Raw genomic sequence first — 288,358 nt, 5'->3', positions numbered from 1 at the left:
ATTTGTCGTTTCTAATGGCTGAGGAATATTCCATTGTATACATAGACCACATCTTCTTTATCCATTCATCTTTTGATGGACACCGAGGCTCCTTCCACAGTTTGGCTATTGTGGACATTGCTACTATAAACATTGGGGTGCAGGTGTCCTGGCATTTCACTGCATCTGTATCTTTGGGGTAAATCCCCAGCAGGGCAATTGCTGAGTCATAGGGCAGATTTATTTTTAACTCTTTGAGGAACCTCCACATGGTTTTCTAGAGTGGCTGCACCAGTTCACATTCCCACCAACAGTGCAAGAGGGTTCCCCTTTCTCCACATCCTCTCCAACATTTGTTGTTTCCTGCCTTGTTAATTTTCCCCATTCTCACTGGTGTGAGGTGGGATTTCATTGTGGTTTTGATTTGTATTTCCCTGATGGCAAATGATGTGGAGCATTTTCTCATGTGCTTGTTGACCATGTCTGTCTTCCTCTGAGAAATTTCTGTTCATGTCTTTTGCCCATTTCGTGATTGGATTGTTTGTTTCTTTGCTGTTGAGTTTAGTAAGTTCTTTATAGATCTTGGATACTAGCCCTTTATCTGATTGATCATTTGCAAATATCTTCTCCCATTCTGTAGGCTGTCTTTTAGTTTTGTTGACTGTTTCTTTTGCTGTGCAGAAGCTTCTTATCTTGATGAAGTCCCAATAATTCATTTTTGCTTTTGTTTCTCTTGCCTTCATGGATGTATCTTGCAAGAAGTTGCTGTGGCCAAGTTCAAAAAGGGTGTTGCCTGTGTTCTCCTCTAGGATTTTGATGGAATCTTGTCATTTTGAGTTTATCTTTGTGTATGGTGTAAGAAAATGGTCTAGTTTCATTCTTCTGCACGTGACTGTCCAATTTTCCCAGCACATTTATTGAAGAGACTGTCTTTTTTCCAGTGGATAGTCTTTCCTGCTTTGTCGAATATTAGTTGACCATAAAGTTGAGGGTCCACTTCTGGATTCTCTATTCTGTTCCATTGATCTATGACACATAACTTCTTGAATCTGACTATTTACCCCTCCACTGCTAAACTAATTGATTATCAAGACACCTGAGTGGCACAGTTGGTTAAGCATCTGCCTCCAGTTCCGCTCATGATCTCAGGGTCCTAGGATTGAACCCCACATTAGGCTCCCTGCTTAGCAGGGAGTCTGCTTCTCTCCCTTCCCCTTGCTTGTGATCTCTCTCTCAAAATAAATAAAATCTTAAAAATAAAACGAAAAATCTCCCATTTGATTATCTCATTGTTATCTTTCTCCTTTCCTCAACCCACCTAAACAATTTAAAAACCTGTTCTCACCCAGATAATTATTTTAGAATTTACCCTATCACTCAATCACCACTTCAGTCATCACCAAATATTGTAATTTTGACTGATAGTATTAGCCTGTTTTTCGGGGGAAGGAAACAATATTTGCAATAAATAAATATTTACAAAAAATAAATACTTGCATAGGTAAACATAAGTCCCACAATCTGTTTGATGTTGTGTTTTGTAGGATTATCTTATGTAAAGTCTATAAAAAGGAAAACTGGAACATAAGAATTTGTCACTATTGGTTCAGCACTAAAAGGGGTAAAATGACCATAGCTAGCAGAAGATTCTGATTAAGGAAGTAGCTTTTGTTGTGGGGCAGGATCTTACCAGGCTTTGCCAGTGACGAAATGAAATATCCCTGCTGGCCATCAAATTTCTTACACCTCAATTTTTTCTCTTAAGGAAGATCCTGATAATTTAGTTCCTCAGCTTAATGAGGATGCTCAATCTCTAGAAAATAAATTTTGGTCCTTGGAAAGAGAAAGTCATTGTAAATTATATTCACCAACCTTTGGCAAGTTAAATTCATGGTGGTGGTGGTGGTGGTGGGGATGGTGGTCAATTTCCCAAGCCTGGTCCACTCTGAGTGCAGTGAAAAAAAAAATTGAGTTTCTACACTTCAAAGCTTAGAATGAGAACTTGGATATGGAGAGTGCACCAAGACACTGACGGCAGTGAGACCTTGCTTGAATTGCCAGCCGGTATATCCATGTCTCTTATGTCTTCTCACTTGCCACATCTGGATGGGCATGTCAGTTGCCACCTGCCAGCTACTGTGTCATCTTCATATACACGGCAGGTTATCTCCCTGGCCACACCCACAGAACAGCTCTACCCTATGAATAGAATATTCGGCAGCATACATGGTAACTGTGCCAGAATGCTGCAGGACATAAAACAGAATTGTATATTCAGGATCTTTCATCATTTATTTATATGCAACATTCCATCTACCCAAAAAGTCTGCATGGAAGCTTAATTTTATGGGGACACATTTCATAACAAGAATCTGTGAAGGTTTTTAGAAGCTTTAAGAAAGTTTGAATAGAGTTGTGTATTCCTCCTTTGAGTGGAAGGTTATGTACAATAGAGTTACATACAACACTGAACCCAACAGGGCCTGTCTCTTCAAGCACAGTTAGCACCTGAACTTTATTTTTTTTTTTATTTTTTTATTTTATTTTATTTTTTTAGCACCTGAACTTTAGAAACCATGTTTTAGGAGAAGACTCTGGCTGGGAACTTTGAGGTAAAATAAGCAGAAGGCAGTTTTTATTCATTATATTGAAGATTAGACATCCTGGGAGCCCTCGGGCCACTAGCCCATTTAATGTAGACGTTTTTGATTCAATCTTTTTGCTGGATCTTTTTGGATTTTTTTGCTATTCTGTTAACAGAATCTTGCTGAAGATAATGGTTTCTGTAGTTCTTCAGAGTACAAGTTCCATAGAACTGCATGCATTCATATAATCCTTTAACTTTAAAGAGACCTTTGTCCTTAGAACAGCTGTCTCTATGAATATTTCATTAGTGAATGTTTACTAGCAACACTTTTCAAATTCTCCTTTATTTTAAACAACTTAACTGGTTCTCCTTTGTTAATAGATTTATGTATTTTTTCCTTAAGACTCTTGCTAGAGACCATCTTTCAGATATTCTAGGGATTTATAGGTAAAGCATCCATAAATTTTCTCTAAGTAGAGATATCAATGGGGTTCTATGTATTATTGGTTTAAAATAACTCTACAAAAATAGTTCCTTAAATAATGGAATAGTGATGTATTTGAAATGCAAAAAAGAGAATTTAATAATACATTTTCCAAATGAACAAAAGTTAGAGTGCCCAGCATATCCTTAAATATAAACATATTGGCGAAAGACTGAGATCTCAGGTTGCTCACTATACTTTCCCCAAAATGTCAAGCTAAAGTTCATGCTGGTGCTAACAGAATCTGTTATCTGGTGATAAATTCCCATCCCTGTGGACTTTAGAGCCTCCTTCAAATACTTATGCATTTCTGTTGAGCAAGTTTTTTAATAGATATATTCAAGTCATTGATCCAAATGCTCACGCAACCTTAGACATATAACTACAAATTTCTTTCCAGCTAGATGTCAATTGATCAGCATACTTCAGGGTTTGGTTTTAATTTTTTTTTTTTAATTTAACCTGTGGTCCTTCTGACATTCCAAATATCTATTTTTTGTTTATCAGGTTTTCATGTAATCCACAGAAGAGCCTAAGGTTGCAGAGACAGGAAGCACAAATTCTACAGGTAGGTCAGTGGGAGTGATGGTGAGAGGACAAAGCACAACATGTAAAGTGTTGGTCTAATGCATATATTGTTTCCCGGAGGAAAGCACCACCCTGGCAAACATCGCCCTGAAATGGTGCCTTATCTGAACCTTTAACAGGCTATTCTATCATTCCATAAACTGGATACTCCTGGAGATGGGTATGTGGCAAGTCAATTGTTGCGCTTTCTTTGAATTAACATGGATATCTTTGTTCCAGGGAATGTTGTGTGGGACCCAGTAGCAATAGGTCAGGCATTCTTAAGTCCATGAAAAGTGGTGCTGAGTGGGTAAGGCAAACTCATATCCATAGTATGTCTCAATTTCATAAGGACAAACAGCTGCCCCCTCGAGGGTATATGGAGTATTCTCTAGATCCTAAAACAGGTTGATCCCCTGCTGTTTTCGCCTTCCAGTTAACTACAGGTGCAAAAAAGGATCAGTAATTGTGATTGTCTATATGCCTGGGGTCGTTGCCACTCTGCTTACTGCCTCCACAGGTCCCTGTTGCCCTCAGATCAATCCAACGCCAAATCCTGTTGTGAGGTTTGTTTTCCCAAGGCCACAGGGACTGTCCTAGCATGAGTTTCCTAGAAAACAGGATCTGAGGCAAAAATTTGCATCCTAACTTTTTATTTTATTTTTTAAAGATTTTATTTAGTTATTTGAGAGACAGTACGCACATGCTAGCTAGCATGGGGAAGGGAAGGAGCAGAGAGGGAGAGGCAGAGAGAGAGAAGCAGATTCCCCACTGAGCAGGGAGTCCTATATAGGGCTGCATCCCAGGACCCTGAGATCATGACCCGAGCTGAAGGCAGATGTTTAACCAACTGAGCCACCCAGGCATCCCTGCATCCTAATATTTTAGAGGAGAGTTTGATCTCAAGAAAGTTAAAGTGAGGGAAAAGGAGAAGTGAGGCAGGGGCAAGAGGGAGAGCAAACCCAAGGGATGTGTTACTGAGTTGGGCCACCATCTTGTGGATAACAAACCTTTTAACTACTCAGCCTCATAGGATGTCTTCAGAGAGGCCAAATAAGCTTTTACTGCACCTTTCAAACCATCTATGGTGTGGGCATTGGACAGGGGTAGGAGAAGAAGAGGGAAACGTTGGTAAATTTATGAGCTCCCCCCTGTCTTGTCTTCTACGGGTTAAGCCCATTCCAGGAGGCCTGACTTCCTCTGCACTTCTGGATTATGCTGCCTCACCTCTCCAGGGAGCTGTTGGGGAAAACAGAGCTTTTGTTGGTTCCTCTTTCCCAATCAGTCCCATGTCTGAGGCCACTTGATCTGTGTGTGCATGGTGGAGGGTAGAGGAAGCTTCAGTGATGTGCTTTGTGACCACGGGAATTGTGAAGCATGCTTGGTTGGGGGTGGAAGTGGGCATAAGCAGTGCAAAGTAGGTGTGGTCCTAAGAATCTGGGGTAATGCCTAAAGGGTCTAGTGTAGGTGCATTCAGAAAATAGCTATTTGCCCCAGACCTTACCCCACTAGATTCTTATCTGACTGGAAAATTGCACAGGAGTAATTAAGAATACATTTCCAGCCATGAATTCTTGTAAAACATTTATACTTCTTGCTTTCTCTAGGGCACCTAGCAAAGTGCCTGCCACATAAAAGGCTCTGTGCAATTTGGCTTTAGAAGCCTCATAGTTCTTTTGAAGCCATCTCCAGTAACTGATGGGCCCCGTGGACAAATTACCTCACTGGTTTATGGAATCGGTGTTTCACAAAGTGTACATATTAGGCAAGTAAATGAAAGGAAAATCCCAGTGTTTTGGACATTTAATTAACTGGTTCATTCCTATAACTTAAATCTCAACCTACTGACTAGTTTTTTTATCCTTTTTTGAACAAGTTTATTACTTTTTTCTTTGAACATACAGGAATTTAAGCCATGTTTCTTAACATAAAATAATTTTTATGCCCTTTTAGAAAATTGTAGAGCTGTTTATTTCTGGATTTAAAATAAGCAGGAAAAGCCACTAGCTCAGATTATATGTTTAATTGGTACATTTAATGTTTACTTTGTAGGGAAGAATAGGGAATGGGGGAGGGTAGAAGATAAGAAGGAACCCAAGAAGCAGTAGAAATATATTGATTGGCATTTGGAAACAGGAGAAGGTTTTTTGTTCTTTCTTTCTTTCTTTTTTTTTTTTTTTTTTAAAGCCAGGGAATCCTATATTGCAACTAATTAAGATACTAAGATTTCTTGCCAGCATTGATGAATTAGTTCTCTCAGTCAATATATCCAGTGCTTGAACTATCATTTTATGAAATTCAACTCACACACAGATATTTAAGTTATATCCTCTGAGAATTCATAGATCAATAAAACAAAAATAATCAGCCATTGGGATGGTTTAAACAGTCCTAATCATCTGCAATAACTCATATTAAATAAAGATCTTCACTGTTCTTTTAGAGGTGAGGATATGGATATGGAAGGGGATGCTTGCTTAGGCTACTCAATTAGACAACTAGCTAGTTCTGCCTCATTCAGATATTACTCATTAACAACAATTTGAAAGGTCTTCAGAAATATTTTGTTAATAAAAACAACACATTTTTATTTGGCAAGGATGAACTATATGAGCACAGAAGCTATTGAGAGTTTACTTACATGTTTATTACATACATCTGCTTTATGATATATGCCATATGTACTTTATATTGTAAAGAATATATATTATGTATATTTCCAATATTGTCCTATGTTATAAATACTACTTAGGTACTCTTGCAGGGGCCAACTACAAATACTTTCTCATTAGGGCGTTAGCTAAGCCCTTAACTAGAATTGTGAGAATTGCAGACTCTTTCTAGTCCTTTCTTGTTTCACTAACCAGGTTAGGAATCTCTATTCCATGTTCTATGACTTAGACTGATCCTCCAAACCACTGACTTCTTGGTAATCTTGATATCTTACCTATTACTGAGAATTCTTACCTATCTGCAGTTACCCAAAGTTCCATCCCTGATGCAGAGTTTATCAGCAACAAATGTAGGCAATAGAGGACACAGGGATTCAGATAACTTCCCCTTCAGTGCCTGGCAAATGCCCTCAGCTATGAGCCACCATGTGGGAGTTGTTTCTGCAACTAATTTATTCAATATCTATCTATCATCTATCTATCTATCTATCTATCTATCTATCTATCTATCTATCTTTCTATCTCATTTGTATTTTTCAGCTTCATTGAAGTATAACTGACAAATATAACTGTTGGTTATTTAAAGTGTACAGCATGAGGGTTTCATATACATAGAACATTGTGAAGGGATTCCTGCATCTAGTTAATTAACACACCCACCACCTTTCATATTTATATATTGATTTATTTTTCCATTGGGGGGTTGGGAGAACTTGGTACATATTTATTGAGTGTCCACTTTGTGCCAGAGATTATGATAAGTGCTAGGAATACTGAGGGGAGTAAGATGTGCCTGGGCTCTGCCCTCCTGGACCTTACACCTCAGTAGACGTTATCGCTAATGAAATGAACAGCCACATAGGTGAACGCTGGGGTATGGAAACTTCCAGAGTGCCTTTGAGTTAAATAACAAGAGGGACACCGTGAAGGCTTCCTTGTGGAGGGACATCTGATATGTGAAGGAGGAATATGTACAGCTAGCTGGATGTGGAGCATTTGATAGTTCAGAGACTTAAGTGATTCAAGAAAGTCGAGTCGAATGCTGCTTGATAGAATTTCCTACAGTTAAGATTGTCCTTGTCTCTCAGGAAAACTCAGGTTAAGTGTTGGGCTCCAAGTCAGATGAGCCTGGGTTTGAATCCTAGCTCTCACAGTGATAACTGAGGGTTTTAGTTGTACATGACAACACTCACTCTTCCCTACTTAAGCAGAAAGTGTTTGTGAGTGGAGATTCCATAGCTTAGAGAAACTTTGGAGAGCCCGATGAACCACATTGGTTTCTACACAGCTAAGAACACAACAGCTTGGAGAAACACTCAAGCACATCACGGGACTATTTTAGGGGAGTCCCACTGGTTCTGGGGCTGTTGCTGTTACGACATTGGGGACCAGAAACTGAACTTCCCACACAGCTGCTGTGGAAGAAACACACGAAGAAACCACAATCTCCATGTGTGGAGGCCCTTCCCAGTCACTTCTCCTTCTAGATGTTGCTTATGAGAACCTAGGCTGCACATGGAGCCCAGTTTCAAGGGGGTCTAGGTAATGTAGTCTTTAATTTTCCAGCCTCTATGATACTGGGTGTTATATCAGAAATATGTTGGAAGGAGTAGTGGATGAGCCAATTTTCTTTATATGTCACATGCACTTACTGGCCATGTGACTTTGGGGAAATTGCTTAATCTTTCTGAGCCTCCATTTTCTCATCTGTAAAATGGGATCAGTAATGGGCCATAGCTCATAGGGTTGTTGTGAAGATCTATCATGGATAATAAATGCTAGTCCTTAGCTTAGATGTGTGAAATTGTGAAATAAATGTTGTTTTTTCATTGCTATTACTAAAGTTATTATAAGTGGTCCTATTGGGGCACCTGGGTGGCTCAGCGGTCGAGCATCTCCCTTTGGCTCAGGTCATGATCCTAGGGTCCTGGGATTGAGTCCCGCATCGGGCTCCCTGCAGGGAGCCTGCTTCTCCTTCTGCCTATGTCTCTGCCTCTCTTTTTCTCATGAATAAATAAATAAAATCTTTTTTAAAAAAGTGGTCCTACTTTAAAGGAACTGTGTGCCTTGAGAAATAATGAAGTCAGGCTGTCTTTGGACTTTGCTGTTGGGAAATAGCTACCTGTTCTGTACTGAATACACGCATTGCTTTGCCAAGCCCAGGAAGGTGAATTTCTGGTAGACAGAATAGTTGAGATTGGAGGTGAAACAGAGAATGGTAGGCAAGACTTACAAAACTCATAAAAACCCCTTAGTGCTTATTTAGTGCTCTAAAATTCAATCATGAGCTGTTTAGTCCTTTTGTGTCTTTTGGGTTTTGTTCTTGTGTTAAGAATTGCAACAAAACCACTGTGTCTTTTATTGCCTGTTTGCCTATTTTAATTATGAGTCCTCCCTGGTGGACTGGTCTCACTGTGGCAGACAATATCTTGGTTGTATCTGTTCTACCACCTTAGAGGGCCTGGAATTGTCATGGTCTTCAAACTACTTGTCAGCTGCTCAACCCCCATTTGAGCCCTTTTAGATGCTCTCCCTGCAGACCCACCTTTTTTTTTTTTTTCCTTTGCTAATAGTTATAACTAGAAACCAGTGTTTCAGGATCCTCTAGTACCAAGCTAGTACTCTCCTGAGTTCTCTTATGAATCCCTATGTTGATCCTTACTGATTAGCGGTCTAGCTGTCTACTCCATCATGAGGACACAGCATTGATACTCTGATTTTCAGCTTTACTTTCACGGGGGTGGGGGAGGTTGGTTCCAGTCCCACCAATTTTCTGGTTGGGTGTTGGGGTGTATCCATACTCTGTGACTTGAATATTTCAGATCTTGAGTGGTCCCATCCCTTAACTGAGCACTCACTGAGCTCAGTTCACTCATTTCACCAGTGAAATCTGATAGTCAGTGCTGATTACTTCTGGAATTAAAGCTCTGAGACAGTGTTCTCTCTGACTAGGCTAGACAACCTACCTCTCCCTGCCAGTGTCTGTATTTAGGTTGTAATTTCCCAGTCTTTATAGAGAAGTTCATACCGCAAAGTTCTCAACCTGGAGCCACTGAGATTATGACCAAAGTGAAATCTTTATGAGCAGCATATTGCAAATCCTATGAGAATGAGAAACAGGATAGATACCTTTGGAAGAAAGGCCCACTAAGCATCACTGAGAAGATCTTTACTTGCGTCATTGCTCTGCACCGCCAGCCATGGCGACGTTGCTGTTCAGAATTTGATGTACGGGGCAATTTGTATATACAACATCCTTCCATCTTTCATTTTCAAAAAGGCTTTATTTTTATCCCCCAAATATCCTTCAATTTACTTATCCTAAGGAGTCCTGCTTCTTTGGCAGTTTTCCTCTGGCTGCATTAGTTGGAAATCTCTCTGCACCTCTCCTGCACTGCTCATCTTTGTCTGACTGACAGCATCTAAGAGATGACCTCTCTCCGGGAATAAGTGGAGGGATTTCTCGGGAATAACTAAAAGTCTTTTAAAAAACAAAGCCTTCTTCCAACCATTTGTAATTTTCCTCTGAGTGCTCAGCAAAGAGAAATAGCTCATAGAAATCTCCCTCCTTGTATTTGCCCTTTGAAGGTCTCAAACCATTTTCTGTCCATTATTTAGGGGCTATTCGGGCAGAACTGTATCTTAGAGATGTCACCTTTTCATGGAAGGGTCCTGTCTTTAATATGCAGAGTAGATGGAAGCCTACAAAAATGTGAGCATGGTGTAAAAGGATTTTACATTGCAGTGTGAATGATGACAACATTTTTAATCGAGAAGAGCATTGCTGTGCATGAGCCAAGAGACTCTTTCTGGCTGTTGGGAACTATTTCCTCCAGGACTCATCCCACCAGTCCGTCATCAGGTAAGAGTGTTTCTTGGGCTGTATGCCAGTTCTTGGATGGCTGAAACACTTGCCTGGAGGACTCTGTCTACTTGCCCCACAGTGCTCTCTGAACACAGTGTCACCCAGAGTGACTCACATAGAAAGCTGTTACCTCATTTTTGTTGACTTCCATTGTGTGAGCTGAAGGTTGAGTTGAGCTGAAAGAGAGGAAGATGAGGACCAGGAATGAGACCACTAATTGACAATCTCAATTATCGAATGACACATGAGAACATTGAAGCTCTTAATAAGGAAGGTAAGGTAAAAGCCTTGCCCTCTACTGGATATCTTTTGCAACAAGGTACTTGTGAGTCATAGCTGAGCTAGGGGCAGGCATGGTGAGTTCAAGGGGGTTGATGCAATGGCATGAAGATTTTTCAGTGAACAACTCCTGTTGGATCTCACAGGAGAGAAGGATGGGAGATGACTCCCATTTCTACCAAATGGAAGGGAATAACCTTGAGAAATTTCTTCATTGAAGACTGCCCTGATACTACTATAGCCCCAGATGTAAGCTGAACTCTACCAACCCCTTCCATCCCCCTTATAAGATAGAGTCAGCTCAAACCCTGATTTCATGCCTCGTAATCTCTAAGTTTCAGTTTTTATGTGTACCATCTTTTGTTTCTTCTGCATATGGAGTCTGAGATAAAACGCAAACTCTTCCTTGATTTCCTCAAGAATATCTAGTTCAGCAAACCAGAAAAAAATATAATCAATTTTATTAAAGATATGGGGGTAAAGGGAGAAGTCACATCACCATTTGCCAGATAAATAAATGAATTTTTCATATTAGAGATTTTGTTTTCATTTTTTTTTTTTACTTTCATTTCATTCCCTAACCACCAAGAAATGTTTCTCACTAGCAGCTCTTTACCCCTGTGAGGTCTGAAGCTTCAGTTGTCTCCTATTTCTCTTTCACACACCTTTTCCAGACTGCCCTAAGGGAACTTTATATTTTTAATCCTGCTATTGTACAGAACAATGCAGTTTTTCCTAAGTCCAGATCATAAAGTTGGATATCCAAACACATCAATAATCCAACAAAGCAATGGTGAAATGGTGATCATGAATAAACAAATTAACAAACAAGCAAAAAAAAGTTGTTATACCACTATTTTTCATTTTAACAAATGTGTTGAATAACTATGGTATGCCAGGCACTGTTCTGAACATTGGCCATTTCTGGACAGAAATTTGCACAGCATTTTTACCTTCTCAGGATTAGAACCTGGTTTTAATTGGAGTACCACATTTGTTGCCTTTGGGTCAAGACTTTTGGTAAGTTCTGACTCCTATACCTGGTAGTTCATTTATTCATTCAATTCTGGAAAATGGACATCATCTCTGATGCACACAATCCACCCTCCTAGGAGAAGTAGTCAACTCAGAAAAGATGGGGCTCTCTCTCTGAAGAGAGAGGCTCCCTCTGAAAAGTTGCAGGGTGCTGCCATGGACTTCAGAAATACTGAAGAGGTGAAAAGAGATGACCAAAGGAATGTGACGATCTATAAAGGAGTGAATTTGCTCCTCCAAGAGCCTTCTAAAATAATTATGTCTGGGTGCCTGGAGAGATAGTTGGGTCTGCCTAGAATTTTCTCTACTTTGCATATCTATTTGAATTGGTGGAGCACAGGACACCATTTATTAGGAGCATTCTACTTCTACATAAATATCTACAATTGCTATGAGAGAGGAAAATAAATATAAATATTTAAAGTGTGGGGTCTGGAATCAGACTGTCTATGCTTAAGTCCTACTCTTAAGCTTCTTTGATGTGACATTGGGCTACTATTTAACTTCTCTATACTTGATTTTCTCAAAGAGTTTTTGCGAAGTTGATAGTTAGTTTTATGAGTCATCTTGATTGGACCACAGGGCACCCAGAAATTTATCACACATTATTTCTGATGTGTCTGTGGGGGTGTTCCTGGATGAGATTAATATTTGAATTGGAGGACTGAGTAAAGCAGATTGCCCTCCCCAGTGTGGGTGGGCCTCATCTTATCCATTGAAGCCTGAATATAATAAAAGACTGAGTAAAAAAGAATTCTTTACCTCCATCTGGCAATTTTTGAGCTGGAAAAGACATTGGTCTTTTCCTGCCTTTCAGACTTGGATTTAGACTAGAACTATACTATCTACTCTCCTGGGTCTCTAGCTTACTGAACATAGATCTTGACTACTCAGATTCCATAATCATGGGAGCCAATTCCGTATAGTAAATAAATATATATGTATGTGTATATACATATTTATAAATATTTAGTATATATGTATATGTATATATATTTACTACACTATATATATTTATATATTTACTATACTATATATATTTATATGTATTTACTATATATATATATATATATGCATATACCATTGTTTCTGTTTCTCTGGAGAACAGACTAATACACAAGGATTATGTAAAATGATCTAAGTATAGCCCTTAGCACACTGCTAAGTTTTACAGAGTCAGCATTCATATGCTTCATGATCCTTCAGATGTTTCTTAAGCCAACTTTGTGCTGGACACTTCCAGATACTGGAGATACAGTGGTAAACAAGATATTTAAGAAGGCTTCTCTCAAGGAGCTAACATTCCAATGAAAGAAGACAAATAATATACAAGTAAGTACATTTCAGATATAATATCCAAGAGGGATAAGCTCTGTAAAGGAGGTATTAAAAAAACAGATTCATATCATAAAGAGATTGCAGGGGCTTCTTTAGATGGGGGTCAAGTGAAGTCTTTTAAGTAGAAGATGTTTGATTTTTGAGTTGAAAATTAAGGAGTGATAAGGAGCCAGCCATCAAAAGAGTGGTAGGGGTATGTGTGTTAGGTGGGGCCATTGTCATAGAAGGGGAAGATAAGACAGGCTTTACAAGGCACAGGAACTAGTAGCAAGGCAAAGGAACTAGTAGCAAATGCAAAGCCCAGGGGTGAGGAAGGTCTTGGTTTGTTATCTCTAGGACTTTTCAAAAAGCCAATGTGGACAGCTGGGTGAGGGGATATTGCCATCAGAGGATACTGGAGAGACAGATAGGAGGTAGATCACACCTCTCTTAAGAGCTATATTAGAGGGGCAGCTGGATGGCTCAATGACTGAGCATCTGCCTTCAGCTCAGGGCATGATCCCAGAGTCCTGGGATCAAGTTTTGCATTAGGCTCCCTGCATGGAGCCTGCTTCTCCCTCTGCCTGTGTCTCTGTGTGTCTCATGAATAAAAAAAATTTTTTAAAAAGCTATATTAAAGTATTTAAGGGACGCCTGGGTGGCTCAGTGGTTGGGCGTCTGCCTTGGGTTCAGGGCTTGATCCTGGAGTCCCGGGATTCAGTCCCACATCGGGCTCCCTGCGTGGAGACTTCTTCTCCCTCTGCCTATGTCTCTGCCTATGTCTGCCTCTCTCTCTATGTGTCTCTCATGAATAAATAAATAAAATCTTTAAAAAAATATAAATTATTTAAATTTTTATCCTAATTATACTGGAGAGTTGTAAGAACAGGAATGACTCAATACAGTCTATGCTTTAAAGGATCACTGTAAGAGTTATGTGGAGAAAGGATTACAGAGGCAGCAGTCACATCCAGGAGACTAGTTCAGAGACTACTGGGATTTTATAGGCAAGAAATGATGGTGGGTTGGACTAGGGTCCCTAGTTGCTATGGTCTGAATTTTTGTTCCTCTCAAAGTCCGTATGTTGAAACCCCAATACTCAGTGTAATGGTGTTATGAGATGGGGCCTTTGGGAAGCAGTTAGGTAATGATCCCTCATAAATGAGATTAATGCTCATGGAAAAGAGACCTCAGAGAGCTACCCTGCCCCTTCTGCCACAAAAAGCCTGCAACCCAGAAGAGGACTATTCTCTGATCATGTTAACACCTTCATCCTGGACTTCTAGAACCATGAGAAATAAATTTCTATGGTTTATAAGCCACCTAATCTGTGTTATTTTGTCATAGTAGCTCAAAAAGACTAAGACACTAGTGGAGAAGGAGGGAATTGGATGGGTTTGGGATGTGTTTGGGTTGTGGAGAGTAGAATTAATAGGACTTACTGATGGACTGGATATTGATGAAGGGAAAGGAGGAATTAAAGATAATACCTAAATTTTTAGCTGAATAAACTATTGGTGCTGCCACTTACTATTTGGGTAAAAGTGGGGGAGAAATAGATTTGGATAGAAAAAAACCCCATAAAATTCCTTTTTAGAGAAGATTATTAGACGACCAAGTGAAGCTGAATGTGGCTTACTCAATTACCATCTAAATCTCTTCCTGCAAGCTTTCCTTTAGAGGTGAGAAAATTAAAAACGTTTCCTCTTAGGTTCTCTTGCAGCTAGAGTTCCACAAAATTTAGATTCTGACAATCATTCATGGATTCGCAGACATTCATGAATACTTGGAAGTCAAGAGTGAGCATGTTAAGATATTGGCAGTATAAGAGGGGCCTGGATATTCGGGGGCATTCACAGAGTAGCTGCCTAGAGGCAAAACTGCTATAGGTGAAGGGCAATGAACTTTCTACTAGAACATTTCCATAGCGTGGTTGGTTTCTCCTGACTGTGTGGCATCTAGACCTGATTCTTTGGCCTTTTAAAAAATTCTGTAAGCTACCCAGTGCCCTGTAATAAATACTGTCCTGTTTAAATCAGCTTAGAGGATTCTGTTATATGACACTAAGCGCCCCGATGAATACAATGTCAAATGTTACCAATTCACATTATTGCTGAGAGTCATTCTATCATGTCTCATAGCCCTCCATCCTCTCAGGAGTGAGGATGAAGATTTAATTTTAACCCACTGAGGTTGAGAGCTGAAAACACCTATATACAAAAAACAAAAAACAAAAAACTGAAACAAAAACCCCACCCGATATAATTATCTTCAACAATAACCAGAAGAAATTCTCCAATAATATCCTGGCCAAGGAAATTTCTAAGATGTGAGGTTTGAGAAAATAAGGTCTGTTCAACAGGAAATAAAAAATCGATTTATGAAAACTAATAAATCATGATTGAGAACCCCCCACCCGCACCCTCCCCACTCCTCCTGCTGGCCTTTATCCAGCATTAATAAGTCTGTAACATGTCCTTTATATTATCCTTTGAATGGGCAGCCTTCTTTATGGGTTTGATTTATTACTTCGAGAGAATAGAGAGCACTGATCTTTCTGTGTCTTTATCTACTGATGAGAGGGGCACTGAAGTTAACCGGCTCTAGGACTTGGGGGCTGCCAAAGGGCTTTCTAGATACTCTGAGCAAAGACCTTAAGAATCAGATGGGTGGGGGTGACGCCAGCATATGACAACCTGTTTGCTAATCTTTTACAACATAATATGGATGAGAAACCTGTTCCTGTCTGTTTCTAGGGAGGGTCGTTAAGCAGTGGCGGACTCTTTATAATATTAATACGACTATAGCAGACTGTCTTCATGCCCCACCAGCGCTTACCAGTTCCATGTACACTGATAGCTTTCTACTGCAAGCCCTTCTGACTCTCTGCCTGGGCCAAAAGCTTGGCCATCCAGCACTGGCTAGATGTGCTGGGAGCTTGCACTCCGGGAAGCACCCCTCGACTGATGATGGGCTGGAGTTGGTGAATAGATAGCTTATCATTTGTTGGATGGGACAATTCTAGGCTTTCTTTCTACAGTGTTCTAGAAAGTCTCAAGCAGGATAAAGTTCCAGTTGCCCGCAGCTGTAATCTGCTTAATACTATACTCTGTAATGGTTATCTTCCCTTCCCTGTCTCATGTCCCTGTTCCCTTACTGATATAACTCCCAAATAAGTGCTTTGTACTCAAATTTTTGTCTTGGGTTATGTTTCTGGAGAAACCCAATATAAGACAATGGTTAGCATACATATAGCACTTTCTAGTTTGTCATACACTATTCTAAGCACTTTATATTAATTACCTATTTAATCCTCACAGCAACCCTATGAAATAGGCAGTGTTATTATCCCAATTTTATAAAGGAGGATGACAGAAAGTTTGAGAGGTTTGTCTGTGGTCTAACAGCTAATAAATGTGAGAGTCAGAATTTGAACAATAGGTGGTCTGGCTCCAGAATCTATGTATTTAACCACTACTCTATTCTGTAGACTGAGATGTCCCGTACAGTAGCCTCCAGCTAAATGTGACTGTTTATATTTAAATTAACTAAAACTAAACTAAATTAAAAATTCAGTCCTTCAGTTGACACTAGCTATATTTGAAGAGCTCAAGAGCCACATGTGGCTAGTGGCTCTTGTATTGGACGGCACAGATATGGATCATTTCCATTACTGTGGAAAGTTCTATTGGACAGCACTATTATGCGAGACCTATGGCCTATCTCATATTTCTTTAACATCATAGGAACACTCACTTCCTCAGGAACATTCTCTATATAGGACATAGCCCAGGACCAGAAAGGATAGGAAGCTGCATTAGAGTTCTTTAGCATTACTCATAAGATAGATACTCAGATCTTTCCCTTAATCTTCCTTTTGATTTGCTCCATCCAGTTCTACTGAGCACACTTCTTTTGCTTTCTGATGGCATTGAATTTAGCAGGTGAAAATTCAGGTAGACTGGGCCTGGGGCTAGGGACAGAGAAACCATCAAAAGTCAAAAGCATGTTCCTGAGATCTTGACTGAGAGGACTTCATATGCAACTGAATATGAATAATTAAATGTTAAGATGAATATAGAATAACTAAAAATGGTGCGCCAAGGGTTAAAAAGCACAGCATTTGGGGTCAGGGCGGTAAACAACCCAGCTAACTCACGCCCATACCCAGGATGCAGCACCGAGGGATGATGGCTGTGAGTCATCCAGAGAAGGTTAAGAGGAGAATGTATGCATTAAAAGGGGTTTCTATCCAAAATGCCTTTTAGAAAGGTGTGTTTTCCATTTAAAGTATGTTTCAGTTACCTGGGAATTTACTAAAATTCTCATTTTTCTGAGAATGTTGAATGCAGGAGATTTTACTCTGATTAGTTTTGCAATACAGTTTTAAGGATCTTTTTTTTTTTTTTTTTTTTTTTTACTTCCTTTGGAGTGTAGAACAATGCTCTCAGACAAGGAGGAGAGAGTCAATTTTGGTCCTGTGGGTCTGAGCCAAGAGAGAATTTTAATCATCTCAGAGGAACCCAACCTGAGTAATTCCTTGACGTCATTCACTGTGTCTGTCCATCTCTCAGAGTGACCAGCTTGGGTCTGGGCCACCATGCTTTGCTCATTCTCTGGCAGGGACAGACAACTCTAAAAATATTCTCTGGAAGGGACTTCTGTGGGTTAAATGTTGGCATCTCAATTTCTCTGCGGTTTGGGGAAAAAGCTTCCAGGCAGGTGGCCTGCGATGGGGAGTGGGAATCAGCCGAGGTCAATTGCCCAGTGAATTGGGTCTAATTTGAGGGCTCGGCAAAGACTGTTATCTCCCATCTTCCATTCTTAACTGGTTTAGGAGAAGAGGAAGCATTGTAAAGACACGAATTTCTAGTATAAATTCTAGAAGGGCAGGGAAATCTATCAAAAAGCAAGGACCCAGGACAAATTCAGGGCTTTAACCAGTTGGTTGCCTCTGTTGGTGGAGATACAGGATGGGCTAAAAATTGGAGTGATTGTGGGCAGCCCTGGTGGCTCAGTGGTTTAGCGCCGCCTTCAGCCCTGGGTGTGATCCTGGAGACCTCCCTGCTTGGAGCCTGCTTCTCCCTCTGCCTGTGTGTCTCTGTGTGTCTATCATGAATAAATAAATAAAATCATTAAAAAAAAATTGGAGTGATTGCAAGCCTTTAAGAGGAGTACTTAGACTCAAGATTTCTTTCTATATCCTATGCAGTTAGATGACTATCCCTCTTGGGATCTAGAAAAGATTAGTGGATTACAGTAATGAATGGCAAAACTCTCAGCCTCCTTCCCTACTCATTGGCTTACACTCTACCTCAATCCCCATCCCACTGACCCATACAGGAGATTGGAGGACTCTTAGGGCAAATGAAAAGACAGGGGAAAAATCTTATATCTACTCATAGTTTAGGGTCCCTCTAATAAAATGGGGAGGTTGCTTTCCATCTAATCACTTTATATTCAAGCCCACTGATGGAAAACTCTGCCATTCCCATATTCCAAAGAGCAGTTTATTACCTTCCTCTTAAATATAAATAAGCAGTCAAGGGAATCTAGAGGTGTGAGGATAGCCTCTCATGTGAGAAGAACAAAACAAATTTTAACTTACTCTCTTTTCTTTACACATTTCCTAGGAGAAATATCCCCTAAGGGATATTTCCCCTAATGAAAAATGAATCCTATATTAACCATTTCAGAGAACAACGAGAAGATGTATCCATTAAATAAAAAAAGAAGATGATGTAAAAAGTAACATTCACAGAATAAAAACAAAAAAGCTCTTGAAAATTAAAAACATGGTCAAGAGGATTTAAAAACAAGGTAAATTTGAAAAACAAAACAAAACAAAACAAAACTCTCTTAGAATGTTAGCCAAAGGCACAGGGGGTGGGGTTATTATCAAAGAAATAAAGCAAGAAAATTTCCCTGAAATGAAGGACATGAAATTTCAGGTTATAAGTTTTCTCTCAGTACTCATAACAATAAATAAAACAATAAATAAAAATAGCCTATGCCAAGGCACATCATCATGAATTTTAAACACTAGTGAGAAGATTCTGAGACTGAGAGTGCCTATAAAAAATAATAAATAATAATAAATAAATAGATGATAGATAGATAGTAAATGGGTTTCTACACTGGAAATAGAAAGCAATGGAGAATATTTTCAAAATCAGAGTGAAGATAATTCCCAACCTCGAATTCCGTTTCCAGAAAATCTATCATACAATGGTGAATGTGCTCCACCAAAGTGAGAGAAGAAACCAAGAATGAAGAACAAATAGGATTGAGGAAAAGGAATAAACAAGGATGGGCAGAAAAAAGACAACTGAAAAGTGAGGGAATTATTAGACGTAAAACAAATGAACAAGGAAATGTAATCAAAGTACACTCTGTAGCTCAGCTGGATATAAATAATATTTAAATGGTTTGATAATAGAAGCTCTGAATATTCTCCTGACAAACAAATATATGGCATTACCACACTGAGAGGATGTGAGTAGGGTAGGGATGTGTTTTATTTGGGTAAAGGGTAATATACAAAGATTTCTGTTAAATACATCATTTTAATACAAGCATCAGGAGGGCAGGGGTTTTTGCTTTGTTCACCATGAATTGCTAGTGCCAAAAAGGATTTCTGGCACGCAGTAGGTCCTCAGATAAGTATTTGTTGCATGAATAAAACTTTCCCCTAAGGAATATTTCTCCTAGGAAATTTATAAAGAAAACAGAGAGTAAGTTAAAGTAAATAAAAATAAGCTTCAAAAAGTTTAGTACATAGGATCTCTTTCTCTCTAAAATTGTTTAAGACTGGGCAGCTTCAAAAGTTAAATAATTACATAAAATAGTTAAGCTGAGCATCAAAATACTTGAGATGATTTAAAAGCACAAGATATTCCTGGGAAACTATTCTTTGTAAATCTTCATGCTAGCTAGTTGATTGGGGATGCCTCGGAGCTCAGAACAGTTCCAGGGAAATCAAAATGTAATTTTCTCAATTTAGAAAGCAAGTTATTGTATTGACTTTTTCTTCCATTCACTCACTAATACAAGGATGGAGTGAGGAAAACTGCTTTTCCAGCCAGTGTACTTCGGAAGAGAAGTCCTCAGTACTTCCACTCACATTAGATTCCAGAAAGTTTTCACCAGGACACTGATTCCTTCTATTCAATAAAGAGGTGCATCTTTGGATCAGGGATCGGTTTTGCAATCTAATGGATCTAAATTGGGTCTATTTAGTTCAACTTGGCTGCGAATTTACTGCTGACTCTGACTGTAATGAACCCATGGAATTCTTCACTCATTCATCCTCTGGCTATCTGCCCTTCCACTGAACATTTGCTGCACACCTACTGTGGGCCAGCCACTGTGCGAGGACAGGAGGAAGAGGACCCTGCCAAATAATTCTGGGGGGTTACAGCTACAACAGCCGGTCCCATTGGAGCACGCAAGGAGACATTCAAAGCCCGGATCCAGGTATTTTTGGTGTTAAGATCTGCCTGTGGGTGGGGTGCACACTCTTGCTTGACAGAGTGCCGGGAGCCGAGGCTCAGAGGCCTTGAGGGGAGCTTCCGCAGACTTCACCCAGGGTGGCCTCTCTTCCTGGGCAACTCATCGCGCCCTCGTGTCGGGAGCAGAGGGCACAGCTGGGGATGCTGCTCTGTTTGATGGCAGCACAGCTGGTCCCAACACTTTAGAAAAAGTCCTCGCCCTCTGCAGTCATCAACTCCAAGGATTCAAAGTTTCCCCCAAATTGATCTTTTTGGGCCTTCTGGGAGGCCAGACCCCAAGCTGACTTCTCCAACGCTCCCCACCTGCCTCCCTCCCAGGCTCAGCGCGCCACCAACTTGGTCAAGGCTAGGAGGCTTGGGACTCTAGGGTCTGGGGCCTTCCGGATCTTCTTTTCCGCTCTTCCTTCCTCCCTTCGGTCCCCAGTGCTCGGGGGAGAATGGAGCAACCCTGAGCTGCTGGAGCAGGCTACACGCTTTGCCAGACCTCAGAGACAGTGGCAGTGGACCGGGAACAGGCAGTGTAGACGGCAGAGTCGCTAGTCCGGTGGTGCCTCCCAGCTGGGCCTTTCCACTCCTGCCAGGATGCGAGAAGAGGGTCACAGAAGTCTCTCGTATTTGCAGGGCTTTGGGAGGAAGGACCCTGCCCTGCCCAGTCCGCTGGAGCCCTGGGCTACTTTGCAGGTGCCGCGCAGCGTCCCGGAGTTTGGGGCGACTCTGGCTCCCGCAGCCACTGTGCGCTCTGCCTGCCAGGGTGGCAGGCAGGCCCGGCAAGACGGTCAGGATTCTTTGCGGGTGTTGCCTGAAGTTTCAACTGTGCAGGTGCAATTGGAAACACGACCCGGAGGGAGGGCCCCGCAGGCCGCCCCTGAGCGCCCTTCGGGGCTGCGGGCGCGGTAAGCAGCGGTGGGATCTGGCCCCCGGCGCGACGCGATCAGTCCTCCCGAGGTCGGGGGCCGCAGGGCGCGTTTGGGGGCGCAGCCTCACCCCAAGGAAGGCCGCAGGTGGGGCAGGTACACGTCTTCACCTCTTCCTCCGCCCCCACCCGGCAGCCTCCCCCGCCGCGGGGACTCCGAGAACCCGGCTCTCCTTAGACAGCGGCAGGCTGGTGCGTGCGCCCCGCTCGGGGAACAATGTGCACCCCTGCGTGTGCTCCGCGTGCCGTGCCCTAGAGCGGACACTCGCGGGGTTGCCCTCGGATTTGGGGCGAGGGCGGTTGGGGTCGTTGCCCGCGCGCGCTCCTTGGCGAACGGCGCGTGGAGGCGCGTGGGTTGCGGCAAAGCGCGGGCTCCGCAGCCCAGGCCTGGGGTCCAGACGTGCGCGCCGCCGTGCCCCGCGGGCCGCCCGCAGCCGGGAGAGGCGCGCGTGCAAGGCCCTCGGTCGTGCGTGTTGCGCGGCAGGGGAGCCCGTCGGGGGAGCGGACCGGGCCGCGGGGCGCACAGGTAGAAATCCGAGCGCGGGCGCTCCCAGCCTTGGCAAACAAGCCCGACGCACGCACGGGACAGCTGTGTAAACCGAGCCCGCGCTGCAGGGAGGGGCCTGGCTCAACGTGGGGGCTGCGGAGCCCCAGTCGAGGTCTGGGGGGGGCACGACGGAAAGGCCTCGCGCTGGCTCAGCGCCTTCCCCAGCCCCCCTCCCACTCCCCCTGCCCCAGAGGCCAAGGAGGCTTGGCTCCCCAGACTAGAAGCAAAACGACTTTGCGTGGCACAGGGTGCCAAGGCGGGGTGAGGGGTGGGGGCAGGGAGCGCGGGGGAGCAGGGCATATCTCAGGAGTGCACCAGGTGGCCGCAGAGATCAACCTTTCGAGTCCCCCCGCCCCGCCGCCCCTCCAGCTCCTTCGCTGTGGCGCTTTCCCAGGTGAGACGCCTTTTTCGAACTGGCGGCGGTGCAGGGGGCAGTGGGACGAGCGTCGACGCGGGAGTTCAGGCACCCAGAGAGCGAGGAGCTCCGGCTCCTCACCGTAGGGGATGCAAAGTCCCCGCGTGGCCCCCGCTCCCCGGACGGCGTCGAGAGCTCTCCGCCCCTCCCTGCCCTCGCGCTCTCCCAGCAATGACCTCATTGCAAAAGGCAGCCGGAGCGGATGGTTCCCCTCCCTGGAGAACCAGGGCCGGGAGTGCTAGCAGTGACGCAATTGGAGCTGGGTCGGTCCTGGCCACTTTGGATTGGCCGCGCCGGCTCGTGGGGACCCCCCTCCCGCTATCGCCGGAATAAGAGCCGGAGCTCCGCGGGGAAGACGCCCGCAGCAGGCGTCGTGTCCCCCCGGGCTGACGGCCGCTGGCGCTCTCCAGAAACTCCCGTCTCAGGTGAGGAACTTCCCGCTCCGCGCCCCCTAATAACTGGCCTCTGGGTTAGGTCACCCACTGCGCTCGGGCCGGCTGCCTTTCCTTTGCGTCCGAGGCCCTTCCTTGGCGGCCCAAGTCTGGGCAGGTGCTCCAGGTGCTCCGTGCGGCTCAGGGCGCGGAGGGCGCTCGGGACGGTCCGAGCGCCGTCTTCTACTCAGTGCAGGTGGAACCCCAAGTATCCCAGGGCTCCTGCCGGGCGCTGGAAGCTCCGCGGGCGGAGGTAGGCAGGCTGCGCCCCGGTGTCGGTGCCCCCGGGCGTGGCGTGCAGGATGCAGCCTCACTCTGGCCTGGGGGTCCTGTGCCATCTGCGTCCTGAGGGGTCCCATCGAGTCTCCCGATGGGGGAGCCTCGAGCCTTCCTAGGAGGCGCCGCCAGCCCGCCAGCGACCCTGGGACACCCCGGGGTGGGGCCCTGGGGGCGGTGCAGCCGGCCGAGCAGGTCCAGGCCCACCTCTGGATGCCGGAGATCAGCAGCTGCGGCTAACTGCGCTCCAGCATCGGCGGGCTGGGCACGCAGAGCCCAGAGGCCCCAGTAGCGGGCACGTCAACGTTTCCCCCAAACCCACGTATTGAGAGATCAGGGCTCCTTTCCAAGGCAGCCTTCCCCTTCCCACTCTCCTCTCCCACCTGTTAGTGGGAAGTCCCGCCGAGGGGAAGGAAAGTGGTGCAGATCTCTCCGACAGACAGGCGCGGTGGGAGAACAGACGGATAAGGGGGTGGGTCCCGGCGTGGTCTCTGCATTAGGCAAGAGGTGTGCGCTCCTGTGCCTGCACTCTGCCTCTCCCCGACTTAACCCAGAGCTCCGCTGCACCCCAGGACTCTTGCTTCTGCTCTACCAAGCCCTTCACTGCACGATATCTTCTGAGATTCACAGCAGCCTCCCTGGCAGATGAATGGAGGCTTGGGGAGGTCGGGTAACCTGCCCGAGGCCACAGGGCCGCTGTGGATAGGCAGGATGGGAGCCTAGGTCTGGGGGCTCCAGGCCTTGCTTGGTCTCCGTGCAGCGGTAATGTCATTCTCTCCTTACAGAGAGCCATCATGGGCTTGTGGAAGTCCTCCCCCTTCCTGGCTTTCAGCATCTTGGTCCTGTGCCAGGCGGGCGGCCTCCAGGCGGCACCATTCAGGTGAGACAGCCTGAAGCCCCAGAGCATTTCCCTTCTACTGGCCCTGGGCCCAGGCCCTTCTGCACCGCTGAAGTCCCTGCAGACAGGCTGCTGGTGAATTAAGACCCTTGGGTGGACGTTGAATTCAGCCCTGCGGACTGGGAGTGGAGGTGGGGGGCACATCCTCAGGGAAAGTCACGGGGGCCAGGAAGCCTTGCTACTTATCCTGGGGAGGAGGCAGGCAGGGGCTCAGAGCCTCCATGGGGTTTGCTTCCCCTCCCCAGGTCCGCTCTGGAGGGCCTCCCAGACCCCACTGCACTCAGTGAGAAGGAAGGGCGCCTCCTGCTGGCTGCCCTGGTGAAGGCCTACGTGCAGAGGAAGAACGAACTGGAGCAGGAGCAGGAGCAGGAGACTGAGGGCTCCAGGTAAGGCCCCCAACTCTACTCCGCAGGGTCCGGAAGGTCGTATCCCACAGAGGTAGGAAATACAACATCTGGCCAGGAGTGCAGCAGGCTGTGGTGGTTCACCAGGCTCTGGGGCCCAGCCATTCTCAGGCTCCATGGAAGACGGAGGTCCAGGTGTAGCTGAAGAGACCGTGGTCAGACGCATTAAAAAGATCCACTCCTGGAAGTTGTTAGGAAATAGAATGGGAGGTATAGAGTCCTGCACTCAGGGAATGGGTCTGGCCCTACTGAGGAGAAGTTCCAGCATTGGCTGACTTGGGGCTGGTAAGTGTAAAGCCAGAAGACACACTCGGTGTATCTCAGAGTTTTTTAGAAATGTAACCTGTGTGTGTTGTTCTTTCACACCCACAAGGAGTCTTCATTGCACATGTGCAAGGTGAAGCCAAAGGCCGTGCAGAGGGTGGGGTTAGGTAGAGCAGTGTCTGAGGTAGGTCTGGGGTCTTTAGATCTGGAGGATCTGTGGAGATGCGCATGCTGTCCCGGGGCCAGACCCTTGCCCAGCCTCACCTCCAGGGTTCCCGGAGCTTGGGCACGTTCCTGCCCCTGGCCTGGCCCTGGCACTGCCGGGTCAGAGGCGTGTGATGCACACGTAGCTACCCCGAGAATCTCACTGCAGAGCATGAGCAGCATGTGGAATGCTAGAAAAGGCCGCCCCTCCCCGACCACAGCCCTTCCCCACACTGGCCTGGCTCCATGGAGGATGTGTGAGCTGCGCTCCTGCCTGCCCCTCCTGCCTCTGCTCACAGGGCCCCTCCCCTGGTCTACCTCGCTGCATGACTGCCCTTGGGGGCAGACCCGGGGCATGGTATTGTCTGGCATGTATTTTCCCTGCAGCCTGGACAGCTCCAGAGCTAAGCGGTGCAGTAATCTGAGTACCTGTGTGCTGGGCACATACTCGAAGGACCTGAACAACTTTCATACATTCTCTGGCATCGGCTTCGGGGCTGAAACACCTGGCAAGAAAAGGGACATAGCCAGCGGCTTGGAGAGGGGCCGCTAACCTCGCTTTGGGGTGCCCCAGGATGCCAACTGATCTCCTTCCACTCCTTCCTGACTTCCCTTCTTGCTCCCATTGATGAATTTAATGCATGCAGATTTCACTTGGATTGCTCTTCCAGCTGGCATTGGTAGCTTTGCTTGCGAGAGAGAATATTGGGGATCTCAGGATGGAAGGGAAGTGAGCAGCACTCATAGACCAGGTATGAGGTCTTTTTGCTCCTTTAGAGGTTAGAGGTAAGAGTGAGGGAAGCCTCTTGAGATTCCAGAGGATTTCGAGGTAGAGTCCTCCAATTTCTGCTTCATTCCTCATGCTTCATCACCGATGAATAAATCTATTTTCTAAAAGGATTTGCCCTGTGGTGGTCGTTACTCTGGTCCCCGTCCAAGGCTTGAGAGTGCCTAGAACCCATGTTTAAAAGTAGCTTTAGCCTCAGGGTAGCCGGATACGGGCGTTGGTGAGTGGTCCCTGTGAAGCAGCTCCACCATCCAGGACAGGTGTGCTGAGGAGCAGGTAAGACTTCTGGGGGAGGATGCTGCATCCCTGCTCTCTGAGCCTCTCCAGGTAAGACTTTAGGGAATTTTCACTGTCCCATGGAAAGTGGTTTGTTGGTGTCTGTGGCTGCTGTACGGCTTCTGTATGCTCCTTGCATGTCTTGGGGTAGGGCTGGGCCTTTGGTGACCACTTCTTATGGTTCTAAAAGGACTATAAGTGACAGCAAGTGCAGGTGTCAGTACATGAGTACTGGAGTCTTTAGCTTAGCGCTGGGTTGTTTTCTTTTTCTTATTTTAAAGCTTTTATTTAAATTCCAGTTAGTTGACGTACAGTGTAACGTTAGCTTCATGTGTACAGTACAGTGATTCAACGCTTCCGTACAATTGGCACTGGGTTTCTTTTGCGAAGAAAGGTCTCTGGGCAGGGCTCCTAGCAAAAGCTGCCAGCCCATTTCTCATAACAGCTTCGATAATTGCACTTAGGAGAAACACTTATTCTTAAGTGATATGTCGAAGAGCTGAAATTCTTTTTACGAAGGCCTCATGGGGCGGGTGCCTGCCCCTAGCCTCTCACTGACAGGCCTTGTCTTCTTCCTCCATCCTACAAATCAGCATCACTGCCCAGAAGAGATCCTGCAACACTGCCACCTGTGTGACCCATCGGCTGGCAGGCTTGCTGAGCAGATCTGGGGGTGTGGTGAAGAACAACTTCGTGCCCACCAACGTGGGGTCCGAAGCCTTTGGCCGGCGCCGCAGAGACCTTCGTGCCTGAGCAGTGACATGACTCCGGGAAGTAGGTGACTGTCCTTACACTGTCAGATGGGAGGGGAAAGAATTTGGAGGTTAGGATCCACATTTGGAAACCCACTGGACCTGGTAGGGTCTTCAGATCCCTTCTTTCCCATTACATCCTTCCTTCTGAGTAGTGAGTTTCTTCTAGTCAGCCTGAAATCAGAGCACTAGGATAGGCTGCAGACATGCAGTGTCATCTTTATGAGAAGAGAAATGAAAAAAAAAAAAATGCTTGCTGATTGATAATTGCTTTTTTCTCATCATTTGCTTCAAAAGCTTATTTACATCTCAGACCCACAATTTGTGTATGCTGTGAAAGAAGCACCCCTGTAGATTTGTGTTCTTTTTAGTAGTAATTGTGATTATTTCCTTCTTGTCTTTCTTATTCTATTTTTCTTTCTTCTCCTTCTCCACTTCCTCCTCCTTCTTCCTCTTCTTTTTTATTTTATTTTATTTTTTCCCATCTCAGGTAACCATGAAGCTGAACTCACCACTTCTATTAATTTCTGTTGACAACACTTGGTGAGAAGGCCCCATGGAAGATATACATGTTTGCATCCCAATAGATACTGAAAAAAAGCACCTTTGTCATTTGGAAGGAATGAAACTGAATGCAAAATAAGCTAATCCCATACGTGTTATGTATTCTTTTTATATTTGATTCTGTGTGCGGTCAGTGTGATGGCATCTATTATTGGCTTATCTGGTAGCAAACTGGTTCTTTGAGAGTTATCCTATTGATCATGGCAGCTCTGCTCAACCTTAGGAGGGACAATAAATCATTGTCTTTGTGGCCTCTGGGAATACATGGTAATGGTAATGCTTTGCCTGGTTGTCTAAGAACATGATTGTATAATTTAAGGAAATCTCAATATTGTACCATTTGTGAACTTCATCAAGATTAAAAACATATTTTGGATACACGTGTTTTGAGACCCCAGTGGTTCATTTCAACTTGTTTCCCTGTGTAGTAAAAATCACAGTAATAGTTGACATTTTTTGAGAACTTCCTCAAAATGGGCCAGATGATGTTCTAAGACAGTGCTTTATATCTATTAATTCATTTAGTCTGTGTGACAACTCTGTGAAGGAGATCCCATTGCTATTTCCACTTCGTTTCTGAGGAAACAGGCCTGAAGAAGTCAAGTCCAAGGTCACATAGATAGATAGTGACAGATTCAGGTGGTGGTTTCCAGAGCCTACAGGTGAAACCACAGCACTATATGCTTCTCAACAGTGGTTTCAGATGTGTTCCAGAGACCCGTGAGCCATTCTTTGACCTAACTGCCTCACGTGGTGGACCCTCAGACTTTAAAGACAAATGGAAAATGTTAAAACATACAAACAACCTGGACTTTATGTAGTAAAATGGATCCCTTCTGCCCCATTACTTGGTGCTAGAGATTGAAAGTTTGTGTCCCCATCCTCCCCCCAAAACTGTATATTGAAACCTAACCCCCAGAGGGATAGACTTGGGAGGTGGGGCATTGGGGAGATGATTAGGTTTTAAGGATCATCCCTTCGTGAAGGGGACCAGTGACCTCATAAATGATGGTGGAGAGAATTCCCTTGATCCTTTTGCCATGTGAGGTCACAGCCAGAAGACTGCTCTGAGTGAGGAAAGGGGCCCCCACCAGACGCAGAATCTGTGGGTGCCTTGATCTTGGATTTCATGGCCTCCTGAACGGAGAAATAAACATTTGTTGTTTATAAGCCACCCAGTCTGTGGCATTGTTATAGCAGTCCCACTAGACTAAGACACTTGGCTTCAACGATGATTCTTTTATAGTCAATGTTGTTTCATCTATGCCCATCTATTACACCCCCCACATGTATTATGACATCAATGTATCCATAAGTACTTCCCCATATATGGGAAGGACTTTTTAAACATAAGCACAGTCCCATTTAACAACTAAAAGTAATTTCTTAATTCCTATATCTCATATCCTGTCATGGTTAAATTCCTCCATTATTTTAATAAATTATATATAAATATATAAAGGATGCATATTAATAATATAAATATATGTTATATATATTTATATATATATAATATAATATATTTTTATATATTATATGGATAATAATATAAATATATATATAATACAAACTATATATATATTTATATATATATATAAATAAAACCTGAGCTCAAGTTAGGTCTTCACATTGCTGCCAGTTTATAATGTTTTTTGTTTTACTAGTTTATATGTTCTTAAGGCCCTTCCAATCTGGAGCTTGCCACTCCATTGTTCTTTTTCCCCCCTCACAATTTATTTGTTGGAGAAACTAAGTTATTTATCCAAAGGAGCTTTCCATACTTTGAACTTTGATGACTACATTTCTGTGGTGAGGTTTAACATGCTCCTTTATCTGCTTTATTTCTTATGAATCAGTGAGTGAGGAGAAACAGAAGTTGGAGGCCAGGTCAGAGAAGTAATGAGGAGGGCAGATCACATAGGATCTTGTAGAGCATAGGAAGGACGTTGGCTTCCTATCAGCTTCTGGGCAGTAAAACAGAAGCCACATCAGTCACATTTAACAGAAAGATTAATTTAAGAATTTGACGAAGCAGGTCATAGAGTTCTGAAGGGACGAAAAAGAACTAGAGTTTGTGCGTTGATAGGAAGTGAAGGAAGCAGCTGCCTTCCTCAGGGTGGGGCAGGGGGGGCACAAAGAGAAAGGTGGGGTGCTGAGCATCTAGAACCTTGGGGCAGGATGCTCAGGTTCCTGGGAAGGGAGGCGGGCTCATGCGGGATCTTTTTCTTTTTTTTTTTTTTAATAATAAATTTATTTTTTATTGGTGTTCAATTTGCCAACATACAGAATAACACCCAGTGCTCATCCCGTCAAGTGCCCCCCTCAGTGCCCGTCACCCAGTCACCCACCCCCGCCCCCCTCCCCTTCCACCACCCCTAGTTCGTTTCCCAGAGTTAGGAGTCTTTATGTTCTGTCTCCCTTTCTGATATTTCCCACACATTTCTTCTCCCTTCCCTTATATTCCCTTTCACTATTATTTATATTCCCCAAATGAATGAGAACATATAATGTTTGTCCTTCTCCGATTGACTCATTTCACTCAGCATAATACCCTCCAGTTCCATCCACGTTGCCACGTTGAAGCAAATGGTGGGTATTGTTGTTTCTAATGGCTGAGGAATATTCCATTGTATACATACGGGATCTTTGAAGGGGTGTGGCAAAGCTACTAAGGAGTGTGGGAAAACAAAACAAGACTGGAAACAACTTCCCTGCCTGAATAAAGAGACTCTGTGGGCGATGCTGACAGAAATCAAAATAGGAAGGAGCAAGTTTCTTTTCCTTCATGCCCTCTTGTCTCCTTTGAGGGTCCCCAACTGGCAGAGTGAAATCCACCTGATGAAGGAACCTGCCGCTTGCAGAGGCCCAGCTCCAGTAGCTCTGTTTAACCATATTGCTTTATTTTTTAAATTTAAATTCAATTTGTCAACATATCCTACATCATTAGTTTCAGATGTAGTTTTCAATAATTCATCAGTTGCACATAACACCTAGGGCTCATCACATCACATGCCCTCCGTAATGCCGGTCAGCTAGTTATCCCATCCCTCCCACCCACCTCCCCGTCAGCAATCTTCAGTTTGTTCTCCAGAGTTAAGAATCTCTCATGGTTTGTCTTCCTCTCTGATTTTTTTTCCCATTCAGTTTCCTTATTTTATTTTATTTTATTTTATTTTATTTTATTTTATTTTATAAATTTATTTTTTATTGGTATTCAATTTGCCAACATATAGAATAACACCCAGTGCTCATCCCGTCAAGTGCCCCCCTCAGTGCCCGTCACCCAGTCACCCCCACCCCCCGCCCTCCTCCCCTTCCACCACCCCTAGTTCGTTTCCCAGAGTTAGGAGTCTCTATGTTCTGTCTCCCTTTCTGATATTTCCTACACATTTTTTCTCCTTTCCCCTTTATTCTCTTTCACTATTTTTTATACTCCCTAAATGAATGAGACCATATAATGTTTGTCCTTCTCCAATTGACTTATTTCACTCAGCATATTTTAAATTGACATGGAGAAAGATCGATTCTCTTTGGTGTGTAGTTCCATGAATTTTGACAAATACGTTGAGTTGCATAATCACCACCACAATAAAGACACAAAACAGTTTCATTGCTCCTCAAAAGTCTCCCATGCTTCTCCTTTGCAGTCGCCCCCTCAACCCCTGCTAACAACTGTTATGTCTCTGTCCATATAGTGTATAAATATAAAAATATATTATCTTTTAAAATTGAGATATAGTTGACACATAACATTGTATGAGTTTTATGTATAGGACATAACGATTTGATATTTGTAGACAATGTGAAATGATCACCACAATTAGTTAACATCCATCACCACACATAATTATATTTTCTTGGGATGAGAACTTTTAAGATCTACTCTCTTAGCAACTTTCAAATTTACAGTAAAGTATTGTTAACCGTAGTCCCCATGCTGTACATTACATCCTATAACTTGAAGTTTGTAGCTTTTGACCCCCTTTACCAATTTTGGTAGGGCTATCCCCCACCTCTGGCAACCACAAATCTATTTTGTTTCTTTGAGTTTGATTTTGGTTTTTGATTTTGTTCTCAAATCCACATATAAGTGAGACCATCCAGTAGTTGTCTTTCTTTGTCTGATTTATTTCATTTGGCATAATAACCTCAAGGTCTACCCATGTTATAAGAAGTGGAAGGATTTCCTTATTTTTTATGGTGAATAATATTCCATTACATCTATATCTATATGTTTATCTCCCTGCGTATATAAATGACATATACATATCACATTGTCTTCATCTGTAGATAGATATTTATTTCATTTCTATGTAAGTACTGCTACAGTGAACATGGGGGTGCAGATACTCTTTTGTGATGATGGTTTTGTTTCCTTCAGATAAATACTCAGAAGTGGAATTGCTAGATCATATGGTAGCTCTATTTTTAATATTTTGAGGAACCTCCATTTCCATTGTGGCTGTGCCAATTTACATTCCCACCAACAGTCCACAAGGGTTCCCTTTCTCCATATTATTGCCAACATTTGCTATTTTGTATCTTTTTGATAATACCCATTCTAAGAGTTGTGATGTAATATCTCATTGTGGTTGTGATTTGTATTTTGTTGGTGATTGGCGATGTTGGGCACCTTTTCATGTTCCTGTTGGCCATTTGTATGTCTTCTTTGGAAAATGTCTATTCGGATCCTCTGCCTTCTCCAGAATGTCATATAAATGAAATCATTACGTAGCTTTGAGTCTTTTACTTAGCATAATGCATTTGTGATTTATCCATGTTGTTGCATGTATGAATAATTTGTTTCCTTTTATTGCAGGGCAGTATTATATTGTAGGCATGTACTGTAGTTGGATAATCCATTTATCTGTTGAAAGATACTTGGGTTGTTTCCAGTTTTTGGCATTTATGAATTTAGCTCCTATAAATGTCTGTGTATAGATTTTTGAGTGAAAAAGAAGTGTGATGGGCTGAATGAGGGACCCCCAAAATATATATCCTTGCTCTGATCCCTGGAACACGTGAATATTACTTTATTTGGGAAAAGGGTCTTTGGTGATGAAATTAAATTAAGGATCTTAAAATGAGATCATCTTGGATTATCTAAGTAGATCTTAAATCCAATGATATGTTTTGATAAGAGATGAACAGAGAAGATACACACAGAGGAGGTGATATGAAGACAGAGGCAGAGAGTCACAAGCTGAGGAAGCCAAGTTAGCCAGCAACCATTAGAAGCTACAAGAGGCATGGAGTGGATGTTCCCTAGGGTCTCTGGGGAGAGTAGAGCCCTGTTGTCACCTAAGTTTTGTATTTCTGGCCTCTTGAATGGGAGACTAAGTTTCTGCTGTTTTAAGCCATCAAGTTTATGGCAATTTGTTATGATAACCCTAGGAAACTAATATAATAATTTTTTATTCTTTTAGGTTCCAAGGAATGGGATTGGTGTCATTGGGCAAGTATATTTATTTGTTTTTCTTAGAAAGTCTTTTATTTTTATAGTTACCTTCTAATCTCTGTCCATATACATTTACATTCTTGATCATTGTTACCAAATAATCTGTGCATAATATCATGTATTCTACTTGTTATTACAGATGCTATAAAAACATAATTATATTGCTTAATTAAGTAAAGTAAGAAAAATGAATTATAGAAACCGAAAAATCAAGACATGGTAAAAGATTTCAGTAAGTTTAATTCAACCACCATGTTTTTTTTTTTATTGTTTTGCTTTTATATGTATATTTTACATAGTTCCATACTGTATATATTATGCCGTATTTGTTTAAATAAAGACTTGATATGTTTAGAGCAGTTTTAGGTTTACAAACAACATTGAGAGGAAGGGACAGAGATTTCCGATATACGCCCTAAACACACATATCCCATGCATGCAAAGCTTCTCCTGTTATCAACATTACTCATCACAACAACTCTCTTTTTTTTCTTTAAATATAAATATATATGGTGGTTTTTTTTTTTTTTTACCAAGGCTGAACTTACATTGACACATCATAATCACCCAAAATCCATAGTTTACCTCAGAGTTCATTCTGGTGTTGCACATTTATGGGTTTGGAGAAGACTGCAATGACATATATCCATCATTATAATCATGTAGAGTATTTTATTGCCCTAAAGATCTTCCATGCTCTGTCTGTTCATCTTTCCCCTAGCAACCACCAATCTTTTTATTGTTTATATGGTTTCACCTTTTCCAGAATGTCATATAGTTGGAATTGTTCAATATGCAGCATTTTCAAATTGGCTTCTTTCACTTACTTAGTAATACGCACTTAACATTCCACTATGTCTTGTCACGGCTTGGTAGCTCATTTGTTTTGTTTTAAAAATTTTTTTGTTTACATTCAATTTAATTAACATATAGTGTATTATTTGTTTCACAGGTAGAATTTAGTGATTTATCAGTTGCATATAATACCAAGTGCTCATTACATCAAATGCCCTCCCTAATGCCCATCACCTAATTACCCCAGCCCCTACCCACCTCCCCTCTAGCAACCCTCAGTTTGGTTCCTATAGTTAAGAATCTCTTAATGGTTTGTCCCCCTCACTGTTTTTACCATATTTTATTTTTCTTTCTCCTGTGTTCATCTATTTTGTTTCTTAAATTCCACATATGAGTGAAATCATATGGTATTTGTCTTTCTTTGAGTGACTTATTTCATTTAGCATAATACACTCTAGTTCTTTCCATGCCATTGCAAATGGCAAGATTTCATTCTTTCTGATGGCTGAGTTCTCTTCCATTGTGTAGTGGGTGGGATATCTATATCTATATCTATATCTATATCTATATCTATATCTATATATATCTCTAGGTCTATCATCTATCTATCTATCATCTATCTATCTATCATCTATCTATCATCTATCTCACCTCTTCTTTATCCATTCATCTGTTGATAGATATCTGGGATCTTTCCATATTTTGGCTATAGTGGACATTACTGCTATAAATATTGGGGTGCATGTGCCCATTCAACTCACTATGTTCGTATCCTTGGGATAAATACCTAATAGTGCAATTGCTGGGTCCGAGCTCTATTTTAAACTTTTTTTTAGGAAACCTCCATACTGTTTTCCAGAGTGGCTGCACAGGTTTGCATTTCCACCAACAGCATAAGAGGGTGCCCCCTTTTTCTGCATCCTTGCCAACATCTATTGTCTCCCGAGTTGTTTATTTTAGCCATTCTGACTGGTATGAGGTGGTATCTCATTGTGGTTTTGATTTCCCTGATGTTGAGTGTTGTTGAGTAACTCATTTGTTTTTAACATTGAAAATATCCCATTTGACAGTTTATTCATTCACTCATTTTTTAAGATAGTTTTTATTTTTCTGCTAATCACAGCTATCTTTTTATTGATTTTAAGAGTGTTTGCTAATATCTCACAGAACATGCCGTTGCAAGGGTTGGGTTTGTGGAACTTCAAACCAAACCCTTGGACAAAGTATCAAGAGACAAGAGAGGAAAAGGAAAAAGAACCCCTGCCCCCACAATATTTGGAACTCAAAGATCTCCTTTTATGGTGCCTTTTGTCAAAGATACAGCTTTTAGCTGCCTGCACTGTCACCATCACTGTGGCAGTGCAGCTCTGACATTGGGGCTGGTGTTGGGACAGGGCCAGGAGCAAAAAAGAAAAAAAAAAGTAATGGAGATTCTAGATTGAAGAGGCTCCTATTCTTGTTCCTCTGGCCAGAAAGGGGAATTTTCTCAGGGTTTTGTTGTCTGTGCCCATTGCACAGTTCCACGATGGAGACAACCCTTGGGCTAAATTTAAAAGAGAAAAAAGAAAATAAAAAGAAAACTTACTAGCATTTTTGTCATTCTTTTTTCCTCCCTAGTGTACCTCCATTGATTGTTTTGAAGAGTTCCGAGGTAGATTCTTTTTATTTTTTTTATTTTTTTTTTTTATTATTTTTTTATTATTATTTTTTATTTATTTATGATAGGCACACAGTGAGAGAGAGAGAGAGAGAGAGAGAGAGGCAGAGACACAGGCAGAGGGAGAAGCAGGCTCCATGCACCGGGAGCCCGACGTGGGACTCGATCCCGGGTCTCCAGGATCGCGCCCTGGGCCAAAGGCAGGCGCTAAACCGCTGCGCCACCCAGGGATCCCAGATTCTTTTTATATTCTGTCTGGAGGTTTAACTGGTAATCCATGTGAGACACAGGTTGTCGTGGTTTACTGCATCTTGGTCTACACATTTATTGACTATACTGCAATCAAGATAGAAGATAACAATAGTAATAATTTTTTAATACTTGTAAATTATGTAAGATTTAAAAAAAAGTCAGAAATGAACGAAGAAGTCATAATGCAAAATGTAAAATATCTAGAATTGAATGATAATACCTCATAATTTGGGGATGTGTGAAAGTGATAACTTTAGAAAATTTTATAACCCTATAGAATAATGTTAGAAAAGAAAAAAATGGGTAAAATTTAATGAGCTACATTTTATTTTTTAACTGACCTGTTCCATTGTTTTTTATTTTTTAGTTTTATGTCAGTTATGTCTGCTCTAATCTTTATTGTTTCCTTCCTTCCACTGGCTTTGGATTTGGGGTTCTTTTCCTAGCTTCTCTAAGTATAAGGTTAGATTATTTATTTGAGATTTAAAAAAATTTTTTGAGGCACTTATATTGCTATAAACTTCTCTCTTACAACTGCTTTTGCTGCATCCCAAAGGCTTTGGACCATTTGGTTTTCATTTTCATTTTTTTTTCATGTAATTTTTCATTTCTTCTTTGATTTCTTGGTTAACCCATTCATTGTTTAGTAGCATGTTATTTAACCTTCATGTATTTGTGCTCTTTCCAGACTTTTTCTTGCAGTTGATTTCTAGTTTTGTAGCATTATGGTCCGAAAAGATGCATGGTAGGACTTCGATCTTTTTGAATTTGAGGAGACTTGTTTTGTGGCCTAATATGTGATTTATTCCAGAGGATGTTCCATGTGCACTTGAAAAGAATGTGAATTTTGCTGGTTTAGGATGGAATGTTCTGAATATATTAAAGCCGACTGGTACAGTGTGTCATTCAAAGCCACTCTTTCCTTGTTGATTTTCTGTTTCGGAAGATCTGTCCATTGATATAAGTGGAATTTTAAAGTCCCTACTATTATTGTATTACTATTAATGAGATCCTTTATGTTTGTTATTAACTTTTATTTACTTAGGTGTTCCCATGTTGGGTGCATAAATATTTACAATTGGTGTATCTTCTCGTTGGATTGTCCCCTTTATGATTATATGGTGCCCTTCTTTGTCTCTTGTTACCATCCATGTTTTGAAGTCTATTTTGTTTGATACAACTATTGCTACTTTGGCTTTCTTTTGACATTCATTTGCGTGAAAATATTTCTTCATTCCCACTTTCAGTCTGTAGATGTCTTTAGGTCTGAAATGAGTCTCTTGTAAGGCAGCATATAGATGGGTATTGTTTTTTGTTTTCTGTTTTGTTTTTTTTTTTTAAGAGAGGGAAAGTGAGAGGGGCTGTGGGGAGGGGCAAGGGAGAAGGGGAGAGAGAATCTTAAGCAGGCTCCACACCTAGCACAGAGTTTGACATGGGGCTTAATCTCACAACCCCAAGATCATAACCTGAGCTGAAATAAGAAGTCAGACATTTAACCAACTGAGTCACCTAGGTGCCCCAGTGGGTCTTTTGTTTTTTAATCCATTTCATTACCCTATGTTTTTTGATTGGAGTGGTTGATCCATTTGAATTCAAAGTAATTATCAATAGATATGTATTTATTGTCATTTTGTTACCTGTTTCTTTTTTTTTTTTTGGTTGTTTTTGTAATGAGCTAAACTTCAAATTTTCAATTAAACACTTAAATTGAGGTGTTCAATTTGAGAAATTAGAAAAGAAAGATGGAGAAAACCCAAAGAATGTGAAAAGGAGATAATAAGAAATTAACTATTAGATGAGGATTAAATAGAGGATTGAAGAAGTCAAAAGTTTGTTGTTTGAAAACACTAATGAAATTGACAAACCTCTGTTGAAGTTGATCAGGAAAAAAAAGAGAGCAGACACAAATAATACCAAGAATAAAAAGGAGAACATTTCTGCCTATAGATACAGCAGAAATGAAATGATAGGAAAAAAATACTACAGCTATCTTTATGCCAAAAGTTTTATAATGTAGATGAAATGGACAAATTCCTAGGAAACATAAAACTATTAAAACTCCCTTGAGTAGGAGTGGAAATCCTGAATAAGTATAAAGCTATAATATATTGAATCAGTTTTGTAAAATCTTATCACAACACCACCACAGACTTGTTGAAGTTACAGATGAATTCACCCAAATATTCAAGAAACCAATTCCACTTATATACAGAATTTCCCCAAAAATAAAAAAAGAAGAAATACTGCCTAACTCATTTTAGGAGGCCAGTGTGACAAAGATAATAAGACCGGAACATAAGTTTATGAGAAAGAAATAAATAAGTTCAATCTCACTCATCAACATGGGTGCAAATATCCTAAACGAAATGATAACAAACAAAATATAACAGTATGCATAAAGCAATGCATCATGACCAACAATTGCTTGCTTCCCAAACATTAGAGTGATTTGACATTTGAAAATCCATTAATCCATAAAAAATTAATAAGTTTAGTAATATTGTGATTAGCTCATTAGATAAAATGATCTGAGAAAACCTTAGAGTAAACAGGGAATGGAAAGGAACATTTTTTTTTTAAGATTTATTTATTTATTTGAGAAAGAGAAAGAGAGAGAGAAGGCAGAGGGGCCGAGGGAGAGAGAGAATTTCAAGCAGACTCCCTGCTGAGCATGGAGCCTGATGAGGGGCTGCCTGTCACAAGCCTGAGGTCATGACCCCAGCTGAAATCAAGAGATGGACGCCCAACCAATTGAGCCACCCAGGCCCCCAGAAAGGAACGTTCCTAATCTGTTGATAGATACATGCCAAAAAACTGCAACAATTATCAACCTTAGTGAATAAACATTAGAAATAATCCCTTTAAGATCAAGTAAAAAGTAAAGAAGCTAACCATCACTGCTTCTATTCAGCAGTTTACAACATGTTCTAGCTAATTCACTAAAACGAGAAAGAGAAGAGATTTAAAGGTAAGGGGAAAATAATTTTGTAATCTTATATACTGAATTCCCCAAACAATGTACCAATAAAATTATTAGAATTAGTGAGAATATTTAGAAAATGGCTGGCTATGGGATAAATAAACCTTAAATTGACTGATTTATAGTAAATGTATTTGAAAATGTTGTAAACAAGAGAACCAATGACAATAGCAATATATATATATATATATACATATATATGGAATAAATTAAACAAAATATGTGTTGAGAAATCATTAGATTTTACTGAGAAACACTGACAACAACAGCAACAAAAAGCTAAATAATAGGAGAAACGTACTATGTTCATGGTTGAAAAGACAGTATCTTAAAGTTGTCAAATATCCCATAATTAAATTCAATGCAAATTCAAGAAATTTCTCAATAGTTTTCCTTAGAATCTGGCAAGTTGATTCTAAAATTATTTAGAGAAAGAAATGTTTAAGAACAGGCAAATACTCCTGAAAAATAATGTTTTTGGCAATTGCTTGCCCTATAGTAATTAAAACAAAGTGGTATTGATCTAGCAATTAATCAATGGAAAATCATCAAGATCCCAGAAATAGATTCATGCATATGTAAAATTGTGGCCTATGACAGAGGAACTACTCAATAAATGGGTTTGGGCAATTGTTTATACCTGTGGAGGAGAATATGAACTTGGATGCTATCTCACACCTTGAAAAAATATCAATTCAAGATGGGTTAGGGATTCTACTGTGAAATGGAAATACTTAGAGCCTTTAGGAGAAAATATAAGAGAAGTCTTTCTGACCTCAGGGGAAAGAAGTTGTCTTAACCTCGCAGTGCTAACCATAGAAGAAAAAGCCAATAAATTAAAAACTTCTATTTTTTAAAAGGGTATAATAATGAAAGTGAAGAAAAACAATTGGCAAACTAGTAGAGGTATTTGTAACACATATTATTGATAAGGGGTAGCATTTTATCCTATATATAGGAGCGACCTATCTATCTATCTATCTATCATCTATCTATCTATCTATCTATCTATCTATCTATCTATCTATCATCTATCTATCTATCTCCTTATCTATCTACCACCCATCACATGTAGTAGACATGAGGGAAACAGGCCTTCCCTTGCAAAGTAGAAGTATCTTCAAGTAAAGGAAAAAAGCCTCCTGAATTGGGTATGAGATATAAGATCCTCAGTAGAGGAATAGGGATTTTAAATATTTAACATCCCCTGAATCTATCCACATATCTCTTTTAAAAAATCTCAGGATCATCCTCATTCCTGATGTCTTAATTTCATATATGACACCTGGTGATCATATGATACAATTTCATAAAGGCAGGCTCAAACTTCAAGTTTGGGTCATTGTAAACCTACAATTGATGAGAAAATTTTTTTAATCACCATCATAGAAAGTCCTTGAGTTTCAGTTCAACCTTGAACTTATTTGGGGATTTTAGGGGCACCTCCACCCTGAGATCCTTGGATTCCCCGTATCCTTGCATTTAATGGGAACTTGATTCTGGGTAACCAGTTTTTTACTGTTTCATAGTTGCTGGATTTCCATTCTGGAATGTGAGTTTTTTTTTTTTTTTAAAGATTTTATTTACTTATTCTTGAGAGACAGAGAGAGGCAGAGACACAGGCAGAGGGAGAAGCAGGCTCCATGCAGGGAGCCCTATGTGGGACTCAATCCCGGGACTCCAGGATAACACCCTGGGCCAAAGGCAGATGCTAAACCGCCAAGCCACCTGGGCTGCCCGTGAGTGGGCTTTTATGCTATTTACCACCCATCAGATAAATAAATATCCTAAATTTCCCTGTTATGAACATTTCCCTGAGTATCTGTCTCCTGCAATCTCCTGGCATTAATCTGTGTATCAGTCAAAGTTCTTGGCTGCTAGCAATAGAAATGGACTTGGGTTCTGTCAAGCTGGAAAGCAATCTTTCTGGAAGAAAATCAGAACCTCCCTGAATTCTTGAATTCTCAGAATGTGGGGATGGCTGAGATTGGTGGTTCTGGCTCATGGTCTCTCTTGAGGTTGCAGTCAAGATGTCAACCAGAGCTGCAGTCTCCAGAGACTTGAATGCAATTGGAAGATCTTCTCTAACCTCACTCATGGGAATGCTGACAGGAGGTTTCAGTTTTTTGTCGTGTTGGCCTCTTCATAAGGTTCATGTCATGGTTTATCCCAGAACAATTGATTGAAGGAAGAAAAAGATGGCTGGGATGGGGGAGAGAATAAGAGTGCAAGATGGAAGCTGCAGTATCTTTCGTATCTGAATTATTTCTGCTGTATTCTGGTCATCACACAAACCAAACCAACCCTAGTATAACGTGGGGGGAATTACACAAATATGTGAATACTAGGGGCAGCAATCATTGTTGGCCATCTTTGAGGCTCCCTACTACAATGGAAGTAGAGAACAAAGCTGGGAAACAAGAAGAAAACAGGGATGCTCTTGAGGGCCAGCCAGTAATACTTCAGAAAATGTCACAGTGGGAACAGAGATCTTTACATTGTTGCCACTGTGATGAATACGACCTTCACTCATTCTACATTGTTAAGTCACTTACTCAAGATTTAGAATCCTGAGAGATTTCGGAGCCCACTGCGTATGCTTGCATCCCCACTGTGATGCGTTAAGGAGACATTCAGGTTCCATTGTGAGAAGCAAGCACTACCTTCCACCAAGACTACACACAACAAGGAATTCTTCAAATGGGAGGTTAGGGTACAATAGGAAAGAAAAGTTTAAAGCTCGATGTCTCTCCTCTCCCTCAAAAAAGACCTTAGACACATCAGTCAATAGACAATATTCTATATAGTCATATAGAGTTGAGGCTGCTAAGTGGCTAACACAATCTATAGCTCTTATTGGCCTATGTTGCATAATTAGATGTGGCAGTCATTGGAATTTGAATACAAAGTAATGCAAATGTAGCAAGTGTCTTTCAAAGTTTGTTTTGCAGAAGAACAGTCCTTTCTAAATAATAGCATCATCTAATAATTCTTCAGTTGCCTCAAATTTGAACCTCTAGAAAGATAGTAGAAGTCTTTATACTTTAATCTATTGCAGACAATAGAAAAAATTTCCAATGTTTTGGTATGTCTTGTATTAGGGAATGATATTCTGCTTGTATAACTTTTAATTCTTATTCAATGAATATTGTGTATGGAGCTCACCTACAGGGATATGACAGGAAAGGAAAAATCCAGAGCCCTTCTGTAGGAGATAAGGTCTCTCCTATAGGGTAAGCTTATTCCTTATTCCAGTTATCTGGGGAAATAGACCTGCTTCTTAGATGAAACTAGTACTAGGGAGAAGAGTCCCACATAAAAAGAAGGGAATTGATCTCATCTTTGGGGTTGATCTCAGGGAGGGATGTTAGGATGCCTAGAAGGAGGTTCACTGATGCTGGGTGTCAAGATGACACTGACCATATGAAGGCAGGCTGGGAGCTGAGAAGGCTGGGCCCCAGGAGGTTGTCTAATCTTTTGAAGCTTGTTGATGGTAATCTCTCTAGGATGGAAGTGAAATGTTATAGGCATTTGAGCCCTGGGAATGAGCTCCTTGTGGTAACCCCAGCTTTGGACAGTAAAGCCAGACTTCTTATTTCTTCAGCTTTTATTTACCTGTTATTCTCCATCTGGGTTCAGTATCATCTATGTAAGTTCTGGACAGTCTCACCTGGGTGCCTAAAAAGAAGAGACCGTGTTCTGCATGAACTGGAGAAACCATAGTCCACTTTCTCTTGATTGGTGGGGTGTTTGCATTGGGAATGCAGAATGAGGAAGCATGAACATATACCATACCTTTCTAAGTACCACTGAAGTCATGCCTGGGACATCACCCCATCTGTGTGGGACTTCACCAGTCAAGCTGGGGCCAATTTCTGGTCCGTGTTTCTGCTGCCTTCTGAGACCCAAACCTGAGCTGATATGGACTGGAGCAAGGATGGACTCCTTATCACTCAGATCCCAGAATGATGAGCTAAAACTTTTCAAAGTTTTCAAACCCATGAGAATGGTTGAGTTTCCAAAGTAAGCGATTGGCTTCAAAATACGAAAATTATAAAACAGATTTAGAAACATGTTTTTTTAAATATCTACATGTTCATCGGTCTACTTCAACTCAACTCTTGTTGTATACAAATTATATGTAATGTTAGATACAGGTGCATTTTAATATGATGTAGGATGAGGATGTCAACACTGGAAGAGGAGGGGCTGGGCAACATCTTAAAACACCCTGTCTCCCGGTCCCTTCCTCTGAGTGCAAAACAGCCCCTTCTCCACCAGAGGGCGCACGAAGCAGGCGCTTAAGTTTGCTCTGTCTGGCCCCCCTCCACCCAGTGTGTCCCGCAGGTCCCTTAGATTCACCTCCCATTCTTCCCTCTCTAGGCCTTGGTTTTCTGGTCTGTAAATTTGGGATGATGACACCTTCCTCAACATCCTTTCGAAGGTATTCAGGATTCTGGGGTAGGTGGTAGTCCTTAGGGAAGAGGGAGGGTGGAAGTTTCTCCTTCTCTGGGGGCCTTGTCTAAGATGCCCAGGAACTGGAGAAAGGGCAGCCATAGGGAGACTGGTTTGGTTACCTTCTTATTTTCCTCAAAGGACACAGGCTGGGGCAGTGACGGAGGAGTAGTGGGAGTGGGGGGCACCGAGGGCATGAACTTGGCATCATGCATTCTGACACAGGACCGGTCTGCTTTCTGAACCTGTCTTTTCTCTGATTTATTATTTCAGAATGCTGTCTGAGCTGAGAGGAGGCATAAAGATCACCTCCTGGCTAGAGTTGGGGGATTGGGGGAAGACAAAAATTAGGTGTTGTGGTGGTTTTACGCAGGAGTTAGTATTGAACTCAATGTGGGAGGGTTGGGAGGGTTTGTTTTGTTTTTAAAAACTTTTTTTAATTAAAAAAAAATCAACTGAGAGGAGCCTAAGGAGACATGACAACTAAATGTAGTGTGGTATCCTGGATGGGAACCTAGAATAGAAGACATTGGGTAAAATCTAAGGAAATCTGAATAATATGGGCTTTAGTTAATAACAATGTATCAATAGTGGCTTATTAAGTGTAACAAATGTGCCATACCATAGTAAGCTGTTAATAATAGGGGAAGCCAGATACAGGGTAAATGGGAAGTCTCTGTACTATCTTTGGAATTTTTCTAGAGATCCAAAATTGTTTTAAAAATAAAGGTTTATGTTTAAAAATTCAACAACTTCTTTTTGTAATTATTAAATAAAAATAACATAGAAAATTTAGAAAGTACAAGAAAGCCAAAAAAAAAAAAAAAAAAAAAGTAGGAGTGCATTTGTTAGTTACCTCATATGGCAAAGAAATCCACTACTAAGTTTAGTATATATTCTTTCTTTTATATTCTGTGTACATATTTATGAAATTGTTATCACACCAAATTTATTACTTTGAAACTTGTCTTGTTCAGTGTGTATCTTTTTATGCCATTTTAAATTCTTGTACTGCATCACTTTGTATGTCTATTTCATATTCCATTGAAGAAATGTGCCAAAGTTTATTTAATAGATCTCTCATATACATGTAAATTGTATATTTTTATTTTCGTATAGATTTTTATTATTATAAAAATGCTGCAATAATCAGCTTTGGAGCTAAATTTTGCAAAATGTTCTTATTTCCTTAGAGGGAGTGTGCATGGACACAATCTGGGATCACCTTAATCCAATTTTTAAAAAATACTTTATTTATTCATGAGAGACACGCAGAGAGAGAGAGAGGCAGAGACACAGGCAGAGGGAGAAGCACAGGGAGCCTGATGTGGGACTCAATCCCTGGACCCCAGGATCAGGACCTGAGCCGAAGGCAGACTCTCAACCACTGAGCTACCCAGGTGCCCCCTTAATCTAATTTTAATCTAATATGATACCACTTTTAAAAATCTTTTCTAGGAGTGGGATTATAAAGGGGAAGAGTAAATGCATATCTAATTTTGCTAGATATAGACAATATACCATCTTGCATTCCCGCCAGCCATGTGTGAGATTTTTTGTGTTTCCCAGTCTTGCCAGCTGGATATATTGTCAAATTTCTGGAGGACCTGACACAGGGAGAGATAGAGTGACATAGAATAGACACGGCAGCTAAAATATAGGAGGAACAAATAGGAAGAGATGAGGACACACTTTCTAACAGTTAGAGCTGTCTAGTGATAGCATAGGCTCCCTGTCACTGGAGGTGTTCAAAGAGAGGCCAGATGACCACTCAACAGAATTTGGTGGAGAAGATTTAAGCAGCTTGGCATCTAAATCAAGGACCTTTAATGCCTGGAGAAAAACACACAACCACATTCACTGATTGCCTCATTTAAAATCCATGAATCCATGAGCCTGAGCCTTAATTAGATTTTTTATTGCTGCCAGGAAATCATGTCTTTAATCCACTCACTCTCCCATAGACTTCTAGACCATTATTTCACACCTTCTCCTCAAAATCCCAACACCTCCTCCACCTTCTTTATTCTCAGCTCCTGACCATGCTTCCTACCTCATTGCGAAAATGGCATCAATCTGAAGAGACCTTCCATGGACTCCACTGGTATCTGATTCCTGGTACTTCCACTAGTTGCCATAGATGAACATTCCATGCTCCCCACTAGAGTCATTTCTTCCATTTGTGCAATAGGTCCCATTCCCCTTCCACTACTCAAGGGCATTGCTCCAGCTATTCTCTATCTATCTCTGCTCTCATCCTCTCCTATACCCCTCCCTCCCACCTTTGTTCACCCTGCTCCACTTCTCTAGTCTCTTGCTCTGGCTCAAAAGTCAGATTCATACTTGCCTGTGCTTTGACTGTTCCCTTTTCTTGGAAAGCTCTTCTCCCAGATAACCATCTGTGTAACACATAACCCCCTCACTTTTATTTACCTTGACTGGATTAAAAAAAAAAAAAGTCTAACTATAGGTTCTTTAGAAGAAGCATCTAAAATGTAGGAATATAGAAAGGGCAGAAGTAAGAATAACAATTTACCAGGCAAACAGTAACCAAAATAATGCTAGTGTAGCTATATTAATTTTGAATAAAATTGACTTTAAGGCAAAAAACATCACAGAGATAATGAAGCCCTTATAATAACAAAGCTTAACATTTTTTTGACAGGATGTAAGAATTCTAAATGTGTATGCACCTAATAACATAGCCCCAGAATATATAAAGTAGAAATCTACAATTATGGTGAGACATTTTGACACACCTCTCTTATTATCTCCTAGTATGGGAATGCTTTATTTGTTTCTTTATTGTTATACTGTGAGCATCCCAAGATCAGAGGCTGCCTTGATCACTTGCATCCCATGTGATGTGCATAGTGCCAGGCACAGGGCTGGTCTTCATTCATTGCTGGACTAAACTTCATCCAGCAATAGTGAGATCGTTATGTTCTGAAATGGCACATTCTTTCTTTCAGAATGTTCTTTCTCTTAGAAGAGCCTTAGTGTCTTCTGGACTAAAACTTCTCCTCTCCTCTCATTCCAGCTTTTCTAATGGGGCTTGAGCATGGACTGGTTCAGAAGAAGTTCCCTCTGGGAAGAGTGGATGTGTCTGAGGCCACACTCTTTATTTTTTAAATTAAATTTAATTTTTAACTAATGTAACAGACACATACCTTCCATTTTACTTTTAAATTCTGAGAAGACATTTTATCATATGAAATATGTAATTGGAGGGGGGTTGAGTTGCATATCCAAAATACTTTCTTGTAGAAATAGACAGAATGACCTGGGTGTATAACCAAATCCAAGTTCATCTTGCTTGATGCAAGATAATCACTGAGACATCAAGGATGCAGCAAAGAAAAGGTTTATTTGAGAGGCATCTAAATGAGGAGATGGGAGGGCAAGCCTCAAATCTGCCTCACCCAAGGATAGTCAGAGAAATTTAAAGGCATATGAAAGGTCTGGGTAAAATGCTCCAGCTGAGCTTATTAGTCTGAAGCTGTGAGCAGTCCCATTAACCCTTTGGTTACTGGTTTCAGTCCCCACTGTCCTTTGATCATTCCTCATCCTTGAGAGAATTGGGATGATGACCATTCTAGTTATTTCCTGCTGAGATGGGCCAAAGATTGGAGTTAGGGGAATGGAAACTTTCTGCATATTCTGAACATTTGCCTTCAGAAATATTCTTAGTTCCAGGTTGAAACCTAACATTCTGCATTACCAAGATTTGTGTACTTTGGTCATTAGTTTTCCTACTATTTTTTAATCTAGAGCCTTAGAAGAGATTTTTTTGTAACCAAGTAGAAGGGGTGTGTTTGAGGCCAGACCTTTTAAACCAAAGGTGGGTATTAATTGCAGGGAATTTAAAGTTGGGTTTTTTTTCCCCTGTAAAGTCCTAGACTGGGTATGGTTTCCATTAGAAGGTTTCTCTCTGGCTAATTATCCATTCATCCTCAATAATGTATCTGGAGGTTGGCATTAAGGCTTTTCAATTATTCAAATTGTCAGAGTTTTCATTTACTGGTGAAATTTTTCTGGAAGCTCTTGTGGCAGCTATTGCTTGTGTTTGATGGCATTGCTAAAGTTCTTGCACTGTCTTTGGCAAGCTCTTAGTCAAAAGCTGTAAATCTAGGTCTGTCAAGACCATTATGGCAATTTAGTGGCTTCCTGGACAGTTTAGTGCTTCTATAGAGAGATTTAAGTGAGAAAGAAGATGTGGGGATTGAGAGCATTTGTAGATCATGATTATTTTCTGGATTCTGATTATTTTCCATTTGCACTATGTACCCCCCCCCCCCCCCCCAGTTTTTCCATCTTTACCTGCTCTGTGTCCTAAAGAGCTGGTCCTCAGAGCACACCAACCGGGCCTCTCTGGTTGGGTTCTTTCAATGGAGTCACTGGCTGGAGATCATAAGGAGGAGAAAAGAGAGTTTAGGAAATTCCTTCCTTGCTTGCTGATGTGGTTTTGAGATGATCTCTTCCATGGTTGCACAGCCTCTTCCATGGTTCCACTGGGACACCAGCAAGATATTTCCTCCCCGTTTCTCTAGGCTTAGACCACAGCGTCTCTAGTTATCAGTACCTGGGTGCCTCAAAACAGTTGTTTTACCCTTTACCTTGACATAAATAGCCTTTCATTGAATTGTCTTCCAAATCCCATCTGAGTGGATTTCTTTTCCTGCTGGGACCTGCCAGGACTGTGAAAAAAATGGGATATGCATTATGGCTGAATGATGATCTCTTTCCTTAGTTCCTGGCCTCAGAGTCCTTGTCAATACACCTGTGAGGACTCTTAGACCAGATCTAAGATGCTATAGAGTCAGCAACCCAGTGAAAGAAAGACACTTATGTATGGTCACAGGGTAAAAGATAAGCGTAGGATCCTTATCTCCCGTGCTGTGCTCTTCCTACCAACTCCTGGACCTTCTCTTGATGCCACAGTGACATGAAGAGGATGTATAAATTAGGACTTGTTTACTTGTAAGCAGAAGGAACAAAAACTCAAGTCAGCTTAGGAGAAATTTAAAAAGAGATTGTTAGAATATAGATGTGTCTCATGGAACTTCCAGGTCAGGTAAGCTGTTAGATGCTCTTCTCAGGGAAAATTTTTGGAAACCCAAGTTCTCTGCCTTTTAGGGGCCGGATATTCTATTTGGCTCCATTTATCTCTTCAGCCTCTGGTTCCTGAATGATCTCTGCCACTTCTTTGCTCTGCTACATTGGGTTCTACCCGGCTTGAACCATTCCACAGAAGTGTCTGGAATTTCTACTATGTGCCAGACACTGCACCATAAGATAGGGCCTCCGTTCTTGTGGAGCAGAGGGTGAGAGATAAGGCAATAATCAAACAGATAAATAGACCAAGAAATTTCAGAGAGTGATACTTGGTATAAACAGGAGGATGACGGGGGAAGGTTCTTCTCATTTGGGAGGTCAGGGAAGACCCCTCTCAGGAATATGACATGACCTGAGAGAAGATGTGATCCTGAGAGAGAGAAGAATCATATAGAGTTTTGTGAGCCAGAGTAAAGGGTCTAGAATTTTTATTCTAAGGCAAAAATAAGCTGTCGAAGACATATTGGAGGAGGATGTGATCTCATCTACATTGGTAAAGGATGACTCTGACTGCTTTGTGGTTAATGGAGTCTAGATGGTTATGGATTCAATATGGAAGTAGAGCAGACAGGATGGACTGACAAGCTGGATGTTGGGGGTGGTGATGAGTTAAGAGGAATCAAAAGATGACTTTTATTTTTTTTATTTGATTTACTTGTTTTTGATCAGCGGGGCAGAGGTGGTACCATTTAATAACTTGCCTTGATTCCAACTTATAACCAGGTCCAGGGCCTTCCACTCTCCAGATGGGAAAAGTTCTTTCCTCACCAGGCTCCATAGCTTCCTCATTGGCTCCCTGTGCCCACACTGACCACCTCTCTATTGACAGACTCCGTTCTGTCTGGGAACCTGGGCCATGTTCTTCCAGGGTTGGGAGCAAGTTCTTCAGAGCAGCACCACACAGTGCCCCACTTAGGGCACCCCCAACCATAGTGAGGCAGAGTCCCAGCCATTAGGCTTTTCCCCATAGATGGTAGGGTCCTTGCAATCCCAATTTAGGATACCTCTCAGCCCTTGTCTCCAACTCAGATCTAGAATCACTGAGATCTGGCTCGTGTAATTGCTCTCGCTGGCTTCCTTTCAAATGTATGTTTTTCACCTCTAACCTGGCCACGATTGTCATTCCTAATTTCTTCTTCCCCCACCTCCCAGGGGAGCTGGGATGATTCTTCCTTGACTCCTCAAGGCTCTGTTCCTATTTTGGCCCCCCACTTTAGGAAAAGACGCTTCTGGTTCTCCTTCTGCATCCTAGCTGAGCTAGCCCCTGACCATCTGTCTCAGCAGCAGGTGTACTTCCTTCTGCCCTCTGTACCTATGTTCTTGTGTTATATCTTGTGAAGCTTGTGGGGCCTAGAGTCAGTCAGACCTGGGTTTGAATCTTTGATCTTCCACTCCCTGCCTGTGTGATCCTGGGAGAGCTACTTAGTCTTGCTTAGTCCCTGTTTCCTCACCTCTAAAGTGGGGATAGTAATAACTCTCAGATAGTATAACTATCGTTAGATCATGATGAGACGTAAAGAAGGTAAACCATAATACCCTGGAAGAAGTCAATTCCTATTGATATGGTAGTAGTAGTTCTTTTTATTATTTTGTTCCTCTTCTTAAGACCTCACTTTGTGTGTGTGTGTGTGTGTGTGTGTGTGTGTGCAATCCAGTGTAGGGCTTGAACACACAACCCTGAGATCAAGACCTGAGCTGAGATCAAGAGTTAGATGCTCAACCAACTGAATTAACCAGGTACCCCAAGACCTCACTTTTTAAATTACCCTCAAATCTTTTCTTCTTTCTGAACCCGGGAGCCCAAGAAGCAGAGAAAATAGTGGACCGACACTGGAGAGGCTGACGTGGCTTCTAGAGCCAGGTCCTTGATAGGCCTCCTTCTAGAAGGCTTCTAAAGCTGTCCCCAGGCCAGTCAGAGCAAGCTTCTGAGACCCAAAGGGTCGAGCAATGTCCACTGAGTCACTCCCTCAATTAGACACTGAGACAATGACAGAACTTTTCTCTGCTGTATCTCTTATGAGATTGTCCTGCTGTTTTTGGAAAGACGTTGGCCCCTTAGACTTTGGAAAGAGGGCCTCTGTCTTAGCTCAAAATGCATGGCCACAGCTCTGATGCTGGAGTCCCCAGGAGCATTGGGGTTAAGGAGGCTGGCCAGGAAGGCATGTGACAGGCCAAACAGCTGGTGCTGGTCTGGCACCCTGATGACCTTTCCTCCTGAGCCAAACAGCTTTCGGTTCATTGTCATGGAAGCAGAAACTATAGCCCCTCCTTCTAGAATGGCAGTCTTCGAAGGTTAGTGGGCATCAGGATCACCCAGATGGTTTGTGAAGCCATAGCTTGTCGGACCCCAGCCCCAGAGTTTCTGATTCCTCAGTTGTGAGGGGAGACCTGAGAATTTGCATTTCCTATACAAGCCCAGGGTCACTGGTTGGGATCCTCTTGTAAAAACCACTGCCCTGAGGAATGGCTTATTTCCATGCTTACTCATTCTTCTGCAGCCCATCTGAGAGCTGGAAATAGGGGCAAGGCAAGGGGGTGGGGATCCTGGGTTCTTAATTCTATTAACTTGCCCTGTGGCTTTATTTCCAAAGGTGGTTTTGGTTGCAAGTAATGGAAAATAGCTTATTACTTTAAGGCAGGGAACTTCTGGGGAGGATGCTTAGGAATCTCTCTGAATTCAATGAAGAGCTGAACAATTCAGGCTTGGGAAGGGCAAGTTAGCCCTGAGGCCCTCAGTGCCTGGAATTCATGTGCCTGCTGTCCAGGGCACTCCAGTTCAGTGATCTGGCCACTAATAACCTTTGGTCTGACCAGTTACAATTCCAGATGCTGGGCAGCCTGGGTGGCTCAGCAGTTGAGCATCTGCCTTTAGCCCAGGGCGTGATCCTGGAGACCCGGGATCAAGTCCCACATCGGGCTCCCTGCATGGAGCCTGCTTCTCCCTCTGCCTGTGTCTCTGCCTCTGTGTGTGTGTGTGTGTGTGTGTCTCATGAATAAATAAATTTAAAAATCTTTTAAAAATTATTTATTTATTTATTCATGAGAGACACACACAGAGAGAGAACTTTTTAGGAATGCAAATTCTCTGACTCAGAATCGCTCTAAGGCCTCTTAGATCCCTTGCCTGATGATGTGATTCCAGGTTAACTTGTGGGAGTTTGGCATTCCTTTTTCCTAAAACTTTTTTACCATCCAGATGGCCCATGGGGCTGCCCTGCTGAGCTGTCCTGGGCCCACGGAGTGGATGAGCTTGTGAGAATACAAACAGGGGATTCTGGGATGGGGGTGCAGGGTGGGAAACCACAACAGACAACGGAGGTAAGCCTGATTATGACAGGCCTTCCTGGGTGTTCTCTGGTGGGGCTGCCTGGGGGGAGGCCCAGGGCCAGCACAGACTCTGCTTGGAGATGTCCAGCGTCGTGTGAAAGCTTCAAGCAGTGGACAAGTTCTTGGATGCCAAACGCTTCCCTCCTTCTGCAGGTCTGTTCTCTTAACTCCCTGGACTTTGGGCTCTGGATGTTGCTACTTGTCCTACATCATGGCCCTGCCCTGTCTTCTCCTCCATTCGTCCTCCCACCGAAGTCTGACCATGACTGTAATGTGGTTCCAGCTCCCTCGGGCAACACATGCTCTGTTCTATCTGAGGCTCTCCTACTGTACCCTGACTGGGGCCTTGTTGTCTCTCATCTGGTCCTGGGGGCCGGGAGCCCTCCTAGGCTAGCTTCCCAACAGTGCCCAGAGTCTCTGAGGTATTCCCTCCAGATCCCTTCAGAAAAGTGCACCCTAGGGGATCCCTGGGTGGCGCAGCGGTTTGGCGCCTGCCTTTGGCCCAGGGCGCGATCCTGGAGACCCGGGATCGAATCCCACGTCGGGCTCCCAGTGCATGGAGCCTGCTTCTCCCTCTGCCTGTGTCTCTGCCCCTCTCTCTCTCTCTCTCTCTCTCTCTCTGTGACTATCATAAAATAAAAAAAAATAAAAAAAAAAAAAAAGAAAAGAAAAGTGCACCCTAGCCTTCTACCACTGACCTTGAGGTATGTTGGGCCAAGCAGATTTGGAGCTGAGGTGGGGGGCTGATTATTGACCTGGCTGGCTCAACTGTAAACCCGAAATCTTCCCTCCATTTAGGTCTGAACTTGCCCTTACTAAAGTAATTTGTGAAGCTGGTGGAGCTGGAGGGGAAGTAGAGCACGGACTCAGGCTACAGGAGACCTTTGCCTAAGGCAGCTCTAGACAATTCCTGAGGCTTCTTTTGGTTGTGCACAACCATGGTTGTGCCTGAGTGCGTGCTCGGGTGCGCATGTATCTCCTTGCCTGTGTGTCTCATGTTCATCTGTGAGGTTTCCCGTGCATATCTGTATAAAGCTGGCCTGCATGTCACAAGCTCTGAGGCCACCGGCAGGTGACTTAAACCACTCATCCTCCATTTTCCTTGTCTGTACAATGGGATAATAGTAACTTCCACAAAAAGTGACGACTTTTTGTAGCAAAACGAGAATGCACATAAGCCCCTTCCACAGTTCTTAGTACTCCTGCGTTAGGCTATCATTACTAGGTGCCTTATGCAAGTGGCTTAGTCTCCCTATGCCTCAGTTTCCTCATGTGTACATTGGGGATAACACCGGAATGCAGTATTATTGTGGGGATCAGGGGAGTTGATATCGGCAAAGTACTTAGCACCGTGCCCTAAGTCTTAGTGACTGTAATGCCGTGTATCTGGGCGAGAATCTCTGAATTTGTGAATGTCTCTGGGCAAGTGTCTCTGCTCGTGTGTGTATACGTATGTGCCTATGGTGTATCTGTGTTTATATGGCCAGACGGGCCTCTTGTCTCTGGGTGGAGTTTGCTGTTGGCCCAAGCCTGGACTCCCTAAGCCAGCCAGGCCGGCGCTAGGGATGGAATTTCCATTAAGAATTAAACAGGACAGCACTGGGAAGCCAGGCAGACAGAGAGGAGGGGGTCAAGGGGGATGGTGTTCCAGCTCTGAGCTCCCTTGGGCGGCCTCAATTCCGAACTGCCTTGCCTTGGAGAAGGCCTCTGCCACCTTCGCCTTGACTTCAGGCTTGGTGGAGCCATGGCCCAGAAGGATGAGCGAGGAGAGAGGAGTTGCCCGCAGGGGCCTCTGTAGGGAGATTTGGAGTTGTTGCAGCCATGAGGCGGCCTCCGGGGAATGGAGAGGCGGCCAGCGAGGGTAGAGGCAGCTGGGGCCTATGGGGCCGACAGGAAGCCAGGAGACTGGACTGCACAGTACGTATCTGGGAAAGTGTGTATGTGTGTGTGTGTGTGTGTGTGTGTGTGTGTGTTTATTGGGGAATGCAGGGTGGGGGACATTCATACAAGTGCCCTAAAGGAACCTCTAGCAAACCAAGTCTGTTCTTCTCTTGCTCTGAAACCCAGGCACAAATTTTGGTCCTGGAAATAAAAGGTTTCTGAGGCTTTTGCCAGTACTTCAGTACTTATCCTGTTTATGACCTAAGCCTCATTCCATTACTAGCATACTAAAAAATATCTTGGCTTTCCAGGTACTTTTACATTCCTGGTCTCATCTCACACTTGTGACGCCCTCTGAGCTAGGCAGATTATTATGATTCCTATTGTAAATAGGGGAAAACTGAGTCATACAGAGGCTAGGTGACTTGTCCAAGGACACCCAGCTAGAAAGTAGTAAAGGCAGGATGGAAAGTCCAGACTTTATTTTTTAAAGATTGTATTTATTTATTTGAGGGGGAGAGAAAGGGGTGGGAATGGGCAGGGAGGGGGGACAAAAGGAGAGTGAGAGAGAAGCAAACTCCCCGCTGAGCAGGGAGCCCGATATGGGGCTCAATCCCAGGACCTGAAGATCACGACCTGACCTGAAGGCAGATGGTTAACCTACTGAGCCACCCAGGCACCCCCAGACTATTTTTATTATACAATCCAACCTACCAGAAATGGACTCAGAGAAAAGATTCCGCAAACCATGCCCATTTGAGGGAGGCCGAGGCCCCAGTGTTAAATGCCCAGCCATGTGGGTGTCTGGGGCCTCAAGATCTGCTCCCAGACCCTGAGACAGATGTGGTTGAAATAGGAACCCAAGCTCCTCTGCAGGGGCTGGGGTGGGGGGTGGTGGAATCAGGCTCCCCTGGATAGATGGAAGCTGTCGGTGAAGCTGGCTCCTCTGAATGACTTGGGTCCCCAGAGCCTGGCGTTCCCAGAGAGCTGGGGCAGTTGAGTTAATGTCAGGAGCTGCGACATGTCTAGGGTCTGGGTGCAACTGTCCTTGTTAGCCAGGGCCTGGAAAAGGGAACAAAGGTATTAGCATCAGGGAAGAGAAGGCTGAGATGGGACCTTGGAGCAGCCATTGTGTCATGGAGCTGGAGCTGGAGCTGGCCTCCTTCCCTCTTCTGAACACGGAGCGTGAGTATATTGATATAGTTTACACATGAGGGATTTCGGCTAGATGCCAAGGAGAACTTCCTGCCAACTAGAGGGTGCAAGGAAGGAAGAGGGCCTGACGGTGGGGGGTTGGGGGGTGCTCGGGGCTGACTTACCTTCATGATCCCCCAGAGTGGGTAGGGGCCCTTCAGGCCGGGTTGGATTTATGCCTCCGCAGGGCGGAGGCAATTGGATGGAATGACCTTGCAGCTTCCTTCCCGTTCAGGAATGCAACATTCCTGAGCTTTTGGGTAGGAATCGGCCTTTTTTTCCCCTAGACTTAGCCATCTGACACAGAGGAGTCCAGAGGGGAAGTCTGGTGTGCCCCGAGCCAGAAAGGAGTCTCAACCACAGCCTCTGTGGTTTTTGGCAGGTCGGTGGTCTGGAGGTCGGTGACCTTACCTGGGCGGCTTAGATCCCGAAGGGAAGCACCTGCGGCGCATAAGCCAAGTCGCACGCCAGGCATTTGGGGACCGGCTCCCTCCGCAGAGCATGGGAACCGCGCCGATCACCCCCCCCCCCCCCCCGGCCCCTCTGCAGATGCTGGCGCGCGCGGGGCGCACGTGGGCACCCCGGCCTCCTCGCCCCCGGGGGTGCGCCCCAGTCCTGCCTCCCGCGGGCCCCGGGGCCGAGCCGCGGCTCTAATTAGGCGGGAGCGAGCGCCCCGACGGGGCCGCCGAAAGAGCTCCGCGGCCCGCGGGGATGGGGCGGGGCGCGCGGGCGTGGAAGGTCCCGCGGCGGGGAGCGGGCAGGGGGCGGGCTGGGGGCGGGGGCGGGGCGGGGGCGGCCCCTCCCGGCCCGGCCTCGGGAGCCCCGCGGCGCCCGCCTCCGAGGCCCGGCTCCCGCCCGAGGAGACCCCCGACGCGCCCTTGCGGAGCCCGGCCGCCCGGTGCGAGCCCGGGGAGCTGTGCAGCGCGCGTCCCAGGCCGTGCGTGAGTGAGAGAGAGCGCGTGGGGCGCGAGCGGGGGCTCAGGTGCAGCGGGCAGCGCCGTGCAGGGGGGCCCGGGGCGCGGCGGCCCCAGGGGTGGACGCGCGGAGGCGCAGGGGTGCCTGCGCGCAGACTTCGCGGGTGGCCGAGCTTGTCCCCAGCTGGGATGTCTCCCCTGTGGGTCGTTCGGGGGCGGTAAGCAGGGCGGGGGGTGGGGAGCTCGGAGTCCTTGCGCGACCCCGGAGGCGGTGGTGCTCCGGGGACCCGGCGGGGGGGCCAGGGCCAGGGCGCAGCGTGGGGGAGCCGCCGCCGCCGCCCCAGGAGGCAGGAGGACATGAGAGGACAGTGAGGGGGTTGAGCAGACCACCCCGTCGTGTGCGCTCACCAGCACCCATAGGGCACTCACACCCCCACGCCCAGCCGCTCCTGTGTACACACGTTGTACCCACACGCGCCAGCCTTGCGTGCACTTACAGTGGGGACGTCCACGCAAACACTCGCATGCTTTCAACACGTGTACCTGTGGACGGTGACTTGTATGCAACACGTACCTCCGTGTGTGCACTGTGCATATGCACAAACATGCCCCCCTCTTACGGGCTCTCAGCCTCCAGACCTCCTTTCTGGGTCCCCTTTAGCCTATGTATGCTTGGACCAAGGAGAACCTGGCCATGGTGAGGATTATCTTTTTTTCTTTTTTAAGATTGTATTTATTTATTCATGAGAGACACAGAGAGAGAGAGAGAGAGGCAGAGACACAGGCAGAGGGAGAAGCAGGCTCCATGCAGGGAGCCCGACATGGGACTCGATCTGTGACTCCAGGATCACGCCCTGTGCCTAAGGCAGGCACTAAACCTCTGAGCCATCCAGGGATCCCCTGGTGAGGATTATCTTAAGTAAGGGACTTTGGCTGTGGATTCTGGGCAGATGCTGGATAACACAGTGCCTCTAGGGGGTCCCGTTTGGTCTAAACTGAGGCTGCCGGTGTAGCCTGGGGCTTAAGGGTCCTGGACTCAGAAGCAGCTTTTACCCTCTTACAAATGAAAAGGCCAGGCTTGCAGACTGAGGCAGAGAGAGGCGCCTGCAGTTTGCTCCAGGCTCTGGTTTGCTCCGGATTCCCCCTGCTGTAGAAAAGCCATGAGCCTTCTGGGGGCTGGGGCCACGCCGCTGTCACTTGACAGGGAAGCACAGAGAGTCGAGCTGGGCTGATTCTTTCTCTTTGGTTTTAATCAACCCTATTTTGAGTCTCCCATCTCAGGCTAGGCTGCAAGAGCTGGCTTTGGGTTTGCTTCCTCTCCCTTCCCCCAGTGGCTGTCTCTTTGCTTGATAGAATCTTGTTCTCCCTGGCCTCCTTCCCCCGGGGACCACCGGGGACACACTAAATAGTGCTCGAAGGAATTGTTGTTAGGATGGCTTCTAGAACTCTTCCATCCATGTCATTCTTCTCTGGACAGGCTTCAGTGAGGGGCCCAGACTTATGTGCTCCTTCACCTGGGAAGTTAGATGACATTGGCTTTATCTTACTGTTTATGGTTTAGCCCAAGGAGTGTCTGAGCTCTCACCCCACCAAGTCTCCTTATATGCAGGGGAGAGATGATCTTCAGCCATTTCCTGAGCAGGGTGCAGGGAGCTACTCTCCCCTGCCCTGGTCCTCAGCCTGACCCCTGGGGATGGTTCAGTAAGGGCAGGCTCTGGTCAGCCCGGCAGCCTTCTTGCAGAGTGAAGGAAGTCTGCATACCTTCCCTAGCCTTCCCCTTTGTAGGGGCCCCAGCCACCATAGGACTCAAGAAAAGACTAGAAAACTAGGGGACTCATGGTGATCTCAGTCCTGGTCTATTTCCTCTCCCCCCAACCCCCCTCTCTTAATCAAATACATATACCTGCTAGTCCAGAACTTCAGAGCAACAATGAAGAGCCATAGAGCATCAGGGCAACCCCACAGGGTTAACATAGTTCCAGTTTAAGGAGGACAAATCAGACAACAGAATAATAGCAATTATGACGTGTAAGAATGGTAATAGAAACGTATTTATTGAATCTTGAATATATGCTTTATTTCCTTTACTTTTCACAACAACCTTCTTAGGTTAATAGTCCCATTTTTTTTTTCCTGACAAGGAAACTGAGGCTGAGAGTGCTCAAGGGATTTCTATAGGTCTGTGTGACCCCTGAGCTCATGACATAACCTGTGTGTTTCTCTTCCTACTTCGGCTGCTAGGAAGCTCTAAGTTCATCACATTGCTTCACAGTAGTACTTGTGTTAACTGGAACCCTGGCTTTACCTTTAATTTCTGCTTTAACAACGATGTGGTGCACGCATCTTTGAATGCAAATTCCCATATTCTTTGTAGAAAGAGATCAGAATAAATAAATGAACAGCCGGCAATTAAACATTTTATTTGCCTGTGAGGATGGGAAGCATGTTGCATAGATTTTTTGGGGGGACACTTCCAATTTCAAATATTTCACTTGGTTTTCAAACCATGTCTTAATTTTGGCTTCTTGTATCTTTGGACTCAGACTCATGACTATGTCTTGGGGCTTTTCTTTCTAGCAGCGCGGGGAGATAAAGCCCATCTCTGTGCTGGCTCAGACAATGGGGATTGTTGGGAATGAATTGGGCCATTGATAAATGCCCCTTGCTCTGAGTACTTCAGCTGCCAGCTCCTCCCTGTCTCAAAAGCCTGAGTGTCTGGACGCCCGAAGGAGTTTGACCCCTGCCCTAAGCCTGGCCCTGGCCCCAAGGCCACCCCTTCTTCATATGACCCTGTCTAGGCCCAGGGCTCTGCTGGGAGGTCTGTGTCTCTTGGACTTGAGCTCTGCCTCCCCCAGCATGGACCACATAGTCTCTGATCAGGATGGCTCTTCTGGAACCAGAGCTCAGGTTGGGGAGTCTGGGCTCCGGAATGTGGAGGGACATACAAGGAGGCTTTTCTGCCCCCTTTCCCAGACCTATGAGGTCATAGACAAATGCTCACTTTTTTCTCCTTCCCAATGAGGGGGTTTCAAGTCTACCAAGTGGTTAGGGAGTTATTTGTCACCTCTTACCTATAAGAGATGTAGGCCACCAGGGGCCTCTGAATGCAGGACAGGGCTCTGGCTGCATTGGAAGTTGCTGAGACTTGTAACTAATGGACTCCAAGACTGATTATTTTACTCTGCCCGATGCCATTAATGTTTGGCAAGGGGAGCAGTGGAGGGCAGTGTTTAGCACTAAAGAATGGTTAGAAGGACTCTAGTGGTGGGCTTTCAGGCACTATAGTGGGGTTCTGCTTCTCAGTTTGCATGAGGTCACCCCCTCCCCGCCTCCCCACCCACACTGGTGGCTGTTAACCACATTTAACATTGATCCTCCCAAAAGCATTTGGTTACAAAGTGGGAAGGAGGAGTCATTGGCCTGAGGTCCTGGGAAACACCTGGTACTAAGTGATGTGCAGGTGGGCTGGTGCACGTGAGGGGTTTCCTCCTTCCCGATACACGTCATGTCAAAAAGGTAAGACAGATTTGATTGCGTCTCTGCTGAGAATTTGAGGTGTTCCCAGGACTTTTAGCGTCACCAAATGAGAAGAGGTTTAAGATCCAGCAACAGTGTTGGGCCTGGCTCTCAGAGTGGCTGGGGGAAAGGCTAACTCCCGGTTACTCCCATTCATTTAGTATCTGCTAAAGGCCAGCCCCTCGTGGGGTTCTTTGCATCTTTTGTTTCATGAAACCTCTGAAGCGACCCTGTGAGACAGGCACTTCTGTTTTGAAGATGGGGAAGCTGAAGAACTGGCCATCGTTACATCCAGGTGTGTCTGACGTCGGAGTCTGTAGTGAGTGTCTGCAGACACCTCTGGTTCAAAAGGTTTGAAAACGGGAAAATCCACCCCTTTGGGACAACGGGGAAGGGCGAAGGGCCCGACTTCTCTGGCCCTGGGACTTGAACATCAGCATCGTAGGCCTTGCCAGGCTCAAAGGAGACTGCCCCTCTGTGGGAAGCAGGGGTGGGGTCGGGAGTTTGCTTGGATTGGCAGGGATCACCCCCATTCTCTTGGGGTGGGCAGCACTGGGCTTCTGTGGCTTTACTTCTCCCCCGGATCACTTCTCCCCTGCCCTGGGAATGGAGCCTCCACCCAGACTCTGCGATGCAGCCAGCTCAGTCTCCCTCCCCCTCCAGGGTCCCCTCGGTGCCAAGCTCTGGGGGAGTCCAGGATCCTGTGAGGACGTCTCTGGGCAGACCAGACCCCATCACGGCATGATGCAGTGTCTATAGGCATCAGCAGTTTGGCTGGGTTATTGTGTGTGGCGTTCACTTTCTGCTGGAGAAAGGGAGGTTTTGTCTTACAACCCAAATATCCTGGGTTTGGAAACCATGTAAAATACAGCCTGTGGTCGGGGAGTGTGGGCTGCATTGTGGGCCTGTGTGTGGTGCTGGCTTAAAGCACATGGTTGAGAGACAGAATGATGGACTCAGGCTGTCTCACTGCCTCTGATAGAGGGTCAGAGGAGGGCTGTACGGGCTGGCAGTGTGCAGAGAAAAGAGCATGGGCTTTGTCGTCAGAGGGATCTGACCTGGAGCCCCCAGTTTCCTTGTCTGTATAATGGGGTTCCTTATAACGCTCTGGCATTGCTAGCACTAGATAGTTTGCTGAAGTGTAGGCTCTGACGTAGGGTAGGGGAACCACGAATGGCATATCCTTCCTCCTTATCCCACTCACCTTCTGGGGAAGACCACCAGACTGATGGGCAACAGACCTGGACTCCAACTCTAGCTCAGCCTCTGGGTACACTGGGTTAACTTACTTCCTCTGCGTCTCACTTTCCTTGTGTGTAAAATAAGGGAAGAACAGATTTCTCTCACTTTCTGTAGTTTTTGAACATAATGAAGTCAAGGGGGTCTCTCAGAAGATGCAGAAAGTTCAATTACTATTATTCGTTTATTCACACCACAAATCCCAACTGAGACCCTGTGGTGTGCCAGGATCTGTGCAGGGCACAGGGAATAGAGATGAGCAGGGCAGATCCTGGTCCTCCAACTGCAGTCAGACCATGTGGTTTGTAAGCAGTGACAGGCTTGTCTGTGGAACATGATCCCAGCGGGTCCTGGACACCTTGGTGTATCAGAAGAGGAAATGTCATCTCCTACTGGGGCAATCAGAGAGGCCTTCCACGAGGTGGAAACTCTTGGTCTGGATCTGGGAAGATAACAGGAGGTCTCTAAGAGGATCAGAGGAGGGCATTCTAGGCTGAGAGACCAGCACATGCTAAGACAAGAGTGTCGTCTAGTGTGGTAAGATCAGGGAACTTGAGGCAGTCTGACGGGAGTGTGTGGTATGGGGTCATTGGGAGTGATGAGAAGTGAGACGGGAGACATTACAGAGGGTGGATGTCAGGGCTTGAAGGCTGTGTTAATGTGTTTGGATTTTGTCATGACAGTCATAGGCAGGCACTAGGGGCTTTGAAGCTAGAAGCAGGGGAGGGTCATGGTTGGATATGGGCTCACTCATTCATTCAACAAACGAAGAACCAAGCAATTTGTATGTTGCTTGTTCATTTTTTTTTTTTTTTAATTTGAGAGAGAGAAAGAGTATGATAGAGCATGAGGAGAGGGGAGGGAAGGGGAGGGGCAGAGGGAGAGGAAGAAGCAGACTCCCCACTGAGCAGGGAGCCCAATGTAGGACTCGATCCCAGGACCCTGAGATCATGACCTGGGCCAAAGGCAGACATTTAACCAACTGAGCCACCCAAGGCGCCATGTATGTCACTTTTAATTTGGATACCATATCGAATTAATGGAAAGTTGCAAGGCTGGTGAAAGAAATCCTGCTTTATCCAAATCCCTTAGTCATTTCAGGACGCTTCATTTACTTTATTGTTTTCATTCTCTCTCCAATAATATAAAAAATACATTATTTTTATTATTTATGCATATCTCGGTTCTCTATAATGTATCTTATTGTTTATTATTATATTCATTGTTTTATGATGTATGCATATATGAATACATATATACAATATTCATTTCTGATGAATTTAAGAGTAAATTAGAGACACGATGCCTCTTCACCCCGAAATGCTTAAGTGTGCATTTCCTTAAAAAAAAGGATATTCTCTTACCACAGTACACTTCTGTCCCGACAGTGGCTTTCCCTTCCTTGCCCCATTCAGGATCCAACCCACAGATTACATTTTGTTGTCTTGTATCCTTGGTGTCCTTACATCTGGAGCAATTCCTCTGCTTTGTCTTTTCCGACCTTCATGTTTTTGACTAGAAGACGCCAGTTATTTTGTTGGCTATCCCTCCATTGGGGCTTACCTGATGGCACTACCTGATTAGCATATGCATTTTTGAGCAGCAATACTACCAAAGTGAAGTGATCATCTTCACAAGCACAGGATGTGGGGACTGTCCCAGTGCTGGTGATGGAAGCCCTCATCTCTTGCTTAAGGTAATGTTCACCAGTTTCTCCATGGTGAAATGACTGTTGTACCCTCTGTAATTACTAAGTAGTTTGTGGAAAGATATTTTGAGATTATGTAAATACTCTCAAACTTTTACCCACTAATTTTATCATCATTGACACTGCTGAATGCATGGTTTCTTCTATGTTTACTAGTTGGCATCCTAGGGTAGTCCAGCTCTTTCCCTTCTCCTTTTCTTTCTCTTTCCACCGCTCCCTTCTTTCATCACTATGAACTAAATTTTTAAAATGTATTCAGTGGGTCCAAATCAATTCATATATTTTATTTTGATCTTCAACTTGCCCCAGATTTGATCAGTGGGAAGCTCCTCTGTGAACTGGCTCCTGTTTCTTCCCTTGTCTCCATGATGCTCTGAGCATTTGCTTACTAGCTACTAATGTTCCGGGCTCATTTTACTTTTTTCTTGCTCTGACCCTGGAACTAGCTGTTTCTCCAAGAAGCCCTGGATCCTTTTAGTGGAGAATGGTATTTGGAAACCAAGATCTGGGGCAATATGTGCTCCTTGCTTTTGGGTGTGCCATTGTTTCTATGCCCTCTTAGCAAACAAAGCTAGGACATATACCTATATAGGACCTATAGGTATATGTCCATATTTATTTTTATGATTAAAAGTACAAGAAATTATTTATATTTTTAGAAAGAAAAAACCCCACAAGGGACTGAAATAGGGAGTAGTAGCATACAGGTACTTTAGATTGAGTGATCAGAGAGGGCCTCTTTGAGGAAGTGAGACGTAACGAAAGGCTGGAGTTTGTTTTAATGACAAGGTCCTCGTCATATATGTTAGATCTCCTTGAACAGCTCTTTCATCCACACAGCTGCGTACGTCGGGAGTGCTGGCAATCCTCCTCAGCACCTCTCTCCCTCCGAGCCTGTGTGTCATCCCTCACCAAGTCTGGTTGATGTTCTCTTGTAAGTATCTCTGAAATTTGTCACTTCTGTATGTCCGTCTCCATTAGGATCCCTCGGGTTCAAGGCAGCATTTTCATCTTTGTGCAGTAGCCCCACCAGAGCCTCCTAACTGGTCCAGCTGTGTCCATGCTGGCTCTCTCCAGTTTGTTCACCACACACAGCTAGAGTGCCTTTCAGAACACAACTTGTTCATGTCATTTCCCTCCTTGAAAATACTTCAGTTGCTTCCTGTTGATCTTAAGATAAAGACCGAACACAAAGTCTTGTTTGTCTGACCCTACCACCATCTCCTACATCCTCCTACCCAGCACCTCCCTTGCTCCTTTCTTCCATACTGGCTTTGTCTCAGTCTCTTGGGCTTGTCAGGCTCCTCCCCTACCATGGACCATTGCATTTGCTGTTCCTTCATATCTTAGAACGCTCTTCCTTCATATCTTCACATACTGAATTCCTACTTATCTCTCAGTTCTTAGCCCAGTTGTCACTTCTGTGACCTCCACAATTCTGTCCAATCCCATTTTTTAAGGCTTTAAAACACCACTTACCTCTTTCAAGGGTTTATCACAGTTGTAACTTTAGATTTATTACAATTATCACATGATAATTAATGCCTCTTTTTCCTCTTTGACTATGAGCTCTGTGAGGGCTATTCATTGTTTGATCCTAGCAGTTAGTATGTTACTGACACATGCCACAAATATTTGTTGGACGAATGAATGAATGAAGTTGTATCAGCTGAGCAACCAGATAGATGGTCATGCCATCAGTAGAATAAGAATTCTAAAGAAGTAGATTTGGGGAGGAAGATAATAAGTCATTTTAGGACATAGGGTATTTGAGGTGCCTATCAGCCCCTCCCCCCAAAGATCTTACCATCTTCTGGGCAAACACTTTATATTGTCATTCAGCAGCTTTTTGGAGACTGGTAATCTATGACATCTAATCCCTAGATGATTCTAAAGAGCTCATTGGAGGAGGGAGCTAAGTCATAAGGCATCCTTGAGCTATGGCTTCCCCATCTACCCTGGTTTGTAGAGGATACAGGAGATCCGAGGGGCCTTCAGTGGTCCTGACTTGGCTCCACAGCAGCTGCTTTGATGAAGGATCTTTAGAAACTTATGTAGGCTCCTTGGAGCTGGAGAGTTATTTGTAGGATACATCACATGGGTCAGGAGCTGACACTTTCCTCCCCACCCCTGAGATTGCACTAGACTTAGGCCTACAAGAGCACTCAGAGAGCATGTCTTACTACGCCCAGGGAGCGAGCCATCCTTGCGCTGAGGCCATTAGCACTGGGACAGACAGTCTATTCATCACTGTGGTTCACTGGCTCTTGCATTCCTCACTCACTCATTCAATGATCTACTTTGTCTTCATTTAAGTCACTTACTCCTTTCACCCCTCCTAATACCCAACTGTCCAGCCACAGACAAGAATTTATGTTGGATTTATCACAGGACTCAAGGCTGGTGAATCACCTGCATGCCTCCTCTTCTATATCCTTCTTTCACTTGGTTCTCACAGCCCAGAAGCTCAAGGTGAAGAGACCATTGGGGTGGGGAGATTTCATTGTCCTGTTTGAGGGCCATGTGTGATTGCAGGCTGTTAACAGGAAGAAAGGGAAACCAGAAGCTGCCATGAGGATTGCTCTTCCTATCTCACTTTCTGCTCTTCTAGGGTCCTGCCCTTTTTTCCATTTGAAGAGAGCTAGGAAATAGGCTCCTTGATCATATAGATGGAAGGTGGTAGCTGGGCTCTGCAGAGGTGCTTGGGGCTGAGGTCCAAAGGGGAAAGAGAAACACAGCTCCCTATGAGCTCCACCGTGGAAAAGAGAATGCTTTTGTTTTCTTCTTCATTTTCTAGCAGAGTTGTACTTTTAACCCTGTGGGATTTGCAGACCAGCTGGCAGGAGGAGGGAGAAGAGGATTTTAAAATGTGGCATCGGGAACCAGGCAGTAGACTAATCCTGGCCCCACTCCCTCCAGAAGATGCTCTTTCAGTTCTTTAAGTTTGCCGTTTACAAAGAGTCCCTAAGAACGAGTGCTGTCCATCTGTTGTGACATTGGACAGGATTGGAACTGAGCAGACACAGGACAATGGCAACCATACCAGATAAGAGCATCTTAAAAAAATGCCTGAAGGTGCCAGGGATCTCAGTTACAGACTCATTCACTCGATCCAGTCAACAACTCTCTACCTAGTACCTATTCTGTGCCATGCACTGTTCTAGGCACTGGAGATACAGCAGTGAGCAAAACACATGCTCTTGTATAATCTGCTTTCTGGTGTGGGAAGATGGACAGTAAGGAGGTTGACATGCAGTATGCAAATGGTACTGAGCACTATGGAGAAATACATGGAAGGCAAGGGAATCCCAAGGGTGGGAGAGGGTTTATACATCGGTAAAGAGTCAGGGAATTCTTTCTGATAAGCAGATATTTAACCAGAGGACAGGAGGAAGTGGAAGGGCAAACTGTGTGAATATTTGGGGATAGAGCAGTCAAATGGAAGACTAAAGATAAAATCCGTGACATAGACTTGAGGAGGAACATGAAGGTCCATATGCCTGGAGTGAAATCAAAGCCAAAGAGTTGAAGTCAGTGCAATAATCTGGACGAGGTCATGAAGGGCCTTGTGAGTTATTTGGAGAACTTTGGCTTTTAATCTGGGTGATGGATGGACATTGGAAGGTTTTGAGCAGAGAAATGACATACTCTGGCTGCTACGATGGTGGTTTATTGAGAGTAGGAAGGAAGGCAAGTTAAGAACCTATTGTATTAACGCAGGTGAGAGACGGTGGTGGCCATGACCAAGGTCCACTTACTCATTTATTCCTCCATCCATTTCAGTTTTTATTCCACCAATGCAACATGGCCTCTGGTCTGAGACTTTCCATCACTGTTCATCTGCTCCTTTGTCCTTCCATCATTTGTCCAGCTACCTTTACTACAAGTGAAATCTTTATAAGTCTTTACCTAGTACATGTAGAGCATTATACTAGATGCCAGTTGACAGGGGCATGTTCTTCTGGGACTTGGGCCCCAGTAGGGGGTGCTAGATGCACCCATGGGAGATCACCAGTTAGAAAACCAAGTGGGCCTTGGCAAGCCCAGTATGAATGGTGTCAGCACTTTAGTATTTTGGGTGCCTTGTGGTTTGGGGAGTATGAGTACGCTTCCATGGAGGAATTCAAGATTCAATCTATGTTGAATCTTGATGGGTGGGGACAGCAGATCAGCTCTGAAGAATAGCAAGGAATGTGCCTTGAAGCTTGAACATAAAGGACATAGTGTGTGTGGGGGGTATAGGGTGGTAATGCCAAAAGAGGTGGGGTGGGGTGGACTGAAGACAAGGTCTGGGGAGTCATGAGCACCAGGCTAAGAAGTTTAGACTTGAGTTAAGATGGGGCACTTGGGTGGCTCAGTGGTTGAGCATCTGCCTTTGGCTCAGGTAGTGATCCCAGGGTCCTGGGATCGAGTTCTGCATCAGGCTTCCTGCAGGGAGCCTGCTTCTTCCTCTGCCTATGTCTCTGCCTCCCTCTGTGTCTCTCATGAATAAATAAATAAAATCTTTTTTAAAAAAAAGAGATACTGGGGAGATGTAACAGGTTTTCAAAGAGATGGTATGAGAGCTATGTTTTAAGGGGTTGAAACTAACACCAGAATGGCAAGAGAGGCTGAAGGCTGGAGGCCAAAAAGAAAAGAATTGCCTTTGAAAGGCAAAGTCTTAGGCTCATGACCCACAGCGTCCCTGAGGTTGGAGATACTGTTGCAGTGCTCCCCAGATGCACAGTGGGCAAGGATGAGATGATGTGGGGGCTCTACTGGCCAAGAATAGCAAGGTGAGGTGAGTGGCTGTCCCTGGGACAAACTCAGATGTCTCCTGTAACTCACCTTTAAGCAAAGAACACAGAGAAATCTGAGTTCTGGGCAGAGCAATCTGGAAAATAGTTTGGATCTCATCTGACCTCTAGCCATGAATGACTCTTATAGATATTTCTGGGGAGGGATTGGAGCGTAGGAACATAAGGTTCAGAATAGAAGCTCATCTAACCCACTCCTCTCCCCTTCCAGATGGGGCAATTGGAAGCCCAGAAGGGGCATAAAATGTTCAAGACCATCTAGAGCACACGTGGCAAGAGAAAGGTCAAGCATCTTATTTGAAGCCCTGTTGGAGGAATTACTAGATTGAATTATACATTTATATTTTTCTTTCAATGGAAAAGGAAATTCTAAGAAAAAGAAAATTGTTTTATTCATTTACCTCTCTGTCATTTGGCTGAGGCCTGATACAGAGCAGATACCCTGCCCCACCCCATGACCATACTGTCTTCCCTCTTGACCCAGACCAAGAAAGTGTTAGGTGGGCCTCAGAGTGGGCCAGATGTGGGCTCAGGGAGAGCTGCCTGCTGATGGGGTTAGAGCTGGCTCTGGATTCCTCATGCGCTTATGTGACCTGGCCTGGGACAATTTCTAGCTCAGTCATACTCAGAGCTCTTGGCAAAGGCCCACTGGGGACCATGGGTGTGAGTGAGTCAGTGGGACAGCAGCCATGCAGATGACTGCTGAGAGGGTAAGGAGACAGGTGTGTGATGGGCCAGGGTGTGCTATGCCTGAGGCCACTGCAGGGGACAAAGTCCTTGCCCAGCTGGAGGTAGAGAGCATCCCTTAGGGGGTTTAGCAGTTCCCACATAGACACCTGGGATACATATTTTGGATGTAAGTCCAGTCCTTGGTCTGGCCTGAGGCTCGGGGTCCAGAGACTTCACTAGACCCACGTATTTGCTTTTCTGTTGTCCTAACCAGCTAAAGGCCACTTCTTTAAGAACATGTCCTCTTTCCAAAGCATGCAGAAGTCTGCAACTCAAAGGCAGGATTACAGATGGAAGGTCCTTTGACATACCCCCATCCCCACATTCAGGATCCTTGTTGGGAGGGCTGAACTGGAGACAATTTTCTGAAGAGTCACAGGGATTTGGGCTATAGCTCCAGCCAGCCCCGGCCCTGTGGTCTGTGTCAGTATTGGATTTGTAATTGATTCTTAAGTTCTTGGTCAACACATTCTGTTTGTCTTGTGCTGTGGAGTCGCAGAGGGTTTCCACGCAGAGGAGAGTGACTTAGACTCATGAGCAAACTGAACTTCTGGATTCAGGAAAATAGGTGCTCAACATCCCCCCCCCCAGTGAGTACCCTGGGGGAGGTAGTGGTGTTTCCTTCAGATGTCAGGTCATTATATTCTCTCTCCAAGGTAGCATCATAGAGCAGAATGGACCAGCATAGCATCATGGGCCAGTATCAGGACAGAACCTGAGAAAGAAGGAAGAAAGAACTTGAATGCTAGTCTGGGTTCAGCTACAAATTTGCTGTTTATTTGGATAAGTCTTTCGCCTTCTCCCGGCCTCGGTTTCCCTTCGCATAAGCTGCAGGATTGGACGAGACAATTCTTGAGGATCTGTCCTCCCATAACATTCCAGGTTTCTTGCTTACATTATGTTAAAAGGGATTTTTTGGTTAGGCCCCAACTTCTAGATTTCTATCTTGGTCCAGGGCTCATTTTTCACTTCGCCTGAAATTCTACTGTTACAGATTCATTCCTTTGGGTCTTTTAAGAGACTCTTACTCCATAGACCATATTGCCTAACCAAATGCCTCTTACATTTATGACGTCATATAGAGATACAAAGCAGCGTCAACTCCATTCTTATGTATCATCAGTCTTACAACAGCTGTGCCAGATAATCAAATATGTATTATTATCTCCAGTTTGCATAAGAGAAAAGAGGTCCAGAGAGGTTAGTAACTTGACAGAGTTGTCAAGGTTAGTTACCGGCAGAGATGAGAGGTGGTTGTTGGTGTCTTGACGGATTGTGTGTTTTTTTTGTGCCACCTTCTGGGTGGTTTGGCAAGGGGTTCTAAGGACTGTATGGGATGGGGGCTGTGGTTTTTATCAGGTGCAGAAGTACCAGGATAAGAGCATGAGTCCCCACATCCCTCTGCCATGTGAGGTTAAAGTGTTCTAAGCCAGGGCAGCCCCTGGCTCAGGCCTGAGGGGTTGTGCTGGCCCCTGTGCCTGGATACCCATAGGCTGGCCAGGGCAAAAAGCAGACCCTCTGCAGCTTTCACACACACACACACACACACACACACACACACACACACACACACACACAAATGTAATATTTCCATGTCTCTGATCTTATAAATCATGCTGCAAGGAATGTGGGGTACAGATAGCTCTTTGAGATACTGATTTCATTTTCTTCAGATATATTCTTAGATGTGAGATCACGGGATCATATGGTAGTTCTAGTTTTAATTTTCTTGAGGAACCTTCATACTGTTTTCCATAATGGTTGTACCAATTTACACTCCCCCTAGCAGTGTACAAGGGTTCCCTTTTCTCCACATCCTCACCAACACTTGTTATCGCTCGTCTTTTTGTTGCTGTTCTGACAGGTGTGAAGTGATATCTCACTGTGGCTTGATTTGTATTTCCCTGATGATGATTGAGGTTGAACACCTTTCATGTATGTGTTGGTCATTTGTATGTCTTCTTTGAAAAAAACGTCTATTCAAGCCTTTCGTACATTTTTGACTGATTTCTAAATTAATTTTTTTTGCTATTGAGTTGTAGGAGCTCCTTATATATTTTGGGTATTAACCCCTTATCAGATGTACGCTTTGCAAATATTTTTCCCATTCTACCCTTTTCACTCTGTTGACTGTTTCTTTTGCTGTGCAGAAGCTTTTTAGCTTGATGTAGTCCCATTTTGGTTTTTTTTTGTTTTTGTTTTTGGTTTGTTTTTTGCTTCTGTTGCTTATATTTTCTTCTGTTGTTCAACTTTAATATTCCACGTTTGTCTTGATCATGATTGTGGCAGCCTCCTTGTCAACAGTCTCATGAGTTGAGGAGTTGGTTCTCATTCTCAGATCCATCAGGCAGGTATGCTTTTCTCAGCTGGTCTGATTTAGATATGGAGCCTCTTTTCTTCACATGGCTAGACAGAAAAACATGGACTGCTGGATGACCAGCCTTCTCAAGTGGGATGTGAGCTTGAGTGGGCTTCCAGGCACATTTTTCACAAAGTCCTGGATAACACTGACTTTCTCTGTTTGTGCAGTATTTTTGCACTGAATGGATGCAGTTAGGGGCCTCTGCTTCATTCTCATTCCGCTCTTCAAATTCCGTCCTCCTCTTGGTATGAACCTTGAACTTAAGAAGGTCACTAATGGCAACCTTGTGAATATGATTCAGAACCACATTGCATGGAGGGAAGAAGAATTTTCCTCCATCTTTGTGCAGCTCACCTCCAAACTCAGGGGCATCACACACACACAAAAATCTTAGAATGGTTTTGAGCAGGTAGGGCTGCCACTACAAATCTTTTTATTTTGACTTGGAATAAGGTTACGATCAGTTTCCAGTTTTTTTTCATCTTGATATTAAGCCATGAAGGGTCTCCAGTGCAAAACCAGAGACGCTTTAAATCTGCCCTTTCCTTTGTTCAAATCAGGAGATGCCTTCAAATCAGTTTTTCCACAACTGGTGATGGGGCAATAGGTGTGGGCTTGCACCCTATTTTCCCTGCAGTGCTGGGAAGCTGTGCCTTTATGTAGGATCGGAGTGCCCTGAGGGGAAGTGGGTGAGATTTGGAATGAAAAGGAGGAGGTAGAAAGGAAGGGGTAAGAGGATGAGAGAGGAGGAAGTCCTTACACCACCATTGCAATCTTTCTCATTGCCCCATTGAGCCCTGAGTGGCTGCCATGTCATTGTCAAGACCAATTTCAAAGAGTTTTTCTCCTATGCTTTCTTCTAGGAGTTTCGGTCTGAAAATTAGTCTTTAATCTATTTTGAATTGATTTTTGTGAGTAGTATAAATTGGGGTCCTCTTTCATTCTTTTACATGTGAATATTTAGTTTTCCCAGCACTGCTTATGGAAGAGATTCTCTTTTTCCCCATTGAGTGTTCTTAGCTTCCTGTTAGTTAACCATATACATGGGAAATTATATCTGGGCTCTTGATTTTTCCCACTTGTCTGTGTGTTTTTATGCTTGTCCCATACAGTTTTGAATAGTATAGCTTTATAATATAGTTTGGAATCAGAAAGCTGCTAGTTTTGTTTTTTCTTAAGATTGCTTTTGGGTCATTTGTGATGCCATATGAATTTTAGGCTAGTTTTATCTTTCTGTGAAAAAAAGCTATAAGAATTTTAGTAAGAATTCCATTGGGTCTGTAGATGGCTTTGTGTAGTATGGACATTTTAACAATATTAATTATTCTCATCTATGAACATGGTATGTCATTCCATTTATTTGTGTCTTCTTCAATTTCTTTCATCAGTGTCTTAGAGTTGTCAGTGTACATATTTTTCCTAAGTATTTATTAAATTTATTTGTAAGTTAAATTTAAATTTAACTGGTTAAATTTATTCCTAAGTATTTTGTTCTTTTTGATGCTATTGTAAATGAGATTTTATCTTTATTTTGTTTTTAGATAGTTATTAGTGCATAGAAATGCAACTTTTTTTATATGTTGATTTTTAATCCTGAAACTATACTGAATTCATTCATTAGTTCTAATAGGTTTTTGCTGTATTCTTTAGGGTTTTTTATAAATAACATCATGTCATCTGCCAACAGAGTCCTTTTTACTTCTCCCTATCTGATTTGGATGCCTCTTATGTCCTTTACTTGCCTAATTGCTCTGGCTAGAACTTCTAGTACTATGTTGAATAACAGTGTTGAAAATGGGTGCCCTTGTCTTGTTTTCAACCTTAGACTTTCTTTTTCTTTTTCAGGAATAATCTTGGTTATACATTTCAGATTTAATTCATGAAGTTCTGGGGGAAAAAATCCTGTGGGGATTTGATTGGGATTACATTGTACCTATACATCAGTTTGCAGTACATTGACATTTTCCTATCTATATATATGAAATTCCTCTTCATTTATTTTGGCCTTCTTTAAAATCTTCCAATAATATTAATTTTTTTCTCATCAAGGAACTTGTACATTTTAAGGTTAGTTTGTGTCTACCTTACATGTTTTTGTTGCTCTTGTTAATGTTTTTTCCCCTAAATTTCACTTTACATTTGTGCCAGTGTCTGGGATATACTTGACTTTTGTATATTCATTTATTGCCACTTTCTAAGCCATTTTGCAAATTAAAATAGTTTACTTGTAGATACGTTTGAGTTTTCTATGTTCACAATGAGAGCGACTTGCTAGTTTATGCTACATTTTAATAAAAATTAGAGAATGATGTCATATCTAGGGAAATATGAACCCCTGGAGACTTGGCTTGCCAAGTGGGCTACAGGTTTGTGTTTGGTGGGCCCAGCTCTGTGTAAGGTGTGTGACTGGGTGGGCACAGCCGAGGCCAAATGCAGCCTCCACTCACTCCCTTGGCTGTGTGCTAGTTTGCTTAGGCAGATGTGGCAGCCTTGTGGAGAGTCATATCAACCGTAAATAATGACAGTTTTGTTTCTTTCCATTCGTATACATTTTCTTTCTTTCTATGCTAGCTAAGATCTGTGGTACAATAATGAATAGAAGTTAGTGGGAACTGTGCATTTTTATTTTGCTTTTGGTCTCATAGGAAATGCTTTCAACATGTCGTCATGAAGTATGTCAGTCCTGGTATATTTTTTTCTTGGTAGATGCCCTTTAATCAATTTAGAGAAGGTCTATTATCTTTCTAGTTTACTAAAATGCTTTATTATAAATGGCTGTCCAATTTTATAAAGTTGTTTTTCTTCATCTGTTAAGATGATCATAGGTTTTTCTTTTTTAGCCTATAAATGTAGTAGGTTTCATTATCTATTTTCTGATGTTAAAACAGCTAAAACATTAGGCTAACACCAACTTGGCCATGGTATATTATCCTTTTCATATACAGCTGGGTTGTTTGATAGTTTGTTTAGTATATTTTCATCTATGTTCATACATGAGACTGCCCTATAAATTTCCTTTCTTGTGTTTGTGCTTAGTTTCTGTATCAAAATTATGTCAGCCTCATAAAATGATTTGAAGTGTATTTTCTTTTTTCTTATTGTCTGGAAAAGTTTGGGTGAGTTTATCTTTTTTTTTTTTAATGATAGAAACTCATCTGTGAACTTCTTTGTGCTTGGTGTTTTCCTTACGGGAAGATTAATTTATTTCATGGTTATAAATCTATTTCTTCCTGAGTCAATCTTGGCTAATGTATTTCACTATAAATTTGTCTAACATTTATGATATCAATGATATTGCAGAATATTCCTGTCCATATAATATTATTCATAATATTCTTTTATCTCTGCTGCATCTGTAGCAATAAATTCCTTTTTATTGCTAATATTGTTTGTGTTTCCTTTATTTTTTTCTGACCTTTCTTCCCTCTGTTCTTCACAGAGGTTTATCTATTTTATCTGTGTCTTCAAAAACTAACTTTAACTCTATTGATCTTTCATTTGTGTTTACATTTTATTTTGTGTCTTCATTGTGTTTTGCTTCATGTTTGCTCCTATTTTAACTATTTTTCTTCTGCTAATTTCTTTGGAATTATTCTCCCCTTCTCTAAAATGTCATATGTTGAAGCACCTGGGTGGCTCAGTAGGTTAAGTGTCCAACTCTTGGTTTTGGCTCAGGTTGCGATCTCATGAGTCCTGAGATTGGAGTCCCAGGTGGGGCTCCACATTCAGAGAAGAGCCTGTTTGAGATTTGTCTCCCTCTGCCCCTCCCCCACATGCATACATACATGCTCTCTCTCTCAAATAAATAAATAAATCGTTGAAAAATGTCATGTTGTGAGAAGTTAAAAATTTTCTAATTTTTATATTTTATTTTCTAGTTTAGTACTGTAATTTTTGCTTTTGATTTTATTTATCTGTATACCATCTGATTTTTATATATGTATTTTCCTAATAATTTGGGTTTGTTTTCTAATCTCTGTTATAATTTCTTCTTTGTCCTCTAATTTATATGTTTAAAATATCCAAATTATGGAGGTATTTATACTGGAGTAGAGATTGCAATCCATAGGATACCAATCATTTGAGATTTGTGGAGGCTTGCTTATGATCTAGTCACTAGTCATTAAAAAAAAAAAAAAAAGAACAATTCATGAATCCCTGAAAAGAATGTGTATTCCTGGTAAGTTGAGTGCAGTGTTCTACTTATAAACACTAATCTAACTTGTGTCATTCAAATTTCCTATTTCCTCAATGATAATCTTTCTGCCTGAACTATCAATTAATGACAAAATTGTGTTGGGCTTTCCATCTGTAATTCTGGACTCGTTCATTTCTCCTTGAAATTTTGTCAGTTTTTGCTTTGTATATTTTAAGATTATTGGTGTTATTATCTACATCCTCACTGTTATATCTTCTTGATGGGTCAGTCTTTTTATATTTATGTAACAGTTTTTTTGTTTCCGTAATGGTTATTGTCTTGAAGTTTGTTTTGTATTATATGAATACATTAGCACCAGAAGTCTTTAGGTAAATATTTCTGTGGTATATCTTTTGGAGTCTTTAAGTTGTTTTGGGTCTTTTTGTTTTAGAGTATTGTAGCCAGAACATAGCACATTTTCTCTTCTTTTTCTCTACTTCTCTCTCTCTCTTTCTGTGTGTGTGTGTGTGAGTATAATGCACACTTTATAATCTTTGCTTACAATTAGCTAGTTTAATTCATCTCCCCCTTCCTGTGATTACTATTACTCATTAATACTTGCCCCTCCGAACTTTTTTCTTCTTTTTGATTGCTTTTTTAAATTACTCATTTATTTTTCCCCTCTTAACTTATTTGAATGGTAATATTTACTTTTATTTTTATGTATATTCTTTTAGTTATACATAGATATTATAGCATTTATCATAACCTAATAAGGTAACCCTAGATATTACAGCATTAATCATAACCAATAAGACTAAAGTTAATTTACATCTCTATTTTCCTCTTCCTCAAATAAAAGAAACTTAGAACACTTTAACTTACTTTAGTCATCCCCTTTTGAATTTGCATACAGTATTTTAGATTTATTTTTTTCCCTTACCCCACAAATGAGGTATAATTGTTTCTTATAGTTAAGATTTGTTTGGATTTACTCAAATAGTTACGAGTAAGTGTGCTCATCATCCTTTCTTGTATCTCAGATCTTCCATCTGGCATTATATTCTTTTTGCCTGTAATCAGTCCGTTAGAATTTCCTTGGTGGGATTTTTACCTGAAAACATCTTTATTTCATAATTAGTTTTGAAAGAGAGCTTCTCTGGGTATAGAAATTTAGGACAGTTATTTTCTATAATCAAATATTTTCTCATTATCTGCTAACTTTCATTATTGCTCTTAAGTGGTCACCTGTTGATCTGATTCTCTCCGTCTCTCTGTGTCTCTGTCTCTGTCTCTGTCTCTCTTTTGCCTCCTTTGGATGCTTTCAAAATCTTCTGTCTTTGGTATTCTTTAGTCTTATGAGTTTTCTAGGGTGCCTATATATTTTGTATTTTTCCTGCTTGAAATTCATTGGCATTCCTGGATTTGAAAGTTGTTTTGTCAGGGCACCTGAGGTTGAGTGCCTGCTCAGGTCATGATCCTGAGGTCCTGGGATCGAGTTCTGCATCAGGTTCCCGAAAGGGAGCCTGCCTCTACCTCTGTCTATGTCTCTGCCTTTCTGTGTCTCTCATGAATAAATAAATAAAATCTTTTAAAAAAGGAAGTTGTTCTGTCTTTCAAAATTTCTGGGAAAAATCTCAGCCACTGTTTCTTTGAATATCATTTTTTCCCCTCTTCTTTTTCTTATCTCCCTTTGGAAATCTGATTAAACACTCTGTAGAGTACTTTACTCTTTATTCCTTAGCTTTATTTCTCTCACGTTTGCTCTCCCTTTGTCTTTCTGAGCTGTATTTTGGATCATTTCTTTTTGTCTTATCTTTACACTAATTCATTCTTTAGCTGTGATTAATCTGTCCAATGAGTTTTTCATTTTAATTATTACATTTTTTAATTTATAGAAGTTCCATCTCAAATCTGGTTCTTTCTCAAATCTGCTTGGTCATATTTTATAGCCCTTGTTCCTTGGAAATATTTCCAAGGCTCTCTTTTATTTCTTGAAGCTAAATTCTCTAATTGAGTCCCCCCCCCCCCCCGCCAGATAGTGTGAATTCAGGCCACAAACTTATATGAAGGCCATATTGTGGTTATTAATTCTTGAGAGAGATTTTACTTCCCTTTACCCAGTGCCAGAGTTGGGACACTTTTCTTCTGTATGGAAGATTATTTCTCATTTACCATTAACATTGAGCTTCTGGTCTTTTGGACTCCTATTTGATTCTTTCTTTCCCTTATCTCTAGGCTTTCTGCCTCATTTTCCCTAACCCATACACATGTGAAATGGAAGCTTAAGGAACACAGCAGCAGATGTTCTCAGGGCAAAAATTCCCTTCGGTTCTTGCTCATTATCCCTGGTTCCTGCTTTTGCTTTCCTGCTGGCCTCTCCAGATTTCTAATCTTTTTGCCAGCTCAGTGACGCGTTTTACAAACATCAAGAACATCTTTAGCAGTCCTTTCCAATTCTTCCTATGGAGAAGTATTTCAGAATATGTGGTCCACCATATTGCCAAACACATAATTCCTGTGTGAACTTTCTCTCTAAGAAGGGGACTCAACTGTCGCCTAAAATCCAGGCACTAAAAAACAGTGGCATAGTATGAAGTTCCCTAAAGACAGGGTGTCATCTTTCTATTCACTTAACTTACTAGCTGTGTACTTGGCAAACTATTGAATGTCTCTGGGTCTTCATTTCCACATCTTTAAAATGGGGATAAGAGTAGTACTGATTATTTTGGATTTTTTGAGAAATAAATGAATTTATTTACGCAAAGCACTTAGAAGAGTGCTTGGCACATAGTTAAGTGCCCAATACTATATATTTCATTGAATTTAAGATGCTATAGATTGTAAGATGCCCTGTTACTTCATAAAAGAGAAAATATGCTTTCAATTAAACTGTGACACAATGCCAAGATGCCATTGACTGAGGCGTGCATCCCAATTTCAGATGTTAATATACAAAAAAAAAAAAGCATCTGAAAATGACCTGAGTATAATAAAATTTAGCTGTTACTGTGCATGGGTACCTATGAGCAGAGAAAGCAGTGGTTGAAACAATTTTAGTCTCAGAATTGAGGGGACTTTAAATGTTTCTAGGTACTTATTCCATCCTACTCTCAACTACTGGCCTCTGGCTGTATTGTGCATGAACTAGAGTCAGTGTCCAGGGCCAATGGTCAAACACAATATTTTACCATCTCTTCCAAGGCTGAGGAAGAAGGGAAAAGGAACTTCTATTTGCCGAGAGACTTCTGTGTCTAACACACTTACAGATGCCTTAAGAGACTTCTGTGTCTAACACACAGATGCCTTAAGTATAGCATTTACTTTAGTCTTCATAATTAGGTTAATTCAGATTAGTTGCTATAACAAACAACCCCCAAATATTAGTGGCTTAGCACATTATGTGTATTTCTTACTTACCCTCCAGATTGATGTGAGTTGGGTGGCTCTACTCCAAACTGTTGACTCATCTTCTTCCATCTTTTGGCCTTGCTGTCTTGTGGCTTTCCAGTTGCTCTGGCATCACTCAACAGACAGATAGGGAAAGAGAGAGGGACATGGAGAAAACATCTCTTCTATTACAATATCATTTAAAACTGTTCAAGACCTCACACTTTTATTGATTCCTAGGGAACTTTTTAGAAGGAGAAATTACTATAGGTTAGAGTGGTTGGAGAAGGCCTCTCAGATGATGTGGGATTAGGACTGAGATCTGAAATGTTGGTATTACCTAGAGATTGAAAAAGAATTGAGGAGATTTTGGTCTGGACGTGTTGGGGTGCTATGACCAATGCATACCATTATGGAAGAGCAAGAAGTTTTTGGAGAACCATGGAATCCCCTGTTGGGTAATAACTAATATTTATTGAGCTCTTACTCTGAACTAGACACCATGTGGTGCACTGTTTGGATGCTACTGTGACATGCGGCAAACCAGGCATAAATGAGCCCTGATAAGACAGCATTCTGTGAATGGGCTGTTTTTGTTTTTGTTTTTTTTTTTAATGTCTGACTCATCCGATGCCCCAGATTGTACACTTCTCTCCCCTATGTCTTCTTTCCCAAGGGTATATAGACCCCCTCAACCTGGGGCCTCATCATGACTCAGAGAGGGAAACAGCTTGCCCAGTGTAACCTCTAAGCGTGATTTATGAAACAGGATGTATCCAAATTTTCACCACGCTGGAGCTATTCAATTTTCTCTAATGGCTTTTATCTGAGAGTTATGTCTGTTCGTGGCAGTCACGACCAGTAAGTCATTAGCTTAAAGTATACTGATTGTTAATTTTAGCACCCTGGGATCTGGGCCCAGCGAGGGAGGGCTCTTGCTTTTGCAAATCAGAGCTAAGGAACTTTTGAGCAGTTGGCTAACATTCACATCAGGAAAAGTTAGAAAGTAAGAAGGGATAATTAAAAAGTTAAAGAGTACAAAGCAGTTGACTAGCTGGATATAGTTCAGGAGGCTGTAAAATGGCCTCCATCTGGCTGCTCCCCTACTGCGAGGTACTTGTCCTCACCAGAAGACAAACAGAACCAGTCTTATCTTGAGTATCCTTGTGTGCCATGTACTTCACGCATGTGATCTCACTGATCCACGCAGTAGTGCCAGGAGGATGCCATTACTTGTTATCCTTATTATATACCCCACTTTACAGATAAGGACACTTAATGCCCCTGATCACACAGCTAATCACAGACTCTGAATCTGCATTTTTAAGCAACAGAGATCCGGATGGGAGTGCCCCAAAGGTCCAGCCTAGCAACTCTCAGGGCCTACACTCTGTCTAAGGTCCCGGACGTCTGGGTTGCTAGTTGCTCACTTCTGACCTTGAGAAAATCAGTAGCTCAGTGCCAGCTCCCAGATGCCAGCTACTACAGTTTCCTTGTGGGTTCAGGGCTGGATGTTCCTTTGACACCCAGCTGGGGTGTCAAAGCCCTGGAGCCAGGAAGAGCCCACCCTGGGGTGGAAGATGGGGGCAGCATGGCTTTCCTGCCTCCAGGAATTTGGCCTTTCTTCTGGACTGTCATACGCGCTCCTTCAGGAGAGGCTGCTGGGGGGGTTGTCTTTGACAAGTTGGAGCCATTTAGAGGCTGGGTGGTCTTACTGCTCAGGGACTGGGGCCCGTGGGCCTCCGCAGGGAGAGCTTGACTCTGGCTCCTTTCACTCAGACCTTGGGGGACTCATGGGCAATCTGTGCATCAGCCTGCCTGTCTCATTCTGAGACTGAGCTGAATTAGACTAGGAATCCCTGCAATTTCTCTCTCCACCATTCATTCCTCTGTGTTGATCGTCATAGCAAAAGAGAAAGGATGAGCAACTCTCCCAGTTTTATAGACTGGGGCCTGCTGGAACCATTGATTCCCTAGGGTAAATCACTCTGAGCCTCGGTGGGTCTCTCAGGGCACTAACCACACAAAGCCTTCTTTGGATTTCCCATGGGGAAGCTTATGGCAGTGAGGAAACCTGGATGCGGGTCTCAGATTGTAGCTCAGCTTGCTGCGTGACCTCAGGCAGATCTCTTCCCCTCTCTGAACGTGTCTCTCCATCTGCGCATGTTAATCTCTGTGCTTTAGTTTCCTCATCTGAAAAATGGGGATAGCAAGATTATTTCGAGGACGAAGTTTAAAGCATTGACCACAGTGCCTAACACATAGTTAGCACCCTAAATATTTCTCCCTCTTCTTCTCCTACTCATCAGGATTGTTATCATTATGGTTTTCATTACGAGGCAAGCATCTCTAAGGCCTCCTACTAATTCTAATACTCTAGCATTACGACGTGAGCTCCCTTGGGAAGGCGGCCTTGCTTGTGACTGGAGGCTGTAGTCTTACCCCTGACTATTTGTGCAGGTGGGATTCTTGTTACCTTTCAGGTAAAGCCTCGAAGGCAGGTGTATCCGGTTAATCAGGGGGAGGCTTGGGGCCTTGCCTGTGGTTTGTTGAAATGGTTCTTGCTCTGGAATCGAGGAGCAGGGATGAGGTCTGGGGGGCCCCTACCCCTGCCCAGCCAGGATTTTCAGGGCTCCAGGGGCAAACCCAGCTCTGGGAGCCCTGTGGTCTATTCCACCCACTTGCTGGACTCTGGTGCCCAACAGCTAGCTGTAAAGGGTCACTCGGGCTTCCTCTAGAGAGTCGCTCCGTCTGTATTTCATGAGGCCCCATCCATTCGGTAGAGCTGGGAGACAGCTTGCTTAGTTTCTTGTGCCTCTCCTGGGAATGAAGGTTCTTGAAGAATCTGATGGCTGCAGAATGCTGACCACCCCGGCTAGCAGTACTGCAATGTCTCCATGACTATTGGCGTCCTCCCACAGATCGACAGTGGGGGCAAGGAGGGAAGCCCATTGTTGTCACCTCCCAAAGCTTATTGCAGTCACCTTCCTTTCTACCCCAAGGCCCCATGGCTCCAACCTCAGGGCTTTTGTGCTCCCCTTGGGAGTTGCATCTATCTCTTAAATGGACCCCTGCTGCTGGCCTTACTCCCTGGAGTCCATCCACTTTACTGGTCACCATGCGAGCTGAAATTCCATTCCAGTCGTTTCAGTCCCCTATCAAACAAACTTCAAAGGCTCCCTGTCATCCACAGGATAGAGTCCAAAGAATCAGTTCCTTTCATGTGCAGGACCACAGAGGTACCTTCCCTCCAGCCCCCTGGGAGAGGCCTGGGTCCCCGATTACTCGCTTCATTTTCTGGTCTTTTTGCCCCCACTCACAATGCTCTCCTGGCACTGAATGTCCTCGTCCCATCCTCACTTGGCAAAATCCCACCCTGCATTTAAGACCCAGCTCAGATGTCGCCTTCTCTGAGAAGGCTGGTCTGCTTCCCCAGCTGCAAGTAGTCACTCCTTTTTCTGCATTCCCACGCCACTGGGATAGTTTCCTCTAAACTCCACCCCGAGCCTGGAGTGCTCCGCAGCCTTCTAGAAACACTTGCAGTTCCTTAATCTTCCCATGCTCTTCCCCTCTGCCCCCAGCTCTTCTCTTTGCCACGTCGCCCTTTCCTCTGTTTCCAAATTCCTCTAGCAAGGGTCAGTTTTGGGGTCATGACCTGAGAAACTTGCCATGACTGTTTCTCCCCACCTTCCATTCCCTTCTAGTACTTCTGGGAAGCCCTCTGGACCTCCCTCAGCATCCCCTTGGCCTTTTTTTTTTTTTTTTTTTACAGTGTTTGCAGTTGTCATGCAACTATCTATTGTCTGTCTGTCTGTCTGTCTGGAAGTACATGCCTAGCAGAGCACGGAGCTGGGGGTGGGGGGGAGCCTGACCAGCCAGGACTCTAGAGACTCAGGAGAGATGGGTGGCTTTGTCTCGGTGGGTGTTGGGATTCTGAGCCCTTTCCCTGCAGGAAAGGCCCTCCCACAGCGCTCGCAACTGGGAGTACTCATCACAACAGAAGAGGCACTTGTCTCTGGTTTACCAGCGAGGAAGCCAGGGTTCCTTTGGGAAGAACCCACCCAGTCAGTCAATCTGATCGATCTGGTCTTTGTGCACCAGACACCTGTCAGGTGGAGGGTGGGGGATACAGTGGGGCAGGATAGGCCTCTTGTCCCTGCCCCCGGGAGCCTCAAGGGAGAAAACGTTAAGCTGCTAATTTCGGTTAATTGTTTAATTGCAATTGTGATAAATTCTAGGGAGGAGAAACAATGAGGGGGTAGGGAATCACATAATGAGGGACTTGACTGAACCCCCAGGTCTCATTCCTCTGCCGAGTCCCCCAGTGCCTCCTCCCGGTGCCTTAACTGCTTAACTGCTAACCATGACATTCACTGTCCGGCCCTGCTGGCAGCCCTAATGGGTTCTGCAGATTAAATAATCCCAGCCCAGCCTCGAGCCATCCTGGGGTTGGCCCATTAGACCATGGCAGGAGCCGCCCGGGTCCTTGTTCTAATTGAATAATTTACTGTAAATCGCCTGCCATTTCCTTCTGTGCCCAGGCTGGCTTGTTAGCCAAACGGAGGTGAGCAAGGGCGGCCTGTAATAGGAGGCGGGAGCCGAAATGAGCTGTCCAAATGAGCGCTTGTCACAGAGGGCATTGAATTAAATCAGAGACACTTAAGGCTTCGGGTCTGTCTTGTGACCCAGCCTCTCCTGGTGGGGGAGGCATAGCCGAGAGCCCCACAGGACCAAGGCCGCGGCCTCCAGGTGAGCTTTCCCATAAGTTAGGAAGGGCCTTGGGTGGGGTTGGGGGGTGAGGATGCAAGTGATGGAGTTTCCTCTTTCTTGCTCACTCCTGCCTTTGTCCTTTCCACCTCCCTCGTGGGCAGGGCAGCCCCTCTGCCCTGAGATACATTTCTCAAGCCCTCCTTCCACGAGGAAGAACACTTCCTCTTTGAGGCTACCATGTGCCAAACACACGAATCTTTTCTTTCGATCTATTAGGGGCTTTTGCAAGTGATCACATTTAATCCTCATGAAGAAGCTCCTAGGAGGCAGGCATGATTCATGGGGGTTTGTGATTTTCTCATTCATGGGGGTTTGTGATTTTCTCAAGGTCACGTACCAATCTAGTACAGAATCAGGATTTGAATCCAGATCCATCAGACCCCAAAATTCAAATTCTTGCAACACCATTGAGGACAGACAATGGGGAGCAAAGAGATTACCTTGAATCCAATTTCCTGACTTGCTGTATAGCGTTGGAGGCATTGTGCTTGGAACCTCTGCTCAATAGGATGAATCCAGCCTAGGGCTTAGGAACGTGTCTGTCGGGGCAGCAGGCTGTGGGGGCTTCCCTGACGGCTGCATGTTTGAAACAGGTCTCCCTGTAAAGCTAGTGATGGCTTTAGGCTTTGGCTGGGACTGTTTCATCCCCTGATTCCTTTAGGGCCCACAGCTGTCCACATGACTCTCACAAAAGGAACCAAGAAACGAGGAACCGGAAGAGACATGCCCACTCTCTGTGCCCCTCTTCCTTCCACCGTTTGAGTGCAGTGTTGGCAATCTGCTTCATTTTTCCAAGGACTATTCTTCTGTCCTCTGGCTGTGTCATGGAGGGCCAGCACCAGATGAAGATGGAGGACTCCCAGTCCGGGGGCAGTGGGAGGCATTGGTGAGAACGAAGAGAGCTGGCTGGCTCTGAGGGCTGGGGGCTGAGGGTGCTTGACACCATGGAATGGAGTCGGGCCTCCTGTTAGCAAATGCAGGACGTGTGCCACTTATTCGTTGCCATCATCCTCTCCATCTGCTCCAGCACCTCCCCTCCAAATCCTAAAGCCTGGATCCTAGTCCTCTATCACCTGTACAGCAGTGTGATTTTGAGCAATGCACACACCTCCACTGAATTTCAGAGTTTCATCAGTACAGGGGGATGATGATAGTAGTAAATGAATTAATACTCTATGAAGCATTTAGAATAGTGCTTGGCCTCTGGTACACATTCAATAAATATTATTATTATTGACATTTTATAAATATCAGTTGGGTTAAACTCTTGGTACTTCCGATCTCACCTTCCAGATAGTCTCTCTTACCTGTTCTTCACCCCCAGCGAATATGAGCTATGGCTCCTCTGAGAGCTAATCTGATTCACAATTCTGGCTTCGACCATGCAGGTCATCATGTAAGATACCGGGCCCAGTCCCATATTGAGCAAGTTGTGCTTTCAGGCATCAAGGAGCCTTGTCCCACTGGGAGAAAGAGGCAGGCATAAATTATACAGTCTGTAAACAGGGCAGCGATACAGATGCAGCCCAAATGTCCCTCAAAGGCTTCCTCAGCCCTTGGGAAAACATGCAATCACAGGAAACAAGGTTTTGTTTGCTGGATGGCTCCACTGGCATAACTGCTGGGAGGCTGTGGGTGAAATCGATGAACAAGGACACCTCACCAGGGCATTTTAATGAAATCAAGATATATCAGGTTTATTGTCCCATTCCCCTCTGCTAGGGGCCCAGTGGTCCCTAATGAAAAGGAAGCAGATTGTCTGGGCATAACGTGTTCCTACTGTGCTCTGGCTGGCTTCCGTCTGAAGGGCTCAACAGATCAGCAATTAGGAATCTGTTCTAGAATTTCATGGTCATCAGGCTGTTTCTAGAAAACATAGGTAGCTCTTTTCTAAGAGCTACTTCTTAGAAATTCAGATCATTCTCTTGCATCCAGGCTTCTGCTCATGAGAACTCTCGCCTTGTCTGGGTGCATCAGATATGACTTGATCAGATCCAAAGGTCCTCCAAGACCAAGGACTTGCTTCACCTCCTCACAGAACCCTAACTGGATCACGCTTTGAAGGGCCTTGGAGTTCCCTACTCTCTCCGTGTCCTCGTCTGCCATGAGCTTGAATTCCCTCTTCGCTGTTTTTGCTCTGCATCCCTTTCTTCTTTATGAAGGAGATGGAGGTAAAATAAGATCTGCTTGCCCACTGCTATCTGATGACATCACTGCATCCACTCTGAGAAGTTGGTATTTCCCTTTGGGGTTCTATAATCAAACATTTCAGAAAAGGGACAGTTATACCTCTTTTTGTTGTTTCTAGCTTTCTCTTTTGTGCCATCCTTTTCAGGCTGCTGACTCACTGGGTTCCAAGAATATACTTTATCAATCATGATAATAACACTAGAAATAACAATGGCGATATTGCTGCTGCTGCTGAGGACTCGTCGAGCACTCTCAAAGCTTTATATGCTTTGTCTCATTTTTGGCATCTCCCTCGGCACAGCAGACCACGGGGCTGCGTGCACAGTAGACTCTCGGGGACTGAGAATAACAAAGGCTACTATCTATCGAGCTCTCACCCTGGCCTGACACTTGCACATGCCTTATCTCAGGTCACTGCTATCAGAGCAATACAATAGAGTGTTATTCTCAGTTACAGATAGAGAATTGGGTCTCAGCATAAAGGTTTTAAAAACGTATTCCACTCCTCTTTTCAACAGACACATGGAGGGCTGCCTGCATGGCTGGCCCTTGGCTCAGAGATAGGAGCACAAAGGGTCCCTGCCCTTAAGGGGGTCATAGGGTGGTGGGCCCTACAGCCCCGGAAACAGGCAGTGGCCGTCAGTCTCTGGAATTACATAATGCCCTAGTTTATTCTGAGCTCCTGGCTCCCATACTTTCCAGATCGACTGTCTTATTCTTTATTCCAAGCCTCATAAAGGGCACTTTATGTCCAGCGATATCACTGTTAATTAGAGTCCTCCTCCGTTCTTTTCTCATAAGGGTCATTTGTAATCATGGAGGAAGAGTTTAGTTTTTCTGGACTGATCTTACCCTTCTTAGCTGTTATCTTCCCACAAGTTCATACTTGTGTTTTTTATGAAAGTCTTGACAATCTGCGGTCCTCAAGCTCAAGGCCTGCCAGGTGATGGCCGGTCCTCTCCTGTGTTCCTCTACCCAGGCAAAAGTGATAGAATGTCCCTTTTCCTCAGGGAGGGCTTCCACACTGGCTTGGAGGAGGAGGTGGCAGAGAGGGAGGATCGAAGAGGGGACAGGTGACAGGAGGAGTCAAACAGGTGGGCAGGAGGAAGGACACTCTCGTCTTGGTCCAATCTGTGAGGCACAGACAAGCCAGGTGGGTCCTCAGTGCAGAGACTGGAAGCCCCTAGAACCTGGTTTACCTTTATCAGATAGGCTGCTTTTGTCTGTCTGTCCACTAACAAAATGATCATTTTAAACAACAAGAACTTTATTATCTTACATAATAGATAGGCCTAAGAGAGGGGGGACAGACTCCAGGGTTCATTGATTCGGTGGCTTCATGATCAAGGAACCCAGATTTATTATTCTCTATGTGCCAGCTTTATTCTCCCAGCTGGGTCCCCATTTGATTGCAAGATGGTCTCCAGCAGCCATGAAGTGACGTACTTCCATGTTCGGGTCCAATGGGAGAGATACTGTCTCCTTGTGGTTTGCAGTTAGGAGAAAGAAAACTTTTTTTGGAAGCAATCCTGTCATGGCTCATTGGTCTGAATTGAGTCCCATGCCTATTCCTGAACCAGTTACTAGCAGTTTGGGTGAAATGATATCATCTGAAGTGCAATGGATTTGGGGAAGCAACCACCATGCTCATTACAGAGTCACATTTCCCGGGGATAATCAAAGTGAATAACCCAGGGCTGTGATGGTTATAGAGAATGAGCATGTAGAGTTTCCAGATTTAGCAAATAATACATGATGCCCAGTTAAATGTGAATTCCAGATAAACCATAGATACTTTTGAAGTATAAGTACGTTCCATGCAATAATTGCTGGTCTGCATGTCCCAGTGTTGGGGTCAAGGCAAGATGGGTCAGGCAAATGCCTGATAATGGGAGATAAAAGACTTACAGGGATTCATAGTGAGCTTGGGACTTAGGACTAAATCAACACTACTTGTACGAGGACAGTAGAGTCTAAACTGGTTCAGAAAGAAGAGGGTTGGGACGCCTGGGTGGCTCAGCAGTTGAACATCTGCCTTTGGCTCAGGGCGTGATCCTGGAGTTCCACATCGGGCTCCCTGTGAGGAGCCTGCTTCTTCCTCTGCATGTGTCTCGGCTTTCTGTCTGTGTCTCTCATGAATAAATAAATAAATAAAATCTTAAAAAAAAAAAAACAAAGAGGGTTAAAGGCCCTCCCTCTATACCTACCTTGGCTCCTTGTAGCCATGAACTGGGAGAAAAAGAGATTGTATCTCTTTTCTGAGGCATCCATTGATCTTGTTCTGCCTCCTTTTTTCCTAGGGTCACGACCACTGCAGCCAGGCTTTGCTGCAGATTGGGATTAACATGATGGCCTTGCCTGGAGGCCGCCACCTGGACTCCATCCCTCTGCCGGGTCAGCGGTAAGTCCTGTTCCTTAGGGCCAGGCCTGCTCCATCTGGCTGAGGCCATCCTCTAGCTAAGGCCCAGCTCCAGGGTCTTGAAGCTACAGGTGCTCCCACTTGTCCATGCACTGTCCTGGAGAGAAAGCTTAAGACAAGGTATTGGGGATGCCACGTTGACTCAGCCAATACTGACAGAAGTGAGCCCTGAGACGTGCAGGAATCAGGCACGTCCAGTACCCTAAGGAGGTGGGGTCTAAGATGCAGGCAGACAATGAAACAAATAATTGAATGGGGTGTTCTGCTAAGATAGAGGAGCCCAGAGGAGGCTCCCAATCCCACCTTGACTAGGAGGCTGGAGCCACTGGGGGCCCTTGGGGTCATGGAAGTTTCTCTCTGAGCCTCTTGAAAGGGACGGTCTACCCTTAGGTGTCTTCTCCTTCTCCCACAGCCCCAGGGAGGGCACAGAGCATAGAGCTGATCCTAGGAGATAATTATTGCCCTCAGTGGGGTGTGGGAGAGAGGTGGGGAGGAGGAGGCAGGAATATGCCGAACAGCAGGTGAAGCCCAGATGATGAGGGGAGAAGAGGGAGAGACGGGGGCACCCGAGGTGCCTTCACACGGCTGAAGGCTGTGGGGCCCTGGCTGGTCCTGGAGGCCAGAACCAGAACCAAAGAGGGGAGTACCAGGGCAGCAAATTTGTGGTGACTCACTGTCCCAGTTGCCCCGGGACTGTGTTGGCCCTGAGAGTTTTGTGACTTTGAGAATGCCTGCGTCCCAGGCGAGCGTCTCATGCAGGTTTGATCTACAGAGGAGCTATGCAACTGGGTGCTCAGGGCTTCTGTTTTGCTCCTCTTTCTTTCTTATTTTCTTTTCCGGGAACATTTTGATGGGGCTGTTTAGAGGCAACCAAATCCTAAGCCCTAGCCAGACTGTCAGGTCATTGTTGTTTTGTTTTGTATGTTTTATTTTATATATTACAGGTATCACTGACATCTTACCTTCATTCTATCCCTAATCCCCACACCTGAATTATCATATCACTCATTTCTATGTTATTTGATTTTTGAGTATTTTTCTAGGTATGTGTTGCTTTAAAAAATCAGAAAAAATGTTGAATATTTGCTAGAAGCCTACTAGTACTGGGTTAACCTTTATGAAGTCATCAGTGTCTCCCCAAAGTCATCATTATGGCAAGCTTTATGGGTATGACATACAGCTCATGGGTGCCAGTTAGAATGGGAAACACTATTAGAGAGGTAGCTAGGAATTTTCTGTGCAGCCTGACACTGAGATAAGGGATCGTATGGGGACCCAAATATCTCTCTCTCTCTTTTTAAAGATGTTATTTATCATGAAAGACACACAGGAGAGAGGCAGAGACACAGACAGGGAGAAGCCGGCTCCCTGCAGGGAGCCCAATGGGGAACTTGATCCCAGGACCCCAGGATCACACCCTGAACTGAAGGCAGATGCTCAACCACTGAGCCACCCAGGTGCCCCCCAAATATCTTTCCACACAGTGTGTGTTTAAAGAGAGCTCAGAGATTGTGAGAGGCAAACCCGTCAGGATACACGTGTTGGAAATGCTGATTGCCTTTCATGGGGTGAGCAGGGGCCATCAGCTTTGAACTCATGACTGCCCGGTTTCAAAGCCGGGTTCTATCTCTTACTAGCTGTGTGGCCTTGTGCAGGTTCTCGCACCCCATCGGCCCCTGAGTTCCCTCACGTGTGAAACGAGGATGAAGAGAGTACTTACCTCATGTAATGTGTGAACTGAAGAAGTTAGTATGTGCAACGTGTCTGTCGCTCAGGGAAAGCTACATAGGGGGCTCTATTGTTTGTTGAGTGCCCACTGCATGTCAGAGGTCCACTGTGATCTCAGGGCAGTCTTCTAGAAACCCCTTCCCTGACTCTTCTTGGCCAGTGACCTCACTGAGAAAATAAGAAATCACCAATGGACACTCCCAGCCGCTTAATATTTTAAGCCAGGAGAAAGTGGAGCTGTTCTAGATGAAGTGGAATCGTAGCCCCCCTGGCTCCTGTCCAGCCCCAGCAGTAGGTTGGTACCCATGTGCCAGGTGGGTAGCAACAGCTCTGGCAATGTGTTGGTTCATAAGCACCTGGGGAGCTTCCCAGGTGCAATCCGAAACCAGCCCCACTCTCAGAGGTGGAATGCACATTCCGAGGACAGGGAGGGGGTGGGGAGCCTCGATGCCCGGGGTCCTGCACATGGGTAAACTGGTGACCACGTCCTTTCGATGACCTCGCCCAACACAACAGGGTTTTGGGTCACCTCCTCAGAGCCTCATGGGTCCTGGGATGGTCACACCAGCACCTGTTCTGGCGGTGGGGAAGCTGCTGCCACAGGGCAGTTTAGGACAGTGGTTAAGGGTCAGGAGGGCCTCAACTTCACTATTGGTGCTGCTGCATATTCATTGTGACCTTGGGCTTCAGTTTCTTTGTCTATGAAATGGGGATATTTGTACTTACATCATTGGGTTATGAGGAGAATTTAAGATAATGTGTTTAAAGCACCTGCGTGCACACAGGAACCACTTGATCAGTGTTAACCTCTTCAGATGAGGACTAGGTCCCCAGAGTAGAGAATGTGGGGCAAACATAGATCAGACCCTGGTACCCTTTCCGCCTTGGGGAACACTGTCTCTCTCTCTTTTTTTCTCTCTCATTTCCAATCCCTCTCATTTCCAATCCCCTTAGAAGTTTTAAGGATAAAAGGAAGTTAAATTACATGACAATGATTTAGAAATTGAATTCCTATTCTTTTGGAGGCAGGCTGGGTTTTTTTTGTTTTTGTTTTTGTTTTTAGATTTGATTTATTTATTCATGAGAGACACAGGGAGAGAGGCAGAGACACAGGCAGTTCTGGCTGATGGCAAAGCTGCAACCTGAGAAGAGGTTTGCTTGGGAAATCTTAGCCAGTGGTGGCTGGAGGGCTCAGTGGTTGAACGTCTGCCTTTGGCCCAGGGCGTGATGCCGGGGTCCCCGCATGGAGCCCGCTTCTCCCTCTGCCTGTGTCTCTGCCTCTATCTCTGTGTCTCTCATGAATAAATAAATCAAATCTTAAAAAAAAAAAAGAAAAAGAAAAAAAGAAAGTCTTCAGCCCTAGTGTTCTGATAGGGCAGGGTGGGCTGCAGAGGGAAGGTGATTATTTCTTTTAATATATTCAGAGCCTGGCCTGGCCAGGATATTGGGGGAATGCAATCTCTGGGCCTACCGGCCTATTAATTGTGTGTGTCCTGGGGGCACGTGCATGAGCCGCATCCACAAGGAAGGCTTACGTGTATTCACAGGATGTCAGAGGGGTTAATGTCTCCAATCCGATGTTGCCTTGTGGACAGATAATAGCAGCTACCTCTTCTTTCCTCTTGTTCCAGGCTCTAGAGGCCTCTGGAGTGGGGAATAACACCATGGTTATTGTCACCACATAAATAATTAATGCTGGATAATTGACTTCTTTCTGTCGTGTTCCACTGAAACTGAATTTCACTCTGAAGTGCCATTGTTCGCATCAATATGCAAAATCAATAAATGCCGTCAGGTTGCGTGGGATCTTCCAGCAGCTTGAGTGATTCATACGTGTTAGGCCTTTGGTATTTGAGACCCTTATGAATAAATAGCCTCAAAAAAGACTCATCTAGGCATGAGTTCCTGGGAGAGAGTTGAGGGCGGGGGGGCATGGGCATCCCAGTGCAGGGGCTGGGATCCCATGCTGACCTGTGTGAGTGATTGGAGAGGGAGCATTAGGGTTCTCAACTCCAAGTGCATCCGAATCTCCTGGAAGGCTTTCAGATGTAAAATTAATAAACAAGCCAAAGAACAGAACCCTACTCTTAGAAATGTTAGCGTGGGTCTAGGGTTGAAAGCATATAGGACTCAGACACGGGCTCAAGTCCCAGACATGGTCTCAACTCCCTACCAGCCGTGTGACCTTGGCTCCCGCTGACCCTGCCCGTCAGATGGCACATCTATGTGCTAGTTATTATCTCTATTTTGCAAATGATAGGTCACAGCTTGGGTTCTCTTGGGAAGCAGCCCTGGGATGGAGTTGAGAGTTCAGGGTGCTTCTCAGAGAATGTTTTTGGGACCAGCACTTGAGGGAGGGAGAGGACGGAGGCAGGACCAAGAAGGAGAAGAGGGAGCTGAATGACTTCAGCTGTCCTCACAGGGAGCTTTGGAATCACAGTTCTGTTCATTGGCCAGGGTGGCCAGGGCCTTCATGTCCCGCTGGTATGTCTTTCGAGTGGGCAGCTGTGAGCAGGGCATGACCTTCGGCGAGGTGGCTCTGAGACAGTCTGAGGGCCTGGTGGCTGGAGGCTGTTAGCTAATGATACTCCCAGCAACTGGAGACAAAAAGTTCTTTCGTAAAGCGGAATCTGAGCAGCAATACGCCTGCCCCACGAGGAAACTGAGACTTGCCCAAGGTCAGAGCTTATATGGAGCAGAGGTGGGATAGATGTTTCCAGATGATGCTTGAGCCTGAGCGCTGGCCAATACCCTATCCAGTCTGTCTCTTCCACAGTGTTCTTGGGGGCGTTGCACAAACAGACCATTCGCTCATTCATTCAAGTAGTCATTTACTCATTATTAGCCTCCCACAAAATCTGTCTACACCTATGTCCTGAGTGCAGATCATGTGCCTTGTATGATGCTCGTGTGCTTAGGCACATGTTGGTGGCCGAATTGGGCACGGTCCCTTCCCTCATAGAACTCACTGATCTATCTCTTGACCTGATCAGGCCTATAACAAGGATACAGCTCGGGTCTTTGGTTTGGGATAAACTCGGTGAATCACTTTCTTACCTGCCTTCTGTTCAGCCTGGAGTCTGAGGTGAGCCAGCCTGGGTGCTGCCGCAGCTAATGGCACGCAGCCTCCCCGATCGCCTGGCCTGCTGGTGAGGAGCCGTCCAGCTTCTGAGCCACTGGGGGCCACCGCAGGCCAGCCTGTCTCCAAGTAGATAATGGCTTGCATGTGTGCACCCCTGGTCTGTGGCTGGCCTGCTGCTGCTGGCCTGTTTTCTATGCCTGCGGTGAAATGTGCAGACTGTAATTGTCAATGGGATAATTGGATATTTTTCTGTTGTTTAAACAGAAAGGAAAGCCGATCAGAGTTAGAATCGAATTCCCTCACTTCTCTCATCTCCCAAGAGAAATCCATAGAAACACAGGCATGACCTCGAGAAGGCAGAGGGACAATGATTCAATAGTTATTTTTAGGAAGAGAGATTGTGTTTAAACTTCCATACAGTGCCGGGAACTGGGCTCAAGGAAGCATCGAATGTTATTGCTGGAAGTTTCCTCAGATCCCGTCATGATGGTGGGGAAACTGAGGCCCAGAGAAAGGAATGGAGCTGTCAGAAAGAGTGCTGCTTTTTCTGAGCTGTTCCTTAAGCTGTTTCTAGAAGCCCTATGTCCTAGCCCCAGTGGAATTCTCATGTGACAGTGATCTGTAGTAGACCCCAATTTCATTCATTCACTCATTCATTCAAATGAGATTTACTTTACACTAAGAATTTACTTTGGGCCAGGCCCTGGGTTGTAGGGTGATTTATGTAAATGTCATCACCCTATTCAATGATTAATGTCCATGTCCTGAGGGCCGAATTATGTTCTGATTCGTATCTTTGCTCCTGTGATTAGAATACACACAGTAGGAGCTCAATAAGTGGTTGTTGCATGAATAAATATTTAATAGATGTTTGATAAATGAATGACAGACAAATGGCTGAGGAGTCTCAGGTGAGTGTGAGAAGTTAAATTCAATGGCTTGGATTTTGTTTCTTTCCCCAAGACACTCCTGTCTCCAGCAAACTGCTCTCATTCTTTTTGGTAGAAAGTTGCTGCTGGGAGGGAAAAAGTAAGCTAGTTTTACCTTGATTAATTTAAATCCTCTTTCTGAGTAGAAGCCAAAGATTTAATTGGTTGATGGAGTCAGAGAGCTGGAGAGACATTTTTTTTCTTCTAAAGGAAAGTAATTCAGAAATATTTTTAGTCTTTAGTTTTATGTTTACTGGGAAGAAAAGTCTGCAATTTCATTATTAAATCTCTTGCAGGAGAACATAGGGCAGTGGGAAGCATGGACTAGAAACCAGAGGCTGCCCTCCCTCCCTCTTTTCCCTCCCTCCCTCTCTCCCTTTTCTCCTCCTTCTTTCCTTCCTTCCTTCCTTCCTTCCTTCCTTCCTTCCTTCCTTCCTTCCTTCCTTCCTTTCTTCCTTCCTCCCTCCCTCCTTCTCCACTACACTCCCTCACTTCTTCCTTCCTGCCTGCCTTCCCAGCTCTGGCTTTGCCCCAACTTGCTGTGTGTTATCAGACAGTCCTTCTCCTTCTCTGAGCTTTAGTTTCTTCTTCTGAAGATGAGGTAGATAAAAGTTTCCCCAGGGACCCTTCCAGCTCTATATGCCAGGAGTTTGGGAATGAATTTTGGATGATCTGTCCCCTTTTCTAGATAAAAACATCACCCCTTAGTGCCTAGGGCTGGGAAAGCAATCCTATTGACCAAAAACAAGATCTCCTCATTCCTTCCTACAAAATGCACAAAGAGGTCTAGTGTTGCCCTTGAAGCTGGGATGGAAACTGCAGGACATACTAGCTTGGGAGCCCCTTCAAGCGTCTGAGAGTGTGCCCTGTTCAGATTTTATGGAAGCCCCTTGGTATATCCAAGAGACATGTCCTATAGGGGAATAAGGTGCCCTGCTTTGATGGGATGCAATGCAGATAAATCCATGCAGCCCAGCACTCCAGTGTGCTTTATAATTTAAAGTCCTTGTTTTCCACTCTTCCAATTGCACTCAAAACTTGCTGTTTTCCCAGCATGTGGTTCCATGCCTCCACTCCCTGTACATGCTGTTTCTTTCATCAGAAACCCCACATCTTCCAACTCTGCTTCCTCTCCTGAGGAACTTGAAGGCACCCTTCCAGCGTCGGCCTGGGGAGCTTTCTCAGAAACCATAGCTTGGACCAAGCATCCGTCTCCTCTGCTTGCCTCAAAGTGCCATATGTAGCCCAGTGAGCCACAATTGCTTACTTCCATTAATTCATTTACTCGTGCAAACTACTTGTCAATGCCTGTGATGTGCCAGGCGTCGTCCTGGGTGGAGGGAGTATGCTACCGTGGAGGCCCTGTGCTCTTGGAGGTCTTCCTCCCACCATCTCTTCCTCTGTAATCCCAGCACCTAGCCTAGTGCCTGGCACATCAGGGTGCTCAGGGAGGTTCGGAGGCCATTATCAAGTGCTCTTGGCATCGTAAAGTACTCTCTTTTTTTTTGCAGAAAACTCTCCACATAGTGGGTAGAATAGGGTAAGGCAGAGAAATCCGAATTCTGGACTTGGAAGGAATAAAGTTCCATTCTTCAGTGAAAAGAGATTAAAATGAGCCAACAAGAGTGTAGGCATAGATTTCTGCAAACCGTTGACCCCCAGAGTCTTGGGGAGCACTGGATGCCAGGCCAGTAGGATTAGCTGGGGATGAGGAACTGGTACCAGCAGCTGGTACGCCAGGGCGTGGATCTGCTGAGCTGGGAAAAGTGGTTCCCTTTGGCTTCCGAAGGGTCAGGCACAGTTACCCTTCCCCGGTGATGAGCTCTGATGAATGAAGGGGCAACCTAAGAGCAAGAAGCAGGGGCAGGGCAGGGAGAAGTAGGAGGGGACCCCTTTGCAGCTGGAGGTCACTCCTCACTCCGTTTGCACGGTCTCCCTGGCTTCCCTGCTCTGGTGGTACTTCTGGTGCAACCTTGTCAGAGACACGTAGTGATGCGCCCAGTAGGCCAGCAGTTCTGTCCTGAATTTAAACAACGTACATCTAATTCTCCCCCAGAAAGAAATGGGGCAAGGGTTTGAAAAGCGACTAGACACGCCACAGTCTTTAAATGATCATGAGTATTAAGAAGTTATCGATATATCGCAGAATGGCAGCCTACCGTAGCAGAGAGGGCCGTGGCTTGCATTTCGGGGTTTGAACATCAGTCCAGTTGCTGGACATCAGACATCAAAGAGCATGGATAGCATCGGCGTTAAGAGCAAGGCTCTGGTCTAAGATTGCCTGGATTCTTATTTCTACTTGTCCACCGTGTAACCTTGGCTGAGTCACTTAACCTACCAAACCTCAGTTATGTGGACCTCATGGAATTACTTAGAAAGTTAAGCGAGCAGTTAAGATCGAATCAAGCCCTTAGCACAGTGCCCAGAATGTCATAAATACTTGATCCATGTTAGCTTTATGATCACTATAGGCCGTGAGTCTTAGACAAGTCATACAATGATTCTGAGCCGCTTTCTACGTCCATAAAATGGGGAGGGTGATCTTCTCCAAGCATCAAAGTGCTGTCAGGGGCTGCATGGAAAATGCTCTATTGTTGATAAGCCTTCCTGCTTGCTGTGTGGGTAGTTAACTCCCCCTGACTTTAGAAATGTTTCAGGGCCCGTTGTTTCCTACTGCAGTTTCTCGGCATGAGACTATGCTGTTCCCTTCCCCTACTCCAACTCCACCCTGGATAATTCCAGCTTAGAAAAAAAAAATCATCCTCCCAGTACCCTGGTATGTCGAGATGATTGTGGTTACATCTGGCTTTGTGTTTGGAATCTGCCAGACTGCAGAAAACCCAGATTTTAGGCCTTGGTCACCTTCTTCCAGATGTCCAGGAAAGCTGCCATCAGAGAGCAAGGAGGTTACTCAGGGAACAGGCATCCACTTCTCTCGGGGGCTCTGGTGAGAACCGGGTGGGCTCCTGGGAGCCCCATTCAGTGTCTGTGATGCCCTCCCTGCTCCCCCGGCCAGTCTGGGGACAGTCTTGACAGCATCAGGCTCACATTCCAGTTCACGATGGAGACCTAGAAAGTCCAACCCCAGTCCTGGCCCCTGGCCCCTCAGGCTCCTTGGCCAGAGACCCTACCGAGTCCTGACTGTGGTGGTTTTCCACCATGCAGGGAATGTGACTCATTGCCAGTCCATCCGCTTTGACCTCAATTTTCAATTCCCTCTCTCTGTGTGAGTAATCAGATCAGTCGTTTTGGACTTGCAAAGGAAAGATTTCACGCATAGGGAAATGGCAGCCCGAACTTTATGGCCGAGGATGGTTGAACCACTGGGAGTTGCGAGGCTCAGGGACGGCAGGCAGTCCCCACTGCACAGCGAGAGCTGCCCTGTTTAGCCAGACTTTCTATGTTGGGGTCAATCAGCAAATCCAATAGGAGAGGTGGAGCCCAGGGAGCCGAGAGCTAATGACAGAGAGTCAGGCGAGCTATGCAATTATGGGATGCTCAGCACTAACACGGTCCAAACCTTAATGAGCTGCAGTCCCTAGACTCCAAAATTGAGAAGAGCAGCTCATTATGTGGCGGCAGGGTGGCCGGGGCTGGGAGTGGACCGACTTGTGGCGGGGCCGTGCTGGGTTCACCAGTTCTAGTCTCCCTGGGAAAGCTTGGGGAGTCTTTGATGGACCTCTCTGTAGGTCCTGGCCCCCACATCCACTGTGGCCTTGCATACCCCACTTGTCATCCTACCTCACCCTAGAACCCAGCAAAATGAGAACCAGCTCTCGCCTGGGTGGGTTTGCTGTCTCAGCCGGGGCAGCGCCGGTCACCCAGACCAGACGCCCAGGAGCGGGCCTTGCTCCTTTCCCTCCTTCCCCCTTGCACCCTGTCATCTCCCTCCCAGACCAGCCACTCCCTCTCTGGTGTCACTGACAAGTTCAGGCTTCCATGCCCTCTCTGCTTTATACCCACCATCTCCCGGTGGGTCAACCTCTACCTGGTAGTTAACCTTGCTCTGCTCCAGTTTCTAACTAACTCTCTGCACAATGATGTCACTGCCCTGCTCTAAAATGTTTTCAGTAGCCCCCGATTGCCTTTAAGATTAAATTCAAATTGGGGGCACCTCGGTGACTCACTGGTTGAGCATCTGCCTTTGGCTCAGGTCGTGATCTCGGGGTCCCGGGGGTCGAGTCCCACATCAGGCTCCCCGCAGGGAGCCCGCGTCTCCCTCTGCCTGTGTCTCTGCCTCTCTCTCTGTGTGTCTCTCATGAATAAGTAAATAAAATCTTTAAACAAAAGATTAAATCTAACTGTGTAATCAAGTTAGGGACTTTGATCACCTGGCCTCTGTCTCTCCCCTTAGACCCTTTCCGGCCACTCCACCAGAGGCCCCTGATGCCTGAGTCCAGTGAAACTCCTTGGCTTATTTCTGTTTTTATGCCACTAGGCCTTTGCACGTTTGTGTGGAGGTCTTTTTGCCCTTGTCATCTGGGCCAACTCTTCTTCTCTAAGAACGAGGGCAAATGTCATTTCCTTTGTGTACATATTCCCAGGCCAAGTCAAGTCCTCTGTCTCCTGTGGTCCTCGGTGATCCTGCTTACAGCTTCTGGATGGCTTCGTGATGGCAGTGTGGGGTTTAGTTGATAAGAGCAGAGACTCAGACTGGGTCTGAGTAATGCCTCTACCACTTACTCAGCATGGGACCTCTTCTGACTGAAGTCCCCTCGTCTATAAATAGGGGCAATACTAGTTTTCTCTTTCAGATTTGGGGGTGGGGGTGGATAATACACAGAGAGATAATACGCAGAGAGGGCTTACAACACTGCCTGGCTCGTTGCACGTCAGCTGCTGTTGTAATTCCCCCTGGACTGGGTTCCTGGTGCTCTCTTGCCTGTTCGGGGTCTTAGCTGAGCTCTGTGAATGCTGAAGTTTTCTCCTGGTGAGTTTTGTCCTCAGCTCCTAGACACGAAAACCCCGGGACCTCAGGGCTCCAGGCCTGGCTCCAGCACACCCTGGTGTGGGACTTGGTGGAACAGGCAACTTTTCTCTGCCTCTAGGGGTCCCTTTGGGAGGCAGCTCTGTACCTGCAGCCCCAAGGTGAGGGATCTCTGGTCCTCAGGGTCTGTTCATAACTGGGGAGAGAGAACCTTAGTCTAAGCCTGAGGCTTGTGGGTGGAGCGAGGGGGTGGTGGAGGAAAGGGGGTCCTAGTGGCGGGGGCTGGAAGCTCTCGAGTCTAGGGAGTCTTGCCCATAGTGTAAACCTGCTTTGGAAAACCCTCTAGTGGCGATTTGTCTGCTGTCAACTGCATTTTCCAGAACTATGTGAAGGTACCAGGATGGCAACTGACACATTCAGTCTGTGAGTTCTTTGAAACATTTCACTTTGCCACCTGAAAAGACTACTCAAAGGAAGGAGAACAGAATGGGAAAGACGAAGCTAAACCCTTTTCTGTCTACATATCAGGTCCTGGGGGAGAGCCACGAAGGTCGAGGGCAGGCTAATGCTGAACCTGTGTGTGTGCAAATGCATCTGTAATTTTTACCTGACGGTGCTTACTTAACATGCCATTTGGACAGGGCATGGCCTTTCCTAAAGCCTAGAGGAGCTCTTGAGCACATGAGGCCTGGGGTGTGATGGGCCAGATTCAGGGCAGACTCTGCCCTTCACTGGCCGGGTGACATCGGATAGTTCACTTTCCCTCTCCAAGCTGCAGTTTCTTGAACTGTAAAAAAAAGATGATAAGGATGCCCTCCTCGTTAGGGTCCTTATGGGAAGCAAAGAAGATGATGCCTGCCCATGAAGCCATCCACGTGAGAGTTGGCATGAAGCCCAGCCTCCGTAAAGGTGGGCAGGAATGACTCCGGGTTTTATCCTGCCCCTCACAACGAGCCAGTGGGGCCGCACCATGGTACTGATTATTGTTATTCCCCTTCGACACCTAGTTCAGTTCCATAAGTATGCACAGAGCATCCTCAACGTGCCAGGGCCAGGGCCAGGGGGTGACACACACGAGCCCTGCCCTTAGAGTCTGGTGGACGAAGCAGATAGTAATCCAGATAGTAATCACGATGGGGGGAAGACAGGGTGCTATGGACACATGGGACACCTGGGACATAAGCTGCCCTCGGAGTCCAAGCAACCTGCTTCAGCAGAGACATTTAGGCAAGGTTTCAAGGCTGTATAGGCATGAGCCAGGTGAAGAGGAGATGGGGAGAGAGGGGCCAGCGTGTGGCCAGGGGGCTGGAAGTCACAGCAGAGGGCCTGAAAGAACTCCACGTGGCTGGGACAGAGGTTGGGAATGAGGGGGAAGGCAGGTCAGGGAAATCGTGACTGTGCGGAGGCAAGCGTCGTGCGCGAGGCACACAGCTATTAGGAGGCGGAGGTGGGAAGGGGCCCCGGGGGATGGTGTGTCATCAGGTGTTTTTGCTGTCAGGGCCATCATCTCGGCTCTCCTACGTACTGGCAACGCCTAGACACACATGGAGCCTTTTAAGAGGTTAAAAATGAGTCATTCCCTTAGTTAATGAAAGGCCAGGGAATGTTAATTAGCACCCCTTCTCCCTGGGGCACGTCTAAAATGCCTGAGTTTGACAGAGTTAACAAGATGGGCTCTGAGTCATCAGAGAGTGGGCAGCTGTCAAATGAACATATTGGCTTATTGGATTGGAAACTGTTACCTGGAGCCAAACTCCTGTTCCTTGGCTTTCTGAAACAGAAAAAAACAACACCCTCCACTGGGGTCCTGGACGGACTGGGAGGTGGTGAGGACCCGGGCTTTGGAGTTAGTAGACCTGGAGGGACTCTGTCCAGGCTCTGCCTTTGACCAACCTGAGCCTTGGTTTTTCCTCCTCTGTAAAATGGGGCTACTAAATAGGGTTTCTGTGAACCCAAGACAGAGATCGTATGTGCAAGCACTTGGTATGTGCTTGCCTCGTGCAGGATACTCCAACTTTTCTTTATAGAGTGCTTGGAATCATGCAAGATTTTTTAAAAATTGATTTTTTTTTCAAGTGGTCAGATCTCTTCTCTGCCTTTAAACCCACCTTTGGTTGATGGAAGGCCACAACCTGGAGAAACAAATGGGGCAAAGTGACTAGAGTGGCCCTATCCGTGCCCCCTTCACAAATTATTCCTAGTTATTAGCTTCGGGGTATATTGGGGGAGCTCCATTTCCCCTACCCCATACTCCTGGAAATATCTAAAGTGTAGGATTAACTCTCTCTTACCGTGTGATACTGGACTGTTTCATTTCAGAAAATGCTAGGGAACACATCTATCAAAGTGGGTAGGGTGAATAATGAAAGTGAGGGTTTCCAGAAAACAAGCAGAAAAGTCTTCCCAGGGCTACAGCTTGGAGCAGAGGGTCCGCACCAGAGACGGCAGAGGACACAGAGGTCACACGGGAAGAGACCAACCCCGGCGTAATAGGTGGATGCGAGAGGCATTTTGCAGAGTCCACTGTGGGAGAGGAAGCCTCCACCCTGGTCCGGCGTTGCCCACGAGGGGCCGATGCAGGTTAAGAACAGGACTTCTTTGAGCTGCCCAGCACCATATGCCAGGAAGGCTCTGCACCGACTGTGTGAACGTGGAGCCCTTAGGGATCAAGCGTTGCCAGGCCCCAGTGCACAGCAAGGCCTGTCCGATGCGGCTCAGCATGGGATTCAGGGTGGATCAGAAGCAGGGCAATGAAAACATTGGCAGATTTGAACAAGATCAGAGAAGCAACATTTCCTCCAGCAGCTCCAAGTGGCTGAGGCCTCACCGGCTCCTTTGTGAGGAGGGGTTGGAAGCTGATACCCTAACCACACTGTAAATTATTTATAGCTTATTGCATAAATAATTGTTCTTAAATTAACTGTTTGGTAAACAGTTTACAATTCACTGCATGGTGAGGTTAAGTCACTCTAAATGGATTATGCGTTGTTTTTACAAGGCTCAAGTGAGAGAACCTTCCGGTTTGGGTTGTAGAGAGGCGTGGGGGCTAGGTGGACCCGCTGACATCTGGTGACAAGATTCCTTCGATGCTCATGCTCCAGAGGAATCTCCCTCCAGGGAAAGCCTGGTGCGCTCAGAGTGGCTTCCAAGGCCCTGTGTGATCTAGCCTGGGTCTCTCTTCTGAGCTCACATCCTACTAATAATCCTACTAATCTTTCCCTTGCCCCAGACACATGTATGGCCCTACCCTTTCTCAAACAAGCCAGGCATACTCCTAAGGAGGGCCTTTGCACTACCTGGATTGCTCAGTACCCATACCCCTTGATCCAGAATCAAGGACCATCTAGAGTGATTGTCCTCCAACATCACGGCACTGGTGTCGCTTCCTTCTCACCTCATACTTGAAAGTCATTTGGCTGAATATAAAGTCTTTGGCTCACACTTTATTTCTCTAAATATTTTAAGTATGTCACTCTACTTTTTTCTAATATAAAGCATTGCTCTCACACACACAAAATATCTGATGATAGCACAATTTTCTGTCCCTTACAAGTAACACACATTTTTTCCTAGATGCACAAAAATCCTTTAGTTATTTTTAAAAGTTCAATAATCTTACTAGAATATGTCTTCTGTGTTTGTTTTCATGTACACAGCATGCTCTTTTCAATATGTAGTTTAAACAGTATTTTTGTTTTCTGGGAACATTTTCCCAGCTTTTCACAGCTATAAGCTTTTCACATGCTTTTTGTTGCTGTGTTTTGAGTTCCTTTCTCAAAAATAGGGGCTTGAACTCATGACCCTGAGATCAAGACCTGAGCTGAAATCAAGAGTCACATGCCCAACTTAGTCACATGACTAAGCCACCCAGGTGTCCTCAGGAACTCTTACTGTATGTATGCTTGATCTTCTTTGCCTATATTTAATATTTGTCACTTTCTTGCAAACCTGTTTTATCTCTTTCTTCATTTTTTAAAACATTTTTCTTTTTTGCAATTGATTTTCTTAAAGCATTATCCCATGTTTTCTTCTTTAATCTTGTTTCTAAAATGAAATTTCCTTTTCATTTCTAATTCTTTTCTTGCTTATTTCTTTTCTGAGATTTTATGCTTCTCTTTCACATCTTATGTCATTTTTAAAAATTTTAAGTTCATTTTTAAATAGTACATTATAGTTTCCTTCTTTTTTGTGAGTACATTTTTCTGATCTTTTCACATCGTAGGGATATTATTTTGTTATTTATTCTCTTTTTAAAATATGCACGGGATGAGACTTCAATAATTTTTGTGTTGCTTAGTTTTTTTTTTAAAGATTTTATTTATTTACTCACAAGAGACACAGAGAGAGAGAGAGAGAGAGAGAGGCAGAGACACAGGCAGAGGCAGAAGCAGGCTCCATGCAGGGAGCCCGATGTGGGACTCCATCCCAGGTCTCCAGGATCCTGGAGGGTGGGTGGGTCTCCACACCCTGGGCTGAAGGCGGTGCTAAACCACTGAGCCACCAGGTCTGCCCCTGTGTTGCTTAGTTTTATGTGAAATTAGTTTTCATGAACTTTTAGAGGGGAGTGGGGTTCAGGAAAGCTGTTCTAAATTCATATAGCTCCATCTTCTTTTGTTTTTGTGTAAGGTTCAGAGGAGGGTGATCTGCTTTCTGAGATTTCCTAACTCTGCTTCCAACCCTTACAGACCTCTCACCCTTGTCTCTGAGATCCCTGTCCTGCTCAATTCTGGTTTTGCTCTCAGAAGTTTCTTCTCCATGTGACACTTTATTATAGAAGAGATTCCTGTTGGGCCAGTTTTGAGAGTTCTTGGTAGGTAACTATCAGGTATCAGGCAACCACCTGATATTAGAGAGGCAAATCCCCAACAGAGGTTTCAGCTACTATTCTCAGATTGTCATTCTGTGCTTCTTAACAAATACCCAGTGACCACTGGGGGTTCTCCTCTCTCTCATATTCATCAGACACCACCTCCCTGCTTCCTCCTTTCTCTTGTACAGATGATGCTATGCAGGTCTCGTAGCTGTGAGTGTTTGATCCCCACCTGCTTGTATTTTGAGGTTTATGGGGATATTTTACCATCTAGTTTTGTTGTAAATTTTATCCATAGGGTTTGAGTTCTGTTACTTTGTCATTCTGTCAAATTTTCATGTGGGAATTTAGAGAGATTTAAAAACTGCTGTCACCACTGCCATCTTCCCAGAATTTTCCTTCTTTCTCTACTTTGAAGTAATTAAATTCTGTTGAGACAACTGCTTTAGTTGAAACTTCTCTAATAACAACTAACATGTATAATACTTCCTGTCGGGCATTATTCTAAGCAAATATATACACACATTTGCATAAATGCATGTGTATGTGTATGTATATATTCACTTCACTTAATAATCACAAAAAGCCTAGGGGCTGGGTACTATTATCATTTCCTTTCTACCAATGAGGCAACTGACGCACAGAGAGATAAAGTAACTTGCCCAAAGTTAAGCAGGTAGCAAGTGGCAGATCTGAGATTTAATACAGGCAATCCAGCTCCAGAGTTAATGGTCTGATGGGAATAGTGATACCGCACGGAAGCCATGTGATGCCTAGAAGACCCAGTGGCAGGCCTGACTCTGATGGTAGCAAGATGGTACCTAGAAGACAGAACAGTAAGAGAAGAAGTGGTGACTGTGACCAGCTTGAGATATTTAGGGGAGCCAGACAGCATGACCACCCCTGGAAGGAAAGGTAGCCAGGCCAGGCAGGTGGGCCTGGCAGGACCTGACAGCTAGGGTGCTACCCGGGGTAAGGGTGCTAAAGGGAGAAAAGATGACAGATTGTGGGGAGAATCTACAGTTGACCTTTGAACAACACAGGGGTTAGGGGCACCCACTCCCCACCCAGTTGAAAATTCACATGTAAGCTTTAACTCTTCTGAAACTTAACTAATAGCTTACTATTGACTGGAAGTTTTACTGATATCATAAAGTTGACTGACACATAATTTGTATGTTTTATATATCATACACTGTGTTCTTATAATAAAGTAAATAGAGAAAAAATGTTACTAAGAAAATCCTAAGGAAGATCAAATACGCGGATAGTACTGCACTGTAAAAAATCCACAGATAAGTGGACCCGTGTAGTCCACACCTGGGTTGTTCAAGGGTCAACTGTGTATAAGGTGAACTCTGGGGACTCCTGGAAATGCTTGAGATGTGTGGCACATGGTGTTGGGATGAGAATGAGGTTGGGTTCTATTTATTGGTGTCTGTTTCTCCTCTTAGATGGTGCGAGTGTCCGAGGGGAGGGATCACCAGCACAAAGCCTGGCACATGCTCAACATCAGTAGCGCTTCAATGAATCGGGTCAAGCAGGGGTTGTCTGAGAGGCACTGCTTAATGTTTTAAGCCTTATCGAACTGGGTGAGGATCTTTTGTGTTTGCTACTGGTTTCCTATGGGGATGAGCTTTTCCCATAGGAACTAAGGTCTCCCTTTAGCCACGTCCCCCAGGGCTTGAGTATCTATATCCCCGCCTTACCATTTGCCTGAAAGTTCTGGGAATTGGGATAGTAGTTGCTAAGGGCCCCAGCTTTATGGAACCAGAGCACTGCTTTGTGGAACATAGAAATGTTTATAAAATGACTTGAACAAAAGATTTTTCTGGTTCTCCTGACACCTTCTATTTAACATAGAAGTCTTTATGATGATGTCTTTTGTAGAAGGTACTTACTTACCCAACTCTTACACTTGTACCACATTGCAGGGAACCCATCTACACTACATCTGACACACTGGCCAACGATAGAAGCCACATCTCCTGAAATGTAGTTCAGAACAGAGGACTGGGTGAGTTCAAGGGGTTCCTAAGTGCTCCTCTTGTAACACCCCTACAAGTCCAGAAAATATTTCCAGCTTTTGTGGGAAGGCTTATAATCCATGTTTACCAGGCAATTTCTGGTTTACTAGATCAGTTAAATATTTATTGATCCTTAATATGTGTCGGGCTGAGTGCTGGCAATGCTGAGGTAGGTCAATACCTGCCTTTGAGCTATATCTCAAAGTTGGTGGAAGAGAGAGACAGGTGGAGAAACTATATAATGTGGTCAGTATAGACAATCTTCGGGCAATCTTTGGAGTAGGTTGCCTGCAGAGAGTTCTGGCTAAGTCCTATAAATCTGCATCTCTGTATTTCCATCCGTAAAATGGAGACAAGGAAAGTGTGCACTTAATCAGGATATTGTGAGAATAAAATAATGCATGATAATTGTACAACCCTTGGGGTACTATAGGGGTCCAATAAATATTAATTATTATTACTGGTGGGTTTTGTCTACTTTCCCTTTTCCTCTGCCTTCAGAACAGTTTTTCATCCAATCCTCTATTTTTTTTATACCACACACAACTATCTTATAACCTCAACGGTTTAGCTGTAATTTGAGCAGCTTGGGTGCAAAGCATATTGGTTAAAATCAGGCTGGGTGGGACGTATATACAGGTTTTGAGCAGCCAACCCATTTTCCCCTCCACCTGCTGGTGGGTCAGAACCTCTTGATGTCCTCCCAGCCCTATCAGAGTTGGCCGTGGTTGGGCCTGCTGCTGGATGGGCCCTGAGGCCTGGTCATGGAGTGAGGTTAAGAGGAGGCAGGGATTTATGGGTTTACTAATCTGCTCAGTTTATTCTTTTTACATTTGTTTGCTCCTTGGGGGAGAAAGAGGAGGTATTTGTCTAAACCATCTCTAGAAACAGAAGTTATTTTAAGCTCATTCTTAAAGAAAACCAGATTCTGCTTTCCCCCAAAGGCGCCCCTGTCTGTCTGCGTCTCTGCGGCCATCACCCTGAAAGGCAGCTCCTGCAACTGGGCAGCCGGGAGTGGGTTTAGCCTGAAAGCAGCGATTGCATCTCTGGGGCCCAGGATCCTGGCCTCCCTGTACCCCAGAGCTTTAGGCAGAGCCAGTGGCTCACAGCTTCCTTTCTCTTCCTGTTGCACAGATGCAGCCCCAATAGTCTTTGCTTGGGAAAAATTGTTCTTCCCATCTCCCTGTGTTAAGGTTGTCTCATCTTGCTCTCTGCTCCTCTAGGTCTTTTTTTCTTTTTGAAGGATTCTCAGAGTGGGAAGCAGTAAAGCAAAGAGGTTAAGAGTAGACTCTGGAGTGAGAGAGACCAAGATTTCAGTGCCAGTGCTACTACTTTTTATCCGGGTGACTTTACCTCTCTCGTCCCAGCTTCCTCATCTGTAAAATGGGGATAACAATACTACTAACTCAGATGCTTGTCTTGAAGAATAAATTAAACAATTCATGTAAAGCACTTGGCACAGTGCTCAACATGTGGAATGTGCTCAGAAACTTCTAGCCAGTAGGTTAGTAATTTCTGGAGGTGCTGAAGCGTTACATGGGGGAAGGGCAGCAAGGAGAACTAGCCTCTTTGACCATTTCTTTATGCCACATACTGTCCTAAGTCCTTCACATTCAACCATTTGATGTAGTTCTTTCATCTACCTGGCATGGAAGTTTCAATTATTATCTTTTTGTGACAGATAAAGAAATTGAGGCTCAGAGAGGTTAAGTTACTGAAAAGACTAAGGTGTGTTGTTAAGTCAGGAGGCTGGTTATCCTGGTTGGGGAGTGACCAGAAGGGGGCACAAGGGAGACTCCCTGGATGCTGAAAATCCACCAAACTGTCCCTTGATATTATAATTTGTTCACCTTTATGTACCTATGATATTTCAATAAAAATTTCAGAAAAAGGAAAAAAAATAAAGCAGCCACAGCTTCCCTTTGGCCACACAGGCCGTGAGTAGCAGAGCCAGCTCTGTTGGCCCCCATGTGCGAATGTATAAGCCTTGTTGGCCTGGGCCTGTGGAAGCTTTTCTTACGCTCAAGGCCCTGACACGGTGGGCTGTGTCTCCACTCCAGACTTTATGTGGCTTTCACTAGTTTTCTACGAAGATTCTTTCCTTTTTCAAAGATTTTATTTATTTTTTCATGGGAGGTAGACAGAGAAGCTGAGACATAGGCAGAGGGAGAAGCAGGCTCCCTGCGGGGAGCCCGACGTGGGACTGGATCCCAGGACCCCGGGATCACGCTCTGAGCCAAAGGCAGACTCTCAACCACTGAGCCACCCAGGTGCCCCCCCCAAGGTTCTTTTCTGTTTCAGGATTCCATCCAGGAGATCCTGTTATAATTAGTCATCACGTCTCCTCTGTCTCCTTTGGCCTATGACAAGTTCTTAGTGTTACCTTGTTGGTGATGACGCTGACAGTTTTGAGGAGTACTGATTAGGTATTCTGTAGAGTGTTCCTGAGCCGGCCCCTGATGCCTTTCCCATGATGAGACTGAGGCCATGTATTTGGGGGAAGAAAGGCCTTTTCATCACATCTCATCAGAGGTACCACGCGGTCAACACGGCTGATGAGCAGTGAGGTTCATTTAGATCTCTTGAGTAGGATGAGGTTATGTCAGGTTTATCTGCTGCAAAGTTACTTTTTCTTTGTCCCCTTTCTACACACTTTACTTTGGAATTGAGTCATTAAATGCAGCCCACGCTCAAGGCCCACCCCAGCTGTTCTTAGTCATCGAGTTTATCTGATGCAAGGCTTGTAAACACACACAATCATCTGACTATTTGCGCAGGTAGAGACACACAAGCTCCAAGCCAGACATCCAGACACCGGCATACAGATAATATAGACAGACACCCAAATGAGTTCATATCCACAAACAGACGCTCACAGGCCCTAATAACGCAGATACTAGAGAAATCAATAGTTTTGTCATTCCATTTCTCTTACCAGCCGAGCAATAAATCAGCTAGGGTTTTAATTAACACGGCTTCTGAAATCCCACTTTCTTTCTAGTTCTTAAAGATCTTAAAGAACGAGAATGGAGCACACTTCTGTGCAAGACAGGGGCGGAGGGGGTGACAAAAAGGGGAGTCTGGAATCTCATCAGGCCTTCTGGAAAGGGCCCAAGCCAGGGGAAGTTTGGGGCACTGATTCCCTTTTTCTCCCTCCTTGGCTTTTCCATGGCCCTTTCCGTTCCAGGCCTGAAGGAAGGGGGCATGAGTGTGTCCCCCCGCCCCCCCCGGCCCCCCAGGGCCCCAGAGCTCTTCCCCACCCAGCACCACAGGTGCCGCATGCTGGTTCCCAGGCACTGTGCCTTCACAGCCTCGCAGCCCCTGTGTTTGGGAGGAGGGAACAGCTGAAGCCCAGGCCGCCACACCAAGAGGCAGCAATGTAACTTGCCTCTGCCTTTGACGGAAGGAGGAAGGACGCTAGAAGGACAAAAGTGACAGCTGTCCACTGCAGTGTTTATGGAGTGAATGAGTCAGTGAGCCAGAGACTAGTTCACGTCTTTCCTCTTAGAAGCTCTTAGGCCAGGTTGCTTAGCTTTCTAGCTCTAGAACACGATGATCATATGTGTTTCCATCCTCTCTATCCCCTTTCTGATCGCGTGAGTCTGGGGCTGCTCTTTGTAGTTCACTCTCGAAGAATTGTGTAGCTGTACCATAGCTCATAACAACAGAAGCACTCCTTGATATTTAGGCTTTTTCTCTTTTCTTCTTCTTCTGGTGAATATAGTCTGCTAACGTGCCAGATTCATTGCCTGTTGCTTGTCTGGTCATCTGCTTCCAAAACTTCCGTGCCTCCGTCTTGTTATCTGTAAGATGGAGATAGTGGAAAATAAGAGGGTTACCATGGTAAGTGAACACAAGAAACACTGATGAACATATAGGAGGTGTTTAGTAAACATCTGATGGCCTGAAATGGAAACCTTTGGCGATCGCGGGGTGTTGATGGCCACCGTGGCACTGTTCCCTGGCTGCAGGCTGCACCTGATGCAGGTGGACTCGGTCCAGCGCTGGATGGAGGACTTGAAGCTCATGACCGAGTGTGAGTGCATGTGCGTCCTGCAGGCAAAGCCCATCAGCCTGGAGGAAGATGCACAGAGTGACCTCATCCTGGCCGGCGGCCCTGGCCCCGGAGACCCCCTGCAGCTGCTTCTCAAGAGGGGCTGGGTCATCAGCACCGAGCTGCGCAGGATTGGACAGAAGCTGGCCCAGGACCGCTGGGCACGTGTCCACAGCATGAGTGTGCGTCTGACTTGCCACGCCCGCTCCATGGTCAGCGAGTACAGCGCGGTCAGCAGGAGCTCCTCGCAGGAGATGGGTCAGGTCGGCTGTCTTGGCATGGGCAGGGGCGGGCCCTTGGAAGGGGATGCCTTCTGGAAGAATGGGTCCGAAGTGTCCAAAGTGTTTGAACCTTTCCTGCTCCAGGGCCTCCCTCCTGTTCTGAGAAGCAGGGAAGATAGTAAGGACCTTTACTGAGAACCTAGCACGTACTGGGCACCGAGCTAGGTGCTTGCCCACACACGCCTCATTTAACCTGCACTACGTGTGAGGCAGGCATAGCCACTGCGAGAGGCTGTTCAGGGGTGCCGTGTACCCACTTTTGTGCCAGACTGGGCTCAAGTGTCAGCTCTGCTGTGCGACCTTGGCAAGTTACTTACCTTCTCTGTGCCCCAGTTCCATCACCCTAATGAGTATAATAATAGCACATTTTTCATACATATGTTGTGCGGACTAATGTGTTATTACATGTTAAAGATGAAAAACAGTTGCTGAAAAATATTAGCTAGTATGATATCCTCACCGTATGGATGAGGAAACAGAAATTCAGAGAGCCTAAGTAACTTGCCCAAAGTTAAGTCATATTCAGTCTCTTTCTGATTCTGAAGTCCATGATCTTGAAGCTTCTTTTCTAAGCCTATAATGGAGCATTGAAAATCGCCTTGTCATCTGGTTTTCTTTCTTCGGGCATTCACTCCCCAGCTCAGTGCTTTACCCTTTTCCTTGCTCCACTTCACAGGCAGTAAACTCCTATTCATCCCTAGCAGCCCCGCTCAAATGTCCCTTCCTCTCTGAAGCGTCCCAGGTCCCCCAGCATAACTCAGTGCCTGGTTTTCTTTTTTGAGCTCCCAAAGAAGCTGATGATGGTGTCTTGCCATCCATATAGCACTGTGTTACAGTTTATGTGCCTGCTTCCAAAATCAGGTGATTTGATTCATCTTTATACCCTGGAGGGCCCTGTGGGTAGTTGGTCCTCAACCTATGCTTGTTGACTCAAATAGACTTTTCTATTTTTTTCTACAGCTCGAGAAACTGCTAATGGAGAAATGCTCAGAGCTCTCGGCCATCACAGAGAGGTAAAAATCTGGATGCTGGCTAAGACTGGACAGGCTGTCCTCAGGCAGGGGAAGGGGCTGGCATCTTCTTCCAGAGGGAGAGCGTGAGTGGGGAGGCCTGGTGGTGGCCCAGGAGCCAACTTTTGCTGACTTTTATCAGCGACCTTGAAAGGGTCCCTTGGGATTTTCTGCCCCATTTTCAGGCCCTATGGAGAATGTAAAGGAGGAGAGGCCCAGGCATAGGAAGAGAGAGGATTGGTAAAGGTTGGTAAGAAGGAAAAGGTTTCCCAGAGCTTTGGGAAGGCCCCACCCAATCCCCCAAAGTCAAGGCAAGATGACAGCAGACATCACACCCTATACTCACAGACACATAGACAAGGATTTCACAGACACACACTTGCCTGTATATAGATATATAAACACACACTCATATATTCACAGAAATACACCCACACCTTCTTCTCTGTATCTCACACACATAAACATATATATATACGTTTACACGCAGACACATACACTCAGCCTCACATGTATGCACACCCAGGTGTATGTTAACACTCTCCTTTACTCTTCCCAGCCCCCATGCCCTGCAAGAGAAACATGGGACTTGGTATCCCCTAGGGTTCCTGCTGGGGTCTTTGGCCTTCCAGCGGAACATTTCAGGCTATAGGGATAAATTCAAACTTGATCCACCCCCTGTTCTTCCTACCTGGGGAGAACATTTTTAAAGCTCCTTTCTGTAGACAGCCCGCTTTCTTTCTTTCTTTCTTTCTTTCTTTCTTTCTTTCTTTCTTTCTTTCTTTCTTTCTTTCTTCTTTCTTTCTTTCTTTCTTTCTTTCTTTCTTTCTTTCTTTCTTTCTTTCTTTCTTTCTCTTTCTTTCTTGATTTTTATTTATTCATGAGAGACACAGAGAGAGGCAGAGACATAAGCAGAGGGAGAAGCAGGCTGCCTGTGGGGAACCCAATGCAGGACTCGATCCCAGGACCCCAGGATCACAACCTGAGCCAAAGGCAGACGCTCAACCACTGAGCCACCCAGATGCCCCTGAATAGCATTTCTTAAAGGGTCACACATATTGCCATACACCTTGCAAGTGAGCCCTGGCCTGCCTGGCACACCAGCACCCTCCTCTGCAGCTCCTATCCCCATCCCTAGACCCCGGTGCAATGAGAGCAGATTCTCTCAGGGAGAAGCCCAGAGGTATGAATTTGACCACTCTCTGATGGCCTTTCTTCTTGGTGACATGGACTGTTAGCTCCCTTTTCAGGCAGTGCTTCTCTGAACCCTAGCAGGCCAGAGAAGGACGAACCTGTTATGGAATATTCCATCTCTGATTCCCCTGGAGCTGATGGCTTCTCCCTAGGCCACTGGCACCACCCCCAGGCCTGTAGCAGGCCCAGATCTGGCCCCTGGGATGGTTCTAGGCTGGATACCTGCCCCTCCCAGTGGCCCCACTCTGCGGCTTCTTTCTCCCAGGTGCCTCCAGGTTGAGAATGAACATGTCCTGAAGTCAATGAAGGCCTGTGTGAGTGAGACCTTGAGCACGCTGGGCCAGCACTTCGGCCAGCTGCTGGAGCTGGCCCTGACCCGGGAAGTGCAGGTCAGTGCGGGCAGGGCTGCGGAGAGGGGCGCTCATGTAGACCCCTGGGGTGGGGGTGTGGGTTAGGAAAGGTGTGCACCAGGCCGTGAGAAGCCCTAAAAAGTCCTTTCTCGGGGCCGGGGGTGGGGGGGGTTAGCCTCAGACTACCAAGGTGAACTCCGGCACCTAGCAAACAGGATTGTTAGAGCTCGAGGCTTCCCATGTTAGCCCAAATCTCCATTTTCCAGATGTGAAAACTAGAACCCAGAGAGGGAAGAGACTTACCTAAGGTTCACAGAGCACAGAGCAAGTCCACGCAGAAGTTGGCATTTCCCAACTGCACTTTCAGTATCGTTCCTACCACCTTAAATCTCCGTGTACTTATTGTCCACGGTACATGCAGTGGGTCCCTAGTGTCCTGAAAGATGTAAGGTACCTGTGGGGAACAAACCAATTCCAGAAATCCCGGCAATAGAAAAGAATCTCGAAAGGTCGAAAGACCCTCTAGGCAGGGTCGTGCTTGATTCTAGAAAGAACGAGGGCTTTGGAACCAGATAGATCTACTTTCAAACTCTGGTTCACTGTGAGACCTTGATTATGTCCTTAACCTCCAAAAGGCCTCATTTTCTTCATCCACAAAGTGAAAGCCTTCCCCAGAAGAAAAGTGAGAGGATTAAGCAAACATCATAGTATGGGTTAAATATATGTTATTTCCCTCTGTTGCCTTTTCCTATTTTAAAAGCCTCCCAGAAAAGCGGATTCCATAAGGTTTTCATTATGAAAGGTATTTACATGTTATTTATAGTTACAGAAATATTGTGTTACATATTTGCCATTCTTTTCCCACCACCAAATAAAAGCCTTCCACAAATAGCAAGTCCCTTTCCCTATCAGCTTCTCTCCAGACTCAGCCTTTCTACACAGCCCGGAGCTTCCTTTTTCTCCTTCCTGTGTGTCTGGCTCATTTTGCACAGGGTACAGGCTCTTCTGACCCGGCCCACCTGCTGCTGGGCAGTGCAGCTGGGCCGATGCATTCTCACCCCGCAACCCCGGAGAGTCTGCAAAGGCCACTCTGTCCCAAGAGCCTGGGATGAGTGGAAGGAAGGGCCAAAGCCTGGGCTGCTGGGGCTGGTACTTGGCATTGATGTGCAAATGCTGACCCGCACATATAGGGGCTGGTGGTGGCTCAAGCTGGGGCCAGTGTCCCAAACTGAGCTCTCAAATCCCAGAAGGACCCTATGGAACATGAGGCCAAAGTGGGTGAAAAAGTCAAGGGGGCGAAGAGTGAGGATATTGAAGGCAAGATCTGGGAAGGAAGGGAGCCTGGAGGTATTTTTGAGCAGGGCTATGGTACCTACTGATACTTTTCATGTTACTTCTGTGCCTTTTTGCCTGGAGGTAGCAGGTTCAATGAAAAGGGCTAAGCTCGAAGAGTTATGTTGGATTGTAAACAGAAGCCCGCTGGGTTTGGAAGTAGTCAATCTACCAGGAGGCAAAGGTGTCTTTTCAATGGTCTGTGTCAGAATCCTGGAGAAAGCTCCCTGGGCTGCCAGGAGCCTGCCTGGACCTTGTAGACCATGCTGCTGGTTTCCTGGGCAGTGCTGGGTCCATTCTGGGTTTTCCTTCATCCCGATCTTGTTCGCAGTGGGATTCCTGATCTGGTCCTTCTGTTTCCCTGGCTAAGTCCTGCCCTTCCCCAGGTCTGACCACCTGGGTCACTGATGCTTGGTTTGGGAGCTGAGCTGGATCAGCTGCTCCTCTCTTAGAATTTGATCACCCATTGGCCTCCCTCCCCTTGTCTGTCCAACATATTCCTTAGCTTCAGATAAGCCCCCTTCCCTCCCAGCATGCACCTTGGTGGCCCCCTCTATGCATCTTGGTGGCCCCCTCTATGCCCTCCTACGGGTCAGGATTGCCATACTCATAATACTTTTTGTCTGATGTTTAGGTTGTTTGTTGTTTTGTTTGGTTTTTATGTTAGGACGTTTCCATACAGATGGCAGTGACATAGGAAACACACTGGCTGAAGGCAAGGTGATTTGTGTTCAGTGTTGTAAGCATGTGCTTCTTAAACTGGTGACCCAAGGACCCTGGTACCAATCCCTGGGATGTTAGTAATTATATAAGGATCATATTTGGGGGTATCTCCACATAAAGGAACTTAAGCCTATTTCCTTGCATTGGGATTTCTTCCATCATGTGCTCTTCTGCATCAAGAGTCTTCTTAAAAGGTCTCCACACATTCATAGTATTTGTCAGGCCTATAGCTTCCATAGATAGGGATTTGGGTTCGTTTTGTTCACGGATATATATCTGGCCACTAAGATAGTACCTTTCATACAGTAGGCACTCAATAAAGACTTATTAATGAATGAATATTAAGCAGTATATTCCAAACTTGCATAGTCACAATGAATCTTTTTTTAAAATTATTATTCTTAAAGCACCTGATCACTTACTCTGGCATGCTGGCATTTCAGGAAATGCAATTTAGTAAAAAAATTTTTTTTTCTCAGGAGGCTCTTGAGCAGAGGAACAGTGCTCGCCACCCCCCCGCCCCCCATTCCCCACCATCCACAAAAATACTATGTAATAGAACAATGCTCACAATGAGGGCAATGACAACCTAGCACTACTCTGATCTGGTTCGCTCTATTCTGGAGTATTACGTCCAGTTCCAGACCCCGGATGTCTCCCTGGCAATGGCTGTGCTCAGAGGAGGCTCCTACAAGGTTGGGGGAAAGGCTGAAGATCAAGGTATGTGGGACATAGGTGGAGGAGCCGAGGGTGTTTCATCTAAGGATGGACAGACACTCTGCTACCCCCAAAGTTCTGTGTTTGGGGGTTCTGCAGGGAGAAGGGCCTCAGGCCAGCAGGGCCAGATCTAGAGGACATTCTCTGTAGCAAGGAGTTGGTGAAACAACAGGGCTGCCGCCCTGCAGTGGAAGGGGCTGCCTTTCCGAAGGGACTCTCTGTCCCTGAGCCAAGCACGTCAGGCTTGGGGGGCATTAGCAGGGGATGAGTGACTTGCAAGGTTTCTTCCAGTCTTGGTAGCATGGAAATCTATGAATGTGGGTGTTGTGGGGTAGAGGATTGTGTGGAGTTTGGAGTATCCAGGTTCACATCTTGGTGGTGCTACTTACTGGATTTGCAGACTTGGGCCAGTTACTTAATGTCCTTCACCTCTGCAGTGGGTTGTCATTAGGATTAAATGAGACAAGCCAAGAGTAACTGGTGGCACTCTTCTGACAGTGTCAACAGCTTTATTCACTCAAGACTTGCTCTACCTTAAGAGAAGCTCACAGTGTGCTTTGCTAAAAGAGCCCCCTAGTCACCTAAAGAATTGTTTATTAAGATAATTTGACTACTTGGTGGGTATGGAAAACTTTAAAGTTTAAATGTTAGGAGCCACCAATAGGAAATTAATGAACACTGATGATTAATCTATCTGGGAATAGAGGATTAGCTATGTGGGAGGTAAGAGAAAACTTAACTTATAAAAAATGATTTACTTAAAAATGACTTCTAAGGGACTCTCTATCAAATAAATTGACTCTAAACTGTACCTTGACTCAGCTTCATGTGGGTAGAAGTTATATTAATTTATCCTTCATTCCATCAATTATTTTTGATTTTAGTTTAAAATAGAATAGTTTTATTCTAATAAAACTGATTAGGGAATGCAGCTTTGGCTCTGTGGCTAAGTGAGCTAGTTAAAACTTTATCTCACAGCTAAATTTCCCCTCCCTGCTGGTCAGCCTCAGGCATCCCCTGAGGGACAAGCACTTAGCTTGTGACAGAGCTCAGAGCAGAGCGACACTTCATAAGAGAAGAGAGACAGGTGCTAAGCTGAACATACTCATCCCTACCGTCTCAGTAGGGGGACAGAAGGAGGTAGGGAGCAAAGCTAGCAGAGGTGTGTTGCTGAAATCCCTACCTAGGGGAGAGGAATAGTGGGGAACCACATACGGCCCCTTAGTAGTTGACACTTATTGCCCTATTATTTTATTGGCCTTTTTTTTTTACATTTGTTTTTATTTAAGTTCGATTTGCCAACATATAGTATAACACCCAGTGCTCATCCCATCAAGTGCCCTCCTCAGTGCCCATCACCCAGCTACCCCATCCCCCTGCCCACCTCTCCTCTGCAACCCTTTGTTCATTTCCCAGAGTTAGGAGTCTCTCATGCTTTGTCTCCCTCTCTAATTTTTCCCACTTGTCTTATTGGCCTTATCCATTGGGCTGTGGTCAGGCAGGAGGGCGGCTGAGCCCCTTGGGGGAGGAGGTCAGCTGCCAGCGGGGAGATTATTTCTCACTTTCATGAAGCCATTCCTCCAAATAACAACCCCTACTTCTTTGTAGATCCTTCTGGAGTCACAGTGGGAAATTTAGACTCTGTTCCTGAAGGCTTGAAAATGACTCATGATATTACATCCATTAAATTAGCTCTAAGGAGGTTTTGTAACTAAAGCTCAAAATTTGCTTTTTTGTCCTATTTCCCACTCTCAGATCTTGCTCAGTTATGTTGTTCAGTATAGGTAATCAGAGGCTGCAATGCAGCTAAGTCGTAACATAAAGATAATCTGTACATAAAGATCTCTAAAATTTAGAAATTGTCTGTCTTATCATAAAGTTCTCTGAGAGAAAATAGTTAAAAAAAACTTAAAAATAAAACTCTGCATCCCTTTACCTGTAGGAATAATTCAAAGTCCCAAATACTTAGGTTAATCTAATTCTCTTCCATTTTCTTTCTGTGCTCATCTTAGCCAGAAAGGTCTCATCCCAGTGTGTGTGGTCATGTTTCCTTGGGAAGCTATAGTCTGGTCTGTCTCTCCAGCAAGGGGAGGGGCTCCCTGCAGGCTTACCAGTTTTTTTTTTTTTTTTTAAGATTTTTATTTATTTATTCATGAGAGACACAAAGAGAGAGATTGAGAAAGAGAGAGAGAGAGAGAGAGAGAGGCAGAGACACGGGCAGAGGGAGAAGCAGGCTCCATGCAGGGAGCCCAATGTGGGACTCGATCCCAAGACTCCAGGATCACACCCTGAGCTGAAGGCAGGCGCTTAACCGCTGAGCCACCCAGGCATCCCCCAGGCTTCCCAATTTGTTGTTGTTGTTTTTTTTTTTTTTTTCAGGCTTCCCAATTTGTACTGGTCTTTCTCAGCTATGCTTGAAAGAGGTAGTACCGTGGATACACAGCAGTATCACAGCACTACTCCTGCACTCACAGAAAGTTAAAACAAGGCCAATCCTCAGTCCCTAAAGGACGAGTTCCAGGCAACATTTCATGCTAGGACTCCGTCTTAGGGTTGCTGACGGTCTTAACAGATACTTCTTTGCAGTTGAGTGAAAGAGGGTAGGGAACAGACACCATCTTGGTGGCACCTGTGGCATTACATCAGTTTATTTCAGTTGTCCATGGTCCACAAGGCTTTCTGAACATTCATTCACTGGGGGGAAGCATCTACCATAGATTAACTGTGGCACAGTGTTTACTATATATGGGAGAAAAATGTCTCCTTTTTTTTATAGAAGGGCATTTGATATGTTTACTTCTTCACGCAAAGTCAGATATTTGTAATCTCTTCCCAATGACTTGCTTGGTTTGCATACTTTCCCACCCAGCATTTTTAACATTTCTTAATTTCTAGCTCCCCTCCAAACACTGTTTTTCTGCCATCACAGGCTGCATTGATTTGGGCTGCTTGAAGTAACTTAGGCTAGAATTCTTCAAACCACTTCAAAGGCATCACATTCTCCAGGTTCCCAAAGATTTTCTAGGAGAAATGCAAGCATATATACTTTTAAGGAAATCAATGTCCAGATCTCCAATTTTTGTTTCATTCCTAGAAATGATCCTCCCAATAATACACAGTTTCAAACATCCCTTCTATTACTTTCCAAAAGAGGGATGTGCTCCCATCCATCCCAAATCTTATAGTGCATTGCCCTGCTGTGTAAAGCCTTGGAGTGGCAGTAGGATTGGGGAGATCAAAGAAGCCTTCATTCCTGAACTATAACCCATAGGCCTCCATGAATTATTTCTGTGCTTTTCTTACATATTTCCATTGAGAAAGGTATTAGAAATTGTGTGTTTTGCCCATTGTGGAGATATATGGTTGTGTGTGTGTGTGTGTGTGTGTGTGTGTGTGTGTGTGTGTTGGTAGGGTGGTTTTGAAAGTTTTCAATTTATTATGTCCCTTCCATCTCTATTTACTCCCAGACTATGCATGGCTCTTGAGGGACATTCTCCTTAGACAAAGCAAAGAGAGAACTGATAGGATACATCAAGCACTCAAAGTGGCTTTTGGGGGCACATATTTAAATGCAAGCAATTCCTTGCAACTATATCTCACACTCAACCCTAGGATATGTCATCCATTGGCTAGAAAACATCTTTGAAGAGCCAGAGATTCTAAAGGTTAATGATCCTGATTCTTTTAAATGCTGGAGTATTTTAGAGAATGACTAAATTTTTCAAGATATATTGGATGAAATCCACAGATACAAATTTTACATGATTTTTTTCAGATTTGGTGCACATTATTTAAGAAAGCAGTTAAAGCTTATTTTGTCAACATATTTTATGAAATATTTATGCTAATTTCTACTTCTTGTTAGCAAAAGATAAAATTAATTGCTGGCAGCTGGACTCATTAGATTTAACCAGTAAATACCTTTTTCCTTCTTTAAATATGTAGGGAAGTTTGATCATTAGAGCTACTAAAAATAATCAAATGATTTCTAATGTTTTTTTAAGATTTATTTATTTATTAGAGAGAGAGAGCATGCACACATAAGGGGGTGGGCAGAGAGGGAAAGAGAGAGGGAGAGAGAGAAGCAGACTCCTTACTAAGGCTAGAGCCCAACATGGGGCTCCATCTCATGACCCTGAGATCATGACTTGAACCAAAATCAAGAATCGGATCCTTAACCCACTGAGCCACCCAGGCGCCCTGATTTCTAATTTTTTATTCTCAAATTTTAATTATTCCTTATAATGAACACCAAATTTCAATACATATACCCACCTATTTACTGAAAAAATACAATGTTCTTTACTATATTCCTAGATTTATAAGTAATTTGCAATGTTAGCTACATATTACTTTGCATTATTAAAAGTTTAGTAAATTGATTTATCTTGGCTTTATAACATATACAAATAAACCAGATTTTATTTTATCTCTACATTGTTTTAGTACTACCAGTTTTTAGCATTTTCCCTTGGAGAATGATTTCTATAATTATTTGTCAGTGTTTTTTTTTTTTAGCATTTCTTGAAACATATCAAAACATTTTATAATTAAAAATGTAGTTAGTTCTATATTGAGAAAAAGTTGTCTTGGCTGACTGGCTTGGTTGAAAGAACTGTCTTTGCCAATTAGGATATAAGGTGGGCATTTCCATAATTTAAATAAGCAAAAGCTGTAGTGTCAAGGTTTTGATAAAACTTGTTTGAAACACACACAAATATTTTTATTAAAAATTGTATTGGCAATGAAAGTAATAATATTTTGATTTTCCCAATCCTTTCTACATAATTTGGATAACCCAAGGTGCTCCAAGTGAAAGAGAAATGGGTATAATTAATAATTATTTGATAAGTCTTGGTAAAGTACATTTGGAATTCTTCCCAGAAATTGAGATAGTGAATGAACAACTCTAATGATTGGGTGACAAATGCTTTTGCAAGTCAAGTGATTTCCAATTCTTTGCTTTTACCAATTTAGAGGAGTTATCAGCTCACAGATCATCAAAAATAGTGTTTGATGTTGGATCACTATGTGATTGCATAACTCAGAATGTACTCAAAGGGTTGAGCAACTTGGCTATATAAACTCTTCCCATTCCTCTCTATGTATTTATGGGAACAAGATTTTTCAGGGTTTACGTCTCAAAATAGAGCACTAAGTCAATATTCAATCATGTATATATGAATTAATGAGAAAGCCTAAAAAAGAATACAAAGCCTCATTTATCTCATCAGGACATATATTTGTAATAAAATTTAAATTTTTGTAATTTATGATTATTTGTCAAAATTTGTAATCTATGTTGCTTTGGCCAATTGTACTGATAATAATTAGTAACTCAACCAAGAAGAGAGTATTTTTTAAAAGATTTTATTTATTTATTTAGAAGGAAAGAATGCGAGCAAGGGGAGGGGCAGAGGGAGAAGGAGAGAGAATCTCAAGCAGACTCCACCCTAAGCGCCGAGCCCTATGGGGCTTGAAGCTGTTATCTATCCCATGACTCTGAGATCATGACCTGAGCCAAACCAAGAGTTGGACGCTTAACCAACTAAGCCACCCAGATGCCCCAAGAAGAGAGTATTTTTAAATACTTAGAGCCTGATAGGCACAGGAAAAAAATGAAATTTCAAATGTCAGTGATAAATATGACAAGGGTGATCCATAAAACACTTTGAAACTTAAATGTATTACATTAAAAGAAAATTCTGAGGAGGGATTGGATGGGAACATAAATTTAAGGATGAAAAGATGCAAAATGCTGACAATGTTAAAGAAAGGGATTATTCATACATTTTTAAGAGGATGATGAGGGCATCAAGTTGTTTTGGTATTTAAGTTCCACTGACTACATCTAAAAAGAGTGATGTAATCCTTTTATTTTATGTGAGTATCTACAATCTGCTGGAAATTACATCCTTTCCAACTTTGTTCTTGAAACTGGTGGTGAAAAATTTTAACCATCAAATCAAAAATGTGCAAGGGGTCATATATTTTTCAAAATTCCTTTAGGTCTAAATAAGAAAATTAAAAACTGCCTTAGAATACATAGACATTTTAGTTCTATATCATGAAAGCTGTTATCCTTGCCTCTTGCTAGGGAACTGCTTAAGCCTAAGATCCCTGTCTTTCTTGTCTTTCTTTTTTTTTCTTTTTCTTTTCCTTTTTTTTTTTTTTTTTTATCCCTGTCTTTCTAAGGAAGGTTTCCTTGTGATGTTCGTGAAGTTTGGATCCTTATAGGCCTCGTGAAGACCAGTCCTTCTGCTATATGCTTCTTAGAACACAGTCTTTCCATACCTTTTGAGTATGTTAACCTTGAGTAGCATTTCTTTCTGCTACATTCTTTTTTTTTCCCCCCACTAATGAACTATGTCTCCAGGATTTTCTCCTTTTCTTAATCCCTGACTCCTTTTAGGGAGACTCTGTTGAATTTCTGTCACTCTACCCTGCTTCTCATGTTGGTCTCTTTCCTTATCTAACTCCCAGAATGAGCACTAACTCCTAGAATGAGCACTAATTGCTGGATTTCAGTGGTTTTACCACATTGACTTCTTCCTTTCTGGCACATTATTTCATTTTTCAAAAAAAAAAAAAAATCTTCTGGATGTTGGAATTTGCCTTATTGAGAGAAATGAAATCAATTAAGGTCTGTGTTTGCCCCAAACCTCCAATTCTAAGACATCTTATCCACATTTGCCTCCCTAAATGGGACATTCCAATCCAGGAGATATTTTCCCATCACAACAATAGCTAATCCGAGCCTGGATTTAGTTGGGATTTTGTCTGTCTCCAGGGTGTCCAATCTTTCTGTGCCTTTCCTCAGGGGCACCTGATTCATGTGTTTCTCCACTACATTCTCTGAGGACACAAGCAATACTGTATCCTCATATTCAAAGCCTTTCACCTAGAAATTTATCTAGCAATCCTTTAGATATCTCCTGCTATTCTCTGGAGCCCTCTCCTGTTTTCCAGAACTCAGTGCGTAACAACCATTTTTATTATATCGTATCATCCAAAGGATCAAGAATGTGGGAAGAGCCTGGCAGAGTGATTCTTTTGTTCCACGTGGCCTCAACAGAGTTTACGTGGTGGTAGTCAGCTGGCAGATGGTCTGGAGAGTCTTAGAAAGCTTCGTCTAAGTGCCTTGGAGTAGTGTAGTAGTGCCTTGGAGGGGACAGCTGGACAGCTGGTTGTGTGCTGAGAGTACTGCTCTGGGATCCTACACACGTGGCTTCTCCAGCATGGCAGTCTTAGAGTTACAAACTTCTTACATGGCAACTCAGGACTCTGAAAAGAATGTTTTAAGAAGCCTAGGTGGCAGCTTCAAGGTCTTTCATGAGCTAGCCTTGGAGGTCCCGGAACATTACTTCTACCAACTGCTGGCTTTTATTGGTCAAGCAAGTCATTGGGGCCAGTCCAGATTTAAAAGGTGGTGGTGGCACGGGGTAGTAGAGCCCACCTGTCTAAGGGAGGAGTAGCAAAGAATCTGTGGCCGGGTTTAATCTGCTACACCCCGTCACATCAGCCCACATGTATATAAGCCCTTTGCATGACTGGGCTGCCCTAACTGCCCAGCTGTGGTTCTCTGTCTGAAGCTTTAGGCAGAGCCTTCACAGTATTTTCCTGGCTCCCTCTGAGGAACTTTCCAGGCTGATGTGGGAGCCTTTACCTCTCCTGATCAATTTCACTGGGCTGCAGTCACTCTTTCTGACTGAGAAACAATTAAAAATATTTTTTCCTCTTCGAATTCCTTATTTAAAACAGCTAGATTATGTGCACCTCCCTAACTCTTCTTTATCCCTTTCTCCTGGTTTTCAAGATTCTAGTTTCTTTGTTTCTTCTCTGCCTACTTTGTCTTTAAAACAATATTTCTGTCATTCAGCTTCATCAATCTTTGTTCCTTTATTTTGTCTCTTTTCCGCCACTCTTCTCACGATACAGGGTGAGGCATATTTTTGACACTTCTTCAGTTCCTCCTTGATTGCCTGACAAATCTTGATTTTAGAGACTGTGGTAGTTTGAAGCTGACACCAAGAGAGGATGTGATAAATGCCTGTCAAGGATAAAGGAGAGGAAGTGGGGGCAGGCACAGAAAACCATGTTTCAGGTCTGAAAACAGAAATAAAAGGGAAGACTTGGATGGAAGAGACTTGAAATTTTCAGGCCAAAGTCACCTGTTGGAGGAGTGCCCCCTAACAGCCACAGGCTGCACTAGGACCCCTGCCTGCTGTACTTGGTCACATCTGGGAGTGGCTCAGGGAGGTATGGCCTCAATCAAGACAGGGGTAGAGCCGGGGGGGGTGCAGCAGCTGGGGGCTCCCAGTCAACTCTGCCCCCTGCATCAGGAGCTCTGGCTACCATGGGGCAGGGGGCTGTAGATGCTAAGGGGCCAGGAGGGAGAGCTGCTAATGAGGCTGGATATTCTCCTTGTCCTGAGACTTCCATCTTTGCTAGTCTAGGTGAGGTCCTGCCATCTTTGAAGGAGATGGATCCACTGACTTTGAAAAACAGGAAGTCAGATTCACAGGAGTTAAGGTCCAGCTAACTCCACCACGTATCACATGCATGACCTTGGTCAGATTTCTGCCTCTCTTTCCTGTGAAGTGAGGGTTGGACAAGACAGCTGAGAGCCCTTCCGGCCCTTACACACTGTGATGCTTAGGCCCTTGACGATTTCAGTGGGGCCTTTGATCTCATATTTCTTCCAAATTTATCTTTGTGAAAAGGATGATTACAACTTTTCATTGTCAGAGAGCTGATTCAGTGAGATAATCTGAGGTATAATTACGGTGTATGTGTGTATAGGCATTAGCAAGAAATTATTCTCAGACATAAATGGTCTGATGTTAGCAGGTGATTGCAAAAGACATTGGGTTGAATTGTTTAACGTCATGCTAATTTGCTTGAAGTGCAAACACTAATCAGGAACACTGAGTAATTATGATTTAGGTGCAGGACCTCAATGTATGAAATCGGCATTTTCATGCGAGCATTAGTTCACTTATATAACCGCTTATGGTATGATGGGGGAAGATTTTAAGAAGTATGTTCATTACAGAGATTTGCTATGACAAATTTTGGTTATTAATTTTACCTTTTGTTGAATCTCTTACAAGAGGCATTTATCAAATCTTAGGGAATAATTTTTACATTTAATGTAGTTTGATTAAATACGCACTTAATCTTAGACTGCTTTATGTAGAAGATTAGCATATTGTGTGTGTGAAGAATTCTATGAGTTTGAATAAAAAAGAGAAGGGGAGAGCCATATGCCTTGAGCCTTAAACCCACTTCATTTGAATCATCTTACAGATGGGGAAACTGAGGCCTACGGTGTGTATCTCAATTGCCCAAGATCACAGAATAATAACTGCGAACAATTTTATTTTGCTTCCATGTACCAGGTACCTTTAGAAATCCTTTATATACATATATTGGCTACCTTAAGAAATAGGTACAGCCACTGTAAGAAATAGACACTATTATTTCACCCTCATTTTACACATAAGAAAACTGAAGTATAGAAGGGCTAAGTTACTTGCTCTGGGGCACATGGACAGAATGGCAGAGGCAGGATTTGCACCCAGGCTGTTTGGCTCCAGAGTCCCTGCTTTCAACTTCGGACACAATTCCTCATCAACATAATGTGTTAAAAAAAAAAAAAAAAAAGGCAAGCTGGCACTAGAACTCGGATCTCCTCATTTTCTTTTAATATTTTTTTTCTGTAACACTAGGTTTAATTAAAAAAACAAATCCATTTTTATATTTTAAAATAACATAGCAACTGAAACTGCATGAGTAGCTGCCCAGAGCACGAGCTCTGGAGGTGTTATTTTCTTGCATGAAGCCCCCCTAAGGCAGTTCTTCTGAATCACTATCTCCACATCTCCCAGGAGAAACTCAAGCAGCTAGAATTAATTAGCAGGTAGGAATCATTTATAATCAATGAATCATATGCTTCAAAGCAAATGGCTGATTATGAAGTAGTTTCAAGATATGTGAAAAAGCTTTTTCCCAGAAATAAGCTAAACTAATCTTTATGTCTCATTTGTTGATGAATTTTCCATTTGCTTTTCTTCCTAGTTCTCCCTGGGTCCTATGTTCGGTCATTTCCAGCCTTCTCACCATGAGCCTTTGTTTCATCAGTTTGAGCAGTGCGACATTCCCCAGTTACCCACTCCCTGACAGGGTTCCCAGGGTTGCTGTTTTGGCCTGGCTATACACACAGTGCAAATGTTCCCCAAGCAGTAAGCTACTGTAGATTACTTCTCTTGACTCAACCCCTGAACCCATTACCCAGCTAGAGTTTGCCATTGGCGAAGGAACCAATTCTTTGGTCATAGCTGTAGCAACTCATTGGTTTTCAACTTGATGATTTATTTAACTGATGGTGTCTGTTCTCATCTGAAGCCAGTAAACAACAAAGAAGTATTTATTGAGACCATCAGTATTGAGAGCCGATTTTCTGATCAGTTGGAACAGGGCACATTTGTTGTCCGTGTCCCTGGGGTTTGAAATTATCCTATATTTCTGAAACGTAGTTTAGACCTCATGTCTTTCCCAAAGCTAGAAGACCTCATCACCCCCATAGTGGGACTGTGGATGGGGCAGATAATAGATTCTAGAAGCGTGGACCCACTGGTATTCCATTAAGAAGATTAGTGGAGGACAGATGGAGTGAGTGACCATCAGACTTTGCTTTCTTTTCTTAGGCGCTGGTGAGAAAAATCAATGCCTCAGACAATATCTACACCACGGAATCCACCACAGGGAACCTGTTCAGCCTGACCCAAGAGGGGGCTCCCTTGTGCCGCATCATAGCCAAGGTGAGCTTCATGGTTTGCAGCCAAAGTGACATGCCTGGGGAGAGTGGGAGGAAGCTAGTTTGGTGGGAAAGCTGGCTCTAGCATTTGTTTGCTCTGTGATCTTGGAAGAGTCACCTCCCCTCTTTAGGCCTTGATGTCTTCATCTTTAATAGTAGCCAGGCCTTCTGATTTCAGTTCCCACTTGAGAGAAAAGCTGGTGCCCCCAGAGTATAATTCTTTTCATGTGGTGTCTGTTAGAAATATCAAGCCTCCTTCCTCGTCTCTATATATCTCACCACATCCACACAAAACACATCTCCCCAACTCAGGTTCTTGATGGATCCCCCAAAATGCTTGCAACCACTGCAATACTACATGAGGAGAAGACAAAATTGAGGACAGTGGTTTTCATCAATTACAATGGAAGATTTTCCTTAAAGATTTATTTACTTTAGAGAGAGAACGCGCAATGGGGAGGCATAGAAGGAGAGAGAGAGAGAGAGAGAGTCCTGAGCATACTCCCTACTGAGTGGGGAACCCAATGATGTAAGGCTCGACCCCATGACCCTGAGACTGTGACCAGAGCCAAAATCAAGAATCTGACACTTAACCCACTGAGCCACCCAGGCGCCCCACCGTGGAATTTTAAATTTGCTATCTTCATGGTTAATTTGCCCTTATACTTGGGGTCCAAATACTTAGGGCAATTACAGGCAATTGATAACCCTAGGCTCTCTCTAGGATCTTGTTTCGATTTTACTATTGTTTTGTTTTTCTAAACTTGAGAGATGACATTGCCATGGAGACAGAAGCAGTGATCTAATTGGAAGCAAAGTTGTGTCTTCCAGCAGACTTAAGATGGCAGTCACAGGAAGATGCTCCAACTCAGTGGTTCCCTGTCCTGACTTTGTGTCATAATCCCTCACGGAGTTTTGGAAAGCACAGATACTTTTGCCCCACCTAAATTTACTGAGGTCCTGGGGTAAGACCTGAGAATCTACATCTTGACAATCCCTACAGTTAATTCCGAGGCATGGCCACTCTCAGATTCACTCATCTAAGCCCTTCAAGAAATCTGGAAGAGGAGGGTAACTGCTTGTCAACTCTGCTTAGGGGAGAAGTAAATTGTATATAACAGCAATAGCTAACATTTGAGTGTTGCTGTCCAGCGTGCTTAATGCCTTACAGACATGATTTTCTTTAAATTATAAAACCATCCTAGGAAGTAGGTATTACATTGTTCTCATCTATAACTGAGGAAATGGTTTAAGGGACTTACTCAAGGTCACACAGCTGATAAAGAATGGAGTCAGAATTAGAACCCAAGTCTCTTTAATTCAGAGCTCATGATCCTAAAGCCCACAGTGGTGACTTCTGGTTCCATCCCGGCCCTTCAGATTCTTGGGCCAAAGAGTGACTCAGACATTCTCAACCCTGATGCATATTAGAATCACTAGGGAGCTTTAAATGTCACACAGCTAGTAAGTGGGTGAGCTGGAATTTGAAACAGCCTGCTTGGCAGCAAAGGCTATGCTCTTGCTCATTACTGTAGCTGCCTCTTAGCAGACCCTTCTCCTCTTTCTTCTTCTCCTCTTCTTCCTCCCTGTGCCCTTCTCTCCCCTTCCACAACCTACATTATTTGCTGCATCCCTTCTTTTCACCAAGCCCTGTGCTCAGCTGTTCATTCATGGTCTCATCTGATCTTCCCAATGATCTTATGATGTGTTCCCATTTTTAAGATGAGGGAACAGAGGCTCAGAGGGAAGGTAAATCACTTGTCTGAGGGCATGTGCATTAAGCTCAGAGCTGAAATTTTAATCAGATCTATTGACTCCAGAACCTTAATCTCAATCTTCTTATGTCTCTGGCTCTTGGGAGAGAGTAGATAGAAGGCTGAAGTGAAGAGAAGATTCAGTGATGACTCCCATCTTTCCAGCCTGGAAGATGGTGAGACTCGTTCCTCCAGTGGAATCACTGTGTCTGGGTCTTCAGTCCTGAAGTGATGCAGGAGCTGGGAGTCCCTGGTACACTCTATATAGCATCTATGCAGCATCCTCACTGTTGATGCTCATTAAGTGGACCCAACATTGTGACAAATGTGCCACAGCTACTCGCAGTGGCCTGCCTGACCCACCTCCTCGTGGTCTGTGTTTGGGCCCCTCATCCATCTGAGATGCCTCCGGAAGATGATTTGGGAAGCCTGTCTGAAGTCTGTCCTCTCAGGCTCTTGAGTTCCTTTGAAAGCCAAGGAACAAAACCAGCCCTCCCTGTGATGGTAATGTTAAGCCCCATCCTTTCCTGAGTTCAGAATAGAGCAAACTCCCCTGTGCTTTGTCAAAATTATCCCCTATCCTGTTCCACTATTACTCCCCCCACCAGTGGCCTGCACCCCACAAGTGGCCTCCTTAGCTTTATGACAGTTTATCCCAAGTCTCTCTGAATAATACATACCATTAGACACTTTGGCTTTGAGCCCATAGCTTTCTATAAAATTAAACAAGCTCTAGCCAACAGTGCAATTCTGCTAGCTCAGGCGATTCCCGGCTCTACTCTAAGATGAGTGCTGCTCTTGGGTCCTTGAGGGGGCTTCAGGGTGGTAGTCCACACAACAAATCCATCTCCCTTTCTCTGTGACCTCCTTCCTCTTCTGCCGTCCACATATTCCAACTCTTGGGATACCTTTTATGAGGGTTTGAGACACTCTTCTAACCAGGAAGCTTTCCACCGCCTGACCCTCACCTGGCTGTCCAGAACTGGGTGCCAGGCCCTTAAACATGCATTAACTCAGTTGTTCCCCCAATAGCTTGGCTGTGTCACTGCTGTGACCCCATTTTTAGTCAAAGTTGACCAGCAGCAAAGTCAGGATTTGAACCAGAATCCCCTCAGTCTGGGTTTAGGATTTCCTCCCTTTAGCTTCCCTAGTAGCTAAAAATGCAAATAAAGCTATTTTTCCCAGGCTTGGGAAACAATGTAATGAGAATCCAATGCAAATGGGCACAGAGGCTTAAATATAGTCATGCTGGGGTCAGTGCCTCCGGAGCCAAAGGAAGGCTGCCTTGTTGGGCCTGACTCTCAGTCTGGTGTTCTTTGGTACCATTTCCTTGCTGTCTGCTCCAGATATGAATACCTACCTACCTTCCTGTCTTTCTGTCGTATTTATCCACATATCTGTGTATCTACCTACGTATCTATTTATCTAGCATCTCTAGCATCGTACATATAAATAATATTTGTACTGCATATGGCTAAAGATAAACATACACATGTAAAATGTATATACAGGGACGCCTGGGTGACTCAGCGGTTGAGCGTCTGCCTTGGGCCCAGGGCATGATCCTGGGGTCCCACATCGGGCTCCCTGCATGGAGCCTGCTTCTCCCTCTGCCTGTGTCTCTGCTTCTCTATGTCTCTGTGTCTCTCATGAACAGATGGATAAAATCTATTAAAAAAAATAAAATATATACATACATATATAAATACATATATAAACATGCCTTCCTCTATAAGTACATCCATGTATATAAATATTTATACGTGGAGGGAGCTCATTCACAACCAGCAGGGCTGACTGGGGAGACCTTAGGATTCCTATTTCTTTTCTTCTCATTTCAAGGAGTAATTGGATTTTACTTCAGTGACTCTGAGCAAGGCCTTTAAGTGGAACCCTCGTCAGATGTCTCTGAGACCTTGAGAAAGTAGGAAGATGGGGATAAAGGATTGTGGAGCAAGGAGTCAGGGGGTGCCTTGTCACCCACTGGAGTATATCTTTATCAGAGTAGTGACGTACATTGAAAATCAGAGCACCTCTCTTTGACCCTTCCACGATCTCCTTTCAGATTACGGTAGGAGTTCCTGCTCTGTGCTCCCATAACCCTGCACCTCCTCATTCCATTGCTTCCTTCCCAGATTTCTTCCTGCTTTAAAAATGCTCTTCCATCCCATGACTCATTGGCTGTCAGACCGTGAGTTCAATATGGACAATCTTGCTCAGTGTACTTACCAGAGCGTCTGGCATCTGACACACCGTTAATAGTTCTTGGCGGGTTGAAGCACTTTGCCGACTGTATACAAGATGCCCTTTTGCCAACAAATGAACCCCAAAAGGAAGTGGGAAGATGAAAGTCAAGGATCGCTCTCAGCTGATCATAAAATGTCAGGAATTATGAAATCATCTTGGTTCCTGCCATGATAAGCAGCACAACTCTCAGAAAGAAGAGGGCTGCTGTGCTGATTGTTGTGCGGTGCCGGGTGGGGAAGATTCAGGGGGGCCATGCTGCTGCCTCTTCCAGTTGCTCGCTCATTATCTGCACCGGCAGTCACAGCTATGTCCCCAGAACATGAAACAAAGCCTGGTGAGAAGTATATTGTGTGTTGAAGAGAGGTCCCAAAAATCTGACAGGGAATGGTATTTTGCTGGACTCACCTTCTTCTTCCTCCTGTAACTTTTTTTTTTTTTTTTTCCAGTTTGGGGAACAGGGTGCAACAGGTTTAGGTAGAGTCAGGAGTGGTGAGGTTAAAGGTGAGTGGCATCAGTCTTCACGTCTTCTCTACAGTCACTATTAGAAAACTAATAGATGAAGGATGGTTAGTCAGCTTTGTCGAGAGGATTCCCCTGGTGCCACATGGAGCTCCCTCCACGTATAAATATTTAGATACATGGAAGTACTTATATAGGAAGGTATGTTTATATATGTGTTTATATATGTATGTATATACATTTTATTTTATTTTTTTTTAATACATTTTATCCATCTGTCATGAGAGACACAGAGACATAGAGAAGCAGGCACCCTTGCAGCCCTGGGGGAAGCCCTGGGGGAAGGGGAGAGGGAGGAAACAGGGCAAAGCTATGGGGTGTCCAGCTTCTACGTCTCTGGACATCCATGGTGGCGTTGCCACTGGTTTGCTGGGCACCCCGGTGGGTCTGCTTTGTGATCTGTTGGCTCTCCCACTTTGCTCTGAGAGCCAGCCAGCGTGGCTCCAGTGATTTTTATAGAATAAATATGACCAGTTGGGATGAGTGTCTCACCCTGGGCTTCTTCCCAGAAGTCCCACCAGACCGCTTGTGAAGTCTCCACAAATTAAAGGTGTTTCTGTGACCAACTGTCACAAAAGAAGTACATGTGTCCACACTCAGCTAGGGGGGATCATTCTTGAAGGGTTTTCTTTTCTTTTTCTTTCTTTTTTTTTCTCTTACAAACTAGAGTAAAGAAGGGAAAACAAGGATGTGTAGATTTGAGTGAATTATTTCACCCATCTGGACTTACATTTTTTTTCCCTCACAAAATGGGAATAAACTCTCTTATTGATATAAATAAGACTCCTTTTTCTGTATGCGTGCCATGGTGGTTGGGAGCGTCTGCGGAGTAGTGGTGGTTGCCGGCAGAAGGAGAGCCAGCACTGGGCATCTAGACTTCAGTTCCCCCCATCTGCCTGAGGCTTGCTTTTAGAATCTATTTCTGATGACTCCAGGCTTGTTCCACAGCAGGCTGCTTCGAGGAAGCTGCAAGCTCTGTGGGAGCAGTGTTGAGTGGTCTTGGGCCTGGCCCTCTCAAGTGTGTTGGCCCTAGCCCCTGGTACCCCAGCCCCAGAAGCATTTGGAAAGTCCCATCACCAGTTTGGATTATTAAGAGTGACATCCCTTGCGGAAGTAGCATTTCATTGCAGCATGCATTTGAGCATGTAAGTGTGAGTGTGTGTGTGTGTGTGTGTGTGTGTGTGTGTGTAGGGTATATAGGAACGTTAGGGGAGGCAACATTGTTTTTTTTCTACCATCTTTGGTTCTCTGGCTGGTACCAGAGGCTGGTAAATTGGGCTGACAAAAGACAGATTAAGTAGAGAGAAAAGCAAACAAAAGTTTATTAGCATATGCATCACGATGACACAGGGAGCAGTCAGAGATGAGTGAGTCACAGGGTTGGTTAGAACTTGCACTTATGTAGCTTCTTAGCAAAAGAACAATACATTTTCAGAGAAGTAACGAAATAAAGAACTGAAAAGAACTTTGAATCTCCAGGGGTGGCAGACCGTGGGAAGGCAAATCTATGGAAAACTAATAGTAGATGAAGGATGGTTAGTCAGCTTTGTCGAGAGGATTCCCCTGGTGCCACCTCCATGCTGGAAGGGTCTGAATTTGCCTCTGGTGATTAACTTTTCTCCTTCCTGGTAGAGAGGGGAAGGGGCTATCTCTGTAAATGTATGTCCTCCTTTTAGGCCAACAGGGGAGGGCAGAGATCTCTGGTATCTGCTTCTTCAGTTACCTTCAGCTCAAAACAATCCTTACGCCAAAGTGACATATTTTGGGGTGGTGTGTTCTGCTCCCCTCCAGATCTGCAAGCATACCAGCTGAGTGAGGGATGCCAGTTATTCTCCCATCAGCCCCAGGAATGTTGACACGGGGAGGTCATGTGACATCTTCTTTTTCTTGGCAGGAGGGTGGGGTCGTGGCACTCTTCAAGGTCTGCCGGCAGGACAGTTTCCGGTGCTTGTACCCCCAGGCGCTACGTACACTGGCCTCCATCTGCTGCGTGGAAGAGGGTGTCCACCAGCTGGAGAAGGTGAGAGAGCTGGCTGGGCAGGGTGCGAGGTCCCTGAGTTGGGGGGGGGGGGTGGCATAGACCTGCTGGGCACGTGGGCCTCTTCCCTGAGAACCACTTTTTCCCAGGCATCTCTCCACTAGGGCTGCTGGGATCTTGACTCTGGGAGTTGACGAAGAGGACAGGGACTGAGGAGGAGTCTGGCCAGGTAGGGCAGGGCTCAAAGGGGCACCCAGCACTTTCTGGGTGGAGTGGCCAACAGTCCAAGGGGCAGAATGCAGCAAGAGGCGCGCAAGTAGAGTGCGGAGTAGTGTCAAAGGTCAGGGCTTTTGGTCCTTCACTCATGGCAGGACCCCAGTGGAAGGAGGGGGATCCTCCTCCCTGGGGGAACTGAGTGGCAAGAGAAGGATGTGCATTGGCCTGGGCAGGCAGTGAGGCTCCAGCAGGACAGAGGGATTGGGTAAGGGAAGCTGAAGCCTAAGTCCAAGTGTATGTTGGGTCAACATGGCATGGGGTGGGCAGGGCCAGAGGGAAGGTAGAGAGCTGGTCGGACCAGGTGCCTCAGCCCCAGGCCAACCTGGGGCCATGTGACTAATTCCAGCCACCACCACCCCCACTCTCCCCAGTTTGTAGAGATGAGCTTGCTAGTCCGAGGCCCAGACCTGAGTGGCTCTGAGGCCTGCAGATGGGCCCTCAGGGACTGTAGCCTGGATGGTTGGGGAGACTGGGGCTGACATCTGGAGATTTCTCAACCAAGTTTCAAGGAAAGGTGTTGAACAGTTTCGTGGAAGAGAGGTACAAGGCCAGGAATATCCTGGTAATGGTCGTGGTACTCTCAGGATTGGGGGTGGATGCCTTGAGTCGGGTCTATATGGGGAATGGCACAAAAAATGTTTCCCTCTTTCAGTACCCGTGTCCTACAGTCTGGTCCTGGCTCCCAGAAAACCCACACCCTACCAGCTTCTTCACTTTGGTCTGGACTCCTAGTCAGATGGTTATGGCACTTTCTGCCTGCCTCTTCCAAATCTGCTCGGGTAACAGGACAGGGACCATGGGCTTAGAGGCCCTTTTAGCCGAGGATGGAGGATGGATGGGGATTCTGCTCATTTTACGGAAGGGAAGGATGTGAGTCCAAATGGGGAAGTGGTTTGTGTGAGGTCACAAAGCAGGATGGTGGAAGAGCCAGTGCCAGAGTATCTGGGCAGAGCGTCCCCTTCCCGCAGGATTGGAAACCTTCCTATGTGTGTGCTTACGAGGGGAGCAGAATGGAGGAGGAGGCGGCGGCGACAAAATAGATGGGCAGGCAGGCCAGGAACTAAATGCATGGGACATCTCCTGCTGTGTGCTGAATGGTCTCCTTCCATAAATTCTTCTTCCTGGGACAGTGGAAACATAGCCAGACTGGTTTTGTTTTGCATCTTCTTTCATGCTGGTTAGTGGGAAGAACAGGAAAAAAAAAAAAACAAAACAGAAGGGGCTGAACTCCCCAGTCCTCCAAAAGCAGTGGATTTCTTGGCTTCCGAGAATTTGCAGAGCAGCAGGAAATTTTTAATCCGGGGAAGAAAAACAGCAGAGCTTTTTTGTTTAGAGCCGAAAACCTGTGTAGCTGGGGAGTCTGGAGGCGATTTTTTCCTTCCACCTTCCTGCTGCTGCTGCTGCAAAGCCAGAAGGCACGAGTGCACCTTTCCTGACCTCGCCTCCAACATACATCCCTTTTTAACTCACTAGAACCCTGTGAGGCGAGGGGAGCACTATTTACCTCTCCGTCTTAAAGACGAGGAAAGTGAGTCTCAGGCAGTTGCAGTGACTTGCCTCAAATCACAAAGTACATTCTAGAGTCAGAACTTGGACCCCGTCTGTCTGAGTCTGATGCTCAGTTTCCCTCCCTGCCTCCCTGGTGTTACAGATGCCCTGAGTGCCTAAAAGTCCCTGCAGCTACACCCAGGGCTGCCTTGCTGCTCCTGGCCAATGTGCTAGCCACCCCCCCCAGCCCCCACATAACACAGGAGAGGGTAGTCCTAACTGGGCACCCCCCCACTCCTCCAGGGCAGATCACTTTGCATACAGGAGCAGTCCTGAACACCCCTGTGCCAGGCCCCGAGCTGGGGGGAGACCAGCCTGGGAGAGAGCCGCCCGGTGGCCAGAACGGCAACGGCAGGGTTCAGCAGTTGTGTTGGCCTCCTGGCTCCCCGTGCATTCAAATTACACTTGATGCTTGCCCGAGTGAGTGTGCAAGCGACCCCGTTGCACAGAGGAAGAGACCAAGGGCCGGAGAGCCGACATGGCTTGTTGCCCAGAATCACACAGCATGTAATTCATTCATCGGCGACTGTTTATTGACCGCCCTTTGCCAGGCACTGTTTTAGATGCTGGGAGGTTAGCAGTGGACAAACCCACCAACCCCCCTTGTCCTCTTGGAGCTTCTATTCCAGTACAGGGGGTGGCGAGTCATGGCCTGTGGGTCACACTCAGCCTGCTGCCTGGTTCGGTAGGACCAGGAAGCTGAGATTTTTTCCCCCCCGTTTTTACATGGTTAAAAAAAGAATCAGAAGAAAAATAACATTTTGTGTTCTATGAAAATTAGAAGTTCAAATTCAAGTTTTTGACTCATAAAGTTGTAGTGGAACTGGCACGCTCCTCCATTTAGGTATTGACTGTCTCCTTTTGTGCTACAGTAGCAGAGTTGAATAATTGTAAGAGACCTTACAGCCCACAAAGCCATAAAGATTTACGATCTGGCCCTCGGCAGAAAATGTTTATTGACCCCTGCTCTAACAGGTAATAAGAACATTGTGACAATGACGGACGGGACGATAACTACCACGCATCGGATACTTGCTTCGGGCAAGCGCTTTGCTAAGCCCTTCCTTTCACAGTGTCATGTAATCGTTACTCTTCTGGTGCTGTGATTATCCTCCTTATTTATAGAAGGTTGGGAGATTCAGAGAAGTGAAGCAACTTGCTCAAGAGCACACAGCGAATACGTGGTGCAGCGGTGTGCTCGGCCACAGCCAACCTGGGCTGTGAACCATTCCATGGACCCGGGACTCAAATCTGATATTGTGAGGCTGCCATCCGTGTTCTTTTCCTCATATCATGCTGCTTCCAAGCTTGAAAGAAGTTCTATACCCAGGAGAGGCAAGGGTCTTTCCCACCCTGGCCAGCCCCCCTCCCCTAGGTCCTGCTCACACTTGCCCCACTATGCGATCTGGGCTGCTGAGTGCTGGCCTCTGAGGCTCCAATGGGGTTGGCCGTTGTTAGTGTTTAGAGTGGAGGGTGAAGAGGCCCAGAGACAGGCTGGAGAGTAGAGACCACAGCGTGACAGGTGAGGTGAAGACAGGATGGGGAGCGTGGTGCCCAGGGACTCTTGCTAGCCACCCACTCAAAGGCCCAACTCATGCACTAGTTAGATAATGTCAAAGTCCCAGCCTTCTGCTGATGTACTGGCCTGGGCTCCTTGCTGAGGCCCACTTAATTAATTGGCAGTGAGAAATATGCTAGATTTGGTGAAATTCATCTTTGTCATGCGGCTCCCCACTTCCCTCCAACCCTGGAGATGTCCATTAAATCATGCACAGATCCCATTGTCAGAGGCATGGGTCTAGCCAGGGCACCAGACACCCTGCCACGTGATGCCTGGTGACGCCCGAGCTCTAGCGGGCTTGGGGCATTCATGTGGTCCTAGATTCAGCCATGGATTCATTCATTCACTCCATGAGGTCACTTAGGCACCCGAGTCCTCATTCCTTCTGTCATCCGGTCATCCACTCGCTTGTTCATTCATTTTCTCAGTCCATCACCCACCAATCATGCCACTCATCTCTTCCCTCCTAGCACATCCGCTGAGAAGCCACCCAGCACAGTGGGGGAAGCCATGGCCTCTGATGGTCAGGCTCTCCTGGTTTGGAGCCCAGGCTTCTCCACGATGAGCTTGGGCACATTTCCCTGAGGACTTTGCTTGCCTTCCCAGAGGTTCAGTGTCCTCGGTTAAAGGGGCATGATGAAATCCACCTCCTAGGACTGTCAGAGGAGAATAGATGTGCAGTACCATGGTGCTGTACACATGACACAGGGAGGCTATTGTGATTGGGCTGGTACCAAGCGAATTGCCCAGGTTTTGAAAATCAGTGGCCTGGGGAAGACTACCATCTGGTAGACGGGGGAGCGCTGGCCTGGCGAGAGGTGGGGCTAGCATGGTGGGGAATGCTGCTCGGTGCATAGTATGGAGAAGCTGGGTGGGGCTGGAGCACGAGTCCTTATATCCTTTTTGTTTTACAGATGAGGAAACTGCTCAGAACTGTAGCTGGCTGGTTCTGAGGTGGGGACTGCAGAGGAATGGCTTCCTGGGAGCTAGCCGGGGGGTGGGGGTTGGCTTGGGCCAGGGGCAGACGTGGACACTCCCTCTAGAGAGCTGGAGGGGTAAGATGTCAGAACACAGCAAAGGCCTCTCCAGAGGTGTCTGAAGGGTCTTTCAAGAATCTATCCTTTCTTTTCAGAGGCCTGGTTCAGCCTGGCCACAGCCTCCCCCGCATCGTGTTTCCTCCAAACCAGTGAGTTTCAGGAAATCCATCCTATTTCCCTTGTGTCATTGGCAGACAATCGCCCCTCATTCCGCATAGCCTGTGCTGAGCTCTGGAGAGGAGAGACAAGCAGCTATGCTCCCTGCCTCCCCGTGGGGGTGGCTGGAGAGAAGCCCAGGGGTTCAGACAGTGGAAAGGGCTGTCCCATGGCCATCAGAGGCCACAGGACTGGTGGCACCACCTCTGCCTGGGGTCCTGGTGGGGCCAGCAATAAGGAGGCAGTGGAGCTGGGCTCACAGGGCCAAGGAGGGCCAGGCAGACCAAGGGCAAGTGGCCTCAGCAAAGGCAGGGGGACACCACAGCTGACCGGTTGGTGATGGAGCTGGAGGTCTTCTGGGAGCTCTGTGTTCAATGAACTGGGGGAGCCTGGAAGAAGAGACAGTGTTCTCTGGACCCCACCTTGGAGAAGACCGGAGGAAGAAAAGAAGGGTCCAGGAGGGAGTGAGGGCCCCAGAGACACACAGCCCCAATGAGAGCAGATGGCCCCCACTCGGTCTGGGTGGCCAGACAACCCAGCCTGCCTGGACTGGTCATGGCCGCCTTTCTGGAGGACCGGCCAGGGAAGGTGGATGGACTGGCATCACTAAGGGGGCGGGGACTAGAGGGATTAGAGAGGCTGGCAGGGGGCTAGGGAGCAAGTCATCCCTCTCTGAACCTTGGTTTCTTCATAACAAGGAGATGACTCCTCCTTGGTGGAGCTGCCAGGATGAAGATGATGCAGTGCAGCTGCGGGAGGGAGCACTCGGCCTGTGTCTGCTTCCCGTCCCTCCTCCTGGCCCATTCGTCTCCATCCCATCAGGTTGACCTGGACCAACTCTGCCTACCCCCAGAGAGGCAGAGTCCTGGGGATTTTACAACAGTGCTAGCAGAGTTCCAGACGTTCCGCGTGGTTACAGGGATGGTCGGGACACCGTTGGCTCAGGGGCTGGACAGGCCCAGGGTGCAGCTTGGGGCTGCAGGGGGCTGGGGGCTAGAGCGAGACTGGGGCTGTGGTCTGGGAGTGGGGGGAATCTGAGGATCTGAGGGGCAGGGACCTATGGGTCTGGGGCCATAAGGGGGGGATGTGGGGCACTCAAAGCCCGATGCTGAGACAGCCTCAGACACAGTCCTAGTCCGTGCCTCTTCCAGCCTTGAGACCAGAGACAATCTTGCTTTCAGAAGAGCTTCCTTTTATTCCCCCCACCCCACCCCACCCCCGTTTCATTTTTTTTTTCAAATAAGGAGTTCACCCTGTGCTGGAGCCAAAGGGAGAGTTTAATGAAAATCGATGGAGAAATTAAAGATGGAGAGAAATTAAAGCTGAGCAGGAGGGAGGGAACGAGGGCTCAAGCTCAATTTCAAGTCCAAGAAGAAAACCATCAGTGGCGACGGATGGGAAAATTGCTGCCTCTCCACGCAGCTCCGCCACCGCTCCCCTGTCTCCTGGGCCAGCTTCTTGGGCTTGAGATGCCCTGACATTTGAAGGGCTAGGCTGGCGGCAGGGGGGCCTGGATCCAGCTATTTAAATCCCAGAGACCCTCGGCAGGAGGGAGCAGGGTGCAAGGGGGCCGGTGGGGGAGAGTCTGCTGTTCCCGCTGGCATTTCAGTGAGGACGTTCCCTCCACCGCTTGTTCCCTGCAGGGTTACAGATGGTCATAAATAGATCATATTCTTCACCCCGCCCCTCCCCGCAAAAGCTAGTTTTTCTTTTCTCCTGCTCATTTGATTCTCGCAATCACATTGTAAGGGAGGCCGAGAGGGATGGTCGTGCCCATTTTACAGAGGGGAGAGGTGATGCTGGACGGTGCTGAGACAGTGGGGGAGGCCGAGCCTGCATGAGAACCCTGATCTTTTGCTCTCAGCTGTAGGTTCTGTTTGCAACAACCTCCCCCATCTCTCATTAGCTGGAAAGGCTGTGGGGTGCAGACCCCAGGCCTCCAGGCGGCTCTGCCCCCGGGGGAGTTAGCTCTGGTATGTCAGTAAGGGCGGGTGGGGAGAGTGGGGCAAGAAATCTTTGCTGAATTTAACTCGCAGCCCCTTCTTTACCCAGGGAGAGAACACCTGTGAGTGGAGATCCCCGACCCCACCGCCCCCCTCCACCCCTGCCGCCCCAGGCTCAGCCCGCAGGGCTTAGCAGCTTTGCCCACCCCTTCAGCTGCCCTGGGGATGGGCTGGAACAGCACAAGGAGCCCCAGGGTGCCAGGTCAGCTGTCCCCCCTGTGACCGCAGGCAGACAGGGGTGGGGACCCCCACGGGCGCTTTCCCGTCTCCGCTAGGGGGCTGTCTGGAGGGAGCGGGGTTCATTTGCTGCCCTGAGCTCCGAGGCTCCCAACCTTGTCCGTCTGCCTGGGGAGCCGGGTCCGGGGACTGGACGGCGGCCAGGATGCGAGGGGGCCCACCTCCCTGCACCCCGCCCCAGCCTCCTGCAAGAGCTCACGCTGACATCACAGGCCAGTATTGTTCACACTGAAGGACGGCCCTGGCTGGCTTGGGGGGCTGCAGCCTGAGGTGGCAGGCACGAGCCCCCCGACAGCCTGAACCGTGCAGCTGCCAACTGGGCTGGCGCTCTCTTGGTCGGGCGCAGTCGGTCCCCGAGGGCTGTGTGACAGCGGCCCCTGGTGGATGAGAGCGGCGGCGGGAGGCTCTCCTGGAGCTGGCGAGGCTGGTGGGCTGGGGTCCCAACCTACTGATCCCGCACAGTGTGTCCCGTATGTCGTGTGTGTGTGTGTGTGGGGGGGGGGGGGGGAGTTGGGGGGGAGAGATCTGCAAATTCCAGGCAACGGGAGCATCTTCGTGCCAACCCAGCCTCCTCCAGGAGGACCATGTGGAGGCATCTTGTCATCTAACATGGGGCTGACCCCCAGAGCCCTCCCTAAGCAGCCCCAGCCCCCAGGTCTCGCTAGGCCCCAAACCCCTCATCCTGGCACAGAGGTGCCTGTGAGCAGCCTGCCTCCAGCCCTTCGTCCCTTTGGTGAGCGGGCCTGGGCTCCACGTCCGGTTTGAGCACTTAGGGGATACTGACTGTGCGGCCCGCTAGGCCCTGGTCTTGTCATATGTAAAGTGGAAGGACAGTCCCTGCCTTGCAGGCCGTGAGGAGGAAATGAGTCCACGTGCCATGAATGTGAGTTTCTCTTCCCTTTCCCACCAGAGTCGTCCACTGCATGTCTTCCTGGCTTCCTTGCCGGGGAGGACCTGCCTAGGTGGGGCTGGCCCGGGCGCTCTGCTCGGATGCCCTTCCCTGGTCAGCCTTCCCGACCACTGTCCTCACTCCTGGTGCTCACACTGTACTGGGTGCTGCCCCTGGAGCGTGCCCCACGTTGCCCAGCCTCGGAGCCCTGCCTAAGCTGTATCGCCTGCCCCTTAGCCCATCGGGGAAACAGATTGCACATCCAGGGCAACAGTGCTTGCTGGCTGCATGTGGGGATAACTACTGTTGCAAGAGTTCTGGTGCGTTCTTGCCCGTGGCAGATAAGAGGGCAGAGGCCCAGAGAAGGGAGGTGATGTGCAACCCACATTCCCACTGTGAGCAGCGCATCTGAGGTCAGAGCGCAGGTCATGTGACTTTACTCAGCCACAGCCAGGCCAGGCCTCTGTGAGCTGTTTCAGCCCCGGGTATGGGGTGGGAGTGGGGAATGAAAACACTGATGCGTCCCTTCAGTAAGGACATAATGCCCCAAAATCTGTATGTGGGATTTTCCCTGAGCCCCCTTTTGTACCATCTATCCCTGATCATTTGTTTCAGCTTTCCTTCCTCTCCATCTCACCCCTCTGGCCCTGAGCTCATGTTCCTGAGTCCCCAACAGACCCATCCCCAGGTAGGGGGTTAGTGCACTGAACCCAGGCCAGCCCTTCCTTTTACCACTGGTTTGCTGAGAACTCACAAGCAAGCTCTCTAGCCCTTACGAACCTCAATTTTTCTCATTTGGTGGAGAGACATGTGTGTTCTGCTGGGACTGTGTGGCATATGAAGTCATTCAGGAAGACAAATGTGATGAACACAAGTCAGAATCGGTGAGCTGGCTGGGCTGGGAATTCTGGTGCCTCTTCTCCAGGACTGGGTATGTGTTGAGGGGGCGATGTTCCTCTAGGAGTTGCCAGGGCACCTCTCTCCCCTGTGAATTTACAGATGGAGGCCTGCGGGTTCCGTGCATGTGTGGGGTGGGCTGAGGTGCATTTCCCGCCTGTACCCCAAGCAATCTGGTGAGAGCAGAAAATAAATAAGAAGTCAGATGTAAACATGATGCTAGTGCTGGGGAGAAGGGAAGCTGTGCCATGGGGAAGCGAGGGTTCCTTGGGGTACTGGACGGGGTGTAGGGCTGGAGCCTCTACCACTAGCACTGCCTTCCCCTTTGGCTTCTGAAGAGGGACAGGTGCTAGTCTGGAGGTGAGCCTGGGAAAGGAAGTTGCTGGGGCCAGAAGGGGAGATAGTGAGGAGGCTGAGGGGACTGCAGAAGGTGTAGGTTTGGGGCAGACTTGACTAGGGAAGACCCACTTCCTGGGAACAGTCAGGCACGGGAAGGGGGGGGGGGTCAGGCCTGCTCTCAAAGCTCAGAGCCAGAACCAGTGTCCTCCACCCCTGCCAGCAAGCAATGGTGTCTCTCAGGTTCCAGGAAGACGTAAAAAGAGACCAGGAGAGGGAAGGGTGGTGAGAAAGAGGAAGAGACAAGCATGAGGGAGGGAGGGAGGGGAGACGGGAAGACAGAGGAACGCACAAAGTTTCCAAAAGGAGTGTTTCATTCTCCTTTGGGCTGCTTCAGAGGTCTGGGGCAGTTTGCAGCTTTGCAATAGCTGGGCCTGCAGTGAGTGCCCCGATTATGAGCTGCTCAGGTATAGAGGGACCTCGCATGATGGTTTTCACTGTCATTCTCCTGATGAGCAATGATTTGGAACATTTTTCCACATCCTTATCAACCCTTTGGCTATCAGCTGTGAAATGTCTGTCCAAGACTTTTACACATTAAAAAAAAAAAAAAGAAAGAAAGAAAGAAAAAGAAAAGTGACCTTGTTGTGTTTTTGTACTTGAATTATAAACTTGGAAAAAAATATTCGACATATGAATCCTTTGTCAGGTTATATGTATTGAGAATATACATTCTCAGCCCGTGGGCTGCTTTTTCATTCTCTTAGTGGTGTCTTCTGATGAATAGAAATGCTTAACAGAGATAAAGTCCAGTTTGTTGATCTAGTCTTTTGTAGCTGGTGCTTCTCTTGTCCATTTAAGAAATGTTTGTTTACCCCCAAAACATGAAGATCGTCTATATTTTCTTCTAGGAGCTTTATTGTTTTACACTCCACATTTAGGTCTATGATACATTTTAAATTAATTTTTTAATGGTATTTGAGGTTCAGTGTTTTCCATATGATATCCAACTGAGCCAGTGCTGTTTGCCAAAAAGACTACCTTTCATCATTTTGTGATGAAAGTGGTGCCTTTGTTATTGGTAAAGTGATGATATATGCATGAGTCTGTTTCTGGAGGGTTTTTTTTCCTTTTGTATTCCATAAGTCCTTTTGTCAATCCTTGTGCCAATATGACACTGAGTCTCTGTAGTCTATAAGAAACTTTGACATTTGGTAGTATAAATCCTCCAACTTTGTTCTTCCTTAATATTATCTTTGTAATTCTAAGTTCTTTGCCTTTCTATGTACATTTTAAAATCTACTTGTTAATTTCCACAGAAACTCCTGCTAAGATTTTGATGGGATTTCTTTGAATTTATAAATAAATTTTAGGATAATTGACATCTTAAACAGTATAGGGTGTTCCAATCAATAAATGTACCGCACCTCTATTTATGCAGACTGCTTTTAATTTCTCTCAGCTATATCTTGAGTTTTCAGTGTCAACATCTTGCACATCTTTTTTAGACTTAATTCTGGATATGTTTTTATGGTAATTAAGTGCTATTTTAGAATTCCTTTTTTTCCCTAAGTTGCCGATACATAGAAAATACAATTTTGGTTTTTTTTTTTTTTTTTTAAGATTTTATTTATTTATTTGAGAGTGAGAACAAGTGTGAGAGATCATGAGCAGGGGGAGTGAGAGAGTGAAACAGATTCCCCCGCTGAGCAGGGAGCCCAATGTGGGGTCTGATCCCAGGACCCTGGGATCACAACCCGAGCCAAAGGCAGGCGCTCAACTGACTGAGCCACCTAGGCACCCCGAAAATACAAGTTTGAATATAATGGTATACTGAGTCTTTTGGATTTTAAATAGACTTGGATTGTGTGCAGATGTACACAGTCATGGGATCTGTAAATTATTACAGCTCTGCTTCCTCTTTTCTGATGATTTTATCTTTTTATTTCTTTTTCTTGTCTTATTTCGTTGGCTAGGGCCACTGTAAAATGCGAAATAGGAGTGGTGATAATAGATATCTGTCTTGTTTCTGATTTGGGAGGAATCCTTTCAATATTTCATTAACGATTTCATTATTAACCATGATATCAGTATCATTTCAAGGATTAGATAACAAGCTCAGAGAAGATGAGTAACTAGTTCATTTCACCAAGTCAGCAAGTAGCAGAGCTGAATTGTGAAGCCAGACTTTTCTCTCTCCTAAAATTATGCAGCTTCTACAAAACCACAGGTGCCTCTGGAACAGTGGTGCTCCACCTAGGATCCCCATTGGAATTATTTGAGGAGCCTTTAAAAATATTGATACCAAGACATCACCTTGAATCAATGAAATCAGATTCTCTGGTGGTAAAACCTAGGCATTGGTAGCTTAAAAATTTCCCAGATGATTCTAATCATCTGAGAACCAGGCTAAGATCTAGAAGTACTTTTGGTACAATTCCCGCCTGAGCTGTGCCCCGCAGTGCTTTGCTTGAAAACTTAATGTTTTTACATCAGCTCAGGCATGCTAACCCTAACCCAAAGGGAAGTGAACTTGTTTTTACTGGCCTTTTGATACCTTCTCACAAACTCCACTCCTTCTACCCTCAAATGCCTTCATTTTGCATCTGTTTGACAGTCCACCTTAAGGAAAATCGTCTGAAATTATTTTTTGTCAGTAAAGTAAAGGAATGCAATCCCTGATTTCCCTCCACTGCAATAATTCACCTCTCTCTACCTCACTGACTTGCTTTCCAAACTGGTTATATAATCCCTTTCATCCACTGTCCCATTCCCTATTACATATTAATAATTGTTTTATCCATTTTGACACTTAGCTTTTAATCAGAGATTCTTGTTTGAAATAGTAAAGGAGGTTGAGCGCTGTCTGGGATATGTTCCTTTGGGAGGAGGATCATATTATCCTCCTGGAGGCCTGTTTTACCTTCTGTTGCTTTCTACTAAATTGTCAGCTCTACCAACACTCCTTAAAACAAATACCTCATTTTGTAAAGTGAGCCTTTAACTGTTTACATTGTTCACAGATTCTGTGCTGTGATCTGGCTTATATTCCACATTCAGATCTTGCTTCTGAGGGATGGATTCATTTATCACACCTAATGCTGTGCCCTGACCCTTGCTCTATACTTGTCTTTGCTTTCTTGGACATGACCTTTGTTTCCCTCTCTATGATTGAATTTTCTCTGGGCAAAATATACCCTGGGCAAACAGATTTGCCCTGTCTGGTCACATGAGCAGAATCCCACCTGCTTTGTAGTCCCAACTTGTCTTTTTTTCCCCCCTACAGACTTTAGGTGTCTGAGTGGACAGAAAGGTGAAGGAGGAAATTTGGAGATCTTTAGATCACACTCCCTCTCCTGTGGCTAGTTACCACCATATTTGGGTGATTCTGTTTAACTGTTACAACCCAGCAACCAACAACCCTTCTGCCTTTCCCTAAAAACTAAACATGCAGAACAGAACTGGAGAATAGTAGCCCAGCACCGGTATATCTGATGGGTCTTTATGGACTAGCCCCGTTTCTTGAGATATTTGCATAAAAGGTACCAGTGATGCTTCTCTAATAACTAGTAAGAGAATGTTGCTTCTAAATATGATGTGATATTTACTCTATATTTTGGGTTCCTCAACTGCATGGGTTTTATCCTCCTTCAACCACCCCTCAGGGAGAATCCCAGCATTCTCCAGCTCCCTCTATGTCCAGACTCCAGGTGCAGCAGCCCTGCTTCCCAGGGGATGACCAGGCTAGACCATCCTCATCACCACTTGCATGCTCTCCCATGAGGAAAGCTTGGCCTTGGGCAGGCCCATCCTTTTCCATGTAAAAGCTAATTACATATAAGTGCTTCCAACAGCAATTTCTTTAGGGATGTGAAAGTGCTTTGATTAGATTGTTCTCCTGGCATCATTAAGTTTATGTCCAGGGATAGGAAGGGGGTGGTTTGAGGATGGAGACTTTCCAGAAATGAGACTAGTGTTTGAAGAAGCTGGCCTCAGGCTGGGTCACTCCTGGGCCCATCATACGAGCTAAGTTAAGCAACTCTCTTTGACCTGACCCTTTCACTAACTTCTCCCTTTACTGCCCTTCCCAGAGGCTGTCCAGAGGAGCACAGGGCAAAGAATGAGGAGACCAGGGTGGGAGTCCTGGCCCTGGCACTAATGTGCTTCATGGCCTTGGTGATCTCTTTCCTTCCCCAGGCCTCTGTCTCTTTGTCATTCAGCCTGCTGTGTTAACTGCCATGTGTCAGGCTTCAGTTGGGTGCTGGAGACTAGAGATGATTCAGTACAGGAGCTGTCCAGAGCAGCTCACATCTAGTGTAGGGTAGACATACAAACCTATGAGAGCAACCTGACACCATAAGTGCTCTAGTTGTGATCAGATCGGAGTGGTATGGCAGCTGGGAGGACAGAGACATTCTGTCTGAGGGAGGCAGGCATGTGTTCACAGAAGACCATCCAAGCTTTAGGTGAACTGGGTTTGAGGTCCCTGTGGAATATCTAGGCAAATTAATTTTGGAGTTAAACATAAAAAGATTCAGTGGCAGGTTGGAAATGTATATGTGGATATCAGGAAAGAAGGTCAGAGCTGGAGAGCTAGGTTTGGGGTCATCCTAGTGAGTCACTGAGGCCACTTGACTTAGGTGCTATTGACTGAGATGGTACAAAGTGGGCTGTTGGGGGAGCCTGGTGTAAGCTACTTTAGGTGGATGCAAAAGACAGACTAAAGGAGCAAATGATAAGTGGTAGTTAGGGCGGAGATGAGCCCCTACAATGTCATAGAGTCCCAGGCAGGAGAGAGCACCAAGTTGGAGAGGGTTCCCAGCAGGGAGAGGTGTTATAGAGGCCAAGTCAGAGAGGGACAGGGAGGCTGGGATCTGCACCAGACAAGTCCCCAAATCCTTCTTAAATATATGATCTCTCTCTCTTTCATTCTCCCTCCTTCATCTTTTATTTCTCTATGTGCCTGTCTTTGCTTCTCCATTTCTTATTTATTCCTGATTCATCTTTGTACCAGTGCCTAGTTCAGTGCCCATCACAAGGTAGGTGCACAATTAATGTTTGATGAGCTATAAAGAGATACAGGGATTGTGCTACTTTTCTCTTTGTTCTCTTCCGAGCTATTGTAGTTATTCATCTTATTGGTGCTGGTCAGGAATTGAAATAGGAGTCACTCTCCTTTTAAAAGTTCTAGTTCTGGGCTGCATGAGTTGAGATGTCCAAACAAGTAGGAAAGCCTGTGGGCCCTAACACGAAGGGCTGAGGTTCCCAGCGGAGTGTCAGTCCCAGAGGAGCCTACAGAAAAGTGAGTAGGACTCTGGGCCCCAGATCTAGATAGCTGCAATCATCAGATGCAGAAGAGGTGGGATGATGGCACCACCATGTGGCAGGTATTATACATGCATTATCTTTGTTAAATTCCAACATCCTCGGAGGTGGGTATTTTTACCCCCACTTATACATAAAGACTCAAAATAAGTACAAAAATTGTGCAGCTAGTAAGATGCAGAAGCTGGATTCAGATCCAGGTAGGTGTGACTTTAGAGCCTGTGCATGTTCTGATGCTACAGGAACTAGTTCATGCACTGGGAAGCTTGGAGTCCAGTGGTGTGGTCCCCTTCAGGGCCTCCCACTGCAGTGAGCTGGCTGGGTTGGAGCTGCTGAGATGGTGATGCATAGGGAAATCAACTTGGGCTAGTGGCATCTTGCTGACAGCAGGCTAAGTGGCAGATCAGAAGCATCAGACACAAAGGCCCAAGAAATTGACCCACTGTGACAATCTACCAAATAGAAAAATGAGCAAAACACATGAACAGGCCATTCGGAGAAAAAGTCCAAATGGCAAAACCCAAAATCAGAACCAGACCTAATCATACTAAAATGAAAACATGAAAGGACTCTGAGCTTCATGGTAGAAAGTCGAGACATACATATTAAAATAAAAATTTTACACCTCCACCAAAGTGCCAAAACTTTAGAATCTGACAGTACCAAATGTTGGCAAGAGTATGGAGTTGAGTTTATACACTGCTGATAGGGATATAAACTGCTACAGCTGTTCTGCAAAACAACGTGGCAACACTAGTAGAATTAAAGATGTGCAGGCTCTATGAGTTAGTAATTCCACTCCTTGATTGAGACCCCTAGAGAATCTGACATGTATGCACCAGAAGACGCTTGGAAGAACATTTATAGAAGTACTGCATATTATAGCAAAAACCGAGGAATGACTCAAATGACCATCGACAGGAGAATATATAAATGAATAACAGTTGGTTTATACAGTGAGATACCACACAGCAGTGAAAATAGACCTTAGGAGTTTCCCAAACTGACTGGGGGGAAAGAGCAAAGTGCTGTACACACCATGATACCATTTATGTCAAGTTCAAAACCTTGAAAAGCTATACACATGCAATAAATCTCTAAAGAAACAGGGAATAATAGCACAAAATTCAGGGTAGTGGCCCATCCAACAGGGAAAGGCAGAGCTTTGAGATCAAAAACTGCATACAGGGAGCTTTATGATATTATCTTCTTCCTCTCTTCTCTCAAACCGGGTTTGAGAATACAATTCCATTTGCATCCAAGGTCAGATTGAGGAGACCAGATACTTGTGACCCTTAGCTATAGCCTTGGATAATGCTGGAAGGGGGAAAGGGATAAAAATCCGACAGGTCTAAGAGGTTTCTTATGTTGGCAGGCTGGCAATAGGGCTGCTTCCTGTTTCCAGGCCCAGAGCAGCCCCCTTTCCTTACCTGGGCCCAAGCGAGGCTCTTCTCTGAAGGCCTGTTAGTCAGACATCTGGCATGAATCCAGTCCTGCCCGCAGCTGCCTGGCTGCTGTTTGCTCTTTTTTAATTAGGCACATCCAGGTGAGTTTTATTGCGGACAGCTCCTCCAGCTCCTGTTCCCATATTCGTCTCCTTTTGAGTCTGAGATTGCCAAAGGCTTTTACAGCTAATGGACCTTACAGCTCCCAAGAGCCATTTAAGGGAGGCCCAGAAGTCAGTGGTGGTGATTAGTCAAGAGAAACACTGACCTCTGGAGAGCTGCTTGAGCTGAGTGGCAGGAAGTAAGGGTGTAGGGACAGGAGCCGGTGTGGGCAGGTGTGGGGAGCAGAGGCACAGGTGTCTCCTCACTTCACCTCTCCCTGGTTCTTCCCTGGTCTCGTCCCTGCCCCCCACCCCAACAGGGGAAGGACTTCTTGGTGCTTGGTGACAGGGTCCTCAGGCAGGCTGGTGGCCTGGGGCATCTAAGGAGCCGCAGGGACCCAGCTGAGCTAACTGATAAGTTACTACCCACCATCCCTCCCCTGCCATTCTCCAGAAAGCCTCATCTAGTGACCCCTGATGGAGGTGGAGGTTGAGGTTCAGGTGTCACTTCTCAGGAGGCAGTATAATGTCCTGATAGAAACCATGGGCTTTGAAGCTACACAATTTGGGTTCAAATTCCAAACCAACTACTTTTTTAAATTTGTGATTTGTGGCAAGTCAATGAATCCTTCTGTGTCTCAGTTTCTTCATCTGTAAAATGGGGATACCGATAATACTGGCCTCAGAGGATCATTACAAGGAGTTAATGGTATATGTACGGCATTTGAAAGTTTGGCTGGCACATAGTGAGCACTTGATAAGTAGAAGCTATTATTGTGCCATGAGTAAGTCTGATTGGGGCAGAACTGGGAAACTGAAGTCTTTTTCTGGCATTCCCATCCCACCACGCCCAGGTTCATTCCTCTCTGGTTAGGCAGAGAGAGCAAGCTTTTAGGGAAGCAGCCCTCTTTCTAGTGGGGAGGGTGGTGGAAGACGGGATGGGGAGGGAAGGATGTTGAGCTCAGCCTAGCGCTAACCCGAGGAAGGGAGGAGGGAGCCAACATTTGTCTTCCTGGATCCGCATCACCTGCTTCATCACCTTAACCCCCAACACCCTGTTGGTGGATGAGGATACAGTCTTGGACAGGCTAAGTGATGGAGGCCAAGTCATACGGTTCAAGTAAGAGGGTGCCAGGGTTGGAGCTCGGGGATGTGGGGATTCTAAGTGACTGTTCTTTACACTGTGTTTTGCTGTAGTGGATGGTCAGGGGCTAGCCCTGGGCACTTGGCTTGATGCTTGCACTCTAAGAAGCCCAGGAAAGGTCCCTGGTCTCTGCTGGAGCCAAAGGACACGTCTTCTGATGCCAGGTTTGGGGTCATTTTTGGGGTCTTGCCACCAGGGTTGTCCCTGGCTCCACACAGTGTCCTGGGCTGTTTTGGGAATCTAGGCTGGACCCTATAGGGGGCTTGTGTCTGTCTCCTTACTGTCATGAGCAGTGGTGCTCTCCCAGGACATACAGGGCCATGCCCTCTCTCCCCTGCAGGTGGACGGTGTTCTATGCTTGGCCGACATCCTGACCGATGACAGCCACCCAGAGGCCACACGGGCTGAAGCTGCGGCTGTGGTTGCCCAGGTCACCTCCCCACACCTGCCCTTTACTCAGCACCTCGGCAGCTTTCTGGAAAGCATGGAAGAAATCGTGACAGCTCTCATCAGTGAGTCACCCTGGGCGGGAGGGGACTGCTGCGTGAGTGGGACTTGTCACAGTTGTCTTCAAGAAGGGCCAAGGAGGCCTTCCTCCCCCCTCCACACACCCACACACACTGCACCCCATGTAGCTCCCACACTGATGTCACGCTAGCTGAAATCCCACAGTTAAAGTATTAGAGTCAGGCTTTAAAGAACTTTGTTGCCAAGTCTCTGATTGAAATGCATGCAGCTGAGTTCTTTGAGTTGAGATCACATTGGGACTAACTGGCCTTTCTGAATAGAGACCGGGACAAGCCCATGGGGAAGTAGAGGACCTTGAATTTTGAGGTTTAGATCCTTGGCCAGAGAGACTCTGGTAGGCTCTGTCTCTGAAGTCTCAGACTATTGCAGCCAATGAATGCACAGAATGATGGGGCAAACAGCTTCTCAGCAAGCACTGGTCCACACCAGCCTGCCACCTGCAAGCCCCCACTGCACCTACATCGTGGGGCCTTGAAAGCTGTGACTCTTCTAGGTTCTCCTTTTTTTTTTTTTTTAAGATTTTGTTTATTTATTCATGAGAGACAGAGAGAGAGAGAGAGAGGCAGAGGCACAGACAGGGAGAAGCAGGCTCCATGCAGGGAGCCTGACATGGGACTCAATCCTGGGTCTCCAGGATCACGCCCTGGGCTGAAGGCGGCGCTAAACCACTCATCCGGGCTGCCCTCTTCTAAGTTTTCCTATTCAGACTTATGTACTCCCGACTGGAGAATCATAGTCTGCAATCTAGAATATTCTCTCCCTCCAGCTTTCTTTTGCAACTGCCAAAGCTGGTACTTGTCTGGATAAAACCCTCAGGAGACTTGTTTTGCCAACCACATCCTTTCTTCTATAAGTCCTGGCAAGGATATGTGTTTCTACTTCTATCCTTACCTCTGCCACAGTCTCCATATCCATGTCTGATTGAAACGGAATGAAAGTTGTTCTCATCAGAAAATTTAGCATTCACTCTTGGAATTCTCAAACCAAGGCTGGGAAGATTTGGCATAGCACAAATGTAGGGGCAGCACAGAAACTAGACTAGGAGTCAGAACATTCGAGTGTGAGCTTTTGTCTTTTCATTCATCCATTTAACAAAGAGCTGTTGACCAGCAATCCTGTGTGGGGCTACTTCACAGTTTTCCTAATACAGAAAACATGAGGTTGGAGCCATTTCTTTTGAGTCCTTCTAGCTCTAGAATTGTATGCTCTGCAAGGACCTTGAACATAGGAGTCATCAGTTAAATTGGTTTTATGGCTGATTCTGGTCATTGGGGCAGTGGCACCCACAAGCCAGGCTGAGATACATCAATTCGCCAACATCCACGTTTCTTCAAAGTTGACAAAACACAGAAGCCAACTGTTGAAGATCTTGGCTGGAGGGAACTCAAAAGACCAGAAAGTTCAGTGCTTACTCAATAGGAAAAGAAACGTAGGCCAGGAGAGGTTGAGGAACCTTCTCAAGGCAACATAACCGAGTAAGGATTCACTTATGCCAGGAAGCTCATGGTCAGTCCTCCACTAGTGCCAGGCAGGATACATAAATGATTGAAGAGGGCCAGATGGGAGAAGAAAAGAAGAAAATTTGAACCCTGTAGGAAACTGAAAAGCCCTGACAAAAGGGAGGTTGGTCACTATTAATCTCCCGTTGATCATAGCCGTGTAAGAAAAGCCAATTTTTATTTTTTAAATTTTTTGAAAGGCCAATTTTTATTTTTATTTTTAAAAGATTTTTATTTTTTATTTATTCATGAGAGACAGAGAGAGAGAGAGAGAGAGGCAGAGACACAGGCAGAGGGAGAAGCAGGATCCACACAGGGAGCCTGACGTGGGACTCGATCCCAGGTCTCCAGGATCACACCCTGGGCTGAAGGCAGGTGCTAAACTGCTGAGCCACCTGGGTTGCCCAGAAAGGCCAATTTTTAAAGATAAGACAAAAATCCGAAGTTTTGTAGAAAATCTCCCAATGCATAAGTGATAGCAAAAATTTGAAACAAATCAACATACCGAAATCTATATAATCGAAACACGTTTTTCCCTATTACCGTATCTCCATCTCTACTTCTTTGCCCGGGGTTGGATTTCTCCCTGAAGAAGAGGAGCCTCTCTATTTATTTTCTCCTTATGAAGATACATTGTAGAGTCTGCTCTGAGAGTCAGCAGATGGGATATATTTTCTGGGCTGGACGCCAGGGCTCTGTTCTTTGGTGGGAAATAGCCCTCCAATTTCTTGCTATTCCCTGGAAACATTTATAAATGAGTCACTGGAATCCTCAATTTAATCTTCCTAACGCATCCCAGGTGACTCAGACTGTAGTTTAAATAAATGTGCACCCAAATTAAAAGGCACTTAGGTGGTTGTGTTAATAATTGCTGCGTTGGCGGCAACCGTGACTGCATGAGAATTAGTGTGGGTGTTTGGATCTAGAAGAAATCTTTACGGCAAAGTGGGCCAGTGACTCCTGTGGTTTCACTCCAAACTTTGGGTATAGGGAGGTGGCCTGGAAGAGGTTGGCTTGTCCCCAGGGGTTCCCAAAGATTAGAGGAGGGGGCAGCCATTGGAATAGAACCATCAGAGAGAGAATTCTTAGTTCCTGGGGGAATCTGCTGCCCTGCCCTGGCAGCTTAGATCAAGATGCTGAGTTGCTTAGTTGGTCCCACCTGGGCTGAGGGGCACAGTGCTCCCCAGGGACAGCCCCTGCCTCCCTGGTAGGCCTGACACCGAAATCTGTAGGAGTGCCACTGGGAAAAGTCAAAGAGGCTTAGGGACAAGAGGCAGCCAGGGACACAGAAAGAATGGGGACCAGGATTAGGTAGGCCTGGGGTTGAGTCTGCATACTCCTCGATGCCTCAATTTTGGGAAAATTTCTTAATATTTGAATCTTCAGTTCTACAGCTATGAAATTGTGGTAGAAAGTTGGGCTGTAGTAAGGATGGAATAGCTTCAGGGGGTCAAATATGTATAGCAGTGCCTCACGCAGAGTATATGGGAGTGTTTCTGCTACCACTAGCTTCCCTAAGCCTTGGCTTCTACGTCTGCAAATGGAGGCGATCATCTTCTACTTTAAGGGTGCTCAGAATTTAATGACGCAGAGCAAGGCACACAGCAGGTGGCCCAACTAATATTATTTTCCATCCCCGTTTAGGTAGGGCCAGTAACTGCATTCACTCAAAGGCCCAAGACATGCCAGCTTCAATGTTAGAAGCTGGAAGTACAGATTGTTTGTCTGGGAGCCAGGATTAGGGATCAGGATTGCACATGGCCCAACTCTTCCTGCAGGTGTTTTCCTGAAGTGTGGTTTCCTCTCTCTGTGTTTTCATAGAGATGTTGTCACTAGGAGAGGACCTGGACCCAGGAAGCACCTTGAATGATGCTCAAGTTGGTGCTGAGGGTCAGAAGTTCGGCCCACTAGAATGGGTGGCCAGCACACCTCCTGCCGAGGCAGGAGTCCATTCTGGGTCAAGTGGAGCTCATGGGAACATGGGCTAAATGGTGGAGGATTACAGGGTTTGGGGGAAGTTCTCTCCTCTGTAAAGGCCCATCAGATTCATCATTTAGAGATGGTAAGTGGGGGACTCTGGTTAGGTCTGGGTTATGGCCACTAGGATCAGAAAGAAAGAGCCTACCATCCAAGGGCTTGGTGTAGGACTTTTCCGCAGTCATATGACCCTTATCCTGGGACCAGAGGAGGTCCTGAAGCTCTGCTGATGGCTGCTGGAAAGGTAGAGTCATAGGTTTTAACTTCAGCTTCTTTCTTAAGAAAGGCAAATTTCTTAAGGCAAATTCAGGAGCAGTCTAATGTACATTGCTGGAGATACAGACGGACCAGGAGCTCTTCTGTGCTTCAGGGCCTTTGCACATGCTGCTGTTCCTTTGGTCTGGAACATATTGATCCCCAAGTATTCTCATGACTGCCCCATTTTCTCCTTAAAGTTTCAGCTGTCACATTCCTAGGGAGATCTTCCGTATGCACCCCGCCAGGCCTTGAGTTATTCCCTGTCTTAGCACTTGTTTGTTTTCTCCCTCACATTGGAATGTGCAACAATAATCTTATTAATTTTTAAAAAGCTCATTTTCTCTCACCTACTGCTAGGACATAAACTTAACAGGGGCACAGCCCTGATCTGTGTGTTCACCGCGCCATGCCAAGACACCAGCAGTGCCTGACACGTAGTGTTCTCTCGGTAAAGGACTAAACGGATACAGGAGGAAATAGAAATTCTACACCAGGATTCAAATCCCAGCTCTGCTACTTATGTAGACAGATAAATTTCCGTCTCTGGCAACTGCTTTCCTCATCTGTGAAATGGGCATCATAACAGCTGCCCAGACTTTCTCCCAGGGCAATTGCGGGAGTCAAGTGAGATAACTGATAGGAGAGCACTGGCAGGGAGGCTGATTTCCTCCTCTTCACCATCCAGAACTGTGCCAAGAGGCCTCGTCTGGGGAGGTCTTCCTGCTGGCTTCTGCGGCCCTGGCCAACATCACCTTCTTTGACACGATGGCCTGCGAGATGCTTCTACAGCTGAATGCCATCCGGGTCCTCCTGGAAGCTTGCAGTGACAAGCAGAGAGTGGATACGCCTTACACCCGGGATCAGGTGAGCAGCTCAGAGGGGAGCAGACACAGAGCCTGTAGCCATAAAGACAGAGGTCAGGAGGCCAGGGCGAAGGTTCTGGAGGAGAGGGAGACCACATGGAATGCCAGCACGCAGTCCATCCTGTGAGTCACATTCTAGGTAAAGGAAAATGTTCTCAACATACGTCGTTGGCCTTGGAGCATCTTCATGAGCCCACTCTCTGCCCCACTCCTCCATGCCAGGCATTCTAGGGCCTTCCTCAATCTCTGTCCACATCAGTGCAGAAGGTCTGGCCAGAAGGCAGACACCCCAGGTGTCCCTGGTCCGCCTCTGGAATTCTGCATCCCAGTCTCATTGCGGCCTGTCTGGCTTGTTCCCTCCCTGCAGAGAGGTTCTTCCCTTCTCTGCCTCCGCAGAGCAGAGCCTTCATTCAGGACCTCAACCCCTCTATCACTCTCAATGTTTTTGTATATTTGAGCTCCACATACAGCTCCACATATAAAGGGATTTTATTGTTAAACGTGTTCAAAAAACATTGAATGAGGGGCTTTTCAGAGCCTTGAGCTCTGAGGTTACAGAAATCTATCCTGTCCCACTGCTGCTATATACTCAGCCTCCCATTTCCCTACCAAGGGGTGGGGGTGGTCAATCCGGTGGGTTTTAGGCGTCTGTGAATTCCATCGGGTGCCCCAGCTGATGATCCCCCCCATTAGATGATCCCCCAGCTTCCCACCCAAGTCATCCCTGCCTACCTCTTAGCTCCAGTCTCTGTTTCTCCCAGCCTCAACACCTAGTTGAAGCTGCCACAGCTTCCCGTTTGATTCCTACCCCAGAAACTTCTGGAAAGCCTTCCCTGATGGCTCCAGTCACCTGGCATCACCTCCTTTTCCTGGAGGCCACACCTCACAGTGCGGTGTTGACTTTCCTAGTGATATTTATTCGTTTCTAGTTATTTCATGTGGTTGATTCCTCTGGGGTAGGGTGGGGGGAAGAAGCTCCTCTGCTATTCGAATCATGTACCTCGGGGCAATTCACTCTGAGCCTCACTTTTCTCCCCTGCAAATGGGGTTCAATACAACATACTTCACTAAGTTGAAATAACTAACTAACTGAATGAATGCAGACGTGTGGCATTGAATGTGTGGCCCATGGCCCTGGGTGGGGAACCTCCAGGTCGTGATACGGGCTTGTCTCTTCCAGCCCAGGCATCCTGTAGCTCTGTGTGCAGAGACCCTCCTTTATCATGAGGAGTGACTGGCCCCCTTCTGAAACCTTGTGGATTCCTCAGACGGAGGGGTGGGGGGGTCAGGGCCCAGGGAGAATGGGGTCAAACTCTATGCAGGTGGCTGCTCCTTCTGAATCTGGAGCTCAGAGTTTTCCTGCCCCTCTCCTCACATCCCCCAATCCCGACCCCATCATCCCCCCCCTCCCTCCTTCCCTCTCCGGGCTCCTAGGTCTTCCCTACCCCCCCAAGTCTGGGCCAGGCACGACCAATCCTCCCCCCTCCAGCCCCCCACATCCTCAGGACAGCTTCACCTTCTGCCCACCTACTGCCGTGACTCAGAGCAACCACTTAGCTAGTGAAAGCGCACCCATTAAGGAAACAAATGGCTCTTTCCTGTGGCAGGGGGAGGATTAAAGTGATCACAGAGCTCTCTGTAATGAAGACAACGAAGATGAATTAGGCTCTGAAGTGCTCACCGCCCCCTGAAACACTTAGGGAATTAAATGCCACGAGGCTTCCGGTAATGCATCTGCCAGTGACGCCAGGGCTGTGCAGAGCCGCTGGGTCTTGGAGCTCTATTTTGTCCACCTCCGCATGGACTTCTCGATGAGCACCCCTCTCACCCCAGCAAGCCCAGTTCCCTTACTTTGTCTAACAAAAACCCTCATTGCTGCGCCTACCTTGTCTGCACAGCACCTCTGGGGTGTGGACAGGGGTGAGGGCCGCCGGGGGTCTGTGCTCCCCCACCTTACAGCCTCCCAGCACCCTCCCAGGGTGACACCCTAGGGTGACCGGGACCCGGGGATCTTGTCCAGGCCACAACAGAAGCTTTCACCGAGCGTGACTTCTTTTCGCCTTCAGAAATAATTGCTTTCTTAGAGGTGAAGGTACTGCTATATGCTTCCCATGGAACAAAACAAAACAAAACAAAACACATTGCCTGCTTGGTATTTTAGAATGTTCAGGTTTTGTGGCATTTCTGAAAACTCACCGTGAATATCACCATCAGGAGTCCATTATCAGAAATGCCAGTTAGTAGGGAGTATAATTTTGACTCACGTTGCCAAGCCCTCTAATCCTCTAATCCTTTACAAAACCCTTTTATTTTTTTATTTCTTTATTTTTTTTAAAGATTTCATTTATTTATTCGTGAGAGACACAGAGAGAGAGGGAGGCAGAGACACAGGCAGAGGGAGAGGCAGGCTCCATGCAGGGAACCCGACGTGGGACTCGATCCTGGGTCTCCAGGATCAGGTCCTGGGCCGAAGGTGGTGCTAAACTGCTGGGCCACCCCGGCTGCCCCCAAACCCTTTTATATACCTATGTGATGCCCATGACGGAGGAGAAACAGCACAGGCTTTGGGTTCAGACAGACCCGACTTCAAATCCTGGCTCTGCCATTTTCTAGCTGTGTGACCTTAGACAAATCGCTTAACTTGGAGCCACACGTCTCCTCGGTCGTGTAATGGGGACCATCTATTCCCTCTGTCCTAGGGTCGTCGGGACGACGATGATGATGGGATGACAGATTGCTCATAAAGTAGTTAGAAGCAAGGTGGATACTCAGTAATGAATGGGGCTGCGGTCTGTGGTAGAACCAGGGACTGGGATGGGTCAGTGACAGGGACTGTCAGCTTTGGGGCAGGAAGGTGGGGCCAGACGTGGAGGGGATGTGGTGGTGGGGAGTGTAGTACGGAGTGAGGCAATGCATGTGTCGTTCCAGGCTGGGTGTGGGGGTGTATGCACGTTGTGTGTGTGTGTTGGGGGTGGGGGGTGGGAGGTGTTGATAAAGCCTGTAAAGCCAGGATCGCAACACCCAGTCCTGACCTGCTCCAGAAGCTCCTCCTACAGAGCCAAGGGTTAGTTTCCGAAGCGCAGAGCACGTGGTCCCTGGTTCTGGGAGGCGCACACCCCAACCTCGATGCAATCCCCGGGGACAGTCCTCTGGCCTAGTTCCCCCACAGCCTGGGACCTACATCCCAGGCGCCGGTGCGGCCTGTGTGGCTCTCTCTCCTGAGCCCAAACCCCAGTCCTCCTCCTGTCTGGCTTCTCTGGTAGTGAGGAGGCAGGCTGGGCCCAGACGATCCGAGTGGCCGAGCGTGGGGCGGTGTGCTTGTCCCAGGCCTAGGCAGGCGCGCTCCTGTTGTCCCTGCCTGGCCGGCCCCCAGCCCCCCGCTTCCAGACCCCTGACCACTCCTAGCAGATGGAGTGAGGGGCTCAGCAGAGAGCAGCAGAGGCTGCACCTTCCCGGGCACTGCCTCGCCTCCCTGGCCTTGGGGAAGAAAGTGTTGTTCAGAGAGACCACATCCTTCCTCCCTGAGGCCCCTCCTGCCCCTCCTGCTTCAGACCCATTCCTTGTCTTGACTCTTTTGGTTTTTTGGAAGGAAAAAAAAAGTGAAGTGGAGGGAAGATGGTAGGAGGGAGAGAGACAGAGACAGAGAGAGACAGAGAAGAGAGAGAGAGAGAGAGAGAGAGAGAGAGAGAAGGGCACTGTGCTCCCCCTAGAGGCTGAAAGAGATTTTGCGGGCTGCTCTCCCTGGCTGTCGACACCGTTGCGCTAGCTTTCAGGGAGTTAACCTGGAGATGGTAGACATCTAAATACTCCATCTAGCAATTAAAGAGTAATTCTAATTGCAGTCATATGAAATGTTGGCCTTTCTGTCCTAATTACTGCACAGCATAGAAGCAATCATAACTTTTCATTAAATGCGTCTTAGATTTTCTGTCATACACCTGCTTCTGTGCAGAATAATCCTCACTTGATTTTTTTTTTTATAAGGGATGGTCTTCCTAGTCCACAATATAGAAAGTGTTAGTGTATGATGTAGAAAATGAAAGAGACAGAGAGAGAGAGAGAGAGAGAGAGAGAGTCAGAGTGTGATCACAGGCAAACGTTGCTGAGGATGTGAGACAAGCCCGGTTCCTGCCTTGGGATCTGTTGCAGACAAGTGACAAGTGTTCCAGGGGCACCTGCCCTGGGCCAGCGCCGGAACAAACCTTTTTCTCTCCGGGTGTGTGTGTGCTGACATCAAAAGGCTTTGCCAACTTTCTTCTTACCACATGGGGGCATTTTTTTTCTTGAATCAGTGATGAGGGAGGTCCCCTGCTATTCTGGCCAGTTTGCTATTTGCCTCAATTTTTCTAAGGCAGTCAGTCTTTGGGAGGCCAAAGGATAAATGATTTTAAAATGCCACAGAGGTGGGGCACATGGGTGGCTCAGCGGTTGAGCGTCTGCCTTTGACTCAGGGCGTGATCCTGGGGTCCTGGGATCGAGTTCTGCATCGGGCTCCCTGTGGGGAGCCTGCTTCTTTTTTTTTTTTTTTTTTAATTTTTATTTATTTATAATAGTCACAGAGAGAGAGAGAGAGAGGCAGAGACACAGGCAGAGGGAGAAGCAGGCTCCATGCACCGGGAGCCCGACGTGGGATTCGATCCCGGGTCTCCAGGATCAGGCCCTGGGCCAAAGGCAGGCGCCAAACCGCTGCGCCACCCAGGGATCTCCCTCTGCCTGTGTCTCGGCCTCTCTCTCCATGTCTCTTATGAATGAATAAATAAAATCTAAAAAAAAAAAATGCCACAGAGGTAATGAGCCAGAGTTTTTTTGGTTCTCTGCTGGGAAGGGCTCCTTCTGCTCTGGGATCTTGACTCCCTTCAGGAATGATCTCCCATTAACAGTGCATTTGGCAACGGCGGGCATTGCATTGGTTAGGACTCCTTGACATAATCTTTCAAGCTCTGGATACTTTCAGGCTCTGCTTCCCAGAAGGAAGTTATACTCATTTTATTCACCAAATGTTCTGGGTACTTGACAAAACATTAACTCATTGAATGCTCGTGACCGTCTTATGAATTATCTATTTATCTGCTGTTGTAGGCCAAATAATGACCCTCCAAAGAGGTCCACATCCTATTCCCCCAAACCTGGGTTTTACCTTACATGGCCAAAAAGGATTTTGTGGATACGATAAGGGTCTTGATATAGGAATATTACCTTGGATTATTGATGTGGGTCTAATGTTACTACAGGGATTCTTAGAGGATGAGGTAGGAAGGTCAGAGTCAGAAAGTGAGCCATGAGTGAAGAAGCAGAGGTCAGAGTGAAGGGCTGAGAGCTGAGTAATGGGAGCAGCCTCGAGAAACCAGAAAGGGCAAGGACGTGGATTCTCTGACCTCCAGAACTGCAAGGTAAAATTGTGTCGTTTTAAGCCACTAAGCTTGTGGTAGTTTGTAATTCAATAACACGGCCAAGATCCTGTGGAAAAGAAATGATAGAGCCGATATATATATATATATATATTTTTTTTAATTTTTTTTATTTTTTTTAGAGCCAATATTTGAAGTAGGCTGACCCATGTGCTGAGCCACCATACTGCACTGCCTCTCACCGAGGGCCTCCCTCGAGGCTGATACCCCCCTATACTCCCCAAATAACTGCGGGGCGACTAGTGCCCTTTCACTCAGGAGGAATAGGACTTCATTGAAAAGTCATCAGACAGGAATGAATGATCCTGGGCTGGGGGCAACTGTCTGCCTGGCTCTTGCACTCTGTCCCCTGACAGCATTGTTTCATGTCCCCAACAAGGTAAACCAGTTGTCCCTAAGATCCCATCCCTGGGCCTGACATCAAGGAGAAGTATTGATGCCCCTTTCCCGCTACTTCACGGCGCACACATGGAGCTTTCAGAAGGGGGACTCCAAGCAGGGCGTAATTGGCATTTATTCAAATTGTGCTTAATTGAATACTTCATCTGAACCTCAGAAAACCGCATGGGGTACAGGCTCTGCAAAGAGGAAGTAATTTTCATTAACAGGATCTAAATGAGTCTGACACAAAGACCTACCTGTGCCCGACACAGCTAATAATCGCGGGTAATGAACCTGGGGCTGCAGACAGAGGTTTCCTTTTCCTGTTTTAGTTTGTCCTTCCTGCCTCGCTTCCTCGTGTCCTCCCTCCCCTTTTTTGGAACGGCCAGCTGCTGAGGGTGGCTGCTCAGGGTGGCATGTGGTGGCTCCGTGTGGCCGGAGGCCGCGCTCCGTGCTGTCGCTAATGGGCCACCCAAGGCCCGAGGCCAGTGAGCTGCTCTCTGCCCTGGACTTGGCCTCCTGTTTGCTTCCTTGTAGGACGATGCACTTTATGCCTCCTGGGGAACTTTCCTTTCTTTTTAATTTAAATTTTATTCCTTCCATTTTTTAAGAAAAAGATTTTATTTATTCATGAGAGACACACACACAGAGAGAGAGAGAGAGAGAGAGGCAGAGACACAGGCAGAGGGAGAAGCAGGCTCCATGCAGGGAGCCCGATGGGGGCCTTGATCCCAGGACTCCAGGATTACGCCCTGGGCTGAAGGCAGGCGCTCAGCCACTGAGCCACCCAGGCATCCCTCCTTCCATTTCTTCAAACTGTGTCTTTGACCCATATATTTCCTCTAACTCCTTCCTCTCAGCACTTACACACAGTCTTCCAAGGGGAGGAAAAAACTTCTCAGGATTAACCCTCCTCCACTCCCTTCATAGAACATCTGGTCGGGCAGGGTTGCCTGTGGGAGAAAGCTTTTGGGGGATTCTCTGCCCCCCCCACCCCGACAGCCCATCCCAGGCATGCTTACGCAGCCAGGCCCCTGACCAGGTCTGAGTCACCAGGGCCTGACACACAGCCACCAAAGAACGCAGGTCCCTTTTCAACATGTGTGTTCGGTGGGGACGGGGATAGATAATCTATTCATATGGCAACGCTTTTCCTTTCTGTGTAGAAGAAGAGATTTATCATATGCATTTATTTATGCAGGATAATATGCCAGTGTCAAACCAGTTAAAATCGAGATAATACTCTCTCTTGGCAAACTTCACATTACTATGCATTATCCAGTTCCAGAGTTTAAGCTGCATGAGCCGTGCTCGGTAGACTGTCAGCTGCTGCCTCAGAGGTGGGGACATGGTCTCCAGTTATAATGTGCCGCAAGCTCTGAGGAACCCTTTCGAGAGAGAGGGAGGACTGCACCAGCAAGGAGTGTTTTCCATTTTATTTTATTTTATTTTATTTTATTTTATTTTATTTTATTTTATTTTATTTTATTTTATTTTATTTATTTTATTTTATTTACCACTCGAGGGTGCTGTCTGCTTCTGTGGCAGTGGGTGGATTTCATTTTGCCATTTACCCCGGGAGCAGTGTCTTGGGTGGTATCTGAGTTAATAGGTGCCAAGTTTCCAACATTTTCCAATGGTGTTTTGGCACCTAACAGTTTGGGGTCTGTAAGCCGTCTCTTGGTGGTCCGTTCCTTAATCCAGTTCTGGGTGGTGCATTTTCCCTGCAGCCTTGACCCTGGCCAAGGGGTCGGGGTGGGGTGGGCTATTGGCTGTCCAACCCGTGTGGTTGTGGCCAAGGCTTGCTGCCCACCTGGTGTCAGCATCTCTTTACTACAGACACAGCCCTTCAGAGATGACCCACAGGCAAGGCTTGTGGACCGCAGCCTTGCAAAGCCAGCTGAGCAAGAACTTCCGCACCAGGTTCCTTACAATACATGGCACTTGGGGTGTGATGCTGCCCTTTGATCTTATGTTCTCTAACTTGACCTTGCTGTCCATGAATTTCAGGCTGAAAGTAGGTGGGGTTCACTATCAGGGCAAGAGGCTAGGATGAGCGGCACCCAGTCCAGGGGAGGGCGAGCCAGCAGTCTGCCAATCTGTCTGCATTTCTGCAGAAAGGCGGTGGGTCCCCGCTTCACTCAGGCACGCTGTTCTCTCCGATGGAGTCCTGGGGCCCCTGGGGGCCATCCCAGCGCCACATGCTGACAAGTGAGAGCCAGTCACTGGGGAAATACATATGGGAGGCAGGTGCCCACAAGGATGGAAGAAAATACCATGGGAAAGAACCACAGGCTACAGGAAAGCTTCATTGCTCCTGGCTCAGCTGTCTGTAAAGAACACTGCTCGGCTCAGGTGTGCGCATTTTCTCAGATTCTCAATTCTCTTTTCCAGATTGTGACCATCTTGGCAAACATGTCTGTCCTAGAGCAGTGCGCCTCTGACATCATTCAGGAGAATGGTACGTCTTTGCAGCAGTGTGCACGTGGCATGGATTATATGGTTTATATAGGACCATGGGCCTTTGTGTTTGTGTGAAGAGCTGTGTGCTGGTATGGAAATGTGGGCATGTGTGTCTCCACAATTACGTGAGGGTGTGTGTGTGTGTATATATATATATAAATATACACACACACACACACATATACGTATATATGTGTGTGCGCTTATGTGTACAGCTGGGCCAATAGGTAAATGTTTGCTTTCGAGGGACTTTAGTTCCATGGGGCAATGAATGAGAAGATGGAGCATGTCGGATGACGATAGTGGGATGCAGAAAATAAAGCAGGGCAGGGTATAAGGTAGACCCGAGGTGAGGGGGTTAGCAGGTGCTATTTTAATTAGGGTGATGAAGGGTAGACGAGTATTTCATTATGATCCAAAAAGTAAAAATCTCTTCCTGCCGGAGGATGCATTTGGACTTTAAGTTGTTCCTATCATATTGGATTTGGCCTCACTTAGGAAGCTGAAGCATCTGAAGAGGAGTGAGGGTGGGGGAGCAGGTCAGGGCAAGCCTGACCCCTGGACCCCTCACCCGAGGACATGGCCATCCCACTGGCTCCCAGGTCCCACCTTGCACCAAGGGTGTCACCAGAGTCGGGGTGAGGTGGGCCAGGGAGAGGCCCTGTGCTGTCTCTGCCTCTGCTAGGGACCAGGACAGGTCTGCCACCTTGCAGCTGGGAACGCAGAATAGCCAGGGCTTCCTGTGACTGGGAAATAAGGGAGCAATTAGCAGCCGGTCGGAAACCCAAGACGCTAATGAGGACGAGTGAGCTGAGAGCCCTGGGCCAGCTGCTTCTGCTCTTGTTAATCCCCCTTCCCCCAGGTTGCCCCTGCTGTTTTAACAAACACACACATTCCCCATCCCCCATTGCCCTATTACTAATTGAAAGACATCATTTTGTGTTAATTTCATGTGGTTGAGGTAATAATGAAAAACTTTCCTGAGCCAGCTGAGACTGAGAGACTTGAGGAGCATCCTTCGCAGCCCCTTCTGTCCGCACTCAGAGCCTTAAGTTCAAGTGGTGAACGGCAATGGATATCCAGAGGCCCATGGATTTGGGATTGGAACATCTGGCCTCTGTAGAGGGTTTGATGGTTTACAAAGGGCTATTGATGGGCTCATTCAGTCAGCAGTTAGAGACCTACTACATGCCTGGCATTGCACTGAACAAATGCACACAGAGATGAAGAAATCCTTGGCTTTGTCCTAGGAGAGCCCAACTGGAGCCCAAAAGTGATAACATGACATAGTGTAAGATCGACAATAAAACACTGCAGCAGAGGGCAGGGGGTTGCCACCAGGGAAACTGGAAACAGACTGGGCTTGAATCCTGGCCCTCTCAGTTACTAGCTGTATGACTTCCGCTTTTCCATCTGCAAAATGGGAATGCACCTACCTCGCAGGGTGCCGGGAGGATGAAGACGGAGCTTGTTACAAGAGTATCTAGGGCAGAATGGGCCCTGTGCCAAGCGCACCTGCTCTTTCAGGAGACTGGCAGGCTCAGCTGAAGAGCCTTCGATGAGGAGATTGAGTACAACAGTGGGCAGAGCTGGAGGGACCGGCAGGGCAGGGGCGGTGATGCAGCCAGGGCCTGCTGGAGCTCAGTGGGATCCTGGGCGGAAGGGGACAAGCGCTGTCGGGAGAACCGGACTTTGAAAAGCAGTCCTCTTACCAGGCTGCGTGAGACTCTGATGTGTCCTGCCCTGAATGCAGCCTGGTGATCTTGTCCCTGTCCCGCCCCGAACTGTGTGTGAGTGTTGGTGATGGGGCTGGAGGAAGGAGGCCCGGCTGCTGTCACCCCTACACTGGGAGGCAGGTCAGGGCAGCCCAAGCTCTTAACTGTCAACCCCATGACATCAATAGCTTTCCTTCGACTTCTCCCTCAGAGGCTGGGACTGAGCCGGAGAGAGTGTTGGGGAAACAGGGCATTGGGGGCTGGTCCCCGAAGCTGTAACTCCCAACCTCCAGGCAACCTTTCTGGCATTGAGCCTGGCCTGGCCTTTGGAAACACAGTCTAGATTTTTCTAGGAAGCTCAATTTCATGGCATCTTATTTTTTTTCTAGTTAAGACAGATGAAGTATATATATACATATATATATTAAGATTTATTCATTTATTTATTCATGAGAGACACACACACAGAGGCAGAGACATAGAAAGACGGAGAAGCAGGCTCCTCACAGGAAGCCCGAAGCAGGCCTCGATCCCCCGACCCGGGATCACGCCCTGAGCCCAAGGCAGACGTCCAACTGCTGAGCCACCCAGGCGTCCCGACGAAGTATATATATACTTTATTTATATACTATAAATATATTTATATATATAACATATTTATATAAAAATAAATTTTATACATATTTATATATATAAATACTTATATATATAAATATATGTGTATATATATACACGAAGTGTATATATATATACTTTATTTATATACTATATATTGTATATATATCCACGAGCCCTGTCTGGTTTAAGTTCTGTGCTGGCAAGATTCTCCCCCCCCCCCCACCCCCGCGCCAGTGCGGGGAAGGGGATGTGGGCAGGGGCAGTTAGGAAATACCTCCCACAGAAGTATATATTTATAGGAAACTTGGATTTTATACATTTGTAAGACTCTTCACCTGAATGCATTCATATTCATTCATTTGATATTCAGTGAGCAATTTGACTGAAGATTTGTGTGAAGCCGCTTTCTAGGTACTGCATCTATTTCCATGCAGGAAATGGACACACGCCCTTGTGCCCTGGAGCTTACCTGCTGGTGTATGAGAAACTATCTGATTCCTTGTCAGTTTGCAGGTGCAAAGGGGGAATTGGGAAAGTGGCTTCTTTGTGGGCACCTGAACCCGGAGTTAGTAAAACTTCCTAAGCCTGTGGCACTTCCTAAAGTTGTCATTTTGATGTCCCCTGTTCATGTGCCCACAGGCCATAACATACATACCTCTGGATATTCATGGTCGTGACCTTGTCTTAGGGACATTGTGGGCATAGGGAGCCTGAAGACTATGTTTCATTCAGTGGCCTGGGAGAGGGTTGGGAAGAGAAGCACCTTGCCCTAAGCTTAGTGTGTGTGGTGGCAGAGGTATTAGAGACTGGGTCCCTTGAGCCCGCAGGAGGGAGAAATGGGTACTTAACAAAACTCATCAGAAAGAGAACCCCTCCCGACTCCCCAGGACTGAATAATCTCGGGGCCATACTAAGTAACTTAACAGCCCCTGTGCGTTGAGATCCAGGAGAATTAGAAATGACATCTGGTTCAAGTAAGATTCACAGAGGCATGTGGCTGAGGTCCTGGACTGGGGCTAACTCCTGTGTGCACTTGGGAAATCATTTTCTCTCTCCAGATCTCAGGTGCTCTTCTGTGAAATGGGGGGTAGGGTGGAGAGTGGGGTTGGGCTAGATCTCTAAAGGCCCTTTGGCTCCCCAGTCTAAGTCAGAGGTTGCAAACTTAGATACCTATAGAACCAGACAGGTACTATCCATGGATGATGTAGGCTCAGCAGGGACTGGGCCAATCTCATTTAAAATAGCAAGCTGTTAATAAGCTTTAGCGTATCATTGTCAGGAAGAGCTGTGGCCCCCATGTCAGATAGGAGGTAATTTTTTGGAAGCTGGATTTTAATGGAAATCTGGGTTTTAATGGAAACTTCCCAACTTTCATAATAACAAGATTTTTTTAAAAAAATTAGTGTGTGGAGCAACAGAGCAAAGTACAATATATCCACGGGCCCTGTCTGGTTTAAGGTCTGTGCTGGCAAGATTTCCCATCCCCCCCCACCCCAGTGCAGGGAAGGGGGTGTGGGCGGAGACAGTTAGGAAGTACCTCCCACAGAACACGGACTTTTACTACAACCTGCAGGATGGGAATTACTTAGTTGGAGTGTGAGAGGGAAAAGGATATCCTTGTGGAAAAATTAGGTGGCCGGGGCAGAGGGTGAGAGTGAATGTGGGTATGGGTTTGTAGGACAATCAGAAGATGGATCTGGTTTCATGGGAGGGTGGGAAGAATGCTCAGCTGACCAAATTCAGGCCCTACCCAAACCTCTCAATTCAACTCTCCATCCTCCGCCAGTGCTAGAAGCCCCTAAAACATTTGATCTGCTGCTTGTCCAGCCTAAGGTTTGGCTCACCTCCCACGGGGGGCCCATCACCTCTCGACCCATCTCAGATGCAGCTGGATCAGAGGCGAAGTAGTGACAGAGAAGAACCAGATTACCTGAGTTCTGAGACCAGCTCCCTGGCTACTAACTGTGCGACCCTGGAAAAGAGACCCTGCTTCTCTTTGGGCCTCACAGTGAATTATACAGATACTTAGTTCCAGAGACTATTGGGAGGCTTTAGGGATCATGCATTTATTGTGCATTCAGTGCAGTGTCATGCACATAATAAAAGCTCAGTAATAGCATTTAAAAAATCAGAAGGGAGGCCCTCCCGATGTCCCTTCCAAGTAGAGTGACTTAGGCATGGAATCAGAGATAGCCCCAGGGCAGGAGGAGAAGCGGTGGCCTCATCCAGTGCCTTCCCATGGTTGAGACCTCCTAAGTCTCGGGCTTTTGCAGCCACCTATCCAGCTGGCCCCGGGGTGGGGGACAGGCTCCCCGCGGGGGCAGGTGCCAACTGTCCTTTGCCTTCTGCCCAGGGGTCCAGCTTATCATGGGCATGCTGTCCGAGAAGCCAAGGTCTGGAACCCCTGCCGAGGTGGCGGCCTGTGAGCGAGTCCAGCAGAAGGCCGCGGTGACTCTGGCCCGTCTCAGCCGAGACCCAGAGGTGGCCCGGGAGGCCGTGCGGCTGAGCTGTAAGTGGGGCGGGCTGTGGCAAGAGTGGGGAGGTGGGCCTGGGATGGGAGCACCCCCAGTTTCGTGGTGGCGACAGGGGACTCACAGCCCCGCTGGCCGAGGTGACCCCACTCTCAAGGTGCCAGAAAATGCTGGCATGGGGGCCCAGCATGTGGCCCCCCATCTAGCTGGTAAGTTTGGGGCCAAAACTAGAGGGAATCAGGGCCTGGGGAGGCTGAAGTCGGATGGAACAGCCACTCACCCAAGACTCCCCGCTGAGAGCCCTACCCCTTCATGCAGTCGTTCTGTTTTGTCCTTCACTCAGTTATTCACTTATCTACTTGTTCATCTATTCATTCACTCATGAACTCATGCTTTTGTTCATTCGTGCACTCATTCACTGCTTCTTTTATTCACTTTTAATTCATTTATTAATTCAGTCATTAAATCACTTGTGCATTCAGTTCGTTACATGTCCCCAGCGAGTCTTTTCGAAGCACCCACTCCCTGCTAGACTCGGTTCTGAGTGCTCGGCCTAACACCCTGACTGTGCATTGTCCTGACCACGGGGGCTTACAGCCTCATGGGGTGGCAGATATGGAAAGACAAAGGTGCCCTTGCATACCATAGGCCAGTGTTCAAAGCATGTCCGAGCCACGTTTGGCACAGGGGGGAAGCAGCTCACATTTTTCCGGGTGGTTCGGGGAATGTGTTAGCAGGGAGGTGAGCCTTCAGCTGTGGTTTGAGGCTTTATTCCAGGGTGATGGTTGGGGAATGTATCCCAGGAAGGGGCCCAAGGATAGGATGGTGTTGTTGCCTATCGTGCAGGTACCTGGCAAATAGCATGAGGTGGCCCCAGGTTCTGGCTCCAGAAAGACTTTCTGGAAGATAAACACATAGAATGTGTCTGTACACCTTTTATTAATATCTTACGAGTTGGCTCTTTGTTTTGTTTTTGTTTTTTGGAGTTTGTAAAAAGCCAATTTACATTGAAAAGCAGAGTCATTTATTTGCCTTTCCTCTATAAAGGCCTAGGAAATATTAACCTCCTCAATCTGGAGTTTTCTATAATCTTAGGAGCAATACATTTTCTGACTGTAATAGACAATTGGGAGAAAAATGGGAAGTCCTGCTGATAATGATATAAGCATTAAATATAGTTCTGGCAAAATCAGAAGTACTGACACAGGAAGTTCTTTCTCAGAGGTCCCAGTACGTTCTGTTGCAGCTCTCCTAAGCTCAGTACTGGCCCTGAGCAGGGTCTGTTCAGACCCAGGGGAACAGAAAGTCTCCACTACAAGCTCCTCCAGGTGGGTTCAGCACCTTTTCTCTGGCCAGGTGGTGAGCTAGTGGGGCCCTGGAGTGACCCAGAAAGCTGTGGGTGGGGCCAGGGGGAGCACCTCTGGGTCAGGCCTGGCCAGGCCCGTTCCCATCCTTGTTCTTGTGTGTCTCCCGCAGGTATGTCCCGCCTCATCGAGCTCTGCAGATCGCCCTCCGAGAGGAACAGCAGTGATGCTGTGCTCGTGGCTTGCCTGGTGAGTTCCCCGTATCCCCCCGGCTTTCGCCCTGGGCTTTGGGGCTGCAGACCAGGGGCCAGGAGAACTGGCGATGCCTTGGCTGGCTTGAGTAAGCCATGAGACTTCTCTGCACTCAACTTTCCTCTTTAAAATGGTGATAAAGGTGTTTCATTTAATTCACAAAACTGTGAAGAAAAGGGATGCCTGGATGGCTCAGTCAGCCGGTTGGGCATCTGACTCTTGATTTTGGCTCAGGTCATGATCTTAGGCTCTGACTTCCCACTCAGTGGGGCACCTGCTTGTCTCCCCCTCCCTCTGCTTGAGCGCTCTCTGTCTCTCTCTCAAATAAATAAATAAATAAATAAATAAATAAATAAATCTTTAAAAAGATGAAAGATAATGATATGAGGTCATATATGTGAAAGATGGGGGGGCTAGGGAATCCCTCACACATACTTTTAATAACCATGAACGTTTGAGGTTCTGAGGAGTCTTAACAGCAGCTCAAGACCAGGGTGGCTGGTGGGGAGAATGTTGGCAGGTGGTAGTGATACATGGTACTTGCAGCAATGGAAGGTAGGGTATGGAGGTCTCGTGTCTGTTCCAAAGGGGACACTGGGAGAGAAGCCTTCCATCCTCTTCGACAGGGCCCCTCTACTGGCACTCTTCCAGCCTCGTAGCCACCCCCCTCCCTTGTAGAGTAGGACTGGCAGCAATAGGACAGGACAGAAAGTGTTATTTGCCAAGATCTTCAACTTGAACCAAAGCAGCGCATCTCACGAGATCCCCACCCAACTTCTTGCTGCTTGGAGCCACCATGAGAGACTCAACTGTACCGATGGGAATGCGTGCTTTGTCTCTACATTCCTCCCTGCTGGGGCTGGACTGAATCCCCAAACAGAGCTGCTTCCAGTTGGAAGCGTGAAGAGGCCGGGAAACCAATGTATAAATGGGTCATTTGACTTTCAGAAGGGAGTGCCCAATTCTTGGTTGGTCCTTAAAGAACTCGAGGGGGGAAGTGAGGGATCTGGAGGGCCTTCAAGCCCCCACTTTCTCTCCGTCTCTCCCCCTTCCTTTCTCTCTCCCTCTTCCTCTCTGTAAAGCCCCCTCCACACTCTATCATTTTTTAGACGAAGCTCATCTCATTTTTGGGAGCTCCTGATAGGCATTGTATGGTTGTAGAGACCGGAGGGCATTGCGGTCAGACACACCTGTCTTGGTTTTGCCATTAACGAGCTGCGGGACAGTGAGTAGGTCACTAAGTGCCTGTAAATCTTATTCAATAAATATTTACTGAGTGATTCTGTGTGCTGGGCACACTTCTGAGCTATGGGGACACAGCTGTGTGTGTGTGTGGGAAAGACAAAGACAAACATCTCTGCTCTCATGGGACTTTGATTCTGGTACATGCAGAACAACTTTAGCTTTTTGGTGCCTTTGGTGATCTGTTGGAGCTTCTGGATCCCTTCTAAGAATAATGTTTTAAATGCATAAACCAAAATATATAGAATTAAGAAGGAATTATTACAATAATTATTGGAGTATTTATGTGATATAATTAACATATGTACTTTTAATTAACATGTTAACTAAGAGAGATAGCAGTGGGTCTAATGAGTATTATAACCTTGACTAGAAATGAGCATAAATGCTATCTGAGGGTACCTCCAGCAAGAGTTACTGGGGTATGAGAGGATCTGTGACTTTCCTTGGCACACAAGTTGCAGGAATTGCTGTGACTTCATGGTTGGTGGCTGCACTGAAGGGGAGGCTAAGCTTCAGCTGGAGGTTAGTACGTGTAACGAGGTAATGTTTTCCCCAGTTGAGAGAACTTCTTAATCCTGTCTCGCTCAGTGAGTCAAGTGGAGAGAGTTAATGCTGGGCCAACACAATCGTTGGCCCCAATCGCCATTATCTCCAACGCTCGGGACGCCCACAAGTGCCCAGCACCACGACGCCCTCAGGTTGTAGTGGGAAACCAGAAAGCTCCATGCAGGCCTGTGGCCACAATTCTTTGTCCATCCATAGTGTTAGTTTGAAATAAAACATGTACAAGGGCTTGGCCACCATCTTCAGTCACGTGAAGGACTTTTCCAATGGAAAAGGTATTACATTTCCCCTGGAGGATGGCTCATGGGATGCTGAAGAGAGCTTCTCCCTCCCTAATCGACCCTTCCTGTGGCTGCTGGGCTAGTTCTAATTTTACAGTCACGATGCTTCCATCATTGGCCCTTCCATGGTCCCCCATGATCTGTGGCCTACTGTCTACAGCCCCGTGCCTTCTGGCTCGAACACAGGGCTGGGGCCCAGATCCATCTCCTCTGTCAAGTGTCCTGGGGGATGCCTGTGGCTCAGAGACAGGGAGTACATGGGCATCTGGGCCTGCCGGCTTGGATTTTGTTATCTTCAGTGGGAGGTAGGTTATGGGATCTCGTGTGCTGGGTATTAAAAGGGGAGGGTCTTGGAATTCAAACACAGGCCTGCCTAATGCTGAAGGTCTTGGCTTTGTGGCCAGACCTTCTTGTTTTCAGTCATGCCTTCTCCCCCATGTCTTAGGGCACTGGTCTTGCTCCCTTGGCTCTTGGCAGATCTTTCTTCCCCCCCTTAGTCTGGAACCTTCTTAGGGCTGGGGACCTTTTCTAGCCCTTGATATCTCCATAGGACCTTGGCTTTGGTGACTGTTTCTTGCCTGGTTGAGGGACAGATAGACTTCTCTTCCCACCCCGAGGCCCCAGAATTGCACGTGGTGGTGATTTGGCTCCCAGAAGGGGTTCCACATTTGAGTGTGGCCCCCTGGCTGCTGAGATAGGGGCCGCTAGGAGGCTGGCCTGGCAGATGGAGTTGGAGGCTACATCTCCTGCCTTCCCCAAGGCCTTCTTCCCAGCGTCAGAGGCTCTCTTCAGGTGGAGGGAGGACATTTCAATTATTGTCTCCCACATCTGGGAGAATGGCAGTGCAGATTGCCTCGCGCAAACAGAATTGATTTTTCCTTAATGAGGCGGCTGTCAGTGGGCTGCTGGGCTTGTTTAATGCTTGGGTGTTTTCAGACTGTCTGGGACTGAGATCCTGGGATGACTGGCTGTTAACCCTCCCTGGGAAGCAGAAGCCCAGAGACAGGCTTCAGAAGGGGGAAGGGTCCTTTGAGCTCTGGGACGCTGAGGAGGGGGTGCTCTGAGTTCCTTTGGATTCCTGTCCTGCAGGCCTTCTGGGGACCCCAGGGAGATGAGGGTGTCCATTGACCTTTGTGTTTCCAGGTCTGTTTCTAGTTCATTCATTCTTTCCCTCTCCCTCTTCTCCCCTTTTATCTCCCTCTTCTCTTTCTCTCTTTCTCCTTCTCTCTCTCTCCCTCTCCTCTCTCTCTCTCCCTCTAAGAAAAAAGAACCACAGGCCAGGGGGTGCCTGGGTGGCTTAGTCAGTTAAGCGTCTGATTCTTGATTTTGGCTCAGGGCAATATATCAGAGTGGGTGAGATGGAGCCTCGCATCAGGCTGTGCTCAGCAGGGCGTCTGCTTGAGATGCTCTCCCTCTGCCTCTGCCCCTGCCCCACTTTGTCTCCCTTTCTCTCCCTCCCTTTCTCTCTCCCTCTTCATTTTATTTTTTGCTTTTCTCTCCTCCAGAGCTTGACTTCTTTCAGGAGTTTTTCTCTCTCCTTCTTTCCCCTCAGCTCTCTCCGCCCCCCCCACTCTCTCCCCTTCCTCCCTTTATGGCTCCTCACCTTCTCCTCCCTCCCTCCTGTTTGCCCCTCTCCCCCCTCCCTGGGCACTCTCGTTTTCTTTGTCACCATCTCTCTTTCTCTCTTTCTCTCTCTCTCTCTATCTCTCTGTCAGGCTTGATGTTTCTTTCACCAGCTCATCTCCGCCTCTCTGTTTTAACTTTGCCTTCCTGTCCCACTTCTCTGTTGTCTCTTTTTCTCTGTTTCTCTATTTTCTTCTTCTATCTCATTCTCCTCGTGAGTCTGTTTTCTCTCCATTTCTTTATCTTTCCTCACTGCTCCCTCCCTCTTGCTTTATGATTATGATGTAAAATATATCAATGGCTTCCTAGGCTCCTCTGCTGAAGAACTCAGGTTCCATTTTTTACTGTGACAAGTCAAGGGTATAGAGTTATTTTTCCCAGTTGGAGCCAAGAGGAATCAGAAAGTGCTATGGAGTTCAGCCTCTGTAGCCCCTTGGGGGAAAACAGCCCCCAGGAGAGGCAGGACACACTACTGAGGGACAGTCTCCTAGAGTCTACTTCTTGCCACTAGCATTCCAAACCCCGCTCAGGTCCCTCTCCTTGATCCAATTTGAACATGGCAGCCCCTGTTCATCCAACAACCAACTTAAGCCTTCCTTTCTTTTCACTGACTTGGTGGTTTCTCAGCAATAGGTATAGGTCATGAGGGCTCATGTACTCAGTATAACCCCGTGCCCTGGGTCTGCTCCATCCCTACCGTGTGCACGGGTGTGAGGGTCCTGCAGTGGGACTGCTGCTGGGTGATCTCGGGAAGGCCCCTTTCCCTCACTGAGCCTTCATCTCCTCATTTCCAAACTGAAGATCATGACACCTACCCTGTAGTATCCTGTAAGGATTAAATGAAATACTATGTGTAGATATGCAGTAAGTATTAGTATTCCTTTTTTTTTTTTTTTTTTTTTTTTTTGCTTTTTCTGCCATTCCAGATATTCCCTTCTCTTTGTTTCTCGGGCAAGGGCACCCCTAAGCTCTCACCTTGTTCCCTGCTGTGAACAGAAGAGGGAAGGAATTCACAGTCATTGAGCACTTAGTATGCACTGCCTCAGCGGACTGAGAGAGAGGCGGAGGTAGGTGCGCGGCCCACATTTACAGTTTCAGGTGGCTCTAGCAATAAAACTCCATTTTAAAGCATTTCATTTTTTCTTTTTTTTTAATTTAACATACATTTATTGAGCCCTGTGCCAAACCCTGTCCTTCCTCTGTGGATACAGAGAAAAATAAAACAGAGTGTCTATCTTTGAGGAGCTAAGAGTCTAGTGTGGGAGACAAACACCGAAAAACCCAGTAGCAGTCAAGGGTGAGAAGGTTCAGGTCAGCCCAGGGGCCATGAGCGTAGAGAAGAGGGAAGGACTGTCTCTGCTTCAGGGAATCAGGGAAGGCTTCACAGAGGAGATGATGGTGGGCCAGCCCTCACAGGGTGAATGTACCCGCTGGCTAGAAAAGAGTGAAGAGGGACTTTGTGCCATGGAGAAATGCTAAGCAAGGGCATGTGGACATAAAGCAGGATAGAGCACTCAGCGAGGAGTGAAATGCCCAGCACAGGGGGACCTGGGCAGTGGTGTCATTCTGCCAGCATCTGTCTTTCCCGTGCAGAATCTCCATCTCCTTCAGCTTTATGACCTTCCTTCCTCTCTCTTTCCCCTCCCATAATACTTTGTCAGAACCTTGCTGAATTTATGAATCAATATCCCTTGCTATTCTCAAGCAACTCTAGGGACCTGGAAACAAGGCTGTAATACCATTGAAGCTTCTGGTAGTTATGGTCTCTGGAATGAACAAATCTTGAACTTAAATAGTCAGTAAGTTGACCAGACTTTTTAAATAACAGATCTTTAGGACAACCAGGTTTCTGAGCTGATTGAAAAACCAAAATGGTGAGACCATTATTAAGATCATGAGGGCTTTCAGATGACATCCACCATAATGACCATGGTACAAACCAGATGACCAAGTGATAAACTTATCATAGTGACCAGGTGACCAAAAGGACCACGTCCTTAAGGTGCCAGCTGACCAAGGTGATGATTGACTCAAACTGACTGATCAATGTGCCACTTCCAGAAAAGCACCTCCCAGGGCAGTTGAAGGGAATACATGCATCCGAGCAGAGAACCTGGCCTGACCTGTGTCCTCTGTTCTATTTCTCCCCAGGCTGCTCTGCGTAGACTGGCTGGGGTCTGCCCTGAAGGCCTGCAGGACTCTGACTTCCAGCAGCTGGTCCAGCCCCGGCTCGTGGACTCTTTCTTACTCTGCAGCAACATGGAGGAGAGTTTTGTGTAGCAAGCGTGGGAGAGGAAAGACATTTGGCTCCATTCTCTTGCCCTCTCTGAGTACATACCTGTGAACACACCTGAGTATGCACCAGCTTCCTCACCTCCTTATTTATACTTAATTTATTTTTTATACAAAATGGAGAGAGGGCTAAATATTCTAGCAACACCAGCAGGCAGTGTGTGGGCCTGGGAGTCTTCTTCGTTTTTATTTTTGACTTCTGTGACTTTTCAGTTACAGATATTGAAATGCATAATGCCTAATACGACCTATTGTCATGGGCAATTTCCCTTCATCTTGCTTTCTCTACTCTCACTATATAATCTTGCCTCATTTCCACTCCCGTTTGGAACTAGAGTATGTTCACTGCCCAGCAGTCTTTTGGCTTATTTTTTTTTTTAAACATTGGCTTACTCCTTTCTAAAAGATGTTAAATAAATTTCATAGTTGGACAGAAGACACTAGAAGGAAGGTTTTATTCTTTAATAGATGAAATCGTACAAAATGTGTCTTGTATTTTCAGATTAAATCACATCTTAGACTAAGTTCCTAATTTATAAGGTGTCATGTCACAAAATCCTTTCTAACTATTCAAACTGTGTAGAGAGTTGTATCGTTTTCACAAGTGCATGAATGCGTCAAGTTCTGAGAATTTAGTGAGAAATCAGAAAGATTTCCAAAAGTCCCCACAAACTCAGTTTCCGTATGCTTTTCTGCTCTTGTATAATTTCCTGGGGACTAGGATCCTCAGAGGAGGTGTTAGTATATGATATCTTTTTGAGAGTGTACTTGAAAGTGTGCTGGAGCTGGCTCATATCAGCTTGCAAGGGACAACTGTGAGAATGTCTCCCCCATTCTGCATTCAGTGATCTCATTTTGGTAGCCTGAGATTGGCAATGGTGAGAGTATTTACATCTCAGAAACTAGATGATGTTATAACTCAGAGATTTTTTTTTTTCCGGAGAGCTGGTTTACCAATATCATTTCTTGAAAGTATCACAGAAATCTATAATCCTTCTGAAAGGCTTAATATCATCATAAGTGATATGATTTTATACAATTCAAGAAACATTTCTTGAATTCCTATTACTATTCTAAATGAGTTATCCTAATGTATCCTGTCCTGAGTTGAGCATGTCACTCAATTATCTTGTTTATTCTGATACTAATCACATGAGATGTCACTATACTATTAAATCACTTGCCCAAGATCACTAACTAGTAAGTGGTGCTAGGATCTGAACCCAGCAATGTCTATTAGCAGAACCTATGCTCTGAAGTCCTACACTAGGTGACGAAGGTGACGTCAGCATCCTTCCACCTGAAATGATGAACATAATGGTGATAGTCATAACAATAGCAAAGTTATTATACAATATTTAACATGTGCCAAGCGCTTGTTTAATATCATTCTATATATTCTTATGAGTATACATTAATACATTAATATTTATTACTATATATTATTTATTAAATCCTTATGCAACTCTGTGAGGTAGTTATTCTACCCATTTTACAGATGAGGAAACAGAGGAAATTGCTTTTTTTTTTTTTATTTGAGACAACGGAGCTGCTATAGTAAGTAAATGGCAGGTCCTGGATTCAAGCTAAGGTCTTCAGAGTGCTTGTGCCAAGCTTCTTCGAATAAGAGTTTTGATATATTTCACTGGGTTATGCAAATTATCTAGACATTGACACCTTTCTTCATATGATAACAAATTTTATTAGTATCACTTCTGATGTCACCATTGGCTTGAAAACTCAAACTTTATCATTGCCAACAAACACTGTCGGTTGTTGTGCTTGAGGTGACAAGCTCACTTTATTTGTTTTTGTGACAATGTCTGCCAAATATTGCAGTCTCAGTAACCATAGTTTTTCTGTCAATTATTCTCTCAAGTAAAAACAGTATTCCGTGGGAAGCAATGAGTTTCCTCTGTAATTCAAACAATCACACAAGGGCTTTTTTTCTCGAAACTGATACACATCCTAGTTCAGCACACAGCAGAAGTGCCTTAAGTGTAATTCTCATTTTAGCACCCAGAAAATGAAAAAAAAAAAAAAGATGTCTACCGAGGGGTCAATATTTAATAAAGTTCATGATTTGTACTGCTTCACCAAGGATATTTCTAAGTGAAATTGGTCATTGAAAAAGGTACGTTAAGTGGTGACAGTAAAGAATACGATGAGTGTAAGAACAGGTTGGTACTGCTACCTTGATCATATCAAGGTATAATTTTACCTACCATTGCTCTCGTACTATTAGTACAAACAGCAACAAGTGACAAAAGGTAAATATCACATGATACTAAAGAAGACCAAAGTTGGAAGACTGACACTATGTGACTTCAAAGCTTTCTGTAAAGCTACAGCAATCAAGACAGTGTGGTATGGTTGAAAGAATAGACAAATAGATTATACAAACCGAATAAAGAGTGCAGAAACACACCCCCATAAATATAGTCAACTGATCTTTGACAAAGGAGCAAAGACAGTAAAGTGGACCAAAGGTAATCTTTCCCACAAGTGGTCCTGGGACAACTGAACATCCACATACAAAAGGAAAAAAAAAAAATGAATCTAGTTACAGACTTTATATCCTTCATGAAAACCCAAAATGCATCACACACCTAAATGTAAAACACAAAACTATAAAACTCTTAGAAGATAGCAGAAAATTGAGATGACTTTGGGCACAGTGATGACTTTTAGATACAACATCAAAGTCATGACCCATGAGAGAAATAGTTGCTGAGCTGGACTTTATTGAGGTCGAAGACTCCTGCTCTGCGAAAGACCATGCCAAGAGAATGAGAAGACAAGACATGACTGGGAGACAATTCTGTGAAAGACCTTTGGCAAAGGTCTCATTTCCAAATATACAAAGAACTTTTAGAATTTGACAATAAGAAAATAAACAGCCTTATTAGAAAATGAGCCAAAGACCTTGACAGACATCTCACCAAGAAGGTAGATGGCAAATGAGCAAGTGGAAAGATGCTCTATATCATGTCCTAAGGAAAATTTTAATTAAAACAATGATGAGATACTACTACACACCTATCAGAATGGCCCAAATTTGGGACACTGACAATGCCAACTTTGGCAAGGATACAGAGCAACAGGAACTTTCATTCATTATTGATGGGAAAACAAATGGTACTAGTCACATCATGAGACAGTCTGGCTGTCTCTTACAAAACATATTCTTAAAATACAATCCAGTAATCATATACCTTGGTATTTACCCAAGGTAATTAAAAATATGTCCACACAAAAACTTGCACATGGATGATTGTAGCAGCTTATCCATGGTTGTCAAAACTTGGAAGTAACACGGCCTTCAGTAGGTGAGTTGATAAATTGATACATCCTGACAATTGATGCTATTCAGCGCTAAAAAGGAATAAGCTTTTAGTCTAGGAAAAGACAAGGAGGAAGTTTAAATGCATATTACTAAGTGAAAGAGGCCAATGTGAAAAGGTTACTGTATGATTCCAATTATATGACATTCTGGGAAAAAAAATCCTATGGAGCCAGTAAAAAGGTCAATAGTTGTCAGGAGCTTGGGGGGCAGTGATAAGAGCTCAAAGGATTTTTAGGGCAGTGAAGATACGCTCTATAGGATACCTACCATATGGCAGATCATGTTATTATACACTTGCTCAAACACCAAGAGTGAACCCCAGTGTAAACCCTGGACCCTGGTTGATGATGATTGTGTCAGTATAGGCTTATCAGTTGCAACAAATGTACCACTCTGGTGGGAGATGTTGACAGTAGGGAAGCTACATCTGTGTGGGGACAGGGTGTATGTGGGAAATCCCTGTACTTTCCTCTCAATTTTGCTGTGAACCTTAAGCTAAAGAAATAAAGTCTTCATAATAAAAATAAAGAATAGGAAGAGAAGCTCCAAGACCGAGGGAACGAAGAGCCTCTTCAAAGGCGCTGGGACGCAAATGGCACAATGGAAGCTTCCAACTGAAAGTTCCTTGGGTGAGAGCACTGGGCCCCTAGGGGAACTGCAGCTCTTTCACGTCCTTTCTATGGCCATATTCAACTTCAGAACGATTACTGTACCTGTGACAACATCTTTTGTAACACCTACAAATGCATGATGTTACACAGAAGGGGAACTTTATTTAAAAATCAAAAGAGGAGGAGGAAGAAAAAGAAGCTGGACCCCAAACTCAGGCCAAAGACTTAAAGGCTTTGTTTTTCTTTTTTTCCTTTTTAATAATGTTATTCGGAAAGAGAGAACTTTTGAAAAAGAACATTTGAAAGTGGGAATGAAAGGGTGACATCAAGCCACGATGGAATTTATAGTTAAAATCCACAGTAGCAGGAGAGCGCCTTGCCCTTCCTCTGCAGGCTGCAACGGGTGGGAGGCAGGACGGTGTGACGTGGTCTCAGCCGAGGAGACCCTCCACGTCCCTCCATCCCACAGCAGCCTGCAGTGCAGATCGGGGGCTGGCTGTGTCTGTGACGGCTCCTGGGCTCCCGGGGGCAGGGAATCCCTCTCCAGGACTCAGGGCCAGGTGGGCAGGAAGGAGCCTTTCCTTCCAGCTCAGTGGAGCTCAGTGGCTCCACCTGAAGTTCGCCCCCGGGGCCAAGCGAATGCTGATCCCATTGAGTGTGGGCCTCTGCCTGCAGTCATTTTGCCATGTATCCCCTCTCATAATTCTCACATTTGTGAATTAGTTATTACTGTTAATATTCCTATTTATACCTTCCATTACAGATGGGAAAATGAGGCTTGGAGAGGTTAAGTAATGCTGCCAAAATCGAATTGTTGAGACAGATGCAGGCATTGAACCCACGTCTGTCTAACTTCAGACGTTTGTTTACTGGGAAGAAAGCAGGCACTTAGCATGAGGCCCCTATTAGAAGGTAGATACAGCTCTGGACTTTCGAAGAATCTTAATCCTTCAGCAAACATACCATAAGGGTCTGCCCTGCGGCCCAGGAAAGAAAAGTAAAAATGAGTAAGTGCTGGGATTACTTGTGGTTTGAGTTGTCAATAAGCCAGTGCCCTTAGAAAAGCTGTAAAACATGATGGTTAAAACAAATATGAGCTCCGCAGCCTGTTTCATTTTGAATCCTGGCTCTACCCCTTACTCACTGTGTGACTTTAAGCAAAGGCACATAACTTCTCTGTGCCTCAGTTTTCTCGTCTGTAAGATGGGACAAGGATAGTGCCTTAATCATAGAGCCCTTGTGAGAATTAAATGTATTAAGACATGGAAAAGGCTTAGAATAATGCCTTATGACCAATGCTCAATAAATGTGGCTGCAGTTATCATCCCCCAAAACCCACCTTTGCATCTATTCAGTTGCCTGGTCCCTCTTGACAGTGCCTCAAATATAAACCCATAGTGTATTAGGAACAGACTTTAATCCTGCAAAGGATGTAGGGACTATCTAGTCCCATCTCTACATCCTACACTTAGGAGTAACAAGACTTGCCTAGAATTACACAGCAAATTAATGGAAGAGTTGGGACTTGGAACCAAGAAATTACACCTACTATCACCAGAGCTGGCATTTTTGGAGCACCTGTTCTGTGCCAAGGCACTGTAACATACCTGACTTCACGAAATCTCTAAAATGACTGTGTTAAGTAGTCATTATTAATCCCCTCTTATGAATAAGGAAACTGAGGTTTAGAGAGATTTTATATCTTGCCCAACGTCACATAAATGGCCATGGAAAACGACTATCTGGCCCCAAAGCCGTGATCATAACACTTTGGCGCACATACATTTTATTACATCCACGTGCACATAACCCCAAACACCATGCTTCGTCTTAAAAATAAAAGTACAAAAAAAATAAATAAAAGTACAACGTTTTATCAAATTCTAAACTTTCTCCTTATTTGAGAAAAAATAGTTTTCATTTTTAATTAAATACTTTTTAAGCCCTGACACTTCTTAAAATGGCAGTAACGGATACGAAGATTAATTTCAGAGGGAAAGAGAATAGGAGTGAGACAATGAAATACAACTTAATCAAAATAGAAATCCCAGGCAGTTCCTGATCAATACCAGTAAATTGTCTAAAACAGCTACTCTTTCGTCTAGTTTCAGAATAAAGCATCAAAGAAAAATCAAAGTAGATGCTCTGTGTTATCAATTCCATTTTTAAAGCAATGACAGCCTTTGAAAACAATTGTTTTAAAATTCCTTTTTGCTAGAGATTTCTGATGGTCCCTTTGTAGAGATCCTATTTGTCTATACCCTTAGAGTGTGTGTGTCTGTGTGTGCGTGTGTGTGTGTGTGTGTGTGTGTAAGATAGGGGGGTGGAGATTGTCTCTGACTTGAGACCCTGCAAGGAAACCATGGGGTCCAAATAGAAATCCATAGAAAAATCCATAAAGGGCTATTTGCATGTTTTCAAATTTTGGATCACATGAAAACAAGAATCTGGTCAGTTTACCTACAGCATTTACATGCCATTTTCTTTAAAGTTTGTGGCTTCTCTTCCACTTTGAGACTGGGTTAGTCTCACTGAGCCATGCTCCACCACCTGCCTGAAAACAGTCACTTCTCCCATTCCTGCAGGCCACAGGGACCGCTTTGACAGCCAGGGATGTGGGTGTGACTACTTATGAGTGAGGTTCCTCAGGCTTCCACCCTCAGGGAAGGTCAGTTGGGGAAGAAGCTTTCAGGGTGTCTTTCAGCTCCATCTTGTGGGCTTGGCTGCCCCCCACTGCCCCGAGCTGTGTTGCACTCTCTGCTAAATCCACTCTTGCTTTGGGTACAAGGTGGGGGAGGAGCATGCTGTTTTCAGGGGTCTTTGAAAAATTTATTCTTTAGACTTCATACACATTAAAATGTAATAATGACCTTACCTATACGACCTATACGTTTAGAGTACTTTTTTTTTTAAAGATTTTATTTATCCATGAGAGACACACAGAGAGAGAGAGGCAGAGACACAGGCCGAGGGAGAAGCAGGCTCCCTGCAAGGAGCCCAATGTGGGACTCGATCCTGGATTCCGGGATCACACCCTGGGCCAAAGGCAGATGCCCAACCGCTGAGCCACCCAGGCGTCCCCGTTTAGAGTACTTCTAAAGTTAAAAGTTCACTGGGTGTTATACTATATGTTGGCAAATCAAATTCCAATAAAAAAATATACAAAAAAAAAAGTTCATCTGGGGCGTTCCATTTAGATGGTTATGAGAATTGCTTCATACGACCCACCTAAGGTAATTCGCTCGCCTTGGACCTGGGTGGCACTTTCCTTATGGAGATCCATAGAATTTCCAATTTTGAACAAGACATTTAAAAGGCATATAGCGGGGCATCTGGGTGTCAGCAGTTGAGTGTCTGCTTTTGGCTCAGGTCATGATCCCAGTGTCCTCCCTGCAGGGAGCCTGCTTCTCCCCCTCCTTATGTCTCTGCCTCTCTCTCTGTGTCTCTCATGAATAAATAAATAAAATCGTTAAAAAATAAACATAAAAAACTAAAAGGCATATAGCAGGCAAGAGAAGTGAAGGTCTTTCCTTAAAACTCACATCCAACCTCATTTCTCCCCTCCAAAAGATAAATCCCATCTGATTTTCCAGCTTTTTCCTCAAGGGTCCCAGTATCTGGGAATGACATGGAGTTCTCTTAGGGGTTCCTTCAGATAATGACAAAGATGTAGGGACACAAAAGCAGAAGGTGCTCACGGGTGTCAGATGTCATGCCATCAAACAGGAAGAAATGGCCCTGGGTGAAGGCAGCCAACCTCTCTGAGGTCCCTCATCAGGAAGGCTCCCATCACCCCATCCATGCTGGCACCTCTGAGTCAAATGACCAGTGGACATTTTCACTTTTTCTAAGAGCTCAACCAGGATGGCCATGCCCTCGTCTATCTCCTGGCCCCTGAGTTTGACGGCCACGTGGAGTACTCACACGTGCTTTCTCTCTTCCCCACGATTGGTCACATGTGTGTCCTTCAGCTCTGCTGTGTCTTTTGCCTTTAAGATCAAGGCCTCCTTCACTTTGCTGAACCTCAGTTGAGTCCTGGCTCGGGCAAGGGAGACCCCAGAGAAGTAGCTGAGGCTTGGGGAGGCTCACTTGCAAGAGACATAGGAGCCAGTTTGGAGCTTTCATGTTGCCACTTAATTTCTTTTTGTAGAGTTGGCTTCTCACTAGGATTATTGAGCAAAGCACAGTGGGGTCAACCTCCTTCCCCAAAGACCATTCTAGGAGAGTCGGGGAATGGGACACAGAGCTCATCTCCAGCATGTGCCTTCATCCTCCTGGCATGTCCCATGGGCCGGGGACCCCTAGCTGTCACCCCAGGGCTCTCTCAAACCAAACTCAAATTTTTAATACTTATTCATCAATTAAAATATCCTCCTTCTCTCTTTTGTTGTTTACCCATATTCCCCAACAGTTACGTGGCTCTCCCCCTGCTGCCAGAAAATTCCCAAATGATGGGAAAACCCTCAGGCCTGAAATCATGTAATTACAGGATCATAAAATACAGCTAAAGATCCACATGATCTTGACAAGGACTAGAACCAAAGGACTCATGCGTGTCGTTCAAGCCAAAGACTTGCTGTTATTTGCTGTTATTATTTGCTGATCAGGTGACATTTTGAACCTTGTAGATATTTTATATTTCAGTATAAAATTACACTAAATTTAATTTAAATATTAATGCATGGGAAGTGAGATGGGTTAAATTTTTTTTTTATTTTTTAATTTATTTTTTAATTGGTGTTCAATTTACTAACATACAGAATAACCCCCAGTGCCCGTCACCCATTCACTCCCACCCCCCGCCCTCCTCCCCTTCCACCACCCCTAGTTCGTTTCCCAGAGTTAGCAGTCTTTACGTTCTGTCTCCCTTTCTGATATTTCCCACACATTTCTTCTCCCTTCCCTTACATTCCCTTTCACTATTATTTATATTCCCCAAATGAATGAGAACATATAATGTTTGTCCTTCTCCGACTGACTTACTTCACTCAGCATAATACCCTCCAGTTCGAGATGGGTTAAATTTTGATCCCCCACCCAAAGTCATACACTGAGGTCCTAACCTCAGTGCCTCATTATTTGGAAATAGAGTCATTGCAAACGTAATTAGTCAAGGTGAGGTCATACTGGAATAGGGTGAGCCCCTGACTCAATATGACTGGGGACCTTGTTGAAGGAAGAAATATGGACACAGAGGAATGCAGGGCGAATGCCATATGAGGGTGGAGTTTTGCTACCGTAAGCCAAGGAACTAGCAGAAGCTAGAAGCGAGGCCTGGAATGGATCCTTCGAGCATGGCCCTGTGCACACAATGGTCTCTGGGGTCTCGACTCCAGAACTGAGAGACAATAAATGCCTGTCATTTAAGCTAATCAATTTGTGGTATTTCACAGTGGCAACCTGAGGCCACTAACACAGGTGGGAAGGATACACCTGAACTTCAAGAGAATTCTTCTCCTGGGAAGGAAGTGGCGGGGATGAGATTGAGGAGGCGTATAAAGACCTTTATTACATTAATAATAACATAAAAGATCTGCAGTATTTATGGTAAAATCTTACTATTAATGAACCTGGGTAGTGAACACATGGATGCTTGTATATTATTCTCTGTACTTTCCTTAATATGTAAAGTGTCCCAAAATGCATCAAAAAGCTATTTAGAGGGGTGTATGAGCACACTTATGGCAAGCATTGTATGCTGTCCCTCGTTGCCCATTCTAAAGCTGCAATAAACCCAAAGCCCTGCCCTGCCTCTAGCGCTGAAGGGGAAGAGGCTGAAGACGAGGAGAAATCCAGGGGGGCTGTGTGGGGGAAACCAGATAGCTGGCACAAATGCGATTTAGTTTTAGAAGCAGCCACCTATTTACTTGTTAGTCCCTTGAAGGTTCTTTATAATTGAGACTGCATCATTCATCTTGCTTTGGGGTTGAGATGTAAGGTCAGAGTTTTACCAATTAGAGCAGCAGATCCTTATGGAAAATAGTGTCTCTGAAGCTAAAGCTCGCACAATACCCTGTGTGGACACAGCTCTTCAGGGCAGGGAGTGATGCCATTTGATGTGTTAATACTCGACTTGGAGACATGCAAGAATTCATACTGACATCTGCTGGACCTTTTGAACACTTCCTGGTCTGAGTTAGAACCAGGAATTCTGGAGCACAGCCCCCCGACAGGCTGCGGTAGGAGCTCTCTGCCCTGGGGCGGGTCTGGTAGCAGGCTGGATATGCAACTTGAAATCAAATTTAAGATCTTTTGCTCATTGTACACATTTCGCATAATGTGTCCCTGACAGAATGAGGCAGGACATCTAGGGTATAATTAACAATCACTATTCTATGACAGTCTCAGCAACACAAATGCCAATTTGCTTGTCAAATTCCAACGCTGAGAGGAAGGGGCCATGTGGTAACCATACAAAATAGAGTCCTTTTTGTTTCGAGGCCCCAACTCAGCAATCGCTCTTGCTCTTGTGGAGCTGGAAAGGAAATCTTGTCTGATTCTGGTCCCCTGGGCTTTCGGTGTCAGTTCACTGTCTGCACATCTCTCCGGAATCAAATTCCAAACCCACTGGGTTCTATGGGCCCTTGTGGGAGTCTGGAAAGGTATCAGTAGAGGCCCAAGAACCAAAAAGAGGCAATTCAGAGAACTAAACCCAGCTCCTTTGCTTGGGGCATGCAGGGTGCATGGCGATTAAAAGCTCTAAGAGGCATTGGATTTTGTTGTTGCTTAATAAAGACAAGAAAGTGAATTACTACTTGATAACTGTGGCTTGTTTGACAGGGAGATTTCTATCTACAAGTGGGATTATCTTTGAAAATTAATGAAAGGAATTCCCTTTCATTCCCTTGCAGTATAAACGTTAAAAGCTATTTCTGTAGATAATAATGAAATTACTTTTTCTTTCCCCTCTTGTAAAGAAACTACGGATCATGACACAAATATCTAAATGTTTATCCCTTCTACCCCATAGTCTCCCAATATAAAAAAGAGCTGTATGATTTGAGTTAAAATTAGATTTCAAAGCAAAGTTCACTCCTATTTTTCTACTATTGGATGGAAGTCAGTTTTCAGATCCACTCTGTTTAAGAGACATGATGAAGGAAAAGGGATAAAATTGATCAAGGTGCTTGACACTTTATGTGCATCCTTGGATTTTATTTTTAAAGGATATTATTAGGCGCTTTCTACAGATGAGACACTTTGTGTCAAAGAGGTTCAATAGTTGGCCCTCAATTTCATGACTAGCAAGCAACAAATCCAGGATAGGAACCCAGTTTCGTGGGACTCAAAAGCCCATGCTCTTTCTCTTCTAGAATATTGTCTGTACTTGATTATAATTGCTGGAGGCAAACACTTGCCAAATTCTCTTTTGTGCACCTAAGCAATTGAAATACATATATTCTTAGTGTTCAGAATCAAATCCCTTCTCTGCGCTCTCATGTGGGAGAGAAGTAAAAGGTGAAAACGGCAGAGTAATCAGTAGGCAAAAAGTTGATGGGAACGGAGGTGGAGCTTTGGCTGGTGGGCACAGATCCTATAAGTGTGGGGCAGTGGGGAGGACGCTTCCTAACCCAGCCTGACAGGGGGAGGCCCGGCCCACACTCCCAAGGCCCTGAGTCCTGCTCAGTGTTTGACCTGAGATGCCAGAGGCAAGTTTCTAACCCAGTCTTCCCTTCCAGGACATAGGGTAGTAACTGTAAATATCACCTGGGTCACTCCATCTACTGTGCTTTTGACTAGGTTCTTTTATTTATTTTAAAAATATTTTTAAATTTATTTCATAGACAGAGAGAGAGAGAGAGAGAGAACAAGCATGAGCCAGAGGAGGGGCAGAGGGAAAAGCGGATTCCCTGCTGAGCAGGGACCCCAATGTGGGACTCGATCCCAGAACCCTGGGATCATGACCTGAGCTGACGGGAGCCACTTAACTGATTGAGCCATCCAGGTGCCCCCAGACTGGGTTTTTTTTTTTTTAATTTTTATTTATTTATGATAGTCACACAGAGAGAGAGAGAGAGAGGCAGAGACACAGGCAGAGGGAGAAGCAGGCTCCATGCACCGAGAGCCCGATGTGGGATTCGATCCCGGGTCTCCAGGATCGCGCCCTGGGCCAAAGGCAGGCGCCAAACCGCTGCGCCACCCAGGGATCCCCATGGGTTCTTTAAAAGACAACAATAGAATGCAGCAGAGAAGCATGCATATAATGAAGCGTGTGATCAAATGTATTTCTTTCATAAATGGTTAGTCCCTCTTCTTGATGTCATAGGACAGAATGCAGGTATATGTGCCATCTAGATCCAGATATAAATCCCTGCTAAGCCACTTACTATTTAATCTAGGACTATTTCACATCGCGGCAACATATCCGTAAAATGAGAATAACACCAGCTCACAGGGTTGTTGTAAGAATTGGAAACAATATATGGGATGTGTCTAGGACAGGGCCCAGCACACTGAAGGTATAGAACAAAATGTGGGTTGTTACTGCATTTTAAAATTATGTATTTAAAATGATTATTGTGTTCTATTAATGTGGTAGGGCCTGTGATGGACTCAGGGACAAAAAAAAAAAAAAAAAAGGAAGAATAGGGAATCTGCCCCTTGGAGCCTGTGAGCAGTGTACCTCCAGTATCAGAGCTGGACACATACCGGGTCCCGAGGACAGGATGAGACAGGTCCCGAGACTGAGGTCAGGGCACAGTGTTCCGGGAGCACCTTTTACGCTTGATTATTAGTTAATGTAAATATAATTTCATATATATATATATATATTTTATATATATATAAAAGCTGCACATCCTATAGGGCCTAAAGACATCAGGGGCCTATTGCTTCCGCCAACGCACTTCAGGAGAATAAAGCTGTAAGCCAGGAATCTCGAGGCCAACGGTGGAGATTAGATATTATTTCACGTATCAACTCTGATCACTGGTAGTGGTCTCCTGCGCAGATACACTGGCAGGAATCCTGAATAAGGAAGGAAGCATACCCTTCTCTCGGGGACGGTGTATCAGAGTGGTGTTACCTGCATCATGGAATTGTTGTTGGGAATGAATGAGTTAATTTAGTAAAGAGCTTAGAATAGGGGCACCTGGGCAGCTCAGTTCATTAAACATCTGCCTTTGGCTCAGGTCATGATCCCAGGGCCTGGGATTGGGCCCCACATAGGGCAGGCTCCCTGCCCAGCCGGGAGTCTGCTTCTCCTTCTCCCCACTCCCCCTTGCTTGCGCTCACTCTTGCTCTCTATATCAAATAAATAAATAAAATATTTTGTAAAGGAGCTTAGAATAGTGATGTATTTTGCTATTATTATTATTTATTATTATCAACATTAATTAGTAATCCCTGCTGGGGCTGAGGGAGGGAGGAGTAATGTAAGAAACGTCAGTATTTACCATCTGTTTCTGTGGCATTGTTACTAGCCCTGATCTGAGCTCTCTCCTCCTGCCATATTCTGAATTTTGAGTTAAATGTTAAGGGTTGTCAGCCCTTCCTGCACCCTGCTAGTGCACATTCCCTTTCTCAGCCTTGGTAAGTCCACTCCACTGTCCTTCATCAGAGCCAACACCTAGCAGCTGACTTCTCACTCTTTGGGCAACAGCTCAAAGTCCAGGCTTCAAAGTACAAAGGAACACAGTCCCCACCACCGAAACCTTTGCTTGGCTCCTTTCAGCTGTTTGGTACTGAATTAATCACCTGTTTTGTACTAGATTCTTTGTACACATCTCCTCTGGTACTTTGAATGATCTGACAAAGATGTGCTTATAAAGGAGGAAATGAAGACTGAGAGAATTTGAGTGGCAGGTCACGGATGGGGGAAGACCTGGGATGCAAACCTTGACATGTTGGGGCTCGAAGGCCATGCGTCTTCCTTTCTTACCAAATGGCTGCATTCTGGAACCTACTGCTGCAGCACTTGGTTCCAGCACAAGTTAGGATACAGAACTTGGCAGTGTTTGTCCAGAGGAATATCAGGAGTGATGGGGAAGTTCACGGGAGCTCCTAGAAAAGAAACAGGCGATGATTGACCAGGTGCCCCCGGGAATGACAGGCTCACCCACCTGTGTGCCTCGCATGTGGCTCAGGTGCACTGATTTGGATCCGCAGAACAGATGGGATGGGGAAGACTCAGAACTGCAGAGCAGGTGTGGTGGGAATGTCAGGCACAAGAGGAGCAGTGGCACTGGGCCTCCATGGAGGGGACGGGCAGGACCAGCTCCTTGAAGCAGACAGGTGAGTCTCTCCTCATCTCTGGAGTGCAGGCCAGGCCCCCATCTTGCTGGCTCCGATGGCCTCAGAGGACACCCACAAGAGAGAAGCAAAAAGGCAGGTGGTAGCTTGTGCTCCCCCTTGGGGGAGTGAATCTTATAAAAGGGCAAGAGCGCCTGGAACTTCCATTTCCAGCAGTGTGCCAGATACGGGCACCCTGATTGGCCCTCACTGAAAACAGGGTATAAATTATAGACAACATCTTATTACAGGCTCTAATGAGCTGGCAAGAGAATAAGAAGCTATGAACCAAGTGAAAGTAGAAACCCAAGAGGCAGGCTTTTACCAGGAGGGCATTTGCTAAACCAGATAAAAAGGAGCCTCGCATGGTACTGCTGAATTAAGACCAAGTCCAGAACGTGCCTGGAGCAGCACAAAGTGGGGGCTCTAAAGAATTGCACCCTCAGTGTAAGGATGAACTAAAAAGAAGTCCGAGCCTCCAACCCAGGAGGGTGGAAGGAAAAATGCTGGGCTTGGTTCCAGGCACCGATACAAGGAAGTGTGTGCCACCAGATGGCGCTCACACGAATTTGCAGTCGATTCACATTGTTTGGGTGATTCCAAAAAGAAAGAAGGACAAACATTATATGTTCTCATTCATTTGGGGAATATAAATAATAGTGAAAGGGAATAGAAGGGAAGGGAGAAGAAATGGGTAGGAAATATCAGAAAGGGAGACAGAACGTATAGACTCCTAACTGGGAAACGAACTAGGGGTGGTGGAAGGGGAGGAGGGCGGGGGGGGGGGGGGTGGGGGGGGGTGGGGGGGGGGAATGGGTGAAGGGCACTGAGGGGGGCACTTGACGGGATGAGCACTGGGTGTTATTCTGTATGTTGGCAAATTGAACACCAATAAAAAATAAATTTATTATTTAAAAAAAGGAAAAAAATAAAAACAAAAAACATTAAAAAAAAGAAAGAATGAGAGAAATCTGTCTATCTATCTATCTATCTATCTATCTATCATCTATCTATCATCTCCAGGTCAAGGATTTTGATTAAAGTCGTTCTTTAATCAGATAAAAATACAATTCTCTGTGAAAGAAACAATTTCAAAGGCCTCAGAGCATTTCTACAGATCAAGTTCTAAGATAGATGAAGTCAGTCAAAAAAAAAAAAAAAAAAAAAACCATGTGAAACACAAAGCAATAAAGCACTTTGAGAAAGGGCCAAAACAACGGCAGAAAGAACCAGACCTACACTGAATATAGATATTTGAATCACCAAATCCAGAATAGAAATAAGAATATTTATTTTTTTAGAGAAATAAAAAGAGGATTCACAACATTTGAAAAGAGCAAGACTATTATAAATAACCAAATGGATTTAAAATAGAAACCATAAAACTTCTAAAAGAAATTTTAAAAATAAAGTGAAATGAGAATTCAATAGATGGTGTTTGTTTTGTTTTGTTTTTTAAAGTAAGCTCCATGCCCAACCTGGGACTTGAACTCAGGACCGTGATACCAAGAGTCACTTGCTCCATAGACTGAGCCAACTAGGCACCCCTCAATGGATGATTTAAAAATCACATTAGAAACTGCTGAATAGGGGCACCTGGGTGGCTCAGTTGGTTAAGCATTTGCCTTCAGCTCAGGTCATGATCTTGGGGTCTTGGGATAGAGTCCTGCATTGGGCTCCCTGCTCAGTGGGGAGCCTGTTTCTCCCTTTCCTTCTGTTCCTCCCCCTGCTTGTGCAATCCCTCCCTCCCTCTGTCTCTGTCAAATACATAAATAAATTCTTAAAAAAAGAAGCGCTAGTGAACCGATGAACTGGAAGATATATAAGAGATATCTGAAAAAAGTGTACATGGAAGAGACTTTGATAGGGGCACCTGGGTGGCTGAGTTGGTTAAGTGTCTGGCTCTTGGTTTCAGCTCAGGTCATGATCTCAGGGTGGTGGGATCGAGCCCTACGAGCCCCAAGTCAGGCTCTGTACTCAGCCTGGAGTCTGCATGTCCCTCTCTCCCCATCTGCCTCTCTCCTTTGCCCTCTGCCCTGTGATCGCTCTCTCTCTCTCTCTCTCTCAAATAAATACATACATTTTTTAAAAAAGAAGAAGAATCTTTGGTGGACAATGTGGAAGAGAGGTCAAGAAAAAAGAAAAATGTCAATAGGCTCCACATATGTTGAACTGGCATTCTAGTAGAGGACGAAAGAATGGGGCAGTGATTATATTTGAAAAATATCAGAGCTCAAGATTTTCCAACACCGACGGAAGATATCACTTCCTCACTCAGAAACTCTTATCGATTTCCCAGCAGGACAAATGAAAAGAAATCCACATGAAGACATATAAAAATAAAACCACAGAATTTCAAAGACAAAGACAAGATCTTACAAGTAGGGAGGGGGGCGAGAAAGATGATAACTCCTAACAAAAATGATCATTAGGACAACAGCTTGTTTCTCCACAGCAAAAAGGAAAGCCATCAGTGGAATGCTATTGTCAATGTATTGGTTTTCTACTGCTGTCACAACAAATTACCACAAATTTAGCAGCTTGAAACAACACAAATGTACTGTCTCACAGGTCTTTGGGTCAGAAGTCCAGGCGGACAGCTGATTTCTCGGCCCTGAGTTATACAAGACTGAAACCAAGGTGGTTTCAGGTGGCCTCTAACTGGGAGGCCAGGGGAAGGCACCATTTCTTGGTGCGCTGTGGTGGGTTGGGACCATCCAGTTCCCAGCAGACGTAGACTGAGGACTGGTTTCTTTGCTGGCTGTCAGCTGGGGGCTGCCCTCAGACCCTGGAGACCTATCTCTGCTCCTTGAACGTGGGTCCTTAGGCTTCAGAGCCAGCCACAGAGCTGCTCATTCTTCTCATGCATGAACCTGTCTGTCTTCCTCTTTGCTACATCTCTCTTCCTCTTCTGTGTATCTCTGACTTTCTTGGCTTGTAAAGGCCCTTGCGGTTGGATTGGACTCACCTGGGACTCACCTGGACACTCTCCTTTTTTTTTTTTTTTTAAAAGATCAATAAACTTAATTATGTTTGCAAACTCCCACTTGCCATGTAAGGTAACCTACTCACTAGTTCCTGGCAATAGGTCGAGGACATCTTTAGAGGGGATGTTATTTTGCCAACCATGTATTGAGAGAAAATAACTACTTGCTTGGAAAGCTTTTTCAAGAATAAAGGGGGCATGGCACTCTTGGATGAAAAATAACTAAGGGAATTTATCATCAGCCTTCACTAAAGGGAAATCTAAAGAATGTGCTGTAAGTGGAAGGAATGTAATCCTAGAAGGAAAATCTGGGAATGAAGAAATGAAAAGGACAGTAAGTGACAAATATGTGGGTGAGTCTTGAACATTGTGTAAGATAACAGTAAGTTTTGTGAATGTAGGTGGGGTGGATTAGACACATTGTAAAGCCTTTATGAATGTTCTCTGCATGCAAACAAACTTTTTAAAAAAAGATTCTTATTTATTTGTGAAAGACACACACAGAGAGAGAGAGAGAGAGAGAGGCAGAGACATAGGCAGAGGGAGAAGCAGGCACCCTGCGGGGAGCCCAATGTGGGACTCGATCCTGGGACCCCAGGATCACACCCTGGGCCAAAGGCAGGCATTAAACCACTGAGCCACCCAGGGATTCCCACAAATTTACTTCTATAAAGGATGTCTTTCAAGTTGACCTCCAAGCCGACCTCTGCAGACCTCTTCTTCATTATCAATCATTTTTTTTGTGTGTTATCTATGTTAGGTTTTGAAATCAAAATTATGCTATCCTCTTAATAGAAGTGATGTGTTTCTTTCTAGAATAACTTTTAAGATAGGAATACTTTGAATAATCAGTAAAATTAATCAATGAGACCATTCAGGATTCTTTGTGAGATTTTTAAAAGTTTTCAATTCAATTTATTTAAGGGTTATTGGACTATTCACCTTTTTTTTTTTTTTCCCCTACAGTTTTGGTAAAGTTTTTCCATAGTCGGGTTTTTTTTTTGGGGGGGGGGGGGCAAGAAAGATGATAGGTTTTTGTCATTCATGTCTCTTTTACTGGCACACAAATTTCAGAATATCTCCTTATTATTTTTTTTTAAATTCTACTGAATCTGAATTACAAACCATTCTTTATTTCTAGAATCTTTGAACTTTTATTTCTTATATTGATCAAGTTTGCCAGAAGTCTACAAATTTTATTCAGTGTGTTCCGGAACTAATTCATGGTTTTGCATAGTCTTTCAATTTTGTGTTTATTTTATATTTTATTTTAAAAAATCCTTATTATTCCTTTAGTGTGGTATTTTTAATTTAATTAAAATTTAATTTAATTTTTAATTTTCTTTAACTTGTAATCTTTCTCTATCCTTATATTTTTTTTTAACATTTATTTTTTTTTTAATTTTTATTTATTTATGATAGTCACACACAGAGAGAGAGGCAGAGACACAGGCAGAGGGAGAAGCAGGCTCCATGCACCGGGAGCCCGACGTGGGATTCGATCCTGGGTCTCCAGGATCGCGCCCTGGGCCAAAGGCAGGCGCCAAACCGCTGAGCCACCCAGGGATCCCTCTATCCTTATATTTTATCAATATTTTTATTTTTCAGTCATCGTAGTAAAATGTATATAAAACTTAGAAGTGCATAGCTTTCATCTAAATAAAATTTTCCAAGAGGCTTGTGATTCTCTAGGCTAGAAGTTCCTGCAGGTACTCAGAAGCAGAGTCTATCAGGCCCAAGACCACAGACAGAAAAACTTGATATTTGTCCAAGTTCTGACATGATTTCCTGGAACAGAGAGATGTTCCACCAGAATACAGGGATGAAGTTTCATTCTTTTTTTTTTTTTAACTTTATTTACTTATGATAGTCATACAGAGAGAGAGAGAGAGAGAGGCAGAGACATAGGCAGAGGGAGAAGCAGGCTCCATGCACCGGGAGCCCAACGTGGGATTTGATCCCGGGTCTCCAGGATCGCGCCCTGGGCCAAAGGCAGGTGCTAAACCGCTGTGCCACCCAGGGATCCCAGGGATGAAGTTTCAAATGCTTCTTAGACGTGGAGAAAAACTAAGAATCTACCCAAGAGTCAGTTTTATCCTTAGTGGTAGATTATTTGTATTTTTGGAGAAGGGAATAAATTATTTAGAATAAAGACCTTTCTAGAATAAGACCAAGGACATGGACATGGCAATTTGTTGTATAGTTTCTAAAGTTATTCGTCAGTGAAAAGGTGGAGTCCAATCCACAGTCTCATGATAAATATAAGGAATGGCCCTTTAAATCACAGGAAAAGATATTTGCACATCTATACATCATTAAAAAGAGCAGATGAGATACTCCAATACTAATAGAAGGGATAAAAGAGATTTAAATACCACTGTTCTTCAATGAAGCATCATCTGATACTCTTCAAGGCCCAGTCTGATGTTTTAAAGGCTGTTATAAGCATTTCCAGGCACATTTCTACTACTAAGAGAAGAGGGAAACAGGATGGTTTTACCATATATCACACCAAACTAAGGCCAAAAGTAGCACCTTGCCAACTGTTCATCAGAGAGATATCATCAAGGTCATGATCCTTGGTGGGGTGGAATGTGGTAAGATGTTTTATAAGGTAGTTTGGATATCTCCATAGGACCAGAAGATCTACATAATGTGTCTAGGTAATTCCTTGGATTTTTTTTCTCAAAAAGAGTAGAAGAATAAGACTTCACAGTTTTTGCATCAATGATACGGAATTTTGGAATACAGTAGGGGAAGTACTATAAAATGGGATATTGATTATTCCTTCACTAATGAGACTACACCAAGATAAGACTAAGTAAATAATACGTTAAGAATATTTAAATATAAAATGTTAAAAAACATTTCTTAAAGGCCCCATTGGAATAAATGGAAGCCCTTACCAGCCTCTATTTTGGGCACATATGCTTTAGAAGGAAAGTTCAGAGTTGGATCCGGCTTCAATAAAACATGCCACGTTCATTCACCAGAGTGTGCCAAAGAAGAAATGTGTATAACAGTTATCAAGGAAGCATTGAAATAGACAAAGGCAGCTGTGGATTCATATGCTCCAGATGTTTCTTAGGGAGTAGTGGAGGCATCCTGCATTCTCCAGATCAGCTCTTGACCCACATTTTAAATTACAGATCTAAAGGATGTGTCACACTTGTGTTCATTTTTGGTCAGGGATGAAATTCAAACAATGGATGACATGATGTGATTTCAAAGAGGCACTTTGCACATGATTCAAGCTTTGAATGTCAGAGACACACATTAGAACGGAAACTTTTACCGATGCCTTCGGAACTGCACCGGCCTTTATAGGGATCTGTTAACAATTTTCAGATCGCTTATTGTTATGTGCATTTAATTAAAATGAGACTTCCTGATGATTATGTCCATCATATGTGAGGAATGGATCACTAAATTTTACAAAGAGTAAGCTAAGAAGGGCAAGTAGAACTATTTTTAAATGGGTGGAACTAGAGGCCAGAAGAAAGGCCAATATGTTCCCCATATACTTTGGCTGCCATTGCAGAACTATATAAATCCATTATATAAATGTACATAAAAATCCCACATCGCATTGATATAAAAGTACTCTATTACAGTTGCCAAGACTAGTGAGCCACGCAGTGTTCTAGTACACACAGCAACTGGGCGGTTTGAACATTGTTCATTATGAATTGGAAAAGGTCCCAGAAGAAAGATACATCTTTCCACATATATTCCAGAAGTCCCAGTTGTAACTCCAATCCACTCTCCCAACCACTTCATATAATTTTAAAAGCAAATTGAGAAAAGAAATATTTCATGATTGGGTCCAAGCATGGGGAAGGGGTGATCCTCAGAGACAGTGAGCTTCATGCTACTTCAGAGTCTTTGTTAATTTATTAAATAAAAGATGGATACCATTTTCTATAATTTCCTTTTTTTTGGTATGTAAATTCAGATTTCTATCTAGTATCATTTTTCTTCTGCCTGAAGACCTTCCTTTAAGGTATCTCGTAGGAATAATCCGCTGCTACTGAATTCTTTTAACTTTATGTCTGGAAAGTATTTTTCTTGCAAGTTATATAATTCTTTTTTTTTTTTTTTTTTAAGATTTTACTTATTTGAGAGAGAAAGAGAGAGAACATGAGCAAGGAGGGGGCAGAGGGAGAAGCAGGCTTCCCACTGAGCAAGGAGCCTGACTCAGGCTCAATCCCAATACTCCGGGCTCATGGTCTGAGCCAATGGCAGATACTTAACAGACTGAGCCACTCAGGTGCCCACAACTTATATAATTCTTAATCAGCAGGTTTTCCTAAGTTCATTTGTTTTTTCCCTATTTTTGCTCTACCATCTTTTAGCTTGCATTGTTTGTCATCCTTCTTTTTGTTCCTCTTTATACACGTATCTTTTATCTCTAGCTGTTTTATAAGATTTTCTCTTTAACATTTATTGTAAACAATTAGATTATGGTATGCCTTCATGAAGTATTTTTTAAATGATTGTTAGGATTTGGGTTCTTTCATCTTCCTAGAACTGTTTATTATTTTCATCAACTTTGGAAAAGCTTTGGCCATCATTTCTTCAAATACGTTTTCTGTTCTACTCCCTGCCTTTTCCTCTGAGGACTTCATTTACATGCATCCTGGGCTGCTTGAAATTTTCCCACAGCTCATTCATGATCTGTTCATCTTTTACTAGTTAAAAAAAATCAATCTGTTTCATTGTAGATAGTTTTTATTGCTATGTCTTCAAATTCAATAGTATTTTCTACTGCAGTGTCTAGCCTGCTATTAATTTCATCTGGTACTTTTCTCACCTCAGACAGGTAGTTTTTTTTTTCTCTATATATTCAATTTGGGTCTTTTCAAGTATATTCTGTGTTGTAACATGCTCCATCTTTCCTCCACCTGCTTGACTTAACATACTCCTTGAACATATGGAATGTATTTATAGGAACAATTTTAATATGCTTCTCTACCAATTCCATCATTTGTGCCATTGATAGATCTGTTTCTATTGATTGATTTTTCTTCTTATGGGCCCTAGTTTCATCTTTCTTTGCCAGGTTATTATTGGTTGAATTCATGTAAGTCATTGTGAATTTTATTTTTTTGGGAGGAGTACTAGATATTTTTTCATTCCTAATGAAAATATTCTTGAACTTTGTGCTAGCTTGCAGTTGAGTTATTTGGAAACAATTTGGTCTTTTATTTTTATTTATTTATTTATTTATTTATTTATTTATTTATTTATTTATTTATTATTTATGATAGTCACAGAGAGAGAGAGAGAGAGAGAGAGAGAGAGGCAGAGACATAGGCAGAGGGAGAAGCAGGCTCCATGCACCGGGAGCCCGACGTGGGATTCGATCCCAGGTCTCCAGGATCGCGCCCTGGGCCAAAGGCAGGCGCCAAACCGCTGCGCCACCCAGGGATCCCCAATTTGGTCTTTTAAAGCTTGCTTATGATCTTTGTTAGGGAGAAAGAGTAGCTTCTGGTTTGGAGATAAATTCTTCTTCGTACTGAAGCAATGCTCTTCTGAGCACTCCATACTCAGAGATATCTGATATCTTGTGATTGAAATATAACTTTCTTCCATTCTAGATGGTGGGAACACAGAATATCCCTGGCTCTGTGTGAGCACTAGACATTGTTTAATCCTTTCGAATGATTCTTCCCAAAGGCCTCAGTATTTTTCTCACATGTCCACATTGACCACAATGTGACCAAAACCTCTAGGGACACCAGCTAATCTATAGATATCTCTCTTTTCTTTTCCTCTCTGGTAATTTTCCCTGTGAACGTTAGCTGTCTTGTACTCTAATTCTATCTTCTCAATTAAGGGAAGTCTCCCTTCCTACCAGGCTCTGCTTGCATTCCACCTCCTTGCACTGTGGCCTGGAAACTCTCATTAGGTAGTAAACTGGAACAGTCCAAGGTCTCATTTTTTTTTTGTTTCTACTCTCTCAGAGAAGTTATAGTCCTGCATTCATTGATGCCTTATGTTTGAAAAGAGTTGGTTTATATATTTTGTGCAAGTGCTTAATTGCTTCAAGTGGGCATCAAGTCCAGTCCATGACATTACCTCTTGATCAAAAGCAGAAGTTTCCTCCCCATTAGTAATGACATTCAGATAGCCATTGATTGCAAAGGACTTGATATGTTCAGAAAATCTGTTCTTGCTTGTATGTCATCTTTCAGTACATAATTGCATAATAAAAATACAGTTGATAGTTGATATGGAATCCATTCAGACTGTTCCCTTTAGGTAGATAGGATCCTTGATTAGTGAAGGATTATTAATTCTTTCCAGGTTGGAAACAATTGGATTCAAGAATCTGAGAAGCAAGTCAGCGATATGGTAGCCTCTAAAATATCAGATAATCTTTTAAAACAGATGATTTGAGATATCATTTTATAAGGAGTGTGTTTTCAGCCATCCAGAAGAAACAATGCTGCAAAGAAAGTAGGTACTTTAAGCTCCAAGCTACTTGTCATTCACCCCAAGACTGAGTGGGTTATCTGATTACTCGGGCTCAATTTGATATTGCAGTCACGGCATTTTTTAGGACAGTCCTGTAAACTCAACCTAACCCTCCTGAACAGTGGTTCTGAAGGCTGAAATTTTATATGATTACGTGGATAGCCTGTGCACTGTGGCAGTTTTTCTTACTGTTTTCATTCCTTGAAAAAAATGCCACTTGAAAATAAGAATTAGCCTAAACCCCTATGTTACTAACTTCAAACTGGTACAGAAAATGTAACATCTGTTATTCAGAGAGAGATACAGGATAATCTGCAATTTTGACATTTTTCCGTTCATTTGAATCTGAATTCCTTGTGATAAAACATCCCAATTAACTATCAGTCACTGCTCCATGAAACAATGATACCATACTCAGTCTGTCAACGATTTTGTCTTCAAAGGTATAGCTATTTCATTAGGAGTTATTATTATATCAGTACAGCCATACTTTTTCCCCTCCAGGTGCTCAAACATTTAGAATACTCAGTTATCCTTTTGGAATGGGTATTCTGATTAAATCTTCGCCTATTATATATTAAAGTAGCCTATTAAATATTCAATAAGCCGCAGTTATGAGACTTTTTGGCTTTTTCTACATGTTTTGAGCCTCCATTTGAGGCACTAATGTCTAGTTTTCTAATCTGTAATCAAGTGGCCAAGGCCTCCTGACCATCCTTAGGCACCCACAGTGTAATGACACCAGCCGCTCCATTTCGGGAGGCCATTTGTCCTTCCTCAGCTGTGATATGGTGCTTCTTTTCTCCATCCATAGCCGATTGCAATTCCTGATATCTTTTGGATTTTGCTTCTTTTTCTTCAAAGACTCTCATGGAAATTTCTTCAATAGCCGTGGTGAGAAAGACCCCGCTGTGAAAAGAAGGTGATTTGCAATGGATGAAACAAATCATCTTTTGAAGAGCGTCGCACATGACATCTTCTTCTCTCTTTTGTTCAAGTCTTCATTGTTTAGCTCCATAGAAGTCAAAGTTTTACCCACATAGCTGAGATCAGTAGGTTTCCGGGAATAAAAAAAACAAGCTGTCAGTATTGACAACTTGTCTACATTCCTGGTCGGATTGGCTTTCCAAGCCAATCCCAGACTTGACTCCATGACAAGTTTGCTTTTCACCAAGGAGGGTTTGTATTGCAGGTACTTCCTGAACAGGTTCACTCTCCCCTTTCTCTCCAACTCTTCAAGTAGAATTAGATTGGTCAAGTCAGGACCACTGTGTTGCATGGTTCCCAGGGGCATCATTTAATTGCAGCACACTTAAATGGTGCCCCAGGGTTATCTGATACTGCATCCTTGGGCCAGATTATCCTCAAATTCCCCAGGGCCAAATTGTTGATTATCTATATGCATGAAATTTTGCAAATCATCACGGTTCTTTTGTATAATTAATTAACCTTGAGATCTTCAAGGGGGATAATCTTCTGCATTTTCAGAGTGCTGGCTTTTTCATTATTCTGAAATTCTTCACCAGAGACTTGTATATAGATGCTTTTCATGAGATGAAAGTCTCTATATTAGATAACCTAGCTGCTTTTCCATATACAGGAAGGTTTTGTCCTGTGCTCCCACAGTTGGCTTCATCTCAGATGGTGACAAATCATAACTGCAGGTGCTCAGGCTGAAAGGCTTTGATCCATACGCGATTCTTCCCTTTCTCATAACCCAGAGTATGTTGAACAGCACATCTGCTTATCTCCAACTTCCATCTAAACATCCACCTTAATTCTTTGGGGCCTGGTTTTTCTTTACTACATCTATGAGGAAACTATAAATTACAACCAAAACAGGTAGTTTGAGAGCTGAGTTGGGGCTAACATTTAAAGAAACAGTAAATCCAGTGGTGCAGAAACTATTTCAGTCCAGGAACAGACATGGAAAGGTCACAGTTTATTCCAAGAACTCAGTATAGCCTTAATACAAACTCTGTCCCTGGCACCTTGAACCCATGACCTGAGGTCACCTCTCAGTCCTCGAGAACTTGGTGTGGGTACCTTGTGCTTCTCTTAGAGGCACCTCCTCATCAGAGAGGCTATTTGATTTTTAAAAATCACTATGATGAGGTGCCTGGGTGGCCCAGTGAGTTGAGCATCTGACTCTTGGTTTCAGTTCAGGTCATGATCTCGGGGTTGTGAGATCAAGGCCCCAGCTGGGCTCTGCTTTAGATTCTATCACTTTCCCTCTGCCTCTTAATCCCCTACCCCCACCGCCTGTCCCTGCTCTCTCTCTCTAAAATAAGATTTTTTTTTCTTAAAAATTGCTGTGACAATATTTGTCTTTAAATAGACCCAGTTTATTTCTATGATTATAATTATTTCTATCTTATTTTGTGTGCTTTCTGTATGGCTCACCTATCCTTTTTCTCTTTCTTCCTGCTTTTTTAAAATTATTTTTCACTGTGTTTTTTATCTTTACTGAATCCTTTTAGTGATTACCTTAGAAATGTATCATGCATAGTTAACATGTGAAAGTCAAAAATTAAACATATATTTATCATCCTCCCAAACATTACAAGGATATTTTAGCTTCAATCATTCATCTGAATCTGCTGCTTGTGATAAAATATCCCCATTAACTATCAGTCACGTCATGTAAAACAATGATACTGAACTCAGTATGGTAATGATTTTGTCTTCAAATATCCTTGCCAGACAATCATTATTGTTTTGGCATATTTATCCTTGTTTCATTTCATTTTTAAGTACCCATGCCCAGCATGGAGCCCAATGCAGGACTTGAACATGACCCCAAGATCAAGATCTGAGTTGAGATCGAGTTGGTCACTTAACCAACTGAGCACCAGGTGCCCCCTCCTTGTTTTATTTTTTTTAACCTATGAGACATTATTATATTGTTTTATATAGTTAAAGTTTGTTTAGAGTCATGTGATTGCCGATTTCTATGCTTATCATTTCTACTTGCATCTCAAACATCCCCTCTTAGATAATTTTATGTAAACTTTTGCCCAAGCCCACCAGGAGACATGTGCAAGGATGTATATAGCAGGAGCCTCTATAAGATCCCATGCTGAAGGCAACCTAAATGTCCATGCAACAGTATAACGGATAAAGAATTTGTTTTATTCTTTCAGTGGAAATCTATAAAATGGTGAAAAGTGAATGAACTCTAGCTGGGCAGGAAAATGTAAAATAACGCTGAGCAGAAGAATTAGAGTCACAAAATACATGCATCCATTTATACGAAGTTCAAAAAATGCACAACTGGATACCATATGATTGTATCCTTCAATAACATAGTATTCAAACTATATAGAAAAACAAGGAAATAATAAATGTCAAATCCAGGATGATCATTACCACTGAGGTGGAAGGAAAGGGGCTGGATCTGAGAAGGGCAGCCAGGGCATATTTCATGATAACGTTCTTTTTCTTGAATTCAGCGGTGAGTACAAAGATGTTTGCTCTATGCTCATCAATTGTGGCAGACACGGCCCACCTGTTCCTCGCAGAGCCAATCCCCTTGAAATTAGGCAAGGCCATGTGACAGGTTCAAGCCAATAAGCTGCGGGCTACGTGTGTCAATGAGTGAGTGAGTGTGTGAGCGTGAGTGAGCTTTCTGGATCAAAGCATGAAAACATCAGTGGATGACCTCCAGCTTGCTCTTTCTTCCCCCTTCTTGACCTCAGGCTGCGATGGAGAAGCCACAGATCCAAGCCGCCTGGATTACTGAGTTTTATTCTCCTACAGGACTGACCCTGGAGAGGTGTGGGGATCAGCCGTGGATTTCGTAGAGGTCAGAAAGCGACATTTGTTGTGCTAAGCCACTGCCACTTTAGAGTAGCCTGTCACTGCATTTAGCCTGGGCCTCTATGGACTCATACACATACTTTGACAAAGCTTCTCTGTGTTCACTCAATATTTAATAAAGCCAGTTTTGAAGGCCCATGCTACAAATTTCGAACAATGCAAGCAAATAAGGAGAAAGTGCCCCCCGGGATGGGTGTAAAGTCAGTCATGAGTGTTTCTGAATTCTTCAGGATCAAATGGTAGTGGGAATTGCTCTCCGGAATTGTGGGGCTCCCGCTGGGCCCAGAGAAGAGCGAGCGGGCCCAGGCCAGCGGGTGTCATCAGAGTCGGCTGCTCGGGGCTTGGCACCCGTGGCCCTGCTGCCTCTGGCCTGTGTCGCATCACTGTGGCCCTCGGCCATCGGCAGGGACTGGGCTCCCCCAGGCAGCTGAACATCCCCGAGTCAGGGGCCCCGTGCCTCTTGCACCTGCCTGCTGACCCCTCCTGGCTCTGGGCCTGGAGAGATCCAGAAGGACTTGTGGCTTGGAGCTCAGGCAGCCCAGCTCCTTCCCCTTCAGCTGCAGTTCTTGGCTACAGGCTGGTGGTCCCCGCCTCCTCCCAGCTCCCGCGCACCTTTGGCCTGGGGCCTGCCCACCGAGACCCGGGGGACACAGTTTTCTAAGAGAAGCTGACTTCTCCAGCAGGGGGGGATTTGCCAGCCGGCGGATGTCATGCGAGACAGATTGCAGACGCCTCGCCTCCGTGGCCATCAGAATCAGAAATGCTTGCCTGCCAATCAGCATTACGGTGAGGAGCTGTGACATGACAGTTGTCTGACTTGTGTTAATACGTCCTAATCTTGCAAACTAATTTTTTCCCCCACTTGGCCAGCCCCGCATTGTGTTCGGCCTGCCAGGGCTCGAACCATCCATCAATCTTAGTTAGCGGCCCCGCTTCTCCCCTAGAGCTGAGAGTGGCCCTGGTCCCAGCGAGACACCCGCCACCCTCGCGACAGAGCTCCCTCCGCCATCGGCTCTGTAAGCCTGCGGTCATCTCGTTCAGACCAAGGTGCACGGCCTTGTCCGGAGGGCCCACAGATGGCCCTCGTCTGCCAATGTTTCTCGGGGTGGCTTTTCTGGGGGGACAAAAGTCCCCAGGGCGCAAGGGCAGCATCGTGAGCCCAGCCGTCATTTATGAGCCAGGGAAACATGTGAAATTTGTTGGAGTCAAACTCCCTGACCTTTCTTTGGACTTGGTTTCCCCATCTGGACCTAGAGGTCTGGGCTACATGATCTCTGAAGCATTTCTTGTCTCTCAAATCCGATGACTTCAGGCTTTTCAATGGCACAGCCGCTTCTGTGTCGGGTCACTGTGACTCTCTTGGTTCCCTTGGTTAACATTTTCGAGGCGCAGGAGATGTTATAAATCCCTCCAGAATCTAATGAAAGATACAAACTTCCTAGAAGAGGCACCAGCAGCATTTGTACTTAAGATTTCCTGAGCTTTGTACCCCTTAGAGTCCATGTAGGCCTCCTAGGTTGACAATATTTTTTGTGTCCTGATTTTATTTCTTATTGAGCCAACGTTTACTTTATTTTCAAACTTGCCAATGGTTTCTAAATGGCATTTTTTTGGGCTTTTCGCTTTTTGCATTTCCCCCAACTTCTTGTTTTGCAAAATTTCAAAACCACAGAGAAGTGGAAGGACCGATACAATGGCTATCCATACGTCCTGCAAGTGGAGTCACCAACTGTTTTATTTTGCGATATTTGCCCTCCTCTTGTTCCCCTCTTTCCCTCCCCCACCTCTGCTTCTTCCAGCCCCTCTTCTTCTTGATCTTTTCTTCCTCCCCCTCTTCTCCTCCCCTCTTCTCTCCCTCCCTCCCTTCCATCCTTCTCTTCTGAATTGTTTAAAAAGAAGTTGAAGAGATCATTTAAATTCTTTCTAAATGCAGGCAGGCTATACATTTGAGATGGGGATGTAGAGAACTGGACTTATTTTTGTCCGAAGTCCTGCTGGAAAGGAATGCATGCACTTTGAGGCTCAGCCTCACCTGGCCCCTCTCTCCCGGAGCAGAGACATCCAAGTGCGTGACCAAAGGACATTCACCAAATGTTTCCTAAGCCCCTCCTTTGCTGCAGAACTCGTGTGGGGGGCTGGCTTTTTGGAGATTAATAAAACCCACCCTCTTCCCTTTCTTCTTCACTCTTTGGGGGTTGGGGAGGGTGGTATGACAAGGACACACATGATTGCAATAGAAGCAGACCCGACCAGTGCCACAGTAGATTCCCAGATAAGATGCTGTGGGGAGGGAGAAGAGAAACTCCTACCTGGGGTAAGGGACTGGGGAGAGGCTGGTAAAAGTATCACAAAGGGGTGCCATGTACCCTACTCCTAGAAGGATGGGCACTTAGTGTAGGGGACAGTGTGGCAAAAGCACGGGGATGACTTGGAACCGGGTGCTATGAGCAGTGAGAGGTCCACTTCTCCTTTGCACTTGCTGTTATCAGTTTTTCTCTCCTACTGGCCTGTCCCAAATAAGCCCATGACCTGTACCCCGAAGCCTTTTAGGGGCATTCCCCCAGAAGAACCGGTGTTCACGGCTGGAGCTCTTCAATCTTTAACGATGTGAGGGAGGAGCCTGTGGTGACATTCCACGAGGGAGCAGGTGACACGTGTGGCTGCTACCCAGCCAGGCCTCGTCTCCCTGGGTCTGACCCGGCTGCCTTGGCCCAAACCGCCAGCCTTGATTGTTCTGCAGTTTTGAAATCCACTGGAAGGCACAGAGCACTTGTGATTTTCTGATGAGCCACAAGAGGGGGAAATATGAACACAAATGGGAAAAAAGGACAGCGCCAAAAGGAAAAAAAAAAAAAAAAAGAAAAAGAAAAAGAAAAAAAAAAGAAAGGAAAAAAAACCCAGCTGGGAAATGAACAGCTTTTCTGAGGCCCTCATTCCTGATGCCGGGCTAGCAGTTTCAATCTGTCGTGTTTCTCTATCTCTGTCTCTCTGCCACTGTTCTTTCTCTGCCCTTCTCTCACTTTCTCTCTCACTTTCTCTTTGGAATCTCTTTGGGAAATATGCAAACTCCTTTTGCTGCCTCTAGGCTCCAAAATCAATTGCGTTATTCCAAACTGGGGCAAGTCCAAGGTCTGAGGGGGTTTGACTTTAAGCTTGGTATCAGCCAATGGGCAGTTTCAGCAGCTAAACTCCTCTGTCATCGCAAAAGCAAAACAAGGGCCCAGATGAACACTGGGGTGGGGAGGGTTGGGGTCATAATAATATAGTTGATCCTGGCATCGCCCGCTGTGTGCCAGGGAGTGTTCCAGAGACTTTTTTTACGTGGACAAACCCCATTAATCCTCTCAGCTACCCTCGGGGGTCAGTACTGTTATCATCGCCCTTCCTCGGAGGCACAGAGATGTCCAGGAGTTTGGACAATGTCACACGGTTTAGCATCAGAGCTGGGATTTGAAGCGGGCAGTCTGCTTCCAGAACTTCTGCTCCAAATCTGTCCATTGTAGCTGGATCTTGAGATCAGTGAGGATCCAGTGTTCCAGGCAAGGGAAGCGACGGCCCTATTACAGCCTGTCACAGTTGAGACAGATCTGGAGGCATATTTCATTGATTTTTATTTATCATCATTATTATTATTTTTAAAGATTTTATGTATGTATTTGTCAGAGAGAGAGAGAGAGCACAGCAGGGGGAGCGGCAGGTGGAGGAGGCAGAGGGAGAAGCAGGCTCCCTGTTGAGCAGGGAGCCATATGCGAGACTCGATCCCAGGACCCTGGGATCACAACCTGAGCCAAAGGCAGATGCTTAGCTGACTCAGCCACCCAGGAGCCCCTGGAGGCATATTTTCAGAGTGATAATTGATATTGGGAGCTGCGCCAGATGGAAGTAACCAGCGATGGAAAAAAGTTCATAGGAAAGGGATGGGTTGAAGCAAGCGAGGGAGGTTTAGTCTGGCAAAGATGAAGCAAACAAGACAACCTGAGAGTGGAGGCCAGGAAAATTGTTCTCCAATATTTGCAGGATTCTGAGAACTCTCTCTGCTTCCGGAAGCTCAGTGACCTTCATCCTGAGGCTCAGGGAGCTTTCCTGGGGGGAGGGACCATCCCCGGCTTATTTGGCCCAGGCTTTCAGATTCTGATCCGGGCCGGGAGCCCACGGTCTAGGAAGGGGATTGACCCGACGTCGTTTGCAGCCCACTCAGCTGTCTAATAAGGACTCACTTTCCTAGGGTGTGGGATTGTGTCCATGTATATCAATGAAGAGAAGCAATTTGACACATGCATCATTGGACACTTACCAGGACTGTCTTTTTTTTTTTTTTAATAATACTGTTTTATTATTGTGAACACAATGCATGTTGATTATTGAAAATTTTAAAGATTACAGAAAAGTATGGAGAAGGATCTCTCACACTGTCCTATCATCCTGAGAAAGTCAGTGTTAACGCTTTATTGTATTTCCTTCTGGTCCTTTTTTTTTTTTTTTTTTCCTGCTGCATGTATTCTTGTCCACGCTCTTTTTTTTTTTTTTTTCACGCTCTTCTTAATGCTCCTGAAAGAGGTCCTTCCTGGAAGAGCTATAAAGAAATGTCACAGTCCATTATGGGGCATGAGCCGGAGCTTCCTCCAGCCTCAGAAGAATGGTCTCTGGTGGAAATATTTCAAAATCATCCTGAAAGAGAATAGTGATGTGATTTGTTCTAGGGCCTCCTGTAGAGGGTGGAGATTTTTTCAGGCACAGAACAGAGTGTGGGATAGTCAGGTTTGGTTATACCAGAGGAAGGCAAGAGGAAGAGAACACATTGCCTAGAGGCTGTTGTGGGCCAGGCAGCTGGCTGGGCGCTTTACTCACATATTCATATACTCAAGAAATACCTGCCCGCCTACAGTGATGCATCTTGGGGCTGTAATGGAGAACATATTGGGCATGCATGGATCCTGCACCTCCCCCCCCCACCCCCCCGGGAGAAAAGAGTCTTAGGAGGGATGGCTGGCAGGAGGAAAGGTTGAGGGTGGTCTGAAAAAGCTTGCCCTACAGAAGGAAGACTAGATCTGGGTTCTAAAGACTTCCTTTGTCCCCCACTCCTCTGCCCCACAGCAAGGATACCACATCAGCAGTGAGAGCCAACTTCTCATGGGCTCCTAAGCCCAACTCCTCTTTAGCTCCTAAGATCTTAAGATAGTCTTTGAAGCTCCCCCAGAATTGTGAAAGGAACATAAAAGAATACTCAAGATGAAAGAAGTTACATCCTGAGACTGAAGCATGAATGAAGAGCTTTCGAGTTCTGGAAGAGAAAACCATTATGTTCCGACAGGTGGAGAAAAGCTTCACAAAAGAGGTAATGTTTGATACGGGTTTTAAAGGATGAATAGGAGTTTGCCAGTCAAAAAGTATGGAGAAAGATAATTCAGTAGTAGTGAGCAAACATGTAAAAAATCGCAGAGGTAGGAGGCAACACAGCACGCTGGGGGAATAGGGAGCGGTGGTGTGGAGGGGTGGGCATGGTGAGGTGGGGTGACAGGACATGCACCTGGGAGGCAGACTGGCTTCAGTGCCAAGACGCTTGGATGTCAGGCTAAGAAGCTTGGACTTCTATCTGCGAGGAAGGGGGGATTAGCAGAGTTTTTCTATTTAAACTTTAATTTCTTTATTACATGAGCAAATATATTTATTTTTGGAAAATTAGATAACACAGGTACATTTAAAAAATCATTTGTAATACCACCAAACAGCCACTGGTAACAGTTTGATCTGTATGTTTTCTGCTCCATTTGTTGGTCTGTTTATCTATCTCTCAATCTTTCTATCTTTCATCCATCAGGAGCAGTGGCTCCTGCTTGTATGAATGTGTTCATCAAGGTCAAGGTCATAGCATCTCTCCTCCCACTTGTATCTTCAAACAAGACCATACTAAATGTACGATTACTGATTCAGCTTTAAAAAAAGATTTAATATGGGATAGGCATTTTTCCATTGTCAACAACCATATTCCCTGGTCTCATTCTTCTTATGACTATATAGTATTTTATTGCATGGATGCACATCTAGATTTTAGTTAACCAGTTTTCTATTATTGGAGATTTGTTAGATTTTCAATGTTCTCTACTGTAAAATAATTCTGTCACAAAAATCTTTGTATAATTTTCTGATTTCCTCCTTTGGATAAACCCATAGGAGTGTAATTTATAGTTTCTTAGAAAGTTGGACATTTAAATGTCCAGGAAAGGCTTTAAATAGGGAAATGGCTCTAAGATTTTTATGTAGAAAGATCATTCTGGCAGCTGGATGTTGGTTAGAAGTCAGGGCAAAAGCTGCTGCAGGAATCTAACTGAGGGGTGATGAGGACTTGAAGCAGAGAAATAAGAAATTTAGGAGATAACAGATCAATAGAAATAGGGGATTAAGAGGTACAAATGTCCAGTTATAACTTTTTTAAAAAAAATCAATAGAAGTATTTGTAATTTGATACAGGTGAAAGATGCGGTGTGAATGTGAATATTTAAGAGGAGATTTTTTTAAGGCCATTGAAGTTCTCTCCTTTAAAAGATGGAGAAAGGAAAAGTTACTACCTACTAATCTTATGGGCTCAATTGTGTCTTCCCCTTACCCCACCGCATTCCTGTTTTGAAGTCCTAGCTTCTAGTACTTTAGAATGTGACTATATTTGGAGTGGGGGTCTGTAAAGAGGTAATCATATTCAAATGAAATCACTAGGGTAGGCCCTAATCCAATATGACTGGTATCCTTATAAGAGGAAGACATTTGGAAACAGGTAAATACAGAGGGAAGACCACGAGAAGACACAAGGAGAGCCACGTACAAGCCAAGGAGAGTCCTCAGAAGTAACCCACCCTGCTGACACCTTCAGCCTTCACAAACTAGTATCACTTAAAAAAGCAAGGAGTAGAGAGAGAAGAGTAGGTCATAATTTTCAAAAGGTATTTGAATTCTCCTTCTACACTTTCTTCTTAGCCGCTCACAGGATTATACTATTTCTGCAGAAAAAGGAGCTCAGTAGAATAATCAAATTCTGTTTACTAAAGATATATAAAAATAGTACAACTAATCAAATAAAAATGGTGTTATCAAAGGAATTCCCATCAAGTTTTCTAACCATCTACTAGATAACTCTCTCATTTGGTTAATTTTTCTTTCTTTCTTTCTTTCTTTCTTTCTTTCTTTCTTTCTTTCTTTCTTTCTTTTTTGTGAGCAATTGATCTTCATAAATTTTCTGTGTGTTCCCAAGGTTAAGTGTTTTGGTGTATAATTATCCTGCATTGTGTTTGTGAACCTCCAACAAGCTGCCCTCCATTCTTTGTAGACAATTTCAGCCTTGGGTTTGTTTACCTATGATTATTAACATATTTAAATGAAACTGCAGAATTCTGATGATTTATTTTGAGTTGATATGTGGAGGTGTTTCCAGAGGAAATTAATGTAGCCGATAAAAGAATTTTTCTATAGTCTTCAGGTACTTTAATAGCAGGAATCTTATAGAATAGAATTTTGTTCATGAGATTATCAGAAACTTATTTATATCTGCCCTGAGTATTTCCACTAAAATATTCTCTCATGTGTTAGCAGTCAAGAAAATCTTTAACTTCAGATGAAAGAGAAACATGACATTTTCCTTATGTAATGGCTACTTGGGGGGAGTCATGAGCTGGTCGGTTACTTCGGGTTCTAAAAGAGAGTCCGTAGGTTGTGGCCATTTCAGAAGAACCTGATTCAATCGTCTTTCTAGGAAGAATAGCCTTTATTTGAAGCTGGTAGGGCAAGCTATTTAAGTTTCTTGGGAAAACACTGTGTTCTAAATTGAGCTCAGTTGGAATCTGGAGACCAGAGAAGCTTCTTGAACTTCTCTATGGCTTCTCTGTGCTGTAGAAAGTCAGTGGTTGCATGAGGCTGTGATATATCAATGACTGAAGCTCAGGACATCAGCCTCTTACCTTGGTTGGTAAGGTTGGTTTCATGCCACTGACATGTTCTAAGCACTGTGTGCCAGGTGCTCTCCTGGGCACTGGCAATGCCAGATGAGATGAGTCACTCTTTACTCAAAGAGCTCACAATATCTCCAACACCTTTATCATTTTCCCTGCAGAACATGAAAGCTGGATTATACTCTGTAGAAACCATGTTTCCTGATCCCATACATGTAAGATAGTTAAGAAATGCCGTATCTTCTACTAGTTGCTAAGAGTCACACTACGTAAGAAGCCAACACGGAAGATTCTACTGTAAGGACACGTACGTGACAATTTCTAGGTGAGATATCTAGAAATGTCCAAAGAATACCACTGATAAAATGCTGACTTTGTGGCACCTTTCAGTTCTGGGATTTCTGCTGCCCTTGGTCCTCCTGGTAACTTTGTCGAAGTTACATCTCACCTAATCTTTTGCCCAGTGTGCTCGGGTACTCAATTATGCAGCAAGTGTTTATATAGGCCAAACCTTTTTACAAAGATCCCAAGGGCTTCTTTGAATTCTTTTCCTGTTACAGGAGGTTTTATTGTTTCAAATATTGCTTTTACAGTCAGTGCGTCACTGGCTGGGAATCTTTGGTTAAACGGAGATTTCACAGTCATAGGAACTGATTGAGTCTCTGGGGTTCGTTGTACACATTGTTGGTTGGGTTTTCACTCAGGTTTATGAGGATGATAATGGTCCTACTGGTTTTAACCTCTCATTAGACGATGGACTCCCTGAAGGCAGGGACCGAGGCTCCTTTTTTACCTGTATCTGTTCACCTGCGCATCACTAAGTCCCCTCCTTCCCTCTATGACACATAGAGGGTTTCCCATATCTGGTGCCAAAAGAATAATTTCTTCCAAGGCTGTGAATTAGTGGCTCCTGCTTGTATGAATGTGTTCATCAAGGTCAAGGTCATAGCATCTTCTCACCTCGCACTTGTTTTTTTTTTTTTTTTTTTCTCGCCTCCCACTTGTATCTTCAAGCTATCCTCCTTTTCTTGACTAAAGGCTAGGCAGATGAAAGTTCTAGACAACCTCAGACTTGGCCATCTTTCTATTTTCTTAGCCTCCTTAGGACTTGGGAATTGCCATAATAACATCATCCCAATGCCATTTCCTGTTGTGTTTCTCGGGTCTCCAGTCCCCTTCCTGCCTCACCACCATCTACTCCCTCAAACCTCAGGTGGATAACTTGGTAGCAGCCTCATAAGCACGACACCAAGGTTGGCTAAAGACAGTGAAGAAGGAGAAATGAGTGTTTCAAACACTTAGAACTAATAATAATAATAGTGAAAACTTCTGTGTGGATATCAAGCTGGTTCTTCCTTTTCCCTCATCATCTCATGTTTTTGAAGCTGCTTCGATCTGAAATGGCTCTGCCTTGGGAAGCACGGACAAGAATCAGACAAGGCTAGGCTTTTTCCTGTGAATGTGCCAGCAGCCCCCACTCAGTAAGCTGGGTCTGCTTCATCCGCAGTGAGGCAGTCTTGTTCAGCTTGCCGGGCTTGTGCCTGAGTCTCTCTGGGGCTCAGGGCGTGATCCCTTCCTCATTCATCCATTATTCCTAATTTGTTCACTATGACCTGCCGGAGAAAAATACATGAAGAAAAGTGGCTCCTTCCCTTGAAGAGTTCATGGCCCAGCAGTAGAAGCAGACACCACAGCAGAACATAGTGGTGCTGAGTGTGTGAAAGGGAAAGGATGGGGTGCGCATGGGCACAGAAAAGATGGGGCCTAATGCAGCCTGGGGATGGGGGGCTGTTAGAGTCGGCATCTTTGTTAGCCTTCAAGGAAGGCTTGACCCAATTGTTCTGTAAAGAGGGAGATAGTATATTATTTGGGCTTTGGGGGCCATACGGTCACTGTCCCAACTGCTCAGCCCTGCCACTGTTTCAGGGAGCAATCTCGGACAATCTATAAGCAAATGGGTGTGGCTGAGGCTGTGCTCCAATAACACTTGGTTTATGAAAACAGGTAGATGGAGTCGGCCTGCAGGCCACAGTTTGCTGATGTTTATTTATTTATTTATTTTTTAAGATTTTATTTCTTTACTCATGAGAGAGAGAGTGAGAGAGAGAGAGAGAGAGGCAGAGACCCAGGCAGAGGAAGAAGCCTGATGCAGGACTTGATCCCAGGACCCCGGGATCACGACCGGAGCCAATGGCAGATGCTCAACCACTGAACCACCCAGGAGCCCCTTGCTGACTTTTATAACAACAAATAGCTATGTGATGCGTCCTGGGTACCAAACACACACACACACACACACACACACAAACACACACACTCAACCCTTACCATAACCCTGTGATGTAGGTATCATCATCTCCACTCTGTAGTTGAGGAGACTGAGGCATTAACAGGTTAAACTTACCCAAACTGAAACAGCTGGTGAGCTGGGATGTCCGCTCTGGGTTGGCCAGAGAGTCCACACCGTAAGACTACTCTACGCCAGGCCAGAGAGGGAGGCGGTGGCTATTGAGGCCGAAGGAACAGAGGAGAGGCCCAAAGGCAAGAGATGGCACAGAGAGTGCATGGAGGAAAAGTGGGAAGCAGAGAGTGGCAAGGAACAAAGTAAGCAAGGGTCAGATTGGGGTGGGGGGCTTTGAATGCCCTGATGGAAATTGGGGGCTGTTAGACATCCCAGGCCACACCAGCCCCGGGGAGGGCAGGCAACTCACATGCGATTCGGAGATTTGACCCTTCTTGCTTGCATTCCTGAGAGCCATGCTCTAGCTGGCGGAGGCGGGGGGGGGGGGGGTGCCAGGTGCCTGCGGAGGCAGGGAAAGGGGCAGGGAGGAGACTCCTTCTGGCAGATTGTGGCTTTCCTGAGGGCCAGCACTATTTGGGGGACAACCTAACCCTAGAAGCTCTCGAAAGGTTGGGGGGCAGTCTCAGTGGGTCCCTCCCGCCTCCCTCCTGTTGCCAGCCTGTTTGGCTTGGCAGAGGTGAAGAACACAGTTTGCCCACAAGGCCAAAATTCCTCTGCCAGACGCGAAGTTTAATAGCCATCAGAGCCCCATAGCTGGAGAGTTTATAAATTCCCATACTTATTACACGCAAGGCATAAGACTGTTTATTGAGATTTTTTTTAATTAAAGCTCCAGCTCAAGCCCCACCCACACTGTTACCTTACTGAGTGAGTTATTTCTCTCTCCATCTTTTTAATGGGCTACAGTCGCCCTGGTCTCTTGCCTGAGGCGCAGAGAGAGCTCTGCTGGAAATAAAAGTGTCCAGCTTGGAAGGAGCAGCCAGCTGCAGGCCGGGCTGGGCCGGTAATTGGCCGAGATGATACTGGAGGCTCGGCTAACAGGCCCAAATTGGTCCCTAATCAAGTCCAACCTGAGAGCTGCTCACTTCCCAGGGCTGCCAATTTTCCTCTCCGAGAGACCGAGCTGTTGGGCAGGTTTCCGGGTGGCCTGTACAAATGGCTCTACACTGGTTAAGGGCAGGAACACAAACCCTCTTCAGAATCCATTAGAACATGTCACCTGCTTTGTCCTGGAAGAGGGTTGGCTTCATTCATCCCTTGGTCTCCTGGTGCCAAGGCCTCAGCCTAGCTTTGGGGAACTCTGGAGAGGCTGGAAGCCTATGGGATGCCAGCGTGGCTGGTGATTCTAATAATCACCTCATCTCCCCTTGCACTTGATGTGTGTCAGAGGACTCTTCACACACAGACTAACGACAACTGTGTGTATTGGCCTAGCGAGCATTATAATCCCTCAGTTTGCAGATGAAAGAAAATCCCGATTGTACAAATGAGAAGGAAATCTCCATTTGGGAGGTGAAGAAACAAAAACTCAGAGAAGTCAAGCAACCTGTCCAAAGTTGCTGAGCCTGGACTCCAAGGCCCCTGGCTCTTGATCTGGGCTCTTTGCCTCTGGTGCTTTCCTTTTATGAGAACAAGCAGGCTTATGGATTTCTGGGCTGACATACTCTGGTTAAGTGGGCCCTGGGCCCGGCGTAGCCAGGGGCCGGGAGTAGCAGTAGAGAGTTGTGTTGTTGGGACAGGCAGTGGCCTGCGGGGAGGGAATGTCACCAGAGGTGAGCTCCTGTGGGTGTGTACATACTGATAGAGAGGTGGACATCGTTGCCAGGCAACTAATCCCACACTGCCTCAGTTACCTAGGTGATGGGGGAATGAAGAGGCTCTGGATACCAAGGCTGGGCTGGGTAAGAATTCCAATCCATCCTATCCAGGACTTGGAGGAAGGAGTCCTTTCTCCTGCTGGTTATCTTCCTGTGGTATCTGGTTCTCACTTTAGCACCAGGATGCTCCTTCCCTTTGGTTATCACCTCCATTTCCTTTACTCCAGGAATGAATCTGCTTATAGGTTTTCTCTCTGGGACTTGCCTCAGTGTCTGCCTCAGATTCTGGGATTTGGAGGACAAGGCCCAAACAAGATAAAGTCAATGTACATATGTTGATTTCCCAGTAAATGGGAAAGCTATCCCAGGTCCTCACATTCATTAACTCCTCTAATATGAGAGGTGGGCTGGCACTGGCTCAGGCTGGCCTGCAAGAGCCAAGTGCGTACATTCGGCATCTAGCAACGCCATATTGGCAACTTGAAGTGGCCGGGGTGAGAGTAGTTACACCACAGGAACCAGCAAATCCTATAAACCAGGGCTTTTTTTTTTTCATTCAGAAAGCCGGTAAACATTTACTGGCACACCATTGTAGTCCTTTCTACAACTCAGTGAGAAAAGTATTGCTCTTTTCAATGGCTTAGTTTTTCAAAACTGAGACTCTGCTGGCATAATTAATTTGTTCAAGGGCATTCAACTAGCAAGTGGTAGATTCAACATTTGAACCAGCACCAATGTGATCCCAAAGCCTTTGCTCTTTTCATGCTATTCCATTTATGGTCCTGGTAATGCTTCAATTACATGTATCAGAGGTTGGGATTCTATTGGGCCAAGTCGCAAGCACAAGACACATCTAAATGTTCCAAATACTTTCATACTCATTACAGTATTTGAGCTTCACAATCATCTTGTGAAGTGGGTAAGTATCATTAGTTCCACCTGAAGTCGAAGAAAATGATACACAGGTTAAATAAATGTCCCATGGTTAGACATGCAATAGTGAATTTGAGGCTGAAATCCTTGTGAATGAGTTCTTGGTTTAGAGTTTTCCATCATACAGCATAGTCTCTAAACTTGACAAAACAGATCCTGGCTACTTCAACTCTTCATTGAATTACAATTTTTATTTTACTTCTGCCCCCCCCCCCCTTTTTTAAAATACGGAGTACAACACAATGAAGCAGTCTCATCTTATGGACTTATTAATAAGAAAGAAAAGGTTCCTATCAGGATCAGCCCATATCTAAGTCAGCCAAGTCCCTGCCTCCTTCTGGGTCCTGATCTGTAAGATGGGGGTGGAACAAAAGGAAGGAATGGCAGGAAGACAAAAGCCAGTTGGGAGAAGTTGGACATTCAGGGATTCTGGGATTCCTACCCCCTACTCGTGTCCTGGGTGGGGAGAAATATGTTCAAAGATTGTCTGTGCAAATAGTCCCTTCCTAGAGAGACTGTAATTCACCACGTTCCTTGAACTGGCCAATACAGAAAAGACACCCAGATGTGGTTCCAAACTTAAGCAACTACCAAGGTTGAAATCGAGTGGTTTTCTTTAACACTAGCTAAAATGGGGAACATTAAAGAAAATGCCAGGAGTTTGAGTTAACTGAGGTTTGTTGGTCTTTATCAAACCATGGCTAGAGATGCAGAACAAGGAAGCTAGGTATCCGTGGGCAAGAGCTCTGGGGGCAGAATCGAAATGTACAACTGCAGCTCTGCCACAGGTTGATTGTGTGATCTTGGGTGCCACCCTGGCTTCTCTGAACTCCAGTTTCAGCCTTTATGAACAAAGGTGAATAAAATGGGATTGGTTTTGACAATTGAAGGAAATGGGATGACTCAGATGCAAAAGGGCATAGTGGGCACTCAACAAATATGTTCAACAAATGTTTCTCCAATGAAAAACCATTGCCTGGCTGGCTCTTGAAGCGTTAACTCTTGACTGCTCTTTGTCAAAACCCCACTTGATGTGGCACAAAAAGGGTTAAGTTTGATTCAGCAATCCAACCGATTGTCCTCTTTTTTTTTTTTTTTTTGCAAGCCTGTTTAGGGAATGAGGCCATTCTGCTGCCACCTCCCTGGTGGCATGATGCCCAGCTGCTTTTTGTAGGCAATGGTGTGAAAAAGATTTTAATAGTCAGTCATGCCCTACAGTGGGCAGAGCTTATAATTTTCCATGACTTACTATGTTCAGCCCCAATTACACTTGATTGAATATATATATTTTTAAATCACCTCATTAATAGTGGTGCTTGTGATTTCGCCTTCTATTTCTAATAGAAATCTACCATTTTTCATGTAATGGTTTCCTAGCCAAGTAGGGAAAAGACAGCCAGGATAAAAATTGATCCACTGAAAATAGCTTATGGAGAATATGGGCAGAAAAATCTCAGAACTCGTGTCAGGGACCCCCCTGGGCCACTCTCTTCCTTTTCAATGAGTCACTATCACACCTCACGGCTCTCTGTCTTGGCCATTTTGTTCATCTTTCAGCCCGTGAATTACTTTATTGGTGCAAACTGGCGAGCCCAACAACTGCAGGGAAAAGAGATGAAGAGAGTTCATGGATGTCAAGTGCTCCCAACTGTGTGCAACATGCAGAAATCATCTCATCAGTGCTCAGAGACAAAGACCTCTACTTGGAGTGTGAGTGGATAGGCCTTCTGCAGATTGTGGTGTTGGTACAGTTTGCTGGATTTGCAGCTGGCAGTCTTTGTGTTTTCACATTCTCCACCTCTCCTGCACCTTAGCCAGGTCCCTTCTATGCTCCCCACATGCTTCCCATAAAATCCTGCTCTTGAAAAAGGCTCTGATGGATTTACTCACAGCGAAGTGTCAAGGAAAGATACTGCTCGTCTTATCCCTAGGGGTGGATGGGATTAGAACCAGAAGTTTCCCTCCAGATGGCACATCCCATTGAAATTTCAAGCTCAGTTGGAGGAATTTAGATCTTGGAAAGGTGGACATAGTTTGAGGAACGGAATAGGAGTTAACCACACAATTTCACTGGTCACTGCAGATAGCCCCAGGGGCTGGGCAGGTCTCATTGGACCAACAGGGAAGGAAGCAGCATGAAAACAAGGTTAGCTCCCCAGTGCCACAGACCCCGGTAGCCTCAGCCCTTGATGAAATGATGCATTCTCCTTCTAGGCCTTGGCCAAGTGAAATGCCTTCTTAGCATCATTTGGATGCTGCTAGAGTCTTTCCCAGTCAAGCTTTAGAAACATACCCCTGTTATAGGAAGTATCCAAGTGGGCTCAATCTTCTGGGCTTTCTGGATTCAGCTTCAGCTTGATGAAACACTTCTAGTGGGGCTTTGTGATGTAGCAATTCCATGTCATCAGTTCTCCAAACAGGATCAATCCCAAGAAACCAGCAGAAGGAATCTACCCTTCCAGCACTGTTCAGGTTTAGGTTTGTACATTTTTAGGCTCAATGCCCTTTCTCCCTAAGCCAATCCCTACCTCAGGGAGTTGAAAGCCACTGGCAAGTGAAGTCACTCCTGCTACCATAGACTCTGTGTTGCAACAGATGCCCATCTCGGGGTTCTTGATGGGAGACAGGAAGTGAACAGGGTAGAGAAAAAATGATTATGACATCTGCATAGTCTAGCTGCGAGGGGTGTGACATTCTAGGAAGGATACAGGCTCTAGTGTCAGGAGAACTGAGTTCAAATCCTGACTTCTTCTGACCAATGTGACTTGGACAAGTGTTTTCATCACTGTGGATCTCAGTTTTAATTACCTGTGATGTAGGAATCACCATCTCTGTCCTGATGACGACCCAAGTTTGTTTTGAGCATCGGATGAGATCCTGCCCTTTTGCTTAGATCGAGGGGGACCTGCCCCTTGGCCCTGGGCTTCAGTTGTCCAAAGGAGTTGCAAAGAATCAGCTGACATTGCCTGAAGAGCAGGGAGGGGGTGAACATGACTGGCTGCCCTTCTTTCCACAAGCCTATGGATCTGAGCAGAAAAGCATCCAGAGAAAGTCTGCACTGGCCCCAGGTGAGATTTGCAAAGATGAGACCCTCGGGCTGAGTATAAGCCCAGATTGTGGAGGGGAAATTGATCGAAATTACAACTGACAGGTCACAGATTTAAACATTTATTGACTCCAGCTAACTATGCATACTTATTCCAGTGCTACATACACTTACTTTGATCTCACACACACACACTCTCAAGATGTCACAAACGCTTGGATGTTACACACACTCAGCCTGTTACACAAACACACCCATGCAGATGTTACACATAATTTCTCAGATGTCATCCACACTCACTCAGATGTCACGGACACTCAATCATAGAGTCGACACACTTGTTCTGCTCAGCTTCACGCTGTCTTAGGTACTATTTGGTTACGTGAGACCAAGCCCACTCAAGTCAGCCGAGGCAAGAATAGGATTGAGTGGAAAGATTAAAGCTGTGTCACAGAACTCAGTAGGGTCCCCCGAGGGAGTCAGGAGCCAGGGTGGGATTTTTTCTCTCTCTCTTTTTCAGGGGTGGAGTAGTAGGGTAGGCTCTGCTCTCTGGTTCTCTCTGAGCTCCCAGTTCATCCTTCTGTTTCTCCTCTGGTCAGCTTTCCTTTCTCTGCTTGCATTCAGACCATCAGAGCCATTCCTGCGTGTTAATCCAACTTTTATTATTTATTTGTTGATATCATGTTACTGTCCACTTGTCCACATGTCTACTGTCCCTGTTGGCAGAGACTAATCATGGGCCACTCACTTGTCTTCCTTTGTAGTTTTTTGTGTAAGTTTTTGGTGTTTTCCCTCATAAGGCAAAACTTCTCATTAAAAAAAAAAAAAAAAGAAAAATGTAGAAATCAGCAAAAAAGAAAAACATTACCCATGGGTATACTCAACAATAACTTCCACTAAAGTTTCATTTATTTTCTTTTCATCTTTGATTCTGTGTGGTGAGTTTTATAGTTATGATCATATACAATAGCATAGTTTATAAATACTATTTTTATATCTTCTGCAGAAATGTGGTTGGAGATATCTTCTTTTAAGTACATACTCCCCCATGAGCCAATCAAGGCTCTGGTGCCTGGACATGGGCCTTGTTGGCTTTGGTCTCAGTGAAGGACACAGGGGTGTTAGGCATGTCAGGTAAACTGTGCTGGGCTAGGTTGGGGGCCACGGTCTCTGGCATCTCCCTTAACTCTCACTGACACACCTGCATGCCCAGGAACCCCATGGGTTCCTTCATCTCCACAATATTTCTGATTTGAGCCATTCCTATCTTCCTAATCAGTGTTCAGAGCTGAACCCCTGAACACTCCATGGTTGTATGTCACTTTTTGTAGATTTGCTTTTTTTTTTTTTTTTTTGGAAGACAGACTCCATAGTTTTCATCAGATTCTCAAAGATATACATGATCCAGAAATTCACGAACCCTTTGTCTACCATTAATGATAGAGAGCATCCCATCCTGCAGACGCCTCTGCCCTCTGGTTTCCAGCCTCTGGTTCTCCAGCCCTGGCCAAGGAGAACAACCAGCAAAAGAAACCAATTTATCCCCTCTTCCTCCAGTTTTTTTTTTTTTTTAACTTTTGTTTTCATTTTTGAGGTCTGATGCACATTATTCTAAACTGTTAAAAGGGGTGAGAACCTTCCCACACAGAAGAAAATGGAATTGGTATGCAAAGTAGACCCAGTCTTGAATAATTAATTCTGATTTGCATGTTCAGATGAGCCTGAGAGCTGCCCTGGCAGCCAAGAGGGAATTCATATGCAGGAAGGTGGAGCTTGGCATGCCCAGTGGGGGAGATTTGGAACCTCCACTGTCTTTCTCAAGTCAATTCTTTGGCTTAGTGGAGCTATGAAAACCCAGGGCAATGAAGAATTGAGGCTCAGGATGGGGAAGTGTCTTACCCAAACTCACACAGCAAATTAGTAACAGGAAATATCACAGAGTGTTTAATAGCAAGGGCTCAAGGACTCTTGGACCACTGACATTCTAATCCCATTGCTTACAGTTATGTGACCTTGGCAAGGTACTTAACTTCTTAAGACCTCAGTTTCCTCGTCTGTAAAATGGGGGGGGTAAATAAACCCTCACATGTTTGTTGCAAGCATTCAATTCAATGTGCCTGATGGTTATGAGCATGGTAGAAATGGTGCTTGCTCTTGTGACCCTTACTATCAAGATCTCTCTATTCCTCCTCCTCTTCCTCATCTTTAATGGCAGAACTATAATTAGAACCCAGACTTCCTTATCAGCACAATTTATGTTCATTAAAGCACTGTAGGGCCTTCTGTGAGTCTTAGTTCCTGCCCCTGCTAATTACCCTCGGATACTATTGCCAGGTAACAACAACGATGATAATACTAGTACCATATTATACTCAGTGGACTCCTCCCCAGGTACTTTGCTAAGCACTCAACTTATGTTTAGGTCCCTAGGAGTGATGGCTCACAAGGGTCCTGGACCCCAATGTTGAGGATGAAGAGGTGGCCTTGTGGGATGAGATTTTCCTGGAGGGTCTGATAAGCAGAGGCTCTAGAGGTTGGAGCCTGACCAGAGCATACTCCCTTCCTTCAGCCTGGCTGCAGAGAGGGCCACTCAGATCATCCAAGTGCTCAGCAGCAGTCTGACTACCTGGTGGTCTGCAAGTCTGAGACCCACTGAAGCTCAATGAGAATGGAAACCAACAGACCCCAGATATGCATCCTAAAAAGGGGTCTATGTCCTTCCACTGCTTCCACTCTCTGAATAGAAAAGAGGTCCCATGGAGGAAAGACTGACTCAGTGTTGGACAAGTGGGTGAAAACTCTAGAGACAGATTTTAATTCTATAGAATAATAACTCTCTATAAAGATAGAATGAACATCATTGAGATAAATTTGCAGATACCGATAGTTTTTTTGGTTTTAAAAAGGTTTTATCTTTAAGGTTTTAAGTAATCCCTACACCCAACCTGTGGTTCAAACCCACAATCTTGAGATCAAGAGTCACACGCTCCACTGACTGAGCCAGCCAGGCACCTGAACACTGATAGTTTTTTAAACCGGCCCTTGAGATACTGCGAAGAGATTGGACAAGATGATTCTTGAGGTCCACAGATCTCTGGGAATCTCTCTCCTAAGTCTCCAGGCTGGATGATGAGCCCTTTTGCCTTCAGGAAGCACAGAACTAGGTCTTCTCTCTACACTCTGTAAGATTCAGGAGGCTCCAGTCTAAGGGAGCTGAACTGCCCGCCCCCCATAGTCCTGATAAAAGGCAATCAACCCTTTTTTCTATATCATGAACCCCAAACTGGAAGGACCTTTGCAGATGTGCTAACCCCTTTGGGCCCAGGGATTTATTATCAGAGGGAGCAGAACAAGGGAAACAATACTGGACTTTGAGGCAGACATCCTACATTCAAATCTCAACACTACACTCATGTTTTCTAACTTTGGGCAACTTTCTAGACCTCTCTGCATCTCAGATTTCTTGGGGTCTTGTTACCCACTTGCTGCATCATAAAGAGTAGAGATAATGCCTGTGTGGTGCCTGGCACAGCATAGTGAATTCTGTAATATGCACATTATGGATGTACATGTTTACAAGGAGGTGGTGCAGACTAAATGAGAGAGCACAGGGGGAAAGCATAAACGTCACTTTCCTTTCCCCAAGCCCTTTTGGTGTGTCAAGTGGGTCTGCGTCCTCTCATGCATCAGTCCAAGTAAACTAATAGCTTTCTTCAAGAAGTCTCTATTTCTGCTGCTCCTGAAAAGGATGCCAAGCTGGGACTATGATGCTGACAGAGGATTTGGGTAATGCCAAGAGAAGAGGGCCTTCCGAATAGTGATGACATTGCCTGCTGATTGATGTATGGGGACGTTGTAAGCATCTGTTGTAAGACCTCATGTTTCTGGAGCCCTGGGGCAATTTCTTGTTCCGGAAGACATATTTGGAAGTAGAAAAAGTGAGAACCAAAAGAAGCGACCCTGCCCTTTACAACCCCATTCTCTCTGCTTCAATTCCTCATCTCTAAAACGAGGACAGTAAATTCTGCTTAGGATTCTGATAAGGACTCTATGAGATCAGCTAGTGGAAATATCTAGCCCAACGCCTCGTTGGCACTCAGTATATGCTAGGGAATCTGAACCTGGATAGTTGAGCTTTCTGGATAGCCTAGAGCTAACTCTTTAAGTATTCAAATCTTTAAAAAAATTATTTAGCTACGGATCTTAGTGTCTTTCTTTAGTTGAACTTTCTGGATAGCTAAGAGCCAACCCTTTAAGTATTCAAATCTAAAAAAAAAAAATATTTAGCTACAGATCTTAGTGTCTTTCTTTAGCAGTGTCTTTCTTTAGTCTATGATTTAACCTTGTCCTAGGAACTCGGGATCATCATTAGGTGAGTATCAACCAGTACTCAGACATACTCCTGGGAAGATAGGTAGGACTGTTTGCCACCATGATAAATGGAACCAGAACAAATTTCTACCTCATCATTCCTGTTGATGCATCTCTGAATAGTAGTTTTCTCTACAATTTTAATTGACCGCCTCTCGCCTTCTGTAGCTTGGGATAAACAACATCCAAGAATTTTGTGAGTAAAATGTGTTTCCACATGCCAGAGGGCTCCCCATGGATAAAATACATGGGTTTGTGACAGCTCATTTGGCCAGTTCCCATCTTGATTACTTTCTTCCTTGTACCTGGATGTGCTCTGGACCCACAGAGTGTAAGTAATGACCTATTGTCCAACTGGAAAACAAACTGTGGAACCTTACACTGCTCTGATGCAGCTTGTCTGAGAAGCACAGAGGCAGCCGTGGAGCAACGCTAACTTCTTGACTCTGTATTTTAACCATACTAGTGTCAGGAGGTGTGCTTTTGTGTCCATACACATGTGCATGATTATGTATCGCTGAAACACAGCTAGGTTCAGAAGTGACTGAACTTGGTTGACTTACATATGGCTGATACTCTTCCTTCTAGGATAAGGTTTTTTGGAAACCCCTGACCTGAAAATTCCTAAGCTACTGAGCTTGTGCGTAAAATCAGAGGGTAAATCCGTCTTCCATTAGCCTCTGGGAAGTTCTGTGCCTCTGTAAATATGAACCTCTGGCAGTCATGGGTATGTGAAAGCTTGATTTGCAGACTTGGGTTAGAGTAGAAATGTCGGTAACAGTTCTTTAAACCGAGTTCCTGCCCTAAGCCTTCCAAAGTCATGGCCCTCTGCTCTCTGGTTGCCTCATTTACAATCGAGAGGAGTGGTGTCTGGTTTTGAGATATTTCCTGCCACGGAGTGCTATGATTCTCAGACACGGAGGCCTGGGCATACAGAAGGACATGCACACATGTGTTTCTCAAAGCACACACACAAGCGCATGCACACAGACCCCAGACAAAATCCAACTGCCATGCACGCGGTACATACATGCGCACAAAGGCATTCAGGTACAGCTTCTTCCTCTGGCTCCCTTTCTTTGCCTGGTTAACTCCTCCTCATCTTCAAGTCCAGTTGAAGCTCCCCTTCTTCCGAAAAGTCTTTCCTAATTGCCCTTCATTTATGTTCTGTGCCTCTGCTTTACACACCCAAAATATTCTTTCCTTTCCCCATCTTAGCACTTAACATGCTTTGCTGTGATTGGATAGTAATTGATGTATAGAGAGTGCCCCCCACCCCGCACCTCAGACCATAGTCCCTTGAGTAGAGATGCTTTTAGAGATTTTATGACCACTGTAACTTCACATTACCCAGTATAATAGATGCTCAATTAAAATCATGGAATAGTCATATAAACCCAAACAAGCCCACAAAATCATTCCCACATGTACATTCTTAAAGATAAAATTGTGTACGCAAATATGATCTATGCACAGAGGAATGAGTTTATGCACGGTTATCCCGACTCCCCCGCCACCCCAGATCCATGCGCATAAGGTAGACACACACTCCCCCAGGCACAGAGATGCAAACATAGAGAACAGGCCCACCTGGGTACTATCATACCCACCAGCAAAACACACACACGCACACACACACACACACCTCAAGGAAGATATTTTCTTTGCACTTTTACTCACAACCTGCGCATGCAAATTGGATTTTCAGAACGTTCTAATCCTTTGTTGACATTTATTAAGACAAAACAGAGGTGGGCAGACACAGCCTTTTGGCTGGGTGGATGCATCTTTGCTGCGATGTAATGTCAGAAACTGTTGATGCAGAATTAATGCTCACTTTTACGAGTTTATCTTATGTCATAGAGTTGAAAAAAACCTCGGTGTAAATATTCATCATACGGCTTAATTGGTTTGATGTACCGTAGCAACAAGCACAGCGCCAGACGCTTGCTATGGAGGCCTCCGCGTTGTTTCAAAGTCTTTATTATTATGACAGCAAAGTCTTGTTCATTAAAGTTTCACAATCCATTTTCATTAGGTTGAAGCTGAGTCTGTAAATGAACAGTTGCTCTGAAAAATCAAGCCCTCACAGTTCTCGCTGGGGAGGCAGCGCGTCTGTATTAATTATCAGGACGCTGGTGTCGATCGACGATGTTAATTGCACTGATGGCTCGTTATTTGGGGAATTGCCATGCATTTCATGCAGGGATAATAAAAATGAATTTTTAAACAAAGAGACTTAAAATAATATCGAATCTGCAGAGAATACCAACATCAAAGGCGTATCTCAAAGCTTTGAATTTTATCTTTGTGGTCCAAAATGTTAAAGAGGCGCCCGCAATGCAGTTGGTTCCAGTTTGCAGTGAAGGAAAACAAAACAAGAGTTAATTAACTGTTATTACAAACCTTTTCAACTTTAATTTGACTTTCAAATATTAGCATTTATCTATGAACTGTGCTTCTGGGTTTGACAAATTAGTTTTCACAGAACAAGTTTAATTAGGCGTCATTGTGCTTTTATGTCAGTTTTCAGAGCTCCAGACAATGAATGGATTAACTTATTAAAAGTCATCTGTTTAAAAGACTTTGTCGAATGGCAAATGGGTGGGCAAAGTTGCTTGGCTTTGCAGGGAGATGGGGAAAATGATATTGCTGGTTGGGTGTCAGGGGGGTTGTAGATCAGATGAAAAGAGGCTTGGCCTCCCCACCAGCCGGGGATGGTGGGCACTTCCACCTCCACCTTCGTGCCCCCTCGGGAAGTGAGGGATCTGTGATCACTTACCGACACGGTGCCTAGGACGGTGGAGTGGAGGAAAGCCCTGTCCCTACTGCAGAGGAAGGGAATGACCCAGAGAGCCTTTACCATAGCATTTAGGGTCTGTTCACACAGCAGGCTGCAGTTGACCACGCATTATATCGTGTGATTCTCTAATTCGGAGGTCAGCACACGTTTTCTGTAGGAGACATATGGTCTATGTCACAATGCTCGCCCTCCCATTGTCGTGTGGAAACAGTCACAGATGGTAGGTGAACAAATAGGAGTTGCTCTGTCCCAATAAAACTTTATTTATAAAAACAGGAGATGGTTCGGGGGTGGGGGACGTCCTTGGCCTGGGGATGTGGTTTGCTGACACCTGCTGTAGTTGAAAGTCATGGGTCGGACTGGCGGCAGCAAGCAGAATCCATTCAACCAAAGGAAGTCTGTCTTCTGTCAGTAAGAGTGTTATACTTAAGACGGCATCCCTCCCTCTGTCGCACTGTCTCTTTGCCAGGCTCTGCTTTCTTGGCACATGTACATGTGTTATATATTTCTTTCTCTTTTTTTTTTTTGGTATTATATATTTCATTTGTATTCTGTTTGTATCTCCCAAATGGGATACAAGTGCCATGAAAGTAGGGCCTTGGTCCGTGGCGGTTTCTGTGGTCTACCCAGCACCTGGCGCAGCACCCGCACAGGACAGGTGCTCAGTAACTCATCGGATGAGTTGAGCCAGGCACTGGGAAGGAAGGTAATGTTTTCCCTGGAGATGCTCAATATCCAGTCCAGTCATACTGTAAGTGGTCGCAAAAGAGTGTGCTAAAAGCTGGGACAGTGACCTTGACCACCAAGTTAAGGCTGTTGGCTGTTATTCCATGGGTGATGGGGTTGACATGGAGGCCCTTGGGACAGGGGAGGAACAGCCTGGATTTATGCATAAATATCTCTGCTTATTACCCTAGGGACCATAAGGGACCTAGGTAAGGTGTTCCTGTCTGGGTAGGGATCCGAGTGGCTCTCCCCTTCCCAGTGTGGCCTGTTAGGGTAGAGCATGCTGCAGCACGGAGAATTGCCTTCCAGGTCTGCTCCTTGCTGCCACCCCAGAACTGCTCACACAGGCCTGGGGGTGGGTGGAGTTTCAGGGCCAGGACTTGGGGGAGGCAAGGGAAGAAAGCAGGGTGCAACACCGAAGGGCCTCCACCTGCACACACCAGAGAGGGAGCACCTCCTTATAGGTCGTGCTCCGGGCCCCCCGCCGGCCCTACTCTAGTCCCCGCCCTGGGGAGGCGGCCGATCCACAAGGGAAATGGACTAAGTGGCCAGGCCTTTTGGCTGCCGTTCAGAATAGAGAAGCGGAGATGGGAACCTGGACTTGCCTGGGTGTGAACCATGGGAAGAACACTAGACCCCGGCCAGGGGGCTCTTAAGAAAGGAGAAGGGAAAAGAGATCAATCCCCAAATTCCAGCCCCAGGGCCATCGCTGCTCCCCCACCTCTGGATTCTGCATCTCCAACTTCTCATGTCTGGGCTCAGGGTCCTTGTGTCGATTCAGCCTGCTTGTGCATCCAACCAGAGGGTACACTGGGCAGGCACGACTGAAACGGCTTTGGTTTACCTCTACTTGCTAGACGTGATAAGCTTCTGGGGCCTGTACATGGTGCTCTGCCTGGGCTCTCTGCTAAGCGTCTATCTGCCCCTCCTTTCAGTTCCCCTCCCCTGGGGTTGTCTACACTCAGAGCTTGGCTTTGGCTTAGCTGGGACCCACCCTGGACTCCCTTGGGATGGGCTATCATCCTTAGGTCATCCCTCCTGAGGATGGTTGCCCACCCCCCTGACCCTCTATACTGGATTCCCCTCCCCGGGGCCGTGTGTCCCAGTAGGAGTTGTCCTACTTACCGGTTCCTTTAGTGTCTGGACACTTCTGAGTCTCTCAGACCCTGAGTCTCATCAGCCTCAGAGCCCAGGCCCTGGTTGTGTCCAAGGCTAACCCACATTTCTCTGAAGAACTTGCCAGCCCTAGGAGGTTGCTATCAGTGTTACACTCTGGTGTTGTACTCAGCGCATGTGAATTATAGTTTGGCCATAACACAACAGGAAACGGGGGACATCAGATAGTATCTTGTGGAGAGAAGGAAAATAGACAAAACCATGGTCAGGCAGTCATTGACTGTGCTTCCCATGGGCAGGATGGTTTTCCTCCAGACTCCCGATGTCTAAGATTGCTTCAGCTACATCTCTTATTGCACCAGAAGGTACCTCAGTGAGAAGAAAAACAAGGTGATATCATTTTATCCTTATGGCCATCTTTTGAGGGTAGGTTTATCATTCCCATTTCACAGATGTGAACACTGGTTTGGGGAGGTGAAATGACTTGGATCAAAGAGCTGGTAAGTTGTCAGTCTGACCCAAGGCCGTGCCCTCTCATGCCTCCCACTCCAACCATACCCCGGAACACATGCCAGGGGGGATCTGAGCCCCAGGCTCTCTCTAGGGAAGTTAAGAACCCTGGGCACCCTCGTCTCATTACCTTATCATTCCAGGGAAAGACAATGATGGCTGGGTGGGTGCATACATGCAAATGACACCCAGCTTCTCACTGCCAGATCCCTGAGCACAAGCACTTGTTCATTTCTATAAATGCTAACGTATCAGGATGTATTTTGACACGCTACTAAGATAAGTGCTAGAACTGACAATAATAATGTATAATTTATGTCTCTCATATTACCTTCCCATCACTGTGCTTACATTATTACATAAATTAGTTTAATGTATCTGACATTCATCAGATAATTTAAGCATTTGTTCTTTTGTCTCTGTCTCCTGCTTGCAGGCTTCTAGGCTGGAGATCATGGCACCATCGTGGCACTGATTTGTGGGAATGCTGGCAAAGTTATGGAAGACTTTCCTGACATTCATGGAGGAGATTGACTTTCTGTGTGAGCAGCTGGGTCATAGGGTATAGACAGCCACGGAAGAAGCACTTGTCTCTGGGGTAAATAGCAAAAATGGTCATGGATTCTTCCCACCCCAGTATGTACACCCCCATGCAACAGGACATTGGAGCTCCTCCTAACAGAAACAAGGCCTATTTCTCCACACTTTGAGCCCGGGATTGACCATTGGCTTTGGCCACAGAGGCATAAGTAATCTTATGCACAGTGACGTTCCCTCTTGCTACTTCTGGAAACATACACTTGCCATCATGTGCATGAGCCCCGAATAGCCTGCTGGAAGATGAGACCCATGGCCCCGTGATATTCTTTACCCCTGCTGATGCACAGCCAATTGCCAGACATGCGAGTGAGGCCATTCACTGCTCGCTGACTACAGCCACATGGATGAGCCCAGCAGAGGCCTAGAAGAATTAGCCAGCAGATCCCAGTCCAAGTGCTGACCCATAGAGCTTTGAGCTAAATGCATGGCTGCTATTTTAAGCCAGAAAGTTTGGGGTGATATGTAACACAAGAAAAATGACAGGGGGCTGAGGTTGATTGGTAGGAAGGTTCTACTTATTGTCGTTGGAGAAAACGAGGTATTTCTTGAGTTCCTGCTGTACATCCAGCCTGGGTCACTTATGTATATATTATCTCCTTTGGGCCTCACACAAGGTACATGATTTCCATTGTGAAGTTGGCACTGTTATGATCCTCATGTTATAGTCAAGGAGACTTGAGATTCAGAATATTTAGGTTACTTTCCCAAAATCACAGAGCTAAAGAGTGGTAAAGCTAGGATTTCAACTTAGTTTGCCTACACCTTAACCCTGATTTATTGGGATCTTTATTTTTTTTTTAAGATTTTATTTACTCATGAGAGACAGAGAGAGAGAGACAGAGAGAGACAGAGAGAGACACAGGCAGAGGGAGAAGCAGGCCCCATGCAGGGAGCCAGACGGGAGACTCAATCCTGGGACTCCAGGATCACGTCCTGGGCTGAAGGTGGCGCTAAACCACTGAGCCATCGGTGCTGCCCTATTGGGATCTTTAGAAGGAGGATAAAAGTTTGAAGCAATTATTTCTGAATTTGCATTTTTGCCCTAGTGAGGGACATCTATAAAGCAACCCTCAGAGTTTGATGAGAGTCCAAGAAACATGAGTACAATGTTTGCCATTTGCAAGGCTTCCTCGCTTGTATTACCTTATTAATTAATTAACCTAGCCTTGTGGAGTCGTAGTCATGTCCCCCTTTTTTTTCCCCAGAATAGATTTAGAGACATTGAGGAATTTGCCCAAAATAAACAGGGAACCCAGGATGTGAACTCATAACTCCTAAATGCAAACTCTATGCTTGCTTCCTGAAGCCAACTCATCTCCTTCCTAGTTTTTCTAGGGGAACCTCAGGCTGGATGCTTCAACCAACAATGATCTCATACCTGACAGAAATGAAGACAGTAGATTCGGAGATATCACCTGTGTGCAAGGGCTCCACATGAGGCTTTGGTAGGTTGCAGAGACAGACATGGTTTAGGTCCCCTTCCTTGCTCTCTGGCTTGGGAGGCAGCACTCCACAGTATGTAATATCTGGGTCTATGCAGTACTCTTGCATGGTGAAGTGTCCTCACATGATCTGGTATATTGGTGCCTTCTTTTCAAGTGATGCTAACACATGTCCACTTAAATAAATCAACATGTCCATTTTCAAAGTCAACGCCTGTGTCCCATGGGGTGCCCCATGGGATCCCCTCCAAAGTGCATCCCTCTGTCTTCATGTTCACAAGTGTTAAGAAGCAGTCAAATTTCAAACTAAAATGTCCAGTATTGGCCAAGATCTGGAGAAGCTGTAGAATTGGTACATTGATAGAAATTTTTCTCGAGGGCAATTTGGATTATGTAACAATATCCTCAAAGTATTCATATATTTGACCCTCAAATTCTAGGAATTACCTACCATGAAGATGTGCAAAGATTTAGTTATAATATTTTTTACGATGATAACATTTAATTGAAAAGAACCTAAATGTCCAATAATAGTTATTGGTTAAGTAAAATGTCCACATACTGCACTGTTCACCAGTCAGTTAAAGTGATGTCGTAGATTGGGGGTGCTCAGTGGGTTAAGCATCCGACTTTTGATTTCAGCTCAGGTCATGATGTCAGGATGCTGAGACTGAGCCCTGCAGCAGGCTCTGCACTCAGCAGGGAGACTGCTTGACATTCTCTCCCCCTCCCCCCCACTGCTCACTTCTCTCTTTCTCAAAAAAATAAGTAATGCAGTAGGTGACAAAATGAGGGATCATGAAGGAAAAGGTAGATAATAAAAATAGATCGTATTGCGGTATAAATACACCATGTAAACAAAGTATATACGGAAAAATTCTGCAAGGTTATACAGCCAACCCCCCCTTATCTGTGATCTTGCTTTCCACAGTTTCAGTTACCTGTGGTCAATCTTGGTCTGGAAGCAGAGGATCCTCCTTCTGACATACAGTCAGAACATCATAGTCACCTAACACTACATCACAATGTCTACGTCATTCACCTCACTTCACCTCAATCACGCAGGCCTCTATCATCCCATGTCATCGCAAGAAGAAGGGTGAGTACAGAATAAGCGATTTTGAAAGAGTGACCACATTCATACAACTTGTTACAGTACGTTGTTATAATTTTTCTATTTTATTATTACTTATTGTTATGAATCTCTGTGCATAATTTATAAATCAAACTTTGGCATAAGTATGTATGTATATATATATATATAGGAGAAATGTCATTGTATAGGGTCTGGTACTATCTGTGGTTTTCAGCATCTACCAGGGGTCTTGGAATATATCTCTGCCTATATCCTGAAGTATTAACAATGTCTATTTTGGGGGGAGGGCATTTAGGAAATTGGGAGTATTTCTTATTTTTTTCCTGTATGTTTATTTGTATTTTTTTCATTGGCGGCTTAATGCTTTTGTGGTAAAAAAAAAAAAAAAGAGAGAATGAAAGTCTTAATAAACAGCATTTAGCAGTTTAAATAAAATTTTCATAGCATGTTTACCAAAACCTAGAAATTTGAGTGGTACCCATGCATGAGCCTTAAATTTGAGAAAAAAGTAGACACACAATTTGAGAAGGGAGGGATGGGAAAAATGCTATCAGGATGTGGGTACCACTCTCCCATTTGTTATGCTCCCATCTCAAAGCTATGTGGAATTCTTACTCATAGAGCTCATGTTTTCTTTTATTTTGATTCAAAATATATCTAATACGAAGAAGAAAGGCTTTGGTGTCCAGATATAGGCTCAGATCCTACCATTCTGCTACCTGAATGATACTGGGCAAGTCACATCGACTCTCTAAGTGTCCATTTCTTTATCTGTAAAGTGTGAGTACACACCCTAGCTTGCAGCGATGTTGAGAGAATTGAACACACTTTGGGTAAGGACCCAAGCATAGTACCTGATGCATAGGAGATGCTCAATAAATTATTATTATTGTTATTATTATTATTGTGTGAAGGTTTCAGTATTATTATTGCATAAAGGAACCCGACAGTATGGATACTATGTCCATTTTTTTTTTCTCATGGGCAAACTGAATCAGCAATAGAAACAGATCTTTGCAGGATCCCCAGGGCAATAAGAGAATGCTGGCTGCCTGCTGACCCAAGACTTCATCTCCTCCTTGGCTTTTTTTTCCATCACCTACATTACCCATTCCCCACCCAAATGCAAAACTCTGTTTGTTTTGCATTACTTTTTTTTGTTTGTTTGTTTTGCATTACTTATTACAGAGCAGTGGCCTTTTCTTTTTTCTTTTTGTTTTAGAGAAGGAGAGAGAGGTCGCACAAGTGCATATATTCGGAGAGAGAGAGAGGGGCAGAGGGAAAGAGAGAGTCTTTGCAGGCTCCACACCCAGCGCAGAGCTCCACGTGGGGGCTCGAGCCTACAACCCTGGGATCATGATCTGAGCTGAAATCAAGAGTCCAACGCTTAACCGACTGAGCCACCTAGGTGTCCCACGGATTCCTTTCACAGGCGGGTGGGGATTATCATCCTGCATGTGTGGCAAAGTGCATCATTCACCCTCAGTGTAAACACGGCTAGAATGAGGCCTGGGGCCGGCTCCGCACACCTGTGCTGGTGGCAGATGTTGGTGATTGATCATGATACCCTTTCCTACTGAGCCCGGGCACGATCGTGAGGAGTCTTCTCAACACGGCGTTTTGTTCAACTCTTGCCAATTGATCCGAAGTTGCAAACAAGATGAAACCAGCTTGTGTTTTTTTGGATAAAAACAGGGGTGGGGAAGGGGAGGCCAGGGCTGTGGCTTCCCCTGTTTCGACCTCCTGTTCTCTTCAGGGAGATTAGGAGAAGTGTTTTTCCTCTCATTTTCTTCATCAATTTAGAGAAGTCCTAGGGTTAGATCAGGGCTGGTGATAGATTTCCTCTTGTGAGTCTACTTTGATGAATTAGTAACTCAACAAAGAGTATTTTGTGCAAAAGTATTCCGAGGCTGCATTTGGCCTTGGCTACTGTGGTGCTGTGGCAGGCCAGGGACGCCTCCCTTGGCGTAGAGGGGGTTGGGCGACAGCAGGTGTGCCAGGTGTTTGCCATTCCTAGATTGGATGGTTTCTAGTAGCTCTAAATTTCTACTTCTCTAGGAAACTGAGGGCCAAGGGCAAAGTGACTGGTCCAAATGAGTTTGTGGCAAAGCCAGGACTGTGACCTGGGGTTCAGCTCCCTGTCTGGGACTTTTTCACAAAGACTGAAACCTGACATCAAGTCTGGGCAGCAAGAGTGATCCTCAAGAGGAAATACGAGCCCTGGGTGAAGGGGCAGTGCCAGTCCTTCCTTCCCTGGGACTGAGCCTGGCTGTCCCAGGAGGGCCCCTCTACTCCGCCCCCTAGCCCCAACCCTAGCCCTGGCCTCTGGAGCTGGGGACCCAGGGGCTCTTCCATGCTGCCCAGGACTTGTTTCTGGGTCCTTCCTAAATGGCTTGAGGAAGTAAGTGATTAGATTCCAGGCCTTTCCCCTGGGGTGGGGTTGGTGGGGGGAGGCATTTCCCAGAGTGGGGCTTTGGCTAGGCAGGGGGCTCAGCTTGAGAGCTACCAGCGAGCAGCAGGGACTCCTTAAATATGCAGCCCGAGCAGATGCCTTTGATCCGTCCTACAGAAGCAGCCTCTCCCTGCTGAGCCAGTGTGCCTGTGGGCCTGAGGGGGGCATGCAAATGAGGGCAGGCCGGACCCCAACATGAGCATGGTGCATGTACTTGTGTGCGCACACACAGGTACCGCCACAGGGTCACGAGTCTTCACATGTCTGCATATGTGTGCCCGTGTCTGTGCGTGGGAGTCAGTCGGTGTGTGCCCTTGGGTACACCATGTGGTTCTGTTGGGCTGGGCACACGTCTGCTCGTGGTTCATCCCAGCTATCTCTGTAACACAATGGTCTTTTCTGCCCAGCCATACCCACTTGGGACAACTGATTCAGAGCGTTACTGCTGGAGCCACCACTGGAGCGCGATCCGGTCCTGCCTCCTGGCTCAATTCAGTGTGTCAAGGGATGAGTCAGTTCTACTCACCCGGTCACACAGGTGGTCAGGAGATGGTGCGGTAGGTTGCATCGCTGCTCAAAACTTTCACTGTCTCCTCCCCACACTGGTGTCAGGAATGGAAGAATGACCTCCTTTGGCCAATGGAATGAGAGCCTGGGTGACACATACCACAGTAGGACAGAAGTTCTGAGAACCTTTGCATGACTTGCCATCTCTTTCCCTCCTTCCCTCAGCCATGTGACATTCAGATAAAGGCTATTTTATCATCCCGAGTCCCAGAAAGGAGATACCGTGGAGAGAGAGCCATAGTCAGTCCACGAATATATGGCACAAGTAAGAGCAAATCCTTCTGGGAGTCAACTTTGGCCATCTCAGGGGTTAGGATGCAGCCTACCCTATCATATGCTAACTAAACCAAATGGGCATGGGAGGCAATCGTCACATCCCTTGGACTTTTGGTCATAGAACCAGAAAACACTTGTAGCAATTTCCATCTACTGTATCCATGGCCAGGGGTCAGGGCATGTGCTACCTGCTTCCCATAAGTGGATAAAAGTCTTATTTCCCACATTTGGCTCCACACATGCTTTTCGTGAGAAATTGGCACAGAGGGAGATAGAGTCCAGAAGAACAGAGACCGCAGTGGGTGATGAGCTTGATGAAGTCCGTGGTCCTGGGTTTAGCTCTTCTTGAGGCCCAGCCACATCCTTGCTCTGCACCCAGCTTTGAGGTTCTACTCCGTGATTCTTTAAGCAATAGATTCCTCTTTTAACTAAAGCCAGTGTGAGTTGGACTTTTGTCACCCGCAACAAGACTCGAATGTAATACGCATGCGTCTGTACGCCTATATATGTGCGCGTATCACACTGCTATGTTTGCATGTGTATTTGTGCATATTCATATATGTGCCAATGTTTGTGGAAGGCGTGTGTCTGTGTGTCTCTGTGTGGCCTGGTAACCCTATGCGGCCATCTAGGTACGTTTGTGGCACGTGGGTATGTGCATAGGTGCGCCCACACGCAGTAGGTGTTAGTGTTTTCTGAGTAAGTACCCTGTACTGTAAGGGAATGTGGGCCTGTTGGCCGCACAACCAGTGACTTCGGAAGGACAAGGTGGGGAGGAGGGATCGGGTCTTCATGGAGGTGTTCTGCTGGGACATCTCTGGTGTCCTCGGACTCTGGGTAGGGACCACTCCTTACTTTCATTCCTCTCCAAAGGGTTTGCACACTGCTGTCACAGGTTGCTCCTTGGGCTTCAACCTGGCTGCGCTTTTATCAAAAAAAAAAAAAAAAAAGAAGAAGAAAGAAAGAAAGAAAGAAAGAAAGAAAGAAAGAAAGAAAAGAAAGAAAGAAAGAAAGAAAGAAAGAAAGAAAGAAAGAAAGAAAAAAGAAAAAAAATAGCCCAGGCCTGCCCAGCCAGTCTCTGGTGGTGTTGGAACAGCCACGATGGAGGCCCAGGAAACCCCATGGTTTCGGGAGGTGTTTCTGGAAGATCACTTAGGTCCAGAGTCAGGAGGGCTGATGTCACTCCCAGCCACCTGCTGAGGCTCGGGGTCAGGTGTTTATTGCTGTAACGAGGAATTTTAATCAGCAGACTTTCTGGATTTGACTCCGGCGGTTTTGTGATTAGGTGGTTTGACAGAAACTTGGGGCTTGATTTTTGCTGTTTGCACTTTATTGTCGTGTGTTAGGAAAGTATTTTGAACTGGTGAGGTGGAAAGATTGAAGAGACAGCGGTGAAGGGCAGTGGCGGCGGGATGACAAGGTTGCTACAAAGAAGGGAAGCGTCGTCCTCGGGGGCTCTCTGAGTGAGACCCAGGGGCTCCTGGGGCTTCAAGGAATGTTAGCGATCAGCTGATCCAACTGCACCCCTATGCTCAGATTCCCTCAGTAAATATGAATTGTGATGACTGCAACAATAGCTACTCCACGTTGAGCACCCGTTAGGCTTACAGGACATTGTTCTAGTCGGGCTTGATAGGGCACAGGGAATAGAGACCCACCCACGATAGCTCTTGTCTCCTCTCCTCTCTTCTCCTCTCCTCTTCTCTCCTCTCCTCTCCTCCCCTCCACTTGCTTGCTTCCTTGCTTCTCTCCCTCCCCCTCCTCCTTCCTTTCTCCCCTTCCTTCCTGTCCCTCCCTCCTCTTCCTCCTTCCCTCTTTCCCTCTCCCCCTCCTCAGTGCTAACTATTAGGAGCTCTTTATTAATACTGAGCCTTCACTTACATCTTTTGTTCTTCATTGGTCTCTTGGGTCAGTACCAAACACGCCCAAACCTCCTTCTATGGGACTACTCCGCAGGTCTGCGAAGTCAGGTGTTGTGGCCTCCAGATGGTGTCTTCTCCAGACCCTATAGCTTCAACTCTGTTGTTCCAAGCCCCCCTCCCTATCCTGTTTTCCAAATCCAGCCTGTTGAGTTCTCTCTTCAAAGATGGCTTCCAATTCTTGACCCTTTCCTCCCTTGTGGGGTGTGATAAGAGTTTGGCAGCCACCCAAAGATGAAAGCACCCTTCAGGAAAGACTTGTGATGCCCCAGTTGTGTCCCTGAGATGTCTCACAGTCCAGTAGGGCCTCTGTGAAGAACAGTCCCTGAAGCCACTGGAGGTCTCGAATCCAGCTGAGATGACCAGTCATCATCAGGCCTGCAGCGTTCAGTGCAGCTCGATTAATTTGGGCAAACCTGTGAAGCATGGATTTTTGGAGTCGAGCAGACCTAAATTTGGCTCTGGGTCCATCATTTTTTAGTTGCTTGATTTAGTGTTAAAGAGCGATCACTCTGAAGTCCAGTTTTTCCCCCATTTGATTTAGGGAAGTCATACCTGACTCATGGGTTTTCCACAAGGGCTAAATGAAACCACATGTATGAAACTCTTGGAACACTGCTATAGCCAACCCACCATTCATTCATCCATTCTATGAGCTAAGAGCTTTGGAGATTCACTGGGAGACAGACAGGGTTCTTGCACTCACAGAGTTTCGAGTGGCACGTACAGGCCCTGCACTCGGCAAATATTTCCCTGCCAGCCTCCCACATGCACCTGCGTGCAACTGGGTGTGGGCAGAGCTACAGAAATAAAACCCAGCAACTTCTTTCAAGGAGCTGAGGTCTCAAGGAGCAGCGCTATGTCACTGGGGGGTTGGGGTGGGGGCCGGCCCAAGTTTTCAAGCTCCCATTTAAGTTTGATACCAAGACCTAGAAAGAAACTAAAACCCTTGGCCTTCTTAGTGACTGGAATGCTGATAGAAGACAATGGCCCCAGCTGGAGCCAAGGCAGCCTGTAATTACAGAAACCTAATTCTTCAGAGAGTCCAGCAGAGAGAGAACCTGGATTGGGAAGAGTAGATATCTCCTTCAAAATATTATTATCTGAATTAATAGTAGGGTATTTTTTGTCCATGTGCTGTGGTCTGTGTCTCTTCCTAGAACATACGCTCTGGAGATCTGGCTCCCTGCATGGAGTCTGCTTCTCCCCCTGCCTGTGTCTCTGTCTCTCTCTCTCTCTGTGTCTCTCATGAATAAATAAATACAATTTTTTTTAAGAGTACAGGGAGACGGGAGAGGGTGCTTCTGGGAACAGTTTACTATGGTGGAAACACAAGGTCTCAGGCGGGGAAGGGTGAGAGAGGAGGACAGATCAGTAGCAATCCATGGTCCGAGAGGAATATTTCACTCTCAGACTAAAGGTTAGAGCATGTGGTTTGGACTCTCACACAATAGCATTTTCAGGATATTTCTATTGCTTGTGGAATGGATTGTGTGTCATCAGGATGTTTAGAAGTCATACCTCTAGGAGTCATAGCCCATAGCTGCCAGTGGGACCCTCCAGGGCATAGAGGAAACTTTGGCATGAACATCATGATGGTAGGCACTACTCCTTTCTCTGTAGCCTGGACATTGTCGGGCGGGGGTGGGGGTGGGGAGGGGTTGAGAATTTCTCTAGGGTAATGTTGAATTTCACTTCCTCAACAAATGTTGCTGGGACTTTCCCCTGCTATTTAGTGACCGTGGACAAAGGCTTGCTAGGAATGCTTCAAGATGGATTCAGAAGCAGCCAGTTCTTGGAAGAGACCTGAAGGGTGTAGGGACTGAGCTCTCTGAAGGAGGTCAGGAAAAGGGGACCCATCTGGACACCAAGGGCTGGGTGGGCCTGAGGAACCATTTGCTGAGGGGGCTGGTCTAGTACCAAGGGGTTGTTAGGAGTGGGATCCTAGGTGCCCTCACTGAGTCAGATGAGACAAGAGCTGCCTCACAATTTTAGATGGCACCTGTCATCTGGCTGCAGGGGCAGAAGATCAAAGAGAATGGAATGGCACAGGGTCAAACCACCCCCAGTCTGTGTCCCCTCCCCCTCTGTGTCCTGTCTCTGACTCTGACCTTTTATCCTTGTCTTTTTCTCCCCTTTCACTGCCTTGATCTTCTTTCTTTGTTGAAGGTGACTTGAAGCCAGATCATGAATGTCAAGTTAAAGAATTGGATTTCATGCTAAATTTATTCAGCAGTACACTCAGCAAACATCTACCAATTTTTAGTTCCTAGCGTAGCTACTAACCTATTAAATGCTCAAGAACTATTTGTTAAATGATTGTATAGATATACAAATTTAATTCTTAGTTTATTTTTTTTAAAGATTTTATTAATTTTTCATGAGAGACACACAGAGAGAGAGAGGTAGAGTCACAGGCAGAGGGAGAAGAAGGCTCCATGCAGGGAGCCCGATGTGGGGACCGACCCCGGAACTCCAGGACCACCCCCAAGCCCAAGGCAGGCGTCCCGCTGCCAACCCAGGCGTCCCTAAGTCTTAGTTTAAACATCATGTCCTTGGAGAAGCCTCTTTCAGATCATCTTATGGACTAAAGTCCTCCATTCTAACTCAATCTCTATATCTGGCTTCATTTCATTTCCTTCAAAATATTAGTATCTGAATTAATATTAAGGTATTTTTTGTTCATATGCTATGGTCTGTGTCTCCTCCTAGAACTAGAACATATGCTCTGGGAGATCAGGAAATTTGTCTGGTTCACCCAGTCTCCCCATGCCTGTGAGAATGTCAGGTACACAGTGGGTATTCTCAAATACTTACTGGATGAAGTGGTTTCCTCTGGGTCAGTCCCTGTGATAAGCACTGGGGATTCAGAGCTGACCAAGACATGGTCTCTGGGTAGAAGACGCTCCTGTGTGGGATTGAAAATTCCTGACAACTTCTGGAAGCGATACTATTGGAGTTCCTCTAGAGGCTGACTCATCTGCCATAATGGAGAGAGTGAGTGAGTGACCACCAACTGCTGTAACACACGACCCTCCAAAATCAGTGACATAATCTGATAAAAATTCTACTTTTTCTTTCTTCACAGTTCAGTGTGGGTAGGCAGCTCTTTGCCAAATGGTGACTCAGGAACCTGGGGTCTCCCATTTTGTGATCCTATTTTCAGCATCAGTACATGGTCACTGTGAACCTCCTATGGGAGGATAGTAAAAGATCACAAGTGGAGGATTTTTATGGGCCACATGGGAATTTGCATGCAGGATGTCGGTCTGCATTTCATTGGTCAGAACCCAGTCATAGGGACACCTGGATGGCTCAGTGGTTGAGCATCTGCCTTCAGCTCAGGTCATGATCCTGGGGTCCTGGGATCAAGTCCCACATCGGGTTCCCCGCAGGGAGCCTGCTTCTCCCTCTGCCTATGTCTCTGCCTCTCTCTCTGTGTCTCTCATGAATAAATAAATAAAATCTTAAAAAAAAAAAAAAGAACCCAGTCGTATGGTCCTAACTAACTGCAGAGGGCTGGGAATGTTATCCATCTATGTGCCCCAAAGGAAAAGGAAAGGAATTTGGTGAGCACAAAGGTTATTTTTGCCACGCATAAGATAGAAGCGAGAGGTCATAGACTAAGATGGGGAGACCACTCAGTGGCTCATGAGAACCAGTACCAAGGTAAAAGCAGTAGCCATGGCTGTTATAAGAGAATTAGACATGACTATTACCAAACTCAGAAGTTAAAGTCACATAATAATGCACTGGTTTGATGGATTCTGTAGTATAATTGCCAGGAAATTTGCATGAGAGCTGCCTTCTGATTCTGCTCTTGCTTCATCATCAGAAGTCATTTTGAGAATGGCATTGTCTCTGCCGCTCTGTGCGTTTGCTGTTGATACCAAGCGACTAGTTTCTGTCTTACTAAAGGGATAACTGGAGCATGGACAAAGGGTGAGAATTTCAGGCACCAGGATTGCCCAGGTCTTTTTCTTTGCTGTCCCCATTTTTTTAGATTTCATGTCAAGTCTTCACCAACATGAGACAGTGTCCATTCTGTGCCGGATGCTCTGGGGCTTTAAGAGGGGAAATATAGGAGCCTGGGGGATCCTTGGGTGGCTCAGAGGTTTAGCACCTGCCATTGGCTCGGGGTATGATCCTGGAGTCCCGGGATCGAGTCCCGCATTGGGCTCCCTGCATGGGGCCTGCTTCTCCCTCTGCCTGTGTCTCTACCTCTCCCTCTCTCTCTGTGTGTGTCTCTCATGAATAAATAAATAAATAAAATCTTAAAAAAAAAGATAGGAGCCTGGCTTTCAACTGACTTAAATTTTTCTTCAGGAAACTTCAAGTAACTCATGTGGCACAATTATGGAACTCAGACTCTTGAGATGCAGGTGCTAAGGGTGGCGTGGGTTCCCAACGAGGCGAGCTGAGTAAAAGCAGGTGTGGATGGAAATGTGTCTGAGGGAGGCGGCACTTGAGTTGGGTCGCCTGGAGTTTCTTCAAAAGTCGCCACTCATTCACTTGGGAGCTTGTATATTCCAGGGCCTAACGGCATGACTTTGGAGTCGGCTTGGCCTACATTGGGATCTGGGTTCTGTTCCTTACTAATTCTATGATGTTGAGTAAGGATGGGCAAATGTGATTACCATAAACACAGACTTCCTGGTAGAAGAAATGTCCAATAAGGGGCAGCTGTTAGATCATAAAAGAATGGTAAAAGCATGGTTCTCGAAGCCACATTTTTTGGGGGTGTGAATCCCAGCCCAATCCCTTACTTTCTGTGTATTTATGTGCAAACCACTTAACCTCTCTGCGCCTCAATTTCTTTATCTGTAAAATAGATATTGGGATTGCAGTGGGTGGTAAATCTATTAATTTGTATAAAGAGCACGTAACAGCACTATGTAAGTTGTAGCTGTTATTATGACCGTTAGAAAGGCATTCATTTATCTCCGCATGTGATCACCCCTACACTGAGAAATAGTGGTGTTTCTTTTCCCCCCAGGAGACCCACAGAATGATTCAGACACACGCAGTGTGTATGTGTGTGCGTGATGGCCAGTGATGGCCCAAACGATGGCACCTTTCTCACATTGTGACATTGACATATGTGTTTTCAATTAAATTGAGTTCCCATTTTGCTCTACTCATTTGGCAGCAGCCACAAGTTCACAGAAAAATATGAATAGACAAGGGGAAGGTGCACAAACGGGGGTGGGGGTGGAAGAGTCAGAGAATCAATTTACAGTTTGTCAAGATCAGAGTATTAATGCCTCCCTTTTATAAAAAAAAAAAAAATTAACGCGCTGGGTCCTTGTCCGTCATGGATCATAACAGCCAGAGCAATGCCTTATTGAAAGCTCACTATGTGTCGGGCATGTTGCTAAGTGCTTTATAAGTGCGTTATCTCATTTAATCTTCAGAACACCCTAGCGAGTAGTTCAGTGGTCGGTACCCTCTGAAAGGGCTTTAAGAGATTAACTGGCCTGGGGTCACACAGTCGGAATATGATGGGACCAAGATGAAAACACAGGCCTTTCTGACTCCAAAAGGTCAGAGTCAGGCAGCCTGGGTGGCTCAACGGCTTAGTGCCGCCTTCAGCCCAGGGCCTGATCCTGGGGTCCCAGGATCGAGTCCTGCATCGGGCTCCCTGCATGGAGCCTGCTTCTCCCTCTGCCTGTGTCTCTGCCTCTCTCTCTCTCTGTGTGTCTCTCATGAATAAATAAATAAAATCTTAAAAAACAAAAACAAAAACAAAAAAAGGTCAGAGTCTTCACTCGGCCCGATGTTCCAACAGGACACATGCCGATGGCAGCACTAGAAGTTTGGAGCCACTGATGTGTGGGCCCCTGCTGTCCTGGCTGTCAAGGTCTCTCCTGTCGCTGCTCTTCTCACCCAGCAGGCAATGTGACATTGCTACCATTGGAGATAGGAGGAAAAAAAAAAGAGACAAATGTGGAATATCTTCCAATCTATGACTTGAATCGAAACCGAAATAAAACTAAACTTGAAAATGCACACGATCTTGGGACTAGAGCAGCCGCCAGGTGTGTCTGCGGCACCCACTCAGCCTGGGAGGGAGAGCCTGGGAGGGAGAGGAGTCGGGGGGCTGGCTTTCTAAACTCCCCCCCCTCCCAGAAAGAGGCTTTGGGCAAAAATACATCTGTACATAGAGGAAAAATGCCCCGCACCTCCCCGATGCGTATTTCCCGGAGAAAACATCCAACCAAGAACTATAGTTGCCACTGTGGTGCGCTGTGCGTGTGTCATTTTAGAAATGTACCTCTATGTTCCTCCAGCTGGAGGCTGGGGGCCTACGATCTTAGAGGTCCCCTCTCCTGGAAAGCACGCTGACAATAATTCAAGGACTCTCTTGGAGGTGGCCAATGGGAGAAGCTGGGGAAGTGCTACTTTTGAGTGGCTAGCCGGGCTCTCTTTCTTCCCCAGAAAAAAAAAAAAAAAAAAAAATTGTCTAAGGGGAAAATTTCTTAGTGTGTAAAACTGAAAAGCAGAACTCAGTACAGTATATAAACCTAACAATGCCGTATGAAAATGCAGTAAAAATAGAGTCAATTATACACTGTCAAAGCTTTTCTCTAAACAGCTGCCTAACAGAATATGACAATTTTTCCTACAATGTAGTAAAAAATAAAAAGAAGTTCTCTCACAATGCCAACTACGCAGGGCCGAATTCATTAACACTTTATTACCTTAAACTCCATTGTAGGAGAAAAATAATATGACGCAACTTGTCACTTTTTCTTTTCCCGGTTTTGTTACTGTGACACATTAAGATTTGGGCGCCTGCTAGTGTGTTGTGATCTACATTTAATGATCTTAACAGGGACTTAGTAAGACATTGTTCGTTTTTCCTGCGCTATCCCGGAGCGGGGTGTTACATGAACAGTGAGACCCAATTATATCATAGTGTAATTTACAAAGGAGGAAAAAAAAGTTCTTTTCATGGCGTGTTCCCCAAGGAGACTAGGAGTATTGTAGCAGTTTCTTGGCTCTGCTTTGCAACAATATAATTAGCTATAATCTGAGCATTTGCATATAGTACAGAGAGCAGGACTAATTCTCCGCTTGCTGGGTTAGGATGTAAAATGGTCTTTTATAAGACAGTCGCTCTGATACACCTAATTTTACTTAGCGCATTTGCATCTATGTTGTGGCTGATCGTCGCAAATGGAAATTGTCACTCTCAATATGGAAGAAAAATGAGCAAATGCATCATAATGAAAGGTGATTTTTTTTTTTTAACCAACAGATTTTAATCAAGGGTCTGTGATGGATTCAGAATTGGGACAGAACCCCTATGCCTTTGCGAGAAAAGTCCGGGCTTTATTTCTGTCCGAACTTTCTGGCTTTGCAGTTAGGCTTCCATTTCGTACACCCTGTAATTTATACTTGGAGACGTCAAGTCCTTTGGCACGATATCTGGAGCTCCTACCCTAAGCACGGGTCTTTGCTTGCTTAAACAAAGAAACAGACAAACAAGAAAACACTAGTTTGTGAGATTGAGGAATAGAGAGTTTATTAGTTTGCTATCTCTTTCTTATAAATTGTCCACTTTCTCTCATTCTCACCCTTAACCACCAAAGTTGGTGATTGATCACAGTCCCATAAACTAGGTACATCAGTTGGTTTGCAGCTTCGGAAGTGTGTGTGTGTGTGTGTGTGTGTGTGTGTGTGTGTGTGTTTAGTTCCACAGTGTAAGGCAAACCTCAGTCAACATTATCCTTGAGAATCACCCACCGTCACACTCAAGAAAGTTAAGAAGCTCCGTTATTAGAAGTCAGTGGGAACTGAGCTCGCTGAGGGAGGGGTAGATTCACAGCCATTTCCCATTTCAAGCTCCCCCCAGGGCACACCTTGTGAGTGGAATAGCCTCATGTGGAAGTAATTAGCTCTTCCATCCAAACAGAAGGGTTTAGTTGGCAATTAAGCATGGCCCTCTTTACTCTCACTAGAATGCAAGCTCTCCTGGAATGTTGGTCTTGTTCACCTTTGCCTCAGAACTAGCACAATGCCTGACCCATAGTAGGCACTCGGTAAGTTTGCGTGCAAAGAATGATCGAAAGGATTTGCTAATCTTTCAACCAGCAGCCACAGGAAGTATACTAAAAAACCTGTGGTGGATATCAAGCCCGGATGGTCTTCTTAAACATCACCATCGTACTACTTTGAAAATTCAAAAGATGTAGAGATGGGCTGCTAATGTGTTTTCTCCAAAGTTTGATTTGTTTTCTCATTGCAGGATTGGGCATGTGAAATTCAGTACCTTTGGAATGGGTCGGAGTAGAGGTCTGGCCGGCCAATAAGCATTGATTGGACGTTGGGGGTCTCTTGAACTTCTAGAAATGTAAAATGTTAATGCTACAAGGACTGTAGAAAATAATGGAGTCTGGGACTTCACATTCACACGTGGGTGTTAGGGGTTGAATTGTGTGCCCCCCAAGATACATATATGTTGAAATCCTAATGCTTAATTCCTCGGAATGTTACCTTATTTGGAGGTAGTCTTTACAGAGGTAATCAAGTTATAATGAAGTCATTGGGTGTGCTTTAATCCAATATAACGGATATATAACTTTTATAGAAAAGTTTCAATAATAGTGAAAGAACTCCCATATACCATACACCCGGGTTACCAATTGTTGACAATTGCCACATTTTTTGCCATAACCCATTATCCACCTATTTACCTACCTCCTTACTACATGTCTATATTCCTCCCTTATTTCAGAGTGTTTTTCCTAACAACATGGGTATTTCCTTATGTAATTGCAATATAATTACCCAAATCAAGAAATTTAATATTGATATTAACCTATAGACATTATTCAAATTTTACCAATGATGGCAACAATGTCATTTATAGCATTTTTTTTTTTCTGGATGAAGATCCAATTCAGGATCTTGAAACTTTAATGTCCTTTTATTTGGAATGATTTCTGAGGCTGAGGGCATTGACATATTTTTAAGAGTGTAAGCCATCTGTTTTGTAGAGTGTCCCTCACTCTCGGTTGGCCTGATGTTTTCTCATGATTAGATTCAAGTGTACGTCGCTGGCAGGAAACCACTGAAGTTCTGGCGTGCTCTTCCCAACACATCACACGTGACTCTGCTTTGTCTCATTAGCTTCCTGTCCCCCCGCCCCCCACTCTGTAGATAAAAATGACAGAGAATTTAAGTTTTAAAACATTAAAAAAAAAAAAAAACCAAAATGACAGGGCAATACCGAGTACAACTAAATACAACCTTTGAGAGGAAAAATCAGTTCTTCATCATACACAGGAATGTTATAGTCTCCAGAGCATCTTTCTTTGTATTTTTAATGGGGGACAATTTTATTAGTTCTTACTTTGTTTCGTTGAATTTCAAAAAACTGTTCAGGTTGTAGAATGCTTGGCTTTGGGGCTCCTTTTATAGATTTTTGAAAGATCATCTTTCTAAATGCAAATACCAAAAAACAAACTGTAAAGCCACCCCCATGTCTGCAAGTAAAACAAAAAGCAAAACAAGCTGTTCAACCAAACATTATTGTCTTTGAGTTTTCCTGTTGATAACTTGTCCTGGCCCATTTGTTCTGTTTCCTGTGAGCCCAGTCTAGCAGCTTAGAGATAGCTGGGTCTGAAGCTGTAAAGAAAAAAAAATTGTGGGGGTAGAGGGTGCAGAAAAGGTTGTAGTTAAGGAGAAGTTCATCACTGATATCACATATTCGACAAGTTGGGGAAGAATGGACCATGTTGATTTTTTTTTTTTAAAGATTTATTCATGAGAAACACAGAGAGGGGCAGAGACACACGCAGAGAGAGAGGGAGAAGCAGGCTCCATGCAGGGAGCCCAATGTGGGACTTGATCCTGGGACTCCAGGATCATGCCCCGGGCTGAAAGCAGGCACTAAACCGCTGAGCCACCCAGGGATCCCCATGACCATGCTGAATTTTAACTGCAGAATCCACTTTCAACTGGTGGAACACAAATGAGTCCAGATGAAAGCTATGATTTTCTACCAGCATGCCTTCCCAAAGGGTACAGGGGGAGTGGATTACTAGTGGGTGAGGGATACTAGTTCCCTAATCCTGTAGGGTGATTTGGTGGGGCCTGGGAAATTGGAATCCCTGGGCCGGTTGCCTCTGACCACTAGCAGCCTATGAATTTCTCTTACTTTTCCTCTTAAAATTATTACCACCTTTTTATGCCTACGATGAAGTAAAAAGACTGGCAAACACTACAGTTGTCTGCTTTCCGTTCTCTCTCTCTGCAGGGAGGTGCCTGAAGGCGGGACTTGAGTGTTACTCATTGGTCTTCTGCAGCACATGGATCGGGGCCGAGCACAAAATAGTTGCTCAAATGTATTCATTGCATCAAAATTGCTGAAGAGTCGCATCTTGCAGACAGCGTGAGAGGAGCTGTGGTGGGTAAGTAATAAGATGCTGCTTTGAGGGGCCACTTTCCCAACAGCTGTTGACTTGGAGGAACAGAGCGCCTTTTACAGCACAGCGAAAAGGACACCTTGAATCTAAAATAGAGCAAATGACAAAGTGGTGAAAGAAGAGACACCTAACACATTTCTGGAGGAAGAGAGTGAACCCAATCCCTGACAGGATTAGCAGGTTAATTAAAGAATCTATCCTGATGATGCTGGCACATCTTCAATTCAGACTGACATTAACTCAAGGCACAGGCCCCAATCTATCTTTTCCACCAGCTGCCATGGAGCTGAAATGCTTCCCAGACAAGTCAATTCTTAAGGACCTTCTCGGCATGTGTAATTCTATCCCAGTGGAACCCACTCCAGGACAGCTCATGGATTAGCAGGAACAGGGTTATCTGATTAACTCTTGACTACCTCGTAAAGGTCAGTGGGTGGTCTGGGTAACAGGAAGGAAAAGTGTAGAGGGGGGAAATGAACACTCTCCGAGCATCTGTAACGCACCTGGCACAGTGCTAGGCACACGGCACAGCTTAATTCCCGTCATGTGGTGGTTAAGAGGGGCCACTATGCAGTCAAATAGACCTGGGTTCAAATCCCAGCTCTGCCATATTCTGGCTGGATGACTCTGGGTAGGTCACTTTTCTGTAAGCCTTGGTATTCTTACCTGCAAAACAAGGACAGTAATACTACTATGTTATTTTCTCAGGGACACCGTATGAGATGATAACAAACTTGGTGTGTTAAAACAGCTGAAATATATTCCCTCATGGTTCTAGAAGCCAGAAATCCAAAAGCAAGGGGTCAAGAGGTTGAACACCCTCTAAAGGCTCTAAGGGAGAATCCTTCCTTGTCTCTTCCAGCTTATGGTGACTCCAAGCATCCTTTGGCTTGTGGACGCATCGTTCCCATCTCGGCCTCTGCCTTCACGCCTTCCCCTCTGTGTCTTCTAGTCTATCTCTTTCAAGGACATTCTTCATTGAATTGGGGTCCACCTGGGTAATCCAGGATGTTCTCATCTCAAGATCATTAACTTCATTACCATTTTTAAGACCCTTTTTCAAGATAAGATCACAGGTTCCAGGGGTCAGGACATGGGCATCTCTCTCTCTCTCTTTTTTTTTTTTCATTGTTTGTTTGTTTTTTCGTTTTATTTTTATGGGCATATCTTTTGGCAGGGAGTGAGCAGTGGTGGGCACCATCAGCCCACTACAATCTTCTTTGGACTTTCTGTTTGGTATAAGGTTTAGTGATTAGAGATTATATATGTGGTGTTTATCTTAGCACATAGTAAGGACTCCGCGAATGTAACTGTAGAGAGCTGTCACACACAACGTTATGAAGTCTGAGAAGTAGGCCTCAGCAACTTTTTTCTTGTTACCTGTTGAAGTAGGTTCAGAGAGGTTTATTACCTCTCCCAAGTTCACCAAACTGGCTTTTCTATTCAGTGCTGAGTAACCACAAAATCTGTGGTTTGGCCCCTGACCATGAAGAACGAGTTGGATCCCCCCAATACAGACCCTGAGACAAAGATTTGGGTACAAGTAGATTATTTAGAAAGTGATTCCAGGAAGCAGTGAGAGAGCAGGGGGAATGAACAAAGAAAGGAGAGAAGCCAAGGAAAGCTGAATTAGTGAGCGGGTCACTGCTGTGGGTACCTGGGCCCCGATCCCACCAGGGCCTCTTGAGAGGTCAGTGAATATGATAACTGTCCACCAAGACTCAGGAGACACCCAGGGTGGGCTATGGGAATATTAGAGGGGCATCAAGAGGAGCATCTCCTACCCCTAGCAACTCTGTGGTGACAGAGTTCTTGGAGGGTCAGAGTGAGCTCTGAAATTAAGGGTGGGAAAAGGCAATAGAAGACGACTGTAGCTTTTGGTAATTTTGCTGCACCACTCTTGGAAGGTGTCATGGGATCCCAGAATCTCAGTGCTGACGGTGGCTTTACAAGTCACGTGGTCTGACCTCACTCCTGTTGCTGTGGTCCCCTATGCAACATCCTGTATCCTCGTACTTGTCCTCAGTGGTCATCTATAGCCACTACATATGTACTCGCAGGACCAGAGGGCTCACGAGTCCCTGAGGCAGCCTGATCCGTAGCTGTCCGGCTCTAATCGTGAATAAGATCCCACGTTGAGACAAAATTGGACTCCCCAGGTCTTCCGCCAATGGAATTCAGTTCTTTTCCCTGGACGCCTCTCCTCCCTAAGCGATCTGCCTTGGCTTACATAATACTTCCAGCTCTACAGCCCTACCCTGTCCCTGCCCTAGAGCTGTGGCTCTTTGGAGACACTGTGTTCTGCTCCTCTAGGACTCCTGCTTCTAATGGCATAGGAAGTAGCTTAAGTGGTTTTAGAATAAAATATAACTGCACCCTCAGGGACAATTGGAGCATATGGTGTAGTAAGAAGAAGGTCCATTCAACAAATGCCAAATAAGCACTTACTTTGTGTCATATCCTCAGATCCGTGGCCAAGAGTCTGTTGGGAGCAATGGACATAAAAACCACCAACTATGATGTCCAGCATAAAGGTCTTGAAAGGTCATTTTCAGAGGGGCAGAATGAAGTGTGCCATGCTTACCAAAGCCTGAAGGACTGCATGCTCTGAGGATAGCAGTTTCATCAAGGGAATTCGGGAAGACTTCACGGAGGTGGCATTTGAATTGGGTTTTGAAGGTTGGTTAGGATTTTAACAGCTTCTGTTCCTGGCAGGAAAGGAATCTGAGAATATGGGAATGGCACAAGAAAGTTCTGGAAATGAGGCCATCTATCCTTCCTTCATAGAACAATAAGTTAAGCGTTTTTAGAGCTTAGGGTGTGTAATATATATGTGTTTATATGGTTAATAACACATGACCCTGGTGTGGTAGCTGCGAGACTCATTTAGACTGTATTGTAGATAACTGGCCTTGACTTACTCATTAGATGATAGGAAAGTCTTCAAGTGCTTTTATTACAGGAAATAGAAATACTCTGTTTTATTTGTAAAAGGATTTTTACCATCATCATAGAGGATAGGCTGGATTGTGGGGGAAATGGAGACAGGGAGATCAGGTAAGAGTTGGGTACAGAAATTCCATGTAAAGGACTTCACTTGCCCGTGCTTCTATGCCTTTCTCTTTTTTCTTTTCTTTTCTTTTCTTTTTTCTTTTCTTTTCTTTTCTTTTCTTTTTTCTTTCTTTTCTTTTTTCTTTCTTTTATCTTTTTTCTTTCTTTTCTCTTTCTTTTCTCCTTTCTTTCTTTCTTTCTTTCTTTCTTTCTTTCTTTCTTTCTTTCTTTCTTTCTTTCCTTCCTTCCTTCCTTCCTTCCTTCCTTCTCTCCATTCATCCATCCATTCATCTATCCAATCTTTGTGCTAAGTATTAAGGTTTTGGACAAAGAGATTTCTATCTTCAAGGGGCTTATAGAGGAAGTTAAGAGAGAGGAAGGGATAAAAATGTATTTCAGAATTGAAGTAGACTCTCATTACTGCCTAACTGCATATAAATGGAAAAGAAGGAGGAAAAAGTAGGAAAAACTCTTCATACTGGAACGTCTTCACATCTGAATGCTAGGCCCAACCATACTATTCATTGGCTGCGTGACCTGGGACAAGTTCTACACTTTCTGGTCCTATTTTCCTCATTCACAAAGTTTGGACTTGATGTCTTCCAGTGCTTGGCATTCTAGGATTCTTTTATTCTCTTACTTTGTCTATTATTTAGTAAGAGAAAGAGTGAAGGTTAAGAACTGGTAAACCGTGAGGGATTAGAGTATAGGACAGTGTGAACCTGGGAGGACACAGGTGTAGTAAGCACAGGTATCGCTAAAGCTTTGTTCTATCTGTTCATCTCCCAGTTTCTAATGTGCTTCCCCTCTTCTGGCTCTGACCTCTCTGTATACCCCCAGAAGCCTCTGGTGCCTTCTCTGAAGCCAGAGATGACCACAGTTCTTTCCCTCCCTTCTCAAATGGATCTGGGCCCTGTACAGGTTTGAGGCACTTTCAGATTCACCAGTCCCCGGACCAGCAGGACATGGATTGCAGAACTCTTGGATAGGACACTGACCTCCCTCCTGCTCTGTGGGCTGGCTACCTGGTCCCTCTGCACTACAGCTTGTTTGCATTCCTCCCCTTGGCTTCTCCTTAGGCAAGGCCTAAGGTTATAGAGCCACTAAGGTTATAGAGTCAAGGACCTAGGAGCGCATAAGCTGTCATCCATTCTAGAAGTCTGGGATCTCCTGAGGGCAAAGATCACACATTACGTACTTGCTATCAGCCCTACTAAACACAGGTCCTGGTCTATAATAAGTGCTCAGGCAATGCTCATTGAAGAAATAAATGATTGAATGAGTGATTGGAACCGATCATATAATAATGACAAAACTGAGGTCCAGGATGGCCAAGTGGCTACTGAATTAGAGCCAGAGTCCTACCTGAGCACCCTTCCTTCTTGGTTACAGGTCTTTAAAATGAAGATGGTAATATATTCCCTGAAAAGCTAGCTGTTAGCTGTTGTGAGCATTAAACAGATGTCACATATAAAGCTTCTAGAATGGTGCTGAATGCAGCTTGTACCCAAAAGTTTTAGGATCTAGGGCAAGGCTGCCCAGAGTGTCAATGGCAATCTCCTGATCTTTGGGAAAGAACTAGGGATGTCATGTAAGGAATGCCTTATTTGAAGGGTTTTAAAGACCATGGAAGCTTTCTCTGTCTATGGCAGCTCTGGATACAGCCTTGTTAGGAGAGGGATGGACCCAGTGACCTGGACCCTTTCCAATCCCTTTTGACTCTTGGAACCAAGGCTGCATTTCTGAGCCTGACCATTGGGTGGCACCAGCCCATCAGGTTAGGTAGCTCACAGAGCCACCAGGGCGCTCAGCTTCTCAGCAGGGGAGTTGGAAAGGGTTGGGGGGCAGGGAGCAAGCAGGAGTGGGGTGGGGGAAGGAGCAGCTTAGAGAGTCCAGGTGTTTGTGCCTCTGTGAGCTGTGTGTGTGCCTTTGTGCACGACTGGGATGGGGGGTGGGCTATATAAGCATTAGGAGGGTGTATGTGTGTGTGTGTGTGTGTGTGTGTGTGTGTGTGTGTGCATGCGTGCCTGCCTGTGTGTGAGAGAGCTAACAACTTGCAGAAAGGGGGCCTTTGTTTCACTCCTGTTTATGTGCAGGGAAATCATTTGACCTAAATGAAATCACTCTGCCCCAAGGATATTAGTGTACGGTTGTGGATGAAGTCAGGTTTGGGATGTGAAATTTTCAAGATGTTAGAGCTATTAAAATGTGTTTTATTGACACTCTCATTTTTTAGATGGGAAAAACTGAGGCCAGAAGGGGCTGTCACTGGGCTGGGGTATGCCACAGATCCTTGGTGGGCAGGGCCAGAGTTCCGGCTCTCTGACCCCGTATAGGAAGATCTCCACATTTGACCTTTTGGCATGGACACGGAAGGATGAAGGAGCTGGACCATCTGGTCAAGATGGGTGACCTCCACGAAGAAAACTCAGGAAGATGGGGTCCATGACCCCTGCTCAGTCGAAGTCCTAATTCAGCATGAGCATCCTGGACTTCTCAGCCCCAAGTTTCACTCCTCCTATCTGGGCCTAGAGCCAGCCCAGAGAGCCCTGCCATCCTCCTGAGGGCAGCTGACACTGCTCGGGGTGCTATGGCAGGAAAGTGTGGTCAGGGACTGGAAGCCAGATTTCTGGTCATCTGCTCTGTGTCCTCTTCCTGCTGTCCTGGTCTCTGCCTCACTCCTTTGGCTTTTTCTGTCCCCTCAGTGGCTGAGAGGAGACACTCTGGGGGCACCAGGTAGCTCTGGCTCTGCCTTGCCAAGGCCCCTCAGGGTGTCTCCATATCCTTTAATATGGACCTGGAATCAGACCTAAGGTCTGATGATGGTAATAATGATTTGTGCTGGGATTGGCCTGAAGCTGGTAAAAATGACGGTAAGAACTGTCATTTATTTTTCTAGCGTTTGCTCCAGGCACTATACTGGGTTCTTCGGCTCTGGCATCAGACGGCCTGGGCTTAGATTTTGGCTCCATCAACCAGCTCCATGACTTACTAACTTCAGAGCCAACTCCCTAACTTAGGAGCCTCCTATCTTCTCAGTTGCTACATGTCAAAACCGGAGGTGTCACCAGCATCTACTGCAAGGGTCGTTGAGAGGTTTGAATGAATGGACACATAGAAAGTGCCTGAAACTGATGAATCTCAATACACATTGTTATGCTTTAATCCTCAAAACAACCCTGCCAAAAATGCCAGGTATGGCGATCCCACTTTATGAATGAAGAAACTGAGACCCAGGGTGGTCTTGTGTGCGGTGGCACAGCTGGGAAGTATGGACATTATAACAGAAGCCAAGTCTATGGATTCCGACCTTATGCCGGCCCTCTGAGGCCCTTTATTGTCCCATCGCCAAGCCCAGACACAAGGAAGGGGGATTCTTTTCAAGAACAAAATTCAGTAAAAGCAGAATCAAGTCTGCATATGTTTTTACACTTATATATAATTGTGTGAGAGAGTAACAGGGAAGTTAAGAAAAACAGATTTTGGAGGGTACCTGGGTGGCTCGCTCAGTCTGTTACGTGTCTGCCTTCGGCTCGGGTCATGATCCCAGGGACCTGGGATCAAGCCCTGAGTTGGGCTTCCTGCTCAGGGGAAGTCAGCTTCTCCCTCTCCCTCTGCCCACCCCCTACCCTGTTCCTGCTTTCTTTCTTTCTCATTTGCTCTCTCTCTCTCTCTCTCTCTCTCAAATAAATAAATAATTTAAAAAAGAGAAAAAAAATTTAAATGACCTTTTCCTAGACCTAATGTTTTTATCAAGCTCTGAATCTGTCTTGAATACTAATAGGTTTGTATTAGGGTGTTTTAGGAGAGGGGCACATCCCAGAAACTCTCCCTGGTCTGCTAGGAATCCTGTACTCACGCTGCCTCCCCTCCAAACTACCCATTTTTTGTCGATCACATGCATGGCGCAGGGTGGATCTGGACTGGGTAGTAGGTGAAGGGTGTCCCACAGACTACCAGCACAGTTCATAATCACTGCCCCTTTATGGGCTCTGTGCAAATGCACAATCGGCTTCATATAAAACATAGTTATGAGCACTCATTATAGTGGGAGGTAGTAGTTAACATAGAAATTACCCAATTGCAGATGTGTGATGTCAGGCCACTAATGAACCAGCCTGGCAGCCTCGTGGTTCCCACCTGATCCAAGAAGGGGCCTCTGGGCAGCTTTACCCCAGCCGGTGTGGAGCCATTAAGATAAGGGGATATTTGCTGGACTGCAGCCTCCTTTGACTTCTTCCCAGTGAAGACCCCCTCCATCCCATCCATCCCAACCTGACAATGAACTCCCAGCACATCTGTACCCATCCATTCACCCAACCAGTATCTTTGGAGCACCCACTCCGTATAGCATTGGAAAAATCTTGGTGAACGGTATCAACTCGTTCCTTGGCTTTCGTGGATCTTGCAATGGGCACCTTCAGATCTTACAAGTGTGTTTATAAGCTAACCCAATGCCTTTCAGGATCCAGAAGACCTATCTGACCCCCACATGTGCAGCGCCAGCTGGGCAGGTGGGCTGGTGGCTGAAGTGGCTAGAGGCAACAGTTTAGTACTATGGGGAGGGAGGGTGCTAGAGAATGTGACCTCTCAGCAGGACCTCTGAGGCTGGAACCAGGAGCCAAATCAGTAGACCAGACCTCTAATAGAAAGTGAACCAAAACTCCAAAATTCCATCTGCTACCTATGGTTTATTCTTCACTTGGCAGCCAGAGTGATCTTTTAAATACTTAAATCATATTGCGTTTCTCTTTTCCTTAAAGCTCTCCAATGTTTCCTCTTGTGCTAGGAATAAAATCCAAACTCCTCTCCTTGGCTTGGAAGGAACCCGGATGGTCTGTCCTTTGCCTGCTTCTGAAGCCTTGTATCTTCGAGTTCTCCTTGCTGCCCACTTGCCCCATGTACACTGGCTTGCTTTCTCTCCCTGTAACACTGGCAAGCTTAGCCTGCCCTCAAGGGCTTTGTACTTTTTATCTGCCTGACATGCTGTTCTCCCAAATTTTCCAAAGGTTGGCACCTCTTGTTATTCAGGTCTCAACTCAAGCGTCACCTCAGAGAATCCTCCCCTGACCATCCGTTCAAAATCAGTTTCTCCTTGCAGCTCGCTTACTTTTCATCATAGTTCCCTGTTTTGTTTTCATTGTGGAAATGATCACGAGTTGAAGTTATATTATTTGCTAATTTTTCTTATCTTCTAACTGGACTATAAGCTCCGTGAAGGAAAGGAGCTCGTTTGGCTTGTTTATTGTTGTATCCTTAGAGCCACACAGTAGAATCCCAGTTACATTTGCTGAGTGGATGAATGCACGCATGCACGAAGGAGTGAATATAAAGTGAACAGCAAGTATGGGAGCGAGATGAGGAGACCATGTAATTTCTGTCAGAGAGCCTCTCCGGCCATTGGCTCGTTTTGATTATCAGCTTCACGGTGTGTATAAGGCTCTGTTCATCTAAACATCCTAGTGGACAGAAGGTCTGGGAATATGTTCGGTCATTAAGTTCACTTCGAAGTAGGTTTAAACGGCCACTGAACTATTCTTTACGTCATTGCTGGGTATCGATCACTCTGAGTTGAGACATTGGGAGTTTTGAACTTTTCATCTAAGAATTGGTTATGGGATCCCTGGGAAGGCATTGCACCATGCTGTGATGCTGAGATGTGATCTGGGTCAGATTCCCAGAGACCTGGGGAAGCCCGCATTCCCAGCGGCAGTGCCATCAGAAATGTAATAGGTGTCCGCTCTGGTGACGTGATAGGGAATGTAGAGAAAGTTTGCCATCATCCATCTGAGCTCCTAGAGACCAATATTCTAACAATATCCAAATAGTAAAGGAATAACAATTCACCCATGATATCAATTATCTCAACAGAACTAACATATTTTATTCATCTGTCTTTTCTTCTAGGCTTTGTCCATATACGTCAAGTCCAATGATTTTCAAAATGTTCACGTGCAAGGCATCATTCAGTTGTTTAGGAAAATCTTACCAAGAGCTTAGTGTATGTCACAGGTAAGGCACTAGGGTGGAAAAAATGAACAAGACTCGATTACTCTCTCCAAGTGCTTGTAGACTAGAGGGAGGCAGAAGCTCCCCAAGACAGTAGTAGAATACCTGGAACCAGATCGTGTGGGTTCAAACCCTGGCTGGGGGCACTGGGAGAGTTATTTAACAGCTTTTGTCTTATTAGCCCTCTCATCAGTAAAACGAGGGTGATGAAAATAATACCTCAGAGGAAATACTTCTTGAAAAGATGATATAAATTAATATCTGGAAAGTGCTAGAACAGTGCCTGGGACATGGTAAATGCTAACTAAGTGTTAACTAGTACTCTTATAGGGCAAAGTTCTATAGACTTTGAAGAGAGAGAGGCACGGGGTTCTGTGGGGACATGTGACTTCTAAAGGACAGAGAGTATTTGCAAAAGATGAAGCTTCTAAAGGGGAGGCAGCATGATGTCAATGCAAGAGTAGGGTCACTGGGAAAGAGGGGCCTCTTCTTCGGTTCTGCCTTCATTACTTATCAGCTTTGTGGCTTTGGACACGTTTCATTTCTCTGGGAAATAGGTAGCATCACAGAGGAGTGCTGTGAAGAGCAAATACAATGACATTTGTGGGGCTTCTGGCACGTGGTGGGTGCTGGGAAAAGGCACTCATCATTAGGTCCCTAGGGACCCTCACTGCCGTGGACTGTGTGATGGCCTGAGTCTTGCCAGACCTTCTTGGGGATTGCCTTGGTGGAAAGACACCACCTCCTTTCGAGAGCAGCCTGCTTCCAACGACAGAGGCCCTAGGGGGCCCTCATTCTAACCGGAGATGACTCTGAAGGGCCAGTCTAGCTCCAGAGCTCCTCATGGCTTCACTTGAGGTCTTTTTTTTTTTTTTTTTTCCACTTGAGGTCTTTATCGGGCCTGCATTATAGCTCAATGTGTGCTTCCACCCCTCCCTGCTTCCTTCATCAGGCTGCTGTAACAGGATACCCACCAACTGTTGGCTTCAGCAACTGGAACTTGTCACCTCACAGGTCTGCAGGCTATATACATCCCATGTCAAGGTGCCGGTGGGGTTAATTTCTGGTGAGACCTCTCATCCTGGCTTTAAACAGCTACCCTCTTACCATGTCCTCACGTGGCCTTTCCTCTGTAGAACACAGAAGGAGAGAGCTCCAGTGTTCCCTCCCCTTCTGATAAGGACACCAGCCCTGGCAGGTGAGGGTCCCACCCTATGACTTCCTTTAAGGCCCTGTATCCAGATACAGTCACACTGGGGGTTAGGCTTTTAATACATAAAGTTTGGAGGGACACAGTTCTCTTTTTTACAGGTGCGGACCCTAAACACATTCTGTAATAACCTCCTCCTGCAGACGCCTGTCTCAGGGTTTTCTTTCTGAGGAATCCGGGCTGTGGACACACTCCTAAATCATCTTGGTGCACATAGTGCCTAGAACATAGTAATTAATTAATATTTACTCAATGAATTCACATTTGGATTTGAATATAGTGTGAATGATTACTTAGCACCAGTATTTGTTAATGGTCAGAGAGAATAAAAATGTTCTCTTGTTATGGAGTTTTATTTAAGTATCCATGTGCACAGACATGACAAACTTCAGCCCAGTGACTGTGAGGTCAGACCCTTTACTTTCTGAGTTGGGTAAAGGGTCATCAGACTGGTGTAGGTCCCCCTTAGGAACATCTGAAGGGAAGAACGGAGAAAGAAATTCCCTCTGTCATCTGCTTTTTGAAAGCCAGTGTTGTGCCAGAAGCCTCGGCACATATTTTCCTACATACTTCTTAGGACTGTCCTATAAAGCAGGAATCTTTGCCTCTACTTGACAGACAGAGAAACTGAGGTTTTCTTCCCACGGCCAGCCGATGGCATAATTGAGAGTAAATCCTTGCCTGGCACCAAAGTCACTGAGAGGATAGTAGGACCCCCCGATTCCACTGCCTTTCATCAGAGGCACCTGCTCCCAGGCTGCTCCCATCACCTCCTGCTTCTCCACGTTGGTAGTGACAAGCCTGCCCACCCTCTCCCTCCCCATCGTCTGTGCACAGGCCCCATCCCAGCTGCTGTTTCCCAGAGGCCTTTGCAAGGCTGAGGAGCCAGACCTCTGGGGGTGAGTCTGACACTGGAAGTTAATGATGATCAGTTGAGACAAAACACTTGTTTACATGTTGCCATCATTAGAGGTTCCAGCCTTACCTCTGCTGGGCCTCCTGCCAGATGTTTGGAGGGGGTTTTCACAAGCTGTGCAGTTTACTAAATACAAAAGCACTCACATTAAGGCATTTTAGTATTAGGCAGTGCAATTCTGATAATGGGTAATTTGAATTTCTTTATCTGGAGCAAAAGGGACGAAGACATTCTTAGAATTTGCTCAGCTGGGACACACAGATGGTTGCTAGAGACATGAGGATTCTCTTCTTGAACCCCCACCAAGGAAAGCAATTTGGTTCAATGATCCTTTGAGCTCTGTGTCTGGCTCTTGGGGGATGCTGAAGCAACTCTTCCTGGGGAACCCAGGGGGACGTCATAGGAAAGAAACATTTGCACTTGGTGCTGGAGGACCGTTTTTGTTTCCCAGGTAGGAAGAAGGGACAGGGAAAGAGCATTCCAGAGGCGAGAACAGCATGTGTGAAGAACGGAGGCCTGGAAGTCTGTCTTATTGAGGGCAGAAAGCAGCTCCCATAACACTCCGCACTGGTTAGTGTCTGGCTGGTGGCCTCCCCACCAGTGGTTCTCAGCTCCACTTGAATATCAGGATCATCGCAGGAGCCTTAAAAAAAAAATTGCCCAGTCCTCCTCTCCAGATCCTGATATAATTAGGATCCAGATTTAATTAATTAGTCTGGGATAGGATTCGAACATCAGTAAGTTGAAAAGTTCTCCAGACTCTTCTAACATACAGTCAAAGTAGAGACCAATCCTTACATCCCAATGGCTGCTCACTGTCCCAACCTGGGGACAAATGCATCAGGGAGAAACTTTGGTCAACTTCTCAGATTTGTTACTGAGTGTGACTGAAGTGCAAGATGGGGCTTCCTGAGTGCTCAGCCTTGAGGGCAAACATTTCCCTTTGGGCTAGAGAGGCATATGAGGCACCCTCTTTCCTGTCAGAGCCTATTAGGGAAAGAATGACTTGTACAAAGAGTTCAACTTTGACCAGACCCGGACCGCATCAATCAAATCGGTAAACAAATACCAATAGGGCCCCTGTGCCTTTACCTACAACTCTCCTTCTGCTGACTTTTCTGGATGAAGAAAAAAAAATGGTAAATTATTCAAGGTTGGGGAGAGCAGGTTTTGTAACTGTGAATTGTAAGACGGCTGAATAAGAAACCATAGTAGCCTATACATATTTTATCCCTATTTTTTTTTTCACTCCCTTGCAGAAGATTTCAGTTTTCGTTTCTCCCAAGCAGGACTGCTCACTTTGACATTCCCCGGGTGTCTGTAGTACTAGGCAATAATTAAATATCAGGTGCATAAGTTGGTCTTTAATTTGACATGTGTGCTCCAGGCAATAACGGCACGCAGTGCCATGTGGGAGTGTAATTGCTAAGGAATAAAATCTTGTAGCGAGTGAGATCATTGTATCAGGTACGGTGTGACAGCTCATTTGATCATTATGCCCAGGCTAAAGAGTTTGCCTAATTAGTTTCCATTAAAACTCACCCTTTAATCAAGAGTTATTCTTGCATAAAGAATGTCACTCGGTCCAGATGAATGAACAATGGTTTCCCCTCGAGATTGGACTCTCGGCTGCACGGGGATGCCATATGTCTTTTTGAACAATCCACACCCGGCCCTCAGCTGGGAAGCCCGAGCAGGAATGGCTGGTATGAATGGAGAGGAGGGAAGGCATTGGGAGGAGAGAACTGGGTGTTCCCAGCCCTGGTAGCTGGGGCTCAGGGTCTCAGGGAAGCTCCCTGCCAGTCCCGGAGACCTGGGGTTCCAGAGTCTTCCATATGCAGAGAGAATGGGGACCACAGAGGGGAAGTGACTTGGTCATGGTCCAACAGCCAGTTGTGGCCTAGCTCTTCTGACTTGCAGGGCAAGGCTCTCTTTTCATCAAATGGTGACCTGGATTCTCCAGTTTCTTGGGAAAGAAGACACGGACCTCTCCCTCCCGACCCACCCTGAGCACCAGGCTTTGAGAAGCAAGAGCGAGAATGGGTGCCGGGTCCATTGGGTACTCAGTTTAATTTCATTTTCCTTCCCTAGGCTCTGGGGCCATCATTCTCTCCATGGGAGTCCTGACTTTGTCCTTTAATAGTTGTGTGACCTTGGGCAGGTCTCCTAACCTCTTTAAGACTTTTTTTTTTTTTTTGCCTACAGGGCAGAAGTAATGATACTTACCTTCTGGATAAAAGGATGCTTCTCTGCATCCCAGGAATTCAGAGACACCTCCTCCCCACTTGGGCTTCCCAAGGGACTCTGTTACGCCTTATTCCTGCATCCCAGGATGGGCTGTGACTCAAAAGAATTCAAAAGACTTTTGATGGTCCGGGTCTAAGGACACTTTAGGTTCACCGGGTGATTGACAGAGGCAATTTGCCATCAGATTCCGGTCCCATCCAGGAGTAGCTCACGTGCCAGCAGTGTCCAGTTGGGAGAAGATGCCACAACTGGACAGGGGGTCTGACAGAGGAAGCACCAAGTCATTGTGACTGTGGGCCTTTCCGGGGTCCTCCCCAGGCCAGTGATGCCCTAGTTCTTCAGGGAAATGTTTCTGTCCTGAGAAAATGTCTGCCAACGTTACAAGGGGCCCTATGGCTGCAACTCCACTGCTCCCGTGAATGCTCCTACCTCCGGATGCTGGTGATGGCCAGATCTGGTCTTCTTCCTTTCAACCCTGAACTTCTAGTCATCAGCCAGACACTCCACACCTCAGAACAACCCATTGGATCCTGAACTCATTCATGGCTCACCTACTTCTCAGCCTCATTTCTGTTTTGTGGGTTTTTTTTTTTTTTTTTTTTTTAGCCGACTTTGCCCAACCCTGAAGATCCAAGCTAAGTAACCTCAGGACCTGTGAGGCAGTAAAAAAGCCTGAGCCCCCAAGTTGGAGGCCTGACCTGAGGCAACTCACTCAAGCTGTCTGAGCTTCACTTAGCTTCCTCAGATTTAAAATGGGGGACAATTATACTATGTACCTCCCCAGAATCCTCCCAACATGACTCTTGCTTGCCTTTCCTCATCAGCCATCGTCACTTTCCTTTGAGTGGCCTTTGCTCCAGACACGCCAGCCTCCCTGCCCTTCCCAAATCACAGCAATTATGTTCGTTCATGCCTCCATGCATCTGCGCGCACTGGTGTTTTCTGCCTGAAATGGTTTTGCTTTCCATGCCCACCTGGCGAGCTCCTACCATTCTTTACATCTCGGTTCAAGAGTTCTGTTCCTTAAGCTTTTCTTGGGTTTTCCAGGCAAAGTTAGGGATTCTCTTCTTTACTGTCTCACGATACTGCCCTACCTACAGTCTATTTTTAATATCCTTACGCTTTCCTTTTATATTTTCTATGGTTTCCTCCATCTGATTTTCTAATTTACCACTTCATTTTTCTTCAAATTTATCTTGCCATTTATCTCATTATTTACTTCAGTTATATTTTTTATACTTGCATTTCCACTTGGTATCTCTTATTGGTTTCTTGTTCTTGCTTTATGTTCCTACTATGTCGTCCCATGTCTCCTGGAGGGTCTTTGGCATGGTTATTTCACATTTTTGGATCATTTGTTTCAATAAATCTGCTTTCAGTGTTGTTCTGTGGGTTGTCTTTCTTTATAGTAATTATATCCTCAAATCTAGTTATTTTGGTTTATGAAGTCATGCTTCCCTGAGGCTATTGCTCATCTACTTTCTTTTCATAATGCAAACTGGGGAGGGAGGACAAGTTCAAGTGTTTGTCTGCATGGGTTTAAGAAGAGGGAACAGATGAGTCCCAGGGCAGAATGTCAAGGTCCCATAGGCCTACCGGCTGGAGTTTTACTTTTAAACCTGTAGGCTGAAGTTGCACGGAGAGAAGGTGGTCTCTTTCGGTTGTGTCCACCAGGCCCAGGTCGGGGAGGAGATGGCTGGAGATGTAGAAGCCTAAGGACCATGGAGCAGATCCAACCTGTTCTCATCAACTCTTTTTTCCCTAAGACTTTTTTTTTTTTTTTTTACAGCAGTTTTATGTTCGCAACAAAATTAAGAGGAAGATACAGAGATTTCTCATAAGCTGCCCCCCGCCATATGCAGAGTCTCCCCCATTATCAACATGACTCGTCAGAATGGTGCCTTTGTTACAACTGGTGAACTTACACTGACACATCATAATGCCCCAAATCCACAGTTTACTTTAGGGGTCACTCTTGGTGTTGCGCATTGTATGGGTTTGAGCAAATGCATAATGACATATGCATATAATGACATCATTATAATAACATACCAAGTATTTTCAATGCCCTGAAAATGTTCTATTTATCCCTTTTTCATACCCCTCACCACTGGTGACCAGTAATCTCTTTCTGTTTCCATTTGCCTTTTCCAGGATGTCTCAGAGTTGGAATCATACAATATGTACCCTTTTCAGATTGGCTTCCTTCACTTAGCAACATGTACTTAAAGTTCCCCATGTCTTTTCATGACTTGATATCTCATTTCTGTTTAGTGCTGAATGATGTCCCATTGTCTGGATGTACCACAGTTTATTTATCCATCTACCTAAGGAAGGATATCTTGGTTACTTCCAAGTTTTGGCAATTACGAAAGCTTAAAGCCGCTATAAGCCATCCATGTGGAGGTTTTTGTAGAGACAAAGCCTTAGCTGAATCTCAAGGAGTATGGTCGTTCAGTCAAATGGTAAAAGTCGGCTTAGTTTTGTTAATAAATCACCAAACTCTCTTCCAAAGTGGCTGTACCATTTTCCATTCCCAGCAGCCATGTATGAGGATTCCTGTTGCTCCATATTCTCATTGGCATTTGGTGTTGTCAGTGTTCTGGATTTTGGGCATTCTAGTAGGTGTGTCTCGCTGTTTTAATTCCTCAGCTCTTTACCCCAGTGGGGCTTTCCCTCTGCCCTGTGTTGGTTTGGAGGGGATGTGAAGGGCAGGTGACGGTTTGTCCAAGGCAGGGCAGAGGGAGATGAGAACAGAACTCCGAAGCTTTCCTCTCACATGTTGGTGGCTACCATCTCTGAGTGCTCTCAGCGTTAAGCCGCAGCCACCTACCTCCAGACACATGACTCTGCCAGGCACCATTCCCAGGGAGCTCATGTTTCGTTACCATTATTATTGTTAGTTCCTAGGACCTATATCTTTCTCTTCTACAAAATTTTCAATGTTAATTTTGGTAGATGGAGGGAAAACTAGTCAACCAGAGTGGCAGAAACAAAACTATGTATCATGATGCTTGATATAATGTCTATAAATGAACATATCACACTGTTTAGAGGGCATAGCAGTTAAATACAAGGACTCTGAAGTTAGGTTAGGCTGCTTGAGTTTTAAATTTTACTTTCTAAAAAAATTTAAACTTCATGGAGATATAACATCAAATAAACTCACTAATTTTAAAGGCATGATAGCGCGATTTTTGACACATACATCCACGTAACTATTACCACAATCTAAATATTGAATATTTCCATCACTCCAAGATTCCCTCGTGCCCCTTCCCAGTCAATATCCACTCGATTCCCTAGCCCCAGGCAAACACTGATCTGCTCTCTTACACTATACATTAATGTTCTTTTCTAAAGTTGTGTATAAATGGAATCAAATTGCACATGTTTTTGTGTGTGTGTGTGTGTGTGTGTGTGTCTGGCTTCTTTTGCTCAGTACAAAAATCTTTGTGACTCACCCTTGTTGCATCAGTGACTTATTGCTCTTTGCTGCCAAGTGGTATTCCTTTGTGGAAATGCAATACAGTTTGTTCACCCACGTTCCTACTGATGGACATTTGGGTTATTTCCTGCTCTCGGCTATTATGAATCCCCGGTCTGCACCATTTTAGCTGTACAACTGTAAGCAATTTACTAATTTTTGTTTCAGTTTCCCCATTAACAACGGGGATAATCATCGTACCTAGCTTATACAATTATTGTGCTGATCAGATGAGTTAATACATGAAAAACGCTTAGTCCCTGGCACATAGCAACCACTCAATAAATGCTGCTATCAAAACTGTATGTTGGGGCCCCTGGGTGGCTCAGCGGTTGAGCTTCTGCCTTCAGCTCAGAGTGTGATCCCGGGATCCTGGGATCGAGTCCCACATCAGATTCCCCGCGGGGAGCCCGCTTCTCCCTCTGCCTGTGTCTCTGCCTTTCTCTCTGTGTCTCCATAAAAATAAATAAATAAATAAATAAATAAATAAATAAATAAATAAATAAATAAATAAATAAATAAAATATGTCTTTAAAAAAAAGATGTAGCATCAAGGTTTGATGATAGAATGAATAACAGAGCTATTGTAATAGGCCAGGAAAGAGATTTCCAAAACCATGACGTAGGAATGGATGTGGGTGTTGGCAGGTGAGAGACCTTAATGAGGCAGAAATTATGGAATAACAGGATCAATGTGGTGGGAAGAGGGTGAGGTCAAGGTGCAGGTAAGGTTCTAAGCTGCAGGTGATTGGGAAGGTGGAATTGTCATCAAGGATCGGATGTCGGGGGAAGCAGTTTGTGTGGGTAGTGATGCGGTAACTACCTTCCTGGGCACATTTGGGCTTGATGAGTTCCCTACCCTGAGGTGCTCCGGGGAACCTAGAGGAGAAGTCAGAGGTGGAGAAGGACAGCTGGGTGCAGAGAGGCCAGGGCTGCCGGCTGCAGGAACACCTGGCGGCGGACTCCGAGGCGAGCCCCACCTGTCCAGGGATGTCTGATGGAATGGGGGGCCGCTGGCTCACAGGCTTGATCACATGCATTTGGGAAGGAGCTTATTTGTAAGGAGGGGACAAGCAGCAAAGCACACCTTGTTCCACATCTGCCCAGACCCCCGGCCCAGCCTCCGATTCGTGCCTAAGACCCCGTGGAAAGACAGACCAACTCGGTTTTAGAAACCAGTTTGTGAGGGGCACGTGGGTCGCTCAGCGGTTGAGCATCTGCCTTTGGCTCAGGGCGTCATCAGGGGTCCTGGGATCGAGTCCCACACCGGGCTCCCTGCATGGAGCCTGCTTCTCCCTCTGCCTGTGTCTCTGCCTTGCTCTGTGTGTCTTTCATGAATAAATAAAATCTTAAAAAAAAAAAAAAGGAAATTATTTTGTGAGGCTTGGTTGCAGACAGCACTGCTGATAGGTTTGGGAAATGAAGAATGATGGAGGGCGAGAGGGGCCTTTTTTTAAAAAAAAACCCACTTTATTTTGAAAATAATTACAGATTAATAAGAGTTGCAAAAATAGTACGAAGAATTCTTGCATGACATGCAAGTCAGCTGTAGGTTAAAGATCTGCCTGTGATTTTTGAGGGCAGCCACAATCACAGAGGCTTTTCGGGGGGTGGCGTGGGGGGGACTGTCCCACCAGCCTTCCTAAGGGGCCGGTGGTGATCTTTCCCACACTTGCATTCTTGGCCCGGGGACCCTCGTTCCTGCTCAGGGGGTGCTCTTTATCCCACCGAGGAGGGGGGCACTTGAAGACTCTGTTCCCCACTGGACTCGGTACCCAGTACCTCTTTCCCCAGAGCCCTCCCTCCCACCCCAGCTCCCATAAAGCTGCCGGGGACTCTGGTTTCAGGCTCCCTCCACAGTGGGTGACCCCCACCTCTGTACCCACTCCCCTGACCATCGGCCAGTTCAGTGTTCCACGGGGCATAATGGAACTGGGGAGTGCTGGTTCCTGTCGGAGATTAGCACAGCAAGTGATGAAGGCTCCCCTGAAGTCAGGCCTGCCTCCTGCCCAGGCCCTTCTCCCTGCTTCCCAAGAGCAGCGTGGCTCGGCGGGCAGGCTCCCTGGAGGGCCCCAGGCCCAGGAGGGCCTCAACTTGGTTTTCTTCTCTGTCACTGCCTTGAAATCTTAGTGATTCTGACCCCACATTTTTAAAAAAGATTTTTAATTTATTCATGAGAGACACAGAGAAAGAGAGAGAGGCAGAGACACAGGCAGAGGGGGAAGCAGGCTCCATGCAGAGAGCCCGACGTGGGACTCGATCCTGGGACTCCAGGTTCACGCCCTGGGCCGAAGGCAGGCGCTGAACCACTGAGCCATGGGGCTGCCCCTGACCCCACATGTTTATTTTACACTGGGCCCTCCAGATTAGCCAGTCCTGCCGAGAGGTTAACATCTTACACAGCCACGTGCGCTTATCGTGACTGAGACATTACCATTAGTATAATATTAGTAACTAAACTGCAGACTTTATTTGGATTTTACCAATTCTTCTACTACTGTCCTTTTTCCTTCCCAGAATCTAATTCAGGATGCCATGTGATACTTAGTTGTCATGTCTTCCAGGCTCCTCTAACCTGGTGGTGGTTTTTCCTTTGCCTTTGACCTTGAAAGTTTTTTTGGGGGGGGGGTGCCTGCATGGCTCAGGCAGTTAAGAATCTGCCTTTGGCTCAGGTCATGATCTTAGGGTCCTGGGATCAAGTCCTGCATTGGGCTCCCTGTTTAGTGGGGGGTCTGCTTCTCTCTGCCTCTCCTCTCCTCATGCTCTTTTTCTCAAATAAATCAATACAATCTTAAAAAAAAAAAAAAGAAAGTTTTGAGGAATTCTGGCCAGTTATTTTATAAGATGCCCCACCCCCACAACTTGAGTTATCTTTTCTCTTGATTAGACTGAGGTTATGGGTATAGGAGAAGAATACCACAGGGGTGAAGGGCCCTCGGCACAATAGGTCAGGGGGTGCACGATAGCCACATGACTCCTCTCCAGTTTGACGGTGACCCCTGGAAGAGGGTGGCATCTCCCAGGTTTCTCCATTATGAAGTTACCATGATTCCCATTCCATACTCTATTTGTTAGAAGTGAGTCATTAAATCTAGCCCACCCCAGGAGGGAGGAATATCAAACAATTTGTGAGCAAATGTTAAAACCACACCAGCAATAAATAAATTGGGGGAAAAACTTTGAGACTGTGCAAAAACCCTATTTTTCCTTGATGTTTCACCTATTTTTAGCATTATTCAGTGAATCTTGCCTGCAGCAATTAATACCAGGGTGGTGGTGTTATAAGGGTGATCTTTTCTTTCAAGAGGGGCCTTTTAAAATTATGGTGCTAACCTCATTTGTGTATTGATTTGTTCTTTTTCCTGAACTAGTAAAGCCTGAAGGCTGCCCTTTGCACCCTGCCTGCACGCTTTAGGTTCTCAATGAAACTTTGTTCAATTGAGCTGAATTGAACTGCTTTTCTTAGATGATGCTTAAAGATAGCACCAGGCATAATGGCTGGGCCATGGTTCACGCAGTGTGGCCCCTGCACCAGCTGCATGAGCATCACCTGGGAACCTTTGGCAATACAAATCAGCAAGCCCCACTCCAGACCTCTTGAATCAGAAGCTCCAGCGGTGGGGCCCAGCAATCTGTGTTTTGACAAGCCGTCCTGGTGATCCCAATCCCCAAGAAAGATCGAAAACCCCTGATCTAGGGGATTCTTTAATAAGTAACTTCATGTCTATTCTAATTCTTTACAGTCCCATTGAAACCATTCTTTCCTACAGTTCTGAATGGCTGTTTTATGGATGAATGAACTGATGGATTGTTTAAATCAATTTAATCAACATGTATGGAGTGTCCACTCTATGCCGGGCCTTGTGCCCTGTCCTGCAGCTGTTACTGTCCTGTGCTTGAGAAGTTCATGGTCTACCGTGTGAAACAGAGTGAAAACATGAGTGAACAACGTATTACCTCTTTATTAGGCATTTGGCAAAATTCTATAGAAAGTCTGCTCATAATGCCCATCCTATTTTGAGAATTTGTTGTATGCCAGGTAGTTTTATGTACAGCATATTTAATTAATCTCCACAAAATCTAGAAAGGAAGATACCAGCCCCATTTTACAGGTGCTAAAACTGAGTCTTTGAGAGAGAAAGCATTTTGCTTAAATGACCTAGCTTGGAAGTGTCAGGAATGGAGCTTGAATGCTCGTCTGCCCTACTGACCGTAGCTCTCTTTTCTTTTCTTTAAAGATTTTATTTATTCATGAGAGAGAGAAGGAGAGAGAGAGAGAGGCAGAGACACAGGCAGAGGGAGAAGCAGGCTCCATGCAGGGAGCCCGATGTGGGACTCGATCCCAGGCCTCCAGGATCAGGCCCTGGGCTGAAGGCAGGCGCTAAACCGCTGCGCCACCCAGGGATCCCAGGAGTTCTCTTTTCATCACTTATCTGCTCTGCTGAGGGAGGAACTAATTCTGTTTCAGATGGTGGCGGTGGCTGTGCAGTCTGTGATTGGGGCTAAGATAAATGGGAGTTTTTTGGGTGGAAAAAGTGGGCAGGGAACTCCAGGCAGGCGGGATCTCTTGAGAAAAAAGCATGGAATTATGAAAATATGGAGCCTGCTGATTCATGGTAGGTGGTGTCCCTGAGTTCATGGAAGATGAGGTCAGCGGGGGCTAGAAGGAAGACAAACGGTGGGCTGGGCCAGAGAAGGAAGGCAAGTGGGGCACATGGAGATCCACTCCCTTCTTCTTGCTGTGGATTAACAACCCAGGGGATGTAGAGCACCAATTATACCCGAGTCTCCCTAGACAGATGTATGTGGTCTAGAAGCTCAGTTAATAACACAGGCTTTGGAGTCACATGGACCACGTGTCAACAGCAGCTCTGCTACTTGGCGGTGTTGAACTTGTCGTAATTAGCTCCTCCTTCCTCATCTGTAAAACAGACAGTAACGATCACACCAGTGACAGCGTACTTACCACGTATCAGGCACTTTCCTAAGTATTTTCCACGAACTCACTCATTTACTTGTCAAGACCGCTTCCTGGAATCAGTACCAGTTTTGCACCCATTTTACAGAGAGGAAGCAGACATGGGGAAGAGTCCCCAGAACTATTAAGCAGGGCAGATGGGATTCAAATGCAGCCTGCCTGTGTCTGGAGCCCACCTCTTAACCTGTCTGACCTTGTAGGGTTTCTGTGAAGACAACTTAGACCCTATAGGAAAACGGTTCATAGCAGTGTTGCACTCACAGGGAGCCCCGTGGATGGTAATGGTGGGTGGTGGCAACTCAGTGGGGGTTCCCTGTGGATCTGTGGGGGCTGGGGAGCCCTTGTTGGAGTGGTGAGGTTTCTATGTCTGCAGCAATCTGTTCCGGTCTCCCATGTGTTACAGGGCTATGACTGTCTCTTGCCACCTCAGCTCATGGGATGCTCGGTGGGTCCTACCTTCCCTAGGATGGGCCCATTCCAAGTGGACATGGGGTGTGAAATCTGAGGATTCATGAAGAAAAGGCAGAACCATGAAATCACCCAGGAATCAGGAGGTCCTGGTTTAGATTGAATTGCGTCCCTAAGCCTGTGTGATCTTGGGCAAGGGTCTTCTGCTACCTGGATCTCAATTTTGCTATTCATGCCAGGAGGTGCTCGGATTTTATTATCTTTGAGTTTCCTCTCACCTCCAGTTCTCTTTCAGGGCTTGACTGTCTTTCTCACTGGAACATTGGTCCCTCAGTTATTTGGGCAGGTCCTCCTTCCTGGATTATGTGCCAGCCTCATTATACTTCATCAATGCTTGGTAAACATTCCCAGCAATTGTAAGCCTTTTGTCTATGGGACCTATGTGTAGTCCGTACCAGTGTACATGATGCCATGTCTCCTTCACTGGGACTCGGAAAGTTCAGAATTGGATGGGACTGACGCTGCCATCGTGCTGAATGTTGCATCCAGAATGTTTCTGAAGAATAACCAACACAGGAAAATAGTGAAAGGGATCAAGAAGAAACCCGTGAACCCCCTTAAAATGATCCAGTCCCACCATTTGCAAAATACTTTTTTTTCCCATGTAAGCAAAATACTAGAAGCCACTTCAAATTCTTGTTTGAAAAAAGGGGAATTAAATCAGTGAAGTCACTAAATGTGTTCTTTAGGCGTTAAAGCAGGTTTTGAAAGGACTCGTGCTAGGCAGGCCTCAGTTATTCTAGTTGGGATGTTCCCTGAAATTCTTGGAAGATCTAACAGATTTATCCTCATGGCCTCTGTAATTGCAGTTTTGCCTGAAGTAACAGTGGCCTAATGTTAGTGGCAGTGAACGAAATCTGGAAGGTGGAAGGCTGTGGCCTCACTAACACGGTCTTAGACCACTTGAACGTCACCTAATGGCCACACTGTTTTCCCAAGTGGGCCCCGGCCCTCACAGATGGTGAGGCCCAGCCACCCCTTGGAGGTGGGCGGTGGTGGGAGCGATTTTCACCCCATTTATCTCTTCAATATCAGCAATTTCTGTGTGTTCCTGACAGCAGTGGATGTCATGCTGGGTAATCTTCTTCCTGTTGTGAAGGGACCTAAGCAATTATCAGTGAAGTATTCATGAAAGATCCAAGGGGAAAAGGCCTTTTATCAGATCAACTGATACATTAAAAAAAAAAAAAACCCAACACCCCCCCCCCAAAAAAAACACAGTTTGAAATAAATAAGACTTTTTCTCTTTATAGGAAAAGTTATGTTTTTTAATGTCATGTGTGTGAATGTGTTTTAAAAGTCTTATCAGTATTGACATTAGTGGTTTAGTTTCATTTTAAGGGCAACCCTCATCTCATTACAGAGTTATGGGAAACTAATTAAAAAAATCACATTTCTGACTTCTCTTACCCTCACCCTCACTGTACTAATATCCCTTCCCCTCCACAGCAACCCGAATGGTCCTTCGAAATATGAAACAGATTACATCCTACCCTTCCTTAAATGTCTTCCCATAACATCCCCCTGCACTCAGAATAGAATTCATACCTGGGGCTTACCGTGGCCATCAAAGCCCCCACGTGATCTGGCCTTGGCCTCTCCAACCTGCTCCTGAGCCAGCCTCAGGTGTGCTGGGGCCTGCTGCCCTCCATCCTGGTCTCCAAGCACGCTGAGCCTGTTCCTCTCCGAGCCCTTGCACCTGCTGGCCCTGCTGCCTGCGCTGGCACCCTCCTCTCTGAACCACCCATCCCGTCGTGCTGCCTCACTTGTCCTTGTTTGATGGTCTTCAGAGCTTTTGTCACTTTTCTGAAATTGTCTTGTTTGTTCATCTGCTTAATGCCTGCCCTCCCCTCAACGTGGGCTTCCTGAGAGGGGGATCGCATCTCTCTTAGCCAACACTTCATGACCAGCACCTGGCAGGGCATCCGGATGCTAACAGGTGCCGCATACATGGTTTTGAATGACTGACTGCATAAACAAAAGCTCGGCTGCTGTCTGCATCTGCTGGGCTCTTACTGGTCTAGTTTTTCCTTTTGTATTCTGACTAAAACTTGGGAGGAATTACCAACTGGCTGACCAAGTAAGAGCGAAGGCTTTGTGAGTCATGGGATTCGGGCTCAGAAGATGGTTAAACCTGGACGATTCAGGTTAGAACAGGTATTTAGAACTCAGGTGACTGTGATGTGAAGGAGAAAAGCTCATCCTTAGGATTGAGACTTCGATGTCAGAGAGTTTACTGAAAGAAGTAGTCGCTGGACAGTCGAGCACTGCGTACATCTGTGCTTTCCAAACTGAATGAATGATGCCATGAACACAAGGGTCTCTCACAGCTTTCTTTAGCAGAAAGACCATGAACTAGATTTCTAAAATACCTCCTGCCTCTGACACTTTTTTTTTTTAAGATTTTATTTATTTATTCATGAGAGACAGAGAGAGAGAAAGTTACAGAGAGGCAGAGACACAGGCAGAGGGAGAAGCAGGCTCCATGCAGGGAGCTTGATGTGGAACTCGATCCCAGGACCCCAGGATCACGCCCTGGTTGAAGGCAGGCGCTAAACCGCTGAGCCACCCAGGGATCCCCAACACTTCTGTTTCCATTGTACTGGTTAAGGTTCACTCCATTCCTGCTCTGAAAGGAGATCCTGAAGGATCGTTTTTCAAAGCAAATGGGACCATGAACATCTCCTGCTTGCCCCCTCACTGGAAAACATTTGGGATCCTCGCTTGGGGCTTTGGGTAATGCACATGGGTTACCATCAGGTGGAGGTGAAGAGAGTGTTTGTTGCCCTATTAATCAATTATTGATCCTTTGCGGCCATTCTCCTTGTAGACGTTAACCCTCTTTTATGCCTAGTTACCTGAGACAATTTGCTTTTATTCACACCTGCTCTGGCCCAAAGTCCCAGATTTACCAGTGCTCACCAATCAGCATAGAGTAGCAGAGAGGAAAGTGTTCCTCATTATTCAGTTGTAAAGCTAAAGACTTTTCTAGATAAAGAATAACAGAAAAATGGGGCAATCTAATCCAAAGATTCTTAGGAAATATTATTGGCCTCATAATACCTGTAGGCATCATACCTGTAGGAGCAAGAACTCAATGCCGTGTCTTACTCCAAGAAGTACCTTTGTGTTGCGCGCGCTGCGGCAACACGATCAGGGTCTTGAGGATAAGGGGATGAGGAAAATAAAAGTAAAGAGATGGGGACAGGAGGGACACAGTGGATGATGTCCAAGCAGTGCCAGCTTTATTCAAGGTTTTACAACATTTTATAGCATGGGCAAAACAAAGCCAAGAAAGTGTTTATTTTTAGCAGGTTTGTGAAACCCTCCAAAGTTCCCCTTTCTCAGCATGCAAGACAGACTCACGGGTGCCAGAAGACCTTGGTAAATAGATAAGCTTGTTGCTCCAGATGTGCATACTTCAAAGGAATATTAGGTATGGTAAACAGACCAGCAAGGACAGACAGACCTTTATTTACATTTATGACTAGGTCAGAATAAGTTGTATCTATTGTGTTATGTGATCACGTACAAGCGAGCCCTGAGAACCATTGCTCAAGCCCTTTCTCAAGCGTCTACCAACTATTCACCCTTTAGGCTCCCGAGCCTTTTGAGTGAATGAGGGACTCAAGTCCGGGCCTGGTTTGGTTCAGTTACTCCAGCTAGTTGGTGGTCGCCCACACCTTTGGGAAAAAAAAGCTCGTAAAAGATGCCTCTGTGACATCTAGTGGAGGCATAATAGGAAGAGACAAGTGAAGTAAGGCTACAGATGTGATTTTTGTCTTTAATCTGAACATTTTTCTTCAATGAGGTCTTATCTGGTAATTTTTGTTTTTAAAAAATAATTCTAATGTTCATTTATAAGAAAAGACATCTCATTTGCTTTCTGTGAGCTCTTTGGCTTTTATGAAATGTGAGCACATAAAAAGCTTCCAGATAAATGCAAGACCAAGCATCATGAGATTTAAACTCAAATTACATAAATACTGCATGTCTCTAGAGAGGCCTTTACAAAACTGGTGAACAATGGAACACATTGACCAAGACATTTGTTTGTCACAAAAAAATTCTGTGTACAATTAAGTTGCATGGAAAGAGGGACTTTGTCTTGTGTACTGTGTGCTTCCAGCATTGAAAGAGAGCCTAGCACATAGTAGGCACCAAAAATATGCTTTCAAATTAAATATTGTATTTAACTCAGTTTTCTTTACCATATGACTTCTCAGAGTCTTATTATGCTCATGTATATAGTAGAGCTCTGAGAAGAGGCCCTGGCATGCCTTATCCCCCAAACTTATTTGACCATGGGTCACTCTAGAAGATATCATCTACTGGAACAGTGTTTCATGTAAGACAATTTGGGAAATCCTGGATTAAATAATTTTTAAAAATAGGTAAAAATTTCTAAGGCAAAAGAGAATGCAGGTGGTGTATTCAACCTGAAAACATTAAATCTACAATTTAAGTATCTTTTGCTGATCTATATTTTGGTCATTGAAAACAGAAAGAATGGAAAAGAGGATAGGAGAGAGAGAAGAGAGAATTGAGATGAAAAAAGTGTCAATTCTTTGGATTGCAGAAAAACAATTCCGACTGCTTTAGGCCTGGCTAGCAAATAAACTGACAATGACAGGTTTCTCATGAAGCCCAATGATAGCAATTGTCCAGCGTGGCTTTACCTGGTAAAGACTTGTTTGAAGTCTTATCTGCTCAGTTGGCTGTGACCATGATGGGGGCCCTTGACAGCTGGGTCTTCCCTCTCTTTTTTCATATGGGTCCATCCACCCCTCTTTCATGCTCTAGGACACACATTCATGGAAAGTCTGGGTTCCTTCCTATATGGGAAATTAGGCACGGAGAATTGGTGGGTAAGACTGCAGATTTTGGAGACAAGCCAATGATTTGATGGTGAATATTGTGAATGGTGTTGGACCTGTTGCTTAATTTCTCTGTATTTCAGTTTCCCCTTCTGAAAGATGGGGATGATAACAATATTTATCTTGTAATACTGTGAGGGTCAAATAAGATGAAATGTATGTATGGATTATAGCAACTAGCTGTATTGTTATGGTAACAAAGATTGTTATTTCTGGGAGCTCAGTTAACTCATGACTTCTATTTCAATTTAAAAACCTGTATAGGGATCCCTGGGTGGCGCAGCGGTTTGGCGCCTGCCTGTGGCCCAGGGCACGATCCTGGAGACCCAGGATAGAGTCCCACGTCGGGCTCCCGGTGCATGGAGCCTGCTTCTCCCTCTGCCTATGTCTCTGCCTCTCTCTTCACTGTGTGCCTATCATAAATAAAAAAATAAATAAATAAAAACCTGTATATTTCTGAGAACTCTGCATTTAGCATTTTCTAAGAAGACCCTGGAAGTCCTTTCTTTTACTGCACAACATGTACTACAAAATCTACTTGCTCAGGGAGGTTGGCACACGGTTTTGAAGGTGAGTGTACTATGGGAAGAGGGGCTCGTTTACAAAGGGGGACTTTCCCTCTCACCTCCTGCCATTGATTTCTCTCTCTGAAGAAAATAAAATGAATAATGCTCAATCTGGAGGGGAAAAAAGGAAGAAACATTTGGACTCTTCTTCCTTGAGCAAGTTGCTCAAAATCCCATCTTCATTCATTTTCTACCCACCTTTTATCCTGTTCAAAACGTTCCAATGCCAGAAGTCTATAACTCCAGTTCTCCAAAGTCTGCTCTACTGTATGAATAACATGTAGCCCAGCAGAAAAGAGTAAGCCCTTTCCACATGTCATTTGTGAAGGCAGGGTAGACAAAGGTGCCTCTCCCAGATATGTACGCCCTTGGCTCGTGGGTCACGATTGTACTTGTCAGCTGGCTTCCACCTGGAGGAAGTCTTTTAACCCGAGACCCTACAAAGAAAATAAACGCATTGATAGCTAATCATGCACAAGGGTTGAATTATAGTTAATTTACAAAGCAGATAGTTTAGACCCGTTGCATATTGATCCAGCAAAGAAATACTGTACTGTAGCCCAAGTACCTAGACCAACGCCTGGCATAGAGGAGGCATTCATAAGTACTTTTTGAATAAAGAGAAATTGAATTTAAAACTTGCTACCATTTGTGAAGTAATAAAGAGGATATAAAACAAAATGATGGCCCTAAGCTCCCTGTCTAGATAATTCCTACTGTCCCCAATATGAGTAGTATATAAATAGATTAAATAAAAATTAAGCTAAACAGAAACGATTGTAGGAAAATGCTGCCAATACCACCTTTGGCCCTCACCCTGTCTCCTCAAGGGTAATCACTGAAAACAGTGTGTCTCGTGACTCTTTCCCTAAAGCAATTATTCGTGTAAGAGCACATACACAGGACCACGTTATTTATACGACAGATGACAAACACGAGAGAACAGAGGTTTTCGAGGTGGGGTCTACCTACAAGCCACATGAGGTCCAGCTGCCTCAGAAACACCTGGTTTGCTCATTAATGAGATAGATTCCAGGAGAGGTTCTGATCTGGTGATCTGGGCAGGCCCTGGAATCTGCACTTCTTCAAGCTTCTCCAGCGAATGTGTCACAGAACTGGGACATGGAAGCATCAGGAGCCCTTAAGGAGAAGTTTAAGGGGATTCAGGCTTTACCCCCAATCCTTCCTCATCGCAGTATTGGTGGAACCCTTAGCTAATGGTGGGCAACGCACAGCTCTGGTCAGTCACCACAGGGACCCTCTGACCTTATCAACCTGCTTCCCTTTTATTTAATTCTTTTCAGCTCTTCTTTCTCTTCCACATCTTCTACTAAATCAGTTGAATTTGTTGCTGTGTTGTAGCCAACATGGCTATTCATTGCAGGTCATTTGCGGTCTTTCCACCCTCAACTTCTCAGCTTAAGCATAGCTTAACATTTCTAGCAGTAGCTGTGTCCATCCTTGCTCTGGATTGTTCTGCTGCAAAGATCCAAGCAATGTTAGAGCTTCAAGTATATTGGTTCTTCTGTAGGGATCTCCTTCTGAAAAATAACTGCTTTTTTTTTTTAAACTGGGGACATAATCTTTTTATTTAAATTTTTATTTTATTTTTTTGTATATATGTGTATTTTTATTAGAGTTCGATTTGCCAACATAGAGTATAACACCCAGGATCACGGGAATATCTCTGTCCTTCCCTCTCTTCCACTCACTCTGATAAGCTGGGTCCAAGCCCACATCTGGGCTTGGGTGTCTGTGGTGCTCTGCACCGTACAGGTGGCACTTCTATAGGTTTTTCTGGATTTTTAAGCAGAAGATGACAACCTCTTCATTTTACCAATATCAGAAAAACTCTCTCCAATGTGTAGATGCAATGGGCTCTGAGGATGGCGCTGCTAAATATGGTCAGAGAGTGGGAGCCCAGGCTTTCCCCCTGTGTTCAGCTCATTGAGGACGGCCTCCGGTCGGGGGGCTTACACATGAAGGTTCACCGAGCGAGAGGGAAGCAAAGGAGATGACTCTGCCAACTAAGGCTCCGGAAGCATCTGACTTTCACACGCAAACTATTGCCATAAAAGGGGGTATATCCTCGCAAGGGAGCGTGTCCACCACTGGGATATACATGATCACAGAAGAACGCTCTTTCTCCAAGAAGATTCTGGGTAGAGGAATGACATAGCTGGCATGTGTTGGAGAAGGACTGCTCTGATTACTGTGTCGATCAACTGTAGGAGGGCCAGGGCAGAAGCAGGGAGATCAGTTGGGTGGGATCGTAGTAAGGCACAGAGGTTAGGGACAGGGGTGTCTGGCCCCAGAGTGCTAGCAGTAGGGTAATAAGAAATAGTCAGAGGCAATGTAGAAACTGCCTGACTCTGGAGGTCCGGGGTCACCTGAAATACATAGACCATCAAATTCACCCAGTTCACATTTCAGTTTCACCTCCAAGGCACTTTATCACAGGATTACCTGAGAACTTCCTCCAGCAAGTTGACAACGTCTGGCCAAGAGCCAAACATCTGGTACCCTCAAGCTCCCACGTGGTTCAGGTCACTTGATTTCAGAATTTGCAGTTTTTGAGCTATGTCGTTGCAAGCCTGTGGAGTGGTGGCCTTGAGAGGCAGTGTGGTGGGGCTGGGAGACCCTGTCTCTCCCCTCTGGTCCCATCCCTGACCTGCCGTACACCCCGCACAGGTCGCTGCTCTAGCCCCAGCCTCCTTGCTCTGAAATGAGAGGTGAAAAGGAGGGGCTTTCTGAAGGCACATTTAATGGGCTGGAGCTCTTAGTTTATTGAGAGTAAGGATTCCAGGAAGGTTGTGGGGCAACTGTTTTTTCTCTTTTCTCATTTATTTAAATTCTTATTTTTAAATAACTTCAAAAACGAATGACTGCACTTGAACTTGTGTCCCTTTGGAAGCTTCTACTCTGCATTCTTGCTCAGAGAACTGTCAACTCAATTCTACTTGACACCCCATGGAAGCAAATTGCTTGGGATGGAAAAAGCATTTTTCTTGAACTTTCCGTTTGGTTCAGGCCCTGGAGGACTCAGGAGTCTGTGAGTCGGCCTTAGGACATGCCTATTTAGATTGCTGGTTTCTCCTTGGCTGTGTTTGTTAACAATCTCCAAAAGCTTTAGAAACCGTCCTGTCCAATTTCTGCACAGCACTACACACAGGACAAGTGAATATTGCGCGGCTCTGAGGGATGCTAACTGCCCCCTTCGTGTTTGTGTGTGCTTGCGTCCGTCCAGAAAAGATGCATGTGGCCTGGTGAGGTAAGATAGCCAGGAGGAAACATCAAGGGAGCCTTCCTTCTAGGCATTTCTTGGTAAGATTTCTTCTTTTCCATTTAAGAGAGGCAGTGGGTGGTGTGGCTTGTGCCAGAAAACATCTTTGTAAATACATTCTGCAAGCTCTGGAGGCCCAGGTCCCTAGAGAGCAGAGGCCATGGCTGATGAGGCATTCTTTAGCTAGAACCAAGGCCTGTGCATCTTAAACATCCCAGAACAGGTTTGTAGGAGCAGTGTATCCAATGCTAGCTGAAGAGTTAGAGGACCAGGAAAGTATGGTGATTTAGGCTTCCATCACCTCCTCCAGACTTGCCAGGCTACCCTTTGCCACCCAGACTTGAAACGCACCTGCAACCAAAGACTAACTGACATTTAGGTTTTCATTTTATTTTTATTTTTTTAGTTAATAAATTTTTATTGAACGAATTTGATGCGCAACATTAAGTGTGCTATGTGTTACTTTGATATATTGATATATCCCAATATAATTTCTGAGATAGCAGCATTTATCATGATACATAATTACAGGGCACTATTGTTGTCTATACTATCATCCTGTGCATTAGGTCTGTATGGCTTATGTACCAGTAGTTACAAGTTTATACCCTTAAACACCAGCACTCTTATCTCCTCTTCCTCCCCATTGAGATTACCAGTAAACTGGTAACCACTATTTTACTCTGTTTTTACAGGTTTAACTTTTTCTGATTCCACCTGAAAGTGATATCATACAGTACTTGTCTTCCAGCTCACATCTAATGAGCACTCATGCACACAACACCTTGCCTGCATCACCTCACTTAGCCACACCTGTGAAGCAGGTGTTACTATTTCATTTGCAGATAGGGACGCTGAGATTTGGAGATACACGTAAAGTCATGTGGTTGGTTAATGGTCTGACTCAGGAGCCTGATTGAGATGTTCTTATCATGCATCACCTAACTTAAGATAGCTGCTACACTAAGCTCCCTCCTTGGCCCATGTTGCAGAGATGGGCCCAGGGACCACAGGACAGAATGAAGCCACATGAGAGCCTGTGGTTAGGAAGGGGTCCAAAGAATGTACAACCAAGTGGGGAGGTTGGGGGGTCAATGTGATTTGTGTTTTCAAATATGTTTGTCTCATATGGAGCAAATATTTTTCTTATAATTAAAAACATTCCCTTCTATCTATAATAATTTCCCTGATTTTCATTTCTAATTTTTTCTATATCTACTTTCTATTTTATTTCTTTTACTCAGGAATAAATAAGCTTGTGATTTACCTATTTCATTATTGTTTCTCCCCAAAGAAATAGCTCTTGAACTTACTTGTTACTTCAATTCCTAGTCTATTTTCTAATTTATTGCTTTTTATTTTATCAATTCCCTTTTTCTGTTTTCCTTAGGAGTGTTTCATTTACTTTTTCATTTCTTCAATTCAGTGTTTAATTCATTCAGTTTCATTCTTATTTAATAATACAAGTTTTTAGGAGTATGAGTTTAGCTACATGCACCGTTTTGGCTGTGTTACATAGGTTCCAATATGTAGAGATTTCATTATCCTTCATTCATTGGATAACCTGGGTTTATTGAGGACCTATGTTGTGCCAGGTTTTGTGCTAGTGGCTAGACATATGGCTCCTAAGACATCTCTGCCTTCATGGAGTTAATTCAAATGGGGGAAAGAAAACGAGTAAGTGAAGAAAATAATGTCCTTGATGATAGATGCTGTGAAGAAAAAGATAAAGCAGACGAAAGAGATGAAGCAGGTGGTGGTATTATAAAAAGGATGTTGAGGAAAGGTCCCTTTGATGTGCTGACAGTTAAATAGAGGCCCGAGAGAAGTGAGGAATCAATATGAGGGAGAGGACTATCCCAGGCAGAGGGCACAGCATGTGCAAATGCTTCGGTGTGGGAATACCTTTGGTGTGGGAATACCTTTGGTGTGTTCTATGGTCCCCAAGGATGGTGCGAAAGGGGCAGAAAACATATAGAGGGGAGTGGTTGGAGGAGGCTGGAGAGGTATGTAGGAGCCAGATCATATGCAGCATTATAAGCCAGGGCAAGGACTTAGGATTTCATTATAAGTTGGAATGGGAAGATATTGGAGGATTTTGAGGATGAGAATGACGTGATCTAACTTGTGGTTATTATTTGATTGGTTGATGATCAGCTTTACTGAGGTATAAAACTCACCAATCTAAATGAACAGTGTGATGAATTTTGAAAAATGTATACACTATGTAAACACCAACACAATCAACATATCTCAAGAGGTTTCTTTATGCCCTTGTACAGCTCATTCCCATTCCCACCCTTCAGCTCAGGCAATCACCGATCTGCTTTCAATGACTATAGTTTCACCTTTTCCAGGATTTCATAAGAATTGATCAAATACAACAGTCTTTTTCATCTGATTTTTTTCCACTTACCATAATACTCTTGAGATTCATTCACATTTTTGGATGTATCAGTAGTCCCTTCTCTTAATTTCTGAGAAACATTGCATTGTATGGATATACCACAATTTGTTTTTCCATTTACCAGTTGATGGTGATGTCCTGGTTTTGGCTATTATGAATAAAGCTGCTGTGGACATTAATGCACAAATTTTTATGTGGACATATATTTTCATATGGAAATACAAGGAATAGTATTGCTGGGTCATGCAGTAAGCGTAAATTTACTTTTATAAGAGTCTGCTAACCTGTTTTCCAAAGTGGCTGCATCTTTTTGTATTTCCACCAGCTGTGAGAGTTTTAGTTGTTCTACATCCTAAAATGTATGTCTTTCTGATTGTACTCATGCTAGCAGGTGTGTGTTGGGATCTCACGCTTTTACTTTGCATTTCCCTAACGACTAACTATGTTGGACATCTTTTCACGCGCTTATTTGCCATTCATATATATTCCTTGGTAAGAGTATAAATATTCAGTCCATTATTTTATCGATTGTTTCATTCTTATTTAAAATTCTGAGAATTCCTGGGGCACCTGGCTGGCTCCATCAGTGGAGCATGTGGCTCTTGATTTTGGGGTTGTGAGTTCAAGCCCCACTTTGGGTGTAGATACTACTTTAAAAAAAGTTCTGAGACTTCTTTGTATATTCTAATACATGTCATATATCAGATATGTGATTTGCAAATTTTTTCTCTCAGTTTGTAAACTGTTTTTTCATTTTCTTTACAGTGCCTCTCAAAAAGCAAAAGCTTTTAAGTTTTAAATGCAGATGAAAGACATGTTTACCAACACCAAGGTGATAGAGATATTATGCTGTTTTTTCAGAAGTCTTGTAGTTTTAGTTTCGACATTTAGGTTTATGATCCAGTTTGTGTCAAATTTCTATATGTGACAGGAGGTAAGGGTTGAGGTTCTTTCCTTCTCTTCCTTGTGCTCTGCCTCCTCCTTCATCTCTGCTTTCCCACTTCCCTTGCCCCCTTTCTGTCTTCCTTCTGTTACCTCCTGTTTCTTTTTCTTTTTTTTTTTTTTTTGCATAGGAACATCTAATTGTTCTACCAATGAAAAAAACTATCCTTCTCCATTAAGATACTTTCACATCTTTGTCAAAAATGATTTGAGGATATTTATGAGCTTTCTGGACTCTTTATTATATTTCACTAATTTATATTTCTTTTTTTTTGCATTGTATCAATGTCCCAATTTTGTAATAAGTCTTGAAATCAGGGAGTGTAATATTATTTTTCAAAATAGTTTTGCCTAATTTGGGTTCTTTGCAATTTCATATGAATTTTAGAATCAGCTGGCCTAGATTTATAGCTAAAAAAAATTCACATTTTATTGGGACTACCTTGAGTCTACAGATACATTTCAGGAGAATTCATGTTTTAATATTATTGAGTCTTCTAACCAATAAATATGTATTATTTGTCATCTAGTTTGGTTTTCTTTAATTTCTCTAAGTAATGTTTTATAGTTCCCTCTACACAGATTTAAACATATTTTGTTTAAATAAGTTTAAACCCCTAAGTTTTTAGGGGTTTGGTGTTGCTGTGTAATATTGTTTTCAATTTCAATTCCCAATTATTTATTTCTAGTGTATACAAATATAATTGATTTTTGTATATTGATCTTGTATCCTGCAACTTTGCTAAACTCACTTATTATTTTCATAGATTCTTTGGGCTTATCTACATAGGAAATCATGCCATCTTTTTATAAAGGCTGTTTCATTTCTTTCTTTTCAATCTGTATGAATTTCATTTGTTTTCCTACTAGCTATGGACTATAGGAAAATATGGAAGAGAAGCTATCACCCAAAATATGGAATAGAAGGTGTCATTGCTTTATTCCTGATCTTAGGGAAAATGTATATATTTTTTCCCATGGAATACTATTCTAGTTCTGGGTATTTCTATTGAGCTCCCTTTTTATTCTAGTTTGCGGAGTACTGTAAACTGAATGTTTATGCCTCCACCCAACATTCATATGTTGAAATCTTATTCCCTAGTGCAAAGTATTAGGAAGTGGGCATTTGAAAAATGATTAAGTTATAAGGGCAAAAAAAAAAAAGTTATAAGGGTAGATCCCTCATGAATGGGTTTAGCTCCCTCATGAATAAATCCAAGAAAATTTCTTTTCTCTCTCTCTTTTTTAAATATTTTATTTATTTATTTATTTATTTATTTATTTATTTATTTATTTATTCATTCATTCATTCGAGACACACAGAGAGAGGCAGAGACACAGGTAGAGGGAGAAGTAGGCTCTCTGTGGGGAACCAGATGTGGGACTTGATTCCAGGACCTCGGGATCTCACCCTGAGCTGAAGGCAGATGCTCAGTCACTGAGCCACCTAGGAGTCTCCTTGCCTTTTTTTTTTTTAATTTTATTTATTCATAAGAGACACACAGAGAGAGGCATAGACACAGGCAGAAGGAGAAGAAAATTCCCTTTCTCTTTAACCATATTAAGACAGAGGGAGAAGCCTACCTATGAACCAAGAAACAGGCTCTTACCAGACACTGAATCTGCTAATACCTTGATATTAGACTTCCCGCCTCCAGAACTGTTGAGAAATAAATTGTTTAAGCTAAGTCTATGGTATTCTGTTATAGTACTCTGAATAAATTGACACTGAAGGTATTTTCACAAATCATGAATGATTTGGTTAAATCTTTCTATACATCAATTGAAGTTGTCATGTGATTTTTCTATTTCAGCGTGTCAATATGATGAATCACACTGATTTATTTTCAAATGTTAAACCATTATTGCATTTTGGGGAATATCTTACTTGGATATGATGGGTTATTCATTTTACATATCACTACATTTGATTTGCTAGCTTTTTAAAATTAAGACTTTATTTTTTAATCAATTTAAACTTCACATCATAATTGAGGATATAGCACAAAGATTTCTCATATATCTTCTGCCCAAATATGCAGAGCCCCCCTCATTATCAATATACCTCATTAGAGTGGTACATTTGTTACAATTGATGAATTTACATTGACACATCATAATCACCCAAGGTTCATATTTTGCTTCGGGATTCACTCTTAATATTATAAATCTTATGGATTTGGACAAATGTATAATGACAGGTATCCATCACTATGGTATCATACAGAGTATTTTCTATGCCGTAAAAACCCTTCACACTCTGCCTTATTCACTCTGCCACCATCACCACTACCCAGCCCTGACAACCACTGATCTTTTTATCGTTTCCATAGTTTTGCTTTCTCCAGGATGTCGTTTGGTTGGAATCATACAGTATGAATCCTGTAACCTTTACAGATTGGCTTCTTTCACTTAGTAATATGCATTTCAGTTTCTTCATGTATTTTCACAGTTGATAGCTTATTTCTTTTTAGTTCTAGATGATATACCATTGTCTGGGTATACCACAGTTTATTTATCAATTTACCCAATGAAGGACATCTGGTTTCTTCTAAGTTTTGATAATAATAAATAGAGCTGTTATAAATATCCATATGTAGGTTTTTGTGTGGATTTAAGTTTTCAGCTCCCTGGGGTAAATATCAAGGAGTGTAATTGCTGATCATGTGGTAAGAGTATGTTTAATTTTGCAAGAAACCACTAAACTGTGTTCCAAAGTGGCTGTACGTTTACATTTCCATCAGCAATGTGTGGGAATTTCTGTTGTTCCTCATCCTAGCCAGCATTTGGTGTTGTCAGTGTTCTGGATTTTCGTTATTCTAATATGTGTGTAGTGTTATCTCATGTTGTTTTAATTTGCATTTCCCTGATCACATATAATATGGAGCATCTTTTCATATGCTTGTCTTCCATCTGCTTATCTTCTTTGATGAAGTATTTGTTTAAGTCTTTGGCCCATGTTAAAAATCAAGTTGTTACTTGACTTATTTTTTCTTTTTAGATTTTATTTGAGAGAGAAGGAGAGAGAGCATGAACAGGGGGAGGGGCAGAGGGAGAAGGAGATGCAGACCCCCCAACTGAGCAGAGAGCCCAAGGTGGGGCTTGACTCCAAGACCCCTGGGATCATTGCCTGAACCTAAGGCAGATGCTTAACAAACTGAGCCACCCAGGCCCCCCGTTTCTTGTCTTATTGTTGAATTTTAAGAGTTATTTTACATTTTGAGTAATAGTTCTTTACCAAATACTTCTTCTGCAAATGTTTTTTTCCTAGTCTGTGGCTTGTCTTTTCATTCTCTTGACATTATCTTTTGCAGACCAGAGTTTTTAATTTTAACAAAATCCAACTTATCAATTATTCCTTTCAAGGATCATACCTGTAGTGTTGCATCTAAAAAGTCATTGCCATACTCAAAGTCATCTAGATTCCCCCTATGTTTTCTCTCAGGGTTTTATAGTTTTCTGTTTTACATTTAGATCTATGATCCATTTTGAGTTAATTTTTGTGAAAGGTGTAAAGTCTGTTTCTAAATTCATTTTTTTAAATGTGGATGTCAAATTGTTGAAAAAACTATCATTCCTCCACTGTATTGCTTTCGCATCTTTATCAAAGATCATTTGACTATATTTATATGGATCTACATCTGGGTTCCCCATTCTATTCTATTGATCTATTTGTTTATTCTTTCACCAATACTACATTGTTTTGATTACTATATTTTTATAGTAAGTCTTAAAGTCTGGGTCTTTTACCTCTTCTCATAAATTTAGAATCAGTTTTTTGATATCCATGAAAAAAATATTCTGGAATTTTTATCAGCATTGCAAAAAACCTATAGATCAAATTGGAAAGGCCTGACATCTTTTAATTTTCCTTTCAATGAGTCAGCTCTTGATTTCATTTTCTCTCTTCTCCCCCTCTGTTTTAGTTCATTATTCCTACTTTTATATTTATTACTTTCCTCCTTGTACTTATTTGGGCTTGATTTGCTCTTTTTTGTAGGTTCATAAGGTAGAATCTTAGATTATTGATTTGAGACTCTTCTTATTTTCTAATTTAAGCACGAAATGCTATACATTTTCTTCCAAGCTTTGCTTTGGCTGCATCCCACAGAATGTCATATATTGTATTTTCATAGTCATTTCAAAATATTCTGTGTTGACTCAAAAGGAAGATTGATCTTTTTCAATTTGTTCCACTTAAAAAAAAAGTAGAAGACTGAAAATTTTTTGCATGTTCCATCTAAGAGCAAAATAATCAATGATCAATACAAATCAACCATTTATTTTAAAGCACAAAAGTTACAGCCAAATATGTTTGGTATCTGCTGTATTTTATGCTCCAGTACTTTGAATTAGAATAATCCTTAATTTTTTGAATGTAGTGATGACAATAACAAAGAGGAAATATCTGAAGGGCGAGCATATGTCATTCCTACTGACATTGAAAGTGACAATGGTAGAAGGAAGAAAGGCATTAACAACTGGAAAACACCTGTTATGTTTGGACCAGGAATATATGTTACTCATTTAGTGATTTCAATAATTCTATGACGTAGATATTTAAAGATGAAGAAGCAGAGCCTCAGTTGGTTGAAGTTACTTTCCTCCCCGCCCCCTTCAATTCATTTAGAGAGAGAATGAGCGTGGAGAGGAACAGAGAGAGGGAGAGGGAAAATCCCAAGCAGACTCTCACTCAACAGCGTGGAACCTGATGTGGGACTTGATCCCTGAGATCATACCTAAGCCGAAATCAAGATTCAGACACTTAACCAACTGAGACACCCATATATCCCAAAGTTACTTTCTAAGATTGTATGTGATTCATTTTTATGTTGGTCTGATTTTAGAGACTACTCTTTTTTATATTGATGTAGAAATGCAGAGGCAAGAGAAGAAAATAGAACACAAGTAAGAATTTTTTTAATAATTCTGTGTGCCAGTCTCCTGAAGTAGTTCATGATATAACTATTCACAGGTTAGTAAAAAGGTCTATATTCAAAGACTCCTTGTCCTAACCACTGCCTTGCTACTAAAGGATTATTTTCTTTTCTTAGCACTTGGCTTACTCCCGCCCTCCTTTGCCATATAACTTTAATCCTCTATGAATTTGAGAAAGCAGAAGAATAACTTGAATCATATGACACTTTAAAAAGAAGGGGTTTATTTATTATAACCACAGAGATACTGATTGGCACAAGAGAGCTGTATTTCTCAGCTGGAAGACAGGTCCCAGCTTTGCTCAGTAGAGTATCAGAGTTTCTCCAACTCCTTTTCTTCTGTCCTGACTGCATGTTTATCTTATGGCTAGTGTCTGGCTTCCAGGGAAAGAGAAATTATAGGGTGGAACTTTGTGGGTTCTGTGACGTGTGGGATCTACTTTCTGTGGGTTAAATAATAGGGAAGTGAAACCAGCATTAGAATTCTAACTTGCAGGGCAGCGCGGGTGGCTCAGCATTTTAGCGCTGCCTTCAGCCCAGGGCGTGATCTGGAGACCTAGGATTGAGTCCCACGTGGGGCTCCCTGCATGGAGCCTACTTCTCCCTCTGCCTGTGTCTCTGCCTCTCTCTCTCTCTGTGTCTCATGAATAAATAAATAAAATCTAAAAAAAATCTAACTTGCAGAGAACAATTTTATCACCCACACTTTTATTTAGTCATTTAAACTTTATTAAATAAATATTTATTGAATTCCCACTATGTGCTAAGAACTGTATTGGGTGCTAAGAATCAGCAAGTGGTGAAAGAGAGGAGACAGCCACCCTCCTGAAGCTATTTCTAATAGGTTATAATAAATAAAAGATACTGGGGGCTAAATTTATGCTAGTAATTATTCCAAAGGCTTTACATATATGACCTCATTATCCTCACAAAAACTCCATGAAGTAGACACTATTGATATTTCATGTTATAGAAGAACCTAAGTCAAGTATTTTGCCCAAGGCCACATAGCTAGAAAGAAGCACTGCTGGAATGGAAGCTAGGCAGCCTGTTTTCTGAGTCCAGACTATACTTATTCAGCTCTATCCTAAAACAGTGAGGAAGATAAAGGCTACTCAGACATGGATCCTTCGGGATCCCTGGGTGGCGCAGCGGTTTGGCGCCTGCCTTTGGCCCAGGGCGCGATCCTGGAGACCCGGGATCGAATCCCACGTCAGGCTCCCGGTGCATGGAGCCTGCTTCTCTCTCTGCCTGTGTCTCTGCCTCTCTCTCTCTCTCACTGTGTGCCTATCATAAAAAAAAAAAAAAAAAAAAAAGACATGGATCCTTCAAGAAGTTCACCATCGAGGAGAATACAGAAGCAAAATTAACTATTATGACAGCTAGAAATAAGTGTCACTAGGAAAGTGCAGAAACAAGGTTAAGTGTAGAAGGGGAAAGAATCACACATGACTGAAGTTTTCAGTCATGGAAGGCTTTCATGGAAGCAGTGGCATTTGATTTGGGTTTGGGCACATGGAAATGAAGAAGAAAGTGAATGAAGGAAAGTAAACAAAGTCAAGGTCCAGAAATTGGAAAATACACTGAGAGCATACACATCAGGTTGGCTGAAATGTAGGATCTACAGATGAACAGAACTGCAGAACTCAACAAACTGCTGGCAAGCTGTGAGCAACTGTGTAGTGAAGACATCACCACCAGCTTACTGTAGGAACCTACTCTTCAAGCATTTGGAAATGAATTAAGTTATCATGTCAGATTTCCAAAACCCATTTCATGAAAGCCCACATCTATTCCATACTGAAAAACAAAAACAAAACCCCAAATCCTCTTAGTACTGAAGATATTCAGTATTCATACAGATTCATATAGAATGTTTACTCTACATGAGGAGCAAACAGCAAATGGATAGCAAAGTACAAAAACACAGGCTTCTCAGTCTCTGAACATTTTTCTACTCAGGTACACCTGAATGGTACAACAAATTGTACTGATGATAGATCAATAGTCAATGATTCTAAATTGGGCCTGTCAGCGCTCCTAGAGCAGCCTATCAAAATCTCATGGGGAATGTCATATAGCTCTACTTCCACTTCCCCTACACCAAGGGTTTATTATACAGCCCCCAATGGTTATATCCCCTTGGTGGAGAAACAATGCAATAATACCAATAAATATGAGCCTTTAAAATATGTCCACATAATCACTCTTCTACCACATTGTTTGAATAGTTCTAGCTGAAGAATAAGAAATAAAAAGGTATAAATATGAGCAAAGAATAGACATAAAGATTTTTTTGAAAATCCAAGTGAATCAAGCAAAAACACCACTTTAATACAGAGATTCAGTAGAAGGTCACTTATAAAAGATATTGAAAAATGGATTTCTTCTATACCAGAAAAAAAAGTAGTGAAAAATTGTACCATTTGTAAGAGTAAGAAAAACTTAAAAGACAGAGAATAATATTAAGAGTAATTTTGCACATCTTATATCTGAACAAAATTTTATATAAACCTTTAGGTAAACAAAATTTACTAAGGAGCCTAACAGAAGCCCTGAATAAATGGAAGTAAAACAATATCCATGTTTCTGGATGGAAGATTTAACAGGGAATGGTATGAACTGTTTCTAATTAAATCTGTAAATTTTAATAGTTTAAAAAACATATAAGGAGAGTTTTTTCTCTGAATGTGACTAAGCTATTTTACAGTTCATCTATAAGAATATATGTTGATGAATACTAGGAAATTTTTGAAAAATATGAACAACAGTGAACTTTCCCTTCCAGTCTGCTATAGACTTAATATTTGTATTCTCCCCATTCATTGGGGATTACCCTAAAATGATAACATTAGGAGGTAGGATATCTGAGAGGTGATTAGATCAGGAGGACAGAACTCTTGTTAATGGGATTAGTGCCCTTATGAAAAAGATCCTAGAGAGCTCCCTTGTCCCCTTCTGCCCCGTGAGGACATAGCAAAAAGATGGCCATCTATGAGCCAGGAAGCCGCTCTCATCTGTTGGTACCTTGATCTTGGACTTCTCAACTTCCAAACTTTGAGAAACCAATTTTACCCAGTCTGTGGTATTCTGTTATAGCAGCCTAATTAGACCAAGACATAGGCATTAATACATAGAATAAGGTCATAATAATTGCAATTGTTTGGTTCTTATGCAGTAATAGATGGATTGATCAAATAGAATCCCGGAAATATGCCTGAATATATAAGGATAAGTATAATATAATATAATATAATATAATATAATATAATATATAGGATAATTTAGTACATGAAAAAGATAACTTTTCTGACCAAAGGGTAATAGTTGTATTTTTCTATAAATAGTGTAAGGTTAAATGTTGACACAACTGGCAATTATTTTTGAGAAGTATAACAGGGTCCCATTGGATATGAAATTATTTTTCCCACCTTGCACTATTTCTTGATCTACATGTCTAAAAAGGCATGAAGCTGATGATTTGCTTTGATGAGGACCAAGACACAGAGCTAAGTCTAAGGAAAGGGTTTTATATAGCCTCCAGTGGTTACAGCAGAGGGAAGCCACTGTGAAACCACACTTATCCTTTCTGGATGAGCCAACATTTTTATTCTAGCTTCATGAGTGACACTGTTGCATGGCCACACTGATGTTGCTTGTATCACTGGTTTT

The 288,358-nt window shown here is 44.8% G+C and overlaps 2 protein-coding genes and 2 long non-coding RNA genes across 10 annotated transcripts; 3 read left to right on the top strand and 1 right to left on the bottom strand.

Moving 5' to 3' along the window:
* Positions 1–22,461: 22,461 nt before the first annotated feature.
* On the top strand, positions 22,462–27,407 carry LOC140614743 (calcitonin gene-related peptide 1). Of its 3 annotated transcripts, none has more exons than XM_072793969.1 (5): positions 22,462–22,596; positions 23,664–23,758; positions 24,022–24,162; positions 26,305–26,485; positions 26,954–27,407. In XM_072793969.1, the coding sequence occupies exons 2-4, from the start codon at positions 23,673–23,675 to the stop codon at positions 26,462–26,464; spliced, it is 387 nt and encodes a 128-aa protein (XP_072650070.1). In that variant the 5' UTR covers positions 22,462–22,596; positions 23,664–23,672; the 3' UTR covers positions 26,465–26,485; positions 26,954–27,407. The 3 variants fall into 3 exon arrangements, with proteins under 3 accessions (XP_072650070.1, XP_072650068.1, XP_072650067.1); XM_072793967.1 differs by having other exon boundaries at positions 26,305–26,489; XM_072793966.1 differs by lacking the exons at positions 26,305–26,485; positions 26,954–27,407 and adding an exon at positions 25,036–25,548 and having other exon boundaries at positions 22,463–22,596.
* Positions 27,408–54,985: 27,578 nt separating this feature from the next.
* INSC (INSC spindle orientation adaptor protein) lies at positions 54,986–173,926 on the top strand. 4 transcript variants are annotated; one of them, XR_012015533.1, is made up of 14 exons: positions 54,986–55,123; positions 86,194–86,294; positions 107,787–108,132; positions 109,111–109,163; positions 110,620–110,743; positions 124,186–124,299; positions 130,710–130,835; positions 148,089–148,260; positions 152,696–152,874; positions 161,057–161,123; positions 165,812–165,967; positions 167,406–167,482; positions 172,155–172,265; positions 173,350–173,488. XR_012015533.1 is itself a non-coding variant. In XM_072793965.1 (13 exons), exons 2-13 carry the CDS (start codon positions 86,239–86,241, stop codon positions 173,476–173,478), a joined length of 1,599 nt encoding a protein of 532 aa, XP_072650066.1. In that variant the 5' UTR covers positions 54,986–55,082; positions 86,194–86,238; the 3' UTR covers positions 173,479–173,926. The 4 variants fall into 4 exon arrangements, 2 of the variants coding, with proteins under 2 accessions (XP_072650066.1, XP_072650065.1); XR_012015532.1 differs by having other exon boundaries at positions 172,125–172,265; XM_072793965.1 differs by lacking the exon at positions 172,155–172,265 and having other exon boundaries at positions 54,986–55,082; positions 173,350–173,926.
* On the bottom strand, positions 136,631–137,797 carry LOC140615397 (uncharacterized). The gene is made up of 2 exons (XR_012016064.1): positions 137,707–137,797; positions 136,631–137,008 (listed from the first exon to the last, which is right to left on the bottom strand). It is a non-coding gene; the product is annotated as an uncharacterized lncRNA (long non-coding RNA).
* A 46,677-nt stretch (positions 173,927–220,603) lies between the features above and the next one.
* On the top strand, positions 220,604–260,183 carry LOC140615396 (uncharacterized). Of its 2 annotated transcripts, XR_012016062.1 has the most exons (8): positions 220,604–220,935; positions 226,960–227,121; positions 228,450–228,568; positions 229,497–229,664; positions 245,140–245,293; positions 247,775–247,987; positions 254,267–254,371; positions 258,700–260,183. It is a non-coding gene; the product is annotated as an uncharacterized lncRNA (long non-coding RNA). The 2 variants fall into 2 exon arrangements; XR_012016063.1 differs by lacking the exon at positions 247,775–247,987.
* Positions 260,184–288,358: the final 28,175 nt, after the last annotated feature.

This window comes from Canis lupus, chromosome 23 (assembly GCF_048164855.1).
Source record: "Canis lupus baileyi chromosome 23, mCanLup2.hap1, whole genome shotgun sequence".
NCBI lineage: Eukaryota > Metazoa > Chordata > Mammalia > Carnivora > Canidae > Canis > Canis lupus.
This window is presented reverse-complemented; position numbering and strand designations above follow the sequence as displayed.

Bases quoted from the DNA above. Each gene is read 5' to 3' on its own strand.
- LOC140614743 (XM_072793966.1), top strand. From the start codon at position 23,673: ATGGGCTTGTGGAAGTCCTCCCCCTTCCTGGCTTTCAGCATCTTGGTC. The intron at 23,759-24,021 runs GTGAGACAGCCT...TCCCCTCCCCAG, and splicing joins CTCCAGGCGGCACCATTCAG to GTCCGCTCTGGAGGGCCTCC. The intron at 24,163-25,035 runs GTAAGGCCCCCA...TTTTCCCTGCAG, and splicing joins CAGGAGACTGAGGGCTCCAG to CCTGGACAGCTCCAGAGCTA.
- INSC (XM_072793965.1), top strand. From the start codon at position 86,239: ATGATGGCCTTGCCTGGAGGCCGCCACCTGGACTCCATCCCTCTGCCG. The intron at 86,295-107,786 runs GTAAGTCCTGTT...CCCTGGCTGCAG, and splicing joins ATCCCTCTGCCGGGTCAGCG to GCTGCACCTGATGCAGGTGG. The intron at 110,744-124,185 runs GTCAGTGCGGGC...TTCTTTTCTTAG, and splicing joins CCCTGACCCGGGAAGTGCAG to GCGCTGGTGAGAAAAATCAA.